The sequence below is a fragment of the Chelon labrosus genome (assembly GCF_963514085.1).
Source record: "Chelon labrosus genome assembly, chromosome: 18".
NCBI classification, from domain to species: domain Eukaryota; kingdom Metazoa; phylum Chordata; class Actinopteri; order Mugiliformes; family Mugilidae; genus Chelon; species Chelon labrosus.
Genome location: NC_140351.1, coordinates 19,801,106 through 20,089,463, shown reverse-complemented (window position 1 = coordinate 20,089,463; position 288,358 = coordinate 19,801,106). Strand labels below are relative to the sequence as shown.

General features: G+C 43.2%; 4 protein-coding genes across 6 annotated transcripts; all 4 read left to right on the top strand.

The window, feature by feature from the left end:
- Positions 1 to 24,699: 24,699 nt before the first annotated feature.
- Positions 24,700 to 105,824, top strand: neto1l (neuropilin (NRP) and tolloid (TLL)-like 1, like; the record flags this gene model as incomplete). Its single annotated transcript, XM_084566673.1, has 8 exons — positions 24,700 to 24,727; positions 25,325 to 25,381; positions 25,478 to 25,612; positions 25,974 to 26,222; positions 96,386 to 96,499; positions 101,609 to 102,236; positions 103,143 to 103,217; positions 104,135 to 105,824. 7 exons carry the CDS (start codon positions 24,700 to 24,702, stop codon positions 103,201 to 103,203), a joined length of 1,272 nt encoding a protein of 423 aa, XP_084422799.1. The 3' UTR covers positions 103,204 to 103,217; positions 104,135 to 105,824.
- A 3,251-nt stretch (positions 105,825 to 109,075) lies between these two features.
- timm21 (translocase of inner mitochondrial membrane 21) lies at positions 109,076 to 111,765 on the top strand. The gene is made up of 6 exons (XM_084565600.1): positions 109,076 to 109,549; positions 110,372 to 110,434; positions 110,539 to 110,636; positions 110,787 to 110,860; positions 111,020 to 111,125; positions 111,339 to 111,765. Exons 1-6 carry the CDS (start codon positions 109,231 to 109,233, stop codon positions 111,429 to 111,431), a joined length of 753 nt encoding a protein of 250 aa, XP_084421726.1. The 5' UTR covers positions 109,076 to 109,230; the 3' UTR covers positions 111,432 to 111,765.
- A 786-nt stretch (positions 111,766 to 112,551) lies between these two features.
- LOC311503254 (uncharacterized protein) lies at positions 112,552 to 122,685 on the top strand. The gene is made up of 5 exons (XM_084565882.1): positions 112,552 to 113,086; positions 113,341 to 113,428; positions 113,548 to 113,707; positions 116,616 to 116,748; positions 120,542 to 122,685. The coding sequence occupies exons 2-5, from the start codon at positions 113,409 to 113,411 to the stop codon at positions 120,754 to 120,756; spliced, it is 528 nt and encodes a 175-aa protein (XP_084422008.1). The 5' UTR covers positions 112,552 to 113,086; positions 113,341 to 113,408; the 3' UTR covers positions 120,757 to 122,685.
- Positions 122,686 to 144,600: 21,915 nt separating this feature from the next.
- sema5a (sema domain, seven thrombospondin repeats (type 1 and type 1-like), transmembrane domain (TM) and short cytoplasmic domain, (semaphorin) 5A) lies at positions 144,601 to 278,908 on the top strand. Of its 3 annotated transcripts, XM_084566060.1 has the most exons (22): positions 144,601 to 144,947; positions 176,257 to 176,468; positions 187,051 to 187,150; positions 189,629 to 189,674; positions 199,498 to 199,560; positions 203,961 to 204,059; positions 209,622 to 209,835; positions 211,144 to 211,429; positions 214,611 to 214,746; positions 219,001 to 219,205; positions 222,641 to 222,848; positions 224,559 to 224,676; positions 228,874 to 229,055; positions 234,194 to 234,337; positions 239,197 to 239,344; positions 249,323 to 249,548; positions 263,301 to 263,510; positions 266,154 to 266,324; positions 266,549 to 266,704; positions 270,906 to 270,950; positions 271,691 to 271,902; positions 276,771 to 278,908. In XM_084566060.1, exons 2-22 carry the CDS (start codon positions 176,321 to 176,323, stop codon positions 276,888 to 276,890), a joined length of 3,237 nt encoding a protein of 1,078 aa, XP_084422186.1. In that variant the 5' UTR covers positions 144,601 to 144,947; positions 176,257 to 176,320; the 3' UTR covers positions 276,891 to 278,908. The 3 variants fall into 3 exon arrangements, with proteins under 3 accessions (XP_084422186.1, XP_084422188.1, XP_084422187.1); XM_084566062.1 differs by lacking the exon at positions 270,906 to 270,950; XM_084566061.1 differs by lacking the exon at positions 144,601 to 144,947 and having other exon boundaries at positions 175,347 to 176,468.
- Positions 278,909 to 288,358: the final 9,450 nt, after the last annotated feature.

The following is a 288,358-nucleotide window of genomic DNA, read 5'->3' as shown; positions in this document are numbered from 1 at the left end:
CTATCAGCACTAATGCTGGCCCTGTATGTCTGTCTGAATCTCACGGAACTTATTTTTTATTTTTTGTGTTTTATTCCAGACTTTATCCCTGAGAACTTGATTTTCAATACATTCCATCCTACCCTAATACTCTTCATTGCAACCTTCTGTATGGAACTTCATTTTTGTGCTCCTTAACCCAAATACAACATATTAACATTTTACAGGAATATCTATTTCAGGACATTATTTCTGTCCATACTAGTGCAGTGCAATTTTCTGACAGCAAGGCATCCTGCACGTGCTGCACAGCCACCTGTCGAGTGTCTAATATAAGAGTAGAGAACATACTGCAGTTGCAGAAGGTGTTAGCAGCCTCTCTACCTGGAGCCCAGCAAGTCTCTTCAATATGACCCTTACCATTTCAACATCAGACACCCTGTAAGTGGTGGCTTTTTCCTCCAAAATAAGTTTGATTAGGTTTCAGCATAGCATTTTAGATAACTAAAATGACTCATGATGAAGGTTCCCTTATGAAAAAATAGAAGGTGTCGTCTGTCACGCAGACGGAATCAATCAAAAAAAAAAATAATAATAATAATCTGAAAATATGTTACATTGTATAATTGGTTTTCTATCGCTGGTTGTTAAAACCTCTATATTTGTTGAGGTACTTTCTGAACCTCAACTAAGATAAATTCCACCTAATGCCAGCACTAACTGTTGCATGTTTAAACATATCTCGAAAAAGATCTTGCTCTGCTTCAGAAGTTTGATAAATTGTGCATACTGACATATGTATATTATGCAGAAATGCATGTATGGTTTGACACTAAACAGGCTAGAACCGCCTCTGCTGTCACCCCCTTGCTTCCATTGTGATGACATTGCAGGTAGAACATTTGCCTCCTAGCAACAGATGAATATTTGACTGCCTGGTTTAATGCTGAAGCTACAGTATCTATGACAAGTTAATGAATGTAAACTGTCTATGTGACTAAGTTCTCCTGAACCAAAGCACTCCCTTCACACAGATTCACTGGCTGAACTCTGGAACATATCTCCTTCAGAGTAATCTCTCTGTCAGGTACTCAACAATATCTTTAAACTACCTATCTCACATGTTGGAACATTTCCAATTTCATCAGCTGTCATCATGTCAAAAAGGGAGAGCAGAGGCAGCTGGGTAAGACGTTCAAACCAGGAAGACACTTGACACATTTTATTCAGCACTCTGCACTTACACAGAAACAGCCTAGCATCTTGAGAAAGAAAATATAGCTAGAGGAGATGTTTGAGGGTGAGGAAAAGTTTTGGCTATACTTGGAGGTAGAGAGTAACAAACAGGTCCAACTCTTCACAAAAACAAAATACCCAGGTTCAGGTGAGCTCCCTCAACAGATCTATTTGATTCAAACAACATTTCACATGGCTTTAAATAAGCTCCCTTTGTATTCTGGAGCCAGAGGCTCAGCACATAAAACAATAGCACCACAATCTGCTGTTTTGGACACCACAACATACAGTATTTGAGCACATCCCTTTTTTCTACGATATAAATACAGGAGATCAAAATATTATTTTTCTGGTAATAATTCAGTGTATGAAATAACACAGATTGCACAGAACAGTTGAATGTGCATGTGGGTCCTCTTTTGTTTTCCTTTTACTGTGAATCAATAACAATCGGTCGTCTCTTGTGTTTTTATATTTAGGGCTCTAACACAAATCAACCCTGCACAGCCCTATAAACAACAAGAGTTTATGAAGATTAGAAAGGTTTAATTACTGTATAAAATAGTGCCTGATATAAAGGTGTGAACTAGGCGGTCAGAGTGCATAAATGGCATCAGTTGAACCCAACATATTGACCTTTGAAACTTAGACGTAGACTTAGACAGACTTTAATCATTCACAAGTGAAAATGCTCTTTAGAAGTCAAATGAAAATAAAATAAGATTTAAATAAAAATGAAATAGTATAAGCAAAAAATTCCAAAATTTGCACATGAACAAATGTACAAGAAATAGATATGGAAATAAATATATAAATAAATATATATTATATAAAGGAAGGATTGATAATAACAATTAATAAAAACCTCTTTGGGAATACTATGGCCTATGTGACAGAGGGTTATGTCCATCTTTACATACAGTCTTACACGTCTTATCCCTTCATGTTTTTATATGTGTGCATCTTTGACACATAGACTGTATACAAATATGGATAATGAGTCCCCACTTCCTCTCGTTGGCCAAACTGATGCCATTTTCCCAGAGGTACGGGCGGTGCCATCTTGCGAGTTTGGAGCCAGAATCTGCGCAGTACGGTCCGAGAGTGGAGCCATGCTTAGCCGCATTGTCACTGACCCACCCACACTTCCACCAAACACACTTGCGTTTTCACTGCTCTACCTCGACCATTTACAAAGAAATGTTGGATTATACGCTGTACTAATGTTTTTATTTATTTCCAACTCTCACCGTCCTACGGGACCACTTCCAGGAAATGGTTGGCATGGAAACTTGTAGCCATCAGGATGTCGCATGCTGTTTCCATAGCATCAAATAACTAACTAAAATGAAACTTATTAGAATAATTGACACTTGACTATGTAACAACATCATATTAACTACCTTAAATGACAGAAATCATCCTTAACAACAAATTATTTGATGTGTATTTTAGTGTTTTAGTTTGGCCCAAGTCCCGTCCATTAACATGGGGTGGGGGTGGAGGTTATGACCTATATTGCAGCCAGACACCAGAGGGATGCTTTGACGTTTTACTATAAGGTCAAAGCATCAAATAAATATGGTCATATTTTGATGTGGCTTATAGAATACACCACATCAAAATATGACCATATTTATTTCAGGCCACACAAGAAGTTGATTGCAGACATAATTTCACACTAAGTTTAATCCAATAACCTGGAAGACATTCTCAGAAGAGTGTAAAAACATGTATGGTAATTTCATGGCTGTTGTATTTTCTGTGAAGCCAAATTTAATTAGAAATCATTTAAGTGTGAACTGTCAACAAGTTCATTACAGGCTTACAAAAATCATTCAACAAACATCCTTATCACCTTCTTCATTCCAGGGCCAGGTTTGATGGTGCAATGTGGGAAAACAATAATCATTACTGCAGTGAATCATAAGAATTTATGTGTCCCCCCCCTTTTTTTTTTTTTTTTTTTGGTATTTTTAGCAACTCAAAAACAACATATATGCCCTGGGATTCAGGATTAGTGGGAAAGTAAGAAGGGATTGCGGAGTTCAAATTGTGGTGGAGAGAGCATAGCTGTGTGCCGTTGTTGTGTGTGCTGAGTGATGACTTCTATTAGTTACCCAATTACAGGAACATCTGAATGAACAGCATAAGGATAAAGAAAGCTATTCATCATTTAGAGCTTCAACAACTCTGTAGGTAATAATGGAAATACTCATTCATCTTAAAACTTCATGAGGAATGGTAATGTGTTCTGGCCATTTCAGTCTGTTGTCACCTTCCATTTAATGGTGGTTTTAACAAGGATTGTGGTTTCATGATTTAGTGAGTTGGCAAATACTATTTTAATGATGTGATGCCATACAATACTGGAGTTGACAGTGACTCTCAGTTAATTATTAGCTCCATCCATCTCTTCAGTAGCTTCTCAGTTTCAGTGAGACCTATTTATTCTATTGATTTCTCAGGTAATTTGTGTTTCCACTGTTTGCAGTTTGATATTTCATGTAGATTTTACCCCCAAAAGTGCCATCTGCACTTTGTTTTAGTTTCTGTGCTGACCCTTTTTTGTTGTTGAGTGTGTGTGCATGGGTGTGTTATGCACTGAGGAGAAAATAAGTAGGAGAAGCGGGATGACAGGAAGGAGATGGAAAGGTAACCTCAAATATACACTATTAGCCGCAGAGACATTGTGTCTTGTGGTTAGCGGGCAGCCATGAGTCAGCCATCATAATGACTACAGACCTTCAAACCTCCACAGCACAGAGGTGTTTGTATTTGTAACCTAGTTACCACCGTGTCCACAGTGTGTGTCATTTGTCCTAGACTGCCAGTTCAAATCGGTAGCTTAAAAAAAACACACCCCATTACAGCTGTTACTTTTTACCCAAAAATATAACTACATAGAATTCTAACTTCCTAATACTACTAATGTTGAACTAAACTAATTATACTGTAGGGTACTAATGAGGGTAATCACTGCCAGCACAACTGAAATTCCCTGATACCAAAACCAATAAAATTATTAAGCAAAGCACATAACAAACAAAAACAAAATTATTATTCGTGATGTATATAAGACAGTACTAGGAGACCGTCAGGACCATAGACTGTACATAAATATGAAAAACCCGTCCCCACTTCCTTGCATTGGCCAAACTAACGCTAGTTTCCCGGGGATACGGGCGCCGCCATCTTGCAAGTTTGGAGCCAGAGTCTGCGCAGTACGGTCCAAGAATGGAGCCATGCGGTGCCGCGCTATCAATGCCCTGCCCACACTTCCGCCAGACTCACTCATGTTTTCATCCGATTAATACTGCGCTCTGCTCTACCTCCACCAGTTACAAGGAAATGTTAGGTTATACCCTGTACTTATGTCCAATAAATGCATGTACTTATGTACTTATTTATTCCAACTCTCACAGTCCCACAGGGCTGCTTCACAGAGCGGTTGGCATGGCAACTTGTAGTCATCATGATGTCACATCCTGTTTCTATACTAAAACTTAACTCATCAGAAAAATAAACACTTTAACATGCAGCAGCATGATTTAACTACCTAAAATGACAGAAGCCTTCCATTAAAAAAAAATGGTTGGCGTGTATTTTAGTGTTTTAGTTTGGCCCAAGTCCCATCCACTAACAGGGATGTGGTGGGGCTTATGACCTATACTGCAGCTAGTCACCAGGGGGAGCTCTACTTGCTTTAGCTTCACTTTTGCGGAGCTGTTCCGCCATCCGTCTTTATACGGTCGATGGTCAGGACCGGAAACCAAGCAATTGTTTGAGGCCCAGTGAAAAACAATAAATGAGAAAGAAGGCCTCCAGATGGATACCTCTTTGCATAATTTGCAATCACAAACCCCTTAAACCCATGACCTACTGTACAGTGTATCCACAAGGGACCCCCTTCTATCCATCCTATGATTTTGCTTGTTCGCACTACCTGTGTATGGTTTTGTCACTTGTTAACCGAACTAGTACGTACTTCTTTGCACCTGGAACCTAGGATCGCCACAGAGTATTATATTAGTATTTGTCAACACTACATGTGGAGCCTTGCTACAATAGATACAGCTTTATTTAGATAATCCGAAGGTGTTACTGCACCTGCATTCAATACCTGAGATACCATAGAATGCTTGTGCAATGAAGCACAAGTATTGGAGTAACAATAAGTGCTATCTGCATGTCCAGCAGGAGTACTAAATACTACTACTACTACTACTTGGTGGTGTGTACTGTGTGCATCATATCCTGTGCATGTGCCTCCACACCAGGTCCTTTGGCCCTAGTAATTTGAGTTTGATTGTGTGGCTGTTTCACTTGACACAAAGGTGTGCAGAGGTAATAAATATTGTAAGGAAATGTGGACTGAGGACACTCAAAGAGGAACGCCTGAATGAACAGCACTCGACAGCTCAATGTCAGCATGGCCATAACTGTAGTGCACTGGCATTGTTTTGTCCATCAGCTGTCTCCTATGGGCAGGCATCTTTGTTAGCCATGCTGTTTGAAAAGTGTCAAGTCAAACGTGGAGCCTCTTCATTTCCCCTGCAGAGACAGAAAAACAGCACAGCTTGTAGTACCTCTGTCATATCTTGACACACCTTCTGATAGCTGTTTCAGCTGCCGCATCTGCTGTTATTTAGACATCGATTTTCTGTCCCCTTCATTTTAATTTTACTACAACCACACAGAAAATGTGAGCAGGGAAATTCCTGAGTACCAGTTTCCATAGCTCAGTGCTCTGGGCTGATATGCGCAACCTTCTGGACATTAACTGGCTTACTGGCTGCAAGTGACAGCAGAGCGCTGTTATTCAAGGCTGTCGGGGCTGGAGATGCAGGGTGCTGTTTAATATGCATGGACTCACTAATTACAGCCCTCTTACTCTAATGATGTGGCCTTGAGACTGCAGAGGAATGGGCTCAAATATGCACACGCACACACACAGACGCTTGCTCTCTTTGACACACACAAGTCACTAAAACACACAGCACCCAGTCTGGCGAAGTTTGAGTCGATGTGAAGAACCCCTGGAGCAAATCAGCACGCGAGTGGAAATTTGACACGGTGGCGCGTAGGTTGGCACAGCACATATGCCATAAGAGATAAAATATTACACCACACCGTCAACAAGATGCATGTGTATCTGTGGAAAACACAGCATGCGCAGAACACAAGAGAGTTTCTGATAGATAAAGCGCTTTGATGGCACACTGAGCTAAAGCTACACTAAAATGCACAAGAGGTAGAAATGCCCACAGAAATCTGTAAAGTCCATTTGCAGATCACATGGGTACATTAGGGTTCTCTTGCTGTTACTCGTCCAAAGCTGGCACCAGGAAATAGACACTTTCATCTAGAGTCAGTGTTCCCTCCTGCCTCCCTAATCAACGTATATTATGCCTCTGTCTGCAGATCTTTAGGAAACACCTCACCACCTTTTTCTGTACATGCACAATCAGTTGGCATATATCCATTCTTTCCAGCATGTTGCCATTCGCGTACGAGCCCATGCACAAAAGCTACACCTCCCTCTGCACCTTTGCTTCTGTAGCTGTTTCTCACACATGCGCACGCAAAAGCAAGCACATGCTCCCCAGCACTCTCCAAAGGCACCGTGGGAAGCTTACTGTCTTTAAACGCATGGAAGGGAAATCTCCAGTTGGAGCCAAAGCAGACTGGCACAGCACAGCAGTGACAATCTTTGATGAACACACAGCTAAAATTTCGAAAAATACATTTCAGCCAAAGAAATTACTGCACATTCAGAGTCTGCCCCGGTATCGTGGGAGGTGATTGCATTGCGTTTGTGAAATGCAAATTAGTCATTCACGCAAGCCAGAAACTCCATTGTTGCACGGTTTCCATGGCGTGTTTATGTAACCATGGATTGTGCTGGATTAGTTTATGAAAGCATAAGCTTTTTTTATTTTATTATTATTATTTTTTTTACACTGGTTTTGTAGGAAGGTGTGATGGCGATTCCTTTGAGAGAGCTCAGGCTGAAATTGAAAGCGAGGCATCCAAATTGTTCCTCGGTCCTCAGCAGGGCTCCTGCTCCTGAAATTCCACAGCTCCGTGCCGCACCGTGGCTAGCGGAGGGGGAGACTGCAGCATTGTGCATGCCTTCTGAAGCCGTATCTTCACTCGGCTCTGCGGGTGGTTTTCACACCCACAAAATGAATCAATTATCCAGTCACAGACACCCATCCGCACCACTCTCACACAATTAACTCAGCCAGACACATGACGAGAGGACCGGGTGATTTGGGAACAGCTTTCTCGGTCGTAAAATCGATCTAAATGCAGACCCTTTCAGCCTTCTCGCAAAATAACAAATGTTTTGTTTATTCTGCTTTACTCCTTTAGTTACAACAAAGCCCATCTGTGGTTTTCTTCCTAAGCACCTTTAACTCTGGCCAATGAAGGAAGTCCAAACAATCTGGACTTAATTCATGTCATGTTTGTAACAAAGCGTGGTTCTTCTCATGCAGTTGACATGAAACACGATGCTGCTTTAATTGCTGTTTTGTTCAGCGCTGCGATGTGGAGGACGCACAGGCGGAGAGACATTTCACTGTCCGGTGCCTACATAGTGTCACACTGTTGCTTACCTTCTTGTTTGGCCAACATTAAACCACTATCTTGTTTTTTCTTTAAGCAGACAGAGAAGGAGGAAAAGGGAAATGCCTTTTCCTTGTCAAAGATGTTGGGAGAAACAAGCGCACGCCCACACAAACAGACATAAGGATTAGTGTTGGGCGGTAAAGCGTTGCTGACACATTATTTGAAACTTAGCCCAGCTCATCAAAGGCACATTTAAACGGGTCAAAATCCTCCATAGCCGCCAGTCACGTCTTTTGTTTTCCACATGTGCGTGGTGGGGTGGCACAATGTCTGCGTGGGTTCTCTCCGGGTTCTACAGCTTCCTCCCACCGACTGGTGATTCTAAATTGGCCGTAGGTGTTCATGTGAGCGTGAATGGTTGTCTGTCTCTCTGTGTTAGCCCTGTGATAGACTGGAGACCCGTCCAGGGTGTACCCCGCCTCTCGCCCAATGACAGCTGGACAAGCGTTTACAGAAAATGAATGAATGTGTGTGATTTAAGGTGCAGCCAACTTAGAAATAGCCAAAATAGCCACAGTGACTGTACGTAACACTCCAGAGATATATGCACATAAACTTAAGGCAGCTAGACTATTGTGAGATCCACAAAATCACAAGTGTGTAGCATAAGAAGCGATGTCAGTGAGAGCCAACTATTCATTTGAACATAACAATGCCATGCGCCTTTTATTTCGTCATTTCAACATACACTAGTCATATGAGTTTCTGATGGGCACCGCCCACAGATATTCCTGTTTAAACTCCAACTCCCCACCAGTCTCGTAGGCCTTAAGAAGCTACATGGATGAGTGACAAAACGTCTTCAAGAAACTGCCATGCTGACTCCACAGCTAGCTACACTGACAGCACGCTCGCTTTCAAAGCTCCAGCTGCGCCTTGTATATCTGCTTTGACATTTAATCATTATTTTTTTGATCTGCTTGATTGAAGCCAGCCTGAAATAGATGGTTCAACCAATCACCTGGACAGTCCCCTTTCCAAACAGTTTCCAAGGATGACTTCTCAGATGGTTCTGTATAATACACCACTGGCTGCCACACAAATCTTAGAGGATAAAGAACTGCCAAAACACAACTGAACAATTCTATTGTTACTTTTCGGAGTAGGTTGGAGATATCATCTTACACCGATCAGGCATAACATTATGACCACCTTCCTAGTATTGTGTAGGTCTCCCTTGGGCCTCCAAATCAGTTGTGACTCATCAGAGAATGGACATAGGTCTTCTGAGGGTGTCCTGTGGTGTCTGGCAACAGAGCAGTTGCTGCTGCCATTGAGGAGTGTCATTGCTATGGGGTGAGGGTAACTGGTCTGGTCTAGGTGGGTTGTACATGTTTAAGTAACATCCACATGAAGGTGGATCCAAAGTTCAAAAGTTTCCCAGCAGACGGTCAATGTTATTTACTTCTCCTGTCAGTGGTCATAATGTCATGCCTCATTGGTGTATATGACGGCCCAATCAGCTCTTTACGTGATGATGTGATCAATAAAAGCAATAAAATTGAAACTTTATTCCAGTATTTCCAAAACTATTGCTGTTATAGAGTGCTTTTAGCTGGCTTACCCACACTGCGTAGTGAAAAGTTATTCTTACCCGTTCTTGTTAAAAGTTGTCAACTGTCTCCTGCCTATTGAGACATCTGGTCCTTAGTTGGTGAGGTGTCACTTGACGAAGCGTTGTAACGTAGTTGGTACGGTTTGATTTTGACGTTTAAAGACACCTTTATAGGAACTGGGCTTAGTAATGGCAGCAAATTGCTTCCTATTTTAGCTGTTGAATAGTGAGTAAATGTGTGTAATTGCACTAATGTGTAATTAATCCACTGAACTAGCCAAACACTGATAAGTATACACAGCAAGTCATAAGCGGACAAACACATCTGATAAATTGTTGCACCTTTCAACCCTGGTTTTGCAGGAAAGGGTAAACAGCTTGCAGTCATCCATCGTGCAGCCCACCGTGAACTTGTGTGTGCTTGTGAAGGTAATGAAAAGGCAGAGAGGCACCGGAGAAGGGGGAAAGATGGGTAGAGAGAAGAATCTACGGTGAAGGACAAAGCTGCATCAGCACTCTGAAACAACCCTAAACCAGACCTCATGACACTTCGGGGCGACCGTCACACTGCACCGACGGGAGTAACAATATCAGCCGTGCTATGTTCAGGCAATCTTAATTTATAAATGACACAGTCACATTGTGGCAATTACTTTGGGACAAACTTTTCAGAACAACTCACATATCTATTAGCATATGTTCAGCCAGACATTTTATTGCCTCCCTGGATTTTTTTTTTTTTATTGCTCCAGCAGATGTTCTGGTGGCTATCATCAAAGAGATTTATGCAAGCTGATTACAGCCAAAGAGTCCCCAGAACTGAATAAACATATTCAGGCCGGAAATGGACCCAGGCTCCTTCTGTGGCTAAATAAGGTCTGCTCTCATTCGGTCTATAGATTAACCTCCATGTGGAGAGAGACAGGGAGAGGTATGATATGCAGGGAGTGGGAAAAAAATGGAAATTTTGCTTTAAAAGTGAACTTCATATTTCTTAAAATCAACTCTAAACACCTAAACTGTAAATGGGCCACAAGTTGCCCATTTGCTTTCCCTCTCACTCTGTTTCTTTCTTTGATGTTGCAGTAAATATGTTATCACGTCATCCCTGGCTCCAAAATGTGTACAACATTGACAAAAGATTCAATTTTAGTCTTCTCTTTGCAATGCTTCTGCAAGGAAAAGAAATTTAACAAAAATAAAGACAGCCCTCAGAGTCCAACTTCCCTGCGAATCAGACGTAATTTTCTTCTCTAGAGCAGTCTTTCCGAGCACTGTTAACTCACTGTTCATAATTCCCAGCAATCCACCAACTGAGACGGCAGCAAAATAGATGTACGCCTACTTCTTCCTCTTCCAATCTCCAACATCTAAAACAGCCCATTTTATTCATAAAGTCCAGGAGCAGAGCCTAAAATGAGTAATTACCACATACTGCAGGTTTATTTCAGTTTGAGCCTAAAAAATGTCTCTTAAGAGTATAAGTTATTGAGCGAAGACTAAAAATACTTATTACTATTATTCTGGGGGAAAAAAGCCTGAACCCAATTTGACCTGGATTCTGATATTCTGCAACTGTAGCATTTAAACCATACCTACTTCTATGGGGAGAAATGCTCAGTTATGTGTGTATTTCCACATGCTCTGTTGTGTCCTGATGTACCTGCTGGTGTAGTCAGTGGACTGCGAACTGCCCAGGCCAAGAACAGCTTATGTGCTTGTTCCCTGTCTGTGCCTGCATAGATGAAGACAATGAATTAAGCAGTAAACAGGTTGTTTGTCTATGACTAAAGATTTAATTAGAAACTTTTGACCGCATGCCTCCAAATAAGCACACAGTCCCAGGTGGTCTGTGCACGCCTGTGGCCTACCCAGAGTATCTATCAGTGATCGACTAGTGGAAACATCCATTGTTAAGTTACACAATTTCGTTGCAGGCAGACAGCACCGAGGACCTTGAACACTGCTGCCATTGTCTCATGGGTTCTGAACTATCAGTTTGAAGGACGGGGAAACAGAAACAGTCCAAATTAGCAATTACCAACAAACCGTTTGTGTTAATTCAGGGCCAACTCCTAAATTAAAGTGGAATAGTAAATACTTTTCACTGTATCGCTCTCATGAGAGCGAAATTTCCAGTTATTTGCAGCACAGGGGTATTGATTTCTTGGACTTGAAACCAGAATGAATTCTGTAGTCGTGTGATAGTCGGTGAGGAAAAGGCCTTTTGTGTGTAGTCATTGTCTTAATTCCCTCACATTTATAATTTTAAAGGCATAACACACAGCCAACTGTGCTTTTGCAGAGAGCTGTATCCAGTGAGCTGCAAGTGATTCCACTGGGACTTAAAAATAGGAATAAAAAATATATATATCTTTTGCAGTTTATATCCAAGTTTAATAATGGCATTTTCAGAAAACATAAGTAGATTTCTTCATTATATAAAAAGCAGAATTAGAAATTTGTCCATTTATCTTTTAAGATTGCAATTAGCTCTCCGATGTGTGTCTTTCAGAACATAAATGTTTTGTTAAAACACCAGAGTCATTAGTGTCTGCTATTAGAGAGCAAAAATCTTATCTGTTACTGACACAGCACTATCCTCCTCCAGTCTGAGGGGATTCAGCTGTTTTCACGATGAGCTTTTGCTGAATGCTTAAAAGACTGTTTAAAACACCAAAATTGTGTGTCTCACAGGACGGTGAAAATCATTGATTTTATGCAGAGTGGTCGGAGAAGATTTCTGTGCTCATTGATCGTTCGTCCGTTCCAATTAGTTGACTATCTTACTGACGGTGCCATGACGCCTCATTATAAGTCCAGTTGTTTTATAAATGTTCACATGAAACAGCTAAATTTCTCAAGCGTTTGGTAAAATAGGTTTTAGAGATGCCAGTATTTTTAGCCTTTCCAATCATACATGAGCTAAGTTAACAAAAGCTGGACTATTTGTATGTAATCTTCTTGGCACTAATAATACTAGCATGATGTTACTTATAAAGCAGGGAGCAGAATGTCATTGACTAGCAGCATTATTTTGAGTGGCAGGACTGGGACATTAACTGTAGGCTAGTTACTCACTGTAGGTTTGAATGCTACATCATAGAACTCAAGCATCCCCAGCTAGCTATTTAAGCTAGCATTTGCCGAACATGCACATTTTCTCCTTAAATTAAGAAAGTAAAACCTTGACTTTTACCTTTTTTGTTCATTTGTGTGTGTATATATGTATTTATTCAAGTGCTAGCAAGCACTTGTTTCTGGTACCACGCCATTTGAATTTCATTATGCGGCGTGTTTCAGCTGATACAGGGAAGAAACATATCTCTACGCGCAACTGGATAGTCCTACAACCAATTGGAGGAAAGACATTCAACTGCATGGCGCTCATTGGACGTGTATGATTACATCAAGACCTTTAAAGTGGAGCATTACCAGTTTCAAACAGCGTGACCACAGACCACAGATCAATTTTATGGGCGGGGGAGGTTGGGCTGGCTTCCAGGCTGAAAAAGCTCTACAGCATGAATGCATTGGCGATCCTTTTTGATTAAATTGCTGACTCTTGGACTTAAGGCTCATTCAAAGTACTGCGGGACATAGACGGCATAACCTACGCATGTAGCCTACACCATTTATACTTGTGCGCTCGTCAGTCTGACACCTTCTGTAAAAACGCCACCCAAACACTAGTCGGCGCTGTATATTTTTTGCCAGTCGGGTTAATTTTTGTATCTACTTCCTGCTTCACTTTCTACTTCCTGCTTCACTTTCAACAATGGCGACTGAAACTTTCGCCTAAATTTCACCGAAGATGAGTCATACACCTTTCCTCAATGTGTTCCATCTTTATTGATCCAAAACAATCAATTCCAAAATTGCGGAGATGGAGAAGCAACCGGAAATACTAAAGCGGAATTACGCTACTACCAAACGGACCAGTCACAGCTCTTTTGGTGTGCGTCACCATGATGCATAGTAACATTTCTGGGGAGGTGTACGTCAGGCTTTGGCATAGGGTTCGGGCTGATGTTATAGCTGGCAAACTGATGCAGAGGTATAAACCGCGCGCTACAGCTTCACTTCTTTGAGCATGATATCATGATGACTACATAGTCACTGCATCCACATCTGAGACATTTTACAGTCATTTTTCAAACAAAGAGTTAAAAATAATTGAATAGCTACAGTATAAGAGAGTAACTGTTATATTTTTCAGCCAACTAAATCAAAAGTCACTGTTTTTATTTTTGTACACCTCTGCGCCAAACCAAGGTCCCATTCTTACAATGATTGCTACCAATTTTGAGTGGTAAATGTGGCACAATCACCACTGTAAACTCCTTGTAGAGGAAAAAGCTGTTTGGTATTTCTCTCACTGTGCCAAGACTATTTTTTTTTTTTTAGATTACTGCAGAGCATATGTATTTATCTGCAACTAACTGCAGGGGTCTTAATGAATGTACAAACAGAGGTCCACACACGAGCTCAAGTTGTGTCCGATTTGGAACGACGACCCTGTGAAGCACCTTCTACTCCCCGCGGTCCGCTCCTGGCTAAGCCTCTGTTAATTCCACTAACCAACCTGGCCGTCTTCTCTACAGTCATCATTAATCATCTCTCGCCTCTCCTTCCTTTTCCTCTTCTCTCCTCCGCTCCACTCTCTACCCTTCCCCCACATCATCTCCTTTATTTTCCCGCTGTTCAGTATCTTCACTCTTCTGGTGCCTGCAGTAGTGCTCCAGCGTCGTGTAAGCGCTGCAGTGATGAGATAACACCAATAGGTCTAATGGCAAGAATGCAATAACGTTGACAAAGAATCTACTACATACAAATTGCACAGATAATGCGCGGCTGCACTGTTGCGGCATAAACCATTGCTATAAACCATTTTTATGATGCGAGTCTTAAAAAGGCTGCAGATTAAAATGTTGATCACTGCACATAAAGTCAGTCTAAGCCTCCAGCCTCTGTCTTGCTGATTAAAATTAATGACAATGCACACCGGCTTAATGTTTTTTTCTCACACTGTGTTCCAGAGGTGTCGAGGTCAGCTCAAGCAATGAAACTGGCATAAGATAAGAGTAGGACAGAAACCTTAACAATGTAAAATCCATTATGACAAAATAACTTTGTTCATACTGAGTAAACAGATGGATCACAGTGCAGAAAATGCAAAAAGGATCAGTTCATTCACATGAGAGCGACAGCTAGAGCGACAAATTACCAGCATCCAGTGAAGTGTACGTGGTTTGAGATTTGGGCAACATGGCAACAGCCTGCCTCTGAGATGAATTATTTAACTGCCATATTGCAACATTTTGGCCGGCCTATGATTCACACATAGACCCATATGCTACCTCATGCTCCTTTTGTTGTGTGGTAAATGAAAACCCGTGAAAGCGTTTGCTGTGAAACCGTCTGCAGGTTATTTTTGTACCGCAATGCATTGTTTTGAGGCCAACACATAGAACACAACTTCTCACAGAAATCGTGCTAATATAATGTGCAACAGAAAATATGTTATGAGGGAAACGTAAACCCACCTGGCGACACTGTCTGTTTGTCCACGTTTGGACCTTGGATTAACATTTGTCCTGGGCAGTCTGCAGCTTTTATGGCCTTGTGTTTACAAATGGTATTGAAATGCATCTCCACATGCGTCTCTTAGCCAGCACTCGAGATCCAATCCCAGTTTTGAGCTCTGTATGCAAATAAACGCCGACATAATTTGGGGCGCATATAATAATGTATACAGCTGCTGTCTCTAAGGAATCGCCATCGCTGTATCAGAACCACTAACAGCTGTTTGTTGTGTGTGCGCCGTGACTGGAGAGATAATACTTATTCTTTAGTCTCTCTCTCTCTCATTGAAACACATATTTATTTATTATTCTCTGCCCTGATGTTAGTTATTTCATACTATGAAAAATGTCATAGTAATGAAGGTAAATAAAGACATTGGTGATTATTGAGGAAATACATAAGTTAGCTACGTGTGACTCTTTGTACGTCAACATGATCACACCAATGATGCCAATAATTCTTGATTAAATTTATTTATTATTTAGTTAGTTAACAGCTACAAGGACAGAATATTTTAAAAGGCTGCCAATGTTAATGCGTAGACATCACTTGGTCCTTTTGTCTTTTTTTAGGTGATGCATTGTGTGTTTACACTAGCACATGTGGTCTGAAATCAGATCACTCAAATGCGCCCTGGTGTGTTCACACCTGTACTTTAGGCTGGCCAATAGGATTGCCCAGGGCAGGTGTTACTGCAAGGTCTGAAAGGGGACTTAGCGTTTTCATGTGTTCTAAGGCTTGTTACATACTCTGTGAGAAGCAAGAAATTAGGGCTGCGAGAACAAGAAAAAAGTTAGCCAGGTATTTCATACTTCACAAGTGCCGAACTCCGGGGAAGTCCTCATAGGGCCCTCCCACTGCAGCATATGTCACACACGCTAAGCATTGTGGGAGATGTGGGAGATGGACAACGAGAGGTGCTTTTGTTATTTTTCGAATGTCTGCCGTGTTGGGACCGTGTTCCCTTTCCCACATTAACCACACCCACTCCAATTTCTGACAGAATAGTCACAGAATAGTTGTCAAACACGGCACGAGAAAAAAAGTTCTGCCCGGCTGATGTGTTGAGAAGCTGCGATAACTCCCAAAAGAGGGCTGCGTGAACAAAATGACGTCATTTTGTTCTCACAGCCCGAGGAGCAAGAACAAACTTCTCACAGAATAAGTAACGGCCTTAAAACACACATGCAATTACCACTTTTGACCATAGGTGTCGCCAAAGAAGACAAAACAGAGACCTTCGCGACTTTTATTATAAACTACACCAGAATGCAAGAAAAAACGATACATTTTTCTTGTGTCTTTGTTTTTTATTTGTATTTTGTATTTTATTTTATTGGCCTAGTCCAACCTTTGTTTATTCACATTTCTTTGCACAATGTGATGATTTCAAATAAAAGCTTGTTTGACTAACTCCCAACTTCACAAAGCTGTCCATTGATCAGTTGTTGTAACAATACATGTAGTTAGACTATTGAATTCTGCATCAACACAAACAGAATACCTTCATTTTCAGCTGCAAGCGACAATATAAATATAAATGTTTTTTTGCCTCTGCGCCTTCTATTTTATGAGCTTCAATATTCTTCTCCACAAAATGAAATGTGTGTGATTCAACTTCAAAGTTTGTCTAAAACTTACTTTCCTCTTTCGTTTAGGCTAAATCATTTCTTCCATTCTAGACATTAACCGGGGCCCTGTGCCCCAGAAAACTGAATTTGTCACACGTCGATGGCTTGACTACAGTTATCAATGAGTAGGTCAGGACTTTTTCACATCACACAGCTTCTCCTCCTGCAGTGCCTGTAAGATGTTGTGTAATCTTTTACAGCTGTGTTTCTCATGTTGCTATCATGCTCTTGTCCATTTTTTGATCTGAATAAATTTAACATTTAAAGGGGTTAGAATTGTTTTTTTAGTGCTAAAACAAACTTTAAGTTGATGGTAGTTAGGCAACCTGAATTGTATTCTTGAAAATCCGTAGTCTTCTATTTTGTCTTTCATATTTCAGCCGGACTTACATTCCCAAGAAAAATATAAACTTCACAGTGACATTATCAAAGGCAACATCTTTGGCTGCAATCTGATTGAAACATGTACACCGTGGTATCTGACAGCGTGGAAAGGGTGCAGGAATGTTTAAGGGTTTGAAGATCTCAGCAGCCTCGCTATCTTCAAACACTGGGGCAAATATGAAAGGTCATCTCTCCCCACTACCCAGCGCCCACCTGGCATTTCCGCGGAAACAATCTCTCTCCATGTCAGCTTACAGCGGGGCGCCGCAAACACAGGACGGAGATGAATAACATTTTTGCACTTCCACGGTTGGCAGCGAGGAAGTGTGAATAAAAAAACAAAAAAAAAAACAAACAAGCCTCGAAGAACACATTTGTAATGGCTGTCCACAGAATGACCTCCACGCATTATTTCAGCTGACTCGAACACCTTCGTCAATTTGGTTGTTGTCACTGCACTTTACTCACATCTGAAAATGTGTTCTGACGCTCAGTTTTGCAACAAAGCAAACAGAACTAATGACCACACATATGGTCCGTTGAAATAGCTACGGTCTCTAAAAGATTTTATCAACTGTATCTAATGTGAACTACTAAACCGATGCTGATAGCTGCACAAAAAGTGTTGCTCTTGCAGAAAATGAGTTACAATGGATTTATATCTTCTTCTCTTGCCCTTTTTGTGAAAGCTGCTGTGGTGCCAGAGAGACACACATGGTGTGATGCACCTGGTTTGCAGTTGACCTTAATGTTAACCAACCTAAATGCTCCAACAACAGCGTTTCCTCTTTAAAACTGTGACAAATCCCTTAGTGCTTAATGCCTTGGCTTAGACTTAGCCAAAGCATAAATCACATGAGTCCACTGAGTTTTGATTTATTTTTGAACTTTGATGTTTCGTTATTTACTACCTGGTGCAAGAGTCTGTTCTGGTTTGACAGTTTTTTGTTGACAAGCCTTAGTTATGCATAATTCTGGAAATGGCTACTTTGAGTAGCAAAAGGGTGCCCTCATAGGTTTTTGAATAAGTCAAGTGCTGGTCACGCACTACCAAGATGGTGACGGCTTTTGCCACCACACAAAAAACTCTTGAGCCTGTGGAGGTGGTGGGTGATCGGTGGTGTTTGATCAGAGTATGATAGAAAAGCTGTCATCCCTGATGGAAAACCAGTTCCACCCCCTTCATGGCACTACAACAGTGCTGGGCAGGGCTTTCAGTAGCCGACTGCCTCAACCCCACTGTGTGAAGTAGTGATGCGACGTTCACTAACGGGCCAATTCTTTGTAGCGAACGGGAAAGGCCAATTCCGCCAGTTCCCATCGTTGAGAGCCGAAGCTTCAGCCACTCCTGAAAACCATGCAGGCAGTCGCGGGACTCTATTTTGATGGGCACCCAGTGCGGCCAATCACATGCAAGGACAGACTAGGATCATACGACCACTCCAAAGACAGCGAGGGTAGTACAAGCTAGGTACTCACAGAGCGATGGGTGAGCCAGGAAAAAGTGAAGAAATTAGTGAAAACTGGACACCTAGCTGAGGCATCTAGTGTTTCTGATGCCCGCCTGCACTAAAGACCGTTTTGTAAAGTTTAGATAAAGCTTTGGTAAAGATGTTAAACAGTATTTTTTTGTAATGAAAATGCATGAAAATAAGGCACACAAACCGTTCATAATTGCTATATCAGGATAAAATAGAAGTGAAGCTTAATTAAGAGCAATTTGAGAGCAATTTGAGAGCCGTTTGGGAGCCATAAGCCTCTTCTAAGCTGAACCATAAGAAATTCGAATCTTTGAAAAGAGCCGGACCTCCCGTCACTAGTCTGAAGGAGAGTTACCGCAGGTCCTTCCTTAACACATGTATGACCTCTACTGTGTTTGATTTTCTTTTTTTTTTTTTGTATTTATTTGGTGTTGTGTGCAATGTCCTTTGCCTCCACTGTGGGATAAAGGATTATTTTATCTTTGCTGGCATCACAAAGTGTTTTTCCATCTTTATGTACATTTAATACTTAATTAGGTTCAGGGGCAAACATGCTTTGCTGGGTTTATGGTTAGGGTAAAGGGTTAGTGGTCACACCATCGACGCTTCAAGGGTGTCATAACTGTAGCTCTGCAACGCCAGCAGATTTCACAACGTGGCAGGACTTGATACCCTGGGAATGAGAGCTTGTGAGGACTACGTACATCAATAAATGCTAAAAGACTGAAGCTACATGAATCAAGTAAAAACAATAAAACTGAAATCTCCATCCTCACCAGTTGGTAAAACATGTACAAAATCATTTGTATTAGTTTGAGTTCATGCTGACTATGGTAACACATCTAACATAGCCCTTGGATCAATGGCTTCTTGAGAAAACGATTCTATTTTTGGCTTATAATTTTTATTCTAACAGCATTCGTAATTATTTTCTTGTTTTGGTATGATGACGAGGCACTCCTGTCGTGAACACGACATGGTCTTTTAAGATCCCCCCCCCCCCCCCCCACACACACACACAATATGTTCATTTTAAGACGTTTCTTGCATTTGTCATGCTGCTTTAAGCTAGTCCGCTGCAATCACATTTCTAATACAAACTGCTGTTGTGGTGTAAATAAACAGGGATGTATCAGTGTCAGCTGTGATTCTGGATTCAGTCCTCTTCCATCAGTTACCAAAAAGAAAAACATAAAATAAAATACACTGTTTTTGTGACAGTATGACACTGGTGACTCTGACTCCCCCACTGGTGTTAGTGCCCACAGAGTGGCACTCCACAGTGTACATGGCACCCCCCTACCAAGTGGCTAATGAGGTCAAATGACGAATTACACGGTCATTTTAACCAAGTGGGCATACAGAACAGACTGTGGAGGGTATGTCAGCCCAAATGCTGTGAAACAGCAAATCAATGCTCCCTTATTGTCTGAACGGGAATGGAAAGGGAAAAGCATGCAGAGGAAACAAAGAAACAAAGGAAAAAAGAGCACACATAGCTCCTCTCAATACCATAACTAGAGGAAAAATGGGAAGAGCGGGCACAGTAACTCAGCAGATATTTAGGTTCATGGAAAGTGCAGCTGCCCCTCTTGGGGTAAGATTAATTGCTGGATGGATAAACCCACAGTGATTGACAGATGAGTTGCAGCACTGAGCAGATGAGAGAGATGGATGTGGAGCAGTTCAAAAGGAAATTAGCGCTGGGTGGAGTTTGGAGTTCCTCAAAAGGGAAGCTTGCTCGAACCAAACATTTGGAGTTTATCATGGAAAATCTGATTTGATCTCGTTGTCAGACGACGTGATCAGTGGGTGGGCTGCAGGTGTTGCAGATGTTTCTTTTCTGACACTGAAAACCAGTCAGTATTTAAATAACCATGCATTCATGCTCCAGTAATTTGAGACTGATGCTCTTGTTCTGACTTACGCATGTACAATGCAGGATATTGTGTACCTGCATTTTAAAATGTTCACCTCGCGGTCATGCCGCTCATGTTGCCTCCGTCTGACAGAGAGGTAACCAAACATGTTTGACCTTGTGAACGTTCTACGTGTATATATCATACATGGACTGCATGAACACACAATGATATGTGGTTTAAAGAGCAGAGTGGTATAAAAAGAAAGTTAGAACTGAACATTTCTACAGTTATTTCGTCATTTGGTTTAATCCAGCATAATATATGACAACTTATATTTATATTAACTTCCTACATCTACCTCATGTAGCTGACACAACTAGTTGAATAACAGAATAGTTGAACACCAGATATTACGAATCGATCAGACGCTCTACCGTGAGTCATTTGTTCCCCGACAAACATTCAATCCCCCCACATCTGACTTTTCAAAAACGAGACGGATGGATTAATTGATTCGAAATCTGGCAAATAAACATCAGATTAACAAGCAATGAAAATGTTGCAACGCTGCCATGATTCATCATTCCACGAAATTAGGTTTTGTCTTCCGTGTGGGAAACCTCCGGGGCTGTAATATTAAAAGAGGAGCAGAAATGCCCCCAAAAAACGGCCGTTTTGTAAATGACCACTTGAGGCAGTCCCCATTGACCTCCATTTTAAAATACCCATATTTACAGCAGGAAAAAACATGTTTACAGCCTGGTACAGCAAAATGATTTTGGCCTATTTAGGTAAATCCCTCATTCATTACAACTGTAGGAGTGAATTTTTTTATGAATCATATAGAGTAAATCATATAGAGTTGCGCATAATTTACAGTGGAGTTGCTTTGAGTGACACTCTACCTCTTTGACCCTTTTTGAATTAAGCATTTCCTAATTGTTCTGCTTTTCCACACTTTTGCATAATGTTTATTTCAATTTTATTAATATAGCATCAATAACAATACGGATTGTCTCAGGGCGCTTTACAAAATTCAGCCTGAAACCCCAGAGCAAGCATGAAGGAGTCATATTTTTTACAAAGGGTGAGAGAGAGCACAAGCTTAAAATTGCATGGCTGTACTGCGAACTAACAACAAGCACCGCAACAAAAATGAAGCCACAGGTAGTTTATGGGCTATCATCTGATGGAATTATTTTCTCACTGGCTCCAGGTGCAAGACCAGGATAAAGCTACTCTATCACCAGAGACCCAGACAGCTAATGTAGCATAAAAAAAAAAAGCGGCTCAAATTTGCCCGTGGTCGGAGCAGCCCATTCTTGTAACTGGGTCCTGCTTAATGAACTACAAGTCTCCTTGAATGACAACTAAATTGTGTTTTGTTTTTTTTTTGTTTTTTTTTAGGCCAACACACTGCTCGATGCATCACTAATAAGGTTAATTTGAGTCCCACCGGGCAGGAGGCATTAGCCAAAGTGTTTATTCGCTTAAGCGCTGTCCCCCTGTTGGAATGACACAAAGAAACGGTGCTGGCAGTGTCATTAGAATGACACTAAGTAGAAGGTGAATGCCCAATTTGCTCGTCGGGCCTGAGCCAAACGAACAGCATGCAAACACGAATTAGTTGCCGTTTTGTAAATGCAACATAATATACTTGTCGTGCCTTTTCGAAGGTTTTTAGGTGAATCTCGTGAGCCTTAGTGTTCTGGGGAAGGGAAAAGCTAGGAATGTCATGAGCAGTCGTGAAATTTAACTGAAGATGAGACAGCAAATTTAACAGAACACATGCAACAAACAGCTCTGTTGATCTGTCCGGTCTACTTATGCACATGCTGTAAGTGAAATGAGTGGATTTGTGTGTCTCCAACCTGATTACAAATTTAGGAGGGGCCGACACAGCACGAAAGTTATCGCTGGCCAGATTTGAATTCCTTAATTAAAAATGGCAGACTTTGACAGTACTACTGAAATGAATTATTTCTCCCGCTGCCTCTGCGCCGTTCACTCAAAGAGACAGTTGCTTTAACTAAACTGGAGGCTGCTGTTAAATTCACAAGGGCCACTGTTGCATACAGTGCGCCAGATAAGCCTCATTTGAATAATTCCCGTATAGCTCCCCTGCTTTATCTCAGAGTTTACCCATCAGAAATGTGTTGTGCCGTGCTTATAAAGTTGTCAGACGACACAGTGCCACTGTTAATCAATAACAAGCTTTGGGCGCGGCATTGTATTTTGGTGCGGATATTATTGACGTCCCTTCAGACGGCAAAATCTATAACAGGCTTTGCCTTTGCAGAGAAATTGACATTTTAAAATCTCTTCGTTGGAAATTATTTGGAGAAAGCAGAGGCGAGCTGCACCGCGGTTTCCGGCTTCACTGGGGGTTTATTACAGTACAGTAGGAAGAAAGTGAGTGGCTAAGCCGCTGTCCTTCTGTGTGTGTGTGTGTGTGTGTTTGTGTAGGGTGGTCTAAATCCCAAGTCCATTAAATCAGTCTGTATAACAGATTAGCAGGAGCCTATTAGCTGAAAGGAGTTCTGAGATTTCCCACTCCCACTTGGATTCTGGAAGTCAGTGTGCCACCTTCAAAGTATGCATTGTCTGCCAAAAAAAAATAAAAAATGCTTCCGGAGTGGCTAACAGGACAATCTCTGGGACAGAGTATAATTAAGAGGAGGGCGTAAGAGGCTTTACCTTTGAAATCTCAGGGTGATCTTGAAGGACACATACAGAAGAAGACACACAAAGTCGGCCGTCATGTCGCGGGAGATTTTACACAAACCGTCCGCTGTCATCTTTAGCCGATCCACACCGTCGAGCAAATGCTAACCGGTGGCATTAACATAGAGGGACCGGGTCCAAGATCGGCTCTGCAGCAGGAGAATGTGAAGATGGATATTGTCTGCAGGGTGCCAAGACTATTTTGGGAGCCCGAGCCCCTGAGTCGTCCCTGGGCACCCTCTGATCAGCTTTGTCATCAGGTGTGAGAGCGACTACACACTCGGTGTTAGAGTGTGGATACATCCTGACACCCACAACCTCAGGAAAGTAATGGGTCTATGTCAGTTTTTTTTTTTTTTTTTAGAAAAAAGAAAGACAGAAAAGTGCAGCGTCTCCGTCGGCATCATTTCACCTTTCCATTTCTTGTAGAAATTGGAAACATGGAGAGGTGAGGAGAAAATCTGAAGATGATAACTTTGAAGAGGGTGCCAGGCCTAGTTGTTTCACTGTGGGAATGCACGTGTGTATTTTAGGATGCATTCCAAAAGCAGACTGTTGAAATCAATTAAATATATAATTGTAGCTTCTTTCTCTGTATAATTCTTCCGGTTTCCCGTGTTGGATCACGGTGATTGAGCGTGTATGCGTTCGTGCTTGCTTATTCCATTTCCTGTCTCATTTCCTTTTCTGCTTACCTTTCCATTTTCGTTGCGCGGCACATCCACGAGCTGATGTAAATTCTGCAGCGCGTGCTTTATTGTTCAAACAAACAAACACACACATATATTTTTTTTTTTCCTTATCACTTTTCCGGTGCGTGTCCACGTGTGCGCGTGTGAGCGCGGATGAAGTCGTGTCCTGGAGAAGTTTCCAACGCGTGCGTCAAAAGTACGTGAGGATTGTGGCGCATTGGACGGCTGTGGTTGTTGCTGGATGAACGGGAGGAGAAGGAGGAGGGGAGGGGGATCATACATTAACTCCTGCCGGCTGCGGGAACTAGTCTCCAGTTGACAGAAGCCAAGAGAGAGGGACGCGCTCAGAGCAACGCAGAGGCGACAGATGAAACCCCAATCCGCGTAATATTCTTTCTTTTCTTTTTTCCTCCACGACACGCTGTTTTCCAGGAGATTTTTACGCACCGACTTAAGAGTGCGGAAAACGCCGCAGAGATGAGTGTTGCGTGGTTTTACGTGCTCCTGAAGGAACCCCTCTCCTGATAAAGGGACCAAAGAGGACAAAACAAGGCTGTCCATGATATTTCCCAAGAGAAGATCGCAAAGGTGGAGCGATTAGAGAAGGGCTGATGAAGGGACTATTAATCCTTTCTGTGCATCAAAAGCACCAAAGGGTATTGTTTGGATGGAAATCGGGCGAGTGTTTGGAACTGTTTTTGGTTTTATATGAAACTGGTGATTAGTTTTGTTGACACCTTTTGAAAGGATCTTCCTTTTCTTTTAGATTTTTAATAAGGAGGGGTTTTGTTTTTATTTTTTTTGGTTGCATGGCATGAGCGGTTTCTCGGTGTGAAATTTCAGAAACTCTCGTCTTTTTTTTTTCTCTCTCCAAGTATCCCCACATCTAAATGGAATTAGTTGAGCCTGAAGCCGTTTGTGAAAGGAACAGACATGGTACATGGGCACAGCTTCCATCACGGTAAGGCGCCCGTATTCATCCAGCTGACGCACACTTGCTCAAAAAAATAAATAAAAAATAAAAAAATAAAAAAATTGCTCCGAAAGAAGTGTGACAATCCTGTAATCAGTTTAGAGGCACTCCCGATATCAGATCAAACTAATATAGGAGCAGAATGGTGATTTAATGGGAGAAAAGGTGCATCATACAACCTGTAAACTCACAGTTGAAGGTCATGATGTAAGTTCTTGTAGTTATTTTTTCCCCCACTCAGTGTTATATTTGGCACCAAATACACACAGAGAAGACTGTTTTTATCATTTGTTTAGCCTTAGAAATGTCTCTAAAGGGTAGCCTTCACTTATAAATGTTAGAAATTCACATTGCAGTTCCAGCAGAGGTTGTGTTCTCAGACATTGTGGCATCATTTGAATCCTTCAAGGCTACAGTCAGGATAATTTTAGCATGAACACAGCCTTGACCTACAGTGGATGTAATCCGATACCAAGGATGCGTTCCTCGCTGATTCAAACCTTAACAAAACGTGAGGATAATGAAGAAACAACCATATTGTCACGATCTCCAGCTCATACGTTGTGTTCGTCTTTGTCCCGACAGTTGTTGCAAGTCTACTCATACTTGGGTTGTCTGGGGCAACAAAGAAGGACACAGCAGGTAATCTCCACCACCAGAGACACTTTTTCTGCCCTAACACCCTCCCTCCAGAGCCCTAATCCCACTTTTCTCTCGGCTTTGGTCGTTGCGTTTCAGTGAAAAACAATTCTGGAGTGAAGCCCGCAGGTCAATGTGGAACGTGGGTGAAAGAACCAGAAGGAGGGCTCTTCACTTCTCCCAATTACCCAAACAAATACCCCCCAGACACAGAGTGTGTTTACATCCTTGAAGGTAAATCTTTTCTTTAAGCAGCAGCGGTTAAGAAAGAAAGGAGAAAAGGGGAAAAAGGAAAAGGTGGTGTAGCTGTTTATCGTCAGCTGAAGCATTTCTGGGGGTCTGCTGAGGGGGAAATCTCACTAAGTGATGATGAATAATGAGATGTGTTAGTGATTATTATCAGAAGAAAAGAAAGTCAATGTGGACTGTGTTTTCTAAGTTGTCTAACAGGCAAAATCAGAGTTAAATCAGAAAATTAGAGGTATATGATATGCTGATAATAAAGCAAGTTTAATGTCCACTGGTCCCAGCGTGGCTAACATTTGACTCCGAGCTTTGTTGCTAGGTTGGTCATTATTTTCATTGTGTCTTCCAGCTCCCCCGAGGCAGTGCATCGATCTACACTTTGAGAAGAACTATTCAATCGAGTCCTCTTGGGAATGTAAATTTGACAACATCGAGGTCCGGGATGGACCCTTTGCCTTCTCCCCGATACTCGGACGGTACTGCGGTCAGCACAGCCCCCCTGATATCAGGAGTAGCGGCAGATATCTGTGGATAAAATTTGTGACAGACGGCGAACTGGAAGCGGTGGGATTTTCAGCAAGTTACAACTTCACTGCGGGTATGTTGATATTGTTTTATTTTTATTTATTTATTTCTCGCCTTACTGCTTGTGTCAGTTCTTCCTTTGTAAGCATATTCTCGCATTATAGCTCCAGCAGCAAGGCTCCAAATGAATAACAAACATCTTCCAGGGAACTCGGCCTTGTGGGAGCCTCTCGCAGTTTTATTGATTGTCTGTCTGCGACGCACTCACTATTTCCACTGGCAATATATGCTGTCATTGACTGGGACACTCTCGTGACTGGTTAGCTTGTTATTTCTTGCATCTTCGCGTGTTTGGGGAGAGAAGGGCCGTAGTTTCAAGTGCGGTTGCACGTGAAATCCTTTCCCCCACCTTTTGGTTGAGATCCTACTATTACAGCAAGGATAGATGACAAATAATCAGGCCGTAACACCGAATTAATAGTTCCTCACCCACACTCGACTGGGTTTAATAACGCTGTCAACGTCTTTTTAGTGTGTTTGAAGCCGGGGAGGCACGGTGCCAGGGAAAACGAAGGGTATGCCAGTTTCTCTCCACATCCTCTGCACCTTTAGGGACTTTTTACTGTTGGAGGGTGTCATGGTTAATATGTTGAACATGTATGGAGTGCAAAGGCCTTTTAATGTGGGAAAAAAATGTTGCTACTTGCTGCAAGAAAGGAAAGGTGAAGAAGGTGGCTGTAGGTTACATCTACAGTACCTTTGTGCATGCTGTTATGCAGAAATCTGACTGGTGAGGCTTATCTTGGGGAGTAACAGTATAACATGTTCTTAAATAGAAGGTAAATAGTTTATGCAAATCTACATCAACTTAAAATAACTGCAGCTCTCTACATTTATGTAATAGAAGCAGGAGAAGCCAAGACTGTTAAATATGGTATTTTCATTCTGAAAGGAGCTTTAAAAAAAAAAAGACGAAACATGCCCCCATAAGTAAAACATGAATCGGCGCAAAGTTTCAAGAGTGTCAGGCATGGTTAGGTTCTCTGTTACAAAAAAACCCAAAACAAAATGCTGTTGGCTGAGACACGAACCTCTTATCCCGCAGCTGTGCTTTACTCACCAATCGCTCTATCAACTTCACTTCAGCTCTCGCTCTTCACAAATGCCCTCGTGATAGTGCTAATGTGTTATTTGGAGCTCTCCGGCAGCGAGGCCGGCCGAGTGGCTCGAGTGGTGGGTGGCGTTGGGAGCTCAGATTCACCACTAAATGAACAATGTCGTGAAACACACTGAAACGTCTGCCAAAACTTTGACGGCGTGAGGAGGTGAATGAAAATACGACGTTTGTCGAGTACAGCTGGCGCTACGGAGCTTAGCTTAGCGTAGAGACCGCAAGAGCAGCAGTCTGATCAGGAGATGTGTTGAAACAGATGTTTTCACTCCATTATTAACTCAAACTGGACCACTGAACCTTTTGTGCAGTCTGTGTTAATTCACAGCAAACCGCTAATCATTAGCTTTAAGCTGCGTTAGCTGGAGATGCAAACCCTGCCTGTGACGGTTTGTGTGTGTGTTAGCGCAGCTTTCGACTGATCTCCAGTTCTTCCTGTTATTTCCCTCCACGTTCTGTCTTTCTCCTCCTCCTCCTCCTCCTCGCCGTATATTGATGAAGCGGCCCGGGGATAAGCGCAAATTTCACTCGAGGGGAAACATTTCCATTTCATGCTGACACACCTCCGACTCAGCTCACACCATGCTAGGCTAATCCATCCTTGCCCATCACCGCGTTGACTTTGCACACAGTTTCTCTGCGTCTGTAGTCTGGCTTGTGTTTGAACACGCCATAGAATTCATCGATTAACATGGTGTATCTTGTTTGTGTGCTTAGTGCGACCAAATTTGTGTTTTTGTACGGTTAATAGATTAAGCTACTGGTGGGCCACCTTCGCGATCTTGCCAGTTTACTTTTAAGGTATCAATATCACATCTCTTGACTAGAAAGTCATTTCCAAAATGTCAAACTTATTTTTTTTCATAAATGTGAGCATTTATTAGCAGTATTTATTTTTTTTGTCTGCATCTATAGTATGTCGTTTTCAAGGTTTAAACCTAACTGCCTAATTTCTGATGCACTGGAGGTAGTCTGCAAAACTGTCAAGACAATTTGAAGCACATTAAAAACAAATAAATGCAATTAATATCGACTACATTCAAAGAGGCAGAGTTTTTTTTTGTGCTGTTGGTAGTCAGAGATAAAGAATCCGCGCTATTCAAGTATTGTCTCTTCCTCCGGCTCCTCTTGGGAGTCTGACTGAAAATTTGCTTAGAAGAAAGAAAAAAGCTTCGCCTCTCGGCTTGACATGAAATGTCTGTGGCATGTGATTTACATAATTAAAGAAGATAAAAGTCTCGAATTCACTCAACTTGATACTCTGAAATCTGGCAATGTGAACGGTGTCTCACATCTGCAGCTGCTCTGCGAACCATGCTAATTCACACAGCCCTCCTCTGATGAATGGGAGCGAGAAAAAAAAGTGGCAACAAAGGTGACATGAATCTTACTCTCATTCCTCAGTCATTTCAGAAGCAGAGATTTAAAAAAAAAAAAAAAAAACTCTTCCGTCTCCCCTCCACATTCTACCAGTATCCTTTCATGCTCTTGATGACTAATGCAGCCGCTCCAGCAGCCAGTGAATGAAGAACAAGTGACTGCAATCTCGGTAATATCTGGTGTCATGTGTTGAAGCACTTCAATGAGGCGCTCGGAGTCTGCAGATGCTGCGCATTCAACTGTCTCTGTGACATCAGAGGAAGCCGGAGACGGCGGTTTAACTGACACTAGAGATTCAAACTGAACAGTGACTAAATGAAGTTGGCTCGTGTGAGTGAAGGGACTGACGTGGCGCACAATTTATTTGTCAAAGAAATTACACACCAGATGCCCCACTCTCTGCCTCGATTTGCGTCACAAGAGTCTTTTACTTCCTCGTAGGGAGTTTGACAAAATCTATGTCACAAAATAAAGTGTTTCCTATTGAATTAATGAATGACTTGCAAAAATACACTTTTAATTTAAAGAAATCTTGAGCACCTATGCAGGGTTTCTTATATGAAAGCTTACCCCGCTGTGGAAAGCTGAATGCCTTGCAGTGTAGTTAGGAAAAACCTCTGCCCACCTAACATGTGTGGGCCACCAGCTGAATCAGTCACAGCTTATGCATTCCTATATGATGTAGATTTGACGAGTTCGCAAGCACGCAACAATTGGACTAAATTTAGTCCAGTTTGTTTGTTTGACACGAAAATCAAAGGTGGATAAAGTTCCTGTCATGTGTATTGCACATTTGTGTGATAATCCAATCCGGCTATTTTTAATAGTTTTTTTGCCCTGGATTACTCACCCAAAATAATATTGTCCCATTTAAGTAGGTGTATGTGTTTGATTTGCCTACCCCTTAATCCTCTGTTGTTCCATATATTCCTGCAAATATTTCAAAATAAAAGCACTGTTTCAGGGATTTCAGACTACTGAAAACGCAAGAAGGCTTTTAATCTGAAACCGTGAGGCCTAAAATGCTAATGGACTGAAATAGGACTTTTGCCTCTAATACAAGTTGTTGTGATTGGTCGGTTGGAGGCTGGGCTGGCTGTAGTTGCTTCATCTCCTTCACACAAGACTGGCACCAGTCATTTATCCTCCTGACATAACTGACGTTCACCTGCCTAGAAATGTAAGCGCACTTCACGCAGACAATAACAGCTGTCATCAGCCAGAGATGCATTTCCTCGTCCACGTCTGCCAGTGGCCGCACAAGTGCAGAAAATTCGCCCTCCCAACTGCCTTAGTGGTTTTGCGCACCATCTACTTGGATGTCTTCACTGTTTTCTTTGTTGCAGTTGTATTAGTTGCAGTAACATGTACTGCCTCCGACTCCACAAAGAAATTTAACACAGTTGCAGAGCATTTCCTGTGTATGTGTAATCTGCTTCAAGTTATGCCGCCTCGACAACTTCAAGATCAGGTTTTCGACTTCCTGGTTCCTCCCCATGAGCTGTCTCCCATTTCTGTCCAAGTGCCACCAATCAGACTGCTGTCCTCATCAGGAGGGCTGTTTTTGGAAAAGCCGTTATACCGAGGCAGCTGTGTGGTGTGGAGAACAGCTTGCCTCGGTGTCAGTGTGACATTGAAATCTCGTTGTTAGTTGCATGTTTTTGAAATAGAGCTTTCTTACCACTTTTGTCAAGATTAGAATCTGCTTTGTGTTGGAGCTAGGGCAAGGTCTAAGCTGTTTGTTCTGTTTTCATGTACCAAATTCTTGCTTTCACGTAGACGTTCCATATAGAAGAGGTTTCTATATGAAGGTGCGACTCTCACCAGTTTCATGTTTGGTTGTCAAGAGCTTGCCACTTCCACTCAGCTTAAACCTACTCTTATTAAACAGTCACCATCCATTATTCGAACCTGTTGCCATCTGGTTCTCTTTATGTCCCACCCTTTACCCCTACTGAGCTGGGTTGTAACATAAATTGGGGGCCCATCCGGGATCCCAAAGGATTCTTCTCCTCATCAGGTTGGTAATTGTTTGATGAGCAGATTGATTCTGATTAGTGCAGCAAGTTGTACGTTCCTCTTCATTTATTTTAGTATGCTTTCCTAGCAGCCCTTCTCTAGATCACATTGAGAAATGTCGTAATTGTGACCCAAACAAATTGTTAACAGTGAGCTAAAGGCTCTCGCGGTAAGTATGCTGGTGGAGCTGAGGGTGGTTTGTGTACTGGTGCCTGGCGTCCAGTCTGAGGGTGGCCATAGGATGACGAAGGATTCCTCACATTTGGTGTAGTTATTAGAGTGGACGTTGAGGGAGGCGTTTGGATGAAAACCCTGCTCAAGCTGTCTTGTTATGATCCACTCTCTTCTACGAGTTCTGGGTCCCGAGATGAGGCTCGGCTAAAGGTTCGCCCAGCTCGTCTCCAGTAAGAGGCACAAGAGAAAGCACAAGTCAGACAGGCCTAGTTAGAGCTTGAAATCAAAACGCTAAAAAATCGAAGCAGACAAACGCTGGAGCTGGACCTTGGGTTCTGCTTTCAAGTGATTGAGTGGCAAGCTCCTCTTCCTCCTGCTTACCAACCACTTCTTTCAATATCACTAAGTACATTCCATTAGTACCCACTTTTCAGGAATCCGATTCCTATTTCGCAGCATTTGTGCAAATAGTTCATTGGTTGCGTGACGTTTGTTTGATTTTACTACAGTGTAAAATCTCTGGCAAAGCCCAACAGGTTGTAGCTAAGCTCTGCTTGAGAGTTATAACTATGATATGGTAAAAGCTGCTATACTGCAAGTGCATGAGTTTGTTCCAGAGGCATGTCGGCAAAAGCTCAGAAACTACAGAAAGACTGCTATCCAAACACAAATCGAACTAGGGCGTAATCTTCGTGGTGTAATTACAGAGCAGAACTGACACACTCACAAGTACAAGTGCTCGCAAATGCGTAAAGCTACGATGTACACTTACTCAAAACATATCATTTGAAAAAGGCACGCAGAGCTACTGTAAGTGTGTAGCAGAAATCATTACATTCTACTGACTGACCGTATAAAAGGCTGAGTGAATTCAAAGAGGGAGAAGTCTGAGACAGAGGAGTAAGCAGGGAAAGTGCTTTAGGAAAGGGCCGGAAGCCTCAGGCCAGTAAGGAAAGACTGTTTGCATTTGTAAAATGATTCCAAGGATGTGGGGTTTTTTTCTTTTCTTTTTCATTATTCTCCCTAGATACATTCATGATGGAGAAATAATTAAGTTGAGAAACAGCGTGTGAAAGTGGGATGCTGAGCCATCGTGCTCATTTCTGCAGCGCGGTGATACGAATGGAACTGAAGTATGACGAGTGAAATTCAGCTGCCGTCAAAGCGAACACAATTAAAGCTTGTTGTTCTTCAAAACACACGAGATGTTGCCTCCTCCGCCGCAGATTCTCCTCATCTCTGGAGGTCGGCCACAATGAAACGTGTTACATCTTGACAGGCAGCCTTGCAGTAATGCCATATAATATAAAACCGCAAGTGGAGGAGTTGAATGCAGGATGTGCGGCAGGGGAAATTACTGAGTGGAGGAACCGTGGTGTGTGCATTTCTTGTGTGTGTGTGTGTGTTCAAGGCTGTTGGGGGATTTGAGCAGCATTCTGCTGTTCAGGTCGTCCGAGGGCACTGTGACCTTAGACCCCAGCGGACTGGTAGATTAAGTGGTGTTTCAGCACCTTAAGCCAAAGCCAGCACAAATAAAAGCTGCAAGTTCTCCTCCTCCTCCTCTTGCTCCCTGCACTCTGATCATTGGCTGTTTGCAGGGCCAAGACCCGGTACAGCTGCTATATGGAGGTGTCTGATAAAACACGAGGAGATTTCTGTACTGATTCATGAAAAATAACAAGTGAACTAGAACTAGGATCTGAGTTCATGTATTTGGGTAGAATATTTTCTTAATATTTCAATGAATTCCCTTGGACCTTTTATTCTAATTTAAATGAAAATTATACCACTGTGTACAATAAACTAATTAGCACTTTGGGTAAAAAAAACATCTCTGGAACAATATAATTGAAATTGTTTAATAAAACTTTAGAAGTTAGTTTCACTGCTACTTCCTACTATCTAGAATCGAGGCCAAGACTAATAGAGATGATGGTGATTGATCAAAGTGCCTCAAAGCCCAACTAAACCCTAACTGGGCTGAGAACCATTTTGGCACAAAATGAGTCACATGGCATTTAGGATTTTTTGCTGGAACAGGATATATGGGCCTATCATAAAGGAGACGGCGTCGTGAGATTGGACCTAGATGGGCTCAAACTGGAAAATTGGAAATTGAACCTTGGAGATCGACTCGTCGCTCTTGGAAGGACCTTCCTAAGGCGGCACCGTCGCAGGAGCCGGGCCGAAAGTTCAGCCACTTCCCAGTTTCACATCTGTCTCCAGAGGCATTTGCCAGCGGCAGCTCCCGACATTTAAATGTTTGAATCGAATTTATTTTATTTCATCCACTGAACTCTCAGACTGGAATTTCTAAAGACGATGACATTTACCAGATTGGCAGAGAGTGGTGTATAAGAAAGGTGTATAATGATTAATGATGGTTAAAGTTAAAATTGAGCATTTGCTCATATGGGCTTTGATGAGGAGTTTAGGGAGTTTTGAGGATAGAGAGAAAGGCTGAGGCCAAGTCTGGTCTCGTCCTTCATTAAAACCAAAGTTAAGGTATCTCACGTTGCTTAATTCATAAAATGTTCACCCTCCAACTACAGGGGAAACAAAGTTGAACTGGGATGAGCTTGTCAGCTAGCTGATAGACTGAACTTACATTATCTTACATACTGTTCATACATCCTGTCCAATTATCATGTCCTGTGTCTCACCCGACACGCGTAGCAACAAGTGCTGGACACTAGCTGGCCGCTTCATATTGCCGGCTTCCACTGAAAACACATTGTAGCTTTCACTTCTAGTGTGAACAGAGCAGTGTTTCGTTGGGATTTATTTTACATGTACATGTCTAATTTTGACAATTTCAAAGCAGAGAACAGCTCGCTGTGATCCTCTGCGCCACTAACCTTGAACATTATGATGGTCTGGCCTGGATGGATAGGGCTGTTGTTGTTGGTTTCTAAAAGGAAACGCTGCACTCCGGCTGCTACCCACCAAAATCCTTTTTTTTTTTTCCAGACGAGGAGCATACTGTCCACTTTCACTTAGTGCGGACACATTCAATTCTCTTAGTGAAAACTGAGCTTGTGAGATGCAGTCCAGCTTTTCTAGTTGGAGACCTCCCAACATAAATCCAATAAAAAACATTGTCAAAACTCTGTCCCACACTGGTATAGCACCTGAGGCAGTGGGAGTAAAATTTAATTTTCCACGGCCAGGCTTCGGTAGGGTGTCAGCTTCACATTCGAGCCCTGAGAAGAAATAAAAACAAACTCGTGACAAAATCCACCAGTAGAAATGGAAAGAGAAGTCACCTGTGGTGCATTCTCTGTTGTTCTCTTTGCCTGAATTATCTGTTTGCATTTAGTTGCTCATAATGAGTCACGTAACAAGCGGGGGGAAAAAAGAGAGCTTCTTTCCAATGTTTTGCTCCAGTGCTTATGGCTGTTAGTTCTCCCTACAGTGTAAAGCTTAATTTACAGTGCTGCGGCACTCCGAGTGCGAAGCTACTGCGTAGGGGGTTACGCTGTCGAAATCATTTATACCTGAGCGCTGGTGTGTCTGTATTGTTGTGCAACTACGCCACCGAAACACTAGGCGGCGACTGACCAGCTGAGTTTCGCTCTGCACTTCACACAAAGTGAAACTGAGCGGCTGGTGTTGGAGTTGAAGTTAATAAATGTGGATCGGGAACAGTTAGTTTCACTAAAATCCCTGCAGCAGAGAACATAGAGAGGACGTCTGAGTAGATTATGTGTAGGAGCCGGAACAAAGGAGAACTTTCTGTTCTTGTCCAGCCGCTGAGTCATGTGAACAAGGAAATGCATTTTGGAGTAGTCACCGGCGTTACAGTCTGTGTCATCGCAATGCGTAGTTACATTTCTGGGGAGGAGCACACAGGGTCCGAAGCGATGGCGTAGCTATAGTGCCAATGTGCCGCGCAGTGGTGGGCCGTCAGGACCAGCAAAGCCTTCTCTGCTGGCCTGAACTTGATCAAAATCACTGACTCCCATTTTAATATTTTCCCATTAATCGTATTAAATTATTCATAATAGCATATTCTTTTTGATGTTATGGCTTGTCTGTCTCTCAGCTGAGGTGCTTCTGGCCGTGTAACCTTGTATTAGAGCTTTTATCCAATCATATTTCAGCCGTCATGTGTTGCCGGAGAAATCTGCCTGGGGCTTCACAATTAAAACTGCAGGCGGCTGAAGCTTGAAATGCATTGTAATGACGCTGCTCATTTAACCAATCACATTTCGTGTTCGTATTCCCAGGCCTTCTCTGTGGCCTACGGTAGCGTCAGGGTTTTCACGTCCTCCGATTGGACGGCCAGAGAGCCGCTCCGTTTAAGCCAAGCTAGCGGTTCATGTTCATCTGTTGCGAGAGGCACAACCAAATTGTCCCTGTTAACGTTTTAATAGCTATTTGTTGAACCAATGATGGCGGAAGGAGGAGAGGCTGTTGATTTTATTGCAGGTCTTCTTAGAGAACCATTTTCACGGCAAACTTTGAAGGAAAAGCTGGATATTGTGAAGAAAGGTCACGTAATCCCTCAGCTAGCTAGCCTGAACCAGCCAGGTAAAGGGTGTGTCCGCCACTTTCAGGTCAGCAACTATGAGTGCTACCCTTGACTGTCAGGCTATGAGGAGGAGAACTCAAAATTTTTTCTGGTGAGTAAAATGAATGATATTTACATCTTTTATGTATATTTTTGTCATTTTTTTATGTTTTGAATAAGGTCGAAGGTCATTGAAGGCCTAGGTGGAAAATGCATGGCCCGCCACTGGTACCGTGGTACTATAAATTGTGCTTAAGTCATATTCTGTGTAGTTTCAGGGCGGCCTACTGTTGTTACCTGTCTTTTCCCTGTTGAGAAACCATGTAGGTGTACATTACTTCCATGCTTCTTATGTCTAATAAAGAAAAGAGCAAATGCCAGAATAGGTTCCCCTGTGTAGTTTTCATGTAGAGTCCTTGCTCTAGATACGTGCTTTTGAGCTCTGGCTGCCAACACCGATATCATCCAAGAAGAATCTCCTGTTCTCGTACGGGAGAAGAAAAATGACAGCCCTGCTGAAGATACTCCTCGCACTGTTTTATCCAAACGAGATGGATGGAGCGAGTTAGCATTGCAGGCACACCTCTCGCAGCTGTGGAAGAGGTCGGCCGTACCCTCTCTCCCTTCTCTCCCTTCACTCCCCTCGCTGTTTTTTTTTTTTTTTTTTTTCCCTCGTCGAACACTACCTCTTTTCTTCCATCTCCTCTCCGCATCATGCATGTTTCATGCTTTCTCTCTGATTCACAACTAATTCCTGTGCTTTCTGTGGTGGTCCTGGAAAATTCTGCTCTGCAAAGCCTACATGTCCACATTAAAAAATAATTCTGTTTTTCCTCCAACCTAGGGCTTTTTCCCCCCCCCCTCTCAGTTTGTCCTATTAAAACTTATTTTGGTAATGCTCTTCGTGTTAATTGCTGGGACATATTAGCGGCGAACACTGCAGAAAGGTAAAACGTGGCGGGCTCTCAAACAAACCCTCAGATTAATCAGACTTCTTGACAAGAATAAGCTAAGGCAAGCAGTAAAAGTCAACGACTCCCTATTTCTATTTTAGCACACTCAATTTGAAGTTGATGTGCATGTAATTATGCGGGTATAAAGTGGTTAGGATAATTTGGCCAAACTGCGATCATTTGAATGCTCAGGTTGCTTGGCTTTTTTGAATTCAGTGCAGCTGCCTTGTTCTCAGATCCTAGCTATTCCTTGATGAGTACAGTGTAATCTTAACTGATAGAAAGGACGGCAAAACCATCACCATACTTGTAACTAATTATCGTTGAGGCGTAAATGAGCACATGCGATCAAACTTGTCCCGCTGACAAATGGAAAACCGTACTGACCAAGCTGGCAACACCTTTTTGAAACCGTGAATTTATTCGCTTGCTAACTGACAACTCAGTAAAACGCCGTGACTTGCCAGCCTTGCTGTGTTAGCGCTCGGCTCATCAGCTGCATTAGTTCACCATCTTGACGTGTGATTTCGCTCCGCGACTTCGTTCTGTTCTCCTGCCCTGCTCGTTCTCCTCTTGATATCGCACCTTGCTCCTTTTTTTTCCTGCCCGGGCACACGAGTCCCGGCACAGAGTGTTCACCGGCTTATCGGACAGCGCGCCTTCACTCGGGGGACAGCCAGTCAGAGTTTATCTCTCCCGTGGAACTAAACTCACCATCCAGCAGGGGTAGCTGGTATTTACGTCCTCTGGCTGTTTGAGCCGCTCCCAGCCAATTACCCTGCAGATCAATCAGCGGCTCAGCCTGCCTCCTGCTTCCGTCCTCTGTGGCGGTTTGTTAGCCAGGCCTGCTGTTCAGCTGCAGATGCTGCGGGGGTCAGGGCACCGCTCCGTTGTAGCTGGAAGTCTGCGGAAACGGAAGGCGCGCTGGCTGCCGGGGGTTTATTTGTGGCCTTGTTTGGGGATTTCAGTGGAGTGCGTGTGCATGTGCAGTTAATGTACACACAGGCGCCATATGTGCCAATACCCTTGCGTGCATACAGTATGCTGGAACACATGTATTTGTGTGTTTGTGTGTGTGTTTGTCTACTACACCGTGCATCTCTCCAATCTGTACCAGCATCTTGGCTGCATTCCTGTTCAAACCCCTGTGTCCTTTACTGCTCTACATCCACAATGGAGTGATCTATTGTGTATTCACACAGCGTTCTACATCATACGCATGATGCATATGTCCATAATATCTTTGCTCTCAGAACTGCATTGATAATTAGCATGATTGTTGTTGTTTTTTTTTTCTTCTCTCCTTTCCTTTGTAGACATAACAGCTCGCCCAGGGCTCTTTCTTTCATTAGCCTATCACCGCAGTGGATCCTGGGCTGTCATGCTGAGAGCCTGACTGTCTCCATTATACCGTATTAGGCAGCAGAGAGATTGAGCACATTAAGGCCTCAACCCAACGGAGACGTTCTTAGAGCATTATTCTCTTAAGAACTGATTGGGAAGGTCTTTTCTTTTTTTTCTTTTTTTTTTGAAGGTGAACGAGTTTTGTTTGCGCATCGCTCCCGATTTGTACTTCTGATTTCGGGAAGACATCACGGAGCAGATTGCTTTCCACGCTTGACGGGTTTTACTTCCGTTTCCATCTCCTCATCAGGCGGACACATCAGGAGCTGGAGCATTAACATACAGGGATGGAAGAGCCTAATAAGAGCCTCACGAGGAGCAGGAATGATAAGCGTTCGTTTTTCATTATCTACACTTCGCCTCCCCGTTCTCTCCCATCCCGTTTGGCAGTGGCTCGGACTCGACATTCCCCGCTTATCATCCAAGAGCAAACGTCCGATTTCAGAGGGACCTCAATCACATTTGGCATCGGGGTAATCTAATATGTAATGGCGAGCTTTTGTTTTGCTGCTGGGAAAATGATGTCAACATTCAACAATGAGGCAGGCCAAGGCCGTGATGGGATTATGAAATGTGGAAAGTCAGTAATCCTCACAACATTTCAGAACAATATGACAGTTGTGGAATCGGGCAGATGGCCAAAGCAATATATAACACTCCCCTATAGGAAGTGACGGTGACATGAGTTGATGGTGCACTTCATGAAATAATAGCGCAGCTTGGGTCATATACCAGCTATACCGTTCTATTTACGGCTGGGCCTGAGTTGGAGGTTTAATGCATATCATTACCATTTGATAGGCTTATAGAAAAGCCATGACAAGTGGTTTATGGTTTACAGCAGACTGTAATTCTCCTCTCAGTCCAACATATTCTATCTATTCCTGCGTTCAACCAAGGAACAAATATTCCGTATAACAGTAATGGAGCAAAAATTGTATGTAACGCAGAACAGGATAGTTTGGAGTGGGGATTGAGTTGACGCCTGATTTGCAGCTCATTCATAACCATAATGGTTGAATATCCAACAGAGCTGTGCCGATTTTTTTTTTTTCTCAAAAAGACCTGCTTGGTTTGCCCGCCTCCTCCCGTTGTCCCCCATTTGTGTGAAGGATTGTTAAAGCGCCCCGAAGATCCATTATGCGGTCATGCACGTGGGATGCTAAACAGCGCCTGCAGGAAGGACCAGGTTAAATTTGAATGTTTACTGTTTGTCGTCCTAAAGGTGCGCGCGACTTTCGGCTTCCCGGAGGCGCGAAGCAGATTGCGCCACGTCCCGTGCAGTTGTTTCAGCTCACTTCCCGCCTTTATGCAGGAGGTGTCAAGCGTTTGCTCGGCTCCGAATCCTTGAGTCACGCACGCTGAGGGAGCTGTCAGGATGACAGCGTAGCAAACATAAACACATCCTTAGCGAGGTGTTGGTTTCCATCAGCTCTTCTCACACGTTCTCGCTCATCCTCGCTCAAATTGCTCATCCATCTATGGTTATTGAGGTCCGGGGGGGGTCGAGAGTGCTTTTTATTTCCTCCGCAGACCGGCTGCCTGTACGCCAGCGGAGTCGAGCAAGTCAGTTAAGACCATCTTCCCCCAGCGAGCCACCGAAGTCTTTCTGGCGGAGTGCCGAGAGCAAGGACCTGGAAAAGTCTGGAGGTCGATCATGTGTGTTCATCTCTGTTTCTCCCTCAAACAAACACTAACAGCCTGCTGAACAGCATGGCCTTGCTGGCATTTCATTTTCCATTTGGCAAGCTCGATTAATCACAGCACTCCTATACAATGCGACGCACGCGGCCACCCACCGCTGCTGGCTCTCATTATTCCCCTATGCAGGAAAATGTACAGCTAGGAGAAAGGGAGGCAGAGAAAGAGCAACAAGAACGCCATTCAATATCTGTACTACTGCAAAATAGTTTACAGTATATGTGAGTGATAAAAGAAACCAGAACAAGGGAGGAATGAATGTGGAATTCGGCGGTACAGAGGAAGATTTGGATTGCTTTGAATAGGTTATGGCCATGCTGTGAGGAAGACTGATAAAAGATTGGGGCCGCTCCACGTCCCCTCAAGGCTCTGCTTCTATCTGAATATTCATTGAGCTGACACTGGCTTTTCTCGCCACCGTCTATGAAAGGATGCCAATTGGCTTTTACCTCGTGGCTTCTAATAAGCCTCTGTGCCTAACATGCATACAAATGACTCTTCATAACACACAAACACACATAGTGCTTCCTGTGTGAACAGCCTTGAAGCAGCCTCAAGTGCCGCAACAATTGGTCTCTGTATGGTGTGAACTGCTGTGCATGAAAAACGCATTGCTAGATAAAAATTATTATTTTTTTTTTTCTGTGACAGTTGTTCGGCTTCGTATCTACGGGATTGAAACTGAGACTTTATCTTCTTTCATGCGTGTACTGTGATGATGTTGTTTATTCCCTCTGCATAATGAAATGTCTGATCTGCTGCGAGGGGGAGAAATTGTTTTAGGAAATCCTTCCGTTTGTCAAAAAGCAGATTATTCTTCCACTCAGCACATTCATGTAATTTTTATTCAGTTACGATCGGTTTGCGGTGAAACAACTTCTGAGATGTTCTCAGAGCGCACGCAGAAGAAGTGTTTGCTGAGCCCCTGGGAAATATTTACTCTGAAGCTACGCAATACTGAAATGGGACTTTGTGTGTTTTCTGAGGTAGTCAGTGTTCTCAGACTTAATTGAAATCATTCTGATTAGAGATTCCAACTCATCTGTTTACATGGATGTTCAACAAGATGATCACATAAGATGAGTATGCATACATTCCTCAAAACATCAATCAGGATAGATCTTTTTGGACTAAATAAAGACAGCTGAAGATGTTCTTTCTGAACTTGCGGCTTTATTCATCCTTTCAAACACCTGTTTGTTTCACTACCGCCACATTACTGTCCCTTTTGGAAACCCCTGATGTTACCTGATGCAGTGATTCCCCGAGGTTTATGGCTTTGAGGAGGTGCGGTTTGGGGGGGTGTATTGATCATCGTCTGTGTAAATATGGACGATGTGTCGCCACTTCCTTGCATTGGTTAAACTGGCGCTACTTGCCCGGGGATATGGGCAGCGTCATCTTGCGAGTTTGGAGCCAGTGTCTGTGCAGTACGGTCTGAGAGTGGAGCCACGATATCGATGACACCACCACACTTCCCCCAGACTCAGTCGCGTCTCCGTTTGACTAACACTGTGCTCTGCTCTACCTCCACCAGTTACAAAGAAATGTTGGATTATACACTGTACTTTATTTTTTTTTTATTTTTTTTTTTACAACTCTCTGGTCCCACAGGACATGGTCGCCATTATGTCATATCCTGTTTCTATAGCATCAAATTAAAACAAAACTTTTCAAAAAAAACTTACACTTGAACATGCATCAAATGACAGAAACCATCCACGAAAAGAAATATTTGACGTATATTTTAGTGTGGCCCAAGTCCCATCCACTAACATGGAGGGGGAGGAGCTTATGGCCTATACTGCAGCCAGCCACCAGGGGGAGCTCTCCTGGCTTTGGCTTCATTTTTGAGGAGCTGTTCCACTGTCCATCTTTATACAGTCTCTGGTAGAGACAGATGGACAGCGACATGCTTTTCTTTTAATGACAGCAGTCAATATAACAACTGAACAATTCTTTGAACTGTTAAACTGTACATTGAACTGAACATCAGAACATTTCTTCTTGGTTCGTACATAGGGCTATTTCATTTGTTTCATAAAAGAATAAGGTATAGACATGTTCTGTGAGAAAGTTAACCTTAAATAACGTCTGTTGTGATCTGGCGCTATATATAGAAAATCCAATTAATTAAAATTAACTTGACCGCCAAGGGGGTTGGAGGGGGGCTATTATTCCTATTATTAGTGGAATGCTAGTGTCCACGTAAGCACATCCACTGAGCCCACATATGAAGCTGTACACATACAAACCCAACGTTGCTCTTATGTTCATGTCCCACTGGGCAGAGAGGAGATTTCTCATCCAAGAGTCAGGCAGGATTTTAGCTGGGGGAAACTGCTCAAATCTGTATGCTGCTCCTAATCCCTGCGCACAAACACAGACGTGCACTCTGGACCTCCACTGAGCTGCTACATCTGAACCCTCAGATCAGAAAGTCCGCTTCGTTATGTTCCCCATTTTGCTTCGTTTGTTAGTGGGCGACGTCGCTCCTGCGTTCCAGCGCCGGCAATAAGAAGCGGTGCGTTTGTGAGGGAAAGGAAAGAGTCAAGGGTAAAATAATGTGAACCCGCCGAGCGGAGGGGCTTTATCTTCACGTGGAATACTCATACATCACTTGTTCGTGGAATCTTAAATATTCAGGCATAATCCTTTCGGGCCTCTTGGTGTAAGGCGTAGAATTCAAGTGAGATTGAAATCACCGTCCTTTTCCCTAGATAACCGTGCGCCACAAGGACATCATTTTCTTTTTCTTAAATTAGAAAAGACGAGGTTGGTTCTGTGGAGCTCGGCTGAAAATTCTGTCGCCCTCTGGGCAACACTTCATTTCCTAGTATTTCCAAAGTCTGCCAACTTTACCTTCTGATTTAGTTGATATTTCTCGATCTAACTCTCTGTCTCTACATGTGTGCGGGGGGCTGGGAAAAATGAAAAGAAAAAAAAATCCACGTATCATCTCAAAGACCTTAGTTGAGTTTGTTTTTTTACACCGATTGAAATACTGTACTCTCAAATCAAGTGAAAAAAAAAAAAAGGCATTGCAGGGTCATGCATCAGATAGAGAAATAAAGGAAAGGGGTGTGAAATGGTATTAGATTCAAACCCTCTTAAAATCCGTGTTGTGTGTTTCTGTATCTCACACAAGAGGCTGATCGGGGGAGGCGTGAGTCGTTGATTTTATCTGGCTCTGCCTCTGAAGAGCGAGGCTTTGTGGAAACTTAGATCGTGGTAGAAAGGGCTCAGCGAAAATGCTTAAATGGAGTGTGCGGAGAGGAGGGCTTTGGCGCCGCTTAAATATTCATTTGCTGGTGGCACTAGCTCTGGAGTGAGGTTTCAGATCCTAGCGGTGGCTCTCTTGACACGCCATTTGTCAGATAATTGTGATTCCGCTGGTTTGGCCGTGGCTTTTTTTTTTTTTTAATAAAGAAAAATCTGGTGTTTTTGTGTCGAGTTGTGAAGCATTTTGTCTTTTGTGCTTTCACCTGTTGCCTTACACCCGGTTCTAATTGTTTGAATCTGGTAATGAACTGTCAAATGTTTTACAGCTGTTTCAACACATTACTTTTTAAGCAGTTCTCCCAGTCTGAATAAATGGTTCTCGTATTTTATCAGCAACTCTAATGCAAGACGCTTTCTTTCACCTGTTTACACGTACGTGCTCGAGGGTTGGTTAAGCTGAGCATTTAGTTTATGTACTCAACTGTTTTTCTACGTACAATGTAAGGAAGTCTGTCTCATTTTTGTCGATGCAATATCTCAGGACCATCTTGAGGGAATGTCATTATATCTGATCCACATAGACTCAAGGAGTAACTGATTACATTAGGGTGGTCAAAGGACGAGTATCCTGTGATCTCACAAAAACATAACTCAAGTATCCATACGCCAATTATGACCAGTGTTCACTGAAACGTCCAGTCAAAGTCCACCCTCTTTACTTCCTCTCCCCAGAACCAGAATAGAGGGCCTCCTCTTTGTCTGCTAGTCTACCACAAGCTATATCAGTCCTCTTATGTACCACCCACCTAGACTAGACCAGGCACGCCCACTAGCAGCCATCTCCAGCAGGATGCAGCCTGACGCAGGCACAAAACAGTTTAGGAACAACTAAAAAAACATGAAGAACGGCGCAAGGTGTTGACCTGGCCTCCAAATTCACTAGATCCCAAACTGATCAAGCATCTGTGGGATGATCCACATAGGCCCCTCCCCTCAACCCAAAGGCCCCCACTAACGACATTCAGTTGCCAGACACCACAGGACACCCTCAGAAGGCCCATGTCCATTCTCTGATGAGTCACAACAGTTTTGGAGGCACAAGGGAGACCTACACAATATTAGGAAGGTGGTCATAATGTAATGCCTGATCGGTGTACTTCCATTTCCTGAAGATGACATACACATGTGACTGGCTGTTACTGCTGCAGCCTCTCAAAGTTGAACCGTTCTCAACTTATTTCTTTTGGCAACTTTTGAATTTAGGATGTCATTTTCCATTTCCCATTTCTAATAAATGGTACCCTGTCAGCGCACTAACCAGAAGCATTTGCCATTTATGACGCGATCCCTCACTGCCTTCCCAGCCTGTGTACACCTCTGACTGTGTTTGTTAAAATGCAAAGCCGTGCTTCGGCTTGAGCTGTTCTCTGGGTGTCTGTGGAATATACCCCTGTGCCTCACATGCACCACCTCATAAAGCTTTATTTGAAGGTTAAATTCATAACTTTCACCACGATTACACAAAATACATACTCCATAGCGTGCGATGCGACTTGGTGTGAGTCATCCACTGTCAGATGATACTAGGCTGTTTACAGTAATGGAGGTGGCTGCTGGGGTGGCCATAGTGTCTTACTCTGCTGAATTTAAACACGCAGTGACTAAATGCTTGGCTCATGTGATTTATTTTGATCCTTTAAAATAAAATGTTTAGTGATAAATTCATCCCTTTAATATGTATTAATAATGTATAATAAACTAAAACTGCAAATTGAAACTGCACCAAAGTGACTATTGAACAGTGCATTTTGGCACAGTTTGTGTTTTGTGAGTGCACTTCAAAATCTCTTTTGGGTCCTCTCAGGGCAATCCTGATTGGAACGGGGTTTTTCATTTCATTAAACGCGATAGGGATTTCATCAGCTGCAGGCAGCGGTCTGCCCGAGGTTTAGATGTGTGAAGCAACAGAAATGATGGTATTTTCCTCCTCTAAACCAACACTTGGGATTATAAAAGGTGGCGTTAGACGCTGGGGGAAAAGAGTTCACATGAGGGCAGGACACGTAAACCAAAGAGACCTTCTCGTGTGTCAAAGCTTCACTACGTGGATTATAGCAAAAAAAAAAAAAAAAAAAGGCAAATGGGTTCTTAATCATTTTATCACTTTCCCACCTCTGCCGTTGCACTTTTTTTTTTTAACCAATCTGTGCTGTAACTTGGCCGGCATAATTAGCCGCCGCACCAAAGCATCAGTGTGTCATTACACTGGAGTGAGATCTTTATTTGATCCTACTCCTTTAGCACATTTTCCTGTTAATACCCCCTCTGATGTCTGATTAAAACTCTCACAGTAATGTGCCTGCACCCCACCCCCCCAACCCCCCAATGCACACACATGCACACACATGCGCCCTCTATCAGACGCAAAAAGCCAATTTGAGAAAATTAAAAATCTTTTAAAGGGATGTAGTTATCTCGCCCCGTTTCCGACGGACATTTTTATGTAACTCAACTGATGCATGACCGCCTCCATTAACTCCTGATCCCTGAGTTGGTATAAATACTCATTTCAATTTAGATAGTGACGAGTGGTGAATGGGCCGCTGCGCCGGCGTGCATGTAGAGTACCGACCTCCGCCAGACTTCTTGACAAATCATTCATTCTTTTATGATTAAGCCGATGTTACGACTGCAGCTCTGCCGGCGCATTCACGGAAACCAGCTGTCTCCGGTGACGCTCTGATATACATCACACCGGCCTTTTATGATGAATAAAGCCCCAAATTGCGTATGTAAATCTCGTGCAACACATCCCCGTGCGCCGTTATCTGACTCATCTATCACTCATCCTCAGTCACCTCAATCAATTTGCCTTCTAATTCTGTACGCACATTTATCTTCTTGGTTCACTCACTTCCCCGGGTTTTTACGCAGTGTCAGAGCAACCTTGTATTTTTGCCCTCAGACCCATTCCTCTGAGGCTCATAGCCTTTAAGTGTTTGCGAGAAAGAGCGAGGCAGAGAGAGAGAGAGAGAGAGAGAGAGGGGGGGTGAGGTAACAACACTCTAATGGGGTTTATCAAAGTCAACCTGAATACTCTAACAGTCTGGGCGTGAACATCAAAGCCTACTCTCCACTCCACTGCCAACTACTCTGGGCATCCATCAAACACCAAGGCAGGGGGAAAACCTAAATTGACTAAATTGGGTGACGGAAATGTTTGTATTGTAAGGACAGATACTCTGATGAAGGTCTAATCCCACCCTGTCGGTGTGACTGTGAATAAACCTGACATTTTCGGGGGGGTAAGCTCGCAGGTGTCGCAAGAGGCTCTTTTCCGTTTGAAACCGCGCGAAAGGATCGGGAAGCAGCCGTCCTCGCCTAGCAGAAAATGCCAGAGCACCGCGAGGTCTGCTCCAACATACTTTATGACATGCTATCGATTCAAGAGAAGATGAAAGGAAACGCTGTGTGATTTGATTCCTCATTCAGGGGTCTTAATTCCCCCTGACATGCATTGAGAAACAGACGGTCCTTTTGATTGCAGCGAATCTGACCAACAGGGTTATTCTCTCTGGGAGATCAGAGTGTTTCTCCCCCCGTTTTCAGCAGACTTCAAAGGTTACATGCAGAAATAAATATACAGTGCATATATATATATATATATATATATATATATATATATATATATATATATACTCGCCTTCGTCATGGCTGCGGACGCACTTTAATCCATCGTGAATCTGTGGGTCAGGCCTGGGCTGTGCTTTACCCGGCGAGCCGTGCAGGATGATGTTTGCATATTTGTGCGGCAGTGACGAATAAACAAGTAAAGCCATGTAAAAAGTGCAGATCCATTATGTGAATTGCACTTTGTTTGCTCCACAGGTGGCAGAAACAGATATTTGCATAATTGCTAATCAGGCCTCACTTTGAATTGCATAGGGACAGATCATCATGTATGTTTTCCCATTATTAAAAGGAACTTTCTAGTTTGCACTGGGCACAGAATAGAAATGGATTTTGGTATTATTCTCCTGCTTAGTGATATTACAACCCCCCCACCCCGCTCCTTGAATGGATTAATGGCTGTAATGTTGTGAAAGGAAGGGCTGGAGATGAGATACAGGGACCATATTGATCATGTTAGGGTCATGTGCCTCAGTTTGTGGTCATGTGGAACAGAGGCAATGCCGTTTGTTCGGTTGAAATGATTTCCAGGAACGTATTCACCGTGTGCTCACACTTTTCATAGTCGCCCGTGTCGGGCTCACACAACCGAAAAAATATGCTTCCGTTTTTAATCTGTTCATCGAGGAGGTTTTACTTGTCTGTACGTAAATAGATTAAAGAGCACTTTTACAAATAAAGAAAAATGGACTTTTAATATGTTCAAGAGCATAGTTTAGCATGTTAGCATGCTAATATTTGCTAATTAGCACCATTGCCGCCTTCAAATTGATGAGTCGCTTGTAGCGATGACAGGGGAAGTAACTTACACAAAGTGCTTGGTGTTCAAGAGGCAACATCCGCAGTGAGTCTTGAGGACACCGCTGCTAGGCAACTGTTGGTGTCTTGAACCCGCAGAGGCGAGCAGGGTGGCAAGCGAACAACCAACATAATGCAGGAAATGCTATGGTATAATGACAGGAGGGGGGCATAAAGACTATTTTGTTTGGACACATTATAAAATTATGAAGGGAAAATGACAATAGATCGATTTACAATCCACCTACAGTACATTGGCACAAATGTCACAGATTGTGAACTTGTGAACGGGTTTTGAATATCGTAAGAAGGCGCTGTTCACATGGGGTTTTCTCTGAAAACAAAAATGTTATGATGTTCCATCCAATAGCTGATGAAACGTTACTCTTGGAACAACCACCATCATCATTACAGGCTGACCAAAGCCATCAGAATAGAGACCTGAGATAAATCTGGGGACCATAATTGCGGTAATTGTGGTGCTGTAATGCTGCAGTAGACGTGATGTTATAAGCGCAGCCTTAGACCACTAAACATGTTTGATTTTTGGGTCGAAGAAATCCTTATCATCATTGTTTATTTCATAAAAAGTCACTATTGACCAATATATTGTGATCAGATTTTTCTTTACCACAGTATACTCCAGGGTCAGGTTATCTCGGCCACAAACAAACAGACCAACATATCCAGAGCCAGGCTGCTAGCAAAGCTAAAAATTATACACAAACGTGCTCGTCCGCAGATTCACATGTCTCGTATTTCTATCAACAACTCCTACACTGTCGATGCAGTGTAGGAACAACTGCAGCGGCCGATGCGGGAGTAACACACACACTCGATTGCGTGTGTGCACCCACACCTTAACTGTATAGTTATTGATTGCTCCTCTCTATTTTGCTGAGACAGATGCTGTTTCTCCCAGGATGGTACTAGACCACTTGGCTGGTGGCCTTTCCCTCCCCCTCCCCTCTCTCCCTTACTTGCTAGAAAGCTATCCTTCATCAGCAGCCATACACACACACACACACACACACACACCCTTACTTCAAGTCATCACATCACTACTAATCACCTGCCTCTTTCTTCTGAATGCACTTCTTCATGTTTTTCTCTCCCTCCCCGTCTCTCTCTGCTTCTGTCAGGCACTGTTTTGCCCATTCCCCATCGCCAGCTTTTCCCATTTCTCAATTCCGTTTAATAGCTTGTGTACTTTCACTTCGCTCCTTTTATCTGGCTCCTGCCATTTTCCCCGCACTCTGCTGTTTTCTTCCTCTGTTTCTACTCCCCAAACCCCTTTGTGTCTCTGCCTTGCACCTTCTCTTCATTTTCTCGACTGCCAGGCCCAATTTCTCTCGCCCGTGTCAGTCTTTGTGTGTCAGCCTGTTATTCGTGTCATTTTGCCGCGGACCGGTTCTTCCCTGCCTCTGTCTCTTAGCACCACGCTGGGCAACTCGCTGACTGGGTCATACTAGATGATTTACCAAGCTGCTGCAATGCCGGCCTTCCTGTTTACCAAGCGAGTGGTGCTTAATAACGTCAAGTAAAAATACATTTCTGCAAATCGGCACGTAGTGTGACTGACGTGTTTCGCTGTTGATCGATCTGTCTTTTTTAAAAGTAAAAAAACAAAAACAATCACGTATCCGTATTCTTGATTCCTCTTCTGGTTGCCGCACTGTTCTCTAGAGATTAATAGAGTGCAACCGGAAAAACATGTTTTTTTTGTACCCCTTGTCCTCACATTATGTTTATAAAACAACAAAGCAACAATAAGCGGTTTATTCATTTGATCAATAGGCAAAAACATGGCAAAGCCATAAAATTTAGGATGGTGGGAGAAGCAATTTCCCAATTCTGCTTTGTCAGGATAATCCAGATTTGATTATTTTCATTGTGAACAACAGACAGGAGGAAAAAATGGAATTTAAATGTCAATGTAATAATCTGAGTCTTCCCTTACATCGCTTATATACCCTTTCATTTCATTTCTAGTTTTCTCTGCCTCTCTGTGTAGCAGCCAGGGTTGCACTGAGTGGTTCTCCACATACTGCAGTGTGCTTCTTCTGAAAGGTATCCCACCAGGATGTGAATCTCTGATTGCTTGGCGCGCTTTCGACAAGCACGCACAGACTCGGCTGTAGCTTTCACTCAGAGTTCGGCAAGGTGCTGCTGAGCGCTGTTATGTCTTTGACATGTTTGTGTTGTGTTCAGTTCAATAAGCCCGGTGATTTATGACGAATATATGGAACGTGTAGCTTGTTGTTTAAGGTAGGCAGCTTGGTTCAAACACAGAAGCTTGTTCATTGCAGTGAACCCTTTCTTGTCTTTATAAACAGAATAATAGACTGAACTTGATGAAATCAACAGAAGATGAAATGGAGCTTTTGTAATGAACTCGTATGAATATTGAATTTGGTAGCTGTCAAAATTACAAGGAAGTTGTTCAAAGAAAAACATCTCCCTAATGCTGGGTAAGTTTTTGCATATATTTGAATGTATCTACTTTGTATTGATTTTTTATTCCTGCACCATTTAACTTTAAAATTAAAAATAAATCGTTTAACTGGACCCCTGGTGGACAAGTAATTGATGTTTTATGCATCTTTCTCGTGTCCAGAAGGCTCTTTTGTTTTCTAACAAGTGAACTGTGACCTGTGGAGTAATACCGGTGGGGGAACCACAGTTTACCCAGCTGCAGTAACCTCTTCTGGCACCGCGTTAGAGATGGGATTTACAGCTCTTCGAAGGGAGCCGGGTCTTGTGGATCCGTTCAAAAGACTGGCTCCTTTTTGATATTTATTTATTTTTAAGATGGCAGCCTGGGGCTAACTTATTTTATTCTCAAAATAAGCACTGGGTGAGATTTGGATCAGAATCATTCGAACTTGGGACATCCCACCAATACATTCATTCAATCATCTTCTGTAACCGCTTGTCCTGTGAAGGGTCGCCGGGGGGGGGGGGGGTGCTGGAGCCTATCCCAGCTGTCATCGGGCGAGAGGCGGGGTACACCCTGGACAGGTCGCCAGTCTATCGCAGGGCTCCCACCAATACATATAGAGTCTATCTGTATCTAAAATATATATTCTAGTTAGACAGATGCTTTATTGCAAGAGAAATTCGGTAAACACCTCAAACCTGGGTCCACTACTATGCTCACAACTATACCAGCTCCATCAACAATACCATCTCAAAGCAAAGCAGAAGCTAATGTGTGCAACTGGAGAAAAAAAAAGAAGGCTTGCAACTGCGACTCGGTTCCTTTCATTCGTTGTAAAGAGCCGGTCGGTAGATTCGGTTCGTTCGCAACCGTCACAACTCTACACCGCACCCTGTGTCAAGCACAAGTGGGCTTCCTTTCACTTACTCATTGGCATCCATCAATAATGAATAGAACTATTTTTAACTCGGCATACATGAAATAATGCATGTGAGGAAAGGATAATGAATGATCTTACCAGGTGTCAGAGGTATTCTGGTTTAAAGCCTCAGGGCTGAGGGAAGATTGGGCAGATCTTGCTGCGTTCACTTATTCATGTTTGAATCTGGCAGACATGTGGCGAAAGCTGTGTTGTGGTACAGATTTCCTGCCGCATAGAGCCTCGCAGCTAGTGCTCGGAGCTAGTGCTTGGCTAGCTTCCTGTTGCCTTCTGATTGTGCTGGTGGCAGTCCCTTTGCCGAGTCGGCCTTATCCTTCCTTAAAGCAGCATTTATTATTTGGGTAAAAAGTACCATCGCTGCTGTTAAATGAGGTTGCAGAAATGTTTCACTCCTTTAAGCTCACACTGTGGAGTAACAGAAACACTCAGAGGGGTTTTACCCTACCTCCAGCTTTAGGAATGACTGCCAACAGATAAGAAAATTACAGTAATGGTTAGTGGAAAATTATGAAGGACCAAAACTGCCACATAAATAAATTAATGACTGATGTGGTAAATGAATACATATGCCATTACAAGCACCAAGAATTACAGACCAACAGAATTTGGCAATGAGTATTTGGTATGCTTGTTAGCACGAGGAAATGTCCATCGTTACCACCATGTAGTTTACAGTGCAGATTTTTTTGTTGTTGTTGTTTTGCCCATGTCTTCTGAGTGGTTCTGTTGCAAAATAATAATAATAATAATAAAAAAACTAAAAGTAAATGTACACATTCATTTATAAAATAGCAATAGTAATGACACTCCTTGATGGCAGCAGCCATCCCCAGCAGGATGCAGCCTGACACACACACACACAGAAACGCTTTAGGAACAACTCAAAAAACATGAAGAACAGGACAAGGTGTCGACCTGGCCTCCAAATTCACTAGATCCCAAACTGATCAAGTATCTGTGGGATGATCCACAGAGGCCCCTCCTCTCAACCCATAGGACCCAAAGGCCCCCACTAACAACATTCTGTTGCCAGACACCACAGGACACCCTCAGAAGGCCCATGTCCATTCTCTGATGAGTCACAACTGTTTTGGAGGCACACAATATTAGGAAGGTGGTCATAGTGTTTTGCCTGATCGCTGTATGTATCACTGTTATATTTAGCATTATTTGTGGTTCACATGCCTTCATACTTTGTTTATTAAGTCATTCAGTTGTTCTCATTGGCTTTCTATCAACTGGCAAACAGCTGCACTTTCTTCTGCATCCAACTGTTCACCTCATACCCAGCTTGCACTGTTGAACATACAGTGTACACCTGAAATTTTACACATACGGAGGATGCTTTTACAGAAATTGCTTCAAAATCTGCACTCACAGAACGAAGATACTTAAAGTCTGCGTTTCTCTCACTGAAGGCATATAAATAACTTTAAAAGGTTTTCCATGCTTTCTCTCCAGTGGACATCTAGCAGCGTTCACAAGGTGTTCCCCTGTGTTTTTGTCCGCAAACTCTGGGAGGAAGTTTTCAAGTTAAAGCTACTGTTAATCCCCCCCTGTGGCTGCAGAGTCGGCTGGAGATGCATTAAATGGACTCGCATACCATGCATTTGTGTACAAAACTGCAAGTATTTACTGTACCTTACTGTGTACATCCACGGCGTGTGAATACCTCATGTACTGTAACAATGCACACAAAGACACAACTGGTAATTTAATGCAAAAACGTTTTCAAGTGTACCCTTATAAAGCTCATAATGCAAACTCATAATCATAATATAAAGTCTGGGATGAAAAATTAAGAATTCTGATATATTATGCCTCTTTTTATATACTTTATTGGGCTTTGAGATGCATGTTCATATTTGTACTGCAAACTAATGGATCTGAAATGCTGAAGAGTTTGCCAAAGAAGGAAACTCAAGGTATAATATTTCTTATTGTGATATGCAGATCTGAATACCGTATGTAGAAGAGTCTAAGTGGCCGTCTAGGGCGTATGGAGACCTTGTTGTCGACGTAAACCTTCAGTTCACCTTCACAGTCGTACATCTGACAGTGAGACTGATGGCACTTGAGTCAAAAGGCTTGGCTGCAAATATCTCACAAATGAAACCAATCTTGCAGGCTGAGGATTGCTGAATGAAAGGTACACGACAGCTGAGCAGCGAGCAGTTCACGCAGGCAGACGACCTGTGAGGGAACAATCTGAAGAGCATAATTACTACACGGGGAATGCTATCAGACGTGAAAAACATCCCCTGGATGTCTTCATTTGAACTTAATTTCACAAGATGTTACTTCGGCTCCCTTGCTTTGGGTGATTTCTTTACATGTATTTTGATTGTGCGTTAATTGTTTGCATAATTGAAGTTTCTTAATTTCAAACAAAGTGCAAACAACTTAATTGTCATAGCCTGTAATTCAGTCACTTGCCATAATGGAATGATGTTCGCTGGCTTGGAATGATAAATTAAAGACACCCAGTTGACCACTAGTGGCACTGTGGAGCACGTCATACGAGCCTCTGTTGGTTGTTATTGTGTTCACATGTGCGAAGGATTCATAACCTGGTGTTGTTTTCATGCTGCTTCACTCATTGAGCGAATGAACAAATGAGGCAATGCACCAGCAAGGGCAGAGAACAAGTAGAATGCTAGTGAGCAAATCTGAATTACAGTACAGTAAAACAATCAAAAACTGGGCCTGTTCAGACCTGACATTAAGTTCTGATCTTAATGCCAGGTCTAACAGGATCTGATCCGATCATGTAGGGGGCGCGCGAGATGGAAAATGTAATGGCGAAGAAGAAGTTATCTTCTTCTACGCACTGTATATGCGCACCTAGTTTGTGGCCTCTTACGTCATTCATATTTGCAAATATGATGAAATGGCTGAAATCAGGGAGACTGTCAGGTAGGATACAGTGTTTCAGTTTAATTCAAATGCGAGAGCACATTGTTGTGATCGGGATTATTTTGTTATGTGTGTGTTAAACATGCCGCCCTTGATATGGCTATAGAACAGCTTGTTGCATTTTCTTTTGGTGTGGGGGGATCTGGTTTGCATCAACCCGGTTGGGACATAGAAGGGGGTGCGTGGCCAAAAACGTTTGGGAACATCTTATGTAGAAGACAGGTGTGAAAACACCCCGAGGACGCTTTGAGATCGCATTTGAGAGATCTGCACTCTGACCACATTTGGAGGCGGTCTGGGTCGCATGTGTCCGCATGTGTCCAAATTCCTTTGATAGTGTGACCTGAGTGACATTAAAGGCCGCCTATACTCAACAGAGGTGCTCCTGCGTCAGTTACGTATTGCCTTAATCACGAGTGCTTTATTTACCATTATTACCAGAGATTACAGTGCACATGGAAACTTCCATGGTTGGAGTTATAATCTGAGTTTTGTGCAGGTCTAACTAACGTCAATGTGGAGATCAATAAATAATAACTTAACGTGTGAAGCCAAAGTCATGAAGCCCACACATAAAACAGAGCTGTTGTCGGTTCTGGAGCAGTGGTAGAGATCCATTAGAGACAGCAGCTGTTATAATATTCTACTGCGCCCCAGATGATGTTTGGTTTATTTACATACAGAGCGCCAAACTGAGATTGGATCTGGAGACACATGTTAATGCCAGGTCTGAACACGTGTACCTGAAGCTGGTCACTTGCCATCACATAGCCCAGATCGGATCTTAATTGCTTAACATTAATTGCAGTTACGCAACCTGTATATTTGACTTCAGTGCATTTTATTAACTTAGTATGCTACATTTAAACATATTTTTTCTTTGTGTTTATTTGGCCATTGGTAAATCAAACTGAGAGCGGTGATGTTAACCTTTTCATTCGTCAACAAGAAAATATCGGTGCCTAATAGCCGTGTAAACGCTTCTGCTTTGAGTTTCCAGAGGGATGGAAATATGGCGGCAGCAAAGTAGTTGTTGTTGTTTGAAAGGATGAACGAAGCCAGAATCGATAAGGCCAGTACCTCTGAAAAAGAGAGTCCGACTTGGTCTTTTGCTATGGAAGGAATGCTGTTGTTGCCAGTAAAACTGGAGGGAAAAAAGTCTTCTGTTGTTGATGTTCCTCAGTGGGAAGAACCACATAGAGCATCCATGTAATCGCTTGTGATAAGATAATTCTTTAACTTATCCCACAGTGGGGGATAATCGAAGAAATACTGACCGTGTAAACAATGTGAATGTGTGTGAATTCTACAGTATGCGTATGTGTGAATGTACGCTGCTGCCCATCAAGCTGAGTGTCTCGACACAGATGCCACCTTACTAACAAGACAACACTCAACAACCCCGATGCAAAGTGATGTGATGCATGTGTGGGCGACATGCTGAAATGATGCAAACCTCCGGGTCTGAGTCTGCTGTCTTGGTTTCTGCGCTGTCATCGTTGTCGGGTCGATGACAGTCTGGGGCTGCTGACCTTAGACCTTCGCGGTGACAGCAACAACAGACCTAGAAACCTATACTAACACTGTTTAAGTCAAACGCGTGAACTCCAGGATGGGGAGTTCGATGTGAACCGGTGACCAGTGCGGTGGACACTCACTTGGACGGGTGAAAATGTTGACGGCGTGTCATGCGACGGTGCGGGGGCTGCGCGTTTGACGTTTTCCACTCAAGAATGATGGGCAAAGGCAGGAAGATGAAGGAGGAGTGGGAGGGGAAGAGAGGCTTTCCTAACTCCTTTCTGTTCTGCACCATAGGATAGAACGCATAAGCAACGAGGAGTTGACGGGACAGGAAGGAGAAAGGATGGCATGTTGACAGCTCCAATCTCTCTCTCTCTCTCTCCGTCACACACGTACACACACACACACACACACATCTACTCCCAAGTACGCATATAGGGGCAGACTTTAATACAGAAGAGGCATCTATGTATGGCGCCTCACTCCATTTGTACTGCCTAGCTTCTGACAGAGGTCTGGCATATGGCTTTTCTCATCAAAGGGTAAGGTGCCCTGTCAAAACGATCACCTTGACGAGTCAACTGTGAAGTTACGCTTCAGGATGCAAAGTGTGCCAGCAGCTCCCTGAAGACGGCTGTTAAAATATTTTAACAGGATATTATAAAAAGTCTGCCGCAGGAGCTGATGGAAGGCTAAGCTAAAAGCACATCGAGCCCGCAGAGACCATGTGGCATCGATTTTTACTTTTTTTCCCTTGTTTTTGGCATTAAAATCAGTATCAACCTTTGTCACAACAGTGCGGATGATGAAGACGCGCTTTGTGTGGTTTTAAATAAAATCCAAAACAAGCAGCTCAGTCGTGTGTTATCCTATTATGAGCTGGGTGCAAAGAAAAGCCTGCTGTAAAAAAACTTCCAAAAATCTTTTCTGCGACAAAGAAAAGGATCACTGGATCAGTATCCATTGGAACATTTCTTCTTTTTATTTTTATCCAAGACATATTGGTGTGGTGCCATAGGGCTGAGGCTGACAATAGAGAGAGGAAATAGACTGGTATTGAAGAAGAGGTGCATGAAAACATGAAACAGGATATGAATAATGTAAAAAAAAAAAAAGAGATATTCAGTCATTAAGCTTTTTCCCACTTCCTCCCTAGCCCCTGAGTCCTCTGTGTGTCCAGGCTTGGCGTTCCTACGTTTTATGGACATCCTAAGCACTAGGGACACATATAGATTAGCCCTCAAGGGTAGTCTCACACTGAGCCCTGTGGTACTGACTGTTTAGAGATTCAGCTTGACTGTTCTCCCGCTTCCACTAAGGACATCAGTACCAAGGGAGAGCTCCTGCTGGATTCTTGGCTTTCTAAGGTAACAGTCAAGATTTTATTGAATATTTCACCGAGCTCTGACCTGCAAGAACTTCAATTCACTATTTACCCCTCTTGACAAGTCCTTTTTCAGCAGCGCCCTATTTTGCATTCGTGCGCCGCTCTAAAGTTTTCCTCCAGCAGCCTGCTCGTCCTGTTTGCATTAGCAGCTCCAGCTCAAGTTAAATGTAAAACGTCTGGTGACGTGCAAGTTTTTGCTATTCACCTTCCATCCAGTTTGAACAATTTTTTTTTTTTTTTTTTTTTTTTTAGTTTGCGTCTTCACAGTAGCATGAATGCGGATTCCAAAATTTCTTGGCAGCCTAATAGTGGCAATATATCACTAAAACCACAAATGTGAATCTAATGGTGGCTCTACAGGGAATGTCAGGGTATCACCAAAGGCATTAGGATTCTTTGTGATTTTTCAGTCTGGACCGGAATAGAGGTAAAATTACAAGGTCGGCATGAGGACAGACCATCTTAAAAATCTCAAATGACCACCCTGCCAAAGCCAGACTGAGCCAGGCCTGCATTGTGCCCATCCATTATGCAGTAGAGTATACAGAGTGTTCTGCATGACATTAGATCCGTGCTAGCTAATTGGGAAAAGTTGAGAAACAGTTTTATAAATGCAGGGATGGATGTGATTTTGCCCCGGCGGTTGCGGTGTGAACTCTGGCAGCCGTCCATCCGTGTTAGAAAGCTTTTTTTAAGAGGCCCTCCCTCGCTGACTGAAATCACTAAAGATGCGTCCTTATGCGAGCGTTTTCAGAGCTGTCATAAAGGCAGCGGCAGAACAAAATGGAACATCTGGACACTCAAAGCAGCAGACGCATGCAAATCCTGAACGCGCGGATGTAGCGACATAATTGGATGCGGGATGCGTTAATACACGAGTCGCACGCAGACGTTCAGACACATACAGACAAGGCACAGCTGCCTGGCCTCTTCCTGCAGGAACCCTTAACTACAGTTTGATCGACCCCCATTGGCGACATCATATCTCACCCTGCTCTCAATGAAATCCATCAGCGCTGACAGCCATCGGTCACGTGAGATGGGAAGGAGGTGTAATGAAATCTGGTGCGTGACACTCGAGCGTCTCTGGCGTGTAGCGTGGTAACGGCGAGGAGAGAAGATGGACACATGTGGGTGGCTCTTAATTCATCAGCAGCTCCGTGTGCATACAGATATTTGTTGCTGTGCCAACGGGGACTTAATCAAGTGTCTCTACAGTGAGTGGAGTGGTGGTGTATTTATGCAGGCAACCCTATTTGTGTCTGCTTTTAATGAAGTGGAGGGATTTAACAACACGTTTTAATTGTGGCGCATACATTTAAAAGGGGCTTTACTATTGCGCATGTGTTGATTTTAATGAACAGTTGGACATTTTAAGAAAGATGCTTTTCCAGTGTAATCTCTATAGTTGTCTTATCGGCAGATGTTATTAGCTTTGAACCATAGGCTGTATACAAATATGGACTCCACTTCGTTGCATTGGCCAAACAGACGCTAGTTTCCCAGGCATACAGACAGAGTCAGCCAGAATCTGTGCAGTACAGTCTGAGCGTGGAGCTGCTTTAGCGATGACTCGCCCACACTTCCAGCAGACTCACTTGCTTTTTCATTTCATACTGCGCTCTGCTCTACTTCTACAAGTTACAAAGAAATGTTGGATTATACGCTGTACTTATTTTTTTTTTAGATTTTGCGGGACCGCTTCACAGAGCGGTTGGCATGGCACCTGGTAGTCCTCATGAGGTCACATCCTGTTTCTATACTGTCAAATAACTAAGACAAAACTTCAGGAAAATAGACACCTAAAATGACGGAAACTACCATTGAAAAATAAAATAATATTTGACATGTATTGCAGTGTTTTAGTTCAGCCCAAGTCCTACCCACTAACATGTAGTGGGTGGAGCTTATGACCTATACTGCAGCCAGCCACCAGGGGGAGCTCTACTTGCTTCGGCTTCACTTTTGAGGAGCTGTACATGATTCATCTATATACAGTCTATGCTTTGGACAGAGCCAGACTAGATGCTATGTTTAGGCTATGCTAAACTAACAGGCTGCTGGTGGTAGCTTCATGTTTAACAGACATATATTGATCTTTACATATAATTCTCAAATGTTCTAATTATTCATTTAATTAAGAGACTAAACATTTGTGATGTTTGTAAGCTAGCTGATACCTACGTTTCTAACTTCTCTTGAAAGTTAATTTACATGTATGCATTCTCTTCCTACACTCCTTTAAAACACAAAATCCAGACAAATACATTTGTTAAGCATGTGTCAGCTGCGTGTGTGTGTGTTGGAGTGCAGAGATTTTGAAGTGCTGATATATCACCGTTGTATTATTGATTATTGGCTTTCCAGTGAGGCTGCAGTCAAAGTGGATGAAAGCAGAGTAACCACAACTGCAAATGTGCAGAACTGCTGAGCATTTGGACGTGGATCAATATGATAGAGGGATTGACAGATAGTCGAAGATTCTGAACAGCTCGGCTTCACTCTGAGTCCAGTAGGAATGGATTTAGTTGATAGCTTCTGTGAAATACTATCAGTATTTATTCCTTGGAGGGTGCCTGCAAGATTTTTTCAGTCGGGTGCTCATCAGGGTGAAGCAAGCAAGGTTAAGTATAGTCATGTAAAATGTGGGCCGTTGGCAGAGGTTTCTGTTGTTGGGATCTGAACCTGGTGGTGCATAATCAGGTAACCACATGGCTGCTTTTGTCTTGGGAACAAAGGAGCCCTGGAAAAACTCTATTACCCACAATCCTCCAGGTGTGAAAAACTGACCAAGCAGTTCACTGGCTGACAGTGGCATGTGACCTATGAGGTCATCAGGTCATATAAAATGCACCGTTTGGCCTTTGTTCTCTCTCTTATTCTCTTATCCTCCTACCCTCTACAACTCCACACCTCCACGTGGAGACCCCCAGCTGCTAAGCTGCAGCTGGGCGCCAGGTAGTCTGCTAACAAAGAGCAACTACTTGCAGGCCTGTTCTCCATACAGCAGCGAAGCGAGTTCCTGCTGAGGAATCTACACCAGCTTTTTAGCCAACAAACAGAAGGTTTGCAGGCTAAACTCCCAAACAACAGGAGCCACACGGCTAGTTAGCACCGAGCTGCTAACAAGCCACTTCAAAGGACTTCAAGGAGCGGCCAGTTTCCCCTCCAACGTCTGCCATCAGGAAAACACAGCAAGGACTACAGCTTTTCCCAGTTTGGCCTTCCATCAGGAACTGCCAGCTAAAGGAGCAACACACCAGAAATTGACTTTTCCACCAAATCTGGTAGTATGACCTGGGCCTAGTTAAGCTAAGCAAAGCATAGAACTTAAACTTTGATTTGATGTGATATTTGTTTTATTGAGTGTTTAGTATAGTGATTTGATGTTAGTTTAGATTATGCAACACATAGACTCAGGGTCTCTTGCATGCTAAACTAACCATCCTTTCTCTAACCTGGCACTTCTTATCACATTCTCTTATCACATTCCACCAAGGCATTTGGCCAGCGCACGGCACATGAGTGTCCCCACTCAGCAGCCATTGTTTCCTTTGTGTTCAAGACCTCAAGGCCCAGCGGCCATCTTGACACGCCCACAACCGGCGGCCATCTTGGCACGCCCACAACCGGCGGCCATCTTGACACGCCCACAACCGGCGGCCATCTTGACACGCCCACAACCGGCGGCCATTTTGGCTCACACACAACCAGCGGCCATTTTGGCTCACACACACACACACACACACACACACACACCTGTATTGAGTACACTGTAGTTAGCTTGTATGTTTACTTTTATTCTTGTTAATAAATGTCTTTTAAACATACCTGTCTGTTTAATATTGCACAAGAGTGAATGTTGCCAACCTCTACACTGTCAAGAACTCCAAATTCCTTCAACTTTAACTAGTTGTTAACGTGGTAATTTTGGTTATAGTTATTAAGTTAATTATTAATCCGAAATCTATATTGACAATTTAGCATAATTTATGAGACTGTTTTGATTAATTGGCTATCTTTTCCCTTCCTAGAAGGGTGGTGCCCCGAGGTGATCTAGTAATTCAGATCCAATTATTTAATAATAAATAATTATTTTTGATAATTATTAATTATTCATGATAGCCAAACCCCAATACTGAGTGCCTTAGTACCAGGCCCAACAAATGGTGCGGCCCGTGTGAGGCAGAGTACTGTTGGCAATTATTCATAATTGTGCAATATTAATTTCAGCATAATTTTGGCCAAAGCCAAAAATATTTTTGAACAACTTTTAGACTTGCCAGAAGTCTTAACGTTCAATCCCACTAGTCTACCACAGGAGTAGATGTCCAGTTGTACTTACGAACAGGTGCAGTGTGGTGATAATTTATGAAATTCATAAATTGATAAATTATTAATAATGCGTTATTAATAACTACCGTTTTCAGTCCCATTGTGTTACATTAAGAGTTGCTTTTGCTGCTAGCTAATTCAAGTTGAACCTACTTTTCGTAGTAAGAATTTCTGCATTCGAATACCACGTATTCATGCAATCCAGTCAAGCTGTTTCCTGTTAATTTAAGTGTTCCCCTGTTGAATTAAACCACAGCGTGCCACCGGCCCTGTGTGAAAGAACTTGTGCCAGCTGTTACTGCCATGCATTTCAGCCTAAGTAAGATAAGGAGTCTGAGATAGAGCCACAGTGTGCTACCAGCCCTGTGAAACAAAGTTATATATTTAGCTGTTACTGCCATGCATTCCAGTCTAAGTTAACTTTAAGAATCACGCCTCTAACTGTTACTGCCCTGCATTTCAGTTATTGCATGTTGAGTTTTGGTGAGTAAATTTGCATTTACTGTTACCAAATTTGTTGTGCCCACTAGAACCACTAGATGGTGCCATAGCTACCTTTCTAGCCTCTCTCTTAGAAGCTACATAGCTACTTAGCATAGCATTGCTAACCCCATTGCTTTGTTGTTGTTGTTTTTGACACCTCCATCCCACATAACAATGGAGAACCCCTGTGTAGAGCAATTCATTTCTTCCCTTGCACAGAGCCTAAATCCAGGCTACCCTGAATTCATTAACAAGTTGAATTTCAGTGAGTGCAGGGATGAGATAGATTCTCTACTGAAGGACAGGTGTGATGCACAGACTGCATCCAAGGGCCCATTGTTAAGATGTTTGCTTCTGAACTTCCACAGGCAATCCAGCCTTGCCTCTCAGAGCAAAGGAGCCTTAGAAAAGGAGGTAGAGTCCCTTAAAGCGCAAACGGCTTGTCTCCTCCATGAGGTACAAATGGCCAATAAGAAAGCTATGCGCTACTTATCAGACCTGCACTCGGCAGAGTCGGATCTTTGTGCTCACAAAGAAGAATTGTTAAGGCTTAAATCAGGTTGTCTTTCCCCACCACAGTTGTTAAGCCATTGTGATTCTGGTTACTCCGATTCACACTCCTCCTCTAGTGAAAGGTTAACGCCCCCTCCAGTTAGAAGATGGGAACAATTTCCAGCCGACCCTAAGTTCCTGGGAATGGAGTCAGCTCCTCAACCTCCTCTGAGAGACCGAGGTAACAATTACCTGACGTCCCATCTCTCTGATATAGACCGTGAAGAGATATGTAGTTTATCCTCCAGAACATATTTTGCCCAATCTTCTTTTCAGCCTATGATGTATGATACTCCCATCCGTGCCCATCTCTCCGAAAGGGGGACTACAACACCACAGGTTTGCCCAGCCCCCGCCTATCCACCAGAGATAACTTTTGCACGTGATGCACCTGCCCGGACACCACAGTGTCCCCGCTTTAAAGTGCTTGAGTTCCTTGCCAAGGACATTGAACATTTTGATCCAGACAGCTGTGATCATAACGTTGACAATTACGTTAGGGATTTAGACCATGCCCTAATTGATTTGCCCCATGCAACCCAAAGGGAGAAGGTTAAACTTGTATGGAAAACAAGCTCTAAAGCTGTCCATAAGTTTATCCAATCACAACCTCCCACAGTCAGAGATGACTACACAGAGCTCCGTCAAGCACTACTAGAAGAATTCTCTTCTACTGCTGATGAGATTGACTCAATGGTTGCAGCCCTCCAAATTAAACATACCCGTCATGAGCATCCTAGAGATTATTACAAACGTTTGAGAGATGTGTACTTTCAGGGCAAGAATGCACCAGGCTTAGAAGAGAACTCCACCTTCAAGTCTTTATTCTTGCAGAACCTTCACCCATGTGTACGCACTCACGTTGTACTCATGACGCGCCAAGGTGACCCCTCGATGCAGGACATCAGGAAGATGACACAGGTGGCTTGGGAAACTGTTGTCACTTCCAAAACAAGAGGGAAGACAGTTGAGCCCTCCAGCTCAACCACCAAGGCATCACCCCGATCTACCACCTTTAAACATCACCCTCACAACAGACCAAAGGGGGTTGATAAAGGGCCACACAGGGACACTGAGCGTAGCCGCCATGTCCGCCAGCTTCCCCGAGATAGGCATTCACACAGTCGGAGCTGTAGAAAGCCTTATTCTGAAATTATGGCCCAGCAGTATGATCAGCCAATAGACTGCTCAGACGATGATCGCAGCATCTCTGAGTGCAGTTTAGATGATCATAATTCAGCAGACAGTGACAATGCCTCTGAATACCTCTGTGCCTCTGGCTACACGGAGCGTTACAACCCTGAGCCACGAGTCCGGAAAAACTTAAGGCACCTCAGATTCAGAGTTCCTTCCTCACAGTTATAACAGCACGGTCCATCCCTGTACTGCCAGTAGGTACTAAGTACTTTACTTTTATGCAGTTAAGTAGGCAAACTTGTGATTTGTTAGCAACAGCCGCAAACTCCATAGTTTTCAACTCAATAATAGTCACACCTGCCACTATTAGTTGAGAAAAGCCTAAATTCTGATTAGACCCACTGTCTAACTTTGCAATTACACCTGAACCAACTCCTTGGTAGTATTTTGCAATTTATACATGTCCTTATTCAACACAAATTTTAGGACACATTCGAACAATGATACAGCCATTGACAACCAGGATTTTTAAATGTGATGACATCCTTCCGCAGCAACATCTGCATGAAGGACAAAATTGTTATTTCTGTTAAGATCAGACCGAGTACTGCATTGAATAATAATTATTCTAATAGGATCCAATGAGTGAACCACAAAACTCTTGGACATTTGGAAATGGTTTTATCATTGTAGGTGCCACTCTCTTTCTGTATCTTACCCTAACAATTTACATCACTGACATTCTTCTCTTTCTCACTAACACGGTTAGTAAATGTCAATGTGCTTATGTGTATTTCAGTTTTTCACCTGATGATTTTGTTTTGCTTAGCTAAGATAGTTAGCATTTACCACAGCCCAGTTGGTTAACAGACTGCCCAGACGTCATTACTATGAATGAACTTTTCCAACTTGGATTACGCACGGACACTTGTGCTCTCACGACCACACATCGAGTGAGATCGTGAGACCAAAGGGGGGAATGTTGGGATCTGAACCTGGTGGTGCATAATCAGGTAACCACATGGCTGCTTTTGTCTTGGGAACAAAGGAGCCCTGGAAAAACTCTATTACCCACAATCCTCCAGGTGTGAAAAACTGACCAAGCAGTTCACTGGCTGACAGTGGCATGTGACCTATGAGGTCATCAGGTCATATAAAATGCACCGTTTGGCCTTTGTTCTCTCTCTTATTCTCTTATCCTCCTACCCTCTACAACTCCACACCTCCACGTGGAGACCCCCAGCTGCTAAGCTGCAGCTGGGCGCCAGGTAGTCTGCTAACAAAGAGCAACTACTTGCAGGCCTGTTCTCCATACAGCAGCGAAGCGAGTTCCTGCTGAGGAATCTACACCAGCTTTTTAGCCAACAAACAGAAGGTTTGCAGGCTAAACTCCCAAACAACAGGAGCCACACGGCTAGTTAGCACCGAGCTGCTAACAAGCCACTTCAAAGGACTTCAAGGAGCGGCCAGTTTCCCCTCCAACGTCTGCCATCAGGAAAACACAGCAAGGACTACAGCTTTTCCCAGTTTGGCCTTCCATCAGGAACTGCCAGCTAAAGGAGCAACACACCAGAAATTGACTTTTCCACCAAATCTGGTAGTATGACCTGGGCCTAGTTAAGCTAAGCAAAGCATAGAACTTAAACTTTGATTTGATGTGATATTTGTTTTATTGAGTGTTTAGTATAGTGATTTGATGTTAGTTTAGATTATGCAACACATAGACTCAGGGTCTCTTGCATGCTAAACTAACCATCCTTTCTCTAACCTGGCACTTCTTATCACATTCTCTTATCACATTCCACCAAGGCATTTGGCCAGCGCACGGCACATGAGTGTCCCCACTCAGCAGCCATTGTTTCCTTTGTGTTCAAGACCTCAAGGCCCAGCGGCCATCTTGACACGCCCACAACCGGCGGCCATCTTGGCACGCCCACAACCGGCGGCCATCTTGACACGCCCACAACCGGCGGCCATCTTGACACGCCCACAACCGGCGGCCATTTTGGCTCACACACAACCAGCGGCCATTTTGGCTCACACACACACACACACACACACACACACACCTGTATTGAGTACACTGTAGTTAGCTTGTATGTTTACTTTTATTCTTGTTAATAAATGTCTTTTAAACATACCTGTCTGTTTAATATTGCACAAGAGTGAATGTTGCCAACCTCTACACTGTCAAGAACTCCAAATTCCTTCAACTTTAACTAGTTGTTAACGTGGTAATTTTGGTTATAGTTATTAAGTTAATTATTAATCCGAAATCTATATTGACAATTTAGCATAATTTATGAGACTGTTTTGATTAATTGGCTATCTTTTCCCTTCCTAGAAGGGTGGTGCCCCGAGGTGATCTAGTAATTCAGATCCAATTATTTAATAATAAATAATTATTTTTGATAATTATTAATTATTCATGATAGCCAAACCCCAATACTGAGTGCCTTAGTACCAGGCCCAACACTGTGTTACCTGAATGAGCTCTTGGTGGACATTCAGCACATACAGCACTTATCTCTGACAACCAGAGTGAATTCATAATATGATGGACGACCTGTCGAAAGCTCGCTGTTGCTCTAAACGCGCCTTCATGAGCACAGGTCATGGACCACAAGGTGAAAGAAGAGTTCCTTGCCCCAAATTTTTTGATGACCAGTCCACTTTTCAAATTTAGAAAGGAGCAAAATGCAAATATAGATGGATTCAAATCACCGAACTATTGAAATTAATGTCTAAAGCAAGCCCCATTTCTGTTCTGATTCCAGGCATTTTTAGCTCTTTCATTGTTCCCAAATTGCTGGCAAAATGAAGTCCAACACTGCGGTCAACCTCCATTACCTTGTAGTCTATTCTGCTGGGAGTTGTGTGGAACAGCAAAACCTGAGCTTTCAATGCGCACAAAGAAATTTAGATTGTATTAGTATGTAACTACAATGTAATCCCGCCCTCTATCAGATTTGCTCCCTCTTTCCCTTGGTGATTGCATTTACTTATTTGGATGTAATGGCCATGGCTTGAAAATATGCTTGAAATAAGCACTCAGGCTGGGTATTTGCCATCATTATCTTTAACCCCTCTGGGTGATCACTTACCTGGCAATTTCACGCAATTTTATACTTAATGTGACATAATGTGACACAATCTACACAGTGTGAATATTCCTTTTCTCCAAATAACCCAAGCTTTTCGGTGAATGTAAGCCGGATTTGGCAGTCCACTACCAGTCACTCCGTTAAGTAGTCTGCCCAAGAATAATTTACTGACTGGCATGAATATTTTCTTGCCGTTATGGCGTTAATGCACAATCAGGGTTGGTCGGCTGCTAAATTTATCAGGCTTAAGTGTTTTGGAAACAGACTGTGTTGAGAGACTTGTGGAGAGCAAGACAGAGCAAGAGGAAGACAATGGCTCATAGTTTAGCCTTGGTACAATCAGTTGGGGTATTATGAGGTTATGACTTTGTAGAGAAAAAATGAATACAGCTGAATCGGATTCAAACTGATCATAACTACTTTTTTGCTCATCAAATAGTGATTATGTAAAAGTACCAGAGGAAACAAATTCAGTTTAGTGTGATCAGATGTGCAGTCACTTAACTGGAGGGTCCAAAATGGCCTTGTGTTTCCCTCGTACAAATGCAGTTCCAATGCTTTTTGAACCAGCATTGAAAAACAGCAGCTGCATGGTTTACCATGTGGGTCGCTCAGTGGGGAGAGACTCAGTCACATCTAACACGGGTTGCACGCAATATAAAATATTTCTATTATATCCAGTCAGTTTGAAACCTGGCATATCCCAACAGACGGGGGTCAAAATCAAGATGATTGAAGATTTGTGCATGTCGGGGAGTAGCAGCTTCTCTTCGTTTTTCTCCTTGATATGCTCCCTTGGCCCGGATTCCTACAGTATTTGTGTTGTCTGAACGGTCTATAGTTAAGACGCAGCAGCATGTCCTTTATGACGGCAGAAAGCAGCAGCCTGGTGTTTTAATGTGTAAAGAAAGTGTAGTTATTAGTTGCTGCTCAGGAGCGAAACCCTTAGAGGCCTTGTCACTGCAAATAGTAAGATGTTTTCAAGGGGAGCTTCGGGGAGCTGGGACCGAAGGTGCAGCGTGTACAGCTTCTGAAACTGCTGTACCCCGTCGCAGGTGGGGACGGTGAGCTTTGAACCCACCAAGATGCAAAGAAGCAACACACAACAAGCTAGCCCTGGTCAGATACAGCGTGACAGGAAGCAAAACACCTAGTTTGATCCAATAATTAAAGCTGCTACAGTCAAAATTTCTAAAATCACATGACTAAATGTTTCTAAGATGGCAGATTGTAATGATTAACCAAGATATTCTGTGCTACCTTATACTAAGCTCCTAGAAGACAGACAAAGTTAACTATTAGCTGCTGGATGCAGAACATCTATTAGCTTGAAAGAAGGTCAGTGGAGAAGATATCGGAGCTAAACGGAGTCCGGACTGCACACTGAATGTTACTGAGATGGCAAGAATTACAGGGTAATTCGGTATGCTAATGTTGCTCTGTGTGTGCAGGCTGTGGCAATAGGTTGTGTTTGCTAACTACTTCACTGTATCAGCTTTAAAGGTCAAAATGTCCATTCTAGTACCCAGGAAATTAAATGTGTAAAGAAATACTAAAAGAATAATTTAGATGTGTCAAAATAAGGACAGAAGAGCACAAGATATTCTAACTTTGAGGCATGTGGTTTAAACTCACACAAACACTGGATGTTACATTTCCCAAACACACATTTTCAAAGGTTTCCATGAAGAGATAAAATATAGATCACTAGAGTCTTGACAGAGCTCCTCTAGAGCAGTGGTGTCAAACATATGGCCCGGGGGCCAAAACCAGCCTGCCACACTGAAGACATTAAGTGTGTAATTTTTTAATAAAAGCAACTGCTATTCCTAATATGTCCACTAGGGGCTGCACTGTTTTAGTAAGAGCCATAAAACAACACTGAGCAGTTTAGCAGTAGATGGTAGCAGTAGGCCGAAATTGCACTTGTTCTTAAGAATTTTTAAACATAAACATCACAATGTACTTTTACTTCTCTGGTCCGGCCTCCTTTGGATCAAACTGGGCTGTGTGTACATTCATTTGAGAATGTTTTAACTAACATTTAAACATTTAATTGCGATTAATCGCATGATTTAAATAGTTAATCCATGTTAATGCAAATGAATCACATCTTTTTTAATATCTATTTTTAATATACCTAGAAGGGATGCTTTTCAACTTATTATTACTCTTACCAACTCCTCAGCTTCTCAGAAATCTCTAACTCGGTTCATGTTGACAGTAAATGCAGATAACTGTGTTTTTTAAAGATCATCTGGCAGGGATTTGAAGCTGAACAAAGGCCAGAATTTAAATGAATTTCTGCTCGTTTGTTGCTGCTTGCTTTCTTCTTCTGTTTCTTTTTGGGATTTTGCCAATTTTGATGCTTTGGGACTATTACTACCCTCCGTAGGGTAAAATTATTCACTACGGCTGCACTTTAGATTCTGCTTACTTTCCACGGCGTTACTACTGCTTTGATCCCTTCCTGAATTTTCCGGCTTAGGTCTTAATAACGAATGTGCGTGTGTTAAATATTAATGATGTCAAAAGGAATTTGTGTTAATACATTAGAAACGTCTTAGTTTTAACATTATAAATATCCGAAACATTTGATTTTTAGATTTCTGATAGTATATCAGAGCTGAAAGTCATTTAGGTGGACTCTAGTCGTCATGCTCCAAAGCCAGTCTAACTAAAGTATGCCTCTCATTATTGCCAGTCTAAAATGACATGAAACATTTGCTATTTTCTCAGGAGTTCGGTGTTTGTAGACTCCCTTAAATCTCTGTTCAGATTAATTTGGTGTCATTTCTCTCTTAAAAACTGTGCTGCACTTCTGCGCCAGACTGCCACAAGTAACTGGTGTAGTAGACCATGTGTTGTCGGGATTATGTTCTCAAACGGAACACAAATGTTGGAAAAGTGTCCAGTGTGGCTCACAGTTATGATTGTTGCAGCTTGCTCTGCCTTTGGTCTAATGGCCACTTCCCATTAGAGCTCTTGTTGTGCTATACCACTGCACTGGTGGTGTAATATCCTTAATGCAGCTGTAAATCCTATTATGGTGCTTTTCAACTATTTGTTCGTCACTTTAGTAATGGAAGAAAGGTGGATCTTTGAAGACAAAATCTGAGCCTCTCTCTCTCTCTGTATGTATTAGATTCAGATCTTCACTCCCTCTCTTTCGGTTTCCTCTTGCTCTCCATATATTTTACTTATTTAAAGGCTAATAATGTGCACAGTTTTACCTTGAAATAATTTCCTAGCTTAAACCATATTACCATAACTGATACTGCGCTAACATGGCAAATCATTTGTTCAGCATTCCTCCCTGAAACCAGCACGTGTTTGTATTGGCTACTAACTAAATTGTGTTTGCCTGCAGTTTATCACCCCACTGGGTCAAACTGTAGCCTGTAGTTGGCACAGAAAAGTCTGTGAGCCATTGATCCCCCCCTGGGCCCCCTGAAACAGATGCAGAGCGGCAGTGAAAATTGAAACAGGAGTCTGGTACCGCTCATAATTCCATGACAGTGAAATGAAACACTATCTCAAGAAAGCAATCACACTCTTAAATTACCTTTCTTCGGGGGGCATTGTGTGCAGATCAGCAGAACTAGCCTCGCTCCGTCCCTTTCTGTCACCGCGTCTCTCTCTCTCTCGCGCTCTCTCTTCCTCTCAGACACTCTGTGTGCAGTAATGAGTGGCAGAGTGGCGATGTTGTGTTGATTTATTGCATGGCTGCCCAAATGGAACCTGGATGGAATGTGTCTGTCATTGGGGCGTCACTTAGATTGAAGCACCTGTGATGCCTAGGGACAACTAACTGCTCCATCAGGAACGGGTTCCCGCCTGAGCCATCAACAACATGCGCGCAATTTTACACAGACACACAATCACTATCACTAAAAAACTAAATATGCGCCGATAAACCTGCACAATCATTCACACACATTTGCTCATGATCAGATGTAGCCGCACAAACATTATACCCAAGGTGAATGCTGGTATAGTCGCCCATGGTAGCGAAGATCTACTGTATTTCTAAAAGTAACCACAAATATATGCTACTGTCACTTAAAAAGAGTGTTCCACCTCTTCAGGTTAGTGAACGATCAGGGTTTTGGATGTACAATTGGATATTTTGGCGAAACAATCAAATCGTAATGAATTATCACAAAACGTATCACCAATACAGATAGATTTCAAATACATAACTTAAAAAGCTTATCTAAAATGAAAACATAAAATGTAACCCAGCTCCAATTCCAAAATGTATTTGCCAATGCAAAGTAGTTGAGCAGAAATGTAATATCCTGAAGACAAGGTTGTCTACGGTCAAATGGCACTGATCGCCAACACTGTAAAAACGGTGCAGAATCTGCTGGGGTAGTGGTTGTTGTCAGACCGGGTTTCTCTTTAACAAAGTTCACCAGCGTGCTTTGGTGTGCTGGCTTCATATGCTAGTGTTTTACTACACCCGTCCGTTTTAGAACCTTTCCCAAGGCTACCCACCAATGGATCAGTGGACATCAAGGGAGAGCGAAAGTCGCTGGGTTTGTTTTTGAAGGGAGGGTGTTTTTGCAGTGAAGCAGGGGATCAAACGCACACAGCAAAAGTCTTTTGACAGTTCTTGGCCAGTGCTACTGCATAAGTGAAAAAGGTTGCATACAGACCCAAAGGCTCCAAAGGGATCCGCACAACATCAGCTGAAATAAACTGGCACCGGTGTCACTAGCATAACACACCTAATTCTATGATAAATTAGTGAAGTAATTTAGATGCACCTCCATGCATACATGATGTATGTATGTAACATAATTTGGAGGACACGGTGTTGAGCAGGTGCTGAGATTCAAGCCATCTCAACAAGCAAGTCCATCCACTGCTTTTAATATTTGCAGAGATTGTTTTATAAAAGATGTTGCACTGTTAAACTACCCAATATATCAATCAAGGCAGCATGTCAGTGCTTAGCAACGCACACTCAAACACCTATTCACACATTAGGGGGAGAGGGGGTGGCATTGTTCGTAAGGTGCTGGAGTAGCATTGTTTCATTATCAGATTTGTCATTTTTTCCCCCCGGGGCATTCTGGGAGGAAGGAAGGAAGGAGGAGAGAAGGAGGAGAGCTGTTAGAAGGTTGATCAGTGGAAGAGCTTGAGAAAACACGCACACATGCATAGAAGTATACAGCCCTAAATGGAGTTCTTTAATCCGTCACTGTGAATAAAGGTGCAGAATGAATTGAAGCGCCGTCCCTGCCACCAAATTCCCCGCTGTCCTCTCAAAGCAAACATCTTGATGGGCACTTTTATTCAGTGTGGCACATACACCGGAAGAGCGTAGATAACTGCCGCGTGCAACAAACTCTTTGTAGGAGATGTGTTACAGGAACAAAATATCAATGGATGTGGGGACGGAGGGACGGATGAACGGACGAATAGGCAGATTAATTAACAGATAGGAGGTTTTCTCCTTCAGTGACAATATGCTTAATTATCTGGAGAAAATAGTCGCATTTTAGCAAGTTAAATCAAAACTAATTAGAGATGTAATTGAACAAAACACGCAATTAAACATATTACAACACATCAGTGGATATTACAGTATTCAGTTTAGAGATGTGATCTCTATCCAGGGGAACAAACAAACATATATATCCATATATACAGAAGACAGAAAGGGACTGGATGACCCCAACAGTCACGTTTGTCCTGCTGAGGTGTCCTTGAGCAAGACACTGTATCCCCACAGCTGCCCTCCATATGGAGATCAATAATGTATCGTGTGAATCATGAGTTCACACACAAGGGCAAAGATCACACTGTTCTTGTAATCCATACGCCTCTGAAAATACTGTAACAGTCCGTCCTCGAAGCGACGCCAGAGGATCTCAGTTTTTTTTTTTTTTGTTTTTTTTTTGAGGGGATATTTCTGGATCCTGAACGCCTCCACTGGAAACACACTGGGGTTAAGTGCTGTGCTCAAGGGCACTTGAACCATTAATGGTAGAGGGTACAGGTGGAGATTACTCAGTCGCTTTATCCTCGGGAGAATATTCCCAGTCAGTTTCAAGCACATCCCACAGAGTATATTTTACATGGAAAGGTCAAGGGCTGGCTGCCCGTGTGATAACTGAGCTCCCTGGCATACACAACAGAAATATTGTAATTGTATCAGTTTGTGCAGCATAAGCGTAAGTCACAATTCTCTTTTCTTCTGCAGCCTAGTTCAGTACAGCCTTTAACACGATCACTGGTGTGTAGCTGGTGGCGCTCGTGGCATGCCATTGTGGTTCACAACGGTGCTAATCGCTGTTCGGGGCACGGACCCAGCTCAGTGGCCATGACACACAGGGTGTGGTGAATCCTATCAGTCCCCGGCAGATCCTGTGGCCTCCTCTTTTCACAGCCACTGTCCTGTATAGTCGTCCGTCACCCGTACAGTCAACAAGGCTCTGTCGAGTGTGTTAGCTATGTGACCGGTCTGTGCTGCGCTGTTATATCTAAAGGTTTGCACGGGGAACACAACTCTGCAAACAGCATATAACATGTATGTTTGGTTTGGGAGCTGGATGCCGGTTAAACCGAATGAAAAGTGCACTCGCAACGGCAGCAGTGTGTGACAGAACAGTTCTTTAGTTGTCACTGCAAAAGCCGGTAATGATCAAACCGCTGAAAGCCTTCCCTCTTCTTCTCTCCATCTCACCAACCATCCACAGCTGTGCCTGGTGTGATTAATGGCAGCCATTCATTAACGTGATCCACCACTTTAGCAGAGATTATTAATCAGATGCTTATTTAAATGTCACTGCCAAGCAGCTGAGAGGAAATGTGGCCACTGGGAGACTGAGTATTTGCGGGTGGGCTGCTTGTCTGCATGAGTCTGTGTGTGTGTGTGTGTGGTCCCTGCATGTTTAGCTCCTGAGCTAATGGCCCAACATGATAACCATGAATTCACATGCTGTTTTACATGCATTGAGCGCAGCAGCTCACACTGTAGGGAATATGTAGAAATGGGGCCTCGTGTTTGGTTCCAAATGAGATGTATTGTGTCTCATTAATAAAATATTTCGTTGCGCCTGTGTTATGAAGAGCAACACATTACTTTTGGGATGTTAACGTTATTAGAAATGTATATCTCCTTACAGCTCTGCAGAGCTCAGTTTCAATTCTGCATGCCCAAACAACATATATAATGAAGAACATTTGCCACACAGCAAAAACAGGGATAATCCAAACCTACTCATCATTTGATACTAGAACACATTTGTTGTGATTATGGTAGTGTAAGGAATTACTGTTACCAGCCCATAGGTTCAGGGGTTGTGGCATAAAGTTTTGTGAAAAACCCCTGAATTGACAGTTGGAACTCCATGTACATTATTCTGTTGCTGCCACTAGCAGCGAAGTCATGAATAGAGTGTCAGCTCTGGTCATTGGTCATACATGTCCAAGATATAACAGAATAAGTTTAGTAGTGGAAGAAAGCTCTAGCCCATGAGCTGGTCCTTTTTTCTTTCCCACTTTCCTCTTTGTTCCACACTCCTGATGTTACTTTTTGCAAGTTTTTGGAAACTGCCGTTTTTGAGTTTTGTCAGCGGTTCACAGCTTGTGGTGAATGCTCATGAAGCCTTCAGCTGATTCGATTTAGTCGTTCATGAAGAACATTTTTGACCTTTTTTTTGTCAAAAGGGATTATTTTTTCCCCATCATGCAAACAATTTCCTTGTTCACAGCTTTACTTATATTCACAGACATCTCTAAACCATAGACTGTACATAAATATGGACAACGCATCCCCACTTCCTTGCATTGGCCAAACTGACTTATTTTCTTGGGGATACCGGCGCATTGGAGCCAGAGTCTGTGCAATACGGTCCAAGAGTGGAGCCACGTGGAGCCACCTAGTCGATGACCCACCTATACTTCCGCCAGACTCACTCGCAAAGAAATGTTGGATTATACACTGTCTTATTATTTATGCGTTCATTTATTTCCTACTCTCATGGTCCTAAGAGTGGTTGGCATGGCAGCTTCACAGAGTGGTTGGCATGGCAGTTTGTAGTCATCATGATGTCACATCCTGTTTCTATAGCGTCAAATAGCAAACTAAAACTAACTAAAATGACTAAAATGTATCCGAAAAATGGACACTTGAATATGCATCAGCATTATATTAACTACCCTAAAATCACAAAAACCATCCTTGAATTATTTTTATTTGACATATGGTGTATATATGACGTATTTTAGTGTTATCGTTCAGCCCAAGTCCCATCCACTAACATGGCGGAGGTGGATATTATAACCTATACTGCAGACAGTCAGCACGGGGAGCTCTGCTTGCTTTGGCTTCACTTTTGAGGAGCAGTTCCGTTGTCCATCTTTATACAGTCTATGCCCTTAACTATGATTCTAAGCTCTTTATTGTGTCTGAGCTCTAACAGTAATTCTGCAACCGCTAATTTTCATTTTACATTTACTAGCCTAGTGTCCAGTTACCAAAGTTCAGACATTATGTGTTGAAAGGGCTGTATCTCACAGATTTTAATTATTTACATAAACTGAACTGAGACATGACACTTTAATACAATAGCCATTATTTTATTTAACAATTAATGTAACACAAAATGTGCAACTGTCCAAATAGCTTCTGTGCAGTAAAGTGGTTTTGCTATTTATTTTATTTTTTTTATGCCTATTCTGCACTTACATAGTATAGTCAGGATTACTTGTTCAAGGCGTTTTGCTCTTGAAGTAGGTCAGTATGTGCATGAACTGCGCATGTAGGGCAACTTAAAGTCTGTGTCCCAGACTTTAACATGAGCATTTTCTGCGTTGCAAAGGGTAGATACAGTAAGCCCCTGAAGATTACATTCTTACTCAAGCTTTATGAAGAGAGGAGAGGGCGTGGCCATGAGCGGATGTGCTCTGAATTCAGCTCGTGTAGAGACATTTATGTGGGTGAGTGCAGAAAGCACTATAGAGACTCTGCAGTGAGTACAATGTCAGCAGAGAAGACGCGTCTTCCAAATGTACCGAGGTTAAATAATCTGCTGTGGAAAGAGTACACATACTTTATGTTATTCATCCATCATTTTACCAATCCATGTAATTGATTGAATCGATTAATCAAGGAGGACAGACAAGGAGAGGAGATGATTAATGGTGGGAGGGATGGAACCCAGCTGATTGAAATTCAGGAGCCATAGTCTAAAAAGGTCAAGGGTCGCACAACAGACATTTACAGGCAGAGCAGCCTCTCTGTAATACCTTTGTTGCCGTTATCAAAGGTGCACGAGACGTGCATGAGTGTGCTCGTGTGTCCATACACCTACCCACGTGCATGTCTTCCTCTTAGGTTGCTTGGCCTTGTGATCGTGGTAGGGTAAGTGAAACCAAAGCCCACTAATAAATCTCTGGCGCAACCAGCATACATGACCTGAAGGTCGCTGTTTCATTAACTGTCTTCCACTTTGATTTTCTCATCCCTCATGCCTGTCCCGTTCCCTGTAAGTCGTACAGACTCGCATGCTTAAAGGAATAGCTTGACATTCTGGGAAATGCGCTGATTAGCTTTCTTGATGGCTTTTCTAGGGGAAGGTCAATACTGCTCTCATATCTGTCTGTTAAATATCAAGCTTCATTTGAGGTTGCCCCTAGTGAGGTTGCCAGGTAACCGACAGTGACTCCAAAATATCACTGCATCCAGAAAAAAAAAAAATAAATAGTCTAGCACATAACCTCACTGTAAACCCACATGTTGTCCCTATAGTGGTTAGAGAAGCAGCTTTGGGACTATGTCCATGGCTGCGGTGCCTTCAGTAAGCGCCTAAAACTCCTCAAACTGCAGCCTGGGTGCCTTGTGCATGGCTGCCCAGTCTTTCAAATCTGCTCACTTGGATGGGTTAAATGCAGAGTACTATTTACTTTTATGTGTGTACATATACATACATACATAGCATATAAAGCTAATTTGATTTGGATTTGACCTGACTTGTATACACACATCATTTAAAATGTTAATTATGTTAATTAGTGAAGTGGTGGTGTGATACCTTTGGTCAGAACCAGGCTAATTAGCGTCAAAAGTGCAAAAAATTGTGCTGTTTTTGCTACTTAGCTTGACTTTCTTTCATTTTATTGACGTATAGACACTGGATGTTCCAGTGTTTGGATCCCCCGTTGCCAGACACTGCTACAGCATAGAAATTATCCAGCAGCAAACCTGCATTATGATCTCCTGGATAAAATATGCAAATTTCACTTGCTGTTGGCTCATGTCTGGCCATTGCTTATTGTTGCTTGTTGCTGGGGAAAGGACATAAGCAGTGTGCAAGGAAGTGGAGGTGCGACAGAGAGGATGGGGGTCAGTGTTAGGCTAAAAATAAAGATCCTCTAACTCTCCAGCTCTCTCAGCTACCTGCTCTTTAAAAGTTGCTTGACAAGAGCTTCGGCCATCATTGTGTTCACGGTTTTATTCATTTTCTAACTGTACTCCAACATGACTGAAAAGAGGTCAAATAGTGCATGAAAGAAACACCTGCTCCCTGGGCAGCACTTCTTCTTTGTCTCATATTGGTTTGAGGCATAGACCGTATCTAAATGTGGACAACGTGTCCGTACTTCCTTGCGTTGGTCAAACTGATGATAGTTTCCTGGGGATATGGGCGGTGACACCTTTCGAGTTTCGCAGTACGATCCAAGAGTGGAGCCCCATGGAGTCGCGTTATCAATGACCATCACACTTCCTCCAGACTCACTCGAGTTTCTGTTTAATTAATACTACACTCTGCTCTACCTCCACCAGTTAGGGAAATGTGGGATTATACACTGTACTTATTTATTTATCTATTGTTTCCTACTGTCACGGCCCTATGGGACTGCTTCACGTAGCGGTTGGCATGACAACTTGTCGTCATGATGTCACATCCTGTTTCTACAGCGTCAAATAACTAACTAAAACAAAACTTATCAGAATAATTGACACTTGAATATATGTCCGCATTATATTAACTACATAAAACGACAGAAACCGTCCTTGAATTTTTTTGATTTGACGCGTACTTTAGTGTTTTAGTTTGGCCGAAGTCCCATCGATTAACATGGAGGGGGTGGAGCTTGTGACCTACACTGCAGCCTCCCCTCAACAGGGGGAGCTCTACTTGCTTTGGCTTCACTTTGGAGAAGCTGTTTCGTCATCCGTCTTGATACAGTCAATGATTTGAGGGCAGACGAGACTTATCACTGTCCCAGCTTGTGTTATAAAGTGGTATCAAAGTACATGACAGGCCCGCCGTAACTGGTTAGCATGCTGACATTAGCAGATACTTCCACTACACAACAGACTGGCATGTTTGAGAAAACATAACATCACGGCTAGTGTCCCTTCATATACTATCGTGGTGGCGTAAGACCTCCTGAGTGACATGTGTTGCCATACTTCATCTACCCATCAGGTGGAGCACTGAATAGAGCCAAAATGCAAAATTGTGAGCCCCCTTTTTTTTATTTAATAGTTAATTTCATATTGTAAGAGTTTTTAGCATGACTGAATTAGAATTGGAATTTTTAATTTCTGGCATTTTGAAACCAAAAATTTATTGATTACTTCAGAAAATAAGTAGAGTATTAAAATATTTAAATGGGCTAGAGTGGTTGTAACAGCAGAGGCTTTTGTGTTTTCTCACTCATAGTAAAATATGCATATGTCTGAAAAAATACATGGCTTTGATCACGTCTTTTGAAAATATTAGACAAAGAATTGGAATAAATGCCCGTGTTGTTCCTTTCAAAAGAAAAAAAAAGTTTTTTATGGTGTTGGTAGTGTAATGCGGTAAACACACAATTCCTCTCGCCAGCTCTCCAGATGGTAAGTGACAGAGTGGGTGGATTTGTTTGAGCTGAACAAGCAAAGCACTGCTTTCCCCAAAAGGAAAAGAAGAAGAAGAAAAAGTGTTGTTCACTACCATTAGCCGTCCAAGGCCAGAGGTGCTGCTTTTAAAACTGCATGGTATTCCCCATTCAGCTTTTTACAGATTGAATCGTTTGAGCCTACGTTGAAAGCAACAATTAATCAGGTGGGTAGTGTAGTGAAAGCCTCCAGAGAAAGTCTTGAGTACACCCTAAGCACGTCTCCTGACTGCTTTTGTGTTCACGTGAACGTTTTAATGTCCCGGGCGGCGTTGAAAGCTCCAAAGAGGGAAAGGGTTTTCTTCTACCTTGCTATGATTTGTCACAGGTATTCAACAGGCTCTTCTGCTTGTCAACACATAGGGAGGTTTTCTCCTTCTGAATCCACTCGAGAACCCGGCAGAAATCGGGCCAAGAATCTCTCCTTTGATTATAGTTTTTATCCGGCGAGTGTCATCGTCAAACACACTGAGTGCTTCATTCACTGTTTTGCTCCGTCACCAGGCCTGTATTGTTTCCAGGTATTCGGGGCCTTGCCCTCGTGTCCAGTGTGCACGCACTGAAGATCTGACTCATGTCTAGACAGAAAAAATTAGTGCATGCACACAGACAAGACAAAAAAAATGGTGACATTTAGGCAAGGTGTTCACGCTGCGCAATCAGACCTCATTTTCCACACTGAGCTCAGTCAGTGGTAGCCATGTCTCGATTTGTCGAGGAACAATCAGATTTAATGTGAAGCCATTTTTTTTGTGTTTCCTATTTCTGCAGGCTGTGTCCTCAAATGAATGCAGCCCGGAGATCACAGCTAACAGCATATCTTTGAAAGCACAACGGCTCCGTCACTAGGCTGGAATAAAATGGAATGGGCAAGAATTTATTTAATGCTGCAGAGGTTTTTCTCGCTTCAAAGACAATGCTGTGTGTGATGACATGGTGGCAAGAAGACTGCGGTGCTTTTGTAGTGGTCAGAAAAATGTCTAGGGATAGTTACCCTTTTTTTTACCCTTGGATTGAAAAGTGAGGCAGAACTATATAACTATAAGTTCATCGTAATGAACATTATAATTGTAAAATCCTTCCAGACTCTGATGATGTGCAAAAACTCCTGGTGACGTAAAAGAACAGCGAGGTTGTTCAAGAGTCAATGTCTGTCTTGTGTGAAGTCATCTGCAGAGTGATACCGAATCTTCGGGGATAAGACACTGTGATGTTGCTCCAGCAGGAGGAGGCAGCTCACCTAGGCGAGGTGGTTGAATACGTTGATGTAATTTACTGCAACAGTATACAGAGAAGCTGCTCAAAATTTCCGAGATGACTTCCGAAACTTTACCAGACAAACTGTGAGACATTTGCTTGGCTCAGCTTTGTTGTTCCGTGTGCGTTGAAGTTTAGTCAAGGACAAGATTTATGGTTCCAGACGGTCTGAGAACATCTTCGAAAACCTTTCTTAAGGACGTTTTTAATGTTTTTGCTCTTCCATTTATCTCTCTTAAGCTTCAGCTCTGTTTTGTCCCGATGCTGCTAAATGAAACAGAGATAAGACTTTAATATATGTGGTGAGCTCAGAGGATTTTTTTTTATGGCCTACCATATTCTTACTGAGACTTGAAAGTAACATCTTCCCTGTAAGTGAATACTGACTCAGATCAGTATAACTTGACTGTTACGCTTCCCAGAACTAGTAGAACGTATCTGCCGTTTTTATTCAAACATAATGAGACCGAATTACTGTAAGACACAGCTGCAGATATGACTGATTAAAATATTAAATGGAACCCAAAGAGTTTACTTTATTGCCAGCAATTCAGGGCTGAACTCACTGACTTCATTTGTTTTTCATTAGAGCAATTAAGAGTTTGCTTTTTGGTTTTCATTGAATGCACTGTACTTGCGCTGACTGAGTTCAGTTGGAGAAGAAACTTATAATAACAAAACTAAGAAAAACGGGTTTTGATTACTCATATTAAATTCATATTTTATATTTGCAAGCCCCACCACTTTTGCCCAAACTGAAATATTGCCTATCACTTTGTTACAGACAATTCACGCACCCCTTATGGTCAGTTTTAAAAACTGCCACTCTGCCTCTTAATCTAGTGCAGCCATCAGATAAAAACTTTACTCGGGCAGAATTTGCTCAAAAAAAAAATACATTCCATTTCTTGTGTTTGTCTCTAAGTAGCACGCGTTAGCATGTCGACATGCTGATCGACATGTATCGATCTTCACGGATGGCGCGCTAGCAGCCACCTGTCGTTGCAGCGCTCTTGCTCATCGCTCAGCTTCCTCTTGCCTCACAGTGGGATCAGTAAAGGGTTATTTTACTGTTAGCATGTCGACGTTAGCATTTAGCTCAAGTCATTGCCTCACACAGTCAACCTTAGGCTTTTAATCTTAGCCTCTTGTTGTTTTTTTAACTTGTGGACACGCTAATGTTTGGATGTGGAGAGAAATCAGCGCGAGATGTGTTGATTGGAGAAGGGCTGTTTCAAAGTGTCTTTTAATACGAACGGTCTGGTAGGAGGCTTAACCAGCAATTTGCAGATGATTGTCTTCTGTCTTCTCGGCTACGATTCGCGGGATTAATGGGGAGAATTCTGGGGAATATGCACTGCGGAGGTCTTCAAAAAAAAAGTGAAGCAATCATGCATAATTAAATGTTCAAATGAAGGATCTCACATTGGAGATCTTGTGACCTTTGACAACAATGTATTGGACTAATAACAGCCTTCTTGTGGGTGACTAAGAAGCAGGAAGAGTTGCGAGGTGTTTAAGGATGCCAAAATAATTAGGAGCGTGGGCAGCGATTTGTCATCTTTGTAGGAAGCTCCCTTTGTACGTTGTAACACCTGGTTGTTTTTGCCTCGGTGAAGATTCTGATTTCGTTATCATATCATTAAAAATGAATGCTTCCTCTTCCCCCCTTGCCCTTCTTCTGCTCTCTCCTCAGATCCAGACTTTGCAGACTTGGGAGTACCCCCACCTCTGCCCTGTAGGTACACTCCCTCTCTCTCTCTCTTTCAGTCTCTGTTTCTTCCTCTCTCTCTCCCTCCCTCTCTTTCTGTCTCCCTTGTTTTCACTCTGTTTGTCTAAAGCATATTTATACTGTGTATTCCAGTGTACTCCAGTTATATCACTTACGTTTTTCTAATTGCCGTGTGTGTTTGTGTGTTGTATCGGTGAGCACATGCCTGGTTGCCTGAACTGCACACTTGTGTGTACATGTGTGTGCATGCGTGCGTTTGTATGTGTTTCTGCATTATGTGTGTGTTTCAGCCTGTCAGTATGACATGGTTGGTCCGGAGGGTATCGTTGAGTCTCATCAGATCACCAGAGACGGGAAGGCTGGTGCTGCTGAGGCCGTCGATTGCAAATGGTACATCCGTGCTCCGCCGCGCTCCAAGGTTAGTGACGTAAGCCACGCTCCCATCCGTCTGTGAGCTCCGTTTAAAGACAAATTGGGAAATGTCACATGAGATAAAATGGAGATGAAATTCCTCTTTACTTTTCCTGCCTCCATTGGGATATTTCTTTCTTATTAATTAGCTGTTTCCATTCAGCATTTCTCTACACACGCAGCAAGATCTGAGGTTGCATCAGGAGGCTTTGATATTGCATCTAGGTTTGTCTGCAGCTGTCAGCAGTATCCCAATGTGGGTGTTTGTGTCTGCGGGGGAGACTTGTTTCCCCGCTAGGGTCAGACAGATAGGCAGGAGGGTTTACTTGGGGTCGGGTCCATTTTTTTAATCAGCGAGCTGTTGCCAAGAGGAATAGAGGGATGGAAGGAGAAAGAGACAGAGATAGAAGGTTGCGAAGGAAGGGGGAGTGAGGGTGGACCGGACAGACAGCAGCGTTAGTGCTGATGAAATGGTGTTGCCATGCAGTCTGACCCTGAGGCCCGGAACAGCGTGGATTTGTTTTCTTTGCCAGCAGTTGTACGCAGCCGTGCATGCATATACAAATACAGGCATGCGCACACACACATGCACATGCACGCCTTTGCTCCGAGCCTTAGTACACACTAGAGGTTCTCTCTTATCTACCAGAAGTACCTGTGCCGCATTAATGCTACGGGATTAAAAGTTTCCCGAGGGCAGAGCGTGGAGTGCAGGAAAAGGCCACATTTTACGAATTCTACAACCTCTCATGTGAGTCTATATGGCTTGATCCTACACGCACATACAAAGTCCATGACCACAGTAAATCCACTGCTCAAATAGTGCTGGCCCTCTTTTAGGTGCATTTTAATTTAATGGAATAAGATCACATTTTAACTTTGACTTTTATGGCTGGGACAGTTCTTTCAAGGACAGGAAGTATTATGAGGTCTGCATTTTAAGAAGTTAAAAGGCTTGGTCACATTTATAATACTGTAATCCTAAGTGTTGAGGTTAAATAAAGTTTAATTTGATATTACAATAGCTTTACGGTGCTCGTAAAGCTTGTTTAAAATGTTTTATTTGTTTTGACATTTTAGCATATGCTATGATCATGGACTACATATTTAGATGCACAAACCCTCTGTAACCTGTAGTTTCCCTGAAGAACAGTTCTGAAGCCTAGTGTGGTGGCTGTGGCCGTCACAATCTTGGCCGTGCCTGATTCCACCCAACTCCTGGCTAAGTCACAAATGGGCAAACAAGTGGATCGTGAGTCAAACGGAGTTGAGCGGTTGAGGTCAAGGCGATCTGTGAGGCACTTAAAGACACCCTTAACTATTGACACATTTAAGTGTTGATATAGTTTAAAGGGGTGAGTTATATAAATATTCCTCCGCTGTACAGCTATCCTGAATGGAGAAATTAGCTATAGACATCAAATCTTGTATTGGACGAGACTGTAATCAAGTTTATTTCTGCTGTATTTTAACATGGACTTATAGAACCCTCTTTGTGTTAGTGAACACGATGACATTTTTCTGTGGGCGGGGCTTAGCTGGAGGCGAAACATTCCACGTAAATACGTTAGTTTACACAGACTAGCAGTTAACTCTGCCAGATAGTTATATAGGCTAATACATATGCCAACGGAGGCTATTGCACAGGCTAATAGCTAATGTAAAAGCAAAATGTTGTTAGCTGTGTTATGTTTAGCAAAATATGAAGTAGATGAAACTTGCTATCAAAGTATCAGTGTTAGCAAACTTTCTAGTGGGAGCTAGCAAATGCTATTTTGTGAAGGCACACACAAGCATTTTTGATGACTGCCTCAGTCGAATCCTCTAATTTTATCTCGTTTAACCAAGGTTTCTACGATCTTTTTTCACTGAGAGAGACAGCTGGCATGCAATAAAATTTCAGTTTGGACATATTAACCGTACTTCTGCGATTCTGTCTCCCTACAACACAGCTAGATGACACGTTGATAACGGTAGCCGCTGTGGTTTTTGCCTCCAGCTAACTGCCATGACGACGTAGGCCGTAACAGGGTCTATATATATGGCCATTTGAGGAAATGCTTGTTGTTGTTGTTGTTTGCTTTTTTTGCTTTTATTTAGCTTTTTTGCTATTTTTAGTTTGTAGGGCTAGGGTTAGGGACATTTTTGGCACTTTAGCGCTGGAATCATTTCAGCTGATTGGTGTGAATACATTTCAGATTTAGCTTTATTACAGCTGATTTAACCATAATATTGCCGTAGGTTATCACAAAACGTCCACATGAAATACATACTCCATTCATTTTTGTTATGTTATGTTCCTGTTACTCCAAGAATTGAGGTAGCTGCAGTGCCGGATTAAAACTGCTGCAATTTGTTTCACTCATTCAGTTCTTTCTTTAGTCGCATGAAGTTATTCATCTTTTTGTGGCCACCACAGAGGTCGTTTCAAATTTATACAGTACACATTATGGAAGCTATTAAGCTGAGTTCCATGCCAGATGAAAACTCTGATTAGGTTCATAGTATTTCAGGTTTTTCATACTGAAGTGCAGCCTTTTGTACTGTACACACACACACCAGCTTATGATATGACTTGGTGATAACATTGCTGCGACTGTGATTCATGGCCACAGCGGTTGTTCTTATCTGCCATATTCTTCGGGTAGCATATTTCCTGCTAATGCCCTCGTTTCTCTTCAGAAATGACCTTCAGATTCAGCTGCTTTGAAACCCAAGGCCAAGGGAACTAATATGACTGCGCCATCCACCGACAGACTTTTTTCTAATTGTCAGCCCTCGCGTGGAGCCACATAATAAGTGTTACTTTGAAACATGTATTGAGAGGGACCCTGGCCCTTGTTAAATCTTGTGGTCGATTGAAAAAATGTTGCATCGATTTCTTAGTCCTTCTAAGTGGAGTGCCTGAGAGAGTATTTTGCAGGCGCAGAACCAAAGAGGACTATAAGTCTACAGGGAAGTGCATCACATGCACGCGTCCATGTGTGCAAGGACGGGCATGTGCATGCAGCAGGGCAAGGAAGCCTGGCAGTATATGTATTTTACTTGAGCGAAATGACATATTTTGCTCCGCAGAAGTGCCTCACGGGGGCAAGTCAAGGGCCGAAAGTCTGACAGACGCTGATGGACAAGGCAGCAAATAAAATTTTTAGTACAAATCTATCTCGCACGCATACAGTCCCAAAGCTCTCACCTGCACCATAACTCCTCACTCTCAGTTACCCATGAAATATATAAAACCTCTCTCTCTGCTTTGGCTCCTCGCTTCAAAACGCATGCATGCTCACATGCTACTGCAGAGGACGCCGCCAGTCGCATCGCAGCGTATGTGCATGCGTGATGTTGCATCGCGTGCGCAGGGCAGGGCGTTCATTTCCCAGTGCTGATACAGTACTGCACTGTACCCAGTGTGCCAGAAACGGCGGAGAGCTAATGACATCCTATACTGTAGGCTCTAATTAGACTGCACCGGAGCACTCCAGAGGGAAGGGAGGAGAAGTGGGTACAGAGGAGGAGGAAGAACAAGAAAGGAGGGGATAAGAGAAAGAGACACTTAATAATGCATTTTATCGAAGATCTAAATGTATGGGGACGGAGTTTGGGGCGAGATGGCAGATGGCAAAGAGAGGGAGGGCGTGAAGACTAAGGGAAAGAAAGACTGTCTGAGAGACGTACCTGCAAGCAAGCAAGCAGTAATGACCATGTGTTGTTGCCAGAAGTGACAACACTGCACCAGTTTTAATGCCATGATGTTCTTACTTTACACCCCCACGTGTCATTTTTAATTTCCTTTAAATGGATTTCTAAGTAAATTCATTAGCTTTTACTGGTAACTAAAGTAACATGAAAAAAACAACTTGCAACTCTGCAACAAAAATGTCACCTTTAAAACATTAGAACGAACTGGTGAGTTTCTTTGGAGGGAAAAATAAATCAATTAAAAAGAATTGTACGATAGATTTACAAAGCTCTGAAGTGCTTCTTGTGGCATTTCTTCTTCTCTGCAATTCTGTTTAGACAGGTGTCCAAATTCAGCTGACAGCCGGCAGTTGTGTGAGAGGAGCATTTTTAGTTGCCTCATCAGTTGCCGTGTTTTTCCTGACTGTTTTACTCAGTCTGGATTTTTCCACCACACCTGCCGGCGCTGTCTGACACCTTCTGCATCTTTTCGTACGGATAATGGCCAAAGTGTGGACATTCATTCGGACCGTAATGAGCAGCGTGCGCCGTTACGGGCGCCTTTTTAGCAACGGAGAGGACATGTTCTTCCCCAGTCAGTGATGGATTCTGCGTCATTATTGGGCGCTGCAGTCAATGAAGAGGCAGCCCGTCTTCCTGCCGGAGCCAATTTCTCACCTTACAAATTGGTGATTGTATCTATCTGATCCATTGCCGTCATTTGGCTTCGTGATGCCGCCTGCGCTCGGGTTTTTCTTCATCATTGGTCAACCTAAACAAAAAAAAAAAAAAACAACATCAGAAGCTTTTATTTGTGCGTCCGTTAGTTCCGTATTTCTCCGTATTTGTCACATAATGAGGCTGTCGTGCTCACCTTGCAGATGGTGCTAACGGTAAACGCATCTGTGAGACGATGATTGTGCGTATGCAACAGCTGATCAAAGACAGACAAAGGAGAGTTGTTGTTTTTCCGTGTTCAAACTCCGCAGGATGCTCACCGGTGGAATGGGAATGACAGACTGCAGCCGGTGATGCCAAAGACACCATTTCATTTAATAAAAAGAATAGCCACGAGACTGTCATCTTTTATGATTTCTTTGCTTGTGCTATTTCATTATTTTATTACGCCTGTTTTTCTTTTTGTGCAACTGAGCTACTGTGACCAAGCATTTTCTCTTGTGGATCAATAATCTAAGTCTAAATTATAAAGTTGGTAGACTAACATGCTCAAAATGAAAACAATTGCATGCCAATGTCGAGCAGATATAATGCTTCCTTTTGTCGTTTTGTGCATCAGCATGTAAACAAGCACCAAGTACAGCTGAGGACTGTGAGACTGTCCTTTGTTTTTCAGTACCAGATAAATTAAGGCGTTTCTGGACAGGTTGTTGGATATCGGTTTCCAGATCAGATCAGATTTTACTTGCTCAGTTTCCGGGAAAAGGCAAAAGGTTTTATTTATTCTAAAGCATGTTGCTAAAATATTGTCTCGCAGTTCTGTAAAACTGCTTAATCTTAAGACAAACAAAAAAAGTATCATAAAAAAGCCATAGTAAACAGAAAATGTAGCTTTCCCATACATGTGGACACTCAACACTAAATTCATGTTATAAAATGAATTATGAGTAAACTGTTAATGCTCCTTGAGAATAATTGCTTCTGTTCATAGGATATTTGTGGTTTTGATTATCTCAGAGACAGTTTTGAGCTATTTTATAGATGAAATGTATCCATTCATGTTTCCCCTGAGTATGTTTCTGTATGTATGCAAAGCAAAAGTGCAGTCCTCAACATCACCAGCATCACGCCGACACCTCGGAACTGTTCTGATGGTCAAGGCTGGAGCATTATGCTCGACTGTAACTTCATTGCTTTAATAAGCACCAGATGAAGTCTATGCAAAATTAATTTTATCCACAATGCATTGGATTTGCATTCGTCTCTCTTGCCTGAGACACCTTTTCGTGGTTCTAGGTGGCTGCATTTAGTGCATTCCTTGTGCTGCGGGTGGAAAGCCTCATGTCCAATCTCCCCGCCGCTTGCTGACGATAGAGCGACGGAGCCAAGTGTCCTAATTAACATGCTGATTGGTACTTTTTCCAATTATTTGCCTCTTGAACTCTAAAACAAATGGAGACTAATTTGGCTGAGAGCGCCTAACCGTAACCTTAACCTTGACTATAACCTTAACAGTGCCACATTAAATGTGACACCTCTGGCAATCTGTCACGTGGAATGAAGCCATCATGCACCCAGAACAACTACTTTGTTCTTAGTGAAAGTGATTTCTGACATTCTCCTTAAGCCTAGGTTTTCCATGTTCTGGAGAACTGCTTTTGGCCTTTTTTGCAGTCTATACACCAATCAGCCATATCATTACAACTCCTGACAGGAGAAGTAAATAACATTGACCATCTTGTGACAATCCAATGTTCTGCTGGGAAACTTTTGGACCTGGCATTCATGTGGATGTTACTTAGACATGTACTACCCACTTAAACCAGACCAGGCACCATCAATAGCATTATTGTACAGGAAATCTATATAAAACTGACAAGACCACAACAGCACCCTTCCAGCTCTACCTCCAGCAATTAGCCGCCAGTATAATACTAGTCTATACTCTTTCTTTGGACAAAGACATTTTAGGAAACTCACATATTCCCTATACTAACATTTTCATTGTAAAACTTGCCATGAAACTGAACAGTACTTCATTCCAATTTCAGAGTATGGCAGACAAGAAAAGACCCGCTTCCTATGACAAAGCCAATAATAGCCAACAATGTGTCTGAGTGAGACAGTTTTTATTAGACGGAAGATTATTGACGCCAATCCGAGACCTCTGGGGCACTGGCTAGCTTGTTTTCCTCCTCCGATCCATTTCACTTGTCATGTTGTCGAAGGCGAGTTGACATTGCAAGGTCCATTATCCCGCTCCAGCTGCAGCTTTCGTCTTTGGGCATTTAAAGCATCACACTTCCCTGTCACAGTTCGGGAGCGGCCCCGCTCATTAACTGTAATGATGGCGAGTGCCATGAGCAGCCGACCAGAACCATAGCTGTGATTGGGCAATCTCGGGCCTGATGAATGAGTGACAGGTGATGATGCAGCAGTTGGGGAAGTATAGAGTAACTGCTGTGAAGAGTCAAGGTGGATCACAAGGTTGGATTCAACAGGGGATTGTTAGGATAATGAAGTACTGTATCTGCTCGATAATTAGTTAGACGTGGGGTATATACTGAATATGAGTCCATCAGTCTAAAAGTTTTACTGTGACTTTACTCAAATCTGGTAACAAAATGTCCAAGGTCTCCTTAAAGGTTGCAGGTGTGTTGTAATGCATTATCTCAACAGATATGGATAATGAGTCTGACACTAATAGACTCTGTATTTGAGTCCTCACTTAATTCATATTGACTTTGCTCAAGCTGCAGTCTTTCTCAGGACTGGGCTGCTGTATCCGCCACTTGGATGATGAGTAGATACATTGGCTGCAATACCCAATGTATCGTGAAGTGTTTTCTCTCACTGCTCTCTCTATCTCTCTTTTCTTCATTTCTTTCCTGTGTCATGCGCAGATGTTACAGCGCCCTTTAATTTTCCTCACTCGAACTCTTCTCTTTCTCTTCGATTTTCTCCTGCCCTCTTGCCTCTCTACATCGGACAGATCTACCTGCGTTTCCTCGACTACGAGATGGCAAATTCCAATGAATGCAAGCGCAACTTTGTGGCAGTGTACGATGGCGGCAGGTGCGACTTTTAGGCTTTTATTTTCAATTATCTGTTGATCCTTACAAGAAATACATGTTTCTTGACTTGGGATATGTCTGTTCACGTCAGATTTATCTTCACAGTGATTTACTCTGCATTGCAGATGATTATGAGATCAGATTTTACTTGGGACTGTTGGGAATAATAATAAGAAATATCACTGTCATCTTCAGATTCAGACGCAATTAAATTTGCTGAAGGAAAACCTTTTAGGAAACACTTTCCTGATGAAAGTTGGACGGAAAAATTGATACCACTCTCATGTCTCTAGAGTTAATGTAGATGAGTTTAGGTTAGTCTAAAGACTGGAAACGACTGCTCAGAACTGACAGAACTCGTGAGCTCATGGGAAGTCTTGTACAAAAAGTTTTTGACGTTCTAGTGGTAACATCGGCCAGAAGCACTGAGAACACCACAGCTGGGCGTCTAAAAGCCACAAAGGCTAACAATTTAGCTAGCTAACTACTTGGTAACTTAATGAAGAAAATGTAAAGGATGAGGCCGTTGGGAAATTCAGTATATTCACATATTGTGAAATGAACTTAATTTAACTTAAAGCCCACCTCTGCCATTTCCAAAAACCTTAGCAAACACATCAGAACTTATAAACTCTGAGATTTATTTCTGAAAAATTCCATTTACAAAGATGTGAAGAGGGGGACTCATTTGGTCCAATTTCATGAACATGGAAAATACAGCCCCATTTGAAGGCAGCATACAACCAGTCAAGAAGGAATCCAACCCAAGTAACACCACAACTTAGCGTTTTATACGAACAAAACGGACCATGTTTAGTAGGTGGATTTAGTTACTTCTTAACTTCCCCACCAGTTTCCAGTCTGCTAAGAAACAGCTGCCAGCCGTAGCTTCACATTTTAAGGACTGACATTAGAGTGGCATTGATTTTCTTATCTAACTCTCAGCAAGGCACCCGCTTCCCGCACACTTGTCATTTCTAAATCTGTTAATATCATCTGAAGATAATGAGATATTAAAATCCTGATAAAAAAAAAAAACAATATCCAATACATTTAGATAAGGATATGAGCAAATCATTATCTACACTTGGAAACAAATATGAGCTAGTTTGAGATATCCAGAATATTTAGCTGTGATCACATGATGATGATTAAAAAGCAACGATGACAATGTGGATTATTGAAATGCCTGCAATGCGTGTTACCTTGTGATGATTTCTTATCTCGTCCTGTCTCATCTCAGTTCGGTGGAAGACTTGAAAAGCAAGTTCTGCTCCACAGTGGCCAACGACATCATGCTGGTGTCCACGCTGGGAGTCATCCGCATGTGGGCGGACGAGGCCAGCCGCAAAAGCCGCTTCCGCATCCTTTTCACAACCTACCAAGAACGTAAGGAAACACATGCCTACGCACACACCGATGCGCGCCAGTGTTTACTGCAGTGCGAACCACCTGCCAAGGGAAACACATTAGCTTTATTCACCCGACCACTACTCCCTGAGAGCGCTGTTGAAGGGCAAGACTTTTAATTGTTGCCATTAAAGGATGATGGAGGGACGGTGACCACATTTATGGCAAGGTATGTCAGAAGAAGATGGTTGGAAGGGTTCTGTCAGAGATTTCCATTTAGTTTTATGACCATTTACACAGCAGAAAACAGGAAACCAAAGTACATGATTTCCATTATAGGGCTGGTTGCCTGTGGGTGACAGTACAGGTGGAGTTGAACTGAACTCTGCTGAAATACTACAGGTGGGGCATGACTGGATGGAGGCAGTGAGTGAGAATTTCAGGATGAGCTACAGTATGTACAGTATGTAGTTCACATTCACCCGTTTTCTTTGGGCCAAACACCTGGGAGAGATTGTAATTCATGCGCAAACACACAGCCGTCCTTTTATTCTCATCGAGCGGCTTCTCATTGATGGGGCTTGTAGTGTGACAGCAGCTTCGGAGAGCATTCTTTGTACTGCTGACGTGAATGTGTGAATGGGTGCGAGGCTTGTGAGTGTACAGTATGTCAGTGTCATTCGGTGCCTTTTATTGGCACAGACAAAAGCAAAATAGCTGCACTCAGAAGCACATGGTGATCTATTGTACAAGCTTTCCGAAGGCAAACAATAGAAAATGTAAGAATTATAGTTCCATTGGAGTTCCAAACCGACTGCAATGGCTGATATCGTGGTTATATAGAAGAAGAAGAACGGAAGTATTTTGGGTAAACAAATGCTTCTTCTAATTTGAGTGAATGATAAAAGCCTGAAACACAATGTGTTTGTGATCTGAACATACCTGCAGTCGGTCTGTACCGGGTGCATACGAGGTGTTTATCATAGCAATGAGAGAGTTCAGTAGCGTAGTTTGCACGGGGGACGGCGCTAGCAGCAGAGCTGTTTGTGTTGTGGAGCCGGTGTCCCTTTTGAAAGGCCTTTTTTAACCAAGCAGAGCCGGGATGTGCTGTTGCCGGGGCAACGCTTCTGCCTAAGTCACTCAGGCGATCCCCAGCCAGACCTCAGCCTTTAGAGCAGCATCCACCACGGCTCAGCAGCAATGCACCAACCCTGTCAGCGGTGAATGTTCACACATGCCGGAGCTCTAGAAAGCACAAACAGTGGAAGAAATAATTTAGTCCAGGACGAGGTCTGTACTTGGTTTCAGCGCAGTTTAAGTGGTAAACCTCAGTGCTTCATTGGTACCAGGAGAGAGATTTAACTAGGTATGCATGCAAAATTACTTTTGCACAACAGGTGATACAAATCTCATGTTCCGTACACCTATATGCTGTGTTTAGAAATACAGTCGTTTTAAAATATCCTTAAATAATAGAAACAAACATTTGACAAAATTACTGAAAAGTATGCAAACTATATTAACATAGCTTCTGCCAACTAGTTGTCTTGCAGTTTACTTTTTTAAACTACCATGCACGGTAAAGGCTTTGAAGTAAATTTTTAGTTAAAAAATGTTTTTTCATTGAGGTCACAGTGGCCTAGGCCTTTGAGCTTTTGTTAGCAACTTCTAATTGGACAAGAAAGGCATTGACAACCTGAAAACACAATGCCTCCCCTAATCCAGTGTGACTCTAAAAATACCCTTCAGAGTACCTGTTTTAGTATGAAAACATGAAATTACTTAAAGGGAAACTACTGTTTTTTACAACCTGGGCCTTATTTCTGGCATAAAATACGATCGTTTACTCACCCGTATAACTTTCGTGTCATTTGTGGTATTTATATATTTAGATCTGCATATGTCCATATAGTGGGAGTGACTGGGGCACCAAACGGGGGTCTGTAGGTCAATCTACAGACGCCCGATGATGATAACAGGTAACTCCGGACTCAACGGGGAATAGCACTAGCGTACGATAACAAAATATCGGTGAAATGAACGAGTTTCGCGGTAGATAATACGTTATTTAGAGGCTGCGTTTCGGTGCCCCAGTCACTCCCACTATATGGATATACGCAGATCTAAATATCTCCCGATTGACTACTATCGTATTTTATGCCAGAAATAAGGTCCAGGTTGTAAAAAACAGTAGTTCCCCTTTAAGTTGCTTTTGTCGCTAAATGATGCCATCAGTGTTCCCATCTCTAGCCAAAAGAAAACCTGTGTTATATACATTCACACTGACTTACACTAGATAGAGGAATAGACCCACTTTCACCAAACGTTGCACCTTGTTTTTTAGTCTCAGTCTTAATCATCATGTTCCTTAATCATAGTAGAGTAGAGATGTTATGATGATCCGAAGGGATTGTCAGGATCAAAGCAAAATATGTACAGTCGAAATGAGGGTGAAAAAATGATTGCTAAAAATCTCACTTGTGGCTGCGGTGAGTTACTTAAAAAGTCCCATCCCAAGACAAAAAATGCTGTGTAATTACTGCGGGTCTTGTGCGATTCTGTTACAAGTGTGTGCAGCTGGACTTGCAGCTTGTGGGGCAGTTTTAGCAATAAGTGTTCCCTCGCCACATCCTAAGCTTTTATGTGTTTGTTCACAGCTGCTGGTTCCCAGTGAAACCTATTCATAGCTGCTGACTCCCAAAGAGACGTTCAAGTGGGGAGAACAATGTTCCCAAGCGCAAACTTCCACCTTTATCATCCGAGTTCTCACCTGCTTACAGTACTGAAATAGGTTTCCAGCCTCTCACACTCACATACGGTCCTGCTCTCCAGAGCTGTAGTGTACAATTGTGAACGTGAAGTATAAGAAACTGAAACCTATCTTTATCAGAGAAGCAATTATGTCTTATGTGATAAATGTTCTTGCGTGACATCCAAGCTGTCAGCATTGTCACGCCTCATCTGCATGTCTCTGGGGTTCCAGATGGAAATATCCTCCGGCTTCACTACACACATTTAGAGCTTCTTTACCGCATGCGCTAAAGCTTTTGAGACCAACGCAGCATGGTAATACTTGTTAGCATATGGATATTTGCGACATCTTAGGTCAGATTATATAATAAATGAATGGATGGATGGATGGATGGATGTTAGATAGTACATTGGATGGATGGATGGATGATGGATGGATGGATGTTAGTACATTGGATGGATGGACTGATGGATGGATGGATGGATGTTAGATAGTACATTGGATGGATGGATGTTAGATAGTACATTGGATGGATGGATGGATGGATGTTAGATAGTACATTGGATGGATGGACTGATGGATGGATGGATGGATGGATAGATGAGTGAATGCTGGATTAGATGGATGGATGAAGGGATGGATGGTAGGGTGTTAGATAGTAGATTGGATAGATGGATGGATGGATGAATGTTAGATAGTACAATGGGTGGATGTTAGCTAGTACATTGGATGAATGGATGGATGGATGGATGATTGGGTGGATGCTGGATTTAATGAACAGATGAATGAATGGATGGAAAGGTGTTAGTTGATTGGATGATGGATGATAGATGGATGACTGATGTGAGATATCTTGGTGGGTGGATAGACTGGGTGGTTAGATAGACGATTGGGTGGGTGATGGATTTGATGCTGGGACAGATGAATGGATGGATGAACGGACGCTAGATAGTACATCGGATGGATGGATGAACGGATGACTGGATCCTTGGATAGATTAATAGATAGATGATTGGATGAAGGATTGGATGTAAGATAAATGATTGAATGGATGGCTAGATTGGAAAGCTGGATAGATCAATGGTTAGGTAGATGATGAATTATGAAATGATTATGAAAACCAAGTGTTACTTGCAGCACTTCGCTGCAGAAGCATCTCTGCTCCTGAGGCCCTACTTTGCCGAGACACCCAGGCTATTTTCATCAGACACTCATTTAGGAGTTAATTTATGCTTCCAGCAGCGACTACGAACATCTCCGTGTGGGCAAAAGGCCACTTTTATTACAGGATGTCTTGAAATTAATTTTGCAGGAGATTAGTGTGGATCGAGCTCTTTAGAATGTCTGGTCTCGCCCTGTGCCGGCTGGAGAAGCAAAAAGTGGGAAGTAGAGGGCTCCCTCTGGTGTCCGCTAATAATAATAAAACAAAAAACAATAACTGCTACAGCTTCTGAACATACTGCACTGTATCGCAAAGGAACAGAGAAGAAGAGGCGTATTAGAACACACACAGAGAGCCATTACGACTCGCTGGCAAAGGTCCAGACGGTGAAGGGTTACAGAGAGAGATAGATATAAGTCACTCTAATTTGGTGTGTTATTATTCACTCGGGACGTGAGCTGGGATGAAAACAGCCATACATCACAGCAGTAACGCTGTCAAATAGTCCCCAGCTCTGCCATACCACTGGCAAGCTGCTTTAGTGCCAGTGCCAGTGCCGCGTGTGAGCGGGGGACAAAGTGAGAGATAAAGAGAGACAATGGGAGACACGCGAGGGAAGCGGGGAGGACGTCTTCTACCACAGCCAAACAGACAGCAGCTAAACACAGCCATTTCAGAAGTTTGTAGTAGTCTCAAAATATGCCCACGTACTTTTCCATATGACTATAAGTATTAGTATTCTGTGTTAAAGATTAATCTGCAGTGATAATATAATAACATACTGTACTTTAAATACATTTTGCTGATAATATTAGTATCTAAAAGAAGGATCTGAAAACTTCTTTTACACCTGCTTTTGAAAAAAAGAGAGAGGTGGGAGGAGAGGGAAGTGGGAGAGACAAGTGGACACGAGATAAATTCATACATGCGAATGGTATACGTACTTCTACAAAGACGAGTGTGTGATGCTTAAAGGCGATGCACGATACGTGGAGGATGAGCATGAAGGATGGGCAGAGCCAGCTTTCAGTGCGTTCGTTGCGGAACAGCTTGGTCATAAAGTGACTGTTGCGCGGAGAACCGAGGCTGTCAAGATGGAAATCTATGTCAGTGATGACAGTAATAAATGTATGAATGGCGTAATGTATGAATACACAAAGTGTCGTAAGCCGGCAGGGAAATTATGCACAACAGTTAACGGTGAGTAATGAACACTGGGCAGGTTTGACCGCAGGCCAGATGCTCACAGCTCCGAAGTTTATTACCATAAACCTATACCATATGCCTTTGCTGCTGTTGTGTACTGCGTAGTTTTATCCACTCATTCATTTGGCATATTGGTCACTTGTCACTACGTGCAATAATCCATAATAGATTACTTGAATGTCCAACGCAAACAGAAACAAAGTGTTTTTTAAAGCAACCACAACTAAATCAGGCAGTATTAAATAAACAATAAATACAAACTTAAACTAATATAAGTTCTAAAAGGCCTCCTTTCCTCTTGAATATCTCAGCTGCCCCCGCATTGAGTGATGCCAAAAAAAAAAGCTGGCTTATTGTATAAACTAATTACAAGGCCTCTGCTAAAGACTGGCTTTAACCTGGCGTGCCACTATCCCTCAGCGTGATTGACAGCCCAAAGCAATGAATTGACCATTCAGCTGGCTTATGCATTAGGATGATTGGTTGTTGAGAGCAAGGGCACCTTTGCTTTAAATTCTGTAGCTCCGCCGATACATATATACGACAACGGAGCCTGTAACATTACCACATTGATTTTACGACCGCGTACCCGCTGACGGATGGCTCTGTCTCGCGCCGCCGTCATAGGAAGGTGGAGACGTAGGACGAGGCAGGTTGTGCTGGGTATAATGGTGGTTGGAGGGCAGGTTGTGTATTGTGTGTGGCAGGAAATGTGCACTGTGGGTAAATAAACGACATATGGGTGCATGTACAGATGACTGTGTAACGTCACGGCTGCCTCTCCACAAACGCAAATATGCTTATACAGTCTACAGTATACACACACACACTTTACAAGGATTTCTACCCACAAGTTCTCTCTGCAAACGTTTGAAGAGGAGGTTGCGGATGAAAATTCATGACGAGCAGATGGATTCAGGGAAGACAGGTCCAAATGATTTCCCGCAAGTCTGCCACTCTGTACCTCAAACACCGATTTGTGCGGTGGCGAATCTAAATGTGCGTCACATTTGCTGACGATAAGCATGGGGAATGTACTGAAAATCTATTTACTTCCAACGCAACTTTTTTTGAGGCTCGCAAAATGTTCCGGTTGAGAGAAAGTGGTATAAAAGAAGATTTCTGCAATCTCTTCACTCATATGATAATCAGCTCTCAGTATGGTAATTGCGTGCTCTCTCTCCTCTTCCAGCTCCATGTGATGCCGATGCCTTCTTCTGTCACAGTAACATGTGCATAAACTACACGCTGGTGTGCAATGGGATGCAGAACTGCGTCTACCCCTGGGATGAGAACCAGTGTAAAGGTGAGATGTTACACTCAATCTGTGTTATTTGACACCTTGGCTACTCATGGCGCAGTATTTTTATGCTTCCATAAACTAACTGCGTCATACATACAGACAATTTTTTTGAAGGTTTCAGCACCACGGACAGTGACAGAAAGAAAAGCAGCTCCCTACGTACAGTTTACTTTATAGTCTGCGATTAGTTGGCATTCATTTCACTTTTGACTCACTGGGATTTCCAACATCACTCACAGTTGGAGCTGTGTGCAACTTACATTTTTGGATCTGAGGACAGACTCATAATTCCTACTCTCAAGTATGAATGGTGCAGGATAAATGCATTATACAGCTGGGGCAGCTGTGCTGTGGCTCAGGTGGTGAAGCGGATTGCCCGGTAATCATAGGGCTGGCAGTTCTGCTCCTCCACATGCCGAAGTGTCAAGACGCTGAAACGCAAGTTGCTCCCAATGGCAGGACATTGCTGTGCATGGCAGATCGATTGTGTGTGGACGTATGTTGAAATAGGAAACATCTGTGAAGTGCTTTATAAAGCTAACGTCAGAAAAGCACTATGTCAGTTCAGACCATTTACCATTTTTGTAGTAGATATGGAGTATTATCTAAATTCATAGATGGACAATATATACAAGACAGTTGTGGATTCACACTGAAAAATCAATAATGCCCCCTCAAGAAGCTGTAGTCTCATGTATTTAATATTAATAATACCATTTATAAGTAAGAACATCACAGTAAAACCCTAAAAATTTCAATTCATCCTCAAACTAATCCAAGTTTTAGTCCAGTTTAATGTCCAGATCTGGACTGTTGTGCAAATGATGCCTCCAATGTCTTATTTATTTATTGTGAGCTCTGCAAATGCACTTTTATATTATTATTATTATTATTTGCCTTGATGTAAAGGAGTTCCTTTTCAGGTGCTTCATTTCCCCTGCCTCTCCTCTCTCAGCTGGATCCATACATTGACTCAAACTGTCTTGCTGCTGGCAGTTCCATGATTTACACTTCTTAGGTTTCCTCATTGGCCAGCATATCATGCCATTTAAATAATTAGCCGAGGTGTAAGAGGGCTGGGAGTTAGCTTGTTTTTCCTCAGCATTATGTTGCCCATTAATTAGTCTTCCGTGACTTGACCTTTCATGTATTCTAAAGACATAGATGAGATCTATACTGCAGCTCCCCTGAGCTCTAATTACAATTAAACCCTCTATGTAAATAAATGCAGTGTGCTTTTCAAGATCAGTCCATTGTTGTGCCTAGCCTGCAGTTTTTGCACATAATTCCCCTCTTAGGTAGAAATGATTGCATGTGTGTGTGCTATTACTCTTGTGCGCTTTAAGCGTAACCGTTGACAAATTGCATCAATTAGGTGAATTCCACATGACCTATTCCTCACTCAGACTAAAATACCTTTCCACCCTGGAGTTTGAGTTGGAAATCGTGCAGACCTCAGCAAGAAGAGGCCACGTTTCTCAGCCTGTTACTCCGTCTTCCCTCTTCTCCCCGCTCTAGTAAGGCATAGGTCCCACATTTGTCCTCATTAGTAGTAAAATGTCAGGTTTTATTCTTTTCTCCTTTACAAGTCTAAATGTAACCATTTACCGTCACTGAAGCTCAGCGCGCTGTGCTACAAGTTCACCCAGCATTTAAATGTCACAGATCTCCCCACAGATCCGCTCTCGACATGCTGTTTGCCTGTAGTACTCTTTGTAGAGCCCCTTGTGACAAATAGACTGTAGCTGTGACCCAGTATGACCTTTTTGTCCATCTGTTTGATAGCTCATGGATGTCATGACCTTAATCTTGTACACGCTACGGCTCATTTGCCAGGCGATATCTTCACACATGAGCTAAGCCTCCTCCATGTTTCTGCTAAGGGAATCTTTGACGGTTTGCCAAGCTCAGCTTTCCACTCTAGCCCAATGCGCATGCAGTTTACAATAGTTACGCTTTAAGTAATTAGTCCTAGAGAAAATACATCTTCAACTTTTGAAACAAAACCTAGATTTACCATTATCTTTTTTGTTCCTCTCACTTCTCAGTTCTCCTTCATCCTGTTTACTTGATTGAGAGAGATTGTTTTCCTCGGGTGTGTCCAATTTATCTCCTCCCTTCCCCCTTCACTTCCTGTCCAGGTGGAAAAGGACTGGTTCATACCTGCCAACTTTTCAAAAAACCTTGGAGTGAGATTTTGTCGTGGGTGACCAAAATTATGCCGTGCACGCAGTCACACAAATTGGTGGCTCAGATATAAGATAATTGGAATTAATTTGATGTCGTACCCATGTTGTACCCTGCATTCTGGTGGTTTGTGGAGAGGTCCAAAGCTGTTGATAGGGGCAGCCCACTGAAGATGGACAATATTGGTTACATTCTGTGAAGCAGACATAGCTGAAGGTCCGCTCCCAGGAGATTTTGGATTAAGTAGATGTGGTTTCCAGCATTCTAGTGGATTTTTGGGCGGTCTGCTAAAGATGTACAATACCTGAACTTATTCTGATTCATGTTCGGCATCATGACTTGTAGGTCTTAGTCTGTAGACTTGAGCTGAACATTCAACCAGAAAACTATCGGTGTGCCTAAATGACAATAAAGCCTTATTCATAGATCAGTGTTTAAGATCTGACCTAGGTAGGTTGATTGATATTTTGATTAAAATGGTATTAAACTAATTCTTAACTAAAACCTAACCTATGTTGTGAATAACTGTATTCTTAAGAGCACTTAATGATTTATGTTCAGCCAAAAACGACACAACATTAGTTAGGGAGGGACATTATTCTTCATTCAAAGTCTCCCACCACATGGTCCATCAGAGACAAATAAGTGCAACAAATAAAGTGCAACAAATAAAGTGCTTAAACAGTAGGCTACAACTTTTTCAAGCAATAAAACTGATGAATGCATTACAAAAATAGCTAAAATGAGGCATAATCAGTATCAGATGCAGATCAGAAGCTGGGTAAAGTCCTTGTTTATGATCTGTGTGCATGGTTATACTGGCCTAGTCTCAGCTCAGATTCTCTTCTTTATCAGACTTCTCAAAGTAGTTTCTGGTTTCTCCTGCTGTCCTGGCGGTCTCTGTATCTCTTCTTCTGTCTACTTCGGGGTGCAAGCATAGATAGTAAAGGGGTGCACTGCAGGTGTAGCGCAGCGCAAAGGTTCAGGGGCGCTCATCAGCGCCATCTACCGTCGTGGAGTTTGAAAAGGAACGGAAAGTCGTTTTTTTTTTTTTTGCGTGAGAAATTGGATGTGTGGCGTGAGTGCGTGTGAAAACAGGCAAAACCGTGTGTCACACGGCGAAAGCGTGAGAGTTGGCAGCTCTGCTGGTTGCTCTGTAGTCCCATGTCTCCGCTATATACTTATGCTTGCTATTTTGAGTGCATAAGAGCGTTTACTTACACTGAGGATCATGAAAAGACACATCTCACTCTAAGAAGCCTGATGGTGTAAGAAGCAAAGTGTGAAACAACAGATGAGCAACAGTTGAGTTTGCCAGCTTGCATGACCCTTATCCATGGCAGCCTTTATCGTGTGGTGCCAGCTAGCTAATTAAGCTAACATTAAGTAGTTTAATGAGTTGGTTGAAAACGCCATCTGATATTTCAATATAAGAGAAAGCCAGCTGTAAAGATGGCTTGTCTTATGGTAGAAACTCTGTAAAGCTTGACTTAGTATGTATTTGATTTCTATATGCAAGATGAAGTAAACCCAGGCAAAAGAAGACATGAAAATAAAGAAAGAGCACTGTTTATGCATTGCAGTTTAGAGTTAATTACTCCTAGCTTTGTATGTTAACTTGGATAACAAGTTCAGCAACAGAGCATGACTGAGCTGATAAAGTTATCTTAAATATATATAATGTATAATCCAAAATTGTCTTCAAATGGAACCTTTTGGTTGTGACATATAAGATAATTACATAGCATTTTTCATATTCAAGCAGTGACATAAGTTGCTAGCTGCGAGAAAACTGCTTCTAGGGAACTGTTAGCATCTACAAACCACTGAGACCAACAGTTAAGCAAGCAGGTAACTACATAGGAAACACAAGGCATAATGAAAGGAAATTACATTATATTAACTTACCATAAACCGCCGCCATTGCCACCGTCGCCTTCAGCTCGCTCTGGGGGTTTCAGGCCGGGTTTTTGTAAGGCGTCTTGAGACGATTTGTATTGTTATTGACGCTATATAAATACAATTGAATAAAAAAAAAAATTGAATTGAATTTCTGATAGGTCAACCACTTTAATTGCATTGAAGATTTCCAGTTACAAGGTTGTGAATACACCAAGAGCGGGGCATTCATATGAACTTTTATTGTGAACACATTAAACACAACATTTGATGGTAGTATAAGAACCTGGATGGTGTATTCAAAAAGTTGAGTGGGAAGCGATGGATACACTAGTTGATTTTGCCAGCTGGGGTGACCCCCCATGATGGCAGGATTTATTATCTGGTGCCAGCTAGCTAAATAAGCTAAATTTGTTGTTTCATGAGTTGATTGAAAGCACTCTGATTGATATCGAAGCTTAACCTAAGCTAGCACCTCTTAAAGTAGGAAGCTAGTTACACCTACCTTTGGCAAAGTGAATGGTGCAATTAGTAATGCCGACAGAGCAGGACAGAGCCGCTAACGTTAGCTTACACTGTCATACAGTAGCTAGCATCCAAGACGCTTCCACTTGGCAGAAAAATATCTGTGCTTTTTCGGCTTTGCTAACGTAACCTGTTACCCCACCCCACTAAATAAAATAATGTGAAATTCCCCTAGGCTTCGGTGTAATTTGTTAGCTAGATTACTTCAGCACGTAGAAATGTATTTGGCAAGTATGCTAATGCATTAAAATCAAATTCATAAACTTTTGCTCTTGTAATTTTGGAAAGCACTTGAAATTGAAATCAGACTTGATATTCCGGAAGTTTCTAAGCTAAGACTGGATAATCACAGTAGGGTTTATCCATCCTATTATCTACTGGGAATACAATTGCTAATCCTTGTTCAGTTGTCACTTCCTGATAGTTCTCTTGCCAGACATCTTTTGGGTCTTATTGGTCATATTCTCATGTAAATTCTCTTCTCTTCTGCTGTTTGTACAGAGAAGAGGAAAGCCAACATCCTGGACAACCTGAACAACACAAACGGGACCATAATTGGTGTCACCTGTTGCATTGTCCTCATCCTCCTCATCGTCTCTGTCATTGTCCAGATCAAGCAGCCACGTAAGAAGTACATCTTGCGGCGTGAGGACTTTGACCCCACCATGTTCCAAGAGGTTTTTGAGCCCCCTCACTACGAGCTGTGTACTTTACGGAGTGCCGCCACACCCACAGCGGCCTCGGCAGATTTAGTTGACCTTGCGGAAGACTTTGAGAACTACCACGCCCTTCGCCGTGCCTCCTCACGCTGCGTCCACGATCACCACTGTGGCTCCTCCTCCAACCCCGGCTCCGCACACATATCCCAGCTGTCGCTCAGTGGACGAGGAAGCCGTGGCAACTTGAGTGCCCGTGAAGCAGCGGCCGCCACTCTCCTCACGGACCTTCCGCAGCCGCCCATGTCAGTGCGGCCTTTGCTGCCGGCCACGGGAAACCGCAGGAGCATCTTGGTCATGAAGCACAGCTACTCACAAGAAGCAGCGGACAATGGATGCGACCTGGACGACGACCTGGATGAAGTTCCCACCACCAGCCATCGGCTTTCACGCCACGAAAAGGCAGTACAGCGGTCAGTATCCATAGATTTCTGATGAGGGAAGAACTACAACCCTAGAGTTAACTATGGGGATGTTTGAAATGTGTGTGGGGTATTTACATTTATCTTTATGTTCATCTTATTTTAGCTTTGTTCTTCTTCCTCTCATTATTTGTTTAATACTTACGATAACCTTCATTTTTGCATTGATCCTTGTTATTTCCCCTTTTTCTACCATTTAAAAAAAAAAACACAAAGGGCTAAATTCTGATATACAAAAATGTCCCTTTTTGCATGCTCACCCTTGAACATGCCAAGCTCCCCCAGTTAGTTTTCCAGGAATAGCAGTCTATAGATTACCTATTACAAACTCTCTCGTGCTTTGAGGTTTGTAAGAGATCTTAAAGCAAATACAGACCTCATTTTAGCTATCGTTAATACTGTAATAGTCCAGTTTAGACTGTTAACAAAAGGGCTTGAATCTGTGCCTCGTAGAAATGACTAATTTCTTTGACATGAATGCAAATTATTATAAAATATGCCTTTCTATTCCTAACTGTGATACTAAAATGACTTATCTTATACGTAGAGTAGACCAACATTTTGGCATGAATAAGATTTTCTATAAACAAAACAACTATTTGACTGTGTACTTGCACCTTGACTGCTTGAAAAGCAACGGTAACAAAAATCTGAAGATATCATAGTACATTTTTTGGAAAAAGAAAAGGCAACATTTCCTGCATGCACTTTCTATGTGCTCTTCCCAGAGTCTTCCCTGGCTGTATGAATTTTCTACAAGTCTGCATGCAACGGCTCTCAAAGGCCATCAAAGCACTAATGAAGTTTATTGCTGTTAATAATGTAGCACATTATACATTCTGACCTCTCTATGCAAAAAGGAGTTTGATATTAAATGAAAGAGCCATGACATTTCAGGTTCTGCCTCATTGGCTCTTTGAGCAAACATGAATCAGAGTACAACACAACTAGGGTCTAAGAGACAATCTCAAGGTAAGCACCCTTATCCAACAATCAACATCCTTATTATATGTTGTCGTGTAGCCATCATTTGCCCTGTCAGTATATACTTTTATGTAAGCTCTATTTTCTTTTCTGTGATTTTTGTGCAGGTTTATATATATATTTTTTTTGTGTTCATTTATTTTTAATTTTTTTTGTTCATTTTCACCAAGATGGCTTTCTTGCTTGCAGCCATCTTGCCTTCTCAGTGAGTTTGTTTGAAGTCTTTGTGATGCTCAAGTTTACTGTATGTCCTCTTCCCTTGGAGACATACATATTGTGTCACTCAGTGGATATTCATCGGCATGGACTTTTTCAATCATCTTCAGTTCAAACTGTTAATATTTCTAACCGCTACTCCTCCTCTACAAATCCTACAGCAAATGTAAAGAAACTTGTCAAGTTCACATAAAAGCACAAAAGTTGAAAGCAGACACAATCCCATACATTTTGATTGAATAATGTTTTGCACACACTAAAGAAAGCACAGACGTAATCTTATTAATCTTTACCCATCACTCACTTACACAGACGTTTTCTGTAGACCTGCATGATTTGTGTCAGTAGTAGTATTTTGTTTAGGTGACTGTAAAGCATATTTATGCCTGTGTGTAACATTTCATGTGTATATGCTCCATGACTGCTCTCATGAAGTTGCAAAATGCACAATATAAAGTTACAATGGAATTGTGCTGTTTCCTTTTCAGTCTATTTTTGTGGATGTTTAATTTAGTCAAAATGCAAAGCTGCACATGGTTGCGCTTGCAGCTTCATGCCTGCATATAATGGAGTTTGCCACATAAAGTGCTACCCGTTGTTTTGTCTCTTAGTGTGAAAACTGTGCTGTCCTGATATGTGTGTGTGTCTGCTTATTTTCTACATTATGTTGCATTGTCTCCATCATGTAGACTTCTTGAGAATAGTGCAATCCTGGATCAGTACGAACGGGCGTCATTGACATATGACAAAGCGGAGCGGAGATTTACACCAGCATGATGCTGATGATGATGATGATGATGATGATGAAGGGACACTTTGACGAAAGGATACTGAATGTGTATACATGGGCAGAGATGAACACAAAGGACTAGATGAAAGTACAATGCTTCCATGCTGTGAAGCGGGAAGGTTCTGAAAATCAGTCAGCGCTGTCCTCTACGTAGTCGGGCGCAGATGTTTTGTCTCACTGTAAAGAAATGGACCTTTACAATGAACATGATTACTGAACTTTAGGTTATGAGGAGACATATCTGTCATCTCCTCACTCTGATAACAATGTGATCAAGCATCTTCTCAAACATTTTTAGCATGCATTTTTTCAAATTGGCCGCATACATGTTATGATTTTAACAGCAAATTATAGGTGCTTGCAGTTTGTCAAGTTTAGAACGATTTATTTGAGTGAAAATTGGAGTTAAACTCGACTAATTACTAACCTAACTGAAGCAACCAGAAGCAGTTTCATTTGGATAACAATTATATTCATCGATTAAAGTTGTAAGGCTTGTGCATGCTTCTTCTATATCCATTAAAGCATTAACATACTAATATTAAAGTCTTAAAAGCTCCCATCTCCTAAGACATAAGTCATGTTTATAAGATGTCTATTTAAAAGCATCTTTAAATTGAATTTACTGCATTGCATGTAGTTGCTTAGCTAAGTCATTAAAAAGCATAGCGTAGATAGATTTCCAATTTTGTCTTCCCTTTGAATATGTCGACTAACTATTTGACACACATTTTTTTTTAATTTTATTCTAACAAAGAGTACTTGCTTTTTTTGGCAAAAAATATTTACTTCAAGTCTGTTTGACTTCTAACTCTCTTTTACTGTAGGAGCTTAATATCTTTGTATTAAAACCGAGTTTTGTACTGAGGCAAATTGAGAGGATGACAGTTTTTACAGTTACTCAAGATATCTTTCAGGGCTGATTTTACTGATGCTTTATAAAATAAATAACAATGAAGCTTCATCTTTTTTTTTTTTTTTTCCTCTGTTTTACTGGGTTTTAGTCAGAAGTTTGTTTGTCCATTTAGTGTGTCCTCAGGCTGTCACCACACACCATTCCCACCTCACAATCAAACGTTTTCAGATGTTGCTCTTATTTGTTGTTGCTTCAGAGGAAGATCAGACCCAAACCAAAGGGATTTGTTTCACCAAGTGGGACGATAACATCAGTCCCAGACAGTTTAAATGATTCCAGGTAATCAAGGTATCTGACAGACAAGTTAATTGACTTTTTGTGTTTGCCCTGATGAGATTTAGCCCATACATACTGCAGCAGGGAAGGAGCGGCCTCGCTCTCTGATAACCCTCACCGTTGGCAGGCTAGTTTTATAAGAGAATTCAACGACCTGCATTATGTGGAAAGTGAGATCAGCACCTCTGAGCACAATGACATCAGCACATTACACTATACGTTTGTAACTCTGTCAGTTTTACTGATATTTACCATCTATCTGTACATTATTTTTCTGTGTTCTGTGTGTGTATTATTTATATCCACGCTCTCCACTCTGTCTTCCTTTCATATACGCACAGTCATACACAGACATATATTCCTGCAAATACTGAATAAAATATTTGTCTTTTCTGTACTCACATCGTGCTGGCTTGTTCTGTGTGTTGTCTCTCTGCTTCGCAAGTTCTACCAACACTTATTTGAAACAAAATATGTTTGGCACAGCTACACTCATCCACTTTCTCTCGCTCTCTATTCTCTCTCTATTAAACACACACACACACACACACACACACACACACACACAAAAAAAAAAGTGATACACTCATCTGCCAGATTACAGATGGAGGTGGCTATGCCACTAATTAAAGGGGACCTATTATGCTCATTTCCCAGCTCTATATTTTTTTATTCTGGTGGAGAAATATAGAAATATATAGCCTGTTGTGTACATGGACTGTATATAAAGATGGATGACGCCTCCATCCACCCTCCAGGTTTTACTGAAGAGCTTTTTTGAAGCTCATTGCGGTGACTGTGGCCATCACCATCTTGGTAATGGCTGGCTCCGCCTAACTCACGGGTAATTCAAAAAATGGTTGAGGATGGGGAATTTGAGTTGAGCTTAAGTGGTCAGGTGATGCCTAGGTGGACAGTTCGAGACCTGCAAGTGGGCTCTATAACACACCCCTTCCTAACATCTCACTGTCTTCTGATTGGCCCAGGAACTTTGCGGCATAAAGTTGGTCTGGGGTCTCTACGTTGGGAACTGATAATACTCCTACGAGGAGTTTTTACAACAAAATTGCTTTGATTGAATTGAGCTATATCAAGTTGGAAGCGGAGGTATTTTTTAATCAGTTTTGGTTGAAATATTCCCTATAACAAAATCCAAAATTACCAGACTCGTATTCTGTCTAGCCAGGCGCCTTTTTACCTGCTTACTGTGTGACATAATGGAGATTATTTGTTTACCAGAGTATATTAAATGCTTATAATACTACTCAGATATACTATTTTGCGGGAATAAGTATATACATTTCGAAGAAGTCCATTGATAGATATTGTGGACAGGTTGTATTAAGAGCAGATGTAAAGAAATCTGTGACAACTGAAGTCTGCTTTTGAGTTACTTTACATATGTTTACCTCATTATTTTCAACTTTGGCTAAGTTTAATAGAAAACTTCACCATCGTAATATTATATACTTGACAGAAAACGAGGAAAAGCATAATAAATCCCCTTTAAAGTAATGCTGGATCCAGATGAGCTGCCCAGGCAACACATGAGAAACATGCACGGCCCAGATTTAAAGTAATAGTGTTTTCATTTCTCTGCAGATACATCAGACAGATGCATCATTCTTCTGCATCTTGCAAGTTTGACAGCTTTCGGAGATAAGGTTTCTCTCCCATGTGCATCTTGAGTGAACTGTTGCCCTGAACAACTTTACCGATGTAGAGTGTTGTGTTGAGACAATTCTTTAAAAAAGAAACAAAAAAAAAATTTAAAAAAATAAAGGTTTGTGATGTATGCATCTAGTTTTTCTTCTTTGCATTGGACTGCAGAGGTGCATCTTCTCCAACCTGTGCTCCACACCAGGCTGTTGACAAGCAATGGAGCAGTGATCCTTTCAGATACAGGACTTATAGTTTGTTTTTTGAAAAATACAGTACCTTTAATGTAAAGTTGTTCATGGAGGAAAAAAAAAACTGAATCAGGTTTTTTTAAACTTATTCTCATGTAACCATCAAAATATGGAAATGCATATTTCAGCTGCTGATTTCACACAGTTCCTATTTTGATGTCTCTTTACAGTAGAGTATCAGGTTGTTTTTTATATCAAAACAGTTACTGGAAGATGTGTCAAAAAGATGAGAGAACAGGATGTATCAAATAAAGAGATATTAAACTTTATATATGGGTGCATACACGATTCTACTGGCCTTTTAACTAACCTTTATTTATTCCCACTTTCACTGAGCTGATTCTTATTTGATTTTTTTTTTTCTGTCTTAATCCTTGTCAAAACTAATTGCATTGTGATGTATTTTTTAATCCATATTTATTTGATAACACGTTAAAAATGCTGGACCGTATGTTTTCAATAAACTAATGTTTACGGACCTTATTGTGATGACTTATTCTGTGAGCATAACGTTTTCTCTAGGATCATAATTATTTTTTTCTTTAAATTTGTGAATTTTAACTTGAAACAAATCTATATTAAACAAATACATTCACTCACTGGATTTTATTTTATTTTTTTATACCAAATGAAGAATACAGTACTCCCATGTTATTTCAGACCAAACAAATAAATAATCATGCTCTGCAAAATAATACCATTATACTTTTTATTTATTTATTTATTTCAATTAGCACCATACAAAGTGCAGCCAGAAAAAAAATTAAAATAAAAAATCTCCTAAAGGTGCTTCTGTATACATACATAGTGAACCTAGGGCCCAATCAGCCCTGTTATTTTAATGCAATCTCTGTGAAAAGCTCAGAAATGATCAGCTAAAATTGCTTTTTAACCTTGTTTTTTTATTTTACACCTGACACTTTAAATGTATTTCCAGATGTGCAGAGAACTTGACGCTGTCTTTCTGTAAATTTAGGCCCTCTAAGTGTCTTTGTGACTCCATGATTCTGAGATCAGGGTTCTGTGAGGCTTGGCTGGGACTGACAGAGCAATGAAGAAAGGAGCCATCCATGCAAAACTGGAAAAAGATGGACTGAGATACCACTTATGACAAAATTACTTTAACATCTCTCCCCAGATAAAAACCTAATCTCTCCACCGGTCATTTAGAACTAAGGAAGGCACTTGGATGAGTGGTAACTCAAGCAAGCCTGATTGTATTTAAACATCTAAAGTGCATAAATGTTTTGCAAGTGTATGTAAGTGCTTTACATAAAACAGCTATAAACAGTAGGCCCTATTTCTCCAATGACATTGTTGTGTGTAAGACATAGTCTAGTTGTTTTTTTCTTCAGCAACGTGGAAAGTTACAGTTTTAAATAAATTTAAAATCTTGTCACTGCTTGTTTCCACTTTGGCCTTACATACTATTTATTTATTCCTACCTATGGTCCATTTTGTTGTTTTACAAATGCTAATAAAATAAAATAACACATTTTTAATGTTGCAACTGTTAATAAAGCTGTAAAACTACGCTTCTCTGAAATTGACGTCAATCAAAAGCGACGTCTTTAATTCTTTTTTATTTAGTATTAATGTAATAATATAATATAAAAAATAGAAAACACGCTGACTAACGCTTAATAAGGATTCATATCATACAAACATTAATATTTGAGACATTGGTTTGAGACTATATTTGACTATAACGTTTGTGTGGCGCTTTAACGGTCAGTGACGACAAATGTGTGCGCCTGAGCCGGAAACGACTTTTGACACAGAGTGCCCTGCAGGAAAGTGTGTTAGAGCAGGTTAGTGTATGAGGTTGTGGGTTTATGTCGTATAATAAGTGAGTTTCATAAGAACAAACTAGCTCATTTGCTAGCAATACCCATGGCTTACACGCAGCTTTTTAAAGCCCTGCACCGAAACCTACAACACACAGCGACGCGGCTCTCCGTGCAGACGTGCAAACTGACACAAATCAGCCTGCTCGTCCACACACACAGGAACGTGTCAACAATATCCAGACTGACCTTCCACGGGGCAAATGGGGTTCCTTCACCTGTACTCAGCTGCTTGGTTCAAGCTCAGAGGCGGCGGTGTATTTCTCTAGACTCCACAGCAAGAAATAAAAGCAGCCCCGAAGAGAGAGACAGGTCGATTTCCAGGTATCAAAGCGGGAGTCCAAAGCCTTCAGCTGCACAAAAAGGTAAACAAGGCAAAGACATGCAAATGATTTCAGTCGTTCATAATCTGGACTCTGCTGTCAGGGGGCTGAACTGCACAATAAGCTGCACTGGCTGCACTGTCACATACTATAGTACATTTAAAATTTACATGTGCACACTGAGCCATAACATTTAAAATAGCAGTAGTTTTCCAATCCAATATACACTGATCAGCCACAACATTAAAACCACTAACAGGAGAAGTTAATATCATTGACCATCTTGTGACAATTCAATGTTCTGCTGGGAAACTTTTGGACCTGGCATTCATGTGGTAGTTACATGTAGCACCCACCTAGACCAGACCAGACACCCCCACCCCATAGCAATGACACTCCTTGATGGCAGCAGCCATCCCCAGCAGGATGCAGCCTGACACAGACACACACACAAAAACAGTTTAGGAACAACTCAGAAAAACATGAAGAACAGCACAAGGTGTTGACCTGGCCTCCAAATTCACTAGATCCCAAACTGATCAAGTATCTGTGGGACGATCCACAGAGGCCCCTCCCCTCAACCCATAGGACCCAAAGGCCCCCACTAACAACATTCTGTTGCCAGACACCACAGGACACCCTCAGAAGGCCCATGTCCATTCTCTGATGAGTCACAACTGTTTTGGAGGCACAAGGGAGACCTACACAATATTAGGACATAATGTTATGCCTGACCGGTGTATATACTACATACTGTATGTCACCTGTTTGTATTTGTGAGATTTATGAACACATTTTTGGCCATTTATCTTATAATAATATACCCAACTGTTAACAGTTGACTGTCATCTTCATGTCTTCCAGTGAAAAATGCTGGCAGAGACTTCACCTACCTGATAGTTGTACTTATCGGGCTGGGAGTGACAGGTGAATCCAACCTCAAGATTTCAAGCCTTGCCGTGCCATCTTTTCTTTTCAGTTGAAAAATATTGGTACTAATCTATCCTGCTGTGTATGTGTATGTATTATAGGTGGGCTGTTATATGTGGTGTTCCAGGAGCTGTTTTCTTCCTCAAGTCCAAATAAAGTCTATGGAAAAGCCTTCGACAAAGTCAAGGCGCACCCAGAGGTAAGTGTGAGACTGTAGACTGCTAAAACCAAACATATCAGGATAACCTGATGAGAATTATCTGTTTTGCCTGTTATGTGGGTACCTGTTCGTCTGACAGTTCAGTTTAATGCAGTTCAAGTGTCACAAAGGTAATGCTTGAACATGCAGGTGATCGGTGCATTTGGAGAGCCAATCAAGTGTTATGGAGAGACAACACGTAGAGGAAGAAGACAGCAAGTCAGGTGGGATTTGCATACTCTTTAATACAACCCCTGAAGTTTTAATATATTAAAAACAACAAAGAAACCCATGCTATCTTCTGCATTTGAGCTTTAAGCTGTGTGGCAGTAATGATGAGGTATTATAGTGTTTTAATGTTTGTTTGTGTGTTGCCACCCTAGTCATCTGGAGTACCTGAAGGACGGACTGAAGCACATGAGACTCAGGTTTTACATTGAAGGCTCAGAACCAGGCCTTAAAGGAACTGTACATACAGAATCAAAAGAGGTTGGTATTAGTCCAATCTAGATGCTGCTTATGAAGTTGATGTGGCATACTAAAAGCCCAGAAAATTGGTTCTGTTCTATCCCAATTCTGCAGATTTATATATTATATGCTAAAAGCTGTTCTTAATTTGTAATGGTATGGGCTTGTTGTACAGAGGGTTAATAACAAAATGTTTTCTTATTATCATGCATTTTCCTTGTTGTCATTTTACAGAATCCTGACACTGGGAAATATGAGTTTCGTTACATATTTGTGGACATAGAGACGTACCCCAGACGGAGCATCATTGTGGAAGACAACAGATAAAGACGGGCAACAGCGTTATGAAAATATGAATCTGTGTCTCTGTAAAGTAGGTGTGTGTTTGTGGACAAAAATCCGAAAATCAGACGATGTCAGCTTCACTTTAATTTACTATTAAAAGCTGTTATGTTAAACATAAACAATTATGGTTGAGTTAAACTTTGTCCACCACTGTACTGGTCAGCATATTGTGAAGAGCCTTAAAAAGCACACATACTGACAAGCTAGTTTGACTCTTGTGTACCACTGATTTCTAAATCATATACATGTGGTTTGGTTTAATTTGTTGGCGTTTGTTTGACCACAATTTTAAAATGGTAATAAATTATACTTTTTGCAGGAACAGAGAGAGAGCAAAAAAAAGCATCAGTGTCGTCTTTTTTTCTGACAGTTAAATGAGATGTCATTTGCACTCCTGCAGAATTTTAGCGTAACTTTTACTCTCAAAAGCTATGTATGTCAAGACATAATTCTGCATTTGGTAACCTTTTACAAATTGCAGATTGCATTATGAAACATTGACCACAAGATGGAGGCAGAGAATTGAGATTGGAATAATTTTGGCATGCCTTCTTTTTCAATCTTATTTTGCCTCACATGCATTTATTTCAATGAATCGTGTAGGTTTAATAGAAAAGACCAAGATTAGATTTAATACATCACTTTTAAGAATGAACAGAGTTTATTTAGGGATAATTGTACTTCTTGAGGTTTACATGTCTTATATTTGGCTATTTATATCAAGATATAGGTAAATTATGGTTTTTAAAATATGTTACGTGGTTACATTTTAGACTTCTGTCCGTGGGACGTGTGCTGCCTTCCAGGACCCTCGGAAATATTTGAATTCATGACGGCCCTTCAATGGATCACTGTCATCCTAGAAATACCACTTTGTATTGCCTTTTGTGCGTTTGTCAACGCTGCTGCTGACGTTTTGCTTTATTTTAATTATTTTACAAGTGTGCTTGTTTGCTTTATGTTTAATGTGGGGGTTACAGTCTACACTCTTCGGTAATTTGTTAAAAAAAAAAAAAAAAAAACTACTTGAGATCTGGTTCCCATTATGCTACGGCTACACTAAGTAGCCCTGTGCTGCTTGGACCTGAACATCGATTAGATTATCAAAGCGCCACTTCGACCCGACAGCCCCAACATCCCCTGAACGGAAACATTAACCGATTAATTGGAATAACTGCGGCTGAGCTGAGGGGGAGCTGAGCAGTTTACGGGAAACACTAAAGCGGCAGTCCCGTGAACACCGCCCACTGTGAAACCCAAGGCAGCCCTGTGATGAGCTAAGTCAGTCAGCGCTGGCTAAAACTCTGTAGGACTAGTTCAGTTGTTTCCTCAGTGTTAAGCTTACGGTTAGCCTGTCGAATAACTAGCTAATGACACTGCATACAACGCCAATAAGGTCTGCTCGTAAAGCAGCTCAGCCTCAGTGGTTGTTTTGTCCGCGGCCGGGGTAAATAAGGTGACGGCTGTTGTTGTTGTTGTTTTTGTTGTGGCCTGCTACACGGTAGGCAGCCTAGCTAAACTAGCTGTAGCCTCCCCTGGTTCCTGGAGCTCCACTCACCGCACACCACATCCCCGAAACGTCGAGGGAAATGGCTCACCTTGCCAGCTAACTCTCAAGGCCGGGTGGTCTGTGTAAAGTGAGTCCACCTTCTTGCTCTTTTGTTTGCTTTAGCTAAAATGGGAAGCTAATTTAGCGGAGGAGCTGTTGAGCTAAACCTACCATCTGTTTTAAGTTACAGAGAGTGTTTAACCTAGCTTTAGTGGCGAGGTGCTCTAAGCTTCTAGCTTTCATAGGTAAATGTAAGTTGAATTATTACCTTTAATGATACATTTAAATCCCAAAATATAACGAATGTGGCTTAAAGTGATTACAGTTGTTAATATTTTCTAGGAAAAGTTGTGCTTTTGTCCTGGAATCCGCTATGAGACTCCCTTCTCAGTGACTGACATCTCATTAAAATGGAGCTGTACTGGTACATGTGAGTACAACTTACATAGTTTTATAGTTGCATTTGTTTAATGTTTTTTAATTATAATTGAAGTTTAAAACTTTGCTCAGCTCTTCCTCACCCGCCCACAATCTCTTTCTCTTTTCCAGAGTCGTTATCATATTCATCATCATAAAGATATTCTTCTATGTTTGCTGGTACCGGTCAAGACAGAGGCAGCTGGCGGCATACCTGAGCAACCCACGCAATGCTCAGATAGTCATCGTTGGAGGAAGGGCCTACCTTCATCAGACGTGTGAGAGACAGAGTGTAAGTGCGGGCCCCCACTTACACGCAAACATGTCCTGTTTTGTAAATTCATAATCCAGCTGCCAACTGCCGAAGTGTTTTTGCACCTCTGTTCGCTTCGGGCCCAAGTAAGCACAAGTTCAAGGGCTTTTTTAATGAAGAGAATCTCTTTGCGTAGGCCTGGGCATGGTACACTTGAGCAAGAAGAGCGAGTAAGAGGTGGTAAAATAAGGTCACGGTGGTGTTACATTTTTGCAGGGGAGTTGTTTGCGCTCTCTCTCTCTAAAAAGGCATGCGGTTTCCAGGCAGTCACTTTTTACTTTGATGGGCTACGTTTCACTTTTAGGGATGTGCAGAGAGAGTTTGCGGCTGTTGCGCGAATATGCTCACGTTCTTGGTTTGCTCGTTCCTCTGCCATTTTTCTGTTAAGTTTGTTTGTCAGAGGGCTGGTTGTGCAGGTCGCAGCGGCCCGTGTGTGCACACCGTTTTGTGAAAAATTTCAACCTTACCCGTTTTTTTTGTGCAAATATTGTCGGAAAAGAAACGCAGGCACCAAGGCATGAGTGGGCTCCTTTCAAGGTCCCATTCTCAGTCATCTTTTTCTTTTTTTTGTTTACCCAACATGTAAATAAAAAGATATGAGGAAAAACAAGAATTAAGTGTCTAGCAATATTTAATATTCTTGGGATTATTAATACTTTATGTGGATTGTTAGGGCTGCTTTCATTGCCGTTATGACCTTCATGGGAAACTTCTGGTTTGGCATTTGTAGTTTTGTTCAGGCAATATTCATCTTGAAACTGGCTGTAATGTTTTCTGCTGTATTTTTTTGATTATTAATGTCTTTCTCTAACGTTGGCTTAATGGAGTCTTTTCTGTGGGCTGCACCGCAGGTTTAGACATCGTATTTGTGCTTTCCCCTGGTCCTTTCAGCTTTACTGCCTCTCTGAAAACACCTGGAAGCAATCTCCATGATTCAAAACCTTTCCAATGAATTATATAAAACACGTTTTCTCTGAATTATTTCCAACCCCTGCCCACGCCATCCACTCCCTTGTAGTTATTTCCAAAGATGCTGCAACAATACCACATTTTTGTGGTTGTAAATCGTTTAAATACAAATCTGTACCGAAAAATTAAGGCAGTCAATTCCCCTTTTGCCAGTTTTCAGTTATTTTTCTTAGTTTCTCACACACATGTAAGAGGCAGAGAAAATGATATTTTTAGCATTGTTTGGAATACTTGTGAAACAGGAAATGCCCCATTTGTCAAAAAATGATGCTGTTGAAACTGAGATATGCCTGGGTTTTTGGCCTTGGGTTTCCCCGAGACTGGTTGTGCTATCTGAACTGTTTGTCTAATTTGAGAGAACACAAGGTCCGGCCTTACAGACGTATGCGTGCTGGCTAGTCCGCTTATCGACTCGGAAACCCTCTTACCTCCTTGAACTCATCTTTCTCTTTTTGCTCTTAATCTAAATTTTTTTTGTTTTCTAAATTTCTCTGTTCCCCTTTTCCGTTTTTTTTTTTCTGCTCCTCTTTGTCTTTTCCTTTTCCCCCCTGTTCCGTCTACTGTCTCGAGTGTATAATGTTCCCTGTTTAGATTTTAATGGAATGTGCAGCAGGGAGGCCCCGTGGCCATCCATAACCTGGTACCCTGAAAGTTTTCTGGAGAAGTCGACTCAGGTCCTGGGCCTAAATGATGTAGTATCACTAAACCTCTTAGACAGTCTTATTCACTGCTACCACTATAGCTATGACAAAAATCCCTGGAGAGAGAGGGAAGTGATTAATAGTTTATAGATTACAAGGATTTATCTTAGTCGGTTTAATTATTCATAAACAGTGTTTTGTAAGTTTTAGGTGGTGGTTACTGTGGCACTGATACAAGGATCCAATTTGATACTTATGTATTATTAAAGTCTAGTCTTGGTGATTTGTGTGGCAGTTACCTTGAACTCATCCCGACTTGTCTGTGCTGCATCATTCCTCATCGTTTCCCATCACACCCACAACAATAGTATAGTCGTTTGGAATTAATTAAGACATCCACCTGGTGTTTTAATTCATTCTGTCGTGATATGTTCTCTCTCTCCGGTATGTAACTGTTACAACTAGAGCTCTAATTGAGTTTATAGGAGCCTGAGAGCTTGTTTAAAGGGGGTGAGGGAGATAAAAAATCCCTGTATGTTGTCAAGACGGGTAACAACTCCCTTGCTCGATCTGCTGATAAAAATGAACGACACGTTGTCATTTTTTTGAGCCTTCTTGTCTTTCTGTAGGTGGTATTCTCCCAGCCAACAAAATGATCCTTTAGAAAAGAAGCTTTGTTTAAAACTTCAGCGTTTTCCATCTCTCAGTTCTCAGAATTAATTCCTGGTAAGACTGCAAGAGTCACGTCCTAATGTAATGTAAATAACATCTGCCTTCATATTTTTGTGAAGAACTGCCAGACGCTGTTGCCCCAGCGTTTTGTGTAAACGAATTTATAGAGGGATAGAGTGGCTCAGCAGGTTCGGGGTGAAAACGGTTCATGCTGGTCGTCTCCATGTTGGAAAACATAGACGTATATGAGGGGAAGCCCTTAATGTGACACCTGCCTCATTATTCTTTGAGAGTATGGTCTTGCTGTTTGCTTTGTGGTGTTTGTTCTTGAGTGTTTGTGGACCCGTTCTTATCAGTCTTGCCCCGAAGCAAAGTGTTTAAGGGGTTCTTCAACATTATTGTACCCAGGGGTGCTGTCATCTTCAGTGATATGTACATAAAAATCAGCACAGTTAGAACCCCTAATAGTGTTGACGTTTGGGCTGTTGGCTTTAGCGAATAGTCTTCGTGCACAGATGTGCAGAAGTTTATGTCTCTGTATATTTATGTGCTTCTGTTTCTTTGTGTATCATTAACTCTCTGTGTGTATTTCCTTCCTCTTTTAGCAAACCTCCATCTGGCCTAGTTGGTATGGCGTCCAGGATGACCTGTCAATAGAGGAGCCCTCCACAGTCCTGCCACCGGCCCCGTCCTTCTCCCAGCTGGACATGCCGCCACCATACGAGGCAGTCTCTGGAGGTAGCATTAGCATACGTTCTGTAACATTTCATGCACTTAGCTTTCTCTTTCATCAAGCTGATTCCAGGAAGCTTGCATCATCATTATTATGAATTTCCCTTCTGCTTCTTCCTGTAGGTTACAGCTCTTGGCTCTGTCCACTCACATTTTCTCTCAGTAGCATGTATGAAAGGCACTTCCTTCCCGCTTCACAGCACCCAATAAGTAAAGCTGGATATTCGAATGGTGCAAGGGCTTAACTGCAGTCCCCCTTTGGATACGTATGCCGATAGACTTAATAGTTCAGTGTCAGATTACGCCGGTCCACAGCACCACCGCAGCATTCAAATCGATACCTCAAATATGCCCAAGATGGGTTAGCTTTAATTATGTTCCCCACAGTAACTACATTTACATCGATTCTTTCACATCGTGTTACAAGCGATGGTGGGAAAGTCCGCTTTGTTTCATGACTGAATATTCTCTCCCGTCTCTGTGTAAACATAGTTTTTATTCACTGTGAATCAGAGCGGAGGTCACTGAAAGCAGAAGCTGTGCAGTGGAAGTGGCTTCAACAGACATGTGTAACTGAAAAGGAGAAGTATTTCTTGTTGAATTCACTCTGCAAAATATCTACTGCATCAGAAATTTGCAGGAAAAAAAACAGAAGCCTGAACTGACCCCTCGCAGTTCTTGCGGCGTTCTTACGTGTCTGAGGAGACACAAGCTTTAGAATGGCTTTGGGGCCTATACACGTAGCTGCTGTAGGCAAATCAGGTTTACTGTGCTAGACTAAAGAAAAATGTTTAATTTATTAAACCTTATTGGCCATAGTTTAGTAAATTCCAATAAATTCTGGATACAGTCAGTTGAAAAAGCCTTTATAAAATATAAAATAAAACAAAAAAACTTCAAGGCAACCATTAAAGCCAGCAGTGCAATTTCAGATTTCATAATCGCACAGAGTAATCCTGCCTTTCTCAATGTTTTCGTCAACACACAGCCATCTTCTGCCATTGTCACTTTAAAATTTCACAAAAATGTCCGGGGGCTGGGTCTTCGCTTAAATGTGAGCTCCGTATGATGGCCGGTTGCTTCACACATGTTGTACCAGCCTTCCTGTGAAGTCAGGAGTTGAAGATTGTTGCTGGTTAAAACTCAAACTCTGTGTAGTGTGGGTTAATAAGTCGTACATTGTAGTGCATGTTTAATACAACTCCCACTGTGGCTGCCCAGCTTTCAAAGTTAAACTTGCTAGCATGCTACAACTAGTGGACAACAGCTGGTGTCCCTGGAATGCAACTATATCATCATAGTTTGACTGTAACTGTTTGTCTCACAGGGCGTACTGAACCGAGGAAATATCACACTTAATGTTGTGTGCCAAACGCTTCTCGACAAATACATATATGGTTAAACCTTGAGTGTCTTCTTAGTAAAATTAGTTGGCAAGCTTGAATGCACGCACACACAGTACTTTGTACTTTATAAAGTACATACAGTAACTATAATAGCAATAATAACGAAACCGCTGACTTCTTTGTATTCCAGCGTTTCTTTTCCTTGTGGGTCACTTACGTCTAGAGGTAACTCATTCTGTTTGTAGCTGCCTAACCATAATCTCCCATCACTGAGAGGCTCATATTCTGAGCTCACTACTTGTGGTTTGAGAGCCGTCACATCGTTCCCACATGCTGAGTATTTTTATTCCATATTTGCATCACGCCAGTCCTATTCATTTCATTTTTGACTCATTTTATTTCTACCCCTAATCACTTCGATGATCTTCCTTCTTTACGTTCATGTTTAAATCTCCTCTAAATACTGCTCTGAGTATTCTCAACCATGTGTGTATTCGACATGACCTGTGTTTTTCTTAATATGGTCGTGTGAGTTCATTAAGAAGCGCACAAGCAAACCTCTGCGCTTGGTAAATCTTTGTTTCAGGTTTCAAACAGGCCTCTGTTGAAAATAGGATCTCGTTCGGTCTGAAGTGCTAGTTGAGTGTGACAGCAGGATGTGGTTACAGAGGTTGGAAATGATGACATTTCAGCTCTAATGTGATTACGCTATGTCACTCCTTCCATCTGATATTTTTTCCTAACACACATACTGCAGGGGCTTTCAGGGCTCAATGAAATTTTAATTTTGCAAAAGAAGTATACATACACACACACACACACACATAACATGAAGATATAATAAGCACTACAGGGACATCTTGTACCTATACAGCATTTCTTAACCCTTTGTTTACTGTATGTTCACAGTGGCTCAATTTAATTTATAGATAAAAACAAATTCTGTGCATTTTAGTGACAGTTAAAAACGCTATGGCTGGTAAAACTAAACAAATGAGAAGTGATGAGAAAGTATGCTAAAACCAAAGAAGTTCCGCAAACTGTTTTGGAGAGATCGACCAAAAGGATTCAAGTGAATTCACTTCTCTCCAGATGTTTGGATTCGATACGTTTATCTGTTCTTCTCACCTTCTCTGTGTTTCCATAATTGAGATGTATTGTGGTTGTTTTAAAAAAGTTATTATTTCACTGCACTATAGATATGCAGATAGAGTTAGGTTCATATCCTGTTAGACACTGTCACAGTTTTTGTGTTTTTATGTTTCACCAATGAATATGTGCTTTAAGGGTTTAAGATATTCACATCCAAATTGTATGAAATGTTTAGGAAAAGGTTCTCCACTATTTGTTGATGTGCATGGTTTCCATTGATTTCAGACGATCCTCAATAAAGTGTTAAAAATTAGCTTACTTTAAACCCTTGAAAATAGACAGCTTTATCCAAAAATGGTTGTCTTTTCAAGAACTTTCCTCCAATGTGGATGAGATTACCCTTAAATATAAGCTGAGAGTCTGCATTTGAGTCCATATTCATTATATAACTGTAACTTGAATATATTTTTAAATTGGATAAAATAACAAAAAGTGTGCATCAGTTCACAGTTAATCATTATCACAGCTTAGAGGTAAACTGCTTTTATCTGTCTTAATGCACTGGATCTACTCTAAGTTTTAACTGGACAGTTACATATAAACTCACTTGCTAAAACATTAAGAACACTAGCCAAAATGAATACATTCTTGTATAACAGTCCTGCACTAAATCTTAGTGAATGTTAATATGCTCATTTTCTGTTGAAACAGCATCAGAGAGGTGGTAATTCAACTATATGATCATTTTGGAGGATGTAGTTTGTGGTGCTCTTAAACCGAATTGCATTTAAAATGTTTCTGTTATTTAACCTTGCCCACTGACTAAGATGGGGTTGTCAAAATAATAGAAACGTGTGTCGGTACAATGCAATTAAATAGTACTACAAACCATATCCTCCAAAATGAAAACACAGCTGAATCAATATCTCTGTTTTGCTTGAAACAAATGTTGATACCATAACCTTCATGAACATTCAGGATATGTTGTATTAGAATGCATTCGTTTTCAGACGTGTACCTAATGAACTGGCAAGGGAGTGTGTTTTGGTGAACAACTAAAATTACATTGTGTTATATTAAACTATATGGACCCTAGTGTACATCAATACACAGTTTAACATTGTAGAATAACTCACGATTGTTACTTAGTGACGCGGCTTAGATGTAAATTGGGAGCGTTTGTTTTAATGCACTGGATCTCCTTGTGACCTTTTAACTAGGACATTGGATATAGGCAGGAATCAAGACTGTGAGCTTATTTTTTAATAATCCTGCTGCCATAGCGTTGAAGCTTACTTGATTTTCTTCATTTCCCAAACAGCTGACTTAACTGGTGCACTTTTCTTCTTCTCTCCTTTCAGAGGATGATCTGAAGCCTCCTCCCTACAGCGAGTGCGCACAGGGCGATGAGGCTGACGCCCCTCACCCCTCCCATCACACTCCTCTCATTTCTAACGGAGGAGACTCCGTTAGCGTAAACGAAGCCCCACCTCCGTACACACTATCTCCCTCTATACAAATCGGTCAGCAGGACGGTCCCCTGAGCCAGTCCCATTCAGAGAGCCGGTCCACTTAAATCCCTGATGCCAGTTTGCCTTTTCCATGCACTGCCTTCCTACATTCAACCTCAGTGATCGTCGCCAGCCTAACTCTCATCACATGGGAGCAAACGTTTATTTGGATGTTTGTGTGCACGTATGCGTGTGTTGGGTTTTTAGAAGTTGTTTTTCTACTTTGTATTGTTTAAAAAAAAAAATTTAAAAAGCGGTCATCTGATGAGTTGGGCGATAACAGATGACATCAGGAAGCCTGTGTGCCTCAGTCAGGACCACAGAACCTGCCTCCCAGCGCGAATGACGATAATACCCTTGACCTCTAAGCTCCAAGGTAATCCGTGAGCTGCAAGTAAGTTAAACAAGAAAGACTTTAAGATGTGCTCTGTTTTATAAAGTTGTCTCCCGCTGCGTGCCCGGGGCCGCTTCTTTTCACAGAACTAAAATAGTTGAGTCATTCTAAAAGCATGATCGGGGGGAAATTATTTGATGCATGACAGTTTTCGTTCCTGCTACTGTGAAGCATAATATATGGGACATTCCTTCAACTCTGTAATAACCTGTGATAGAAAATTCATAGTGCTGACAATCTAATTACATTTGTGGGGACCTTGCTGTGTACATGTGAATAATGAATGGTTTCTGCTTCAACCTGTGTACTCAGTGCTTCATTATTTCTGCACTTGACTGGTATTTGATAATGAATTCTCCCTACTAATTACCCCATTATTAGAACTGGTTATATTTTAAGAAATAATGGTGATTATTTGGCAACTCAAGTGACTATTAGATCTGTGAATGGGAGTGGATGAGGACAAGGAGGATAGGGGAACAAGTTGAAATAAATGAACACTTTATGGCAGTAGATCGATTGCTCTCTGCTGATTATCACCATAACTGCTGGGTTCTGTCTGTTGCTGCTCCACATTAGCTCCTGAACGCCAGAAGGCAAACTAAACACAAATTTAGTTATTTCTTTAAAAGTTGGGGATTTGGACAGTTCAAAATCCAGCTGTAAGATAATCAGAGATGTTGTCATGAATTGTAAAGGATGAGCTGAAGCATTGGATTCATATAATATGTAACAATCGTGGAAGAATATTTGCAGGGCAATGAGCAAAAGCGTAAAGTGATTTTGAAACAGAAGGCTGCTTTTTTTTTCTTTTTTTTTTTTTTCTTTTTTTTTTAAATCTAGTTCCTTATAAGTCATCAAGAATTTATTTTCCTTAAAGGTTGTTGCGAATGGAAGACTAACCAAAAATGTTTTAACAGCTTCGGTCCCTCGCAATCTGTGTTAATCTGCCACATGCATGGTGGTAGACTTCAGACAACTCTGTGTATTTCATTTGTCGTATTTTCTCATATAGTATTGCTTTTTTGACACTGCATTTCAGATAACTCGAAAATAACACTGTAAAAAAAAAATTACTCTTCCAAATAATCCACTTTCCATGTGAACGATGCCTTTTGTCTATGTACACTTTCTGATGGAGAGGAAAAACAAAAAAAAACGTGAGAGGACAGAAAACAAAACGCTGTATAAATGTATTTTGCGCTTTTGGGGACCGTGTATAAAATGGGCCTATACGGAGAATCGGAAGTAAAAACTCAAAAACTTGACGTGTTTTCATGGAAATCCTTTGTATTGTGGTGACAAATCGTCCCTCACTGAGGCCTTTACCAAATTGTTCCTGTGGTTTTACAATCTGAAGGATGCAACAGAGAAGCTGTTAAGAACTCACTAGCATGGCGGCTACTGACTACTTAAACCTTAGCGCCACGGCCTTCTTCTGTAACATACATCCTGTTTGTTGTGTTCATGTTCATTCCCACAGTGGTCGACATATCAGATCTCCACTTAGTAGCATTGTGAGTTAAGGGTCATTTTTATTTTATTTTTTGATTTGGGGAAAAAATACATCTTCTGTATTAAACTGTTGTTATATAAAATATCCCAAGTTTGATTTTCTTGCTTTGTCTTGAAGTAGAGCTGATGTTAGTTTGGATTTTTGGGGGGGGTGATACCACTTTTTAGGAGCGAAAATTGTCTTTCAAGTTCTGCTTCGGTTTATTGTGAAGGCGCCGCTTGAGTCCACACCGCCATCTGTTCAGCTGTGGCATGTACTCCGCTATATGTGCTGCGCAGAAAGCTGAGAGCACTGTCAAACACTGGGGCAGGAGCGCGCTCTGCTGAACAAACTATGTGATGGCACTTGAGAAATGACCCTATCACTGACGAGAAGTATATAACATCGACCATAAGGAACAACTCAAAAAACACAAGCACAAATTCACTAGAAGTTTGCCCCCTTTCTTTTTTTTTTTTTTGCACATTTGTCACACTTAAATGTTTAAGTGATTTATCCATTTTTATTTATTAACGGGAAAAAGAAGTGCAGTTGTGTACTATAATCCCTAACATTTTCCTCCAGCAGCCTTAAACTAAAGCTGTCTACACTTTAAGACCTTGTTCATTGTATAAGAATAGCTCAAAGTGTCTCTTCTTGTTCTGTAGAAGAGCAAGAACACAGTAGTTCCAAAATACTTCCCAATTTTTTAGTTGCATCTTTCATTACCTCCCACTGTCTTTAAATACCACATTTCCACTTTGCAGTGCCGGTATTTGTTTGAAGCCCAAACTGATCAGGGTCAAGCTTAGTAGAGCTCCGTCCACAGCTACAGAAGACGTCATACATGCTCCTGGTGAGGAGTGAACTGATATTCATGTCCTTTTTAAAATGCATTGCCTGAAGACATTAGGATAGACCTACAATGTGCTAAGCCTAGGCAGTTGCTTTGTCCAAGAAACATTAATAAAACTGAAGTTTTAAGTAGCTCTCACATATACAGTGCTGCTTAAGTGTTTTCACACTTCAGTAATTTTGACATCTCTGCATAAAAATGACTCAAGACATCAGCCGATTTTCACACAAGTCCCGAAAGTAGACAAAGAGGACCCAATCACACACGTTAAACAGAAATGTAATGCTTTTGTATTTGTTTATTCAAGAACATTTAATCATTTGTTCATATCTGTGATGTCCAAAAATAAGGACCTGGAGAACCTTTGCAGACATAAGCGAACATTTGTTCTAAGTATCTTTTTGTGCAGCAATACTGGCAGCTTAACGTCTCCAGTGACTTTTAATCAGTCGTCTACAGTGGCTGGGATGAATTTTTGCCCATTCCTCAGCAGAGAACCACTTCACTTCTGAGATGTTGGTGGGTTTCCTCACATGAACTGTTTGCTTCTGGTGCTTCCACGACGTTTCTGTTGGATTAAGGTCAGGGCTTCATTCTGTTCTTCTTTGACCACTTTATTGTCGAACAGTTTGCGTGCTTGGGGTCCTGCTGCCTGACCCAGTTTCTCTGAAGATTCGTCTCATGGGCAGATGTCTTGACTTTTAGAATTCACTGGCATCATTCAGAATTCATTGGTGCATTAATAATAATCAAGCCATCCTGGTCCAGATGCAGCAAAACAGGCCCAAACAAGGACATTTCCATCGGCATGTTTCACGGACGGGATGGGGTCCTGATGCTGGAATGCAGTGTGGTTCCTATTCTGGACAACTATTCTACTTTGGCTTCATACGTCCACAAAACATTTTCCCAGCAGTCTTCTGGCTTGTCCACATGATGTTGATCAAACTGCAGACCGCTCTGCCATGCACACCATGGTAGTTCAGTGTTCTCCTGATGGTGGACTCATCAACATTAACATAGTCAATGAGAGAGAGGCCTTTAGCTGCTTAGAAGTTACCCTGGCTTCCTTTGTGACCTCTCAGACTATAATGCGTCTTTCTTTTGGAGTGATCTTTCTTGGTCAACCACTCATGTAGAGGGTAGCAGTCGTCTTAAACCTCCATCTCTATTGGTTCTCAGTCTGTCTGACTGTGGATTTGTGGATTTCAAAGTCTTTAGAGATGGTTTTAACCTTTTCCAGCCTGGTGAGCAACAACACTTCTTCTTCTCAGGTCCTCTGAGAGCTTCTTTGTCTGTGATGGGATTAACGAGGTTAAAATAAACTGCGTTACATTTTTTCAGTAACGGGTAATCTTACTATTTCCATCGTTACAACGCCGTTACCGTTACCGACATTTAAATGTGGTGCGTCATGAAGTGTGAAGTGAAGCAACTAACAGAGCTCCGGTAGCTGACGTCACCCTGCACCAACAATCACAACACCGCCATTTTGGCAGGAAAGCGCGATTTGCTGATTACTACTCGGTTGACAACTTGCGAGCAACTAACTAACTAACTTGTCCTAGTCAGCTCTTGTACCCCAGGATGTCAGAAAAGTCGAGGACAAGCAAAGGGGAAATCGCTTTAAAGGATTCCCAAAGATCATGCAAGACGATGTGGATTACTGCATTAAAACACACAAGAAGCAGGAACGAGAAAACGAAGCGGTGGGATCCCTGAAGAAACGGATTTCGCTTGTGCGATCACTTTATATCAGGTACAGAATCCAGCGTTTTCCAAGTGTAATGTCTTGTGTATTTAGCATGTTTTTAACACGTCCAACAGATTTCTTTTCATAGAGGCACATTAGGCTATAACGGGGTGTTGCTCATTCAGCACTAAAACTGCTCACAATGAGAAAGAAATTCAGGATTAAACAGTTACTTGTTATTGTAGTTGCGTTACTGTCCTGAACCTCCTCGTAACATAACGCCCTGAGCTCTTTTGAGGACATCCGACTTGGCCCTCAGACTACAGCCAGCCCCAGCCACAAGCAAGAGCTGCAAAAAATCCAATTCTTAGACATTCTTAAAATTAAAGAAAAAAAAAAAGGTAACGTAATGGTTACTTTCCCTGGTAACTTACCTTTATAGTGGAGTAATTCGGTCACTAACTCCTTTTTGGGAGAAGAAACTACTAGGCCTATAATTAATTACATTTTAAAAGTAACGTGCCCAACACTTTACACTTCCCCAAACATGTGTTGTGAAGATTAGATTGAGACAAATCCATGATTTTTATTTTAACAGATTGAGACCGAAAAGTTGGACTCTGGAAATTAACTTATAATCTTAGAGGTGCACTTACTTTAGCACACCCCACAGATATGTAATATTGGGTCATTTTTCTGACTAAACAAATACCAAAACATAATATTTCTGTTTCATTTGTTGGATTGGGCTCTCTTTGTCTACTCTCAGGACTTGACTAATTTTTTGAGCCATTTTTATGCAAAAATGTTTAAAATTCAGAGAGGTGTGAATACGTTTCAGCGACACTGTACCTCTGAAGTCTGTAAAATCTGTACCGAGACAAGTCTGCTTCACTCAGAGGATGGCAAGTCACCCACGGGTATATGGGTGCACAAGTTTTTTCAAGACTCTTTCACAGCCTTTCACAGTTGGTTAAATCTCACATTCTTAATAGGCCCTCTCAAAAATGTTGTTTATTTTGCCGACACGCAGTTCAGAACAACAAAACACATCTGAAGGGCGCTACAGCTCGAGCTTTTTAGATTTAGATGGTGGAGAGGCAGAAGGCAGCTAATGGCATCTTAAGGTTGGAAAGTATGCTACGTGCAGTGTGAATATATAGTTTTGGAGATGGTTGAGGAACAGTTGCAGTGAATTCAATTTGACAAAAATGTGAAGAAAGTGAAAAAACAGCGTATGTACGGTACATTTAAAGTTATTCATCAGAGATTTGTTGCATCTTCTGTTGTTTGTGGCTGTGAGGAGACAAATCTTTGCATGCAAGGCTTCAGCAGTGTGAGTGAGTGGTGAGTGGAATCCAGCATCTGTCTTTGATTTAACAGTCTTTTTAGTTTGAAAGTTCTCTCTCCATGTGTGTGTCTTCCTTTACAGCTGCAGTAGGGATGCACATGGAGAGATTTGAACATATAACACATTTTTGAGGGGTGGCTACACTGAGCACAAATTGTTAAGATGTGAATCTGTGAATGTGAGTTTAGTTCTGGGGCCGTAGTACGCTGGGGGAAAAAAAAAGTGAGCCAATAATGTGCCACTAGAGAGCAGTCTTTCACTGCTGATGGTTTCCCCCTCATGCTGTTTTTTTTTCTGCCGCCTGCACCTGTTGCCGAGCCACAAACAAGCGGCGCTGGCGTTTGACGCCACCTCGGTTGCAGATTGATGTCTTTTATCACACGTTTAAGTGACAGAAAAATTGCATTGACTTTTGTCCCAAAAGTTTTCTGCTTTTGATGGAAAATATAATTGGGCTCGATCAAGATCAATTGTTGGGCGCTCCCGTGGAATGTGCGCTCAAGGACATTCATTTTTTATATCTTAGCCTCTGAAAGCTGCATACAAATAAGCTGAGCTGGAACCGTTCGCTATGTACATGGTACATAGGCTTCAATATTGGCTTTTTTTTGAATGGAAAATGATGGTGCGCCAGACAAATCTGATAGATGGTAATTTGTTAACAAGCCAAAAGAAAAACAAATGTTCCAGTAATATATATGTAGTTTGGAAGCACAGGATCCATCAAGAATACAGCCGTCGTTCATTGTTCATGTATTCATGCATGAGTGTCTATCTTGTGTCCGTTGTAAATATAGTTAAGATATGTGGCCCGTGTTCGGAGCTTGCTGGTTTTGTCTTGAGTAATTGATGTTTTCTGGGGAAACATTTGCATTTTAGGAAACGGGCAACAATCCATCATGTATACTGCTTTATTAATCATTACATCTTGGTATAAACAGCTGTATAATGGGTGCAGCCCAACACAATATCCCCAAGGATATTCCCTGAACCCGTTTTGAGTTTATTGAGGTCTCGAAGGCCATTTGAGAAACAGAATAGATGGCTCAATTACCCACCGTTGGCTGTCAAAGACGTATTATACTTCCAAGCTGTGCAAATATAGGTGCAGTCCCTATCAAGTGACAGGTATTTTGAGGTATGTATGTGGTGACCATGAAAAGAGAAAAAAAAAAGCAGCCTCACCTTTTAAATTCAGCAGTAAAGCACATTCCAGGCATGGCCAGGATGGATAAGATGTCAAAAATGCTTCTGCTATTGATTTCCCACCTCAGAGTCTTTTCAGATGTGGTACCCATCACCATCACAGAGGAAAGGTGTTATTTTACACTCTTATCCCGCTTCATATTACATCCTCATCACAGCCCCCAACAGAGGGGGCCTAAATGAGTTTTTCAGGTCATTTAACTCCTAACAGATGTCTTCCTTTCTGAGCCTGAACACCTTCATTACTTTTTGTTGTAAAGTGTTTTTTTTTTTTCCTTGTTAATTGTTACTTCCAAGATGCATTCAGAGCATATAACCCAATAAGGGATTGATTTGACTGTAATTACTTACAGAAAACTGCCTGAGTGGCTTCAGTTCTTCATCGAAATACCTCTGGCAAGAGACCGTCTTTTATAAGATATTTATCAGACCCTGCACTGATTTATTGCTCTATGTAAGGCATATAGATTAAAAAAGTAACTGTAGTGACTTAAAACTTTGACCTGCAGTATTGTGGAGAACTGAAGTGTTCCTTTGGGATTTCCGTGGCATGCAAAAAACTATTTACCTTTAGTGTCTCTTTGCTTCCCAGGTGAGAAGTTTGATTAATAAATGTCTGGTTACCTTTCCGATTACGCAACAAAACAAACACTCTTATGCACGTGTGCGTGTGAAGTTTCTCAGTCATCCAGGTGATGGTATATCTATAACAAAGCCAAATCAAAGCCAAATGTTTAAGAAGATATCGCCCAGGTTAATCTAAACTACATCCTCTCATTGCAGGTTAGTACTGGGTCATCACCAGACCACGGTCATGTGCGTTTCACGTGGGCACCACCCACAGATAAAGTTGAAGAAGCCACTGGACTGAGTCGGAGGAACGTCTCGAGAACATTATGACCACTGACAGGTGAAGCCAATAGTGAAGTCACTGACCATCTTGTGACAATTCAATGTTCTGCAGGTTGCTCAAACATGTAGCACCCACCTACCAGGCACCCCCACCCCATAGCAATGACACTCCTTGATGGCAGCAGCCATCCCCAGCAGGATGCAGCCTGACACAGACACACACACACAAAAACAGTTTAGGAACAACTCAAAAAACACGAAGAGCAGGACAAGGTGTTGACCTGGCCTCCAAATTCACTAGATCCCAAACTGATCAAGTATCTGTGGGATGATCCACAGAGGCCCCTCCCCTCAACCCATAGGACCCAAGGGCCCCCACTAACAACATTCTGTTGCCAGACACCACAGGACACCCTCAGAAGGCCCATGACCATTCTCTGATGAGTCACAACTGACCTACACAATATTAGGAAGGTGGTCATAATGTTATGCCTGATCGGTGTAACATATCAGTGGTTCCAAGCCTTCCCTGCCCCCGGTGACCTCTTACAATCATCTTTCACTTAGATGTAGATTTGCACTTTCACCAAGGAGACATTTCCCCTTCGAACTTCTAACACGTTCTTGTTAAATAATTGTTTAATGTCTGAAGAGGTAACTATTTCCAATATTTCACGAGAAAAGCAATGACTGGAAATAGGATGGATGGATGGATGGATAGATACTTAATTTCACTGTTGCAGCAGCAGTGTACAGGCACACAGCATACTCTATTGTTTATTATTCAGTTCTGCCGCATTAGTCACCTCATGACACTTCAGATTTGTCCGTGATCTTTTGGAGGTGGCCTGAGGTTAGGAATAAGCGCGCTATTATATAATAAAATGGAACTGATTGGAGATTAGATGTTATTCTGTGCTTTAAAGTGACGCGTCAGAAGAGGCAATGTTAGATGAAAGGGAGACAATCTGCGTGTGCGTTTTAAAGCTGCTATCTGCGCCAGCCTTCGCCTCCATCGAGTGTTGAAAGGATGATAAGCGGGTTGATCATTTCTCCTTGGCCCGCTGCTATCGATATAATCTAGAGGGCAGAGACATGCCTGCTCCTGTGTCTGTGTCTGTGTCTGCGTGATGACAGGATAAGTGAGGGTGTCTGAATGTCAGGAGGGAAGGATGAGCACCTGGTCTAGACACGCATTTGTCTGGGAATAGTCATTTGGCAGTCAAGTTAGTAGGTTGTTTAATTTAAGAATTTGTTCGCCCTGCTGGGTGTAATCATGCTGGTTTTTTTTTTAGGAACTATTCTGGTTTCAGTATTTCCTAGTCTCACTAAATGGCAGAGTTGTGCAAGGCAGCCGTCCCCAGAGGTAATTTGTTGGTAACCTGAGCCGATGTGTTTTGCATTTTTAATTCCCAAAAATATCTCCAAATGGAAAGTTGTCATGTTGGCGAGCGACTTATACCCACCACTGGCTTCATCTGAGAAATGAAACAGGAAAATGAGAAATTCTCTCCCTCCTGGAGGACCTGCAGCTCTCTTCAGTATTGGCTTGTGAAGCAAACCATTCATCTGGCCCCGCTGCTGTGCCTTCAGCACTGTCAGAAATCAGCTGAGAGCTAGTGCAGAAACAGTTTGGAAACATCTATCTGACTTGCAGAAATGTAGTAATTCTTATCAGGATTCAGTGTTCCAAAATGTTGCGTTTGCCCTTCAGTGTATTGGATTTGACGTGACGTGCATGGCTCACTTTTTTCTTTTTTCCCTCTTTCTTCTTTTTTTTTTTTTTTTTTTTTGAAACTACAGTGAGTCAAAGGATCGTGTCAGTTCCTTGCAAACAATGTCTCTCCACTTGTGCAGTTTTTGGAAAAACTTAAAAGGAGCAGGTGCAGAAGAGATTGAGTTTTTCCGGGAGCTGTCAATAAAGCAGTCAAAGACTTGCAATACACAGAAGATCTGTGCTGACGGGAAGTGAGAGAGAAGCCGTGAAGGAAACAGCAAAGACAAGACTAGTCAGTAAATCCCTCCGAATGGTTTGAATCATGCTGACCTTTGACCTTTTGTTAATTTCGCCTTTTGCCTGGCGGGACTCATCGCTCACCTGCTGTCCCGAACAACAGAATCCAAATCCTTCCATAAAAAAGACGCCTCCTGCCTGGTGCCAGAGGAACTGTTGTTCCCGTTTATCAGCTTAGCGAGAATTTACATTTTAATTGAATCCTGATGTTTGAGCCAAACTATACTTGCTGAGTAACTGGAGGCCCTTCAGGCAAACAACTTACGGGCTAGAAGCATGAGTTTACAGAAGTGACAGGCTGTCAGAGGCGCTCACATTGACGATGCAGAATTCGACTGCATGTGCCAAGATTGCTCGTTTCTGCCATCACCGGGAATATCCTTGGATTTTTGTGTGTGTTTCGAAATATCACAAAACTACAGCTGGGCTTTGCGTGTGCATATTTACACATCAGCTTGTATGTATTTTAATGAGTCTGAACGTGCCAAGGTTCCTCATGCTTCAACTGCCAGGGATATTCTTGGATTCTTAAAAACTGCAGCGATTTAGAGCCGGGCTCGAGGTGTGTATGTATGTGTGTGTGTGTGTGTGTTTTCTGTGTTGTCAGATCACTCACAGATCAGCGGTCTAACATACTAATTAGGATGGATGCATCCTCTCCTACACTCTTTTTGATGTGGCGTGTTGGCCCACTTTGCTGATGTGTGAGATTCTAGTAGGATATGGGATGAAAAGATATGATTTGTCAGCATTTGTCTTTGTTTGGTCGACCTTTTACATCTATTTAGGATATCATATTAGACAATATGTGGGTGTAAACTGTAGGCCTGTAGCTGAGTTTGAAAGACAGAAACACATCATAGCAACTGCGCGTGGCTGCACTTGATAATGATCACAGTGTTAATGCTAAAATGCTAAGATGCTAATCAGTGGGCTAGCAGGTATGATGTTTTCACAATCTGTTTAGCTCGTTAGCGAGTTGATGTGTGCTTATTAGCACTAAACACCAAGTGTAGCTGAAGCTACTGGGAAAGTCATTTGTTTTGCAAGTTAGTTTATGACCGACAGTTCATTTTCAACCCGATTAAGGCGAAAGGTCACAGAATCACCAAGTCTGGCCGAAGTTTTCCACATTTCAAGGCAATCCATCCAGCAGATGCTGACACTTTTCACATTCATTTCAGCCTACCGGCGGTGCTAAAGAACAGGTGAGGGGACACAGCAAAGTCATGAGGATTCATCTTCCGGGCACCATGATGTTTGTCCGACTGGCCAACAGATCAACACTGGCATACCTTGGCATCCATGCTAGCGGCGTAAGTTTTTGCTAATGCTAATCTTTGCCTTACCGACCATCAAGCCAACATTAGCATCCATGAAACTCTGCCGATACCGTGACTAAAATATACTTAAACCTTTGCTGCCTTCAAATGGGCTGGGGTTTCCCATGTTCATGAAAGAATTACTAATGACCGGCCCCTTATTTCATATTCTAAACCACGTGGGTGGAAATTTTCAGTAGGTTTGAGTTGAGTTGTGAGGTTTGTCTGCACAACATAATTTAGTCGTATAGACTTTTCTTACTATTCCAATAGCTTTGTCATTTTCATTATAACTTTGCATTTCCTGCATTAAGTTCCCTAGTCATTAGCTTGCTAAACTGCCTCAATGACTTTTGGTCACCAACTATTGCCTAGCTTGGGTGTTCTCATGGCATAAGGCGTATGTTACGCTTGAATGCCAAGCCTTAATTTTCTATAGATCAACTAATAAACTGATTAGTTTAGTAGCAGCAGCTTATATCACGCAAAATGATTTAGTTTTGTCTTTGTGTTGTGCTCTGACTCTTTAAACTCAATGGTTCTGTGAAGGATAATACAGTATCGACAGATTTCAATCTGGAAAGATGTTAATAGTTAGAATAAAGTTTTACAAGACTGAATCAAGTCAGAGGCACCCCGTACTTCCCATTTTCACATTCAATGAGTCCTTTAAATTAGTTCGTTAGTTCGTTGTTCTGTGTTTTGTTCCTCAAAGAACCAGGTGAAGGACTACACTTACCCTGTGTCTCATTTACACTATGGATGGAACCGCAGCCCATTACAAAGCAATTAAAATGCTAATTTCAATTGTTATTATTACATTATTTCCTGAATGAGGCTCCTACAGGCTCCATCCAGTTGACGTGCATCGCAAGTAGATAGCGATTAACTCCCGCATTATCCCGCTGGTAAAGAGCAACTGAAAAGTCAAGAGCATAAATTTAGCGACAGGCTGCTGGAGTCGGTTTCTGAAAGAAGCCATCGAGATTCGGACCAACTGCGCGTAGTCTGACCTTCAAGTCTCGTTGCTTCAGCCGCAACAAATAGATGTTCTTCTCTGTGCTTTTACCTCGTGCATATGGAAATAAAAATAAACGTTATAGATGGTAACTGCGAGATTATGCTTTGGCGTGACACTGGAAAGCGTTATCATTGTAACAGTAAAGCAGATAAGAGTTAATTAACTGATAATGGCTCTCTATTCACCAAAATGAAAGTCAGTGAAAAGAAAGGCTGGGTGTGAAAGAGAAAAATGGACATTCTGTAGATCTCAGAGGAGAGCAGCTAATTTTATTCCTCCCGATTAAGTTTCACATTGGGGTGGCATGAATGCTGAGTAATCATTATCACAGCTGCCACAACAATGACCTAAACCAAGGAGTATGAATTTCATCATGTCGGTTTCTATACAAATTGCTCTACAAGCTTCTCGGAGAAAACACTACACCTGTCATATCCGAGCCTTTGATCACCAGATGATGACCTCATTCATTCACTCCTACTCCTCTTCCAAAACCCAGCACAAGACAAAAGAGCAAATCAATAGCAACATCATGATGAAACCCAAAACTACTTAGGGGGAAAGCAAACTTAAGAAGAAAAATATAAATCTGCCGTCCTGTATTCAAGCTCTTTGATCAACTTTCCAGCCGGGCAAGTTGGGGGTTTTATCAGCTCTATCCTCCTCTCACACAGATGAGAAACAATGTGCTTTATTCCATTACACTGTAAATCCAATCTCATGCTTCACGCTCTGTAGGAGGGAAGCAGGAAGAGGGGATGAATGAGATGACAAGGGGAAATGTTGACACAAATCCCACAATCCCTAAGGCGACACCAGTCGGTCATTGGGGTGCAGTTGAGGGATTCCGAGCAATTAACCAATCAATTAAGGGCCTGATGGGGCTCCGTGTAGCTATTATGGTAATACACGTGTTGCTGAAGTGAGCAGCACGCTTGGCTCTTGGCTCGACAAAGCACCAAACTCGGGCTGTTTGTTCATTTGCTGCCTGTTTGAACCAAGAGGTCACACTTGGGAAATCAGTGGCCATCCTGAGGGAAGGCTTTCAAGTATACAATTAAGAAATAATTAGCGTTTGGCTGCTTGAAATGTAGAGTCGCACACAAAAATTCTCCAATGTTATTGCCGCTGAGGGCAGTCAAACACATTTTGATCTTATAAAAGCGAAGGAAAATTTCTGAAAATGATTGGCCTGAGAGTGAACGTCTCTAGAAACCCTGCGTAACTGCCGTTGACTCTCCCAGACTGATCTGATGAATGCCTAAATAAATAATGGATCTGCAGAAAAAATAAATATTTAATTCTTTAAATCAGTTCCAAACAGCTTAGAATATTCCGTTGCATGATTCATATGTACATATATGATGCTTTTATAGATTCCTCTACCGCTCATGTCAACCAGAACGATATTCATCCCACTGCATCAGTTAACAAAATGTCTCACATATGGAGCCGCTACCATTAGGTGTTAAACACTGTTATGTGCCGGGGAAAGCTGATGTATGACTAAGTGCTGTTGGAAGCTGTTACTGCTGCAGAAAATGCTCAAGATGTCATTTTGAATATTACAACATAAAATCTGGTGTATTTACTGCAAACGGCAAATATCAACCAACGCATCCATGATTAAACCAATCAGTCAATCACGATGGACACTTTCCCTGACAGATGCCACCGAGATGGCTCCAGAGTTTGAACTAGATTTGATTTTTAATAATGCAGGCTTGATGGAAATGTCTCCTCCCTAATACAGACGCTTCTAGCCGTGCCAGCGATGTGGAGCCACGGAAATAACTCTGCAGCTAACAGACGCATTGACATGACATTTTATACAAACACTCGTGGTACTCAGAAGAGTCCAATTCTAGGGATCCTCTGACTACCCCTCTACCGTCACCATTTCAGTTTTCTGAGTGAGAATCTCAGCTATTGCTGGCTGGAGGTTTGATCACATTTCCCGCGGTGGTTTTGAGTGAAATTTCTCAGACACAATTTAATTTGTTCTAGGAAATTTGGTTCAAATATTTATGTCTCCCTTTGAGTGTGTAACAGTAACGTTGGTGATTTCTTAGTCTTTCAGTGATAATTTGCAAATCTTTGCACAATAGCACATCTTAAGGCTGGCTCCAAGAGGAAATCCATCGCTATAGACGTCCATGTTAAAATGCCCAACTGAACAGCACATATAAACATCTTTACAGTCTACTACTAAAGAGGCTTTGTTCTCTATAACTAACCTTCCCATATCATGACAGCTTTACAGAGGACAACTGTTTAAAACAACTCAAATGTTGAAATTATACCATGGCTATACCAAGTTATTAAGGGAGTGGCTGCTTTGAGGGACGCGTAGGTGTCGTATCAGGTTGCTAGCTGTCTGCCTTGGCGTCACCTTCCTGCCGTAGCTCCTGTCACACTCCACCCCTTTGCTCGTTTTTGAATTACCTGAGAGTAATGGTGCGTTCACAGTAGCAGTGAGGGAGCAACAAGCTACAGCACATTTTCAATTGAAGCCGGGGAGATGCAGCGACAGGCCGACATCCGGCACTTGTCGCTATGTGTCGGGCGAGGCTCACAACGTAAAAGTTGGTGCTGGCTTTAACTTTCTTTGTCACTCCTCTGATACAATGACACTTCAACCAATCATGTGCTTTTGATTCACCCGTTGCCGTGTAATATTGTCAGTTTGACCAGCTGAGGCATTAGTTTATTATTTTTATGTAGAAAGAGGCATGAGACCGAGGATTCCATGGAATTTTTTGCCATTTATTAACTTCAGTGAGACACCTTAAAATACAATAAGGCACAAACCAACACCAACCACTGACTGAGGAAACTAGCTGCCTTTTATACCTTCCCTGCTCCAGGTGTTTTGTGTGTGCCTGTGTGTGGCTATTGCTATGGGGTGGGGTTGCCTGGTCTGGCCTAGGTGGGTGGTACGTGTCTAAGTAACTTAAGTAGGTCCAAAAGCTCCCAGCAGAACTTCGTATTGTCACAAGATAATCAGTGTTATTCACCCCTCCCCCGTCTTGTGACAATGTATACATGAGTAGAAGTAATGGAACTCCAGGTCAGTCTTCTTGTCAATGATGTCATCGAGTACTTGAGTGAAACTCCAACTATGACATGCTGAGAGCGTGCCTTGCAACGCTGACTGAGCTGTAGTTTTTGTCGCTCTTAGTGACACCATCAGCCACTGCCAAGATGGTGATGGTTGTTAGCATGCTAGCATGCTGACATTGGTATATAGCTCAAAGTATGGCTGGCTACTCATGAGGGCAGAGCTCTATAGAACGAGTTGTATGTGTGAAGATTCAGCTGTGTTAAAGTTTGAACAAGGTGTTCAATGTGACTTTTTCTAGGTACAATTTGCAGTCTACCCAGTTTCACCATTATTTACCTTTTACAAAGGTTTTTAAATACCCAGTCTTGCTGCCTTTGAAGGCTGTCGCTTATTACCATGATAGATTAATTAGGTGACTTCATTATTAAACATTGCACAGTTCTATGCAAAACCCGTGCAGTGTGGCCAATTCAGCCATCACAAACTGTCTGTAGTCCCTTGTTCCCTGTTGAACTCCTGCTTTTAGAGGCATTTACTTCCCATGAGCTGCCTCCAAATAGTTTGTCTGGTGTACCCTGACTGAAGTGCTCAGACATCTACTTTCATCTTGTCCAAAGGCATGCCTCAAAGATAGGAAAAGGTGAAAGTGACTACAGGGGCCAGGACACGTTCAAAGCCAAACCAAAAGTGTTTCTTCCTTTTTGCGGAGTGGCCTAAATTTGTTGAAAACAAGCAGGTGCTTCTGTCTTCTAATACTATTGCGACGGTTCCAGCCCTACTGTGTGAAGACGGCCAGACTCTCCTGAGCTCACCCACTCTATCAGTAGGCAGAGCAGCTCTTAAGTCGACTTCAGAGAGAAGTCTGCCTTCACAGGTAAATCATTGCCTCAGTGCACGGTTGTGTCTTCTTTGATAAATGGGAAAACTAAATATTAGCCTCTACCTCCTCCACACAGCCTGGCCCAGCTTTGACTTCTAACCCTCGACTGGAGAGCCGCCAGTAATTGAAATTAATTAACTTGTCTGATGCGGGGCAAAAACAATTACCCAAGCACCCCTTTCCTGTCAGGAAAGCTAGTTTCTCATGAGAAGCATGAGTAGCGTGTTACGAGGCTTTGTAGCTCGCCCCTACAGGAGAGGTGCAGAAATGATGGATGTCTGTATTTTCAATGGTGCCTCCTTTCTAATGAGTTCCTCTGCTATATTGCGGGCTCATTATAAAAAAAAACAGGCTCTGTATTAGTGGGAATAATAAGAAATGATAATATCCAAGTAATGACTTTGATTATTATCAGTTATTGCATGTTTTGGTTGCTGTTGCCATCCTCACTGGTGATTTTCTTTCATTTAAGCTGCAGGTTATGAAAGTAAGCTCTGTATTATGCAAAGACAGCAGACATATTTTGATGCAAGTTAAACATCTCTTCCAAAGCCGTTCGATTTCTTTTGTCTGCGTGCGGGTGTCAGACTGGCAAACTGTGAAAGCCAATCGGATTTTTTGACATCTTTTGTTTCCTTTTGTTTTTCTAAGATGTGCACACGAATCAATGTTTCCAAAAATCTGGAGATATAAAAAAAAATAAATGCACCGTAGCGAGAAGACTCTGCGCTGGTCTGTCTAAAGGTTGTAGGTGCGTTTCACGTCTGAGAAAAAAAACAAAGCTGCAAAGCGCGTCAGCCGTGTCTAAAGTGGTGTGCATGGCTGTGAAATGTAGTGCTTTTGAATGTAATATTATTGCGGATGACGCCTGCGCCTTCGGTTGTTGAGGATTTGCGGATGAGAACAGACAGTACCGTGCGGCGAGGGGCCAGTGAAGTCACCCTGAAACACAAGATGGCGTTGAAAGAAACCAATTGCTTCTGCTGAGTTTGAAATTGGTGGGTTTATTCCAGGTTCCTGAGACAGTTCGGTCAGTTGGTGGAAAAAAACACCGTGCTCCCCTGCGGCCAAACAGAGCAGACTACACTTTATTTGTCTTTTTATACTGAGATGTTACACCGTTGCATTGCTGATGTAAACTTCCGCTAAGAATGCACAGGAAAAGGTGAAGAAGTGGCTGTGACTGCGGGATGATTTCCTGCAGATGAGGGTATATTTTAAGCTGGCAGCACCGCAGTAGTAATACCAGATCCACTCTGAAAATCCATTTTTATACTCAAATAGATGCGCAGTAGGTGCCATATGGTGGTTCAGACATACGGACGTATGAGGTGGCTGTACAATTTCAAGCTTTCTAAATGAAATCTGAATACTTTAATTGAGTGGTATTCCCCTTTTAACTCCGAGGCTGCCTGAAGAAGATTACAATACACAGGAGATGGTGGTAGTTTTCCCCACTGTGGCTTCTCTGGATTATGCGTGCCTTGAGTACTTACATAAGTGGCTTTATTTTTCTATCCATTTAGCCATGGGTAGCTTTTGCCTACTCTATCTCCACTTAAATTGCTTTTGGCTTCTCAAAATTACCAACTGGGAATAAAATATCTCCGTAGCACACAGACGAATATCAGCACACTGCACTCTTTTCTGTGAATGGACATCGTGCCCAGCAGTCACATACATAATTGTTCTCTACGGCTTCACCCTCTCCGTTTTGACATTAATTAATCTGAAGCAATCTCCAAACTGCCCATGAGGCCAAGACCTCACGCCTCCAAACCTTCAATTCTCAAGATTGAATTTCGCAGAGTTCATCTCTCCAGCCCTTAACTTGGCCACTCCGCTAATGGTGATCGGGTGGAAAAGAAAAAGAAGACACTAAAAAAGAGAAGAAGAGTAGAAGAAGTGCCATCCGTCGTATTCTTTTTGCTATCCATCACGGGCCATAGAGGGGAGGACAAAGACAAATACAGCCAGCCAGAATCTGGGCAGAAAGCGAGAAAGATGACCCCCCTGGACTCTGGTGCTGCATTTCATTATCTCACTCAGTCCATTCATTCACAACCTATGGTCCTGGCCCCAAAAACACTCCATCATACCTCCGCACTGCAATGTATCGGGCTGATGAGGACTGAACAGACCTCCAAGGACAAGATAAAGATAGAGCAAACTTTAATAATGTTTTTAGAAGTGAGAGTGAGTCAGTGAGTTTAAAGTTCAGCCATCTGGGTCGTTCTTTTTGTTCGTTTGCTTTTTATCCAGGATCTGAACTAGTTTTACATGTTAAAATGATGCTACAGCCATGCTAACGTCTCTATGAGGCTGTACTTTTTTGTTAAATACTAACATTAGCATGCGAACAATACAACTTGGGTCGCAACTTTCAACAATAATGTCATTAAAAGTTCTTTATGTATGACCTGAAAGGCATTATGTCAAGACATAAAAGACAGTGTACAGAGACGCGCTAAAAAAACAGTAAGGGAAAAGTATCAAGTCAAGCTAAAATCATATGGAACAGAGTAAACAGTAGAATAAAAATTACACTGCTGTGCAAGAGACGAATAAATTACCCATTTGACTACGTCAGTCAAAAAAGAAAGTACTTGAGCTATTGTTCATGAGCTAGATTCAGCTTGTAAGCATGCTAACATTAGCTAAACATCTGAATGTTAGGATTGGTGCTAGCTAGCAATTCTTTTAAAAATTGTGGCTAACATTTGCTCATTGGCAGTAAACATACAGCAATGCTAAACCAAAGTATCAAAGGCTGACAAAAGTCACCGGATTAAGCATCAAGGAGTCATGAATGTCAGTACCAAATTTGGGCTAATGGATGTTGAGATGTTCCACAGTGAAAACACTGACCGCCTTGAGGAAAGGTCACGTGTATCCCATAGGCATTAGGGGTCGCCCTTTGGTCACCATTGACCAAATTTCATATTAATCCATTCTATAGTTGACAGATCAATATTGTCATCCCTACAGAGTTGATGTTAGCATGTATCAAGTATCAAATGGCATTATCTCAGATCTTTGGATGATAAACTAGTCCCAACACCCACTGCAGAGCTATCTTCTCTGCCGCATGCATACTTCTTCTTCTGACGTTGTGACAGTTACGGCATCATTGTCCAATTCTTCCTCCTGTGGAGCGTGGCTGGTGAAGTAGACTTTGTGGAGTCCTGGCACTACAAGGCCGTGGATGCTGCTGCTGCAGGGACACTAAGGCTGAGTAAGCCTGAGAAATCGCACGGCTTTGGCCCTGCTGCAGCGTGGGATGGCTCATTGAGTCTGCAGGTATGGAGTTCAGAGTGAGGAATGACTGCAGTTTTTCACAGCTGGCCAGCTTTTCTCTTTCCCTTCCTCACCCTTGCTGTCTTTTCATAGTCCCGCATTTATTCCCCAGCTCCTCATCCTCTCCCGGGAAATGACCAAAACACCTTGGTTTTCTCTTTCAGTCACCTGTGCACCTCTGCTCCCACCTGAGCTAATATTTCAAAGTCAACATGTGAAAATGTTGCACTTATGTGTCAGTAAGTATGTTTTCCATGTCCCAGTGGCTGGCTGGCTTGTCTGCAGGCTGTGTTTTCAAGGTGTGAAGTGACCTGGGGCTTGAAATGGAGGGGAAACTGACAGATGGCTTGTTGGACAGAGAGATTTTGGGGGCTCAGCTATGGTCAGCTGAGATTTAACACCAAAACAAGCAGTTGGTCTGCTTGCATCACTGTATACGGACACATAACATAGACATGGTACATCACAAGTACGCATGCTAACAAAAAGGAAACTAAAACAACAACAAGGGAATTAGTATTTAGTCTATGGTTTTCTCATCAGATCTGGTCAAAAGTTGGCCTACATGTTTCTTTCTTCATGAAATGGCTTTAAAATTATTATTTGCTCAGTGGACTTATGTTGTAGAAACTCTAAAGTTGAGTGAGTTCAACAAGAGCAAGCATCTTTATTGCATGTGTATAGAGGTCGCCCTGCCTGCGCAGAGACAAGAAACAAAAGCATTTATAGATAAGCCTCACCTACCTGCCCTCAGTGGAACATACTGGTATGAGCCGTTTCTAAAGCTTAAACAGTAATCATAAAGCAGACAGTCAGCTCATTTCTTTTCACCTATAACCTTGTCTGAACGTGATTACAAGCAAGCAAAGCTTCTGGTGTGGAAACCCAGCCTGCTGCACGCACCAGGCATACAAAAGCCACGTTTCCACCCATATGACCAAGAACTTTTTGCCCAAGAAATGTTTTTTTTCAAAGAACTAAAAGGTTCCTTTAAAGTTGGTGTGTCTGTGTTTCCCCTGTGGTCCGAAAAGATTAAAATACGACATCTGCTTTTACACGTCATATTCGTGTCTGACTATACTACAACCGGCAATAGCAACGCCACAGAAAGCAGAGGTGCTACAACAACAGTAAGCACTGAGGGGATTCAAGCGGTTGATTTTGTCTACTGCACTGGGTCAGCATCGGAAAAGAGATGAGCAGTAACAGCGAAGCGGACTCAAAACACTCAAAAGGCCAGACTTAACGTTAGCAAACAGATTTTGCATGCTATTGCAGAAATAAACAGACGACCAACCCCGGGACGGGAAATTTAGCATAGACTGTCACATTGTGAATTGTGAGGTAGGACCCAAATGGAATCAAAATACCTTTAATAAAAACGTACAAAAAAACATCTTGAACAAAAGGCGCTGCAAGTGGTAAAGCAGCGAAAATCCCAAAACAGGTGTAATTCAAAAACCAAAAACAAGACAAGAACCCAGCAACACAAGGAACTGAACGAGAACACAAGGGAACACACACAGGGGTGACTTCACAGAGGTAACAGCACAGGGGAAAAATATAACAGACAAAGACAGTCAAAGAGGGAAAACAGAGGAAGTAAAGCAGGACAAGAAACACAGAGGACAGAATAAAAACAGAAAACACAAAGAAACAAACAAGATTACAACAGATTTAACAAAAACACCAGATCAGCACAGAAAATATTAAAAGAAAAGTGTCATAAGGTGCCGTTCCTTGAATGGCCACTTGAGGCTAGCTCCAAAAGCAAGTCAGTCCCCGTAGACCTCCATGTTTAACTTTACAGCTATTTACTGCTTGGTACAAAGAATGGCTCTGGTCTCCATGGCTAGGCTACACATTTGTGACAATTGTATGGAGCGTTATTTTTTTAAAGACTCGTCTGTTTGACTTATTTAAAATATTTCATTTGTTTTGTTTTTGCATACAGTTATTTAGGAAGTGGCTGCTTTGAGTGACAGGTGGATTTGCCTTCACAGGTGGCCAGGGGTCCACCTCAACCCCACTCATTCTTCACCTCTTCTTTTTGAATTAGGTAGGCGGAGTCAGGCGCTGCCAACATGGCGACGGCCGTGGCAGCCACACTGAGCTTCACACAGAAGGTTTGTCCATCTTTGTATACAGTCAAATGACCTCCGAGTGACGGCAGTTTTTGGACTAAAATAATTTAATTGGAACTTAATTTAGACCCTTTTTGGAGTACAGTACCTCCAAACGTTCCTACATTGGAAATGTGGCTAAAGCTCCATTCATTGGTTTATTGTTTAAAGAACAAACCAATATTCATAAGAGCAAAATAAAAAAATGTTAACATATACATATACAAAATGTGTACAGTTTTAGCTTATAGTATTTTATTTTATTTATTTCATTGTTATTTATTTTTTTATTTTATTTTACATTTTATTTTACACCTCTTTTTCTTTTTACTAGTGGTTTACAAGAGTGTTTTTTTTTATGTGCAACTGAGCTACTGTGACCAAGCAATTTGCCTTGTGGCTCAATAAAGCCTATCTAGCTCGAAGTCACAACTTAAATCAGCGTAAATATGACCTTTTAAAAAACCCATTACCTTGAAAAGTTGCAAGAGGAACCCGTATTCAAACCCACTGAGATCTTATGTATATGACCAGGTGAACTATAAGGGAGGCTCCTTGCGAAACAGAATTATTTGCGGTTGCCTGGCAACTTGAGCGCGTTTGCCTGACATAAAACAAGAGCGCTGAGCAACAAAGGTAGACACACACGCGTCCACAAACACACACCAGAGGCGACCTGAATGCCGGTGTAGCTTTGATTCATTCGGTCTCGTCCCTCCCTGATGTACTCGGCAACCATCCATCACCGGCTCTGATGGCCCATTCAGAAACACTGCATTGTTTTTACTGATGAAATTCGCTCGCCCTGTGCAGCTCAGACAGCTGAGGTCTCACTGTGAAGTTTCGGTGGTGCTCTGTGGGTTCCTCCTTTCCGCCGTGAGGGAGTGCAGCATGTATTGTTCGGGAAAGCAAGCCATGCAGAGTAAGAGAGAGCTTGAACTTCCTGAAGCGCGGAGGGAAAAAATTCTTGAGGTCACGGACATTTCTGTGGGTGAAACTACATTTGATAGTAGATTTTCTACCATTCTGACGTAGCACAAAGTCAGTTTATTGTCCCAGAACTCTGTTTGTTGTTTCTTCTAATGTTTTCTTTGTATTTGAGAAGCACTGCCTTCATCCAATCCGTCACGTTGAAAGCAGATCCGCTCCCTTTGCGTCTCCCCGCGCAGCAGGAGAAAAGGAAAAAGGTTACCCACGCGTTTCCCAGAGTTGCACAGAGGCCACTTGAAATGTAAATCTCGGCTTTACTTCCCCCATCGTGGGTAGCGGCATTTTTATGAAAATTACCTGATTTGAATTTAGATGTGGGTGCACGGGAGCAGAGGCATGCACCGAGGCACGTTCCTGTTTAAAGAAAGAGGCGTATTAACCGGCTGTTGTTGACTCTGCTGTGTCAGAAAGGCAGGCACCTTTTTTTTTTTTTGTCATAGCCCCAAAGCTGTGTGTGACACTTTTGGCTTTTGGAGCTCTATAGAGGCTGTGTTCATTCACCAGGGGATAATAGGTAATTGAGCTGGGGATGTCACTATTAAAATACACAAAGGGACAGAAACACAGCACTCCCCCTTTCTCTCTTTCACACACGCACATCAGACATATATTAACTTTCCAAATAGATCAATGGTGATCAATGGAACAGTAGCTTTAGGATGTGTAAAGCAGCATTGGACAGCTAGGTCCCAGTGCTTCCAGGGGTGCATGGCAGGCTTCAACCCCTTACTTTCAGTAAGCATCCTCTCTGCTGAAGAGTCCTTGAAACCGAATTGTTCCCGTTTTTGCCTTTTTGCACTGTGTTATAAAAAAAATGTAAGTTTTATTAATATCTCTAAAGAGGGCGGATGTCCAAACACCTCTCAGAACAGTGCGTAACAGATGAGCGCTTTTCAGAAACCGACATGACCCCTGACCTCCCTGGAAGAGACGAGCCCCGACGTGACTTTCCCTGGCACAGTCGAGGTGGAGATGTCAACGCGGATCAAACTGCGCAAATACCAGTCGTCCCACTTGTAGCGCCAGCGCTCTGAGAGCTATACCCTTCTCCTCCACCTGCAGGACAGCTGTGCGCCGCTGCCACGTCTCTCCTCGCTGCTGGAGTGGACGCGCAAAGTGGGGGCGCAGTCCTCAGCAGTCACCAAAAAAAAAAAAAAAAAAACCTGCTCCTGAGCTGCGCAGCTGTTACCGAGAGCAGGATTGGACCCGACCATCCACCTCCACTCCCCTGGCTCTTTTTTTTTTCTTTCATGCGCACGTCTTAGTAGAAAGAAAGTTTTTTTTTTTTCTTTTTCAGCGTTTCTTACGGCGCCGCTGCTTCTTCGCACCAGCCCACCCGAAAAGAGCGGAGGCATATTGTCTGTGGCGCAGCGCGACGGTGCGGTGTCCGATTACAAACCGTGCGCCGAGGAGCCACCGGCACAGAGCGCTTCTCTGAGGGGCAGAAATAGCACACGGGGCTCCGGAGGGACGAGCCAGAGCGCAGAGGAATCTCTGCAGAGAGGAAGACAGAGAGAGAGAGAGCGAGGGAGAAGGAGTTTTACCGAGGTCGATTTCTGGCAAGAGACGCAGCAGAACAGAGGATATTTCATCTCCGGCTCATCTTTATTTCCTGTGTTTCCTCACCACTCTTCTCACCGGGACAAGACTCGCAGCTTCGCTCCCTACTAGATGAACGGGAGTTGGGCACCTCACTTGGTAAGAAGACGCGTATTTCATTCTGAATAATGCACCGGCTTTCACTGTTATGCGGATATGCGTATGCGTTATTCTCCAGATATGTCTTTATATCCATTTTCTTCTTTTTTTTAACGCAGAGTGTTGGTTTTCTCTTGGTCTCTGGAATAACTCTGTCAGGTGCACTGTTGTGCAGCCGTATCACTTGCGAGCATGGCATTAAAAAACGCTGCAAAATGGGAATGTGTCCGCATCGAAAATGCACACACAGTTACCCACAGATTCGCAGCAAGGTAAATAATCAGTTTTAGAAGTTTTTGCATTACGCCTTGCGGTGTCTGACCACTTGGTGGTGCTGGCAGAGTGCAGCCGTCACCGGGTACCTCAGAGCTCTCAGCAGAATCTTTAATATCCTGCAAATTCGCCACAGTGTTTGCCCTCTCTGTTCACTTTCTAATATCTAATCACGAACAATAGTTTTAGTTGCGCGAGTTTTACGCATTCACTCTTGCGTGTGCTCAGGTGCAGTTTGGGAGAAGCTTGGATTGTTGTGAAAATAATAATAAAAAAGACATTAGTGTCTCAAATAGCTGCGCACCGATCCCGGATATATTAGTGGCTAGTGGCGTATAAATTTCTGCTCTCATCGGATTTCAGGTTAATTACGGTAAATGATTATATATATGTGTCTTGTCACAGGTTCAAATGTCTTGTTTTGTGCCTTGGTGAACTAAAGATTTCCATTTGCTTTGGCGAAATAATGTCACTGCTTTAAACACACAAAGGATCCAAACAGAATGTGTGACCTTTCCGAGACACTGATTATTTTGCGTTTAATCACTGCAGCCAGACCTTTCTTTTGCTCCTCTCATGCTCTTTGTCGAGCTATTCAGCGCTTCCAAGCATGCGCCTCAAACTTTCAGGCCTCTCTCTCCAGAGCTGCCCTTGAAGGTTTGTGTTTTTCCTTTTCTCTACGGTTTTATACAGCTGCTAAAGAGCTATTTAATGATAGGATAAAAGCACGTTTCGAACTTCTCTTGATCTCCAAGTCACAATGTAAAGCATTCACACTCTTTCACAGGAGTCGCACTGCCGCGTCCTCCAATGTGCTTGTCAGTGTGTGGATTAAAGTTTTTAAAATTGGGCAGTTCTTTTTTTGAGGAGATAGTATGCGTGGTTCAAGTGCTGCCTGAGTTTCTCGGACACCCCGCGTCTCTCTCCGCTTGCAGCCGGTGTAGATAAACGCTAATATCTAACCCTGATCATGAGTATCTGTGTACGATTAAGTGGGCATAATTGTTAACTGAGTCACTCGGTATTTTTGCAGGCCTGAGGCCATCACCTTTTTAGAGAACATTCACATTTTTTAGTGCTCAGGATGCTTCTCCGTTCGTTGGCATTCAAAGGGATCCTGTTTGTCTTGGTCAGTCTCGCTTTCTGAACTTGAAAGCCACATTTCTGATAAACACACTCAGCATCCTCGGACCTTAAGGATTCAGACCCACGAGGATGCTGGCGGGTTCTTTCACACTGCGCTTGAGCAATGGAAATAAGTGACCCTCGTCCAGATGGAAGAATTACTTTAGAGTCTCGGTGTCCAGGCCTTTATTAGATGTCGGATGCTAAAGCCCCCCAGGAAGAGAGAGGGAAAGGAAATACAAAACAAGAGTGGGAGCGAAGAGAGGAAAGTGCTGAATCAAGAAACCGTATGATGGGATGCCTTTTGGCAAAAGATGCCAGTTTATATTGCATCTGAACCACCAGAGAAATACCGAATGGAGGAAAAAAAACAAAAACATTAGATCTGCAATGATTAGTTATCTAGAGGAAAGCTCTTGCTCTCAGAGGTGAGTTTGTTGATTTTTCTCTGGTATTATGGTATTATTATAAACTGGGCTTCGGGAAACTGTAAGGTGCACTTTCAAACCCGTTACATAGCAAAATATATGATTATAATCAGCTGATTGATCAATATCTGGTCATTAGTTGTCACAACAGAATGAGGAGGTATGGAAACCAGCCACACAACCTTGCCCCCATAAGCGCGGCATATGATTAGCGTGATTGATATTTGCGCTGCGTCGGGAATTTGCCCGCGCACTGACACAGAACGGCGGCACGGAACACCGGCAATTAGTCCCAGCCAGGAGAAATCCGCGACGAAAATGACCCCGGCGGCCTCAGCGGGCTGCGCGGTCGCCATGGAAACCGGCTGAATGACAAGCCCATTGTCGGCGACCTTTGTGACTCGCCGTCCCCCCCGGGGGTCGGGCCCCGTCGGGAGTGAGAGTGAAAGGCATTGTCATGCACGTGTAAACTAAACAGCCATTACCCTCTGGCCCCTCGGCGCTCTTTAAGGAACCCTGGTTACTTATTTATCTGACACCGGCAAGATGGGGATAGTTTGTCTCTGTGCACACAGCCCCACAAAAGATCTGGGTTTATTGGCTGAGAATTGCATGGAAGCCCCGTTTATACAAATGCTCCTCGGCGCGTGATTTATTGCTCTTATGCAAGTAAACTTGGAGACAGTAGTTGAAGTGGTTTGCTGTTCTTTCCTGCTGTGCTTTGTGCTCTCAGGCTATTTATACTTCACAACCACTTAGGCATTATCTCATCCTCCCCTTGTTCTTCCCTCCACTTCTGATTTCAAGGCTGCCGTCGATCCGCTGTGTCATCCCACATGTTAGAAGACACCGGCCAGAAATGTTTGCGCTCAAATTGGGCTCAGGCAAACATTTATTTTTTTTGCTTTTTTGTCAGTCGTTTAAAGCCAGACGCCGGGATGTTGCTATGGCTACTCCCAAAGTTTCCTACAGGGGCGTTTGAGAGCCTGTCGGTCACTAAAGCAAATGAAAATGATGGCATAATGAAAGTTTATCGTCCATGCCACTTGTGTTCTTTAGAGGCCAAAAGTGTCATAGCGGTTGCCATAGAAATCACACGGAAGGCATCGAGCCGTGTTGCACAATGCGGTTTCACACGGCGCGCTGCCCGTCCTCTCAACAGTCTGCATCGCTGAGATGAGTTACATCACTTTTCGCCAAGGTTGACAGTGAAAGGCTTGACGCTTTACGAACAGGCACGGTGCCATGATCTCTAAATATGCGCTGTGAATATCTCCGTTGTAATGAGAATGCAAACTTGAGGCCGATGTGTGGAGAGAGCCGGAAATGAGTTGATCAGAGGTAGATGTGCTTTGTGCGCAAAGAGACGAGCACGCACGCGGGCCCGCTCCGGTTCTGTGATGGGACGTAATCCTTGTAAAACAGGCAGGGGGAAGCGGTGGTAATTTCACACTGCATGCTAAACAGCAGAAACAGCACAAGGGCAGGTGTAGGAAATGATTTGAGTCAGAGCGAGGCGGGGAGGCTCAGCTCGGGCGATATGTGATCCAGGATGCGCTATTATTTCTGCTGCTCGCATCCAGGAGCGATGGTTTGCGGTTTTTGGGTAAAACATCCCGTTTCATGTCCGCCCGTCAGAGGGAATTAGCGCCGCTAAACCAGCCATCACTTGCCAGCGCTGTTATACCACATTAGTCCCTCTCCCCGCTGCAACCTCAGACAGCACTCAAACAGCCGAGGAATCTGTCTTTTAACCGTGATGTCAGCGCAGGAGGAAGAGGGAGACTCTATTTGGGTCACGATTAAATAATCCCCAAAGCCTCCCTTTCACCAGGGATCACGCCAAGAGGATGTGTGAAAGGTTAAACAGAGATGGATCCAAACTTCTGCGAAAACAGGAGAGGCGATTACTGTAAACTTATTTCAGTCTGGAGTTTGTTGTACTTTCATCCCTTTTAGAGGGAGGGAGAGCAGCTGAAGGCGGAGGGGGAGGAGGAGGAGAAGACGGGAGTGGGGAGAACGTGTGAAGAGGTGTAACGAGTCAGGGGGAAGGAGGCGAGAAGAGGAGTTTAAAATGAGAGACTGAGGAAGAAAGAGTGAAGAGGCTTCGCCGGTCTTTGTTTATTGACTGATTGAGTGCCACGGGGCCATTTGAAGGGTGAAATGAGTCATGAGTTGTCACCAGGCACGCACGGAGACACACACAAAGTCGCCAACACACACTTTCCCTCTCTTTGGGCCATCACCCAGCTGTATTTCTCTGGAAGATGAATGGCTCTGAGGCATGAATGAGAGGATCATTTGATAGTAGCGCTCTGCTCGCATATTTCTCTTTCTCGGTGGGAGCCTCCTCTTTCAGGCTGCAGCTTGCACCTCTTAGGTGAGAGCAAAACTGGACTGCCTCCTGTGAGACTTTGACACTCTTTGCTATGTATAGTCACAGCCAAATTAGCAGCCGCCCATTACCAAAGCAGGTGCACGGTTGTGCATTCTGTGCGCGTTCATTTGCGTGCCACGCGACGTTGTGTTCTCCATATGTTTTCTAATATCCACAGCAGGAGGTAATGTAGCTTGAGTCTTCCTTGAATTCGAGTCTTCTGCTCCTCGTGGGACGCTCTTCGCCGCGTCTTATCTTTATGGGGCATGTGATTATGCGATAAGAAGCCCTTTTGATGTGATGTGTTTAGAACTATCCGAGCTTCATCTATCGCAGCGCCGCAAACAGCCAGAGAAGCTCTAATTTGATCAGTGAGAGGATATAAATACAGAAAATCCTTTAATCTTGAGCAAATGAAAACATTTATCTCCACTTTGAAATCATTACGAAGGGCTAATCAGAGAGGAATATCCTCGAAAAAAATCAGAAAAAGAATGTTCAAGTTGAGAAAAGGATGCTTCCCTGAGCACATGAATGAGAGAATGGAATTACAGAGCGTGCCATATTCTTTGTAGGCGACCTTATATGAACGTTCGCGATAGCATCTGAAAGATAAAGCGGCCCGCCGCTTGTAGTTTGGCCACGCAGAAAAAGAAAAAAATGGGAACGGAAGCGAGATAAAGAGGGAGATTAGAGGGGAGATATGGAGAGAGAAAGGGAGATTGAGGAACGCCGACGGAGGTGAAAAGATAAGAACTTGAGTTTCCCAGACAATGAGGGGAGGCACCTTGCTTTTTGAATGGAAAAATAAAGGCCGCAAGAAAGAAGAGATGGAGATAGAAGGGGTGATACGAGGAGCGATGAGCAGGACGGGAAGAATGAGCGAGTTCGAGGGAAAATTGTTAAACGTACAAGAAGGAGCCTCTCTCAAGAGACGGCAGTCTAGTCGGTCCCTGAATGCCTCTGTCTACTGTATTCAGCTGACGGTGGTGGAGGTCCTCAGAGAGGGACAGGCAGCCAGGACGAGACGAGACGTGAAAAAAAGATGAACAAAAGACAGGAGACAGGGAAAAGACAGAAAAGGACATGTCTTCGCTTTTTTTTTTTTTAAATCCTCATTTGCTTTTAGGATGCTTGCAAATCTTTGTCCACAAGTCAAATGTCACCACCAGTGTCCAAAAATGTGCATTAGCTCAGCTCAGTCACCCTGAATTAAATGTCCTACTATGGTGTAGTGGAAATATACCATCATACACCGATCAGTCATAACATTATGACCACCTTCCTAATATTGTGTAGGTCTACCTTGTGCCTCCAAAACAGTTGTGACTCATTAGAGAATGGACATGGGCCTTCTGAGGGTGTCCTGTGGTGTCTGGCTTTGGGTCCTATGGGTTGAGGGGAGGGGCCTCTGTGGATCATCCCACAGATACTTGATCAGTTTAGGATCTAGTGAATTTGGAGGCCAGGTCAACATCTTGTGCTGTTCTTCATGTTTTTTCAGTTGTTCCTAAAGTGTTTTTGTGTGTGTGTCTGTGTCAGGCTGCATCCTGCTGGGGATGGCTGCTGCCATCAACGAGTGTCATTGCTATGGGGTGGGGGTGCCTGGTCTGGTCTAGGTGGGTGGTACTTGTCTAAGTAACATCAACATGAATGCCAGGTCCAGGTTGTTGACCAGTTTATGGTCATATGACAGCCGCCCTTCATTGTTGGTAGCACTTTCATGTCAGATTATTGTGTTAAAACAAACCTTACATAAAAAAAATAGGCTTCTGTTCCAAAAATATAGTCTATAGTCTCTTTCCTTACAATAACTCACACTTACCTGCCTTTAGCGGGCTAGTTTGGCTAGTGAGTGAAACAAAACATCAACTGGGAACCAGTTTTTCTCCACAATTGAATACTTGTGACACAATACTGTGCACTTACTCAAATAGGAATTGTGATGCAAGAGTTTTACTTGTTTTTGTTGTCTTGGCAGTCAAGAAGCGGATCTGAATAACCCTCCATAATGTCTCACCTTCTTGCTGGAGTTTGACACGCTGCCATGTTTAGTGCAGAACGGTGGGTGGGTGGGTGGGGGTTGGAGTGTTGAAGCGATCCTTCACAGTCGCTCGTTGTTTTCCAAAAAACTTCGACTGCAACGCTCCAGCCCTCGCCAGACATGAAAGCCCTCACGACTCGCGTCCTCTACCGGCCCGTGTTCGGCTCGCCGATGCAAATGTGTAGTCTGCGCGGTCGCGGAGACAATGCCGCCTCAGTTCTGAAGGTGAAACCACACCGAGGATGTGTGGTCTGATCTAAACCACCAGCAGTGAATCACAAACCACTTATTATTCCTCCTGAATAACATTTCATTCTTCCTTGAATAAACCGACGGGAAGAATGAGCGCTCAGTTGGAAACGGCGTGGCCGTCGCCCAGCAGTGCGCTCCTTATTTTCTCGACTTGCACTGTGCCCACCTGCCTTGGCTTTGATTAAGTTTTAAGCTGTGTGCATGAGAATATGTGGCCATTTGGAGTTAAGTGCTGCTGTACACAAGTGGGAGTCTGGTTTCAATAGATGTTTTGTTATGGAATATAAAGTCTAGCCAGGTACTGGGCTACAGTGATAAGGATATCAGTTGCTGCAAAAGACAATGGAGTAATTCTAGAGGTATTGCCAGGGGTGTCCTTTTTTCCATGCACTGTGTTGGTAGGCTAATACAGTGGTCTTATTATGCTGCTCATGAAACAAGAGAATGTTTCTATTCTCCCGCTCTGGCTCTATTGTGTTGCAGAGTTCCCCAGAGAAGCGAGTTACGTTCAAGAGTTGTGCTGACTCTCAGCCTGCGCTTCTTCCACCGAGCTGCCCTGTTGGGACTGAAGTGGATTGTTTAAAGATTCTCGTGGATGAGACGTGTTGTTTTTTTCTTCTTTTCCTTCCTTGCGCTTGCGTAAAAAAAAAAAAAAGAAACACAAAGAAACACCAACGCGCCTAAAAACACACATCCCCTTGTACTCGCGTTTTACGGTGTGCAGTGAGCTTAAAACCCTGCAGCATCGTGCAATGCGGGCTGAGATTTGAGTGAGGAAGAGAAACGGAGCCTGTCAGAGGAGCAGAGAAGTCAAATCAACAAACATATCCCCGAGAACGAGCAAACCGCAGCGAACTGAAGAGGCAGCAAAAATATCCTAGCGGCCGAATGTGAAGAATATTAACGGTTGTCTTGTTGGCTTCACATGCGGCTCAGGTGCATGTGTCCGGATGCCGGAGGTCAACTGGGTGCGGGGGAAAGGAAAGGCTCTTGTTTCGCTTTCTCAGATGGCTCTGCTCCCGTTCTGTTGACCTCGCCGGGACAAGGCCCGACCCCCAGCCCTGACCCCCGACTTTCCGGCTGCACTCGTGTGCAAGAAGGTTGCACAGATGCGTGGAAGCACACTTGCCGTGGCGGCAGGGGAGTAAGAGAAGAAAAGACAATCGGCCCAATTTTCCTTAATGGGGATAAGCTGAGATCGGCTCAGGGAAATCGTTTTAAATGGAGGATAAAATGGATTTGTTGCAGGAATCCTCCGCACTTGTTTTTGACTTAAGCCTCGGTTCAACTCCTCGGAAAAAGTCCAGCGAAGGAGGGAACTCCCACGCGGAGGATATATTTCCTCTAGACTTGCCCTACCACAACTCTTTGTTACACCGCTCTTGTTGTCATTAAAAATAGACCTCCGCCCTTCTGATGCTAGTGCCCCGTAGCATCCTGATCTGTTTTGTGCTCCACGCTGCTCCCCAAAGGCTTTCCCGGGCAGAAAAGTACTCCCTTCGCTGCAACAGTTAAGGGCAAAAGCGGACTCTTTACAGCAGGGTCAACGTCTATTTATTGACTTTAGAAAAGCTCACAAAAAGGAGCCGTATTGCGCGGCGGTAAAAGGAAACCGTTGCTAGAGACCGTCAAGCAGCTGATGCACAGGAGGTAATTGTGCACGTAAAGCTTGTTTCTTTTTTTTTTTCTCCCCCTGCCCTTTAATGCCTGTGCTGGGATTGCAAAAACTGAATATTTGCAGCTGGAGATCTACAAAGCAGGTTGTTTTTAGAGAAAATGGGACATTTTGTCTCCTCTTTCCCAACTCCATTACACCCCCACCGTCCTCCTCCCCACTCTGCGCTGAAACCACAATGTTGTACAATATTATATTCATCCCCGGAGGGAAATAATCCTTTTCCCTCGCCCTCTTCTGATACGGGAAGGTCAGAGTGCGGGGTCGGCATGCAGTAACTTAATCAAGGAAAGGAACAACCTCGGGTTTTGGTTTTATGGGCAGCGTCGTGTGTTAATAGGCATGGAAGCAACAGCGGTTCTCAGCCTCCTGGACCCATTTTACTCCATAGCAGGCCCCCCTGCATACATTGAAACCCACCGTAACCTGTCATTGTCATCAGCAGAGCTTCACACCCACGCTGACTCCCTCTCTACCCCACCGTGGGCCACACATATTATAATTAACACATCCCCCATCCGAATGTATGCTTCTTCTTGGCCTGCTTTTAGTAAGATCCGACTTTTTACGACTCCAGTACTTTAGTACATGCTCCCGTGATTTCTCACCCTCTCACATTTCCAGGGTTCACGAGTTTTAGCTGAAGCAATTACAGTAATTGGCAGATTACAGCTTCTTTGTTTCATCTCTGATTCTCACTCTTCAGTGCCGCTTTTTCCTCTCCGACAACGCGAACCGATGGCTTTCCGGAGATCTCGCTGAACTCCTGCGCCTTACGGAGGCTGCAAAAGGCAATTATGTGTTGGCAAAATAATTAAAACGCTCTCAACGCAAGACGGTAAGAACGTTTTCAACACAAATACTTCCGCGTTTAGCCGCGGGGAGTGATTTCTGCGAAGGAGGTAGGGGATGTTAATTGCAGCGTACAGTCAAATGATTTACCGTTGTTGTTGTTGTAAAGCAGCGGCGGCAGAACGCACCTAAAGAAACAATTATGAAAAATCATACTTGTATTTCTGCCTCAGCGGCTGGACTGTAATTTAGTCGCGCACCTGATTCGTCTGGTTCCGCACAGTCTGTCAGTCAGAATTACCTTTTTTTTCTTTCTTTCTGACATTTCATGCATTTTCTCGTACGTAAAAAAACTGAATGATTAATGCGGGTTATCCAGCCGCAGCGTTCTCTTGAGGCTCCGCACGAGATTTCTCTTCTTGCGGCGCGATGAAAACGTTCACGGACGGAAGTGACAGAGGCATGGCGGAACTTGAACGAAGCAGAAGTGGGCCGTGGAGTGTTGAGAGGTTAAGAAGAAAAAGTGCCGGAGTTAAGCACACCTGGAAGCCACATGTGGATCACCCCCACCAGCGTCCCCGGTCGGAAAACTCCGTCGTCATCATTATCGCTGAGGGTGGAGGGGATCATTAAGCCGTTATTTATGTGCTTTCTGCTGTTTTATCACCTCCAGACACCGTCTCCCGACGCAGACACCCACACTCACAGCCCCAGAAGAATAACATAATTGTATGAGGCAGCCAGGGGGTCCCATCTAATAGAAAAAGTGCAGACATTAACAGTCTGGCCCAGCTGCAGACGCGACTCACTCCCTTTTCACCCCCCCCCCCCCCTCTGTCCTGTTCGGCTCGTTTACACCTCGTGTTGTTTATGTTTATTTACGTGCCGCTCCCAGACTGAGCCCCCGCTTCCAGGTTTTCTCCGGTTTGCGGGACGAGGCAGCGGAGGCGAAGGTTTTACAGGCAATTTCCCCTTTACAATAGAGGTGGTTTACTGGATGAGCCCAGTTAAAAGCGCAAACAGGGCACTTTAAGCTTCCTCTCACTCAATTTCGGCTTCTTCCGCCGCAACGTTTTTTTTTGGCCCGTAAAAAAGCGCAGAGGTGTTTTTTGTTTAAACCTGTTTATTTCAAGCCTTTTCTGTCGGGGGCCGAGTTGGAATCAATTTTCACACCGTGATGGATGATTGCAGTCATGTGATTGGAGTTTACATTCATCAAAACCACTGGTGAGTCCGTGGAAACAGAGAGGTGGACAAAAAAGAAAAGAAAAAAAAAACAAGACATGGAGAATTGGATGTTAAACAGACCTGGTCTGGGTTGCACCTGGAGCCGTGGCTCCTCTGAGAGGCCACGCCGAGTCAGCTCTCTGGACGCTGCAGTCTCAGATACCTCAGAATACTGCTGTTTCTCCTGGTGTTTCCTTTCCCTTTACTTTAAAAGAGGGGGTTGTTGCTTTTCCAGCTGTGCCTGACCGCCTCGCCCTCACTCCGTCCTCCTGTTGTTTTTCATGTCCTGATTCAATTACCTCCGTGGGACCACTCTGACACATGACATCCACACACAAAGACCCCAGACATGTGAGGAACTGCTCTTTTAGTCCATGTGATGGGAGTTATTTATGGAGAGCCCAGGCGCTTTTCGACTCTAACCCGTCTTCCCTGTCTCTGAAGTGCTCCTAAGTTCTTTCTTTCCATCTTAACCATAGTCTGCTAATCCTCTCCATTTTCCTCCTCGCTCCTTTTCTTCCTGCCTAACCTCTTTAACATCCCTCTCCTCTTCACTCCAAACTCCTCTATCCTCACCCCGTCCCTCAATTTCATCTCATCCAAACTCTACCCGTCATCCTCTCCTGCATCTCCTTCCTTATTCTTCTATTCCTCTCGGCCTCTTTCTAGTAATCTACCTCAAGTGACCCCAAACGACTTTCTCGCCCCATCTCCCTCTCCAGTGTTATGCTCCTCTCTTTGCCTTTTGAAGAGCGTTAGTCCGAAGGCCATTACTTCATCGAATGTTTCAGTCTTTCAGACAGGCGGGCCGCGCGGTGCCTCAAATGAATGACACACATGCGAAGAAATACATTCCCTCACATGCACTTTTAAATTTGTGTGCACGTAAGCTGACTCAGCTGTAGAATAAAGCGCAGTGTAGTTATAAGACATCGTCACGCACGTACACACCTAAACTCGACTTTGTTCTCTGGCTGCACGCATCTGACCAAAAACAGTGTGACCGTGTGATAACACACTCTCGGTTTCTGTGGAGGTGCAAGACTGTTGTGCTGGCTGAAAGTAGAATATATTACCTTTCAAACAAACATTATTTTTGGAACGTCCACCAGATAACTTGGGAGTGATAACAGTATAACATGTCATAGGAGCAAGCAGGTTCATGTTAAATGCTGTAGTCTGCCACTCAGAAATTAGCCTGAAATACGTTTAACCTAATCCAGAGAAAATACCGTGGTCAATGATACCATGTCTGCACAAAATTTTTTTAAAAAAAAAACATCTTCAGACTCATGCCTCTGCGGAGACACATGAACCCACTCAGAGGAGGCTGTTCGGAGTAACCACAGGTCACAGAGGCTTGCAGCGGAGCCAAAAGAAACATCATATGCGACCTAGTGACGACAGGAGTTATGGTTCTTTTATGGGAACAGGATCAGATCAGTTTTTCTTCTAGGGTTAAGATCCATTTTCAACTTAGGCTCATGCCACCTGACTAGCTAGTTGAGCTGTCTATCCATAGCCTGAACGCTGAAGCTGCTGAAAACAACCCCCGGGTTGCACTCTCCCCCTCTGAGCTCCACGAGTGTCTGTTTTGCGTGACGGTCGCATGCACCCACCTTCTCAACCTGTGGGAAACACTTCGTGGTGTGAACTTTGACCAGAACAATAAGAGTTCTCACCGAGTAGGCCTCAGTTCCATTCATTTGTACCAAAGAGCCGTTGAAAACAATCAGCCGTTGCATTAACATCTGCCCTGGTCAATCCGATCACAAGTGGCCAGCTTTGGGTACAAGGGGGAGAATGCATGCAGCGAGTGATCCAATCAGGCATCACATTTTGAGGCGATGTAGGACGCATGTGAACAGCATTCCTTTAGTAGTGTGGAGACACAATGCATCCTGGGTCACGTTATGGACCACCTACTCGGTAAGGGTGCACTTGCGTAAGCAGGGTTTTGCGTCATTCAAAACACTGCTGTTTTGACTGACTGCACCCAAAGTGATGTCTGTTCATTAGTAATGAGAGTATGAGTAGGCTGTGTCTAATTCCCTCTAAAAACATACTGCTAAGTGGTTAATTAGAGATATGTTCATGTTGATGTGTGCAAAGTAGCCATGCTCAGTTATGTATAATCACCAGTATGTTTATTTACCTTTATTAGTGGATATCTTATTTTCACTGTTGCAACAGCGCAGCGGTGGGATTACTCCGGGTACGGAAGCGGTTTGGAAGAGGACCGTGAAACCTGGCAGTTTATCTGAAAATTAACAAGTGACAATCATTTGGGAAATTTGGCTGCACTCAATTGAACTAATCGTTGATCCAGCAAATCGTTTGGGGGTCGACTTGAGCTTATTACAGCCGCGGACTGTATTTCACAGATAGGGTTGCTTTATGTTGCAACCAGGTTGAAATCAAGTTTAAGCCTCTCCTGAAAGTTTCGTCCCAGATATTTCCCCCCATGGGTAAGTAAAATGGACACACGGGAATGTGCGCGAATGTGTGGCACACCTCCTCATAGCTTCGTTACGCCGGTCACACGACGCGTGTGAATGCGCTTGTGTTGTGTGACTGCGGCTGCAAGTTGAGATTATTTTCACCGCCGACTGATTGTTTTGGAAAAACGCTAATTTCCCAGAGCACGCGGAAATCTTGTCGTATTACACGTATTATCTGACCATCAGTCCAAAAACCCAAACATATTCAGATTGCAGTAATATTAAGCAGACAAAAGCCCCATATTGGAGAACCAGCTTTTTAATCAGCTGATCAATTATTAGTTCCAGAGCTGCAAAAGAATCGCTCTCATACCTGATGGTTTACATTTTGATGAATTTCTGCGCACACATATGAGCTCATTATGTTCGCACGTGGGGAAAGGCGCATTTAAGTGCCGATAAATACACAGAAAAGACTTACGCACATAGGTACTAATTCACAGGAGCAGGCTAGTAAACATAAACTATAAAGAGACAAGTGGGTCAGGTACACGCCGACTAAGAGGCATTTCAGCAGTAATAGATACATTTGGGTCAGGTAGACATCTGTGCATGCACATGTGTTTTACACACAGGCTTTGAGGTGAGGAAGAATACACACGCACACACGCACGAACACAAGCCTAGGCACATCTGTTTTTGTCCCACAGTCAAGCCCAGATGGACCCCAGGGCTGGTGGAGACCACACATTAAATACGCCCAGTGTTCTTGTGACAGGCATCCTGGGGATTTAAAGCATTGACGGAGGGTGGTGTTGGGGGTGGGGGCGTGGTGGTGTGTTAACCAAGACCACAACCTGTAATTGCTACGATAATGACACAGGAAAGGGGTTTTCAAATTAATACATGCCGCAATTTCTGGGAAATGTAGGTCAGTTGACCAAAATCCGAGGAGCACAATGCGCCTCGCGTGGCTCTTAGGTTGTAGCGCGCGTGCTAATGAATATTCATTGCAAGGGCAAGGAATTTCATTTCTTTTGTCATCCCCTCAAAAATGAAGCTGCGCCTAAACATAGAAAGTGAATTAATATATTAGAGTTAAAAGCGATGCTGTTCAGCTTTGATGTGGAGCCATCAAAGGCATCACGGAACTGCACGGTTCAGAGGGGCAGTAGTGTTGCACTGTACCGTATATTTAGCGGCGAGCCTAAATTAGACCTGTCACAGCTATAGACACATGCCGTGCCTGCTTGTGCTTCCCCTCATCTGTCGGGGGACGTTGCCGTAGCTGTTGCCGCTGATTTTTATGGTATTGTTTTTTTGCCTGCGGGTGGCACTTTGGGAGGAGCCGAGGTGGCATGTATGCATTAACGGAAAAGACGGTATGAAGAACGACAGAGATCACCCGTGTGTGTGTGTGTGCGTCCCTTTGTACTCGAGTGAGTGTTAGCTTGTCCTTGTGTGAGCCTTCATTTCGGCAAAGAGGGAGCACAATTCTCCTGGCCCATACCTGCCTAATCACGTTAGTAGAGGAGCCTGCAGCTACGCAGGCTCAGAGAGTTTATACCGGCCCAAATAGAGACTACACCTTGCCACTTTTATCCTGGAAACCTTGGAGTTTCCACTACAGAAACTCATTAAACACCAACACCAAGCCTGGAGTTTTACGCACACACCTATCCACACCTGCTGTATACCTGCTGATGCATGCATTCTTATAATAATTATAGGCCATACACCCACCTCCTAGCAAGACAGAGGTTTTTTTTTTTGTTGACAATATCACATTTGCGGTTTTACCCAGACAAAAGTATTGTTATGCATGCATTATGTTATGTGATACGTGCCAATTTACAGCTTTATACGTCTGTTTGATGTGTGATTTGTCCCGACAGAAAGCATTTGCGATCAACGTTATTTCCGAGGGCTCGCAGGCAGGATGCACATCCACGCTCTTTTTAGACCCTAATCCCTGACGCTTTCTCGTTTTTTTTTTTTTGTTTTGTTTTTTTGTTGTTTTGGGGTTTTTTTTAGAAGGGAAGTGATGACACACTATCAAAGTGATTTCTATTTGTTGCACTTCTCATTTGGGTCAATTAGAGGGAACTCGTTTCGTGTTGTCAGTGTTTTGGGGGCACGGCGACGCTGTACCCCCCGGGAGACTCGCAATTAACTGCCTGCCAAACATTCACAAATGTTTATTATGAGGGCGGCTGTAACGTGAACCGAAAAGAGCAACGCCGCTGTTGAAGGCTAAATGCTTTTCGGGTGCGTCGCTATCGTAGAATCGTAACACTTTGTTTATTAAGCCACCACAGGCAGGATTTACATTTTGACAAGCCGCCATTATCATAAATGGCTTAACAGCGCACTGGAAGAATAACACAGTTCACTCTTATATTTGTTTCAAGACTAAATCTGAATTGAAATGATGTATTTAATTTTAGCAGAAAAGGAGAATGAACATCCTCTGGTTGAACTTTAATATTAACGCCAATGTCAAGGTGTCCTACGCGGCGCCTTTCTTCTGTGTGAAATATGCCAGAGTTAAATGAGAATAAGATATGAAAAGTGTGTTACTTACTTTAAATTGACTGGACGTTTGAGAAGGGATCAACCAGTGCTTACATCTTTTGATATGTACATCTATCAGCAGATGTTGGACGCAATCAAATAGCATAGTTATAATGCACTTTGTATAAATGATATACAGTATACTCTATAGGGTGATGACAGGGGTGTCAAACTCATTTATTTTGAAACATAGTTCATTAAATGTAAACTATCATTTCATAAAAACAGTTTATGCACAACCAAAAATTTCTTAAGCGAAATAAGACCAATTTCGACAGTGTGACCCCTAGTGGACCAATTATGAATAGCAGTTGCCTAATTTTTGCACATTCATCCAGCGGCCCAGATTTGACCTTCTAGCGGGCCGGATTTGGCCCGCGGGCCGGATTTTTGACACCCCTGCTTTAGAGGAAGCTGGTGGGAACATGAGCTGATCTGACCCCACTTCAAGGAGTAGTCTGAGCTAAACAGCTCCCACGGTGATGTATGGAGGCGCGTGTGACTTTGATGAGCAAAATCAATTGCCAGCAGTCAGTCTGGAATCCGGGTCTTGTCGCCTTCTCTGTGTTTGCTCAAAGAAGCATCTTCAGAACCCGTTTCCATTGTCGCTCCATCATCACCAGCGAGGAGAGTGAACGTTCTCGACTAATATCCGCTGATCATCTGCTGAATTTGTACCTCAGCAAGCAGAGTGCGCCCTTACAAATGGTGCTGGGCTGATGACGCATTTGCTGCTTCTAAATTAATGCTTCCTAGCCTTCCTTCCCTGTAGTGTTTTTTTTTTTTTCCTCTTTTACTTCACCCGCTAAAAGTCTGTCATTAATAAGATAAATGGAGTGCATATTTAGTAAGGCTAGCTGACTGCAAATGGCGTGGTCAGCACTGCCTGTTCCACGGTAAAGGCCAACTGCTTCCTTCACAGTAAAATGTATTTACTGTAAAGGACATTCAGGAAGCGACAGTTCAGGATCCGTCACATCTGGCCGATTATGGTCAGCATCAAGGCTGATACCGATCATACGGATCAGACACACGCATCCCCGTGTTCAAAGACAAGTCGCTCACTTTGTTTGTGTGTCCTTACTCGTCCCCCGTGCGGTCTCCAAACCTGTGATCTAATCTCTCGCCTTGCTCTACGTCCCTCCCTATCCATCTGTCCGCCTAATGTGGCATGTTGATGATTTAGCAGTACACCAGCGGAGTGGATCAACTGTGCAGTTCACGCTTTCAGTCTGAAGTTTCATGCTTGTAAAGGAGGGCAGAGTGTCACCGATCAGAGACGGAGACAGTGGGGAAACATTATAGTGAGGCCTGATTAGTAAGGGGGTAGCGTGACGCGCAGGGGGATCAGCATCAGTAATGACACCCGGAGAAAATTTGCTTGAGCCTCAGTTTTATATTTCCCTCAGAAGATGTTTCCCCTTCTGTCCTTGTCTACAAAGCATGGCAGCTCCTTGAATGCATCACCCCCCCTCCCCCCACCTCCACCTCCACGCTGCTGTGTTTAGTTACAAAGAGACTTTTCACTTGGGCAGTTTTACTGGTGTTAGCGGTTCACGTTTAGTTTGGTTAACATGTGCTACCGTTTTCCTGCGAGGGCTTTCCTTTGCACCGGGGGGGGCAAATTATCATTTAACCGGCGATTCTTTCTTGGCGCTTTGTCAGTGCTCCAATTCACCGCTTCTCGTGACCTTCCGGTTGGCATTTACAGAGGAAATCTACCTGCACAAAAGCGTTCGCCGTGGTGGTTAATGAGCACATGTTGAAGGACAACCTGGTCATTAAGCCTTTGGACCTAAGCATGTAGATGATGACATCTATTCATATGGGCGATGGTGTAGTCTTAAGCCCTTTTACCTTACAGTAATACAGCTCCGTTGACGTCAGTAGAGCTGTGAAAATGTGGGGTGTTAGAGCCGTCAGCTATGAGCTTTAGTATTTTATAAATAGAAAGCGAGTGTTGAATATTCATGCGGGGATGGTATTAAGGTTAATAAGTTATTTTTAACAAAGAAAAAAAGTAGTGAGCAGAGCTAAAGTCTTAAAACAAAGTTTGCGTTAAACAGACTTTGGCGTTTTTGCAGAGGATTAATGAACAAAATGTGGTGTCTGATTGACGTTATCGCTTTTTTCGTCGGGTATCATTAGGGACCGTCTTAAAGCGGGCTGTCGTCACCGTCCTCAAGAGGAAACCGTGTTACACAGACATCACGGAGCCGCCACATAATGACGGATAGCTCCCTATCTATTAATATCAGCCACCGCTGCCCCTTCTCTTCTGCGCTTTCGCAGTTCTCCCCCTCCGAGAGTTCGCTGCGAGAGGCGTATGTTGTTGTGATTTTATTTATTTCTTTATTTTTTTTATTTTTTTTGAAAACCGCCTGGCCTCTCTCATGGGGGGGATACATCGGATCACACAGAAGGAAATGCAATTACCGCCTCCCTGCAGAATCCTAATCACTGAGTCCTGATGTTAAAAGTTAGCCTCTTTAATGTGCTGAATTTCAAAGACGCACCGCAGATCATTTGCTTTACTCCCTCCCATCTTCACAGGATGTAAATCAGCTTATTAGTTTGCCATTTTTAATATGTGCGTCCCATGACCTTAAGAAGTGCCACCGACTTCACTCAGATGGGGTCCCCAAAGTATCGCCAGCTAAATTAATATGTTTGCGGTGTATAAGACTATGTTTCTTTTTCAAATGATTAAATTCTGTTGGTGTAGCAGATCTGGATGCGTTTTCGAGGTGCACCTGTGAAAACATCCCAAACTTCCTCCAACACAGCACTTGCTACTGGTTAACTTTAGCTTTAGCGTTGACACGACACATTTTTTCATTTCCAGGTGCTTGCTTCGTGACATTATCTGTGTCTGTGCACATACACTGCATACACACTGCATGTGATGTAGTGTACATATAACTGTGGAATCAATGGGTTTTGAGTGCTGCGCTACCTAATTGTACCGCTGACTAATAAAGTCTTCTTCTAGACTCCAAGTGGGAATCAAATGCCCAATTAAAGCCTTTACCCTTAGGCCCTGCTCCAGTAGAAGTGAACCGAAAGAGAAGGATTACTGAAGTAGTACATTTCATAGTTAAGCAGAAGTTTTTGCCTTCACATGGCCTTAATAGATCCACAGACTCAAGTAGCCTGGGGCTAAGGCGTGCAGGTTGGTTCACGGTGTGTCTGTAGTGTGTCTGGACGTCTCTATTTTTGAGGAGGCTGTCAGAGTGGAGATGTCCATTCCGCTCTTGGTGAAACACAATCCTCCGCTCCTTAGAGAAAGCAAGCGAGGGGGAGAGAGAGATAGGCCTACATGTGTTTGCGCCGTCTAGCTGAGACACGATCACATCGGATGCCCGCGGGCTCCGTCTCCGACTCTGCTGCTGCTCCTCTGTTGTTCCAGTTTACCCACGGGAGACAAGTTCGGGGAGATGGAGGCACAGGCAGGCACACACACACGCATTTACACACACACACAGACAGACACACACTTCTGCTGCATCATTTCCGTGTAAGAGCAACTATCTTTAAACAAACATCTCTCTCCTTTTCACCAATCCTATAACTTTCAGCTATTGCGCCGATCTCTGGTGTTAACGGGACAAATTACAAAGGCCAGACGCACGCAGACGCACACACATGCACACAGCCGAGTAATTAATTGGTTCCAGTGGAGCCGAGTGCTAATTTACTATCCCTCCCGCCACATTTCTTCAGATACCGAGCGACGACTCATCTCAAGGCAGCTTCCTTATGGCTCCCTTCCCATCTGTAGGTCCCTTATGCGTGTTGAAGTATATGCGTGTGTGATTTTTTTATTTTTTCTGCCGAAGAGGTGGCTGTTGTTGTTTTCCAGGCATATAATTACTGAGCTGTAGGAGTTGGCAGCCTGTTAGGCTTGTTATCTTGGATGTGTTGATTGCAAGTAACATGCGGGAAGATTGATTATGGTACACGTCTCCCTGCCCCTTTGCCTCCTTTTGGGTTGGAACGAGTGGGGCTTTTGTCGTGGGAAGATCAGCTTTAAAAGCACGTAACGTGAAAGTTCTGTACAGACTTTGAAATGCCAAAGAGAAATGTAATTTTTAGTTCAGTCTATACCACTAATAGTCCAAAAACTAAAATAAAACTCATGAATGAACTCCATTAAAGAGAAACTGCTGAATTCCAAAATCTAACTAAACTCATTTCAGCTTTATTGATATAACACACAACAGTGATGATGAATTTAATGTACTGTATTGTTGGTGCAAAGTGCTTTACAGTGCAAAAAACGGCGTTCAATTATTTCTAAATTAAACCGATGTCAACTCAAAGCTCCTTAGCATCTTTCTTCACTTCCTCAAAAAAAATGCAGCAACTGTGGACAGTTTTGCTTCAGTGGGAATGCACGGTATTAAATATGAGTTCCTTTTTAAAGTATGTTCGTGTTAATGTAGAAAAATAAATGTTTGTATGTCTTAGTCCCAGACCTGTCTTCAGAAATGATTATTAAAATCCACAGAAACATCCACAGACAATAATTAATTATTTAGGTCGAACAAATGTAATGGCCCACTCCAAATATTTTATGAATACGAACTTGTCCAAGAATACCAAGTCAACATTCGTCTCTGCCCCAATGGCTTCCGAAGTTAATCTGTGTTTGTCCTTGATGTAGACTGTGTTCATGCTTAGACTGTAGTTCTTTACCTGAATGCTGAGTTTCTTCTTTATCTTGAGCCTCAGAAACTTTTCTTTGACACTTCAGAGCTTTAAAAAATAAATAACAAAAGTGAATTCATAGAACCAAAGTAACGTTAGTAACCCTCGTTTATCACAGACTTTCCTATCTATAATCATTTTTTGCTTTAGCCTACTAAATCTTCACTGCACTTGCTTTTGTCTTTACTTCTGGCAAACAGTCCTTGCTGGCTGAAGTGAGATGCATCTCTACCCGTGTCCCAGTGCGGGAACGTCGCCACAGAATCCAGATTTAAATCTCTAGTGTTCCGCAAAATACACGGAGATGTACCTGGCGCTGACGGGCTTAATCAGCACTGTGTGAACCTGTTTGGCGAAAGCTTGACTGTAGCAGACGTTCGTTTATATTAAAAGTCTCTCATTCTGGCTTTAATCTAAATTGTCAATCCCACTTTATCGTTTCTTATGCAAAATTTAAACCCACGCATTGGGGTTTAAGGAGGTGAAAACAGGTTGTATTACATTGGCTTACATTAAGAGTATATTTTCTTAAGTTCATATCATTATAATTAACATCCGTTTTACATCATGTTTCCGTCCACCAGGTTAATGTGAATTCAACATAATGATTTAAAAGAAGCTGTAGAGCTGAGGTTAATCTCTGCAAGTGACCCATTACACGCAGCTATTTGTGCTGCTGCTGTTATAAAAAAAATATTAATTATACCAGCAGCGGAGTAATGAGTCCGTGAAGTAACACAAAATAGTTTTTTATACACAGCTATATGTAGCCGCATATAGCTGTGTATAGTGTAACCTCACGCAAAGAAGATATGTCCTTCAAATTATTCAGAAATGCAGAACTCGAGTAAATATATTTCTTGCTTTCCACCTACGACCGCATGCACAGATAAAAGTTCTCTTCATTCACAGCAAGTGGAACGAAAGAGGCTCGACCTCCCCCGCAGTGGAATCTATCTGTGAGAGATTTCATCCATCAATCCCCCAGTCATATTCTGTCATTCCTAAAGCAGATGATTGATTACGAGATTAGTAATTGGATGATTCGAAACTGCGGTATTCTGTGGGGAGAAAAAAAAAAAAAAAAAGTCGCCACTCTGTGATTTCACATTCCTAGTTGAATGAGAGAATTTACCCTTGGATGACTGTAATTTTCTTTTCATTTATAGTCTGGTTGACATCAAGGTAGCATTCCGGTGCCCTTTTTGGAAATATAGATCAAACAGCTGGTCTTGTGGTTAGCAGTTACCCTTGATACTGGCAGAGCAGCGAGCTCCTTCACTCTGTTTCTTCACCTCACAGGATCAGGAGGTAGGTGTGTTTGTGTGAATGGCAAGTCAGTCTGAAGCTTTGCATCTGTGCACAGCTGTAGACAGTGATAGTGTAATTTTGCGCCCAGTCAGACAGTCGGCTACCCGTTAGCCAAGCATGTAATTAAAGCTTTAAAAATGTCACCATTCCTCAGTGGTGGGCTTTATGCCCCTTATCGCTGCAGTCCCAGGTGAATGTGCATGTGCCGGTGTGGGTTTAGTGTTTGTATTTCCTGCATGTGTGGTAACTTATTTGTCTCTAAGTCCTGAAGAGAGCTGGCTATCTTCGAGCCACTGCCTTGATCAGTCGTCAGATGACGCTGCTCCTCTCATGTGGATTGGCCTTGCTAATACACCGCACAGAGAACAAAGGCTTTGAAGTGCCAGGAAATCTTTGATGCCAGCCCATTACCCAAGCAGTTAAATGTTGGGAAAATGACAGAAAAATCTTCAAACATCGACAAGGGGATTGTTTTGATCGTCTCCAGGGAGAGATAAAAAAAATTGCACGATTGTAAATCAGCCCGGGGTTTTGAGGTCGGCGTGGATCTTCGTCGCTAGTCGTCATTGACTTTGGCACTTGAAGAAGTACAACAAAAAACACTGAGCACGTCTCCTGTCAGAGAAGTGACTTTGTTTTACATTGCGGAGTCTGTTCTGGAAAAGTCAGCTCTTATTGAAATGTAGTTTTGGGACAGCGGTGGCAAATTCTTGGTTTTGTCCCTGAGATTTAAGCCACTCCGGCGTTGCAAGGCTGTTGTGACAACTTGGTCCCTGTGAACATCGCTTTCTTGACACTGAGAGCGTCTCTGACAGAAGCCTCGGGGTCTGTACTACGTGTCAGAGCCTCTGCCTCAACAGCTGATCAGTTGTTTTTTTTTTTTTTTCCTTCACAAGCTGACAGTGCTATATAGACATTTCTCAGGAGTAGCAGCCGCCTGGACATAGAGGTTTCGACAGGTTCAGGGTCTGTGGGATGATGGTAATTGGCACTGAAAGGCAGAGTGCGTGCTGTTCATTGATCCTGATAGCTGATAGTGCTGTTCCTCAGTGTGAGCTGCATGTAGCCGTGTTTGTTTTTTTGAAGCCCGTCAGGGCCAGTTTGGTACTGTGAAAACTTTAAACGAGAAGTTTGACAAGTTTGGGGAAATACGCTGATCGCTATCTAGAAGTTCCTGCCTGCCGGCTACCTTTGCTTAGACGGGAAATGGGGGGAATAGCCAAGTAAGCCAAGTCCTGGACCCTCTGAAGCCAAATAATTAACACATTGTTTGTTGGATCCAACCAAAAATGACAACGTGGCATTTTATTGAGGGCTTCTGCCGCTTGTTGTAAATCTCAAAGGCAAGAATTTTTTCTTTTCTTGATCGTATTTGTAGGCAAAGCGTTTCACTGTAGCCAGCCGTCAGCTTACCTAACCTATGAACACCTTTAAAGCACATTCTCCCTTAGTTCTTCATCTGGATTAAAATGCATCTGTAAAAGCCACAATACGTTATTATTACTAAGTGGTGGTCAGTGTATTTTGGAGCTAGCTATTTCAAATCTTTATGCTAATCTCACTTTAGCTTTATGTTTTGCATTTGAAAAGATGACTGTTCAAGAGTAATCCTGACTCTGCCTTACCTTGACCCAAGTCTGGAAATGAATAGCCTTGTTTTGTACTTTGACGGCAACCCTGCCAGCACTTCTGTAATGGGTTTGAGTCACAGGTTATATTGAACTACCTTCAGTAATCAAGGAGGCAGCAGCAGTAACAGTGGAGCTCCTGCTGGTAATTGTTATCTACTAGCGTGCGAGAGCTTTTCACGCAGATGTTTCTCTCTCCTCAGGCATGATGTCAGTTTCCCCTCCACATACTGCATGTCGTTGAAGCCTCGCCTCGTCTGGAGCTGTGTTGCATAGATACACAAATGCAGACCACATTGGGGCACGTGGTGAAGCATCAGCGTGAGTGAGCGGGAGGAGTAAAAATAACTGCAGAATCCGTAAATCTCTGGAGAGTTAGGGTGGGACTTGGGTGAAATTGCTGGGTGTGTTTTTGACAGTGGAGAGAGCCGGTGTGTGTGTGTGTTTCTGTGGCTCGGTGAGTATCTGCAAACGTGCGTGTTGTACGTCCCAGATTTAACTGTTCCAAAGCTACAGTTGTGGTCAGGTGAGTCATCAAGGCTGGTAGAAAAGAGGCTTACCAACTTACCAAAGGAGTACACAGCCTTTGGTGTGTTTGACATTCATTGTGTTTTCCAGCTTGATGAAAAAAAAATAATATATCAGAGAGGCCAAGCTGCGTACAGCCATTACTCAAAAGCAGAGGAGGGTGACATTATCTTAAATTGACCCCAAGAAGGTGTACTGTAAAAGTTCCAGAAGAGGTTTTGTGAAGCAAACTTTGTGCACAGAAACTAAGTAGAGAGTGTGCAATGTTACATCCCACCACCAGAGAAGCTCACTTCTGTTTCTCATCTCTCAGCGTCTGTGTTTCATCAGGAGTCTCCCCTCCCTCCATATGCTATGAGAGCAAGAAATTAAACAGAAAGACGTGCATTTCTGTCTTCCAGATCTTACGTGGAGGTCCCAAGCCCAACAACAGACTGCAATTGTCATTCCGACAATCAAAAACCCTTCCGCTATTTGTCCAATTTAGACCTGTTTGTGGAGTGAGATTGAAATTTGGGCTCCGTGCAGGTAAACACGTAACAGTACGATAAAGAAGTAAGCATCTGTCTCGGTATATGCTCGGTTTTTGCATGGTGACCAAGCAGCATTTTTCAAGTATAATTCATTACAAAATGCAACATCTTGTAGAAATCCAAGGGATTTCTGAAGACACATTAGGTATCCTTGTATGCATAGGTGTTCTTGCTATCTTACAGATCCTTTTGCCTCCAAGGAATGTGCCACCGCACACACATTGCTGCACAATTGAACAAACTATTTAGCCTTAATGTCAGGGCTCTCTGGTTTTGAACTTAGCTTGAAGGGAGATCTTTTATGAAGGGTGCAAGGGTGAAGTGTATTTGAAGATAATGCATTAGTATATTAATCTAATGAAGGACAAATTCCAAACAAATAGTTTTATTCACGGCTTTCATGACAAAAAAGACGTTTGGCCCAAAGGGTCCCCTTGAACAGCACTGGTCAATGGCTGCATTCATTAGCTCCCGTGTTTCTAGGAGGTTCAACCTGAGCATGCAGACAACATACGTGTGTACATTTACATGGCAGTTAAAAACAGAAAGCCCTATCTAACCATAACCATCCAAAGCTGTTTAATTAAGGTAAAAAAATGATCGCTTACACTTCCCCCTCTTTTGTGACGTGTGCACGCCATCGCAGCATTGGCACGTATTTGCGGAAGCCGTGATTACAGCGCCGCTACTTCACCTGGCAACGAGAAATGCTATTTTCTGATTGGCTGATAGGTCGTTTATTCAAGCAGAGCAGTCTGCCGTCGCCTCATCCATTCATAGATTGCTTATCTCCTTTATATACAGTCTATGTTACTAATGTGCGGCGATTTTTCTCAGTGAGAGAAATGTCATGTGTGGCGTGTGAGCGTGAGAACTTATTGAAATGCGTGTGTCTCACGCTCAATGCGTGTGACTCGAGACCCCTGCTTAATATAAACCATATTGGAAATGTGCACATTGCTTCACCTGGGCCTCACTGTGTTTCATAGAGCTGACTGAAAAGGAAAAGGACTGAACTGCAAGAAACCAGTGTTCCAACTATCATAACAATGTTGAGTATTTTTTAGGTGTTACGTGAGAACGGGATGCATATTATCTACTGATCCACATTTTTTTGTGCAAAAACCCCTCGCACACATTTTGCAAAGACAGCCTCTTTCACCGTGATGATTTTTTTATAGATACATATATATGTTTTTATGGACAATGAAGCCTTTCATTCTTCATCGATACCTGTGCTGTTGCATAAAAAATTTAAAGTAATGTATAATGCATTGAGTATAAAATACAATAACATGCATGCACACACACATGCACATACACACACACCATGACTTACTGGAAGGGATTTTTGCACAGAGTAAGGAAGCTGGAGTGTGAAATTCATTCTAGGACTGGAGAAGAGAGAGTGAGACAGAGAGAGAGAGAGAGAGAGAGAGAAAATGTACATGTGCACATTTGATTTGTGCTTCAAAAGCCACACTGTGAACCACAGATAAGGCTTTGAAACAAACAAGCCATCTGATCCAATCCCACTCTTGGAGGGACACAAACATTTCTTCGCTTGGAATTAATCTGCCCTCTGATCTGGCGGGGGGGTCGCCGAGCGTAAAAGGACCCTGCTGTGCGGCGACGAGCTTTTGATGGCAAAATCATCACTCCATCATTCTCTCCGTTATCCTCCGCTGAGCCCGCGAGAGACCCAGCAGGTTGCAGCGGACTAAAAGCATAAACAGTGAGGGAAAAGGTCAATGAAAGGTAGAAGCAGACAGGTTGGAGGACAGATAACAGGAGGGAAATGAAAAAAATCTGACCAATGGCGATGAAAAATAAAAGAACTAACAGCTAGGCAAGAAGAGCAGTCAGACCACTGGCCACTCTGTCAATCAAGTTGTGTTTTACGCAGCGGTAATGTTGTCACTCAGTCAGCCTCATCAGCTTCCAGTCACCAAGTTTGTTACTTTGTCAGATCATCTGTCATTCAGTCTGCCGGCCTGGCAGTCACTTGACCATCTTGGTTGTTACTCACCAAACCAGTTATTCATTTGGCCACTCAGTTACCCAGTTGGTCAATGGCAGAATTTTCCATTTGTTGAGTCAGTCATTCTTTTATCAACCAATAATTTAGTCCAGTCATAACCTAATCAGTCAGTCTGGCATTCAGAAAATCTGACTCAGATGTTCTTTATGTATACAGACAGCAAAGTAAAAAGCAAACATCTCGATCATTCCTGTCAGGTCCAAACACAAGACACCACGATCACAGAAACCAACTGGCAGACGGAGGCACGCACCGGCAAACAAAAACTGGCAATAACCTGCCTGATAGACAGAGTGATAAACAGGCAAACACCCAGTTAATCACACACACACAAACACACATAAAAGCCTTCGTGCCTCAAAAACATACAGCTATATAAAGCAGCTGAGTGGTGTCTCTGTGTGCTCTGGTTTTAAAGCAAAGTCTGGGTGGATTTTAGTGGCGTGTGAGTCCTGTCTAGCCAGGGAGAGCGGTGGGAGCCTGAGAGGCATCTATCAGCACTGTGGTGTGACCCCGATCTCACACTCCCCTGACTGTGTTTGGACAGATGGATCATCACTGCGCCGCTCACATTTGACAAACGTGTTTGTGTGTGTGTGTGTGTGTGTGTGTTTGTGCATGTATGTGTCAGAGTGACAAAGCCAGCGTTTGCTTGGGAGCTTATTCATTATGTATAATGCAATTCAGCCGTCATGAAGTCCCCCTCAGACAAAATCAATAGCGGTGTTAATATGATCCTCTCTCCACTCGTTACTGGAGGAAGACTTGCATTGATTGGTTAGCTGACACCCCTACTCATAAAATGCAAAGATGCATCTGAATGTGTGTCCGTGTGGGTTGCAGTGTCTGCATACATCCCGACGTGTCCTCATCTACTTTTACATTTCGCTGCAAGTGGTTTGAGCATCTGTGTAATTTAACAGCGAAGACATCAGAGCTTCAGTACAAAACGGTCAAAATTAAAGAACTTGCACAGTTTAGAGTTTAAAGCTGCACAAAAGTTATGCAAATTGAATCCTTCTCAAAGATTATGGATATCATTTTCAAACTTATATTAATTTCCCCCTAAAAGCCAATGCAAGCTTTACCGCGTCCACACCCGAGGCAGCTTGACGCGACTTCCATCATCCGTCCGAGCCTGCGAAGTTCCGCATGGGCACCTCTGCGGAGGGTGACTGGCTGCTGCGCCTTTCAGAAGCGTCCCGGATGTATCTTGCCGCTCTGCTCCTCCAAGAATACGGCATGAGACGTTTTCTGAAGGACAGGTCCAGCAGAGCAGGAAGTCAGGTACAAGAACAGCGTAGACCGTCTGGTCAGCTTTCAGAATATAATACCGTGCTTAGACTCCCAGTCCCAGCCAGCGGCACCACGCTAGAAGTCAGATGTCTAGAGGATTTTCGCAGTAGACGGCTCATCTCGTCAGCTGATCTGCATCGTTGATTATCCGCCACAGCACGACAACATAAAACGCGGCTGAACAACGCAATAAAGAGAAAAAAAAAAGGAACCGTTTAACTATGTAGCATAGTGTCAGTGCTTCTTGTAAATGGAAGAAGCACATCACAAATCATTGGAAAACTGGCAACATTAGTCAATAAAGAAGCAAACAAAACCATAAAGCCCAATCGAAACATACAGTAGCTGCCAAGTGTTAAGATGGAGCAACCTGAATGTATTCTGCAAAACGAAACCCTGGGCAAAAGAATCCACTTTGGCTCAGAGAGCACAGGAACAACTGATCAATTCTTCTTTTATCTCCATATTTTTTTTTTATCCAGACATAAAACCTTTTTGAAGGTTCTAGTGTAAAGGTTATGTGGACACATGGTCAACCTACAGTGAACATTTTACCCATGTTATATTAATAGAGAGTTGTGTGACTTAACATTATTTTCTATTTCTCAAAATTCAAAAAAAAAAAAAGAACCTCATAGCTTGACTGACTGAATAGTTCTCTGTATGTGACAATTTCATGTGACAAGCTGTTTACCCCATGTTAGCTTTTAATATGGCTGGTGCTCCCTCTGATCTGTGCCCTAAATGTACCGGGGTGTCATCCATCACCAGGTCCCTGGATGATTTCCGTGTGTGCGCCTTAAATGCACTGGTACTGTGCGTGTGTTCTCGGGTAGGAGAAGGAGTAGGAGTAGGTGGTGGAGGCTCGCACTAATGCCCTGGAGATGATTTAGAGTTGATGCACCGAACAGCACAGGAACCTCTTCCAGTTTTCTCCCACAGGACCAGCCGGTGGCTTGTGGGGAGCTAAAGAGAAAATAGGATCTACCAGAAATCACTTTAGGGGAACTAGACAACAAATGGCTCTGGTTTGAAATCGTGGCCGTCTGTTACTTACTTTAAAAGGCATGATTCACACGGAGGCATGAATCATGTGGTCTTTAAAGTGACACATGCATTTTTTTTTTATTTATGGCGTGTAAGTGTTTACACTATCTTAGATTTTAGTCTTAATCGTTTCAGCATGTAGCACGAGGTTTTCATTATAGGTTAATTTTCATGCAAAAACAGAGATAGGCAAGGAAAGGCTCCTTTAAAGCACTGCAGGAGACTAGACGGTGTAATCTATGCACGTAGCCTAGACTGGTGTGAGCCATTTATACTTACGCCTCATCAGTCAGGCACGCGCTGTAAAACACCACCCAGTTTTGCCAGTCGGGTCATACAAATGCTTGTATCTTCGAACCTCCTCAGTTAACCTTTCCTCAATGTGTTCAATCTTTATTGATCCAAAACAATCAGTGCGAAAAGTGCGTATCTGGAGAAGCAGCTGGAAATACTAAAGCGGAAACACGCTACTGCCAAGCCGATCAATCACAGCTCTTGCGGTCACTGTGGCGCATAGTTACATTTCTGGGGAGGCGCATGTCAGGATACGCCGTTAGGGTTAGCTACGGCATCAAATTGGACATATTAAGGACCTTAAGGAACTTCACAAGATTTTACACTGTGGTTAAATTAAAGGTCCGCTTAGGAATTTCTGACCACTAGTAGCGCTATTGAGCTTTAACAGTAGGTTTACTATTTTGTTTCAGTCACACATGAAGGATGCACAAACACATGAGCAACTAAATACACATCAGTGAACAAAGAAGTGTGTCAACAACCCCGAGGAAGAAGGCATGGGACTAGACAATACGCTAGTAAACTGATATAAACGTACCAGAATTAAAAAGTATTTTTTGCATACGCACCTTTAATATTGATTGTAACTGCAAATGAAAGCCAACTGAAATTAATTAAACACAAGTAGAAGGCCTGCGTGATGAAGAAAGATATAGTAAGATATGATTACATATTAGTTTTGTTTTTTAAAACTAGCGTTACAGGTTGTACATGTACCGAATGAGACGTTAGAACTTTGTTTTCCGAACATGCATGTTTGAAATGACGGCAGGGTTGTTGCAGAGTGACCGAGGCCAACAAAGGGCATTCAACCTGCCGGCCTCAGCGTCTGCTCCTGTCAGCCAACCTTACTACCCAGCGATCGGCCCGTACTGTATGCTCAGAGACATCCATCCAGCCCACAGACAGGCACTGTAAAAACATCCATAATCTCATTTCCTAAATCAGGTTCCCCTCCGTGCCCAGTGAATCATGAACTATTTTCCCTAAGTGAATGCAGACATAAATTTTATGAAGAATGTCTCAGCTGGCAGACCAGCAACAGGTAATATGGCTTTTTGGTGTGCAAAACATTGTTAAAGGCTGTCAAGGAAAGCAGCCTACAAAGAGAAGTGGCATGTAAAACGACAGCTTGACTAAAGTGAAAGTACGAAAAGCTGACGTGAGAACCGTCAAGACGAAAGATAAATGGAACAGAGCAAGGAAACTGGCAGTGGCTGTCACTAGCTTTCCCCGCTGTAGATGACAGGTGTTTTACATTACTCTATGGGTGAAGGGAAAAGCACATATCTCCACTGCCTGTGCATTTATGCACTGGACTCTGAGGGAATTCCATATAGGTCCCAGGATTGTGAGGCCCATTCATGCACACCAAAGGCAAAGTAAACTTTCCATTCAAGGAGAAAATGAAATAAAATCACCAGACTCTCTGCATTAAGGTTTTCATTTGAAAGCTGGAGCGGAGAGGTGGCTTGTGTTTTACCCCACAGCCACTCCAGCTTTCCAGCAGTGAGGGGGATTCGCACTTCAGAGGGAAGTGGAGACAAGTTTTTTTCTTAACTCACATCTTTTTTTTTCTTCTTCTTCTTCTTCGCAGTGTGCAGATTTTTCCATATTTTGCTGCTTTTCCACAACAAACATGTTATTCATAGTTTTTGTATATTTGCATCCCACCATTCACGCTAAATTAATGTGGTCACAGAGGGAGGATTGTTCTGCTCTCGCTCAACAAAGCGCCGTTTTTATCCACTGACTGGACAACAGATGAAAAGCCAATTTCACATGCGATAGAGATAATAAGACAGCTCCAAGGGTTCAGCAACAGAATCCATTTTTTATTTTTTTTGTTATGAAAACCAGTTGTTTCCATTAATGGCACGTTACAGCTTGGGTCCTCAGTATCTTTACTCACTCCACCACACATGCTGCTCATAATGTGTTATACAGTCAGGGAGGCTTATTCTTCTGCTGCGCACAGCATGAATCATTCTTGATAATAGCATCACATAAATGATTAAAAAGTAATGATGTAGATGGTCTAGACTACTCATCAATTCACCCCCACAAAGAAAGAAATCATGCACAACAGTGTTGTGCAAACTGCTTTGTTTTTCTGGCAGCGAATGACTTTCCGAGAAGCACGAATGTGCCCAAAGCATTATAGAATAATCACATACAGCAATTGGAAGGCTTGGTTGTGAATAAAAACATGTCAGATTTACAGCAGCCATAGGATTTAATTGACCCGTGAGGAGTGTTGTGCAGCTCTATACATTTATCAGTCACGTACACGCCCACGCGAAGAAATAGACTCTTAATAATGGGAAACACATTGATGCGCAGTGCACAGCACGCTTTCAGCTATTTCTGCCCTTCATCATCGCACACGACAAAGCTGTTCTGCAGTGGGAACAATGACTTGCGCAAAGGGAACATAATTTCAGATACCAGAGGACACAGGCGCACGCATTAGGTGGTTGAGGTAATGCAGACCATGCCTGATTCATAGACCTGGTTTCAGAGGTGAGAGGTTTGAGGTCACTCTGTGTCGACAGAGAGCTCTCTCCCTTGCTCCCTTTTGGTAAGGATTTATTTTCGCTGCTTTTCATTTCCCCGGGTGAATCCTTGGAGAATGTACATGGCCATACAGAGGTGGATCAGATCAAATGTGAAATAAACCTTTGTCTAAACCCCAATCTGTTCCCCCCAGGTGTGTCTCTCCGATGTTCTTGGCCCCTGAGGCCTGAGGAGAAGTGAGCCAAGCCCAGGCCCCGATGGGACGCCCTGTTGCCCAGCATGCACTGCTGCTCCTGCAGTGCATGCTGGTCCTGCGGCCTGGAGGCGTTGCCGGTAGGAGAGGGCCCGTGCTGCTACCCGAATCGCCCTGTTACAAGACAGAGCACCCGCTCATCCCACACTCAGGTAAATGCACAAACAAACGAACACGCCCCAGGGCAAGATCATCAACATGGCTTATTATGTTTTTTTAATTTTCCTCCGTAATGGTTGTTTATGCCCTTTTCATTCCTTCACTTCTCACAACGTTAAACTTGTAGACTTATATATGGATAATCTCTGGACTGTTTCGCCAGAACATTTCATTGTTGCTAAGAGACGTAAGCCTTCTGCACACATGTCAGCTCTGAGTTCTGAGTAAATTGCTGGCCTGAGATTAAGAAGGTACAGACCTTAAAGTACCTGAGGTTTCTCTCAGAGCAGAAAGTTTGCAATTAGCCCTTTCCCTCCTAGTTCGTGACGAATGCGTTGTTGTCTGAGGTGAACTAGAAGAAGTGTGGAAGTAAGTGCTCTCTAAAAAAGTTTTTTCTAAGCCTGAACATAAAGTGTTGATGAAAAACATCATAAATTTACGAGGCTCTAAAAAAAATATTGGTTAAAATCTGCAGGCCATGAAGAGCAATGAGCCCTTGATTACATTATAGACATTAGGCAGACATACTTGTCTAACCCAAAATAAGTCCATTTAATGTGAACTGAGTGTTTGCTAACCTCCCCACCAACAGTGAACATCCAATTACATCTTGACAACTGTAATTAGGCACAGCACGCCTGTCAACTTTTTGATTTCTCCTCGTGTTTTGATGTTATTTAAATGCAGATTGATACTTCTTTATGAGAAGTATGTAGTTTTTAGCTTTTCTTTTTAATTTTTTTTTTTTTAGAGCTCTAGCCTTGTAGCGCAGTGAAATGTATATGGTCACCAAGTGAGTTTGTGTTACTTTAAACGAGTACACTGGAAAGGTCAGAGACGAAACTTAATTATCCATCTGCTAAATTTTTTTGCCAGTTCTCATCAGGCAGTATTAAAGGTCACCCATTAGAAATTGGGACCCTGCCTTTGTCTATGTCAGACTAAAATCACGGACCCATTGTTTAAAAAAAGAAATTGTGAATATTTAGGAATAAATTTACCCGCAATCACGGCTCCGAACTGCAAATGTGCGGTTTGAAAAGAGAACAGCTTACACTTAACTTGGAAAAGTAGAGCTTAGCAAACGCTCAATTATGAACTATTTCCAGGTACTTCTTTATTGTAAAAATAATCCGTGCAAAGATTTTTCTACCGTCCACAAAACCCTTTACTTACCGCGCTCCCGTTTGTTCCTGTGAAGCACACGCGTGGTCTTCCTCATGCACTTTTACTCTGCAGTTTTTAGATACATCCAATTTCATCGCCCTTACCCTGTATCCTTACATTGCTGTTGGGCAGCTAAACTGCAGTGAAATTCTTTGAAACCTAGTCGACAGAAGGTATCGATAGCGGTCAATGCGGCCCTGTCTACTCACGGCGAAGCAGCAAAATGTCATTGAGCTGTTTTCAGTACAGCAGAGTCCCAGTCAGATAATCACATAGCATTCTGTCTGGGTGAAATTGACTGGAAGAGCAAGGTCACTGCGTGTGTGCAGAGATCCATATGCATGCAAAGACTCATATTCAATACAACCACCCGGCGCAGACGCTCAGAGTGTCCCTCATGCCGTCTTTCCTCCCGGTCTTTCATAGTCAGCTGAGGTGCCCTTCTTCCCTCTGCGCCAACTGAATGCGGTGATGATGACTAACTGCCCAGCTAATGTAATACGCTCCCGCCTTGTGCCGTCTGCGTAAAAGAGGATCACACTCCAGCCAGCGGGTCAATGCGTTTGTGTTCTCTGATGCACCAGAGTGGCCCATTAAACTCCAGTGGTTTGACGCTTTGCTTGAAATATAGGAGCATTAATAAAGAGGGTCGACGTTTCAGTTAGCATTCGGACACGGTTCACCAACACAGAGCCTACTGTACAGAGGAGGAGGAAAGAGCTGATGATACTTCAGACGTGGTCGCTTCGTTGAAGAAATAGTTTTGAAACCTTTAGAGGAAGTTGAGTTTTGTGGGAAAATAATTTCCTCATTTTGGTTTTCCAAACACCAACCAGGATAGCATTTGAAGTTAAGTATTGTTTTGTTTTGTTTTTTAAATTGTGGAATAGATACATAGGGACTAATGGCTCAGAGCAGCTCAAAACAAGGCAAGTCTGAATTTGTAATAAGCATTTACTTTGTCTGTGGACGGCCATCAGTGATTTACTTTGTACTAAAAGAAAAATAAAACAACCACTTCAAAACGTGATAATCCTAAGGCATATATTTCAGTTATTATCACTACAAGAATGAACATGATTTTTGGAACAAATCCACTTCACACAGTATTTTCTCAGTTCTAAAGGGGAGTTTTCAAACTCCGGCGATCCCCTGGGAAGTTTGAAAAACGCTGCCGGAGAGCGCCGCGCTTCCACACATTCGTTCTCTTGTTCAGCTCCTGGTAGCTCATTAAATGTGGAATCAGGAAGGTGTTGAACACGACGATCGGAAAAGAACACGGTTTACAGGGGGAGTCAAAGCGAAGAAGAAAGCTGAACATTTCTCTGTGCTGGGGGAGTGGCGCAGGGTGATTCAAAGCGCAATGAACGGCATTCTTGCTCGCCTTCATTGTTTGGGGATAAAGGTCACGGCGCACCGAGCCAACGCTGGGCTGTTGGCCAGTGTCGGGCCGCCGGTAAGCATCTGTGACCCAAGTTTTGGCTGTATGTCCCGCGCTGTTGGCAACTAATTGGACCCCTGTCCGAGGCTGTTGAATCTGCGGCAGAGCTAGTTGGTCAGAAAGATCACGCTGGTTGGCTGTTCAGATTAGCAAACGAGTGCAGCTTTATCTCGTCTCGACATTGAAATGTTTCCTCAACAACACGATCATCTAGAATGAATAAAGCGTCGACCAAATGATCACCATGAATCAGGAGAAGTCAGCTCTGTACAAGGCTTTGTAGCTCTCTCCGGCACCCTATCCTCTCAGTTAGTAGTCGCATCCTCGGTTCCTTTTTGAATTCCAAATAGTTATTTCCTTTCACACAGAGGCAGAACCCACATTTTAGTCGGCTGTATTGTTTGCAGCGCATTCAAGAAAGACATTCTGGTCCAGACACTGGCAAATCGAGGCGAAAGATCCTTGATGTCAATTTGTTTTGTCCGTAGCTTAATGCTGGGACCAGGGTAAAGCAGACGTAGACGCCTCAGCGCCGTACCAATACAGTCTCATTGCAGTTTGTGAAATAGTCACAGAATATAAGCAACTGATTTGTGTTTGTCGGAACCAATTGTCAATTTGTTTCGTGACGGCACAAGGCTTTAAAAAAGATGTATTTCAATTGAAGGTGCAGCGCCAGAGAGAGGGTGGTCACATAAAGGAATAATACCCAGTGGACTGGAGTTTGAGTCCTGTGCAAATCATTATTTCTTTTCATTCTGTTTTTTTCATTTTTATTTTATTTGCTCCCTTTTTTCACTCTTTCGGTCCCTGGTTGCCGCAACAAATACACCGGGAGAAGACCAGTGGAAATACATTACTGTCAAAGCTGTTCTCTAGCTTTGACGTGAAAAAAAAGGGAAAATTCATATCCAAGGACCCAAATCACTTTAATTAAAATTTGTGACTGTTTCATGAACTCCCATGAGATTGGGCTTGCCTCACACCTACAGTCAAACTGTCTGAAGCGCGCATAGGTGGAACTGTTTGTCATAAAATGGAATTGATGCAGAAACAAGTACGGTGTACATGTCGTTTTAAATTGCTTTTAAAGGCTGGTGACGCCATCTACACGTCGCCTTTATTTTAAAGCTCTGAAGTTCTGTAGACTTTTTCATTGCTTTCATAAGAGGACTGATTGTTTCCTTTAAACACCGGTTCTATCATCCTGCTTTGTTTATCTGCATCTCAGTTGTATTTAGTCCAAGCATAAATTGCTAAGAAACTGCTAAATGCCACATTGTCAAGAATATGTTAATTTATTGATGTCTTCACAGTTATATTTCCACTCCGCCTTTTAATCTACTCTTACACGGCCTGATGATAGTCTTTACGTAGTTCAAACACCTCCCATTGTTCAGTGTTGTAGGGTATTCAAAGCATTTTCAGGGAAAGCAAAATTATAGCCCTTGCTTTATTGCAATAAAAGCCAAAAAAAAAAAAAAAAAAGCCATGAGTCATTGCAGAAAATGCTGTCACAAATATACACATTGGCATGCATACACATGCATAAACTGTGCATGCAACGCAAGCAAAACCTCTCGTTAAACCCATTATCATTCTCTTTTGTGAGTCATTGTGCTCCGTGTAATGTAGCGTAATCCCTGGTTGTTAAGTGTGCAGTGTGAGGCTGCCATGACTTCTCTTTAGCTGGGAGGACTACAAACACATTAAATATACCCCTGTGGATAACAGCAACCCAACACTCCCACTCCACTCAGACATATATTATCCTTCTGGTCAAACAAACACATTCATGTAGAGATTTCACCTTTTTAATAAATAAAAACCATAGCTTCTTGTCTTGTGCAAATGAGCGAATGAGAAACCTTGCAAAGTATTTAAGTAAGTGGCTAAAAGAATCAGCTGGAGCTAAAATTAGGGCTGTCAAAGTTAACGCATTAGCTCAAATTGCAAATCAATGTATCCGTTATTATGACCTGGGCTCGGACTGTAGTTTGTGAAATCAGAAACAATATAAATTTCACATGAGTTAAAAAACTTTGTTAGCGATTTAAATAATTATTTCAATGAATGCCAAATTCAGCTTCAAAGCACACCAGATGGTTCTCTCCACGAGAACAAGGTTAGCTGCATTTGTCAGCGTGAATTGAGGTATCGCTGATTCAAGCACACACCTGAGGGCAGAGAGCTCTAAAGTTTCCATATGCTGCGCAGAAAGCCAGCATTTTGTCCCCTCCCATGTTGATGAGATTTTTAAAAACTTGGAAAATATCCCTTCAAGTTACATTTACAACAAGATGAGATTAATGCAAGTTAACTGTGGAAATCGTGCGATTAATCGCGATTAAATATTTTAATCTATTCACCAACTTAGTCCAAATTGATATAGAACTCTCATTTGACCACTTGGCAAGAATAAAACTATTCCTTAAGTTGATTAAACAATTTAAAATGCTGTGGTCAAACTACAAGCATCAAAAGCTACAACGCAGCCAAGCATGGCCATTGCTGGCGAGCCGCTGTTGAAGTGTTACTTAAGCCTTCCTTGAGGTTATGTCACCATTTCATTTAAAAACTGGCGTAACAAACACATAAGATCAGTCGAGGCTTCACCACATCATTGGAGCCTGAAAAAAAGATGGAGCTGAACTTTCATTTATCACTTGGCATTGTAAGTGATTTATTTAGTCATTTATTAGTAATTATCTGGTTACACCCCCCTCGTAGACAATTGTTTTTTTCTACCATTGCAAATTAAGTATTTTAGGACCGTGAGATGGTAATAGATAATATATTTATGGCATTTGAAGTTAAACAATGACTTGAAAGAAATCAGAAATAGATTGACCAAGGGATTCATCCAGTCTGGTGTGGAATAAAGACTGTGAGACGTAAAACAAGAGTATTCGCAAGCTTTTTTTAAAAAAAGACTTGTGCCTACAGCTGTGGATGTTCAGCCCTCCTAGAGAATTTGAATTCCCTCAAATTCTCAGCTGGTTTGGTAAATAAAATGAAAAATGAAAAAAAAAAAAAGTTAAAAGCCCACAGAGTGCTTGTGATCCATCGTGAGAAGCCAAGGTCTAGGTTTGTCTGAGAGGGTTCCAGTGACAGCGTTTCTTTCTATCTGTATGATTGTGGCCTGACTGTGGAAGGGCGTGCCTCACTTGGGTTTGACCCCGCTGGGGATGGTGGTTTTCTGACTTGGCACAACACTTGGCTGACAGAACTGCTACTGTGGTGCAAGGGTGCTCTGGCCTAAATACTGCTTTTTTGCTTTGTGTGGCGGTTTCAGAAATGTAGGGTTTGAGAAAGAAAGTACGCCGTGCAGTTCGACAGCAACGCTGCGAATGTTTACCCTAAAGGTACGCTCGCTACACTTTCACAAAAACACTGCTGAATATAGCTTCAGCAGAGGTCCAATGTAAATGTCCACCATTTATGTATAGGTCTGTTTTCAGAGGGGTGCTGAAAGACTTGATCTTGTTGGCAAAAGACTCCTGACCAAGCATTTGTTACTTTACCTGAAAGCCCCCGAGATACCCTGTATTAATAAAGTGTCGTATTAAGCAAGTGTTCCTGGGTGTAGGCCTGGAGGCTTTTAAAGTTTATAAACTGTGGTGTAAACAATGCCTTCACAGGCCAAGCTGAGGGCCATGTCTCTGAGGAGTGGAACCAGCAGACTTGTTTTACAGCCACCGACCGAGCGCGGCTTTTATCATCCCCGAACAGCTAGCACATCGTTAGGGAGAGGGGAGGGAAGGCAGGGAAATAAACAAATGGCCTCATGGCATTCATAAATGCAACAGGCTCCAACGAGTATCGGGAGATGCTTTAATTGGTCAGTTGGGGGTGGTTCTTTTGAATGTAAATCCCTCCCAGGTCTTCGGGGCTTAAATTCCAAGACATTAGCTTCTCTTCATTAACGTTCGAGGTCAGCTGTGTTCCAGTCATGTTTTATTTTAATGGACGACAAGCTGCCAGTGGAATGAATAAGTGCCCGTCCATATTTTTGGATTTGTGTGTCTTTCATTTACCCACCGCAATAAAAGTCCTTCATGTCATTACTTATATGTTTTCATTTTTTTTCTCGATTGCCCTGAAGAGCTTTGGTGAAAGGACTCTGCCTCTAAATACACACTGATTTAAATATTTTATTGCACTTTTATTTGCGGGTTCACAGCGGTTTGTTTCGCATGATTTACTAACTGCCCCTTGGCCACAGCAGCACAGCCCCGGCAATCTGAGTCACTGGATTTTTTTATTTTTTTGTTTTAAGATCAGCTTGTTTTTCATGCTCGAAGTAACGCAGAGGAACCTTCGTGCGTCGGGGAAGGTCTTATGCGACCTTCAGATTTTCCTCCAACCGCGCAGGTGTTTGTTTTCTGACCGCTCGGACCGATCGTTTCCTTGCGTCAGGTTGAACAAATAGCACCCATTCTCGCCGCTGCCCATTACCGCAGGGCTGCATTTAGAGCGAATTGGCTCTTCATTTATGTGCGCGCCTGCTGCCACACTCTATTTACACCACTCACAGAAAAACCATTCATGTTTCAGAATTGCTTCCACATGTTGCCATTGTTGCCGGTCTGGCAGCGCCGTAGAGCGGTAACTTTGAGCGCTGGCTGACTGGAGACTGGCGTGGCCCCTGATGCTCGGAGTAAATATTTATATATCCTGTCATTTTGTCTTTGTGTCAACTGCTTCGTGTCGGAGCCAGGAATAACAAATGCTGTGTGAGTGATGGGGGGAGGGGGGGTTCTATTTTGAGGAGAAGGGAGACAGGGGTTAAGGGGATAAGCTGGGGCCAAATAAAGGGGGAGGGGTGTGTATCTATATCCAGATATGTATTTTTCTTTTTCATGTTGGCTCAGAGCCCTGGCTATGCTCTGATTTTTTATCCCAGTCCGTGTGTGTGAGTCTGTGCATGTCTTTGTGTGTGATCACGCCTTCGTCTCATGAGCAGCCAATCCCCTGATTCACTCAGCTGCTGTACAAGCATGACCATGATGTGATTACATTATCACATGCATTGAAAATTCGGCTGCTATAACTGAAATCTATTTGACGCGATAGGGCGTAGGATTAGACTTTTTTTTTTTTTTAGGACTACTTATTGGCTCCCGAGTGTCCCTCTGTTTCCTTTTTCTGCTGGGTTGACGATAAGGTTGATTTCTTGGCTCTGTGTGGCGTCATAAATACCTCCCCGGGTGCCCCTAAAATTAGCTATTACAATCCATCCGAACACAAATAAATAAAACAAGTTAGATCCGGGTTCAAATTAGTCTCCGACGACGCTAGCTCGGTATCCTGCGGTGTTGTTTTTCAAACTCTTTCCAAGTGTGCCGCACTTTTTAATCCCAGCAGCACAACTGAAGTAGAGCTGCTAAACCCCTGTGAGTTTGACTTTGGAACGCTCCGTATATTTAGCTTCACATCCTTGGTTGTGAATGTTTATGAATGGCTCCTCGGCCTCGTCAAAAAGGGTCACAAATTCCTTGACTACTGTTGTATTCAATTAGAACCTTTTGCCCCGTTGCACGCCCCAACAGACATCCCCTTCTCTTTGTGTCTCGCACGCAGACACGCACACTCCATCACCCCGTTAGCGCGCGTCCCCCGGTGCGTCAGGGAGATTTATGGGGAGTAGCTGGGTTCGTCAAGCGCCGTCTTCCCCCCCGGGGGGTGTCACAGCTACATTTGTATGCCGGGGATCCTCCGGATGGCGTAAAGAACAGGCCCAGTGGAGCCAAAGGATTGGCACATCCAAAACTTGCTGTGTCCTTCTGGAGCAGGCAGAGCAGCAACCATTAAACAAAATGAAATCTTTTGGGGTGAAGCTGGTCGTGATCTCCCAGATATTTATGTCACTGCGGCTAATGAAAATGTATTAGTGCTGTGGTACTCAGAAGCTCGGTGCTCTTTCCTCTCATTTCTCATGTACTTATCACCAGAGACTTGAAAGAAAACAAGGGGAATTTGTCTTTGCGTGCAGCAGCGCCGCATCTCTCAGCAGACGATATTGTTTTGTTAGGAGAGCCAGGGTTTGGTCCCTCTACGTGCGCTTGCAGCGGGCAGATGTTCCTCAGCTCTGTTTGCCTTTATTTTGAACTGCTCCGAAATCCCACGTTTGTCACAGAAACTCGAAGCACCCGCTTTTGATGCAGTCAAGGGAGAGCGTGCTTTCATTTGAAACGCTGTCTGACAGGTGCGCCTGAAGAAGCAGATAATGTGTTTCGAGGAGGATATTCAAGCTGTCCTCTCCCTCTGTTCCGGCTCTGATGGAAAGCTCCCCGGTAAATTAAAAAGAGTCCCTTTGAAAGTTTGTGTCTGGAAATAGCTCACAAATGTAGCGTTGAATGATTTTAAACCGCTGTAGCAGCCACTGCTACAAAACTGCTTCCTCCCTGTGTTCTGGCGTCCGACTCCAAAATGTTCATACATGTTCTAGTTCCTGGAGAAAGTCTCCCAGTACGAAGTAATGCACATACTTGTGTAACCCAGCCTGTGTATACAGTAGTGCTGATAAGTTATTATGACTACAGATGAAGCAAGTGATGAGCGATGGAGAACATGAGTCTCCATAATGATGGATTGACCACCGTCGACTAAACCTATCAAGTAACCAGACAGTAGACAGGCCGTCCACGTCGCCTGATTCGATTGGTCAGGGGTTAATAGGTTGGGCGCCGTGAGAACAGGCGCGTTGTGGATAATATGTCAGAGTCCGTCGGGGATATCTCTCCTCCTCTGCATGTTTGTGCGTACTCCCCACAGCGCGCTGAGACAAGATCGGTTTCTATAAAATGTTCGAATGTCACCCGTCCTAATGGTTGGCTCAGAGTATGCATTTCCTTGAGACCGCTCAATCAGCAGCAGGTACACAAAAATCAAAGGGCTTCCCATTGAGTCATAAGACATCCAGATTTCGTGTCTCGCTTTGTTTGGGGGATTTTTAAGACAACGGATACGCGGAACGCTAATGTTTGAGTGCTTTGATCCACGGCGAAGGATTTTTTGTGCGACAGCTCAAAGCCTTTCGTTCTTCTTTGCTCATCTGTGTTTCCTCAGAGTGCGTGTCTTTACTTAAAAAAAAAACTGTTAAGGCATCGTTCCGACAAAAGGCGCTAAACTTGTTCTGAAATGGCAAATGTGCCAGCTGTCACCTTTAAGGCGCAGGAGTGACTGAATCGGATGCAGAACAAAATGACATTGTCTTCTTTAGAAACGGAGCTCTAAATGAGTTAAAGGTTTAATTATGTTGATGAAAATCTCACAAATCTCAGAGGAGTTTGTTGTCTGTCCAGCACGTTAGTTTAACAATAAAGGAGACTGGTAGTCAGTGGTGAAAGATGAGTCTGGATACTTTACCTGAAAAAAATGTTCCAATGAAACATGTACAATTCCTGCATTCAGCCTCTCAACAGTTTTATGTAAAATTATCATTATTCTTGCTGCTACAGCACTTAGAACATTGAGCTCATTGCATAGGAGCCAATTTTAATGCTGTTTTTTATGTTAAAAGCATCACATTTGATAAACTAACCACATTTCTGGTTTGTAAAAATAAATGTAAATGTACACAAATGTAATTAATTTTTCAGTTATGATATTTGCTGCAAACCTAGAGGTCAAAATCAGCCTTAGTCTGTAACACTATTGATTTCCTGTCAGATTTTTAGTTCAAGTTTTTTATATATAGATCTGGCCAGTGTGCAAATGAAACTAGAACAAATGTCCCTTATGTCAAGCTGAAAACAATGCTAAGCAAAGGCAGGAGCCTAAAGAGTTACAGGCTTGTAACAAATCTCCCCCTCCCCCCGGGGGACCCTGCTGTTTGAGTGTCTTCAGAAAATTTACAGCAGACCTTTGAACTCTGATAATTCCTCAGCACGGCTTTCATACAGCCATAAACGCTGCGCTCTGGTTGGCTAACCCCTGGTTGTGTCCTCTGGTATCGTTGGCAGAGATGGAGCCATGGATCTCCAGGTTCAAAGCAGAGGGCACGGTGGATTACTCACAGCTGACCTTTGACCCCGGCCAGAATGAACTGATCGTCGGCGCAAGGTAACACACATACGTTGTCTCTTTTTTTCCCCCCCTCTCTGCCTTCCCACTTGTCTCCTTCTTTTGTTGTCTGTTCTCTTATTGTGCCTCCTTTCATTCTTCTTTTTTTGCAGTGTTTTTCGGTACGTTGCGTGAGTAATGATCAGTTTCTCTATAGATGTATTCAAAAGCCAAAGGAAAAATGGTTTTGGTGATTGTTTCCAAGTCCATTGTCTTTGTCAAGGCCAGCCAAATGTGTGTGTACTTGTATTACTCATGTGCTGAGGTATCGTAAATCTCCTCAAACAGCCACGTTGTGGGGACCAGTTTTCATTTTGGGGACATATATCACGTCCCCATTTACTTAAATCATTAAACTGAAGGGTGATCGAGGTCGGATGGAGGTTAAAGTGAGGGTAAATTCAGGATTAAGGAAGAAATACACCTGTTCATGTTTGTTTGCGTAGCGGCAGCTTCTTCATTTAGCTTTTTCTTAAATGTGGACACTGCATTTTATAGAGCGATGGCTGTGTGCGTCCCCACGGCGAAGCGCGCTCTGCACTCGGCTTAATGGCGTGAGCTGTCAATAGAAAGAAACAGTCTCAACAACGCAAACAGGAGATAACAGCAGGGTTGTCAGGATGGAGAGCAGCAAAACAAACAGAGACAAAGTGAGCCCGGGGAATTTACTAATGCACCCAGGAACTTTAGATGGAGAAGCCTAATCAGTGAAAGTGTATGTGTGGACAGATAAAGGTCTTAGAGGTGAGTAAATTCCCACTGAGTCACACAGCAACAATATCTAATATAATATAATATAATATAATATAATATAATATAACAGATGCATGCTGTGTTTGCTGTCCATCTTTTATTTTTAGCTACACTTCAGACAATTCTATCAACACACACTTCCAGCGCTCAAAAAAAAATCAAATAAGCGACTTAGTTCAATTCTCGCTGCCAGCTCGACGGCTGTCCAGTGTCTAACCGTGAAAAGCAAGGCGTCTGGATGGATGGCTGCAGGTTGGGTCAGAAGTATGAGTGATAATGGAAGGAAAGAGGGATCGATGCAAATATCAATACGCTAAAACAAGGTTCCAAGGCCACACTGGAACCCGGCCGATAGCCACTCTCCACGGAGGCTCATAGATCTGAGAGAGCTCTTTCATAAGCGTGTGTCTGCAGGTGTTAGCGTGAACACGCTTGCTCCGAAATTAGATCTCTAAATTGTATAAAACAAAAAATAATGATGAAGGATTACTGGCATGAAAGGAAGCCACATGCTGGTTTATTAGTTTTATTTTTTTTTTCATGGTTTTGTAAGCTGTACAGGTTTTATTTATTTTTTCTTTGCCGTGAATGCACTTAACTAAACATAACAAATGTTTAAGAATATTTTTTTAGTGAAATGGACCGGCTGCATCAAACAGGGATATATTTGAAGCCTCAAAGGGGAAGAAAAAGATCACAATAAATAACGATTTTGCCCGTAATTGTCATGTTTTGTGTAATCTCATTCTGGTAATGGTGCGTAATTTGTTTAGCAGGCAGCCTGAGACGCTGTCAAGTCAAAACCCTCTCAAGGCGGAATTCAATACAACCTGATGTTTCTTGAAAAGCTAGGAATGCCGATGAAACCGTTTGTTTGTGACTTGCAGATTTGAAAAGCTCCAGGCAAAGCAGGGTAGGCACTGACTAGACTGTGATTTCACCGCTGGGCTTTGGTTGTCCTTCAGTCTCTTTTCCTTTGTTTCTCTCTTAATCTTACTCATAACACGCAAAACTCTGAGGAGAAGTGAAATAAAATCTTTTAGCTATGCTTTTTTTTGCCCTCCTTATTATAGGCAGGAGGCACCTAGAGGTCCATCATTTGCTGCAGTGCTTGCACCCAGCCATCCGTTGTATTCAGGTTATTTCAGTGGCCAGACTGCACTCTTGCAACTCCTTATGTCACCACTGAAAATCATCATTTTAACCTCTAAGTGCTGGAAGCTTTAGAAGCTTTAGGTGCAGCAGTTGGAAAGGGGAGCTCTGTACTGATCTTACACAATAAAGTATATTTGTTGTCGAGTATCGCCGCATATGTATATAAAAAAAGACATAACTTGAAGAGGGCATGGAGAATATGATTTTGCTTTTTGTGTCTTCAGCATCTTGAGGCTTTTGGATGCTAGTAGCATAGAATTAATCTCCATCCAAACTGTCTGCTGCAGAGGTCCAGAGGTCTACGCAAAAAATGTGTGGCTGAAGTGCACATCTAAAATAATAATCTCACTTATCAGAGTCATCCGAGCCATTCCCATGCTATTTTTAAGCATTTTTTTTTTCTTTTATGTATGCTCCCTTTTTTGGAGTACAGGTGGCACTGCTGATGAGGGCTGTTAAGATGAAAGGACTGAGGAAAAAATGCTGAAATCTTTTTTTTTTTTCCTTCTTCTTCTTTTGGGCTTATTTACAGAAAATGGCGTCGACTCACACATTTCCCTCTTTTCACAGAAACCACCTCTTCAGGCTCAATCTGGAAGACCTGACACTGATCCAGGTGAGTGCTAATGCCCTCTCTTTGTCCGGCTCGCCCAGTTATCCGAAGCCCTCCGGAGCGCCTCCTCTCTGCCTCCGACGAAATACTGCGCTAGCCGTAGCGCGGCGCCGCCAGCTCCCGCGACTTAAAGCTGTTACAGTAAAAGGGTTTAGCATTTCACACGTCACAACAGCTTCCCGTCGGGTTTTGCTCGGTGGCTCCGTGGGCTGATACGCGGGAGGAAGGGAAGGGTGATAATAGTGAAGTCTGTGTTAACATCCTCCGTGTTTAAATCCAATTTGAAACTTTATGTGAAATGCGCTCCCAAGCTATACTTTTCCGCATTTTTCGAGGTCTTTTAAAACCTTGTGCAATCTCTTTAATATGTTTTGGTTAAACTCCTCATCTTTTCTTAAACCATCCGCGCAGACAATGAAATGTTCTGAAATGCAAAGCAGACACTAAAGTGTGCTAGCTTCAGGGCTTCGCCTTCTGCCTATGGTGTAAAACGCTCACAGAACGTACATAAACAGCAGTGAAGCTGGCAATTATTTTCTTAAAATCTCCATCATTCTATTTTTTATTTTTTTGCACACTGTTATGGTTTTATTTTTTCCACTGTTGTTTGAGCCCCACCTGTGGAGCTAAGCATTTTGTGACCCACTGAGTTACCATGCAAACATTGACGCGTGGAGGGCTTTATTTCTAGGTGGTAGCACCGAGGCTTCTTTGATGCCTAGACAACTCTTGATGTCGGCCGTTTGCACCCTGCAAAACCGCTGGAGAGGATGAGGAGGGGGAGAAAGAAAAACAGGGTAGTTAGGATGGCCGGATGAAACGGGAGAATGGGGGCTGCAGGGAGCGCCGTTGATATAAATCCAAATGGAAAGGGAGAATGAGGAAAACGGTCAGATGAAATAAAAAGCAAATCTATTGGGTAGGAGGGAGTGGAGGGTGGCAGACACAAAGGAATCAGGAAGCAGTGAGACAGCGCACAGACAGAGGGAAGAAAGCCGAACCCCACCCCCCCACCCCCCTACGACAGAGAGAGACGAGGACTCACGCGGGGCCCGTCTTTTGTGCCCGCTCACTGGGACACAGATGCTTTTTAAAGATGTTCCGTGCCATCCGCGCACCCAATCATCCCCCCCCCCCCCCCCCCCCCCAGTTCTTTATTTCACCCCGCGCTCGGCTGGCGCTGCAGGAATCAGCGGAGGAGATTCCGCCGAGCCAATCAGACCCTCATCTCCAAGGCGTCGTCTCTAGAGAGAAAAGCATCTGGTAATCCTCGCCGAGGCCCGGGGCCAGGTTGAGCTGACCTGTGCACTAGTCCCTCCTTTGCATTTGAATGGACTTCAAGCTGCAGAGTCAAGAGGAAGTTTAAGTTTCACCGCTATAATTTGAGGACGTGGTTCTTCTCTCTTTAATTCCTTCCTTTTCACTGTAGCATGAAGTGGGGGATTACTTGCACAGAGATTTGGTTGCCTCTGTCGCTGGGTTTACACATATCCCATATTCCTGCTGTTGATGGATATGAAAGGGCTTGAATGAATTTCCCCTTTGGCACCGTTGCTCCACTCACACTGCGCTCATTGCTGGCTGATCAAATAGATTTACAAGGAAATATGGCGCTGAGAGTGTCAGAGCCAACAAAGAAAGTTCGGGCACAAATACTTGTTGGAAGTTTAGTGCGTTTTATTTCGGTTGCACTAATGTTCAAAGGCTTGCATGAGGTTCTTTTTTTTTTTATTATTCTTTGCCCGCAAAAGGAAATGAAGCTAAAAGCTACACCTACGCTTGTCTTTGTGATTTCACCCCATCCCCATGTATCAGCCCTGTCAGATAATGCCCTATGGCAGTGATTTGTTCTTGCATGGCTGGCAGCGTTAAGAGGGGGGGCTGTGTATGGTTTTGACAGAGCAAAAGGCTTAGAGCCGATGTAATACAAACAGCCTGTAATACGTTTAAGAGTTGGATATAATTACCATATGATCGATGACTGATCTCATCCCGTGTGTGCATGCATAAAAACATTTCTGGAGGAAAAAAAAGGAGAAAGAAACCAACACCAAGGTCTTCTGCTGCGCATATACCTGCTAGTTCTCTTGCCCGTGGATGCAGTGTGATGAGTTGTTTTCAAACCTTTTGCAAGGCAGAAAATGAACTCTCAGTACCTGGTAGTCTGTATTACAGGGGGTTTAGAGAGTACCGGCGCTTAGGGTGGTAGCAGCTAAACACTACTGGTCTATTGCACATATTGAGCTGAGACAAGGAGATTGATCAAGCTGGGGCGCCAGCAACCCTAATCTCCTCAGTAAATGCCCTCCTTGCTGGAGGTAATGAAAAATAGAAAACACCAACAACATCAGAAGTTGGACAGAAAAATGACCTTTATTAAAAGAGTTGATGTTCAGCCATGAGAAGTTTTACTCTTCAATCCCCTGTGTGTCTTTTAAGGCCACTCCACAGACTTCGTCTTCAAAAAGTCCTCAAAGTAGAGGGAGTTCAGTCCCTTAGGAGATATACACGGATCAGGGGCAGCACGGTGCACAGTGGGTAGCGTTGGTGCCTCACAGCAAGAAGGTCGCTGCTTCGAATCCCCGGGGCGGAGGCCTTTCTGTGTGGAGTTTGCATGTTCTCCCCGTGTCTGCGTGGGTTTTCTCCGGGCACTCCGGTTTCCTCCCATCATCAAAACATGCTAGGTGCTAGGCACCGGTCAGGTTGGCCCACAGTGGCGGCGCGCGCGAGTGCAGCGGCTCAGGACCAACCCTCCATGTCTGACCACATAATTTCGTTATATGATACTTGTATAATATAATGACAAATAAAGCTCTTTACCCCTTTACCTTAACATTATGACCACCTTACTCGTCAGAGAGTGGACATAGGCCTTCTGAGGGTGTCCTGTGGTGTCTAGCAAAAGGATGCTGTTAGTGGGGGCCTTTGGGTCCTATGGGTTGATGCTTGATCAGTTTGGGATCTAGTGAATTTGGAGGTCAGGTAGACTTGTAGTCAAGACCGCCTAAACCGAGACCAAGACACTACCAAGACCAGAGAGTATCAAGACCAAGAAAGACCAAGTCAAGACCAAGACTAGTTCAGCTCGAGACTGAGACCGAGACCAAAAAAAAACCTAGTTTTTCTTAGCATGATAGGCTCATAGGGCCACACAGAAGAGGACTTAAGTCTTAACCATTATACTTACCACATCCAACATTTAATAAAATAAAATATATAATAATAAAATAAGGCTGCATTGCATGTTGATCATGTAGGCACGAGAGGGATTAAGCCTGTGTGTGTGTGTTCTCACGGTGACGGATTGACAGACTGTGTGCAGCGACACCGTACCGTACCGTAACCCCAGATGTCTGGTGAAAGTGGATGTGGTCCCTCTTGTCTCCGTTAAGCACGCTTTGCAAAATTTGCATATTGCAGAATGCTTCTTCTTGTTAGTTGTGTGGCAAACAAACTCTCTGTAAAACCAAACCTGACGACTGACGAATTCGCCGACATTTTGCATGAGAGGACGAGCGCCAACGCCTTCTGGGTCACAAAATGCATGTGATTGGTACTTGAAGGGGGCGTATAATGATATAAAAAAAAAAAAAAAAAAAAAATGTGCCTGCCTGGATATTATAGGTTACAAATCCCTTCCAAACTGCTCAGCCAGTCCGAGACATTGCAAGACCGAGAGACCCGAGACCGAGACAAGACCGAGAACAAAGACTGTCGGGGCCGTGACAAGACCAAGACCACGAAAAAGTCGTCTCGAGACCGGTCTCGAGACCAAGACCGGTCTCGAGACCAAGACCGATCTCAAGAACTACAAGTCTAAGGCCAGGTCAACCCCTTGTGCTGTTCTTCATGTTTTTTTAGTTGTTCTTAAAGCATTTCTGTGTGTGTGTCTGTGTCAGGCTGCATCCTGCTGGGGATGGCTGCTGCCATCAATGAGTGTCATTGCTGTGGGGTGGGGGTGCCTGGTCTGGTCTAGGTGGGTGGTACATGTCTAAGTAATATCCACATGAATGCCAGGTCCAAAAGTTTCCCAGCAGAACACTGAATTGTCACAAGATGGTCAATGTTATTAACGTCTCCTGTCAGTGGTTTTAATGTTGTGGCTGGTCTGTGTAGAAAGGCTTGTCTAAGGAACCCTTAACAACCCAGAGGGACATTTACCAAACCGTAGTAAAAAATATCCCACATTACATGAACTTCTGAGAATGGTCTGAAACTGATCGGGCTTGAACTGGGAAGAGTCAGGCCATGAAGCATGAGTCAGCCCTCCTCGTAGTAGCAGCGAGCCGAGTTAACATCTAAAAAGTCCAGGAGTTTTTTTTTTTTTTTTTCTTTCTGCAGTGTCTCAGCAGCCTGAAGAGGCCTTCCTCTCCCTGTCAACCTCTACCCTCTTCCTCACTGATCTGGAAAACACTGTCAAGAACAAAAGGTGGATACTTTTTCCCCTTGCTCTACTTTCAAAGTTGTGTAGAAAAAAAAAAAAAAAAGACTTAACTCTGCTCAACTAATGAGACATTTAGGGTGACCACCGCCAAAAGAATTTGCAATGAAATCTGCAACTGCAAAGTACAGTTTCCTCTCCCTGCCTACTGGTGAACCCCACATTACATCTCACATCTGTTCAGTATTGTCCTTCTGCCCCCGGTGTCTCTCATTCAGTTCCCTGAACTCAGCCGCTGCCAACCTCGGGCAGGCAAATCAATGCTGGCAGGGCCATTTCCCATTGTGTTGCCAGGACTGATGAATGGCCAAGCCAGCTCCATGCACCACTCAGCCTTGTGTTCCTGTCCGCACCTAAAGCTCCTCAAATTATCCCCTTTGACGCTGTTCAATACCCAAATAAAATAATCCCCCTCTGCCCATTTGTAGCTTCATCTTGCACACCTGCTCTGGTAAAAAGCGGCACACTTCCATGCTGCTCCTGAAAAAGCCCTAATTGAGCGGGCCGAAAGTGCCCGAATATTCAGTCACAATGAAAGCCTGTTGAATTCTCATTATTCCAACCAAAGGCACTAATGTATAAAAATAAATAAATAAAGGAATCCGCTTTTAGGGTGGTGTTTCCGTGCTACATCGAAACAGGATGCAGACGATGAGGCAGAGCTTCAGCAGCAACACAGTGTAGCAGCATTAGTCAATAAGCGCTGGGATGAGGAGGATCGGTGGCATTGTTCACCATTCAATACAGCCGAGGAGGAGAAAATAGAGGGGATCCACTCCAGCCTCCCCCCCCCCCTCTCTCTCTCTCTCTATTTCCTCCTGCATTGGCACACAGAAACACTATCCATAACAGCTCCCCTTGGCAACAGACACTGTACGGTGTTGATATGTACATTGTGCCTCCATTTTTCTTTGCTTCCCCTCGTATTGCCGTGCCATTAAGAAGGAAGGCGGGTCTAAAAGAAAACAAAAGGCTCCTTCCGCTCTTCCGTGCTGTATTTCACGAGCCCATCTCTTGCAATTACACTCCGTCAGCCAGACAATTAGACCTGCTAATCAGTAGCTAACAGAGGCCGTCGTATTTAGCTCGGGAAGCGTTGCTAATTCAATTACTGGAACACTAACACGGCCATTTAAATGCATAGAATAAAAGGCATGATAGGAGGTGGAGATACAGGCGCTCGCACGTTCCGTGATGCCACGGAGATGATGGCATATTTACGCAAAACGCTGGTGAGTGTTAGTGAGAGGCACGGGGGGGGGGGGGGGTCACTTCTACGCTGACTTATCTGTTTTACGGTGTGACGATGACACGCTCGGTGACTCAGGCTCAGGCTGAGACGCGACACCCAGGCCCGTTTCGTGTGTAAATCTTTCAGCAGCTTACATCAGCAGACATCACTACTGAATGGTAAACATTGTGCGAGCACATCTGAAGGTAATATCGGCTATTCATAAGACAGATTAGATTTCCCCTGCAGGATTTGTCCGGCCCTTGCGCCACAACCCGCCGTCCCGTTGTAATGAGACGCGCGGCCAGTCGTTTCCGTAAAGCCAGACGGCTGTCAGCAGCCAGTGTGGACCCTCTTTATGCAAAACGAATTCCATATCATGTCTGGAAACTGCTGTTTTGGAATTCAGCTCCTCTCTTTCTCCCTCCTCCATCTTACCGACTACTTCACTCTGCCCACATAGTCTCCCTTGTTCTGTCTGACTCCTAAGTTAGACTCTGTTTTCTCTTTGTTGTGTGTTTTTTTTTCTTTTTTCTTTTTTCTTTTTTGTCTGTTTGTCCCTTATTCTCCTTTTTTTCCGTCCTTCTCTCTGTCTCGGTCTATCTCCCACTCTGCCCACGCTCCCCCTTTGTAGCTCTCCTGCACCCACCCCATGGCGACAATAGCCCCTCAGTGTGAGGGCTGACGAGAAGCCCGGGCACAATGGTTCATCTCTGAGGGCTGCACCCATTACGAGGGCAGGAGAGAGGGTGGACGCGAGGAGCACGGCATATCAGGAATTTTTTTCTTCATCTTCCCTGAAACGACGAACGTCTGCCAAATTCTCTCTGCCGCACTCTGGATTTCTGCATCTTAATCTCGCTTTATCTCACTTAAAGGATTATTCCAGTCCATTACAACTTAGGTATTGTTTTCAAGTGTTTGCCAGTATACCCTCTGGTAATAATAAGTCTCTCCACTTTGCCAAACAAAGTGGGTTGCAAGAAAAAAAAACGAAGAACGGTAGAATAATTACTTGAGTGGCTCGCATCAAAGTTCACCAAGAAAACTGGATACGCCTTCTGAGATAGTGCCACATTTACTCTCATAAAAATGTCTCACCGCTTCCAACTTTTTAAGCCCAAAGAGAATATGCACAAGATTCCCTTTCCACTCGAGCTATTTGAGAGCGTGTTCATTAGAGACGTCCTCTCACTGGGCCACTAACTTCCTGTTGTCTCGACGCAATGCGAAGTTTGTGAAATAATCCACTTTTCCGCCAACTTTCCTAATGTATTGGTCCGAACGGACTGAATTCCATGTGTTTTTGGGAGCTGAGCGCTACACATGTTCCTGCAGGAGTGAGTGTGACCGGTGCAGCAGAAATGCCTCACAGCCCAGCGCTATTGCTGGGGGCTTGCACCAACTACCTGATACGACTATTGATTTAAAGATGAGCAAACCCTCAGTGTGGGTGGCCGTTGTCATCTTGGCTGTGCCATTCCACCTAACTCTTGACTGATTCAATAATGGGCAACGAGGTGGAGTGTGGGTGACGCCAAGTCAGACAGGTGGTGACCGGAGAGTTCACCCTCCTGTCACTCAAAGCAGCTATTCTCTAAGTCATGCATAAATCTAAGTCTTGATATGATTCGCACAGTTGGCCCGAATGAGGAGATTAGCTATAGAAACTAAACGCATTTTATTTTATTTTATGTCTGCTGTAAAGTCGGGGATTTTGGATTTTGAACATGGACGACTATGGACAGTCATGTCTTTTAGAACCAGCCTCTAGTGGCCATTTGAGGAACTGCAGTAATTAGCATTAGCAATTAGGAGTTATAACTGACAACCGTGCTTGCTGAATAATTATGTTAATTATAATATTCTTTTATCATCGGTATATGTTGAGCTTTTCCATAAAGCGGAATTCTTTTCTCCAAATGGTGATTTACATACAGTTTTTTTCTTCTGCTCTAATTCAACACCCTCATCCCCTTTGCTAAATTCATTCCTTCCGTCTCATCTTCTATGTTTCCCCTCTACGTCTTTATTACAGTTTGCGCTCGGTGACAGAAGCACAGTACAGGGCCTCCGCAAGGCAGCTCCCTCTTGTAAAGCCAAGAAAAATTATTATTTAACGACAGCACATTCCAGACATATTTCAGTCCACGACAGCTTCATCTCTGGAGCACAGGGGCTGAACAATAGCATGTTAATGAGCTTTTAATGTTTCTTAATGACACTAGTGACTGCCATTGCGTGGCTCTTCCGTACTCTGGACCATTTGAGACGGGGCAGTCCGATTGGGTGCCTTTAGTGGTCAATGATGCCAGCTTATTCCCCACTTACTGGCTTATGGACATCACCCTTCAGTAGCCATAACGTTGATGTCTTAAAGATGTAACAAGAATATGTAGTGTTCTGAAAATATGCTACGCTGAATGATGATGAATCGCATAATCTCCCTGTAATGATAAAAGCAACCGCTTCGCTCCCATTAATGCGATCTCAGGTGGTAATTTTGCATTGTGTTACGATTGATTTTTACGCAGAACGCGAGTGAGTTAGGTTTCAGGCCATTAACAGGTTTTCTCCCCCCGTTGCGATTGACGAAAGCACTTTTCGGCGCCCACATTGAATTCAGCCGGGGCCAGCTGTGGTGCTGTGTGCGTGTGTGTGCAGGCTGCGCCGCTTGTGCTGCTTGTGCTGATGTGTGTGGTTTGTGGCTGCGGTGGATGCGTGGCCCCGGAATAGCCGGCTTTGGCCTGGAATGTGAACTGACACACACACACACACAGAGGAGGGAAGCCAGCTCCCATTAATGCTCCGTATCTTATCCTCGCTGAATAGTACCACACACCCTGAGCTCTTTCCTCCCTCTAAGCTCCCTTCTGTTGCCGCCTGTGTGTGCATTTATGTGTGTGTAAGTACAGTGCTATGCCTCCCAAAGCCTGCTGAGGCAGAAAGCAAGGGCCTTGTCATAAAACACACACGTTAACTTGAAGAGGAAATTAAGGAAGTTCTCCTAAGTGCTGAGGGGGATTCAGCTTTCCTTTCCCCCTTTGTCCTGGCATAAAACACCCCTGATACCAAGGTGAAATCTAATATATTCTCTATCAGTTAGTGATATTTACTATATTCCCTCAGGGAGTGGAGCCTGCACTTCTGGCCGCTCGTTATTGAAGGAAAAGCGTATTTCTGTGGCCAAAAAGGACGCTGAATAGTTTTACTTCTGGAGACTTTTTCGTGACTTGCCATTGAGTATCACAGAGCCAGCCATTATTGCCGTCAAGGATTCCTCTTTCTGCCCGTCGCTCGGAGCTGGTGCCAGCGACAGCTAATTCTACCTGTCACAACCGCGATGGTTGTAGTGGCCCGGCGCTGACCCAGGGCCAACACTCATGTCATGAATTTTAACAAAGAGGGGGGCCCCCTTCCCCAGAGGTCACGATGAAATTAAATGGTAGGATCCGAAGCACACCGGTGTCGTCACCCTCGGCGGAGACACGTCGAGGTTTTCTCTTCTTATTCTTCTCCCTTCTGTAGTAAAACTTAAAATCCCCCTGTTTCTCTCTCACATGTAAATCACTTTGACATCCTACTCTAGGGACTCGCCTGTTATGTCGAAAGATCCCTCCTTTTCCCTCACACATAAATCAAATTGACGTTCTTCTGCGCGCTCCTGCCACTTGTTTCTTGAGGTCTCTGCTTGGTATGCACCTTAATTGGATTCTGTGTCTGCATTTAACATGGCTTACCAAAACTTGCGTGCGCTTGTAAGTGTGTACGCTCGAGATTGAGAGTACAGTGGAGATGCGATGTCAAAAACAGTTACCATTCACTTCTGTTTTAATCCGCTCCTCCCACCCGAGTCAAGAATTATCGGCGCCCACGAATCAGTTCTGCAGCTCGTCACTGTATGGTTTTCACATTACTTTTGTCTAAGTGTGTTTTCTAGTCTTCTGTGGCGTGCGAATTGCCAGGCTTGTCACCAGACACCAAATTGCCTTCAAAATGCTGGGAATGTTGCCACAGTCGAGAGCCGGGCATGGTTTTGTTTGGGTTTCCTGAGTGTTTTCAAAGCGCTTCATGCTCACATCGCACCCAATTTTTTTTTGCTTCTTCTTGATGGTTTATTGTGAGCCTTACGCTGCTATTCTCTGTCTCCGCAGGAGGCTGAGTGGCACTGCGATGAATTCACCAAGGGAGCCTGCTTCAGCCGTGGAAAATCTGAGGTGAGTTTAAGTGACGCCCGAACACAATATTACACTGCTGTAGCAGACATTTCTCACTATATTGAGAACTTTTTGGTGTTGTAAAAGACAAAAAACACTATTGCCCGCTGTAAAAGGTGTCAAGAAGTCAGCTTCTCTAGTAGTTTACTGGCTTTAATGAAGTCAGTTAAAACATTCTGGTGATTAAGTGAACAGTCAGTTTCAGGGATGTGTGCCATGTAGATGCTAATATATTTCCAACTCTACACGTTGTTTTAGAGATGCAAACTCGTCAAAAGCCCTATTCACATGGCACTAGTTTTACGACTTTTTTCTGCCTCTATTAGGGTGGAAGTTCACCCATTTTAGACAGATGAAATAATTAAATCAAGCATTAATGTGTTCATTAGCGAAGATGAAGCTGATTTAAATACTGGCAGGTCATTCGTAATTTCTTCCTCGGGATCAATAGTCTTATCACATCTTTTATTTTTTCATTGTTAAAAATATATATATTTTTTTAATCAGTTAGAATTTGCAAAGTAATTAAAGCTGTCAGAAAGTGTAAAATGTCCTCTGACATGCAGTGGAGTCAAGCGGAAAGTAGCAGAGACATAACTATGCGTCGTAAATTTGAGTAAATCTCAAGGTTTGCTTATCCCATGCGAATGCGCCACATGAAACGCAGACGGAGGGGGGTAATTTCTAAATCACACGACATCCCCAGGTAAAACTAATCCCGTGTGAATAGGGCTAAAGCTTAATTTATACTTGTGTGTTGAGTATAATATGCTTAGGTGCACCATAGCTCCATACTCCACTGCATGGCTTGATACGCCAGAAATCCCCAGAAATGTTATTACGTATTAAAGCTACACAGACTTTAAGAACAGTGTCTGGTTCAAAGTGTATCTCCTGGTCCGTGTGAACGAGCACAGAAAATAGAAAATAAACTCGCCATATCCTCCGACTTCTTGTCTTTTTTCCTCATTGTTGTAATTTCTATTAAAGTAACTTTTGTTCAACGTTTATTAGCATTAACTCGAACATGATCCTATCTGGCTGTCATTGTTTGATGCGCATGAAGAAACCTTGTGGCGTAGAAATCACACCTCCAGCTAGTGTTTTGACACCATAACAGAGTGACCTCAGTCAGTTGCCATGCTAGTAGCCCTGTGATGCTGTGATCTGAGCTAAACCATAGACTGTATATAAATATGGACAATGCATCCCCACTTCCTTGCATTAGCCAAACTGAACCTATTTTCCTGGGGATACGGGCAGTGCTTGAGTATGCATCAGTATTAACATATTAACTATCATATTAACTATCTAAAATGACTGAAATCATGCTTGAGAAAAAATTGTTTGATGTGTATTTTAGTGTTTTAGTTTGACCCGAGTCCCATCCACTAGCATGGAGGGGTGGAGCTTATAACATATACTGCAGCCAGTCACCAGGGGGAGCTCTACTTGCTTTAGCTTCACTTGTTGGTTGTTCTGTCATCCATCTTTATACTGTCTACGAGCTAAACGGTAACATCAGCATGCTAACACGATCACGACTTTGCTAATGTGCTGGTGTTCAGCCGGTAAATAGTAAATTACTAAATGGCCTTGTATTTATTTGGTGCTTTTCTACTTACTGGAACTCAAAGCGCTTTACAGTCACAGTGGCACATCTACCCATCCGCTCACACAAGCACACACCAGTGCCAAACACTGGGAGCGACTGGGGGTTCAGTGACTTGCTCAAGGTTGTTTACCACATAGCACTAAATGATCGCATGCTGCCATTTAACTCAAGATGAGGATGTGAATGTTATCACATTTGCAGCAATTTGGTCTTACAAATATTTGGCATTGCCATCTTCCGTGCCATGCCTCGAAATAAAGTTGCCCAAGCTTTACTCATGGTAATTATGGATTCCTTCCTCTGATTTGATAACACACCCAAGATCCCCAGAAGATTACCAATAAAGTGATACTTATGTGTGAAACCGATTGTACACAGTATTCTGAATTGCAGCAGCCTCCATGATTATTCAACGTTTTCCTACGGGTTTGGATACCTACAAAAATAACTCATGATTGAATGCTGTTTACAAGTGCAACTGGAGGCCCCAGATGTTGGACTTTCCCACCAGCAGTGGTGGTACATAATAACTGGCTGTGAAACAAAAAAAAAAAAAAAAGTCACAGATCTCCTTGCATTGTCACAGACACACAGCTGATCAGTTTCAAAGAGCACATCATAACCAAACAGCAGACTAAATTCAAACCGTCAAGTTATGATGAAACATAATGTAATGATTCATCCTTACATATAGACTCTCTGGGAATCCCTTCTTTGTATGTGGGATTGACCTCAAAGAGGATTTAAATCAACTTAATGTGAAGTAAAAAGCTTCCCAACCGCACCTAAATCGTATTTATAGATTCGTGTACAGAGGGAGTTCCCATTGTTTTAGTAGTTTCTCTCGGTGCACAAGTGTATGTTTTTGTATGTGGTTAGCTGGCATGCTCTTGCCTACAGAACAGATGGTTTGAAGTTGAACTTGTTCTGTAGGTGAACTGCCCAGCCCTGATCCCTCGCTCTCTGTGTGTATGTGTGCGCGCCGCTGTGTATTTATCCTCCTGTGAAAGGTGGTTAGGGACCCATAATAGGCATGCACGGGCTGGCCGGCAGAAGATAGCCATTGTAAATTACAGAGCAAAGCTACCTCAGTCCTTGAGAGCCGCTGCTGTCTGGCAAAGCCGAATTGTTTTGCTCACTATTGCCTTCTGAGGATCAGTTCCTGTGATGTACACTAAGAATGGCATTAAAAGACTTCATTCTCCAGCAGCTGACAGGGCTTTCGATAGTTTATTACCAAGCACGCGCAGCAATATACCATCGCTTAAGCTATTACAGAGATACCATCACTGTGCTTTGAGTGAATTTGCAAGTGATTGTATTTTTTTTTTCCCTAATGCACGTATACTCTCTTCTCTCATGTATTTGATTTATTTCATATGAGAGAAGAAAGGAGAGTTAAATTGACTTGACAGGACTTGATTGCCGCTTCTGTTTTGTTTTATAATGCGAGAGCCAAGCACACAGCAGCCTCTGTATTACAGTACGGGCAGCGGAACATTTATCAGGAAGTTTTCATAAACAAGTCAAGACTGTGAAGCTGGGCAAATATTAAATGTGCCGTTATTTACCGCCGAAACAAACCGCGGAGAAGAACTGAATTATGCCGACCCCTTCGCGACACAGCCCCGCTCCTACACCCACACATACAAGGATACAGCGCATAACAGGCTGCACAAAAAGCTCGGTTATATAGGCAGTCTTTACAAGTGTGCCTACTCATGCGCACATCTTCTGATTTGAAGACAAACATATAAACGCATACACACATACTTAAAGCTGTGCTTAGCACCAGGAAACGAGTTGTTTTATGAGTCAGCCTTCATCTTGATAGGGGGGAATAAAAGCCCTTACCCCGCCTTCTTTCCATCTCCGCTACCATGCCATCCACTCCTAAATCAGACCCTCAAGAGGGGGAGCAAGGGGAGGAGGGTTCGCCCTGGGCACCTCAAGTGGCTCAGACAATAGCAGATTTACAGGGTTTTAAATTTCTACGAGGGGCCCTCACCAACCCAGCCATGGCCCCTTACAGATGGAGGGGACCCTGTGAGTTTATTACATTGTCCTAGGACAAAAATAAATGCCCTTCGCTGACATGAATACTGACTACTGTTGTTGCATTTACTTCTGAATGACTTTTGGTGATGGAAATCACCAGAAAGCCTCCCTATGATGTTGAGAGTTCACAACGTTCAGCGGCAATCAATCATTCAATCAATCATTCCCTCCGTCAGTCGCGTTTTATATGTCGAGCGCTTTTAACCAGGTACTGAGTGGTTTTGCAAGAAACTGCACGCCGAAACCTCAAAGGAGGAGCGGGCCAAAAACAGAGCGGCGAGCATGTACTTCACCACAATTTAGAGAAAAGTGCTTTGAATTGATTAATGTAGAGAGCGAGCATAAAAGAAACATGAATGAAATATATGAGAGGCTGCTTTTTTTTCTGCTTTTTGACCAGTCAACAGAGCCAAGGCAATTTTCTAAACTAATCCTGAGTGGTCCTCTCCCACGGCCCTTGTATTTATCTGTTCTCCACCTTATTCAGATCCCTCTCCAGACCTGGTCCCTGCTGAATTAAGATGTGACAGGGCTAAGCCGTGTGGACATTAGCCGTGATTTGACTCTCTCTAGCTTGGCCACGTTTTCGTCAGCCCTCCTTTGGTTCCATGTGTTTTTCTCATGAAGTGTAATTTTGTCCCTCTGCCTAATGCTGCTGTTTGTCAGTGGATGGATAATGGCACTGCTGCTAACGGTGATATGTGTGTTTGCTGGTGTGTTTCCACAGGAGGAGTGCCAGAACTACATCAGGGTGCTGCTGGTGAATGGAAACAGGCTGTTTACCTGTGGAACCAATGCCTTCACCCCCATCTGCACCAACCGAACGGTACGACCAACAGCACGGTTTCTCTTGGTTTTTACCATGCTACCTTAATGTCACTGAACCTTCACAGAAATGATTCCTTACCCAGTTATTGAAATTATTAACTATTATTAACTATTTCGGTCAGAAAAAAAAACAAAACATAACACATACGGTGTGGCTCCGGACCCTACGCCGGACGGCAGTTGCACTCGCAATTGTGTACAAAGTGAAACTCGACACAGCTCACTAGTCACTGCCTAACATTTTAGTGGCGTCATTACAGAACACTGCCGACACACACCAGCACACAAGTATAAATGCTTTCACTGGTGCGTCCCCCAACGGTGTAGGCTCCTTCTAGAACGGCTGTAGGAGTCTAAACCAAACTTTATGTTTATTTTCTTAATGTAAGGGGTGAGCGTTGGCAGCAATGTATGAATGTAGAGATAGGGATAAAAAAAGAATCACTATTAATGATTATATTATCAACTAAAGTCAGTTGTTAGACTCCTACAACTTGAAACGTTATGGTATTGCTAGCGAATTAGCTAGCATGCTAATTGGCTAGCATGTTTAGTTCTAGTCAGGCTATCTAAACAAAGCCAAAACAAAGAAATCTGCTGAGCGTGTCCACCTGAAACTAACATGGACATCACCCACATGTTCTAAATAAAAGCCTTAACTGCCCCACCAGTCATTTAGATCTGAAAAAGTAGCTCAAGAAGGAACTCCCAACTCCCAACCGCTTTTGTTTTAGCTTTGTTTTAGATACAGCATGACCTGAGAATCCTCACACACCTCCCCAGCCATTTTTTTTCGCAGTGAAAGTGAGTGTTATTTCAAACACACTGGCTGGGAGTTTGGGCATCTCAAGTTATCCCAATAAGATGTGTTCTTGGTGATGAAGTTCGTATGTTAGTTGTTGCCGTTTTCTTGTTGGCTCTCGCCATTTTTATGTTGGCTGACAGTGGCCTCTATACTGGTGATAAAAAGAAATCTTTCGGTCCAACTCGGCTTAAATACACAGGTAAGACATGTTTTTAAGTGGAAAGGTGTCTCGCATTCTGGCAGGAAGTAGAATTCATCGAGCATCAACTGGCTTGCACTTGAACACATGCCCGTTGTGTTCCAGGTTATGTTGTCAGATGGGCTGAAATTTCATGTAGTGAGTGGATTGTTTTTCATAGCCAATTTAGCAACTTGGGTTTCTTATGAACACTTGACAATTATTCATAATAAAGTTTGATTCAAATCACAGGAGTTTCTTGGTAGAAACGCCAAAACAGGATGACCTTAATATATGAAAGAAACCTGTGGAAAACAGAATTGCGTTTATTTTCATGCTACAATGAATTCATTTGGACATGAATAGATATTTTTTATTTTTTTTTATTTATCTTTATACCATCCGAGCATTGAGTTGTGCCCTCCTCATTTGAATCATGAATGGTGGACGCACACATTCGTCTTTTTTGCAAATGAAAATAATAATTTCTGTGCAATGAAATGCAGCCTTTCCTCAATTATTCAGTGATGTTAGGTGCATCTTCAATAATTAATATCTTTCAGTACAACCAGACCGGGTAGCAAAGTTTTCTGAAAACAAAAACTTTTTCAGACTAGTCTGGCCTTGCAAGGTGTAGCTGTCCCTCCAAAAATCTCACATCTATGTTTCAGTACAGCATGGGAGCTGACAACAGCCATGGCTGTTCTCGACTTATGCAAGAAAGGTTTTCAATAAGTTATTACTCTTGTATAATAAAATAGCATTGGAAATTATACTAAACTGTTGCTGGTTGAGCCGACAATGTCAGAAGGAAAGGTCAAGGATGATCAAGACGTTTAATTGAGTTGCAAATTAGTTATGATCTTGGTATCACCGGACTCACTCCCTAAGCTATTGTGGCTTTCATTTCCTCCTGTTGTGCAGTCAGGGATGTACACTAATTATAAATTTAATCTCATTAAACTCTCTTATTTAAGAAGTCGTGTTACCTCAAACTTGTTAAGTGTCGTAATCAAAATATTGCCTTGAGCTTATTACTCCTGATAATCATGGCGTCGGCCTCCCAGTAAACACACTCCTTTGCCTAATGTGTGCTGCTTTGCCCTTCTTCATGAATTACTGCCTTTACTTTACTTTGCTCCACTTCTTTGTCACATTTTTTTTCTCCTGCAGTGTGTTTTATTCTGGCGCAATGCAAGGTTTTCACTCCTCCCCCTCATGTGCCTTTATATTACCTGTAGCTCTTAATCCTCCATCTGAGCGGATGTTTAGTCATTGCTATTGTGTTTCAGCCAACTCTCGACGCAGCAAGGGCAGCCCAAGATTTTTCTTGTCTATTAGCCATCAGTTGGCAACCTACCGCAGCCCTTTCCCTTTTATTATAAAAGTGCACTGCGCTAATGATCATGTTTCTTTCCAACTAAAGCGTCAAATAATCTGCTGCGTCGCAGTTGGTAACAAATGCCCGGTGATGTTAAGTATAGAGCAATATTCAAAATGTCAGCGTATTGTAGCTACCTTAGAACAGCGACAGGGCCATGTCAGATATCTACGTCTCCTTCTTCTGGATTTTTGGAGAAGAAGCCAGGGGTTTACTATTATGATGACATTTGTTTTTGTCCAAAAGCACTGCATCCAAAGGTCACCGGCTCATAATGACTGTTTACCGCTGTGAAAATACATATAGTTGAAATGTCATGACATTATTACAGCAGTGTTTCATCAGGCGCTGTCATATTTACCCACTGTATGTCCGTTAATGTGAAACACGGGTTGGGAACGGCGGCGGCAATGGAATCACGCTCAGACAGATTTACTATCAGCTGCGATGATGAACGGGGAATGAGTTGAATATTAATGCTTTAATAAGCGCTCCTGAGGTTTTAGATTAAACAGCTGTTAACCATTTGATATTTGACTGGCTTTCTTTATTGTGTCTTCTTCTCCTGTAATGGTTTTATTGCATCTGACTGGAGAATTAGCAGAGGTGTCAAAAGAAAGAGAGAGAACCCACTTACCTTGTATCTTAAGGCTCATTTAGGGTACTGCGGGACATAGACGCCGAGCTCAGTTTTACCTCCAACAGCCATTGCATGGAAACTTTTAAAATGTAGTGTCATTCTGTAACCACTGATGAACTTTTGTACGGCACGTACCCTTCCCCTTATCCTAAAAAGCCAGTCACCTGCTTTATAACCAGTCTACCTACACCTGAAGGACAAAGGCCTTTGAAGACAACAGATTTTAGCCAGAGAAGACACATGGTTTGAAAGAGGAGTAATGGAAGCCATTTATGTTAGATTGGAAAAACCTTCTCTAAACAGAGGAGGTGGACTGAGATACAATTTGCGATCAATTTACAACACAGTCTAAACTTCTATCCCCAAGAAGCTTCACCACCATTCACACCTTGAATCTGGAGCCTTTGACTGTTAATGGGTCATTAGAGGACCATTCATTTGGGAAAGAGGACAGGGACAGTGACATGTAAGTACCCAGCCATTGACAGACACGAGTCAAGCAAGTCTCTGATGGGCTACACCCACAGATGTTCCTTCTTAAGCCTCAGCTCCCCACCAGTCCCTTAGAACTGAAGGAGCCAGTGACTACTCGGATGAGTGGCGAAACGTCTTCAAGTAACTCTACAAGTCCAGTTGCCCTTCTTTAATGTTTTTGGATATACCAAAAATGACCTGGATGACTCAGAACCTTCACAGACAATCATCTTGTTGCACTGACGGAAATAAAGCTCACAAGACACAGCTTATTAATGTTATGTATGCAACTTACAGTGTGCAATGTGTACAGAAGCTGTGTGTGGCATTCTGCTCACACTCACTTGACAAATAGCTCCTGTGATGTGTCTTTTGCCTGCCACCCACAGTGGGATACCATTGACAACCCTGTCCACTAACACATCTCAGATCACACATAGAGCTTGTGGCTAGGTTTCCTGTCATGGTTAAAAATTCTCCCAGTAGCAACAATAGTGTCTCAGTAGCAACCGGCTCTCACAGCTAAACTCTGAGCTGTCTCTTTCTAAAAACTCTCCATCAGAGGCGTTTCAGTGTCCTGCTCGCGCAGCTGCCGCGACCACTACAGAGACGACTTTCACTTCGTTTCCTCAAAATGCAACGGATGCGCTGCAGTATTTATCACTCCTCCTCTAGTTTTTCTAAACGACCCAATTGACCTTAAAATGACTGTTCCGGCCCACAGAAAGCGTCAATACCAGGCTTTCATCTGAGCTCAGACAAGGCTCTGTTTTGTCGTGGTTTGGTTTGAACAGGATTTAAACCCAGATCCAAATGGACCAGCTCCAGGAAAGTGGCCGAAGGAGTCGAGCGGTTCCACCAGTGCACTACCCAGAACAGAGTCGGGTCTTCTTTATGGAAGAAGGGAGGGAATCCACATATCATTCAGTCAGTGAAATGTGTGGCGAGAGAGAAGAGATTTAAATCATTCCAGGCGTGTGCTGTCACTGGACGTTCTGCGGCGCAATCAAAGATGCGGAGGCCGAGTGACTGATAGAAAAGTAATTGCGAATAGAATCATTTACATGATCATTTGCGCATTTCTAAACCTGAGATTAGTGCAATCTGCATCATGCACATGCCCTCGGAACTTAGATGAACTTGGACGGAAGCACAAACCACGAGCTAATCCCCCTTATACTGTGTTTACTTTTGCACCATAAAATATAATTACATCTTGGATTTAAAAATTGCATTACTCATATTTTAGTATTCAAGGCCGAGTCACAGAGCTACGGTCTGCAATTTTTTTTTTTTTTAAGTAGGAATCAGTGCAGCATGTCGGGGCTAAGCCAGGGTCATGCTGTAAAGTATTTTTAAAAACCGGGGAGTTTGGATTTGGCTTCGTATTCAAAGGCGCCGCGCGACAGAAGACTGCATCTCGCATCAGGCCTTTTTTGAGCTGAGAAAGGATTCTCAAAGATGTGGTATAATAATGTTATACCCAGACAAACAGCTGGCCATCCAGCAGAGACATCAAACACCAAACCATGAAACACTGCAGCCAGGAGTGCGTTGATTTAAGAAGCCTGTTTTAGAAATTTTATTGGTTTCCTAACAGGTGGTTTCTTAACATCGAAGCAGCTGCTGTGCTGTGTGTTTGACGTTACTAATGATTCTAAATGTGTTTTCTGATTATGCTTCCTGCTACTGAAGGTTTTGCTCGTATATATCTTTGTGTGTGTTTCACAGTCGATGTAAACCAAACAAAACATAATGAGATGAAGTGGTTTTTTTTCGTCTGCCCCATTTGCATATTGGCAGGAACAAACAAAACATTACCAGACTCCTCCAGTTTGCATTTTAATGCTGCCCTTTGATACGCCGGCCTATATTCTTATGCCGGTTATGCTGCAACAATCTATTATGTGGAAACAATAAGAAAGTGCATCTTATTCCAATGGGACTGCATCTTATTTTTAACACTCTTATTACTAACAATCTGAATCATTTCCTAGTTTCTTGGCAATGCCTGCTTCCCGTCACCTCCGTTTTTCCTCGCTCAAACTTCCTGCATCATCTTCTTGTCTCTCTGCATCGCAGCTGACCAATCTGACGGAGATCCACGATCAGATCAGTGGAATGGCTCGGTGTCCCTACAACCCGCTCCACAACTCCACCGCCCTCATCACCTCCAGCGGGGAGCTTTACGCCGCCACCGCCATGGACTTCTCTGGACGAGACCCCGCCATTTACCGCAGCCTGGGCGGCCTGCCACCGCTGCGCACCGCCCAGTACAACTCCAAGTGGCTCAACGGTAAGGAGCTGCCAAAGTTTGCCATCAAGATAAATGTTACACTTTATGTAAATGTGTGTGAAGGCTCTGAGATAAATTGCCCTTTAAAACAGAGACAAACATAATGGAGTCTTGTTTTTCGTGCATCGTGTTTTCTTCCTTTACAGCTCTTGCGCTAACATTATCGCTGCAGCTGGTGGGGATTTCATTTCTTGCTCAAGGATGCTTGAGCGTGGCAGACGCTTTTCTAGCAAGGGACTTGGAATCTGTCCCTCTTGAAGGATTGTTTTCCTCCTCAAATCACCTCTGTGCTGCTCATCGTAGTGAGGCGAATGCTCTGTTAATGGAGATCCTCTCCTCATAATTGTTCATTTGCCTTTTATCGCTGAAAACGATTAATTTAAAAGTTAGTAAGCAACGAGAAAATCTTTATATTTACCTCCCCCTTTTTTTGAGTAGGAGCAGAGAGTTGTGAATCAGTCAAAAATCAATGTCTCGTTCCCTGAAAGCTCAGACCCACTTCAAGCACAAACCTCCTCAGAGCAGATTGGGGGAACTTCAGACCGCTTAAAGCGTCCAGCCTACAGAGGAGCAGGTCAATCAGTATCTTGTCAGCGAGTGACTTTTATCTGATTCACATTTAAGTTAAATTGAAAAAAATAAATTAAAAACTACCACATACATTTCTTGGCAGCAACCTTCTGGGAGAAGGTTTAATAACTAATTTTATGGCGAATTGATTTTTCTCCTCTGTCTCCCGCTGTACTGCCCTCCAAAGGTGCAGAGGAGAAAGGGGTTGAAATGAGGTGGGGGCGAGAAACACTTTCATTTAAAGCTGAATTAAATCACTGTCAGCGAGAATAAAGTGCACGGTTTAGATCCAATAATGCCATACATAAAGATGAACGTCTTATCCGTGACAGTGTCGCGGGGGTCGCGTGTTTCAGATAGGGCGAGAGCTATTACGCTACACCTGTTTTGGCCATTTCTCATCCTAACCTTTAGGTTTGGGGAGTGAAAAATGAGTTTTCTTATTACAACACAATGCCATTAATAACGTGGCCTGTAGTTATTAATCCTGATCACCTGCTGTTGTGTGGGCTGCTTGCTCACACACACCGCGAGTCAATCAGTCATAACACGTACCCGTTTGCTCTCCCGTTCCCTTTTACTCCCACAGACTTAAATATTTTTCTTTTGCTATTTTTCTTCGTCTCTCCGCACCTCATCTTTCTCTTGGTTGTCTTCGTTCTTTCTACGGCTTTTTTTTCTTTCTGACGTGCTCCCTCCCACTGATTTTCCTCCTTCCTTGTCACCTCTCCTCTCCAGAACCGAATTTCGTCTCCTCCTACGATATCGGCAACTTCACCTACTTCTTCTTCCGGGAAAACGCAGTGGAGCACGACTGCGGCCGGACGGTGTTCTCCCGCGCCGGGCGTGTCTGTAAAAATGACATCGGTGGCCGATTCCTCCTGGAGGACACCTGGACCACCTTCATGAAGGCCAGGCTGAACTGCTCCAGACCCGGAGAGATCCCCTTCAACTACAACGAGTTGCAGGGCACCTTCTACTTGCCTGAGCTGGAGCTGCTCTACGGCATTTTTACCACCAACGTGTGAGTGACACGAGGTTTTTCTAGTTGTAAAATGTACATTGTGCCATCACAAATTGCATGCACTCCTTAACTTTAACTTTAGTTCCTGTTAAACCCCAAACACTCCATTCTCACATGGCTTAAATTCACTTTGCTGTAACAATCGTGGCAAATGGACCACTCCAGAGACATAGGAAGACAAATAGGCCTATCATTACTAACCTGCAACTGTTAAAATGACAACTATCAGATTTTATCATCTGTAGCTAGCAATGAAATTAACTGGATGGTACCTTCAGCTACCCAGCTGTTCCGGAGTTGTAACTCTAAAAATTGAGTCTTAAATATGCACACAGAGGTACAAAAGTACTGTACATAGAAACATTTGATCTTTATTATATATATATTGCAGGTGTAATAGTTCATAATGAAGGCAAAAAACATGGAACGGCACAACACTGCTCTACCTTCACTTTTAACTCTACATTCAAGATCACATATTCAACAAAACACTTTAATTTGCGTCTTTCAAAATTCCTTAGCTAATAAAACTGCTCTAAATTTCCCAGCTCTTTTCAAATTGTTACCTCATTTGCCTGAAACTGCTTCGAAAGAAATTTCCAGACTTTGTAAATGTGTCCGGATTGAATTAATATTCGAGTTGTTTGATTTGGATTTTGAAAGTCATTTTCTGCAATCCCCATGGCTATGTTTGATGTCTGAACCCTCAAAATGATAAAAAATAATATATGATTTTTCTTCTATTCTTCGTGGTGGTGTTACCAAACACTAGCTGCATATCACGAACATCACATTCATGGCCTACATGAACACACAGGTACACCGATCAGACATAACATTATGACCACCTTCCTAATATTGTGTAGGTCTCCCTTGTGCCTCCAAAACAGTTGTGACTCATCAGAGAATGGACATGGGCCTTCTGAGGGTGTCCTGTGGTGTCTGGCAACAGAATGTTTTTAGTGAGGGCCTTTGGCAGGGATGTATGGTCAGGGGAGGCAGGTGAGGCAGTGCCTCATCTGACATCATTGAAAGTAATGACGATAAAATAAATGATACTATTGACAAAGTAAATTGTACTATTTGTCCATTGGACTGTCAAAATTGCTGAATTTACGGATTTCCTGTGTAAATACTGTGAGAGACATGAGTTGAGGCAGCAGCAGGGAGCTGAGCCTCACCTCGAACTGTGCAATCTGTCACAAACTGGGTTAGCCTCGTGCCTTTGGCGCGTGCCTGTGGCTAACTCTCTGTATGTCACCAGTATAATGGTTGTACACACATCTATCATATGTCATAATTTCCCATAGCCTAGTTAATGTATTTCATGTACGAGTGTAACACATTTAGCCATGTTGATCTGACTAAACGGCTCTGAAAAAGCACGAGATGAGGCAGCCAGTACTTCTGCCTCATGGAAGAGGACGCTAGTGAGCCACGGGTTCATGGTGTTGCTCTTCTTCTACGCTGAGTCAACTGTTCGGCAGTGGTACATTTATTGGGATAGAAGATTGTATATCTAAGCTTAAAACATTCTGAAAACTAGACCTTCAGTCAAAACAGGAAGTGGTAAATGATGGAAGATATTTAGCTGAACAGTCTCTTTTAAAAATGGATCAAACTATCACAAAAAAAAAATTAACAACTCATTACTACTATTAGCTGTATAATATATATTTGATTAAGATGAAGATTTGGTTTTAAATTCAAATCTTTTGATGTGTATTGTTTGTTTTTCACACTGGGTACTCTCGTGTTAAATGAGTATGAATGAGCTGTGGAACTGCGACGGCAAACGTGCTCTCTCTCTCTTATCCTCCCTCTTAACCCCTATAGATTTTACAATGTTCCTATGGCCAAAAACCGTACCTGTATGTGCGTAAAGAATGCTCATTTACGATATGAAACTTAACCAGTTAGTGTGGAATGTCAAATTATTCCATTGGGTTTCTAATTGTAAATCTGTGCCTCACCAGCCACAAACCTCACCGCACGTCACTGGCCTTTGAGGGGAGGGGCCTCTGTGGATCATCCCACAGATACTTGATCAGTTCGGGATCTAGTGAATTTGGAGGCCAGGTCAACACCTTGTGCTGTTCTTCATGTTTTAGTGTGTGTTCCTGTGTCTGTGTCAGGCTGCATCCTGCCGGGGATGGCTGCTGCCATCAAGGAGTGTCATTGCTATGGGGTGGGGGTACCTGGTCTGGTCTAGGTGGGTGCTACATGTCTAAGTAACATCCACATGAATGCCAGGTCCAGAAGTTTCCCAGCAGAACACTGTTTTGTCACAAGATGATCAATGTTATTGACTTCTCCTGTCTCCGGTTTTAATGTTGTGGTGATCAGTGTATATTGCAAGCCATCTACAAACAGGACCAGCAGCTATCTCACATTTGCATCCCACAATAGAAGCTTATCATCACTCCCTATTAAAACTCTACACTGTATTTTACTGTGTATATGGAGGTGTAATTTTATTTATTTACAAACACCACAGTCATTCCTCTTGTCGTCTCACCATCTTTCTCTTTTTACTCACAAAACACACTTGCGCTAACACACATGCAGGCACGGACCATTATTAAAAGCTGAGTAATCAATTCTTTATGGTCAATGCCTCCACACCGCTAAAAAAGAAGTCCTTTTGAAGGGTATTGGAAACATTTCTCCCTGCAGGCACAGAGTTTAATGAACAGCTGCACTGGATTATAATTCACATCGCCCAAGTCTCTCAGTTTGAGTCGAGAGCTAATACTCTCATTCTTTACTTCTCTTCCGAGGGGAGGAGACCGGTACTTGTTGAAACTGACAGCTCAAAAAGTCAAAGCTGTATTTCAGGCTTGAGATCTGTACAGTTAATCAGACAAGCCGAGCAGTTTAATTGTGTCCCGTTGCTGGATTTATAATCCAATAATGACGATCACTTACGCCGGCGTCTGCGTCTGTCGGCCCAGTGTTTGATTTGTGTTGTTGGCGGAGAGCAACACAAACATACAGAGGTCAGCTTTACGGATCCCGACAGATTCTGAACAGTTTCCTGTTTGTACTAGAGTGTCCTTTTCTGAATTTGAACATTCTAATGTTTTTTTCTCTTTTTCCTTTTCTCATTTATCATCTCTTTCCCCCTATAATCCCTCTTTGTTGGGTCTGTCTTCCCTTTCTTTCCATTCCTGACATTCAGAAACAGCATTGCTGCATCTGCAGTGTGTGCCTTCAATCTCAGTGCCATAGCGCAGGTTTTCAACGGGCCCTTCAAGTACCAGGAGAACTCACGGTCGGCCTGGTTGCCCTACCCCAACCCTAACCCGGACTTTCAGGTAATGAAACTATCATGCCGCCAAGCTCCGAAGGGACCACATGCTCGTGTTAATGAGCTGTAGTGTTTGGCATTCTCTCAATCTTCATTTAGCACGCTAACATTTGGTAATTAATGCAGAACACAAAGTAGAGCAGAGGCTGATGGGATGTCTAATCGAGCCCAAAGTTGTTGTGTGAGGTTATTGAACATCTGTCCAATAGCGTTCACGTCATGTTTAGTGACAGTTGAGTTAAAAATAAGTGTCCACTTCCTGCAGCTGTGTTTTAGATATGACTTCAGCCAATGATCATTAATATGTGAACAAAAAAATTATCATAGCAGACACGTTTCATTCTGGACCAGGCTTTTGACCAACCTTGACATCAGTCAGGCTATGTAGGAGGACAACATGTTCTGAAAGGCAATTTATGAACTGTGCATGCCCGCCGAAGTTCAGAGCTACCCTTCAGTGGTCACGGCCGATCATTTGTTAATGCTAGAGGTAGTTTAGACGCAGCACATCGCCAAGTATGTCGTACAGTATGTGCGTCAAGGTGCATTGCCTGAGGACATTTATGTATGTGCTTTGTATCCTGATAAATAAATGTGCATTCGCCCTGAACGGAAATCAGAGTCCCAGGAAGCTCTTCACTCTCATTAATATCCTCTCTCTTTCAATCACCCCTCTCTCTGCTCATGAACGCACACATTACGACCGCTCGTTATAAAATCCAGTGATTTTTACAATGGCGCAATCATTCCTCGAAGATGTCTCATAGCGTCGTGGTGTGAACTGTAGTCCCTCCTATTAAACTGTCCTTGTTTTGCACAAGTGGCACTTTATGTTTATACTCCATCCTAAAACCCAGAGGGGCAGACCGAGCACCTTATTCTGATTTGAAGCACTGCTCCACGCTGATGACACAGAGGGGGTGTTTTATTAGCAGAAGAAGTGGCTCTCGTTTGCTGCGGGCTTAGCAGACAGAGGGGGGAGCTCCACGAGGGACCGAATCCCCCTCTGAGGCCTGGCTACCGATGGGTAACGCGCACATGTTTCCCATCACGGGCCCTTGATCATGTTCCCATCAAGCCGGTAAATGAATGCCTGCTATCGAGAAGCTCCACGCGCGCATAATCTGTAAAGAATCGCTCATTCAGAAAGACAGAATAAAATGCCCATCGAAGAAAACTGCCAGCTGTGACAGTTTTCTATGAATCTGCGATGCAGAATGCTTCTCACTGCCGTCATGCACTCGCATATCTACATGTCAGCAGCTAGTTGACTGAAATTCACTTACCTTCAGGAAAACCAATTTTCCCTATCTGGTCAATGCTGACTACAGATTTATCCTGTTCAGCATGCTGTAGGAACACCACAGAGAGGTTTCTTTGTACCACAGGCTTTTATATGGCTGTGCTCCTCAAGGATAAACAGGGATCAGCTCTTCCTCTCCATCCCCATCTTTCCACTTAAGCCCGGGCACAATAGCTGCTCCTCACCGCTGGACCGATGCACACTTTATCTAGGTTTCGGTGACATCTTCATCAAGCATTTGTCAATGTTGGAGGATTAGATTTATGAGCGCAGGATTTACAGCCATTTTTTTTTTTTCTTCTTCTTTCACCCTGCTCTTTCCACGCACACACCTACACACAAACAAACACCTACAGGAAACCTGCTGCCATGAAAAACCACTGGCCACGTAGCTATTTACTGTACACAAATACACCCACGAGACACAAAAAAAGGTTATAGACTGCTGCCAAATGGGGATAATTATAACTGTGAATTCATCTCTCAACAGACTCTCACTGGTCATTGATTGAGGGTTTAATTCCCTGTCTGTCTTCAGAAAAAACAATCCCTCCATTTATTTGCACCACATGGATTGATCCTGCTAGGTTTATTCAGGCCATGAGTCATGTTCATTGTGCATTAGGAGCTAATACCTTCTCTGTGTTGTATAGGGTTTCTGTCACTCTGTAATTGCCTACTGTAAAAATACATTTATTGTTAAGCTCCATACATAGGAAAATATGTAGTTAGATTTGTTTTGTTATCCTGGGCTGCGGCAAAATGAAAGGTTCGCTTTCCTCTGCTGCCCTTAAAGTATTGCTTGTAATTGTAAAAAGGAAATCTGGTCCTAACAACGTGTTGAAATTGAAACGATCTGGAATAAAAGAGAAAGGGATGAGATGTCTCAGCAGTCCATTTTGTAAAAACATGCTGTAAAACGACCCTATTTCCGCGCAGCACTTATCATCCTGGCAGAGCGCACCGGTGATGAGCGGGACAGCAGAGCGTCGCACGGGCCCTCAGCCAAATGGCGGTTGTGTCCCTCACCTTGGAAATGGCAACATCCATCTCCTTGTACATTCACACGTGTCGGCAGACGCCCGATGTCCGGCGCCCCGGCTTTGTCACGCAGACACTTTGGGATTCGAACAGTGCAAGGACGAAACACAAAAGGAAGCGTGAGACATCGCCGTACGCCCATACCGCGCACGCATATTTTTGCCATGAGCAGGAGGCACGTTTGAGGCGCACACACGCACAGTTGTTGCACTTCCTTCAGGGCTTTAATTTCCCATCTCCTGATGTGGCGAGACCACTGATCCGTTCACCATCCCGGGGAAGCCCTTCATGATTCTCATCTGCCAGCTCAGAGAAGGCCAGGGATTGATCTGTATAAAGTGGCCGTGCCGCTGTTGCTACCGTAGCTAGTCAGCGGGAACTAATCGGCACCCAAGGTCCAGCTTTAGCTAAGCGGGAAGAGGCCGCGTATGGTTAGCCTGGAGTGAACACGGCGCTACGCTCCAAACTAAAACGGTACCAGTCATTTGGGTCGGTTTAATTGCCGAGCTCGGGTTATTTCTGTTTTCTCCGCTCTCTGTCTTAGAGTAAGCCCATTCTTTGCGGATAGGGCCTCAATCCACAATCCTGACCCCAGTCTGGGACCTCACTTTCCGAGAAGGACATGCATGGTTAGCTTTACTCATCCAACCTCTCCCTCTCCCCTCCGCCCCCGGCTGACTGGCTCCGTGCCTCACCTTGTCCCGTTCAGCTCGGTGGAGAAAAAGAGTCTATATTTCCACTTTAGAAGGCCTGAAAATCATCTTCTCTCTGTGAATACCAAGTGTCTCCAAAACACCAACCTTTCATGAGCCAAGACTAACGGGTCTGCCTTCAGTTTTGTGACAACTCACATTTCAAGTAATCCAAAGGGTTTCTAAATAGTTTATTTAGCTTAAAAAGTGCACACACTTTTCTCATACCTCAGTTTATCTAAAATTAATCTAAATTGGCAAAGTAAGAAGATATACTGTTTACTCCCAGCTTGGCAGTTTTTAATATTCTGTGAAGGCTATGATCCTAGGGGGGTCCAGTTCCATGTTTAATGCTGGCTGGAATGATTTACAGTTTTAATCCAAAATGTCAAACATCATTTATTAACTTTCGAGTAAAGAGATATATAGAGATAGATGAATAATCAAGCCATTTAAACAGAAGGAATTAACGTTTTTTCCGTCACCACATAAACTTGGAACAACATCCAGCAGCACAGTGATATAAAACAAGCCTTTGGCTCTGTAATATTTCCTTCTTTAAGCTCCCGATTGGACAGAGTTCTCTTCATTGAACTCTTTTTTAATAAATCAACTCTGGGAAATATCTCATACATATCAGATACTTCTGCTTCAGTCGCAAAACTCCACCGAGACTCAGAGGATGCGAACTCGGTGTCAACAACGCCTGATAAAACTAAATGAATCTGTTCCAATGAAGTCTCAATATTCATATTAGATATTTCTGGTATTGTTATAGTTTTAATATTATTTTTTTCGCGTGGGAACTTCTTTGTGTTTTCAGATATAGTGTTATTAGCAATAATGAAGCCCTGAAATTCCTCTAGATATATTATTTTTCACGTAAAGCGTGATACAATCAAGACACATTTAATTGGGTTATTAACAGAATTCACCGTATGCATATGAGGTAAAAATAAAAAAAATAAAAAACTCATAAAAGAGAAACTACTTGCTTAGTCACGCATTCATTTAGTGTGTTGACTACAAAGCCTTGAGCTTGTGAGGATAGAGAACCGTCTCGGCGAGGCAGCAATTGACATTAAAGTCTTGTTCATTTAACCATTCAGTCCCTCTGGTGCTACTTCCGGACAAAAATCTTAAGCTTATAAATGTGTGATCCCAAAGCGCTCTGCCTTTATTAATGCAGTTTTTTTTACCTCCCCTCCCCTTTCCGCCTCCACAGTGCGGCACCATCGACTCTGGCTCCTACGTGAACCTGACTCAGAGAAACCTGCAGGACGCTCAGAAGTTTTTGCTGATGCACGAGGTGGTCCAACCGGTGGTTCCCGTGCCCTACTTCATGGAGGACAACGTCCGCTTCAGTCATGTGGCGGTGGACGTGGTGCAGGGCAAAGACACGCTGTTCCACATCATTTATTTGGCCACCGGTAGGTTCCCTATGACACCCCTCTTCTCTACGCTGCTGCATGTTTTGCTAAATCTGTCGGGTTTTTTTTCCTTGCACGTGTGTAGCGCTTGCGTCAGCGCGTTGCCGTCTCATTTTTCACCGCGAGCACTTTGTTTGGATGTTTTCATGTAATTTTGTGACATTTTAAAGGTGCTGAAAACATACTTTTTCTGCGAGCTTTTTATTACAAGCACCGTGATCCTACATAAAGACATCATTTTTCTGTCAGGCACTTTGAAATATTCATGCACTTTTCACTTTAATATAATTTTTTCTCCGGTGCTTATTGAAATGGGGACGATTTAGTTGGAAATTGCTGATGCCACCAAACAGGATCTGATCAGAACACACTTACTGTCTTGCAGGAGAAGAATATAGTGTTAAATACATATTATATTATACATTTCAGATATTGCTTGTTAGTTATACAGGAATGGGTATTGATTGTTGGAGAGAACGACTAAAGATTTCAGAGCACTCGGCCGCCAGAAGAATAATGGAACCGATCGATCTGTACCATCATCAAGCTTTGTCTTTGACATGATCTCTCCTTACCTCCATATGTCCTCCATATGCACTGACAGATTTGAAACTCCACGCATGCAAATGGCACACACCACATGTCACTGTCGCTCACAAAGAAATCATAAACACCATGAAACTGCCAACAGTCAAAAGAAGACAGACGGGTAATTAATAACTCGCACGTACAGCCCATACACGTCTACGGTGTCTGATGTGCCTGGCACCGTCTGCTTATCAGCAGACTGTTTGATCACACAGGCGTGACAATGTGGGATGTAGGCGGGGGGGGGGCCGTATCAGCAAGTCACCAGGTAGACACCAAGTCAGTGTTTGGATGTATTATCATATACGTGTATTATATACAGGTGTACTGAACAGAATTCGAACACGGTGACCCACTTCACTGTGTTTATGTACCATAAGCCCACTGGGAAATGTCAACATGATCTTCCTGTTGCATCCCCAATGTTATTTTAGGATGGCTCACATATCCACACAAACTCTCTCTCTGCACACACACACACAGCCTGTTCCAGTTCACTGCCTCTATGCTTGGCATCTCCCTCAAAAACTCCCCTCTCAGTGTTTGCATGGGGCTGTGATCAATGTTGGGCCAGAGCTGCCCACGTTGCAAGTTCCCCAGACACTAACCAGACACTAATGAAAACATCTGAAACACTGCCAGGGCCTTTGGCCAGCGCGCATACTGTACCTAATCACACGTTATTATGAACGCTTAAATGCACCCCGCTGATTGGGGCCATTGTGGAAAACCTTTATAGCTCCAACTGGAGGGGTCCAGAAATGTCAAGGTGTGGGGTTCTTTTATTTCAGCATACTGCTCGCAATACATTTCCCTTAAATTGCTATTCAGATGTGTTCTTTCATTCCTGTAGTTGCAAATGATTTTTTGTGGTTTCCTGGTTCACCAAAGTATCAATTTTTAACCAAGTACACGCACCAAAAAGAAATTGTATCACTTACTCATGACTTGTCATTTTATTAAAACCAGCTCTGTCGAATGCGCTTCAAGGCAACTACACACACAAAGTTATGGTTCTATCTTTGTGAGGACCTTCCATCGACTTAATTCATTCCCCTAGCCCCTTAGTCGCCATGACCTACGCACGTAGCCTACGGCGGTGCGAGCCATTTATACTTGTGCGCTCTGTAACAACACCACCCAAACTAGGTGTCGCTGTGTCTGTTTTACCAGTCGGGTTAATTTTTGTTTCTACTTCCTGCTTCACATTCGACAATGCAGACTGAAACTTTCGCACAAATGCTTGTACCTTCGAACCTCCTTAGTTAACCTTTCCTCGATGTGTTCCACCTTTGTTGATCCAAAACAATCAGTTTGAAAATTGCGTAAACGGAGATGCGGCTGGAAATTCTGAAGCGGAAACACGCTACTACCAAGCGGACCAATCAGTCTGCGTCGCCGTGACCCGTAGTTATATTTCTAGGGAGGTGCACATCAGACTGCAGCGTTAGGGTCTGCGTAGGGCCTGGGCTGTCGCTGTAGCTACGGCATCAAGTTGACGCAAAAGCCTAAACCGTCTATTTCACTAAAACCATAACTGTAACCTTTACCCTAAACCAAGCCTTGAAACGATTTGATCGTGAGAAAGTTGTGGCCCATCAAAAATAGCCCCACAAGGTTAGCATTCCTTGAAAAATTGCCCCCCCCCCGCGACTTAATAATAAAAACAAGACCACACACACACATACTAGTCACATTTTAATTAAAACATCAACATAATAACATAAGATAACCTTTTATTGATCCCAAAGGGGGGGATTGGGATGTAGTAGCAGTGCAGAGTACAAATGCAATTAAACACATCAATAATTAAATGCATAAGTACAATAAAATATTAATGATTTTAAAAATTTAATAAAAGAAAAACGGTAAAAGGGCAACTTCAAGTCGTAATTGCAACCAGCTGCAGCGAGTCAACTGCCCATAAAGGGATCACAAGTACTACTACTAAACACAACGGTTATTAAATATTAAATCATGCTGTATTTAGTGCACAGTGTGATATATGTAAGGGCACAGTGATTGAATGCAGTTACTAAATAAAGCCTTGCTGAGCACAAAGCCTACCTGCCTCTGTTCCTGGAGCCTAGCTGCCTCTCCGCATTCTCCACTGCTGTGATAGTAGCTCCCAGACTGGCGTATTCACCAACCAACCGCCCATAACTCAGTGTAAGATGGCACAAAAACAGCCTGAGATTGTAAGTTAATTTCTGAATTTCACCTCCTTGTTTCTTGAAATTACATTATTGCCCCACACAGCTTGGAGCAAAACTTAACTTTTGCATTCCCTGCCTTAAAGTTATCATTAGCATTTCACCTTTGTTTTCCGTGGCATCACTACGCGCCTAATTACCTTTTCCTCACCCAGGGGAACGCATGTATAATAGATGGTGTTTGTTTTAGCACTCCCTTAAGAACATTTGCCCCCAACTTCATCCCCAGGGGGGACCAAGTTACGCAAAATAAAGGTCAGGACGTGTTCGCAGTGACACTGATTTCCATACTCCTCTGCCTTTCAGAACTACAAAGCGGTTGTATCCCCTGGAATATCCCCCTTTAAGAAAAGTAGGCCAGGAATCATGAATTCAGGTGCTGTATCGATTCCCTGGTTGCATCTACAGCGCTGCCTGTTGATGGCATAACCAAGCTTGGCACGCCACCGTTCTTTCTGACTGAGGCTCTCAGTGAATAAATTGATTGGTTCACTCTGGCATATATAAACTCTCTGCCACTCTTACCCTGCCTCCCCTTCGCTCCTCCATTACTTTACCTTTTCTCCCGCAGATAATCACCCTTCTTACTCCCTGTGACCAAATCCCCTCTTCCCTCTTTCTCTTTCTCTCCCAGATTACGGCACTATCAGGAAAGTGCTTTCTCCTCTCAACCAGTCCACGGGGAGCTGCCTACTGGAGGAGATCGAGTTGTTCCCGCCCAGGAAGAGGCAGCCGATCCGAAGCCTGCTCATCCTGCACAGCCGCAGCGAGCTTTACGTGGGCGTAAGAGACCAGGTCATCAAGATCCCGCTTAAGAGATGCAGCTACCACAAGAGCAGGGAGTGAGTACATGCACAAACAAACATCATCAATCTCAGCGGGAACTGTCAAAAGCAAATGTGCTCGCAAAGAAGTTTTAAAGCCCCCCTCTTTCATAAGATTCGCTTTATCGGAGAGGGACAGGCCTTTGTGTTGGTCAGGGGCCTTTGCTGAGATTTAAAACCCTCTAAATCAGCTTTGTCGGAGCCACTGGAGGTGCCCGCGGCTGCCCTCTGCCTGTGTTTCACGCTGCCTGGCTGTCTCTCATTGTCACTGACCCGCACACAAAGCCGCGCACAGTCCTGCGGCGACTGCGCGCGTTTATCAGATATATTGAGCTTCTGTCTGTCTGGAAGATGCTCCATCAAGGCATAAATATTGGCAGAGAAAACCAGAGACAGAGGCCGGGGTGGGAAGACTCACCGCGAGATTGGGATCCCATCCATCATCGGCACGCAGAAAAAGGAATAACACCTGCATTCCTTATCTCTCGCACAATGAGCTGTTATTGGAATGCACAAAAGAGTTGGGGCTTCATATTACAGCTGTGGCTCCGTGATATATGCTGCAGCCATTACGGCTCATCTTTCATGCTTTTTCTTTTTTTTTATAAGCAAGAAAATTAGAGAAGGCAAAACAAATAAAGACGGATACAGACTGGCAGCCACAGGGGAATTACCAGGTTCATCACTGCCTTTTCTTTGAGGTTTACCTGTTTGAAATATTAGCAGGCTGTCTCTGTTTATGGCTGTGCGGCTCACTGATGGGTTGTGCAAGGCCCTTAAGGCCCCCTGAACGACAGGTTCTTGCATGTAACTCTCCTTTTCATTTTGTTCTGCTGTCGTCACCCCTGATGTCTTTGTCCGAGCAGATACCGTCTGCAGCTCTCAGCTTCCTGCCTTCTGTTCCACCAGACGTTATATCAGCCACCTTCTCCGCGGACCCAAGCACGAATATTGCCTTTCTGTAATTTCATATGAATAGATAACATATGATCATGCTTTTCTTGCATAAGCGCACTTGTTTGTGACTGTTATGAAACCCACGGACAACTTTGTCACATCTCACCAGGGGCCCAGCAGCCAGCGCCGACGCCTGCGGCTCAAAGATATGCCATTGTGCTGTCACCGCAGGCTTTTATTTATATGAAAAGACTAACATCAGGCTTTTTTTATTGCACTCAATAAACCATCTCGAAGGAGATACGGCAAAGACAGAGGCGGCTCTGTGCTCTACTACGGTGTGCTCACCGTGAATATTGGCTGGGCTGATAAGCTGTTCAGGAATTAACGCGTGCGAACCCGACGGCGAACTAATCCTGCTGCTTGGCTGAAGATTACCTGAAAAATAAGTCTGAAAATTGTGTCAAGGCATAGTTTTATGATGCCGATGCAATCTAATCCATATCGGGCGTTCGACATTCATAAACAAAATTACCTTCTTTTTTTTCTGCCTTTCTTCTCTCACTTGAGTAGCTTCTCTCCTTGTCTTTTCTCACCTCTTTGTCCTCTCTCCAAACTCTCTCCAACCCCCTCTTCTTCTCACCAATCTTTCAAATTCCCCCTTCTTTCTCCTACATCTTATCTCTTTCCATTCATCATTCCCTTCTCCACAGTGTCTTTTTTGCTTTCTCCATAATCTCCCCTTTCGATCGGTTTATCCCAGCTGTCCGCATGCTTATGTGATAGGTTAATAAAAGCCCATAAAATCTGAACTTTCTTCTCTTGTTTTAGAGCCTGTGTGGGAGCCAGGGACCCATACTGTGGATGGGATATGTTGCTGAAGAAGTGCACCACCCTGGAGGAAAGTGTCAGAATGAGCCAGTGGGAGCAGAGCATCACAAAATGTCCCGTGAGTATCACGCAGCTGCCATCTGATCCGTACGTACGTCACTGTAGTCGTTTCTGGCTCCGCTTTGAAACTTGGCAGAAAACGCCATCATCGTTACTGGGCTTTGCTCTCTCTCGTCTGAAAATCCTGCTCTCCGGATACTCACAAGCAACTGCCCCTTAAAACCAGACCTGTCCACGCTAAACAGAGCATCTGAACCACTCTAAGGGAGCCGACCGATCAAGAATGCTGCCTCAGTCATTCACCTCTGACGGCCGGTTCATTAGCAAAACGGCTCTTCCATTTATTTTAACGCGCACCAAAAATTGGGAGCAGCGTTAGGGCGCGGCGAGCCCATCAATTTCAGCGACTCCGCGGGCGTCATTTTCAAGCCGGTCACAGGCGAGAGCGGTGCCGTGTGCCTCTGTGCCCTTTTTACGCGGCTTCATGTTCAGAGCAACGTTTGGCACCCGAGCCATCGAGCACTCAGTGACATCTGGTAGCGGAGCAGAAAGTTGGCCGACACCACGCGCGCATACATAGACGTGTACAAACAATCAAACAGGCATAAATGTGCAGGAATAATTGATGCTGGCAACATTTTTTTAATTTTTTTTTTTACATTTTTTTTTTTTCGTGCTTGAGGCAAAAGCTTCCAGAGCTGATCACACTGTTTGCATGCTGCTTATAGTACATAATAAGTAAATATGCTCATTTGATGCTATAAAGTTTGACAGGAAGGCTGGCTTAGCGTGGAGTGGAAACAGGGCTAAACAGCTGGCCTGGCTTCATTTTTACCAAGAACACAGAAGCAGTATTCTCACATTTCTATAATCCATACAAAACAGTGTCAAAATGACAAGCTTTACCTTTCCATAAACCCTCGGCTTCTTTTTTTTTATTCCTCACTTCTTATTCAGAATAAACGAACAAGATAGAACTTTTTATAAGCTGCTTCCTCGCACTTTCCTATCAGAACGATAAGCTAAGCTGTCTCCTGTCTCCAGCATCATAATAAATGGAGGAAAATAGGAGTGGCGGTAATCTTCTCATCTGACTCTCGGAGAAAAAAAAGTACGTTCTCCTGAGATGTCAAACTTTAAATGCAGGATTTGATCAAAGATAACATGCATGTTCGCTTAGTTTAGCCACTAATACTTGATTTATCTTCTGGTGGCTGCGTGCCACTGCTAGAATATTTATTTGCTCTCTTATCCTTATTATTTAGGGCGCCTTCACACACCTATGTGTTGTCAGTGAGATACAATATTGTTAAGATGTTGCATTTAACCGCGATTCAGTTTGTGTTCACACGCTAGTGTTGCCAGATGGGAAATGAAGAAATATTGACCCAAACTATCGTATGTACTAAAACAACTTGTAAAAAATCACATGCTAGGACAGTGCATTTAAAATCAAAGCTATTTTATGTGCATGGAACTGCAATAACCTAAGACACACACGTCAAACCGAAGGCCTGCGGGCCACATCCAGCCCACGGGGCAATTGTATCCGGCCCACAAGATAATATTTTATATCTATCAGAAATGGTCCGTGGGTATTTTGCATGCGGATCATTGATACTACAAATTCCAGACTGCATTGCAATAGCTGAACTTTTGGTATCAGGCAGGTACAGTCAGCTCCCCCTCCCTCCCAACTTTATTGACAAACTCACCAGAGTCTCATGGTTGTCTCGGCAGCATGGCGCTCTGAAGCTACATCAGTCCCAGTTGACCCATAAAAGCTTAAGCCGCAAGCATTAGAGCACTAAATACTAAAATATGTTAACAGAGATTCTTACACAAAGACGTTAGCAGACAACAAGCTAGCTAAATCGGTTAGCCTACTGTTCCACAGTAGCACAGAGAAAACTTACCAAAATATAAATGACAACACCACTACAGCTAAACACCAGTTGGTTAACATATGTACTAACATGCAGATAGTGTCCGTTAGACAAATAACAGCAGCATGCTAATTTAGCCCCATGTAACGTTAGGAAACCATACTGTGGACCGTTGATCTCACAATGTCTTATGAAAAATAGGCATATTGGCCCCAGTTTGCAAAATAGTCCGGGGAAAAGTGTTTTGGAACACAACCACAAGTTTTATGCTAATATCTTCTTATTATGGCTTGGAAAAAGTTAAAATCATATTTCTGTATGAATGATTTCCGATAATGCATTTGAAAAGAAATTCTGTCTCATTATAAATAAATACCCATCTCGTTGGCCCATGATTTGAAGTCAGTTCTTAATTTCAACTCAAAAACAACTGCTTTATTCACTGTCAGTCAAATGGCTAACTGTCATATATTTGACCTTTTATATCACATAGGCTATCATATGAATACGATAATTACCGTATATCTGGCAACACTGTCACACCCAGTCAAGACAAAGTTCTGACACGCCTTCAACACAACTGGCTTGCAAACTGTTTTGTGATTCGTCATAAATTTCCCGGAAATTCGCATTTAATTGCTCTGGAGGCTTACAACGACCTAGTCCTATTGGTCCATGGGTAACTAGTCACCCTGAGACCACCCACTTTAACCGGTCTGAGCTTGGTTGATTTGTTCTGAAACAGATTGCTGTTGCTGTGTTCACACCAGCAAACAAACCGACCCTTGGGGAGAAATGCTCCAACAGACTAGGTGTGAAAGAACCCTTGGAGTGAGCGTGGATTAAGAGAGATGGCCGTACAATAAGGGGTCTGAAGCCAGAACAGGAAAAGATTGTGAGTTTGCAACAATTCCAACGCCAAGACGCAAAAACCGGAAAAACAAGACGTGGTCTTTTATCACAGTTACAGTTTCACTCCTCATGAGTCCCTTAACAGTTTGCAGAATGCTAAGCTGCCTGACTGTCTGCACCGCTTGTTCTCCCGCAAAGTGGAAGTGTGGATGTTGGAGGCCGGTCGAGGGCGTGCGCGCTGAGTTTCGTTTTGTAGTCACAAACAGGATATACGCTTTACCGACCTATTCGCAAATGCCATCTGGCATAGCAGTCCAATGTCTGTGTGGAAACAAAAATGAGATTCTCTGTGGCTTTAGGGGGAAGTAGTCTTAGTAGTACTTTTGTAAGTTTTCACTCTGGTAAAGTAAATCCACTCAATACGTTTTTTATTTTTTTTTTAAAAAAGCCCACTTTTCCATTTTCACTGTCATCGTATGCTTTAGAATATAAAAAAATGACAAACTTTTGCACTTTCAGTCCCTAAAATAAATTATTTCTCTTTCAAATTTGAGTGCTTTTCATCATCCTTCAGATTTAATCCTCTTTCGGGTGTCCTTTCTCTTCTGTGTTGCCGTTTTAATGAAAGATATTACACATGTGCCAACAGTTAAAAAGAACTCATTTTACTTTAACACTTTTTTTAATGAGAAAAATGCGGCATAAAATATTCACCGAGTTCTTAATACACATCTACCAAATCCTTTACAGTCCCAGCTGTAAATGATGTGGCAATATTGGCTGTCTCTGCGTAGTTGTTTGCTTTCTAGGCAGCCCGCTGATGCAGATGTTGTCTGTCTCAGCCAAGCGTCCCCTATTTAGGCAAACGGCAGAGTTCAATTACCAAAGTGAGCGGAGGGCAGACGTTATTCTGCTTCTGCCAAAGCAGCTGATGATCATGCTCTCTCTTCTCCTCGTGTGAGAATGTTCTTTGCATTTTTAAATCACCCTGAAATGTGGCTGCGACATGGCTCATATCATCGGCGGCTCTCATATTGGGTTTTTTTTTTTTTTTTTGTATGTAGCCCAGGACACCACTCATAGCTTCATAGCGCCCGCAATATCTGAGCCTTCCTGTTTGATTCTGTCTTGCTGCAGATTTTCATTTACGGGGGCCACTTTTATTTCCTCATATTCCTGCCCCTCAAATGTGTCTATTCGCATCTTTCATCTGCCTTTCCAAATCTCACTTTTTTCCATTTTGGGATCTCATCATATCCCGAGACTATTTTCATACATCTTCCTCATGTTTACAGCACATAACTGCACAATTTAGGACCTGCCACAGATGATGTAATGCAGTTATTTTTGCATCTGTTTGAGGGAAATTGATTTGGGCTTGCATCCACTCGTACATGTGGGCTGTGTTTCCCTGAGCAACGCATTCCTGAGAGCATCGCTCTAATGCAATCGCCAGTTTCTGAGAAAAGCCATTACTTTAAAATGTTTTATTTTTGGCTCTTTCTTGCTCCTAACAGGTCCGTAATGTGACGGTCGATGGAGGATTTGGTTCCTGGTCAGGATGGTCGACTTGTAGCCACAGCGATGGAGGCAATGCGGGGTCCTGTCTGTGTCGGACACGAGCCTGCGATAACCCTGCCCCTCAGTGTGGCGGCCAACAGTGTCACGGGATCAGCGTTGAGGTCGCCAACTGCTCCAGGTGAATGAGTCATAAACCAGCACTTCTTGTCTTTCTTTTGTCACTGTTAATAATCTCCCGTACATAGATATGTGAAATTAATGAATTAATTTATTCCTTCCACCTCGCACCTACTCATTAGGGATCCACACACAGTAAACTTTTCCATGTTACATTTTCACCGTCAGCTATTTGGGGCTAACAAGTGTTGATTGGGTGTTGTTTTTTGCACTCTCTCTCTCAGCTGACATAGTACTGATTTTAACACTCTGGAGTTCTACTTTGAAGACTTGCTGCCGCATCGGTCTTCTGCCTACCAAACAGGACGTGTCAACATATTATTTACTGAAAGAGAAACTTTCCAACTTTTTTTTTTTTTATCTTTCAGTGTAACGGATGACCGAGAGTAGCCATTGTTCAATTCACAGTAAACCGGAGACAGGAAGAAAGCAACACATTCTCTTAAAATGAGAGAGCTGTAACCCAGAAATGCTTCCGACAAGTGTGAAAAAGATTAGTCTTATCTGAAACCTCTGTTTAATTCAGTGAGAATAGTTTACAAGAAGCTGCTAAACTGCTGTAAACCATACTGCTTAATGCATGCGGATAAATATACATATGCCTTCCGTGAACCTCACACGAGAGTAGGATTATAATCATGCCTTTATGAATATTAGCTTTAAGTTCATTTCCTCTTTCAGTTCAGTGCTTTTTCTTATATATACACACACTTGCCAGTTCATTAGGTACATCAGTGAAAGCAAATGCATTCTGCTCTAGCTTCTTGAAGGTCGACTATTTTGTGGTGAAAGTCGACGTTGGCAATCGCTGATGATGTGAATAATATAAACAGTAGAAAATAATGCCTTGCAACAGTGAAATCTATATTCTTGCCAATATTCCCATATTGTAGCGTCTCACACCATAAACACAGTCAGTCTGACACTTCTAATATGTTCTTACCTGGCAAACTTTCAGCTCTAGCATAACTTCCGTCTTTCACATGGTGCATTCACTGACATCATGGACAAAAAAACTCTCTCTACAACCACAGCAGCAATGTCAATTAATAGAAATCAAACCAGCCCTGAGACCACGCTGAGAACAAACAGCTCAAGCACTACATAGGCCTACTGTGCGCTGCAGATATGTATAGCCTGTATCATCACCGTCAGTAGTATTTAATAGAAGCATCCATGTTGTTATTGCCGCGTGACAAGTCGGAATGACGCTAAAAGTGCCGACCAGTCTGTACAACCCCTAGTACCGACACATCGACGCTTCTATTATTTTTGATGGCCCATTTTAGTAAGTGGGCTAGGCTAAATAACAGAAAGACTTTAGTAGTTCAGATGACCTTTCATGAAGAAGACCAAGAGGAGAACGTGTACCCGGCCCGGAGGGTTACCGGGGCCCCACCCTGGAGCCAGGCCTGGGGCTGGGGCTCGTGGGCGAGCGCCTGGTGTCCGGGCTTTCGCCCATGGGGTCCGGCCGGGCCCAGCCCGAACGGGAGACATGGGCTCACCTCCCTGTAGGCCCACCACCCGCAGGAGGAATATGAAAGGTCCGGTGCAATGGGGATCGGGCAGCAGACCAAGGCGGGGGCCTTGGCGGTCTGATCCTCGGTTATGGAAGCTGGCTTTTGGAACATGGAACGTCACCTCTCTGGCGGGGAAGGAACCGGAGCTTGTGGAAGAGGTTGAGCGCTATCGACTAGATATAGTCGGCCTCACCTCGACACATAGCATCGGCTCTGGAACCCAAGTCCTCGAGAGGGGTTGGACCCTCTTCTTTGCTGGAGTTGCTCCGGGTGAGAGGCGGAAGGCCGGGGTGGGCTTTTTGCTTGCCCCTGGACTATCGGCCTGTACGTTGGGGTTCTCCCGGGTGGACGAAAGGGTTGCTTCCCTGCGCCTACGGGTCGGGGAACGGGTCCTGACTGTTGTCTGCGCATATGCGCCAAACAGCAGTTCAGAGTACCCGCCCTTTTTGGAGTCCCTAGGACGGACGCTGGATGGCGCCCCGACTGGGGACTCCATTGTCGTGCTGGGAGACTTCAACGCTCATGTGGGCAATGACAGCGTGACCTGGAGGGGCGTGATTGGGAGGAACGGCCTGCCTGATCTGAACCCGAGTGGTGTTCAGTTATTGGACTTCTGTGCGAGTCGCAGTTTGTCCATAACTAACACCATGTTCGAACATAAGGTTGTTCATCGGTGCTCTTGGCACCATGACGGCCTAGGTCGTAGGTCGATGATTGACTTTGTAGTCGTATCATCTGACCTGCGACCGTATGTTCTGGACACTCGGGTAAAGAGAGGAGCAGAGCTGTCAACTGATCACCACCTGGTGGTGAGTTGGATCAGATGGCAGGGGAAGACGCCTCGCAGACCTGGTAGGCCCAAACGAGTAGTGAGGGTCTGCTGGGAACGCCTGGTGGAGGAACCTGTCAACTTGGTCTTCAACTCCCACCTCCGGCAGAGCTTCAACCGCGTCCCGGGGGTGGTGGGGGACATTGAGTCCGAATGGGCCATGTTCCGCTCCGCCATTGTGGAGGCGGCTGTTGCAAGTTGCGGCTGCAAGGTCGCTGGTGCTGGTCGCGGCGGTAACCCCCGAACCTGCTGGTGGACACCGGAGGTGAGGAGAGCCGTCAGGCTGAAGAAGGAGGCCTACAGGGCATGGCTTGTCTGTGGGTCTCCTGAAGCAGCTGACCGGTACCGGATGGCCAGGCGGTCTGCGGCGAGGGCAGTCGCTGAGGCAAAAACTCGGGCGTGGGAGGAGTTCGGTGAGGCTATGGAAGAAGACTATCGATCGGCTCCGAAGAGATTCTGGCAAACCGTCCGGCGCCTCAGGGGTGGTAGGCGGCAACACGCTCACACTGTTCTCAGTGGGGGTGGTGAGCTGCTGACATCAACTGAGGATATAGTCGGGCGGTGGAAGGAATACTTTGAGGAGCTCCTCAATCCCACCAACACGTATTCCATAGAGGAAACGGAGCCGGAGGGCCTGGGGTTGGACCATCCAATCTCTGGGGCAGAAGTCGCCGAGGTAGTAAAACAACTCCGCGGCGGTGGAGCTCCGGGAGCGGATGAGATCCGCCCTGGGTATCTCAAGGCTCTGGATGTTGTAGGGCTGTCTTGGTTGACACGCCTCTGCAACATTGCGTGGACATCGGGGGCAGTACCTCTGGAGTGGCAGACCGGGGTGGTGGTCCCCATTTTTAAAAAGGGGGACCAGAGGGTGTGTTCCAACTATAGGGGGATCACACTCCTCAGCCTCCCTGGCAAGGTCTATGCCAGGGTGCTGGAAAAGAGGGTCCGGTCGATGGTTGAACCTCAGATCGAGGAGGAACAATGCGGTTTTCGTCCCGGACGTGGAACCATGGACCAGCTCTTTACCCTCACTAGGGTGCTGGAGGGGAAATGGGAGTTTGCCCAACCAGTCCACATGTGTTTTGTGGATCTGGAGAAGGCTTACGACCGTGTCCCCAGGAGCATCCTGTGGGGGGTGCTCCGGGAGTATGGGGTGGATGGCTCCTTACTAAGGGCCATTCAGTCCCTGTACCAAAGGAGTGCGAGTTTGGTCCGTGTAGCCGGTAGTAAGTCGGACCTGTTCCCAGTGAGGGTTGGACTCCGCCAGGGCTGCCCTTTGTCACCGGTTCTGTTCATAACTTTTATGGACAGAATTTCTAGGCGCAGCCGGGTGGGGGAGGGTGTTGTGTTCGGTGATCGGAGGATCCCGTCCCTGCTTTTTGCGGATGACGTGGTCCTCTTAGCTTCATCGAACAGCGACCTTCAGCTCCTGCTGGGGCGGTTCGCAGCCGAGTGTGAAGCGGCTGGGATGAAGATCAGCACCTCCAAGTCTGAGGCCATGGTCCTCAGTCGGAAAAGGGTGGATTGCCCACTCCGGGTCGGGGAGGAGGTCCTGCTTCAAGTGGAGGAGTTCAAGTATCTCGGGGTCTTGTTCACGAGTGAGGGTAAAAGGGAGCGAGAGATCGACAGGCGGATCGGAGCGGCATCTGCAGTGATGCGGATGCTTAACCGGTCGGTCGTGGTGAAGAGAGAGCTAAGCCGAAAGGCGAAGCTCTCAATTTACCGGTCGATCTACGTTCCAATCCTCACCTATGGTCATGAACTTTGGGTAATGACCGAAAGAACAAGATCACGAATACAAGCGGCCGAAATGAGTTTCCTTCGTAGGGTGGCCGGGCTCAGCCTTAGAGATAGGGTTAGGAGCTCGGACATACGGGAGGAGCTCAGAGTAGAACCGCTGCTCCTCCACGTCGAGAGGAGTCAGTTGAGGTGGCTAGGGCATCTGGTAAGGATGCCTCCCGGACGCCTCCTGGGAGAGGTGTTTCGGGCATGTCCCACCGGTAGGAGACCTCAAGGCCGACCCAGGACACGATGGAGGGATTATATCTCTCGTCTGGCCTGGGAACGCCTGGGGGTTCCTCCGGAGGAGCTGGCGGAAGTGGCTGGGGAGAGGGCTGTCTGGGCTTCCCTGCTGAAGCTGTTGCCCCCGCGACCCGGACCCGGATAAGCGGAAGACGACGACGACGACTTTAGTATTTATTTCAGTTTAACAGCCCCACAAACTACAGTCTCCGTTATACAGTTGAATTACAACATTTTTACCCAGTTTCAACATAAATTGAACTTTATAACAGTCACAAAGAGGGATTTAGTGCAGGACTGTTATATAAGAATGGATTTGTTTTCTCGAGTGTACCTAATAAACTGGCAAGCGTGTATATTCTATACTTTCATAAGTTAAATTATTTCCCAACGCTCGTCATTTGGCAGCCAAGACACCGGGTTTCATTCTGATGATATATAGCGTCCTGTCCATTCCTCTGTGCAGCCTGTAATGAGGAATGTGTTTCCCAGCCCAAGATTTTATTTCTTCTCCAACAATAAAAACACCAGACTCTGGCCCAAGAAACAGCAAAGGTGTTTTATGTGATTGTAGGTGATACAGTAGTTCATCTTCTCTGTGATTGTATCTGCTTCGGTAAATTAATTTAGCTGTCTACAAAAGGAGCAGTTCACATGGTATGATCAAAAGATAAGATTTTTTTTAGGTTTAAAAATTCACATCTACCGGCTAGAATTGCATCACTTCTCAGTCCGTGGTTAAAGTAACCCATTTGTGCGTCTCCATAGAAACGGAGCATGGACTCCCTGGACTTCCTGGTCTCCCTGCAGCACTAGCTGCGGCATCGGCTTCCAGGTGCGTCAGCGCTCCTGCAGCAACCCGACCCCTCGCCACGGCGGTCGAGTGTGTGTGGGCCAGAACCGTGAGGAGAGGTAAATAACACACACACCCACACTTGCCCATTTGTTGACATGTACTGATTAAAGTAAATACATGCCGCGCTCGTGTGTTTGAACGTGTGCATGTGAAAGAAAAGAGATAAGCAATTTATTTCTTTATTTTTTTCTTCGTAATTTGCAACCTGCAGTTCGGAAGTATGACTTCGGCTGTGGCTTTTTGTTTTCCTTTTTTTTCCTCCTCACTTCTGTCCGACTGTGTGACAGCCAATTAAGGAATGAGTGGGGCAGGCCTGTGCTTGGGTAATTATCTGGCTTTCACACACACAGACTGACTCTGCGTTTTGAAGCTTTGGAAGCTTTGGAAGCTTCGGCGTAGAATAATCGCCTTTTTAAAGTTGTTTGTATGGTTTCTAAGCAACCGACAAGGCCTTAAATAAATCAGTTTTTCAAGGAAAAAGTGCGCGAGGAAGCACAAAGAGACAAAGAAAGCGCAGGTAGAAAAAGGTCAAGAAACGTGTTTAAAGTTTTGTTCCCTCGGTTCGTTGCGGTTATTTCAAAGTTTCCTCCAGGGCTGAGGTAAACTTTGACAGCTTCCATTGTGTTTTAATATTAGACAATGCTGACTGTATAACTTTATTATAATTCCTTCCCAGTTCGTTTTAATGAGCATTCATTCTTAGTGTCCATAGTGTCAGTTGTGCTGATGTTTTTCATCCAGCTGTTAACCAGAGGTGGAGGCAGAAAAAAGTGCCAATAACCACAGTTCAGAGGGTACAGGGAAGTGAAAAACAGATATGAATTGTTACCACGGCAACAGAAACAGCATCGTGATGGACGAGTAATTGGACATGGCCTTCAAGGATGGACCTGATATTATTCCTCCTTTTTTTGTCTCCTTCTTTTCTTTTTTCCCTTTTTCATTTCCTCTCTTCCTCCTCTAACCATCCGCCTTCCCCTTTTCACTTACTCATTGCTGCTCCTGGTGGAACGGTCCTTGAGAAAAGCACCGCTCAGCCGGGAGCCCTGAGGAAAATACACGCAGTGACCGGCACAGCCCAGTTACTCGGCAACCACACCAAAAAACTGCCGGCTGGCACTAAAGACCACAGGAGGCCAGAAGCAGATTTTTTGCCTCCCCCTCTATTTCTCTCTCTCAGCTTTAATCTCATTTGTTTCATCTCCCTTTCCTGTTCTGAGTACTTGCTCCGTTCAGATATTTAAACCACCTTAGGCCAGTTAGGGGCCAGCTGGGAGGGCTGGAAAAGAATCCTTGTACGGTAGGAGGAGACGTGCCTTTGTGTGTGGAAAAAAGTCAGACCGACGAACAGAGATAGAAAACCTGTTAACAGACGAATTACGCTGTGTCAGTTTGCCTGAGGGAGAAAAAGAAAGGGATGCTCAAATGCGTGTCTTCGATGTGAAAATATCCAGGTGCATCAGGAATGTTTTACGCCAACGCTTGGAAAACAAATGGGTAAAACTTGTTGTCGAATCTGTGCGCCGACATCTGTCGTTTATAGTTACCCACGTGTGAAATAGGTAAAGTCCTCTATACAAGCTTTAATCTGCGTTAATAGCATGAGAAGGACTGGCACTCTGACGGCTTTTGCTTTTACCTAACGATTCCTTTAATGCAGTGACAAGCTTTTATTTTATGGGGCGCAGGGCTCCTTTTAGAGGTGTTAGGCATCTGCTCTGAGGCTCACTTCTTTGTTCTTCCGCTTTCGCCTCAAGTGTTCGGATTAACGCGGAGGCCTTATGTTCAAACATGCACGCATTTGACGTGAGAACACACGTACACACACATATATCCGCAAAAAGAACAAAGCTAAACCCCTTCTTTTTTTTTTTTTTTGCATGTCTGTTTCGCCAACAGGCTATTTCTGTTTCCATTAAGTTTGGTTCTGATTGTTTGCAGCAAGCAGAGCTTTTAAAGATAAAGCTAATGCCATGAAGCTGGCCGTACGCAGCAGCGCTACGGGCTTAAATCTGTCTGGTTAATGCCTGCGTTTATGAACCTTCTGTTGGCATTTCCCTCAGCACACTGACAGCGTCCACACTGCTTACTCAGCCTATAGCGGCTAATTAGCCTCGTTTTAGTCTGATCAGCTCTGTGTGTTTTAGAGAGGAGAGAGAAGGATAAGATAACAAAGACTGGTCGGAAATGATTAAAGCGTGCGTGGTGATGATTTAGGAGCTGAATCGGTCGCAGGCTTTCTTATTGTGTCGCAGCCCGGGACACAAGGGCCTCTGCGGGAATGTCTATGTGATCCTTCTCCTTCGCTCAGGCACTCGCGAGATCGTAATCCACACTTGTCCCCACTTTTCAACACCCCTCCTCCCCACTGTATCATCCCACTGTCAGCATGCAGATTAGTAAAAGTGGAAAGGAGCACACAGCTCTGCGTAATTTACAGCCAGGGTGTGCAGAATGTAGTTTTTGATTTGCCGTGAACAATAGTTGGTTATTTGTGAACAGCACAATAGAAAATGTCCTGCCTGAGCCTCTGGAGGAAGGCTGTAAATTAAAGCTATTTTAGCCCAAGAGTCTCAGTAGTGCCAAAAACACAACAAAACAGCTATAAAAGCAATTTTACGGCGTGCGTAAAAGTTAAAACATGAATTAAATGACTCTAATAAGACTGGCAATCGTCTGCCGTTATTGTATAACGAGGATTGAGTAGTTAAAGTATTTTAGACGTCGCAGTAATCCTGCCTTGTGAAACGATGTAATTAGAGATGATGCATGCGTCTTCGTGTCTTTTTTTTTTTTTTTTTTTTTAATAGGCCGTGTCAATGAATAATGCAAACCGTGTACGCACGTTCATTAAGATTTGAGACGGCGTCTTCTTCGCACGCTCTCTGGCCACTGCTCCGCTCACAGGTGGTACACATACAGTACGGTATGTCCAGGCTCTCCGGCGTTCTCCACGCTCCGCACATCAAAGAGACGTGACGGGTTCGTAAAGGTTTCTTTCAAGTGAAGTTTACACGCCTTCTCAGACATCCCTGTCTTGTGGTCTGGATTCTTTGTAGCTATTTCTGTTCAGTGGAAGGGTTTTCAGAAGAGCGGTGACGTCTTCGGTGCCCTTCACATGTAATTTTAGTGGTCTGACAGCTAAAGTAGCTATTCTGTTTTCCACAGACAGCCCCGAAGAGTGGTGTACATGATTCAATAAGTGACGCTCCATTGTCAAGGCTTGTAAACTGTCCCTCCTGTCATTTATATTAGTAATTACAGAACACAGTTGCGTAATTACAGACAGGCGGATTTATCATTTTTTTATGACAGCAATGAAATAAGTCATCTGAGTGTGCAGTTTAGCTATACGGAGAGTTTTAGTAAGTCAAAAATAGTTCTGATCAACCCAGCGTATGTGACCTGTCCAGCTTAAACTCGGAAGCAGACCATGAACTGAATATAAATCACTGCCATGATGTCACCCAAACGTTTCCTGAAGAATCTCAACGTGGTGGGTATTGCCATCTTGTCAGCTCCTCACTCCAAAGCAAAGAGGTGGAGCATGAGTGGAGCTGTGGCAACACCGTCCCTCAAATTAAATCAATTTTTGGAGCAAGCCTCAAGAGTTCATGTGAGCTTTTTTTGTCACTTCCAAGTCAGTTTCATTTTTCAGTCTTGCTGCTGCTTGAGAGAGACAAGACAAAACCATCCAGTAAACACGGCAGATCATTTAATCAGCTGCAGAGCCAGATATTTTTCTCAGGAGACGTTGAAGACCAAAGAGAGGCTAGAGTTCTGTACTGAAGAGTAACACTGGACTTCAACGGAGGACCAGAAGCATGAAACGTGGTAGCTGACGAGCCGTTTGCACTGAAGCAGGACAAGTCAGTGTTGTTTGAACAGCTTGTTGCAGTGCCTCTAGGGCTAATGAAGTAGAATAAACTCCAGGTCTCAAGCTTATTTCTTTCCCTTTGGGGATTTTAAAGCTTTATATCTGATGGCTGTAATTGTTTTTGTTAATTTCGGTGCCAGATTGTCGGTTGTTTGGCTCTATGTACAATTAGACACAACTCCTGGAAAGGCATGACTGTGTTAAAATGGTCCGATACCCTTCATCCAATTTCATCATTTAAAAACAACGGAGAGTCTGCATTTAATGTCTGTTATACACTGCACGGCCACAAACAAAGTCGCCACCAAAAAAAAAAAGGTCACACACAGGCCTTTAGCTTTGATTACAGCACACATTCACTGTGGCATTGTTTAGATAAGCTTCTGCAATGTCACCAGATTTATTTCCATCCAATGTTGCATTAATGTTTCGCCAAGATCTTGTATTGATGATGGGAGAGTCTGACCACTGCGCAAAGCCTTCTTCAGCACATCCCAAAGATTCTCAATGGGGTTAAGGTCTGGACTCTGTGGTGGACAATCCATGTGTGAAAATGATGTCTCATGCTCCCTGAACCACTCTTTCACGATTTGAGCCCCACCAACTGCAGCAACCCCAGATCATAGCACTGACCCCACAGGCTTGTACAATAGGCACTAGGCATGATGGGTGCATCACTTCATCTTCTTACCCTGATGTGCTGGTTCCCCACTATCCTTCCGGTTTTTAATAATGTGTTGAACAGTTCTTAACCCAATTTTAGTAGTTTCTTCAATCTCCTTAGATGTTTTCTCTGCTTGATGCATGCCAATGGTTTTACTCTTCTCAAACATCTTTTCCACGACCACATTATGTGTCTTTAGACATGGTTGTTTAAGAAATGAGAAGCTACTCATTGCATCAGTTGGGGTTACATGTGTTTTAGTAAATAGCGGCTACAGTACAAAATATGTTAAGATAATGAAATATGTTGTGTTGCTTTCTCAAAGTCCGTGGTTGTGCTCCCTGCTTTATTTAAAGACCGTCCTCTCTTCCCAGGTACTGTAATGAACACCTGCCCTGCCCACCACACGTCTACTGGTCGGCATGGTCGGCATGGGAACGCTGCAACGTTCCTTGCGGCGGAGGCATCCAGTCGCGACGCAGGACCTGTGAGAACGGCAATGACTGTCCCGGGTGTGGTCAGGTATGTCACGTAAAAACAAAACCTCGGAAAAGTCTCTCCGTCTTTCTCTCACCCAACCAGTTGTTGAGGGGTGTCGATTTGACGCTGTAGCTACGGGGACAGCCCAGACCCTACGCAGACTCTTAACGCCGTAGCCTGACGTGCACATCCCCAGAAATGTAACTACGTGTCACGGCGACACAGACTGCAGGAGCTGTGATTGTCCGCTTGGTAGTAGCATATACCCGCATTGATTGTTTTTGAATCAATTAAAATAGAAAAAAAACACCCAAGAAAGATTGACTGAGGAGGTTCAAAGGTACAAGCATTTCTGTAAAATGTCTGCAAAAGTTGAAGCAGGAAGTAGAAACAGTTGGAGATTGTTTTTTATTGCTGTCAATTGTCAATTGTTATTGGGAGAAGGCTGAGCCGGGTCAGTATGCGTGTGCGTAGGTTACGCCGTCTACGTCCCGCAGAGGCATAAAACGCACTTAAGCCTGAGCCATTTGATGCGGTGAACAGTCACTTGTGATGAAACTGGAACATCTAACACGACCAAATCCCCTGGCTATATTTATGTGTGGCAGCAGCCATCAGATTTATTACCAAGACCTATTTAATACCACGCGCACGCACACACAGTAACCACTGCACATATGAACAGGCTTATTTTCTGCCACAAAGCTTTCTCCAAAGCACAGATGATGCAAGGAAGTGTTGAAATACGAGCCTTGTTGACAGAATGATGTGATGCTTGTGTTATTTCTGGTGCTGTTTTCACACACACACACACACATACACACATCCCTACACACACAGACGCACACTCCCTCATCTACGGTCCTGGTAAAAATAAGAGAATGAACATGATAGCTGTAGCATCTCATGTCCCTCTTGGAAATGGATTAAAGAATATAGGTCAGGGCCTTGTGGATGCATGGGATCCTTGAAGTGTATTTTTGTTTGTTTGTGTCTTTGTCATCTTGTCAGAGATGCACATTTTTGGATTGTTTAAGCGCAAAACGATGTGCATTTTCTTTACTTCTGTACGTATGTGGAAAGAATAACTGGACACAGACATTCATTTTTTTAAATTAAAGTGATGCTGGGTGAGATTTGTTCTCAGAAAAATTCAATCCACTGCGGAAAAAGCACATTTAGCTGGAAAAACACATCCCACAGGTTGTGTAATGGCCCGTGGTGAAGCTAAATAATACACCACCGGCATTACGAAACATCCCACACAAGGCCCTGCCACCCCAAGAACACATATAGTATCTGATAATTGCCCATGACACATTAGTACCTGGCTGCAGAACACCCAAAATGAAATGACCGACCTCCCATTAAGTAGCAATTTAGCAGTGACACCATATCATCTAGTGCTACACGTCCCACTTTCTCACTCACACACATAAACATGCACATCCACACGATGGCAGCTGTCTTTATTTCTGCCATTGCACAGCGACCATTATCTTCACTGGATCGTCCTGGGGCGAGGAAACCTGACACCGATCACGAGGGAATCTCATGCACAGTTTATACCTCTACCTCAATTTGACGCCGAAGCTAGTGCTCAGTCTCAGTTGTTGCAGATGTTGAAGATAGCTTCTTATTGCTGTCAGAGGAGGGGACAGAGCTGAGCCGGGTCAGTGGGAAAGGTCAAACAAGTATCTTCTCCTAACACAGTTCTCTTTCTGCCCGTCCTTCTTCCTCCTTTTTGCTCTTGGACTTTGACTTGTTGTCTCCTTTTTCCTTTGTTTTGTTTTCTCATCGACTCCCTGTCTTCTAGCATTGTGACATGGACTTAATTGGGGCCGGCGCAGCCACCAGAGTTGTAATTACATGCAGACTTCACAGACACCTCATTGCCAGGAAGGACTTTTATTTGGACAGCTTGTGTTTTAGCTGCATATTTACTCTGATCAAAGAAACATTTGCTGCCTTTCATTTACAACTCTGATAAGCTGCTAAATGGCACAGCTGTTAATGTATAACAATTGCCTGTGTGCTCCCTAAGCAGGTACATCTTCAAGGCGTTTCACTATTAGCTGGCTGTAATTTCACATTTTTCAAACCTTGAAGATTTCCTCGCTCGACAGCCGATCGGAATATGTTCTTTTAATTTCATCAAGTACCCAAGAAGTGTGATGGAGTTCATTTTTAAGTGCCATCTGTCTGCGTTTCTTCCCCCGGACACATCGATATTTAATTAAACAGAAGGAGACCACACACACGTTGCAGCTTCTGTCATCACAGCTACTCTTTTAGATTTAGCCTCCTACTGAGACCTGAACGGAGCGCACTCTGCGTCTGATGCACGCATGTTCATCTGAGCGTTTACCTGAAAGGATTGATACGGTTGCAGCCACCTGTGGTCAGCTCCAGGTGTGTGCCAGACTTTAACAACGATGAGCTTACATCTGCTCCAAGTTTAGGAGACATGTCACGCAGCGGATTCACGAGACTTTTGGAACTTTTAGAACGGCGTACAAAGCTGCACTGAAGTCGGTGATAAAAATCCCATTGCAGCGTTGTCGATAAGACTCCTAGCATGCTGTAAAGCGAATCGCTGAGCAAAAACAAAAAAATCTATGCCATTGTTACTTGTTTTTGTGACTCTATTGATTCCCTGAAGTTTCTTTGCTGATACCTCAGGCAGATACAGACTAGCTCAAGTGAAGTTAGCAGGTATCCAGGTCAAGGACAAAGTTTTTTACTATGCAACGCTGTTACCCTGAAAACAAAATGCTCCCACCTTTTTGAGACGACCGCCGCTCTAATGCTACCCCGTGTGTCATTGCCAAGAACATCAGCTTCGGTCTTAATATAATCAAAGTATTTTTTTCCTGAGGCGTTCAGGGCCAAATTCTGCTGATTCAAAAGGCCACATGACTGCAACTTCATCAGTCTGAGCCCTGGTCCGTGCAGCACGTCTATCTCGTTTCACTGTATCTGCACTGTTTGAATCCCCAGAGCTGCTGGCAAAATCTGGGCTGGAAATAAACAACTGAGTCTCCAGCGGCCCAGCAACGACGATGCCCTGCACCGGTAGTGCAGTTCTTAACCCCGCCTCCTCCTGTGTGACGACTCCAGAATCCCGCTGTAGAAGAACGAGTGCGTTCAGTCATTCAGTTAACCTTGGATGAATTGGAAGCAAAATAATATTTTTTTCGGGCAGTATTGAAGCAGTGACTCATAATTCATAAGAGGTTGTCTATTCTAGAAAGGAGTTGCGAAAAGAAAAGCAATTGTTGTATTTCCCCTTAGATGCAGTTCACACGCTGTGTTGAAACGGCGATCATCATTGTGGAGATGATACGCCGGGTTGATCTAAAGATTTTCAAAACGAACAGTCGTTCTAGGAAACAGTCGTATGAATCCTGGTTGAAGGTAATTATAAAACAGAAAACAAAATTCAATTAGACGTGGCTCCCAATAATAAACTTCAACTTCAGTAAACAAGGGTAAATAAGCCCCAGCTTCATGAAATCAATTATAGTTTCCAAAACCTCCTTTGGATTCTAATTTTCTAATCAGATTCTCAGCAGCATGTTCACAAAAGGCCAACATAAATACTTCATGATCGGCCTTTTCTGGGCCCGTCGTGAGCCGTCGCCTCTCTGATCTCTGATTTTTGCCCAAACATACACATTGAGAGTATTGTGTTTCCACTTTTCTGTCTAAATTCAAGCTCGGTTCAAGCTCGGTTTTATTAAAATCAGATATTAGCATTTTGTTATCAGGCTAAGTGACACATGTCTTCACAACGCTCTGCGCGTCTGCTCTTAGTTAATGCATAACATTCTATGACGCTGTTATGGTAAAAAGATACTACACTTACAGCACATGTTGTAAAAACACAGTTTATGAGAGGAACTAGCTCTGTCTTTAAAGTCAATCCTGGTATTAGATAAAAGAAAATGTTGCCTGAGACCTGCGCTGTCTTCATGAATATATCATTCACTGTGGTGTCTCCTACTTTGTACAGTAAAGCACATCAAATATCTCTCATATCCGAGGATCAAAAGAAACCTTTTCTTCTCTGTCGAATCTGCCTCCCGGAGTTAAAATAAGTCAAATGCGGGCCATGCAGAGCTGACGACGCACACGGCTGCCTAATAAAATAGAGAGCTGTTCTGTTTACCTGCGAGGAGTTCGGTTGTTGGAGCCGGGCTGTGAAAATGTGAAATGAAAGTTAAGTACGCGGTGTTTGTGTAGGCAGGCGGATGTGTGAACACACTTGTGTGTTTTTTTTGTTTGTTTGTTTGTTTTTTTTTTTTTTTGCATTGTTCGGTGTTAGTGTGCGCACCGGCGTGTAGCCTGCTCCTGGCCCAGTGCAGGCTTCATTAGGGTGTCAGACTGGCAGAGAGAGAGAGAGAGAGAGAGAGAGAGAGAGATAGAGGAGTGAGTGTTTGACAAAGTGTGCTGTGGTCGGCGCTGCTAATTGAACTGATGTGTCACCGAGACTTGAAGAAGATTAGGACTCCGTCTCCGCGGCCTTGGCCACGGCAGATAAAGATGTAAGCACCGGGGGGGATTCGTCACCCTCGCGTGTGGACCGTGCACTCAAACACCAGGTCACTAGTGTGTAAATGTAGCCGTCTTTATATTCACCAGCGCACGCATACCTTCCCCTCGCACACACACTCGAGGCCCTCCCAGTCCAATAAGAAGTATAATGAGTGTAATGATGGTAGGAGGCTGGAGAGGCACGACTCCTTATTATTCACCTCCCACAGCTGGCCAGACACCACAGAGCCCCTTTTGTACCTACGCACACACGCTCTGTATTTCGTGCACACACGCAGAAGTAAAGACGTGCAATGTATTTCACCCTTCACTCCGTATTCATACATTCTTCCGTAAAAATAAGGGAGAGAGGCTGAGGACTTATACTTCCCCAGCACTGTGCCGACACTATGCTGACACACACACAGACTTTCTTTCTCTTCATTTTTGTTTTTTTTTCTCTTCTCAGCTTGTATCCCCTCAGCCTATAACACCAAGAAAAGAGAAAAAAAATAAGCAGAGAGGTCTGTGGATGGAGACGGAATGAGATAGGAGCTGCCTGAATCCATAACTCAGCCATGCATAAACTTATAAACACGCACGCACTTTCCCCACAGACAGTGCCGGGGCGCCAGGCTAAGGCAGAAAGTTTCACTCAATAGTCAAGTTGACAGCTTTGCATATGCACACACGCACACACACACACACACACACACACAAACAACCCGACCACTACTTCCATACTGACCGGCCAAGCGGCTTGTTTGGGTGAGGCACTAAAGATGCTATCAAGCGTCCTCCCACCCGGCCCTCCTGAGCTCCAGCCAGAAACCCATTACAGAGCCTCCGGTCTCCGAGCAGCTGCCTCTTAAAGGTGTTTCACAGCATAAAATCGCTGCTCCCCATTCGGCCATAATGCACGTCGCCGCTCTGCCCAGGGAGGAGGTGCTGGAGGGGGGTGCGAGTCAAAATTAACGGACTAATTGAATCCAATTTTGTGTTCCACATGCCACTTGTCACATTCGGCTGCGTTCCGCCGCGTTCTCACTTTCGCTTAGTTTCTCTGAAATTGAGAGCGGCCGAGTGAAGTGTGCAGGTCTTTTGTCTTGCAGTTGCGTTGCGTAGTTTTATTAGCTCACCGTGTCAGCCAGAAGCAACGAGGTAACATTTCAATAGCTCGGTTAAATGTTCCAGTTACGGCCCTCTGTTTATTGTTGAGACACTCTTACAGTGGTCAGCATGTAAAGTATGACTGCGGCTGCTTCTACACAGTGAATGTCATTTGAATGGTGATTTATTTATTTTTTGGTTTTATTTGTTTCTAGGTGTATGTGTATATGTGCGTTGGCGTTATGTTTGTGGACCGATGTTTATTTTCACATCCTCGGGTCCACTTTTAATGCATTATTCAGGGCATGTTATAAAAATTTCTACTCTAAAATCAAGAGAGACTTTTTTATTATTATTTTTATTATCATTATGCCACTGTATATTCACATGCAACAGGGCTGTTTTTTATTGCAGTAAGACCCAATAAAGTCTGCACCATATTTAAACATTTAGACCTGGATGTAATGCTGTCAGCACCAGGAAATAAAAAATAAAATTCATAATAATCATGATATAGACCCTGCAGGTGGTAGGGGTGATAAAGTAGTTTTATAAAGCCAGTTATTAGCCTGACCCCTAGCGAAATTTTTATGTCATACCTTTTACGTTTGTCTTTCTCGCTTGGAAGAAAGATCTCTTTCCTTTTCCTTGTCTTGAAGTTTCTCCCTCTTTTTTTGTAATTCAAAGAATCCCACATTATATCCATTATCTGTTACCGTTACATACAGCCCGCGGTCCAAAACGGCCCCACCAGAGGACACTGAAGATACAACTATCTGCTGTTCCTAATTTGTCCACTAGGGGGACGCTGTTTCGTATCAATGTTGTCGCTATTTATGGATTGTTATGCTATTACGTTACTAGTCCAGCCCCCTTGAGATCAAATTGGGCTGTGTGTGGCCCCTGAGCAAAAAACGAGTTTGACGCCCCTGCTTTAGAGGGTCACGAGGGGCTAGGACGTATCTGTGCTGTCATTTTGCAAGAGGCAGGGCACACCTTGGACAGGTCTGTCACTGGGCTAACACAAAGAGATAAATAAGCACTCACCGGCACACCCACGGACAATTTAGCATCACCAATTACCTCTGAGATGCGTGTTTTGTATGAATGTTGAGTTAGCTGACCCCCCGGATCCCAGGACAGATATTATAAAACCATTTATTTTTTCCTCCACATAAATAAAACTGCGTTAGCTTGATCGCTAACGCATGTCTACATTGTCAAACATCTCTTTAACCTATAAAGTGCACCCAGTAGCACAGCAGGATATCGTGAACCTCTCCTCCTAAAGGCTCATTTGCAGTACTGCAGGACATAGACGCCATAACCTACGCATGTAGCCTACGCCGGTGTGAGCCAGTCAGTCTGGCTCGCTCTGTAAAAGCGCCACCCAAACGCTAGTCAAAGCTGTGTCTTTTTTGCCAGTCGGGTTAATTTTTGTTTCCACTTCCTGCTTCACTGTCATCAATGGCAGCTGAAACTTTCCAGACAATACAAATGTTTGTGTCTCCGAACCTCCTCAGTTAACCTTTCTTCGGTGTGTTCCATCTTTGTTGATCCAAAGCAATCAATTCGAAAATTGCGGAGATGGAGAAGCAGCCGGAAATACTTAAGCAGAAACACGCTACTACCAGCGCCGGACCTTTCACAGCTCTTTCGGTCTGTGTCACCGCGGTGCGTATTTATATTTCTGGAGGAGGTGCACGTCAGGTGCGTTAGGGTCTGCATATGGTCTGGGCTGTCGCCGTAGCTACGGTGTCAAATTGATGCAGAAGCTTAAACCGTCTATGAGTCATCCAAATCATTATTTTCCCTCAGTGGTCCATACATTTTTTTTATGTTTTTAATCATATAAGTAATTATCATTTTAAGTCAGATACATAATGGTCTCTGTATGAACTGTGCAGCTCACAGACAGTTTGCGGGGTTTTTTGTTTTGAATCATTCTAACCTCGGTGGGAGACCCAATGGCAACCTCCGAGGCTGAAAAATGAATTATGGCAGCATGAAGTGCCGAAAGCCGCCGTTCCTTGAACAGACCTCCATGCTGAAATGCCCAACTTCACAGCAGGAATAAGCACGTTTACAACTCGGTCATAGAACTCACCTTTTTCCATTTTTACCAAGCGTTAATTTTTTTTAAAAAAATGTGCCACTTTGAGTGACACATGGCAGCCACCACAGTTCCCCAGCTGTCTGCCTCAGCGTCACCTGCCAAGCTCCACTCACACTCAACCTCCTTTCCCAGTTATGGATTACCAGTAAAAGAGGCACGGCCAGATTGACAGCCGAAGGCATCCCTCTGAGCTTCAAAACCGTTCTTCAAGGAGTCCTATGGATGACATCATGGAGAGCTCATTCATCCTTCTTTCAGTCCATGCCCTAGTGGAAACCTGACCCCTACTACTACTACTGCTACTACTGATTTTATGGGGTCTTTATATGGGCCCATCGATTTAATGAGTCCACAGTAAAGATATTATATAAAGACTGTGTGTCTTTTTATGAGGCTGCATAGAGTATATACTGGCCACCCTTCTGTGAACTGTATATACTTTAACTGTAGTTGATGGGGATTCCTTCAGAGACCATGAATGAGGTTTAGCTTTAAACCCAGTAATTATCTCCTTAGCCCTGTGCATCGACACTAATCCTCAGAGAGTACAGGGAGAAACGCTTACCAGACAAGGCTCATTAAATATTTACTGTGTTTGGCCACCATCAACAACTCACACAACAAACACCCACAGATCGTTTGCCTTTCCCCCCTCATTTGTGCCACGTGTTGGTTTTGGTGGCGAGACGCCGAGGTCGACTCTTTTTTTTTTTTTCCTTTTTTTTTTTTGTTATTGGCTGATAATCACGGATCGCGGGCTGGATCCGCGACGCGCAGCGATGTTAAATATTAATGTCTTGGGGATGATTGCGGCCGTAGATGGAGAGGGGCAGGAAGTGCGGTGGAGGTGACACCCTCATTCATCACGGGGCCCTAACAGAATCTAAATCCTCCCTGTGTTTTTAACCTTGGTACCCCGGGGATGAGAGGCAGAGGGAGGGAGATAGAAAGGGAGGCTGGAAAGGGAGAGACGGAGAGAGATGAAACGGAGATACGGGAGGAAAAAGAAACAGAGAGATAGAGATGACACAAGGTGAGTTATGAGCGGCGTGGGGGAGAGGAAAAAAAACAGGGAGAAAGAAATATAAAGACAGATGGATTCAAAGTGAGAGCATGAGAGAGGAGGGAAAAAGGAAGTGAGATGGTGAAAAATTGGCCTGTATACTGTATAATGTAAAGAGCTCCTCTCCTCAGCTGACCTGTCACCGTATCCCATGCGACAGGCTGACGGATGTGCAGAAAGGAACTCTTATCTTATTTTGCCAAGGTCTGGCAGTCGCTCAAGTCCTATTCAGCATAAATAAACAAGCGAAGGAAGGAAAATGGCAGCCGTCTCACCTTCTCTTCTATGGTGTCATTTGCTTCAATTGTATCACCCCCCGTCCCCATCTTCTTATTTCTTTCAGTGGGCACAAAAAAGGGGTCGGGCTGGGCTATTATTTTCTTCAATCACATCATCAAATATAATAGCACCACGGAAGAAGTAGATTATTTTTGGACCAATGATCCAAATTGGCTGAGGCGGAGGGAATATATATCTATATATTCGTACTTATGTCACTGTGAAAGCTTCAGTGCTGTGTTTTTCATTTTCAGCGCCTGCCTCCCAAAGCTAGACGCTGATGCAAGGACGCCTGCCATTATCACGGTCTTCTTCTTCTCCTTCTTCCTCTCCACCTTTTCTTTTTCTCTTCAAGTCTCGGGCGACGCCGCTCCTCCTCCCCTTGGTTATAAATTAAACTTGATCAATGACCTTTTCCGCTTTGCCTGTTTGCCTCTTGCCATGTTCAGCAAGCGGCCTAATGGGAATGTATCCCCAGTCAGTGCGTGCAGACAGAATGGCAGGCTACGTTCGGGCCAGGCGAGCAGGGCTTGGTTGGTTTTGTGAGAGTTATTTTTGGGGGCCCTGGATCGGGTAACGTATACACTACAGTAAACCAGCCAGAACTGAAATCAAGAGGCTTTCAAGCATGAGCGACGACAAAAGCTTTGAAAAGGCTGTTTATTTCCTCATATAATAAGCTGTTTAATTTCAAACCAGTCACTGGAAAGAATTTCAAAAGCCATTGTCCTGTCCATAATTATGCTTGGAAAATACACCAAGGAATTTATTTATTTTTTGTCAGCACTAATTATTATTACTTTAATGGATTATGATTATCTCTTCTTACTTTAGAAATCACCTATTTGGGAAAGCGCTCAGCACGAAATAAAGCTCCTGACTAAGCACCTTGAAATGTTTCCCCGTCTTCCCGCAGGAGTACCAGTCGTGCAACACCCTGCCGTGTCCTGACCTCAAGAAGACCACGCCCTGGACCCCGTGGACGCCCGTCAACATCTCGGACAACGGAGGCCACTACGAGCAGCGCTTCCGCTACACGTGCAAGGCCCGCATCCCGGACCCGAGCCTGCTGGAAGTGGGGAGGCAGAGGATCGAGATGCGCTACTGCTCCAGCGACGGCTCCACCGGCTGCTCCACTGACGGTGAGTGCAGCGTAGAAGAGGCAGGTTGTCTCTTTTTCAGCTTTGTCATCCGTTGGATCATTCTCCTATGTCACTCCAACTGACTTTCTGCGTCTCCTAAGGCCACTTCTTAACCTTGCCCTTGGCCTTATTTCTGCTGGTCTATTGTTCATTAGCTCTTTCTTGTCTTCTAAAACTTTTTCCCTCTTTCTGTCCCGCAAAACTTCTGTTTGTGTTTATGCTCTCATCCCCCTCGACTTTATCAGCGGATCAGCGCATCAGACACGTTAATGAACTTCCAATCCACAAAGCCGATCAGCGCTTTACAGCAAATTTCAGCTCTCTGCAAAGCAGACTCCCACAGATGCATGCACGGAGTTCAATTACAGTTCTCGCTAAGAAGCACAAACACCGTCCTCCCAGCTATTCCCTCCTGCTCGAGTCGGTGCACCCCACAGTCTCAGCCAGCCACACCCCTGGTGAATTGAACGCTGTAAATGTTTGTACAAGCTGCCTGCTAATTGACAAGTTGTTTATGTTGTTAAGTGGAAGTATCCGTATTAGAGGGGAGACAGGCGGGATGGCGAGGCACCACAGTAAAGAGGGCTTCAGATACAGATGCAGCAGTTAAAGTTTGTTTATGGTGCTGCTCTGTGCCTCAGAGGGAAAAGCTGTTTTTTTCAGAGCTTTAGAGTTAACGCCGACTAAGCTGCGGTGGCCTCCCATTTACTTTGAGTTCATCGGTGTCTCTGGGTGGTCTGTCGCTACTCCACTCACATGCCACATGCTGCGGTAACCACTGAGCCCCCCTTTTATATCCTCTCTAACTGGGACTTTCTTCCTTTTCTTTCTCTTGTCTCATATTTTCCCAATTCCGATTATTACTATCAGCCCTTTCTTCGTCACCGGTACAAGTCGTTCCCTTCACACTTTGAAGCCAACGCTTAAATGTTCCTGAAGGGTCTTAAATGAGCACTGACAAAGCACAGAGAAAAACCCGACTGCAAGACAGAGGCTTCAAGGCGAGTGACAGCCACACATCTGAGACATTTCAAGAACAAAGGCCCAAGCTTTAATAGGTCTGTCTTGTTTCTGATTAGTGGGAGGAAGTAACAGACACAACGTGTTTCATTAGAGGTTGTCACCAAAAAGCCTGACATCAGATTAGCTTCAGTGTTAATTACGCCAGCTGAAAAAAACCAAGGCCTTGAGTCACTTTTGGCATTGTGTCAGTCAGAGTTGTCAAATGTAAGCAGCCTATAGGCTCCAGAACGCAGATGGTAAATCGACGTATGAGCTTCGACTCCTTTCAACAAATATGTTTTTTTTTTTCTTTTCTTTTTTGGTTGTTGTTTTTCTGCCATCGGGCAAAACTGTGAACGCCGTTAACTCGGCTTGTTAAAGTGCAAATTATGTATCAAGAGTGCTGCAGGGTTATATTTAGACTTTTATTTTGTAGGCAAGGTTTTAATTTCAGTATTATAGAGGCAGACTTCATTAGGGCAGCCAGGGCCAGAGATTATCAACGTTTCAGTTAAATTTGCTATTTTAACCAGATAAGTGGTTAACATCACTGCAGGCTATATTTCTGGTCTACATTGCCTCAAATCATAGCCTTGTTAATAAAAGAGAGTGAATTTATATCATTTACTTTCTGAAAATGTGTTCTTTTCAACATCAAAACTGGTTTACTCAAAGAAATTTAGTTTTTTTTCCTTAGCCGTGAGCTTTTGAGGGAAGAAACGTCAGCGTTTTAAACAATTTCTTCATCCTAAAAGTCCGGCTCCACTCGGCTGCGGAGTAAACAAGGCTCACCGAGGTGTGCCCAGCCTCGGCGCGCTCCTCTGCTGTATCCCACGTTGATTGTTCATCTCCACACTTCAATATGATTCACTTCTCTGAGGAGTTTTAAGTCATAACTGTCGAAGAAGAGGACAGACTCCAGTGATCCACTTCTTCATTTCAACCATTATCAAACTTGCCATCCATCTGGAGAGCGCTGGTGTGTGTATTTGTGGGTGTATGTGTGGGCGGGCCGTGACGCGCGTTCGCCAGCTCTCTTGGTCGGTGGATGCAGTATGTTTGTGTGTGCGTGTGTGTGCATGTGTGTAGGTTTTTCTTCAATACGCCCTCCTCCCACTGTCCATCTCTCAGACATGCATGGACTGTTTGTTCTCGGGGGACGGCAGTTAACTTTTCTTTAAGCAAGAGGCCGTCATAAGATAATTACCACGCGGTGGATGTGTGTATTGATGTCCACAACTTGGGCAAAGGACACCGAGATTCCTCTGAGATGATGATCGCCCAAAAGGGATGGAGTGTCAGTCGATAGAGATTTATTATTTGCATCAGACTCAGAGCAATCGATTAGCACTCCACACACATCTTGAGCTTTACTGGTGACAGGCTCTAAAAAACACTGTCGCAGCGTGAAGAGTTTTGCAAAAGTTATTTAAAAAACTCTCTCAACAACAAACTAAATGAGTTACATTGCTCCTTTCTTAACTCGTGTTCCTCAGCCCAGGGCTATTTTAAAATCTTAAGTCCATCACGCACAAATGTTGCATGTTTTGTAGAAAGACTACGTTTTATAACGATGGGAGACATAAGATGAAGCTCGGTTTGAAGCTCAGTGTGGGTGGCATGGGCTGTTTCCATGTAACTCCCAGCAAATTCAAAAATGCACAACCAGGCGGAGAGTCTGTTTGAGGCAAGCGGACGAGGCCTAGGCGGGTGGCTAGCGACTAATGATGGCACCTAAATGTCTATCAAAGGTGCCCTGCCCTTTATTTTGAGATACATTTAAGCCTTATTGCAATTTCAGTGGATAAGTTATATAAAAATTCACTCCATAAGCAGTTGTCATGTAAAAACAGATGTTTGAACAGGCTGTAAACATGATTGTTTCTGCTGTAAATTGATATTTTAACATTGCGTTATATGAAGATCGACTCCGTTTCGGAGTGACACTCCAGTGGCCATTCATGGAACTGCAGGTTTTGAACTTCCGGCAGCTGAAGGCTAGTACGTGTTTGTTGATCATGCTCAGGCTGAACGCTAAAAGCTGAATTCAGACTAGTAGCTAGAGAAGCAACTTTAGGTCTCTGGTTGAAATCCCTTCTACATCCATGGCTGAGGTGCCTTGAGCAGGAACATAAACCTCCCCCAACCTGGATGGGTTAAACGCGGACATAATATTTTCCCTTGAGGGAATAATACAGGGTAAAAGTAAAAACAGAGCGTAGGCAAAGGTAACAGTGGCAAGTTGGAGGCTACAGACACACAACCAAAGCCCCTGCTCTTTTTCTAAGCTAGTACACCCTGCAGCCACCTATTCTCTGAAAGCACACAGAAGAAGCTTTAAATTCCTGTCAAGTCAGCGAACAAGTCAACCGAACCAGCTGAAGTGTTACTGGGATTTACTAGAACTATGTGTAGTGTAGCCAATTTCAAATGTTAATCCGTCACACTTCTCATTGCTGAAAAGCAGCTCACTATTGTGGCACATGATGTGTTACTGCCAAAAACTATAAATGTATGTGTATGCACAAGGTACAGCAGGTAAAACATGTACGGAGACTGTGTAGTCATCCTCCTAAAGCTGATCAAGTAGCACCACAGCAGTTCTTTCATTTTAGACTTTTCTTACACGACAGCCGACAATGCCCTAATGTTTGTTTGCTCATCTGAAGTCGATGCTTGAACTTGCCTCTCGCTCGCTGTCTCGCTGTCACGCTAATGTCGCCTCCCTGCTACTCAATAAAAAAGCCTGCCCTGCCATGTTGTCTGAGATCTTCCTTCATCTCCCCCTGCTCGGGCAGAATGTCAGCATGTTTGTAGATTTTGAGCATCACAGCCGTCAGATACACCTGACATTTGACGATTCGGATTATATTCAGAGACGTGGCAGATGTTAGTGACACTCACCTGGAAGTCTCGCCCGTGACGTGCGGATAAGGAGAATTAATCCCGGCAATACACAGAATGGATGGATGTTTGAGGTTAGCGACTTTCCCAGCGTCTCCCCACCTTCTCCTTCTCTGTGTCGTAACGGCTCTCATGTTAAGATCTCTATCTGCCGTTATTATGAGAGACAAATTATGCATATATGATTTAGCCAAGCGTTCACAATGGGCTTTTATGTAACATACTGGCTTGTTTCATATCAGTGATCATGGCGTAATGATAGCGATGAGTTAATTACTCAAGCGCTGTGCTGATTTAAAGACCTCTCTTGTCATGTACAGCCAGTGATTAGTCTTGAAGCTGTTGCAGCTGTTTTTCCTTCTTATCACTTTCACATGCCTGAACGAAAAGCAAACATTTCATCATCTGCATAATTTCTCATATAGACATGTATTTTTAATCGCCCTTGAAGCAAAATGGGCAATTTATAAAACATGGCCTCTCCTTTTCTTGCCCAGCGTGGGGCTATACTCTCCACTCAGTAATACAGTGTGCCGTCATGTAATATTGATGCATTAACACACAGGTAATATTACCAGGTTGTTTACACAAGGAAATGTGTTTTTGCATACTCTTTTCGTAGCTACTCTTGATCGTAACCCAGCAGCGTGATGCCTTGGTCGAACTAATCCGCCGATGGAGGTACATAGTGCATACACATGGTTCTCAGATGGTCTCTTTTCTCAGGTTGGGACGTTGTTTTTCCGACTTTAGTGTGTTAATGTGCATTTTGGTCTTAGGTGCTTCTACCAAACCAAGTTTTGGTTAGTGCTACTTACCCCTGCCATGTTTCTGTGTGTATGACGTCTCATTGTGTAGGCGTTCAAGTTAATTTTCCCGCTCGTCAATTTATCTGATTATTCCTGCACCGCACGAATGCAGAAATGGATTTTACGATGATAAATCTGGCAGATACCGCAAAGTGATCGTTACTGACACTATTGCAGGCATGAATTCTGTCTGAAACGACAACTGTCACAGACTTTCTTCCGCTGTAACTACCTAGATAATTACCATGGCTCCTTCAGTTGTCAGTTGACAATGCAGTTTTCATTGAAGCTTTTAAAGTGTGCGCTTGAAAGCTACATTCCGTACACGTTAAGGCTTAAATCTAACATCAGGCTGAATGTCAGCATCCTCAAAATTGCTGATTCAAGTAGGAAGGAAAAGTATATGACAAGTGAAAAAGTTCCTCTTCAAGAAAAAGAGCATTTTGGATGTGGACGAATGTTTTTGGTGATTGGAACTCTGTACAATCTTGACTGGGGTTACTGATCCCAAAACGTCCCCAAAATGAGGAATATACACAGATCAGGCAAAACATTATGACCACTGACAGGAGAAGTAAATAACATTGACCATCTTGTTACAATACAATGTTCTGCTGGGAAACTTTTGGACCTGGCATTCATGTGGATGTTACTTAGACATGTAGCACCCACCTAGACCAGACCAGACACCCCCAACACAAAGGAACACACACAAAAACTGTTTAAGAACAACTCAAAAAAATATGGAGAACAGCACAAGTTGTTGACCTGGCTTCCAAATTCACAAGATCCCAAACTGATCAAGTGTCTGTGGGATGATCCACAGAGGACCCTCCCCTCAACCCATAGGACCCAAAGGCCCCCACTAACAACATTCTGTTACCAGACACCACAGGACACCCTCAGAAGGCCCATGTCCATTCTCTGATGAGTCACAACTGTTTTGGAGGCACAAGGGAGACCTAATGTTACCTTAATGTTATGCCTGATCGGTGTATAATCAATAATGGGGTGCAAAGACCTCCATGGATCAACAGGGGAACCACGTGAGATTAGAGAAGGTTTGCTCGGACTACAGTTCAACACGTAACCTGATGAACTAAGAGTAAGAGAGTATTTCTGTTGCTAGGTGGTAAGCTAAAAACGACAATCTTAGTTTACAGATAAACACATTTTTTTGTCCGGTTCTTATACTTCTGATTTAGTTTTTCCAGTTTTGCTAAAACAAGGAAATCCAAAGCTTGCCTGCCATGCACATTTAGAGTTGCTAAGCTGTGACTGGAAACTCATTGTTCAGGGGGAGGGTTTCATGTTCATTCCGTTATAGACCAGCCAGCTGTAATCAGCCTACAGCGGCAATTCACCAACCCACTGTAGCTAGGATTGAAAACAGCCACCTGTCTATCATGATTTCAGCAAAGCCATGTGTCTACGAAACACATTCCTGCCTGGTTTAATCGACTTCTCTACGCAATGTGAATGAGTTAAAGGTTGAGTCACGGATAGCTGTACAGTTTCGCAGTTATAATTTCAAGCTTTAAAATCAGGAATTTGCCCTTGTGTGTTATTATTTGCATCTCACAAAGGCAGAGGCGGACGCACAGAAGAGGAAAAAAAAAAAGCCCTGGAAAGATGAAAGACATTTCTGAAGAAGGTTGAGAGTTTGTAATTTTGCCGGCTTGTGTCGGTGAGTGATGGCTTCATTTTTTTCCCTGGGAGAAACAGTGGCGTGTCAGCAGCCTGATGTGTTTCACTTCAGCTGATCCGGTATCAAGGCTGGGGCCCTCTCATGGACGACAGATTAGTTTCTCCTGCGTGGATGTCATGAGCGGACACTGAGCAGACACAGGACAGTGCTGAGGGACGACTCTGACGGATGACAACCATTCCGCTATCCTTATTGTCTTAGTCTGCCTCGCTCACTCTCCCTATAGTCAGTACTCCCTTCCTTGCGGGGCCGCCTCACTGTTCATAAAGGAGAAAACCAAAAGCAGTTGCAGTTATACAACACATTCATCAGATCTCTGAGGTGCCTGTTTCTGTAGGAAACATTTATAAAAGAATGAATGCAAATGTAAATGTAGGTGACTATTGATGCTTTTTGCATGTATTTTGTTGAACCTATAGCACTGCACTTTGGTCTGGTTTCTGTTGTGGCATTCCCACAGTGTGGCATCTTTAGTGTTGTGTTCATCGACCGGCAATGATTGCTAGCCAGAGCTGAAGAGGGGAGTGACTGCATTGACAGAGAGAAGCCTGCAGTAACTAGGAATATGGCAGAGACACAAAAGTTACAGATGTAACTTGGGTTCTACGAATTCTGTCTTTGGTGGTCTGACAGAATGAAACAGAACCAACTAAGCGTCCAAGAAAAGGATTACAGTCTACCAAAAAAAAAAGAGATCAACAGCAAAGACAAACACAGATTAGCCGTTGCGTGGCGTTTCCTGGTTTAAGGACGCCTTTAAGGTGTATGCTTACAAAACCTACCCATACGTTGAGAGTGTGTCTGTAATTGCTGTCTTTGTTCAGAACGAGGAGACAAAAGTTCCGCTCTGTAGCTGAAGAGATTGAGTTTTGGTTAGTCAAGGTTAGAGCATGAAAGGCAGCAGAATGTAAGATCTCAGCTGAATCTCCCACAAAGTCAGACAATTATAACAGTGGTGGGGGGTGGGCTGCATAATCTTTCGAGCCTAAAAGACAGACTCACAGAGAACAAGAAAATGCTCCTTGTAGTTAAGCCACTAAATCTTAATTAACAGAAGGCATATTTTAGGGTGTGACTTAATTTAAAATAGTTATAATCTACACAGAAGCTATTAAATCTAATTACATATAGCAGGTAAAATGTGTTGAATCCGTCTCTTCTGGCTGTCTATCTGTCCTTTCCAGTCAATTACAGTTTTTGTATTGAACGGTATTAAATGACTCCTATTCATAGTACTCTCCCTCTTACGAGTTGCTGATGATAAGATCCTCGGTTATGCCTTAGTAAAGCACATAACCTGTGCCCTGTTCCTGATTGCTGCCAGATAGAGTTCACAACCTAATTGCAATTAACTTGACGCCAAATTTGCACGGGTAGGATTGGAACGGCAGTGACACGCTGCCTGCTTCACCTACCGTGGCACTCACAGACTGGCGCAGATTTTGGTGACATAGAGTCAACAAATTAGCAAACCAGCGCAGGCAATGAAAACAACAACACAGCCTGTCAGGAAAAAAATCCAATTTGTTAGCACTCCTTGCTCAGCGTCTGCATGAAATTATTTCTCTGAGCTCTTCAAAACATCAAACCACAAGGTTTTGACAGTGCCTTTTAATCAGGTTAACACCCAAGAACAGTGGGTGCACTCATTCTGACTCTTAGCATTAAGCTTTTCTTTGCCTGTCTTCTCTGGCATTGGTTCACGTTTCACTTTGTTCCGTTTTTTGACCAGACTGTATTCTACTTCAGAGTGATGAACTGAGCTGTGGTGCAAATAACCAAGGAGAAGGATGTTTCATTAATGGAAGCTACCTTTGATCGACAAAGTCTTTTCGTTTTCTTGGCCATTTTTAGTCACTGAAGTGCAAGAAACTGTACTTCAATTACTACCAAGGTGCGTTGAGGAATAGAGGATGAATGAAAAGGTCAAGACTCCGGCAATATTTGTAGTATATGGAGCAGACTAATGGTATTTTGTTGTACTTGTGATTACTGGCAAACAAGATAAATGGAGAGATTCTGGTCTTAAATTTCCGCTCCTGCTATTTTTTTATCACTATTATTTTTTTTTAGTCCGACGGGACTCGTCACAATACTAGCAAAGAAAATAGAGGAAGGAACCTGTGCCTGATAGGAGAAGTTTGTCTTGTGCAAGCTCTTGGTGTCAAAAGGTTGTTCTATGAAGTTCCTCATATGGGAACTGGGAGGCTGCCCCTTCTTAAAATGCCCAACAATACAGTAGAAATAAAACAGACTGGTACAATGAAGCTAACGTTCCCGTTCATAACAACAGTATGACTCAAGCATAATAGGTGGCAGGGTGTTTTGAGTAACAGGTGGGTGCAGTTTCAGGTTGCTAGATGCTTGCCTCTGCATCATACAGTCGGCTCAACTCCTACCCAGTTCTGCCTTTTGGCCCATTTTTGATTTAGCTTTTAGAAAGAGGAGCGTAATGATGCATGATCCATGCATCCGAACATAATGATCTGTCATGGGACATAAATCCCAGGCTGAGTGAAAAGTGTGGCGTCTGGTTTCCTTGTCAGTCTTTATACTACCTCGTGCCGATTTGGAAGAATACAGAAAACACGTACCGGAAATAGTTACAGTTGGTCTGTTGTTGCTTTTTTTTTTTTTAACAAGCCTGGTGCTTTGCAAATTTTTACCCATTAATGTCAAAAGACATTTAATTTATATCGTTATCTGAGGGCCTGGTTTCAGTTGAGTGACTTGAAACCTGCATTTGAAAGCTAATTCATCCATGCCTGCCCTGGTCTAGGTGGGTGGTACATGTTTAAATGACATCCACACGAATGCCAGGTCCAAAAGCTGAAGTTTAACTCACTGGAAATCCCCTTCAACGTTAAGATCCAGTGTTGCACTTTAAGCCTTTGTATCCGTAAGCCCAGATATTGCAGTGTTCAGTCCAATAAATCTCTCTGTAATCAAACCTATAAAAGGGAGGCGAGTTTCAGCAGGGGACACCACAATCTGAAGGTGTACCTTGGGCCTTTAATCTTCCTAAAAACATCACAGACTTCCAGGATTCAGCTCAGGTGAAGAAGCGTCCCATCACAGTACATTCAGTGACTCCCTGTAATCCCTCATGCTCTACAGGGTTGTGTTTTTAATTGCTCTCTTACGGAGCTTTAATTGGCTCCTCCACGAGAATAGCCCTCTGGAGGTTCTCTGGTTCTCTTTGCAGACCCCATCACGGCGCACCGAATACCATTATATTATGCAGAGTAAAACAATCTAAGACCAAGACATTATGGTTTGAGAAGACTTAACATATGTACAAACAGCATACATTTCAGAATATGTGCTAGCACACACGCGATGAAAGAAATCAGTCCCTCCACAGGGACACATTGCCGATCTGATGGGGAGAGTAAAGGGGGAGGATGGAGGAAGAGTAATGGGGTGTAAATGTGCAGTTGAGAATCTAGGACAGGTTGGAACAAGCACTTCTCCACATTTTTTTTTTTCTCTCAGTGTGGTCCAGTGTTTCTGTGGTGTTGATAAATCTTGACAGTGCGCCTCTTCTCTCCTCAAAGTTAAAGATTTTTCCACCTATCTGTCTCTCACACCTCTCCATCTTAGAGCCGAGTTGCCTCTCCGGTTTGCAAATGTCATCTCGTCTCGATCCCTGTCTCTTCCTTCCTTCCTTCCTTCCTTCCTCTGCCTTTACAGTTGCCGGTACAGTTTATTAGAGTGCCCACCATTGCGTGTCTGTGCGGCCTGAAAGGTCTCATATTCTCTCACTGTGGTTCATGAGTTTGTTTGCATTGTGTTTTGCCTTGGAGCTGGCTGTGTGGTTGAGCAAGGGGAGGGAGGAGGGGACATTTCTTTTTTTTTTTTTTTCCATGTCCTAGTTTCTTTGCAGTGGGGACTATTCGATGTTGCGCTGTGTCCTTCCTAGTTTTGGCTCAGCCCGGCTCGTCAGGAGAGCGAGGATTAATTCTCTCTGGCTGTGTGTGGTTGTTGTGTGGATCAATGGATCCAGTCGCTCTACCTATGTGAGAGGGAGGGCACCACGCTGTTTGTTTTGCAGACAGGAGGACAGCCCCTGTGAGGCAGCGTTAACAATATGCACAGTACATCAGGGCAGTCTCGGGCTAAAGCTTGTGCAAGCAAAATGAGCAAAGTGTAGTGTGTGTATTATGGGTTGTAGTTAAAGGTCTATGTTTGCCTTTGTATGCACCTGCATTTTGTGTGTGCATATGTGTGTGTGTTCAGACTACTACCAGACTCCTGTAATTTGGGTGTACATGTTTGCACGTATGAAAAGCATCATTGTGAAACACTCCGTCGCCTTGAGCGCAGCGGTCCAGTCTCTTGAGCTGCAGAGGGCTTGATAAAGAGTACGGGTCACAGTGGCAAGCGGGACTGTCCGTGCCACTGCCTGCTCAGAATCGATAAGGAGCGGGGGCCTCGAGCTCTCGGCGGGCCTGTCAGCGCTCACGCCAGCTTGATGCCGGGGTGAGCTGGCCTGTGCACCGCCAAGGTCGGCCGTAGTTATGAAGAGGTCGAGGATTTGCGCTAGGTAAACACACTGTCTTCTCCCCGAGAATACAAAGCAGCCGCGCTGTGATAACTGTCAGTGAAAAGAGCACGCTGACAAAACAGCGAGGCCAGGCTGGAGGACGGAGAGAGAGGGAGCCAGACAAAAAGCAAGAGAAGGTTAATGGCAAAGAGACAGAGAGGAAGTGAAGGATAAAGAGATACAGTGGGCAAAATAGCTGAGGTTGTGATGATGGAAAAAAAAAAATTAGATTAAAAGGACGATCTAACAAAAAGGCAAGGTTATTGTAGCATGTCTGAATGGCTGAAATTCAGAATGGGCTTCTACTGTCTTTTTGAACGGCACTGAAATGGTCTTCAGGGGAGACGGAAATAAAAAGAAAAGGCAAAATAAAACAGAGTGTGGGATCATGATGAGCAGAAGCAGTGCAGAAAGAAGATTTGCATTATGTGAAATATAAAAAAATGTAATATTAAAATAATAGCATAGTTTGTCGAATAAGTGAATCATCAGAGAAGTGCTTGGATGGTGACCGTAATTTCATTGGAGATGATAATCATTCACTCACACAGATGAGTTCACTCTTTTCATTCAAGAAGGCCAGAAGCTTCCTCTCGCTTCTCATTCTGCTCCCCGTCTCTCAGCGCAAGGCACATTTCCACAGTGCTGATTGATGCATGCAGTAATTACAGTTTAATAGAAATTACGGTTTCATATTTCATTAGGAATCCTCCATTCGACTCACTCCAGATGAGAGTACACAGATTAGTCCACTGATGCTGTTTGATGCGCGGGCATGTTGACATGTTCGGCTCTCGCTGAATCCGTCTTTGGAAAATAACAAAGGGGCTGGGAAGAATTAAATGATAAATTACATTTCTGCAACCATTTGCACATTTAAAAATAGTACAGAAAAATACATAAAGAACACAGCCATGCTAACAGCTTTGGCAAAGGGGTGCTTTGAGTTAAATGCCAATGACAACATACTAAAAAGTTGTCAATGAGAAACCAGCATGCATAATATTAACACTCTTCATTCATCTTGGTTTAGCATGCCAACATTTGCTTATTAATTAGAACTTGACACTACAGAACAGAAGTCAATGTTAAAATCATAGACTGTATAACTATGGACAGCAGGACAGCTCCTTGAAAGTGACGCCAAAGCAAGTAGAGCTCCCCCTGGTGACTGGATACAGTATAGGTCATAAGCTCCACCCCTTCCATGTTAGTGGGTGGGACTTGGGTCGAACTGAAACACTAAAATACACGTCAAATACATTTTTTTTCAATGGTTTCAACCATTTTAGGTAGTTAACCTAATACTGATGCATACTCAAGTGTCAATTTTTCTGATAAGTTTTGTTTTAGTTATTTGATGCTGCAGAAACAGGATGTGACATCATAATGACTACAAGTTACCATGCCAACCGCTCCATGAAGTGGTCCCTAGAACTTTGAGAGTACGAAAAAGCAAATAAATAAGTGCAGTGTATAATCCAACATCACTTTGTAACTGGTGGCGGTAGAGCAGAGCGCAGTATTAATCAAATAAAAACGCAAATGAGTCTGGCGGAGCTGTGGGCGTGTCATCACTAATGCGGCTCTTTGTGGCTCCACTCTCGGACCGTGCTGCGCAGACTCTGGCTCCAAACTCGCGAGATGGCGCCACCCATAGCGGCAGTTTGGTCAATGCAAGGAATTGGGGACGCATTGTCCATATTTATATACAGTCTTAAAAGTCTTAAAAAAAAAAATAAAAAAAACCTTACAGAAGAAAAAAAACTTTCAGAAGAAATAAATGCGTTTTAAACCAAAATAAAGAACAAAGGTTTTGCTCTCTTTAGCTAATTTCCCCATTCATGATAATGTGTTTTTAATACTGTACTAAGGTTTGAAGTTACATATAATTCAGGGCGAGGCCGCTTTGTGGGGCATGCCATCACAGGTTACTAGCCTGCCTCAGCCCCACCCTCAGAAATTAGGCTCTGCCAAAATCATTCTTCAGGAACCCTGTGGCTGAGGTCGCCGGATTTTGTGTCTGTATATACAGTTCATGAGTACAGCTGAAGCTGATGAGACTAGTTTTACAGATATTTGATCATGAAGCAAAGTATCCTTGGGGTATCAGTGACGTGCATAAGAAATGTGATGGCAGTACGCCCAATACCGGTTGAGACATTTCATTCAAAACCACAACTGTCATCCTCCTGGTGACAGCAGAGGTAACGTCATTAGTATTCATCCTCCAGGTACCATATATTTTAGTCTGTCTGAACTGAGGTGCTGGACTAACCAAGTATGACAGACTGACATTGTCATCCCTAGAACCATGCCACTAGCACAGCTAATTAACATATTCATGAATTCATGAATCAGACTTTGCATTTCTGTTTGTCTGAGACATCAACATCATTTCAGATATAGACTATATCGGAGACTGACAGCCTCTAAAAGCCTCTGCCTGCCAGCACAACAGCACAAACTGGTTCAGAAACCGCACGAGCCAACAGATGCTCTTTCAGCACAAATCGAGCTAGAGCTTTTAGAGTATCTTCCAGCTGCAAGAGTAAAGGCACATTCACTGTTATCAAGAGCTGCTATTGACCGCCTGCCCTCTTATTGCTCTTCAAAACAAATGCACACACTGATGCCGGGAAGGGAGGACAACTGTCATCTGCTTTCTTCGAGAAAACAGCAGTGTTTATAGGAAATGCTGACTTAATGCTGAGAAACACGAACACTATCACGGGTGTTTTGACAAGAGTCTCATTGTTCGTTTTGTCCCTTCTACCGAACAGGCGATGTGCTTCGTCTTGGGAGAATCTCTGGCCACACTGTAAACGGCGGCTGGTCGTCCTGGAGTTCTTGGTCGCAGTGCAGCAGAGACTGCAGCCGGGGAATCCGTAGCCGAAAGAGGACCTGCAGCAACCCGGAGCCGAAGTATGGAGGCCAGACCTGTCTGGGCCCAGCACAGGAATATCAGGAGTGTAACATCACACCTTGTCCAGGTAAGAAATACGTACATACTCAGTGCACACAAGCTACTAGGTCTTTATAGTAGCAAAGACACTCATAAATAAAAATGAATATTGGCGCAATAAGCCAAAGACACACTGAGATAAGAACAATTACAAGACCTGGAGTCAATAACTGAGCCAGCTATCTCTTTCACTGACAGATAAATATACACTACTCCACAGTGAGCTGTGTGTTGTTTTTTTTTTGGTTTTTTTTTTGGTCTTGATTAATGGATAAAGATCTACAGTGACAAAATGACTTGCCAAATCATCAGGAACCACAAAAGAAATCCGTTGCAGATAAGAGGTGTGACGAAGACCCCAATTTACACCAAGATTCAAAGGGACAATCCCTGTGGCGCTCCAGTATGTAATTACATTGCCGGGTAATTATGCTGCCAGCTAAGGGAGGCCTTATTCTGTTGCGAAAAGCCCTTAGACAATGCATTTTCAACACTCCTCTGGCGGAAGACGGCAAGAGGAAGCTTTCTAATTAAAAGAATACTCTGTCTGACAAGAGAAGTAAGCTGTCTAAATGGAAATCCAGTGCTTAGTTTGGCATAAAGCACACCTGGTATCCAGCACGGGCACCAAGCAGACAAGCAGGACGTTATCTCCGATGATTATTAATCAAGCCCCCTGGAGGAAGGCTTAGCCGTCAAGCTAAAAGCCTGGATCTGCGCGTCGCCTCCAACACCCGCGATCCGTCTTCATAACTGCTGCCAGGCCGTAAGCAAGCGAACGAGACAACAGAGCCAACAGCCATCAATACTGTTTTTACAGCCTGTTAATTCATTCAGAGAAAGTGCACCCCATTCAGCAGCGTAAACGCTAACACTAACACGTTGAGCTTTTATCACCCCCAAACTCTGATGAAGACTTCGGATGGGTGTAAAAGCATCAGGTTTGCTTTATCCAAGCGTTCCCCCTTGAGTAAAATGTCAGGTGAATGTGCTTTGATTTCCCCGCGCCGCATCACTATGCTAATACATGTAGTACACCTATTCAGGGATGTTGACTGTAATAATACCACAGCTACAGTATGTTGATGAACTACTCCTCGCTCCTGCCCCCCAAAGGATCCGACTTAACCCAGCCTGAGTAGCAATGAATACTAATGCAGAGGGGTCCAATTAGCACCCCTTTGAAAGTGAGATATTATTTTGAGGCAGGCGGTCCACGCTGGTAGACCAACTCTAATCCTCCTGTGGCTAATCCAGCGCATTTTAAACGTGTTAGTTCCCTGTGAAGGAGCAGGAGAGTAAAGGTGTTGTCCCTACCATCCACCTGGTTTGGAAACAAACGAATCCGTGTTTTTCTTGAATCCATGCCAGCGATGACACAATCAGTCATCGAGAGCCAGAAATCGACCGACGTGTCACTTTGTGATAGAGAAATTACACTGAGATGACAAAAAGCATCGGCAACTTCAATTACCTGCGTAGCGCTGGCAGCCACCTTCAGGTCTTTAAAAGCAATTGAGAAGGGAATTTCTCTCTGCCGCGATGAAGTGACGCTTTCATCCAGATGATTGGCCGGGGGTATTTACCCCTGCTGTGATTCATGTGCAAAGATTGCCTCCATTTGATTCCTCTTTTTACTACTCTCCTTTTATTATCCCCCCCCCCCCCCCCCCCCCCCATCTCCTTCTCTTAATCCATTCATCTATTTATACAGTAAGTCTTTGTGTGTCTGCATGCCAGTGCTTCCATGAATATTCATGTCTTTTAAGCGGCTGCTATTTGGCACTTGGCACCACACGAAGGGAGGCACAACACGGATTGCGGCGCATTTCATTTGTCTTTATTAATCTCAGGAGAGGTTCTGAGTTCAAGGTTTGTAGGTGTCAGGCATTTGCTGGAACAGCTGGATGCCAGTTCAAGACTTCGTCTCTCACGCCCACGCGCTCTAAGTGCCCTCTCTTTCTGCGTCACCCATTGCTGTTTGAAATGGCTTCGAATGACTTCCAGTCACCTGATGTTCAGATGAAATGTTGTACCGCAATGACCTGGAAAATATATCCTGGGAAATATGAAAGCATACATTTTAGGGACTGCAGAAGACAAGATAGTGTGAAAGGTACGGTGCAATCACGCTTGGAGGGTGGCAGGTTTGGTTAGATTAAAAAAAACTGCGTTATTTAAATATTTGAACATGGGGGAGGCACCAAACAAACTCCGGCGTGAAATATGAATGCAGAACAGACCAAAGAAATAAGTTCTGTTCTTAGTTTTGTGATTTCACTGGGCAGAATATCTGGTTCTTCACGTCATAGGAGCTTCGTTGCCCGTTATATTTCAGTACAGACGTCACAACAGACGCCTCGTGGCAGCATATCTTCATTTGTGTGTCAACATAAACATTCTTGGTGATCTTCTAAGTCCTTTATATATTTCACAAGCTCTCCATTAGTTCTCAGTTGGTAAATATACCACCTCCAATCGTCTGACCGCAAAATATTCTTCATAAAAGCTGACCACTCACGTTGTGACCTTCTCCGGATGGCTCACGTGTTGTCATCTTTTGGTCCGACGTTAAAAATACTAATATGAATGTTTAGCGAACCGGGACGTTGCTGCTGACGCTGGGCAGTTTTCTGGAATTGACAATTTGACATTGATGTCCCCTGTTTAGTGGACGGCAGCTGGTCGTGCTGGTCTTCGTGGTCCAAGTGCTCAGTGACGTGCGGAGGGGGACACTACATGAGGACGCGAACCTGCAGCAACCCCCCACCTGCTTACGGAGGGGACATCTGCCTGGGGCTCCACACCGAGGAGGCACTGTGCAACACACAGTCCTGTCCAGGTACACACACACACACACACACACACACACACCTTTGTGATAAGCAGCTTAGTGCCTCGACTCGGCCACCAATCCATCACAGGTTTATTGCTTATTTTCTTTAGCTTCTCTCACCCTCTCACGGGGCACTCATGCATCACTAATATACACAAACTAATCCAGCACAAACACACGTAGACACACGCGGGACAGGCTGTGAGATCTGCTGTCATTTCCGTTTCCAGAGAGTTGGTCCAGCTGGTCCGAGTGGTCGCACTGCGACTCCGGCGGCGCCCAGATGCGCGTGCGTCACTGTGATGTCCTCTTCCCCACCGGAAACCAGTGCTCAGGAAACAACACCGAGACCAGGCCGTGCTCTCCTGACTCCAATTTCATACCAGGTGATCGCACACGCTCTTACGCAGCACGTGAGCACACACGCCAGCTTCCTCTTCGGTAATGTGTTTGGCATTCATGCATGACTTAGCACACGGGTTTACGCGCGCGCACACACACACATTTGAGCACCACCCACCGCCAGATGCTCACAGCGGTAATTCAGTTCATTTTCCAAGAATCCTGTGATAATGAAAGACGTTATTGATCCCTCTAAGGGACCCGTCCCGTGTCAGAGGTCAGGTTCAGCGACAGGGCAGCACTTCTGGAGATGGTTGGGATTAGTCGTGTGTTGCTCAAGGACTTCAGACTGCGGCAGGTGATTACATGGGGGCGTGAACCCGGGTGCTGCACTTAAGGGCAGTCTCCTTACTCATTCCAACAATCCCGCTGCTGTATTAGTTTCATTATGAGCCTCGAGTCTTGTCAGGCCATGCAAAAAGCACTTACACCAGCAGTTTTACTTTCCTCAGATGGAAGAAATGGCTCTTGTATGCTGTTTTTGAACCGGGTCAATGAGGCATTTTTGCCTGTTTAATCAATCTTCTCTGGCAGCTGTGTTTCCTTAATACCTTTAATGTTGAAATCCCTTTTCGTGATATTAACTGCAGCGTTAAGGAGAGAGTGTGTGGGAGTCATTTCTTAACAATACAAGAGCAACTTCTTAAATGTCAGTTTGATATAATTAACCGCATGTAAGGTGCTAAATCTGGTAAAACAAGATAAGATCAACGTTACTGATTTCACGCGGAGAAGAAACTGCTCACCTGGAATGACACCACTCTCTGGTTCTGACTCATACACCTAAGCTGCCTGAACAAATCCCCTTCCTAATAAGAAGAAGCCCCTCCATTAAAAACATATCAGTATTCACATATGTTAAATAGGCTGTCTCTGCACACAAAATGAACATCTCAGCACAATTTCGGGTCCATGTACATTACAGAGAGCACAGAGTGCGAGTCGAGACCTCATTTTTTACGTACACCAATGAGCCACAACATTAAAAAGGAGAAGTTAATAACATTGACCATCTTGTGACAACACAATGTTCTGCTGGGAAACCTTTGAACATGGCATTCATGTGGATGTTACTTAGACATGTACCACCCACCTAGACCAGACCAGGCACCCCCACCCCATAGCAATGACACTCCTTGATGGCAGCAGCCATCCCCAGCAGGATGCAGCCTGACAGACACAAAAACGCTTTAGGAACAGCTCAAAAAACCTGAAGAACAGAACAAGGTGTTGACCTGGCCTCCAAATTCACTAGATCCCAAACTGATCAAGTATCTGTGGGATGATCCACAGAGGCCCCTCCCCTCAACACATAGGACCCAAAGGCCCCCACTAACAACATTCTGTTTCCAGACACCACAGTCCATCATGTCAGTTTGCTCCAGTTTCACATTTATTAGTAGCTGAAATGTCCCTCACAAATAAGGTGGTTGAGGTCTCTTCCTGCCACTGAATGTAATCTAGGTTTTGAAAGAATATGAAGTTCTGAGTGTCGTCGAGTCTCTCCTCTGCGTTCATTCAACACTCGTAGCTTGAGGCAGTAACAGAATCAATACGTTTGTGAATGAGAGTTGCTTTGCACGCCACGCACATGACACGGCAGACATTTCATAAATTATTGCACTCAGAACTAAATGCAGGATTAGTCGGGATCTAACTGCACATGCACAGGTCGTTTATCGCAGGTTTGTAGCCTCGAGTCAAGTAGTTTGTCACAGAACAGCCATCCCTAGGCTCAGCGCTGAGCTCTAGCTGTTTTTGACTTTCAGTGTAAAAACGACACCCTCGGTTTTTGAAGTAAATAACTGAATATGTGACGTTGCAACAGAAAGGTGTTGATTAAAACCCTTTTTTATTGTGCCATACGTTACTATGACTCACAGTTACACGTGGGCAGGGTGTGCTGTGCTGAGAAAAGCATAAATTCAACTTTGGATGTAATATTACTGTTTTGCGGGACATGTTTCGACAAGATGCTCTTTTTTGTCTCCTTTCAGGCAATTGCAAAGATTCATTCAACGAAATTACAACTTGATTTTCAAATAACCAACATATTTATCCATTTATTCAGAGAGATTTTTTATTTCTTTTGATCCAGGTTTTCTTTTGATCCAGATGATTGAATTTAACTTGTAATGTTCTTGGCATTCTGAGAACGCCATTTAAAAGTCAAGATTTCTTTTCAACCCAACTTTTATTGTTGGGACCCATCTGCTTGATGCCAGCCAGGTCAAAAGAGCTGAATAGATAATGAACAGAAATAACTGTCTATCATTTTTCTGATTCTGAAAATGTTTGTATGAAAGTGTCCACAGCAAGGTCAACACAAACTGACATTAGCTGTGCCTCCTTACTTTTATGAAGCGTGTAAAACTTTTCACAAGGCACATATGCAGTTTTCAATGACGATAGAGTTAACATTTAAAAATCCTGGTGAGAATGATCGGGTTCCAGGGAAATGCAGTGAGGTTTGTGGCTGGTGAGGCACAGATTTACAATTATGAACCCAATGGAATAGCTTAAATTCGCCATTCAAGTCTTTACACATATGGGTATAAAGTACACATTTGGCCAAAGGGACAATGGCACATCTATAGCGGTTAAGAGAGAGAATAAGAAAGAGAGCGCGAGTGTGCCATCGCAATTCCACAGTTCATTCATACTCATTCAACATGAGAGTACCCAGTGAGAAAAAATAAACACAAATGGAAATAATTCAATTTAAAACAAAATCATCAGTCATTAAATATTCTGATGATTTGATCCATTTTTAAAACAGACTGTTCAGCAAAGTATCTTCCATCATTTACCACTTCCTGTTTTGACCGAAGGTCTACTTTGGGGAATGTTTTAAGCTTAGATGTACAATCTTCTATTTTTGGCTTTCACACAGAGAAAAACACAAAAATCTAAAAAAACGGACGACGGTAGAAGAAGAGCAACAGCATGAGCCCGTGGCTCACTAGCGCCCTCTTCCATGAGGCAGAAGTACTGGCTGCCTCATCTCGTGCTTTTTCAGTGCGGTTTAATGTCAGATCAGCAAGGCTAAATATGTTACACTCATACATAAAATACATTAACTAGGATATAGGAAATTATGACATATGATAGACGTCTGTACAACCATTATATTGGTGACATACAGAGAGTTAGCCACAGGCACGCGCCAAGGACACGAGGCTAACCTCACAATTCGAGGTGGCGCTCAGCTCGTTGCTGCCTCAGCTCACGTCTGTCCCTGTATTTACACAGGAAATCTGTAAATTCAGCGATTTATATCACAGGCCAATGGACAAATAGTATAATTTATTTTCTAGTGTCTAGTTCAGTCTACTTCCTAATGAGAGTCTCCTGAGAGACAAATCATTTTAGCATGTTGCTAAGCTCCAACTGGTCAGTCACTGTTTGGACGGAGGAGTGTAGCGACCGCCTGGTTATTTATATGCATTCTAGCAGAAAGACTGAAAGCTGGGAAAATCCTTTCCCTGTGAAACCTAAAAATACGGACTGCAAGCACACGCACTGTGCACACAAACTCATATCTCAAGCACTCCATTAGTATTGGCATCTGCTTAGACAGGCATCTCCCTATTGACAGGCAGTAATGCAAGACAGAGAAGCATTGATCTCTGCTGCACATAGATCATTATCACTCCTCTCTTTAACAAAGGATGCTTATGTTATTCACTGGCAACACTGCAATCACTGGAGTGACTGTGTTTATAAAAGTTGGACCAAGTCCTTAAGTTTTTTTTAAACAGGATCATTCATTATTAGACAGAATAAACATTTGACTGGAACATGCATTTGCAACCTTTCCGTGTTAACTAGCGTGGATATAATACTCACAAAAACCTTCTCAAGCCGTTATAGAATTACCCATTTACCTTTATACCTTATCATCCATCCCCTTTTATGGGAAAGGTAGTCCATTAAGGTTCATTAGCAGCGTCTTGTACTTCATTTCCTCTAATGGGAGCTGATACTTTTCATAAGCCACTCCAGGTGCCATAGCTGCGATTAGCTCTCGGTGTTTTTTACGATAATCTGTTTCGTGTTGAGTGGAGTTTTCATCTCGGCTCTCACACTTCGGGGGGTACAATTTGTCTTGCTAACTGGGGGGCATTTGGGGGATGGTTTTTAGCCCTAATGCCGCTGCCTTTTCTGTTTCTTCTCCTTTGTCAGAAGTCTCGATTGCACGCTCCAGTCAGGAGGAGAGGCGCTGTGGAGGTAATTTGTGTATGTGTGTGTGTGTGTGTGTGTGAGAGAGAGAGAGAGAGAGAGAGGGAGGGAGGGTATGGCACGGCACGCGGCGTGAGACATGAGCAGTATCACGAGCAGGAAGCGATTCAAGCGCATCCAAGAAACGCTGAAGAAGAATGGTGATCAAGCCAGGAATGTAGCTCTCATTTCAGAGAGATTAACAGTTATTTTGTTATTTCAGGTGTCTGTGAATGTGGGCTTAAAGTGCCGCTTTAATTTGAGGGGTTTCACATCCAAATTGGAGGAAGGGTTTTGGAATTACAACCATTTTTTATACAAAGCCTCCTATTTATAAGGGCTCAAAAGTGGTAGGACGAGTTAACATAACCATAAGAAACATTTTCAGTATGTGCACTTTGTGCCCATATTCATTAAATAAATGGAACTCTGGTATATGGACCAAACTGTGACAGCATAGAAAAATGCAGCAATTTTTCTTCTTTTTTTATGTAGATGATGGGTGACTGTTACTGCAGAATATAGAGTGGTTTCCTCTAGCGCACAGCATGAACATAAACAGAAAAAGACAAAAAGATGCTGCCAATGTTCTCTATTTTCTTCAGCAGCCCCGAAGGTTCTTTCCCACTGTATGACACGACATTGTCACCCATTTACATTGCTGCTTCAATTACCGCTTCTCTGTGTGAATGGGCAGAGAACTGCCCCCGGCCTCTCCCTCACCCCTCCCCGTCTCTTTCGTCTTCCAGACTTCAACCTGTTCCACATGATCGCCGTGGGGCTCAGCAGCTCCATCCTCGGCTGCCTGGTCACCCTGCTGGTCTACTCCTACTGCCAGCGCTACCAGCAGCAGTCGCACGACGCCACCGTCATCCACCCCATCTCGGCCGCGCCGCTCAACACCAGCATCACCAACCACATCAACAAACTGGACAAGTACGACTCGGTGGAAGCCATCAAGGTCTGTAGACGGATTCGTTCTCGGTCCGCTGAGGGTCGTGTCATGACAGATATCCGGATGTGTAGAGACAAAGCAGGGGTTTTTGCAACATTTCCTTACTGTTCGACTTAATCAATCGATGTCACAGTCACACTGCGAGTCTGTGAGCAACGGTTCGCCTCTTCCTCCAGTGTCAGTTGTGATTAAATACACTTCTTACTGCATGACTCTCACTGTCACACCAACTCCTGTCGTGCCCCGACACTCTCCAGTTGTATAACAGATAGGCAGTTCACCCTCTCTCCGTGTGCCCCTCTGCTGTGTGTCTCAGTGTGTGACTTTGTTCTGTGTCAGTGCTCATACACTGCTTTCTCATAACATACTAATGCAATTACTTATCGGTGCGCGGGCAGGCAATTAGCCAGGCGGCACTGCATCGGCACATTTCCCTGCCCAGACCGGTTCTTTGTGTCATTATTGCGTCCTACAGCGCAGACAGTTGGATGTATCAGAGCCAGTGAAGGAGATCCAGCTACTCTCGTGGTGCAAACAGCCTCTTATCCACTGATACATCAGGCCTTTAGTGGCAGCCTGGGCTGGTGATTAGTGCTTGTCCACAGATACTCCATGCCCCAGCTGGGCTTTTTCAAGGATTCCCTGTGCTCTGTATTAAGGCTTTTTCATCCACTTTCACACCCAGTACATTTTTTTTCAAAAATGAAGGGCTTTGGACAGAATAGAATACTGTGAATACTGTGATTTATACCAAAATTAGTCATTTTTAAGATAATCTTTCACTTATAGATCTCACTAATGGGCTAACCTCTAAGGACTAGGCAACTGTGGGTAGGAAGCACTCTACAGGAAGAAACCTTGAGCAGAATCTATCTTATCTTATAATGGGGGGACCCATCTGTCTAAGCCCAGCTAGGCAGAGAGACAAGTCTGTGAAGACATCTAGGCCACAATACATCTACTTGTTTGAGGTTTCCTAAAGATATTTTGCCTTTCATCCAAGTCTTGAGTTTTCAGAACTGTTTTCAGAACTTGTGTGATGTGCAGTGGAAGGTCTCAGAGAAACTACAAATTGTTTTACCCTTGATTTAGAGCAGACTTATAATGATTGGTCTAATTATCTGCCTTAGTTTATCAATATATCTACGTGTTTCTTTGGGAACATGTAAGGTGATAAACATGTAGCTTTAGCCTTAAGCAGTCGTGCATTGGTGGTTCTCACATTAAAAAGTCGTGGTGTTTTAGCATTAACATAAACTTAGCGACGCGTGCTACGCTCAGTTCAGGCGAGTGTCAATCAAAGTGTCCTTGAGGAAGACAAAGACTGTCTTCTATTCTTCAAGTGGAACTCGTGAGCTTGCGCTTCCAACGCCGGGAGCCGCGCACACAAAATGCCGTGGTAACAGTGATGGTACGCGGTGAGAACACAACTGTTGAGCTCTAAAAGCGGCCGAGGCCAGCAGTTCAAGTTGACAAACAGGTAAGGAAACGCAAATGCGTAATGGACGGACGAGGCTGTTGGGAATTTTCCTCAGACGTGCTATGAAATTGCAAAGAAAACCCAATTAAACACGACTCTGCAGCTTTTCTCTCGGTTATGAACTGAAATCCAATAAAGAGCAGGACGTAGCCGCTCTAGTTACCTGAATCTCCGATAGCATCCGGACCCGGCTTTCAGACAGAAGAGAAATACATTACAGTGACTATTGTTTCGGTGAATTTTTACGACCGTATAAACTGATGAGGTTAGTTAATGATGTGCTAATGCTCCGCTTGGAAGCAACTAAAGGTAGAAAGCTAATAGATGACCTTGTAACAATTGCAAGTTGAGAATCCTTTCATTACACTTAAAATAAAGACCTTACAATCCAGGCATTAAAAATGACTATCACTACGGAACATCACACACCGCTGCACAAGGTTGAAAAGTCCAAAATTTGACAAACCTTCTGTAATTAAGTACGGCTGCCAAGGCTATGATGATAGATAATTGCTAGTCATTTGGAAATCATCTTGAAAAATCACATTCAGCTTGGTCAAATTTATTCCGCTCTAAATCTAAAAAAACAGCTTTGATGCCGCTTACTATCAGAGGAGGTCTCCAGTATCAGAGGCTGTCCGTCCGTGTTAAAAACGAAGTCAACACCTGGATATCTGTTTGCAGAAGTACTTCAGAGATATGTTCATGTTTCGTGAAGCTGTCGCCGAGCGTGAACACATCCGTTGGCTCGCAGCAAACTTCTCCGAAGGTAATTTCACCGCGGGATGAAGGTGTGAGGAGCGCTCATCTGTCATGCAATTACAGTCGGGAGCGTCGAGCGTAATTCAGTTAGCGCTGTTGCATATAGTGGCGGATGTGGGTACAGGCGGTTGATGTGAAAATACAGAAGGAGCTGCATGACAAATGAACAATGTCTAACTTTCTCAAAGCACATTCTGCCTCCAGCCTTTGCTCCACCGAGCCTAAACACTTCACATGTTGAATTTTCTGCCATTTCTGCCGAGTGCGCAGAACCATTATATGCCTCTTTTAAGTGTTTATGGGAGAGAATGATGAACAGCTGATGCCATATTTTGTAGTGTTTGGCTCAAATCCTACTGTTGATGACACATTAGTCATTATTAGTATGCACAACGCACCATAGACACCCTTCAGACTGGTTTCTCGGCCAGATGGAGTATTTCCAGCACTCTAGTTTGTGATCACAAACCTAAGTCACCATTGCAGTTTATCATATTTCCAGAAGACAGAATGTGGCCCTCTGATGGGCTCAGACTACAGGAGTTTGAGGTTAATTTATCTCCCCAGTTTGCCCCCCGTGATAAAATCGGTTCTTGACCTTGATCAGTACCGAGGTTCGGCCTTGATTATCCGGTAACGTGTTTACAAATCAGCTCGTAAACCTCCAGAACCTGGATGATTGTGAGTGCTTTCGCTACAGCCAGTGAGAGAAGCTGCCGACATTGTAGGCAAGCAGTGGTAAACGTCGACCGTCAGCTAGCACACTACTGTAGACAGATATTAAAACCAAAGGTTTAAATCTCACCTGGTGTAGCCACGTATTTAGTTTTTGACAAAGTGAGTTCTTCCTCTTTTTCTTTTGTTTGATTGGTGGCAGCTTGCAACTGAACCCGGACTGCAGTGTGGATGAGTAGATCCACAGCAAGTTGTTGCATTATAGCCTCCGTACGTTGTGTATATCTGTGAGACCACATGGGGTGGTGCTTTCAATGCCCCCTGATTCGGCTCGGTAATATAAATAATACACTTTAGTGGGTGTTGCGCTATTATTTTCAAATCCTGTAGCGTGTGCAAGTGTGAGATCAGAGGGAATATCTGTGAAGTTCCCCCCCCATGTGTGATGCAACCAATTTCAAATCTGGCAGTATTATGAAACTCCTGTAGTCTGAGCCCAGCTTTAGGGTTTCTCTGAGGATGACTCTTGCCCATTCCTCTCCTCCTTGCAGCCAGATGTGTCGGTACTCTTGCCCTTGGACGACCCCGCCATGCACCAGCCTCTCTCTGCTAACATGGGGGTGTCTATGCGTGGACTGGAGATTTTCTACTAACCTCTGACCTCTACAACGCCCCCTCCTCCCAACAACTCTTTGACCCCAACCACTACTACTTCCTCTTCCCCAACGTGCCCCGCCCTTCCACTTCCTGTGGCACTTCCTGTGTGTGGCAGGTTGGAGTACAGTACTCTAGTTTCTCTTTCTCTTGCTCGGACCCCTTCATCCCACCATCACGACTCCCTCCCTTCTCCCTCCCGGCTTGTGAGAAGGCAGTGTATCCCTCCCTTATTTTTCTCTTTCAACAAGTGCCTCCATTTGCATGTTTTTTTCCATGTTTGTCTTTTGTTTTCTTGTATTATTCACTCGATGCTTTGATTTGATGGGCTAACAAAGACAATTCATCGTGATGTTGTTTTATGAAACTCCCCTGTTCCCTCTCTATCACTAATGCCGCTTAAAGCGAATTCCGTTTACCGCACCAGAAATTTAAATATAATCATTCGTGAGCCAATTAAATATGTTTAAGGCACGAAGACAAAGTAAGTGATGCTAACAAGCACAGGAGCACAGCTGCTTAAAAGCAGCCACCTGCAGAGACACATAGCCGTCTCCGGGGCTGCTGGAGTGTTGATTACATTCCCTTTGTGTGCAAATCACATAATGAGAACGAAGTGAAATATATGAGTTTTTTGTCCCGAGCACTTGTTCCCTATCAGTGTCAGTCGGAAGCATCCATCAGCTGCAAATGCAGCATCATCAAGTGTTCAATTACGCTGCCCCAAGGGACTCTTAGCGCACACTCTACTACAGCAGACTGGATATGAACACATCTATTTGGCAAATTGCTGATGTTGTATTGAGCACCACATCAGAGAGTCATTCCATGTTTACCACGTCATGCAGGGGCGGAGAAGATGCCCCCATGGCTCTTCCTTATTGTTTAACAGAAAAGTGACTCTCTCTTGATCGATTTTCATGGCTTAGATTGTCCTGGAGGGCCAACAATCCGAGGGCCATAAAAACCGCTGATGCTGGGTATTAGGGATGACAGAGGTGGACACGCGGACGCGCATCAAAATTATTTAGCCCTGCGGTGGCTTATCATTTTTCCAGCCTGTTTTGCAAATGCTTTGACCTTGCTCTGTGAAATGTATGTTTCATTCACTGAGCGGCCTCCCATTGATTTGTGTTGCTCTTTTTTTTTTTTCTACTTTTGCTTTTTGGGGGGGGGGGGGGGGGGGGGGGGGGTTTGATGAATTTGCTTTTACCTTGCCATCTTGGCTGAATAATCACTTGATCCATGCGTCGCAAACAAGTCCATACTGACTCCTTACTTCTCTCCGTCCATTTATTTGCAGGCCTTCAACAAAAACAACCTGATTCTGGAGGAAAGAAATAAGTACTTCAACCCACAGCTTGCCGGGAAGACCTATACCAATGCATACTTCACCGACCTCAACACCTATGATGACTATTAATCCATGCCATAGCGGGGACACCTACCTTATCATCCTTTTTGACTGTATTCCTTTTGTGCTTTGTATTGAGATTCGTGAAACAATGAGTGGGGTAGTCCCACTCTGAGACTCTATGGCAGCTGGTATGTAATGAAAACAGACACACAGTGTTGCCAACAGAGGGAAATAAATGCCCACTTTCTCTCAGGTGCCTTGGGGTACACTTGGAAAGCTCAACAGTCAGGGGCATATCCTGCCTCGACTCTCACTGAGAAAACTGGAACTGGACAAATTAAAAAAAAAAGGAAAAAGAAGAATTCAACTGAAAGGGACTGCTGGGAACGTGATCCCTTTTAACTTTCCTGTGACGCCTCTAAAACAGACCTGTATTTGTAATGATGGGAAATAACCACAAGTCGCTTTGCATGACTTCATCTGACGTGTTTTCTCTGTTTTTTTTTTTTTTTTTTTTGTTTTTTGTTTTGCATGATTGATCGCATTCCAGGGTTTTGGGGAGTTGCAAGCAGCATTTTTATTTTTTTTTAGTCATAGGTTCAGGACTGGCTTTACACATCATGAAAACAAAAGGCTGCACTGATACCTGGTGGCTTCTACCATTTACCGCTGCATCAGTCTCCAGATGGCTCAATATCCAACCCCCCCCCCAGTCCTAGAATCAGGATGTAGATATCTGAAGTCTGTGATCAAGTTTCCATTACATTTTTTTTCTTTTTTTTAGCACCTAGAAGTGATTGGACTGATCAATGTAAAATTGTTTTCTCATAAATGTTTCCCTTTTTTTTTTATTTTTGGCTTATGTTGTTGTACAGGAGGTTACGTTCTAAGCTTATGTCTGTAGATTTTCTATGCATTTATTCAGTGTCTCAAGTGTTAAAAGAGCATTTTCTTTTGAAAAGAAAAACAAAAGGCAAAAGTAATTGGGAGTATTCATGTCAACCTGCATTAAGTTTAGTCTTTGTCATCGTACTTTTTATATATTTTTTGTAAAATAATAAAAAAAAAATGATGATGATGATGTTTTGGAATTTTGATAGTGTTCACTATTCCTTTGGCTTCTGAGTTAAATATGTATTTGTGAAAGCAGGATGTTAAACAGCATTTACTGTACAGACGGAGCGTAGCAGACTCTGTTCTCCTGAACCCCAACTGGAGCGCTGCCTGTATACTGTAAGATGAAATTCATTCATCAAGTTCAGATATTTCTGTCCAGAGTGTATAACCAAATATTGGGTTATTCAATGGTTCAGTTGCAACTAACTCTTTTTACATGTTTGCTTGTGTTACTGTGCATAAATTAAAACTGCTTCGTACACAAAAGCCTTGTCAGTGTGTGAGTTAACACAATTTCGGTTTTCTCCAATCTCATTTGCAACGCTTCCAGGCCTTTGATCCCATAAATGTTTATTTCCTCTCACGTTATAATGAATAACCTAAAGATGACTTCAGCTTGAGTGAAGGCAGATGATAAGAGGCACTTGCTCATGAGTGCGAGACACTTTCGCCCCGCTGCGGTTTGCTCTGACAACTTCGGAGACTTTGATATTCCTGGAGCGGAGCGCTGTGAAACCACTGTTCCATAAGCGGCACATCGGCGCTTCATAAATCATCCAAAAACCAGAGGCAAAGAGCTCCTCCACCTGTTTTTAAAGGAGTCTTCAGCTGGGCCCTGCAGTGACAAATAGCAACAGCAGCACTGGAAGGATACGTGAAGGATACAAATCGCGCAAGGCAGCGGGGTAAAGGTGGAGGGGGGTGATGTCCAAACTCTAATCTGTATGATGGGGTGTATTACCACACACCGTGCTGTTCTCCATCAACCTTCAACCTGACGTCCCATCTGTGTGCAGAGGGTAATGGAGGGGGTGTTATTAATCACCCTGCTGTTTGGCTGGTTGAGGGTCTGACTTCAGAGAATTTATCTCTCTTTACCTTGACTTCATTCTCTCTACCCGAGGAAAGAGCAGTGCAGCAACACATACACACTTGGTTGGATATAATAGAGACTATAGGGCAGAGGATGAAAGTGTGGGAGTTTTTTTAGAGGCTGGAAAAAAGGGTGTGAGCAGCTGTAAATGTGCACTTTTCTCTCTCAGTATTGGCTTGTATAAAGCAGCCATTTGTCTCGCATTGACCTCAGCAAACCTCGACTGGTGAATCATTCCCGAATGCACACGTAATACACGTGTGTCTCCTGCACGCACACATCCACAGCCTGCGGAGAAGTAAGTGCTCCTCAGCAGTTTCATCACCATTCAATAAATTTGCCGGCAACATGAGCTATGCGCCTCGTAGTCCGTCGGACACATGTGACATTCCACTTTGACAGCCGGGCCGGGGACGATAAATGACTTTGCCAAAGTGGCATTTGGGGACTGCTAAAGGTCACAGCTAAAGGTCGCGAGTGCGAGGCTTGTGCATGTCAGAGTAACTGCGCGGGTGCTTGCATGTGTATAAAGAAGTCAAAGTGTCACGAGACGCCACTCTCGGGATGAGACGGACCGCAAGCTACATTTTGTGGAAGTGGAAGTTTTTATGGAATGAGGATGGGAATGGGAATGTCAGTCTTTGGTACTGACAGAAATATTCCAACAACTGCTGAGGTTTATGACTCTATAACTTCTCCTCTTCCCAGGAATTGGAATGTCATAAGTTAAATATCTCAAGGCCTATTGGATGATGAGATTTTTGATACATTCATGTTCTTTTCGCAGTGATTTCCCTGACTTCTCATCAAGAGACACCATGTGGTGCCTGATTAACACACCTGTTACTCTTCTCTCTCTGCTGGAGCTCAGTGAGCTCTCATGGCTGCTTAGATTTTTGCACTTTGCATACAGGTTTCTGAGTTTTGCTGTCAGGCGGCACAGTGGAATGGTGGTTAGCACTGATGCCTCACAGCAAGAAGGTTCCGGGTTTGAATCCATGGGCCGACTGGGCCTTTCTGTGTGGAGTTTGCATGTTCTCCCTGTGTCTGCGTGTCATGGTTCTGCATTTTAATTTCCTGTGTTCATGTTTTGAGCTTCGTTCATGTTTTTGAGTTTCCTGTTTTATTTTGAGTTTTTCCTTATTTCCTGTCTTGCCTTCTTCCCACCTGTGTAATTGTCTGCCCCGCCCTGATTGTTTTCACCTGTGTCTCCTCTGCCCTTGTGTATATATAGTCCTGCCTTTCCCTTTGTCCTCTGTCGTGTCATACTGTTTTCTTCTGTTTCTCTGTGTTCCCAGTGTTTTCAATCTCTAGTCTTGTCCTGTTATTTTCTTGTCTTTTTTTTGAAGGTTTTGATTTTTGTGTTTTGGATCTCCTGCCTTATGCAGCGCCTTGTGTTACTTTTGGTTTAATTAAATTCATTGTTTGCCTGCTCCTGCCTCATCGCCTGTAGTCCGGCATTTGGGTCCTACCTCACCCTGAGGGGAACTGCGTGTTCCTGCCACTGTCCAAAGACATGCTTGTTAGGTTCATTGGTGATTCTAAATTGGGCGTAGAGTGTGAGTGTGGTTGTCTGTCTCTCTGTGTTAGCACTGTGATAAACTGGCAACTGATAGACAACAACTGATGATACAGAAGTATACAGATTGGGCAAATGAAAAATCTGCTTCAGTATCATTTAAACATCACTTGGCATATTAATTTTGGAATATTTGTTTGATTTATACCCAGATAATGCGATTAATACGTGTATTATAAATAGATTTTTCCAAATACGCCAATCAGCCACAGCATTAAAACCACTGACAAGAGAAGTAGATAACATTAACCATCTTAATACGGTGTTCTGGTGGGAAATTCTTGGACCTGGCATTCATGTGGATTCAGACCATGCACCCCAACAGCACAGCAATGACACTTCTTGATGGCAGCAGCCATCCCCAGCAGGATGCAGCCTGACACAGACACACACACAGAAACGGTTTAGGAACAACTCAAAAAAACATGAAGAACAGCACAAGGTGTTGACCTGGCCTCCAAATTCACTAGATCCCAAACTGATCAAGTATCTGTGGGATGATCCACAGAGGCCCCTCCCCTCAACCCATAGGGTCCAAAGGCCCCCACTAACAACATTCACAGGACACCCTCAGAAGGCCCATGTCCATTCTCTGATGAGTCACAACTGTTGTGAGGCACAAGGGAGACCTACACAATATCAGGACATAATGTTGTGGCTGATCAGTGTACCAGGGCCTCTCTGTGCATGTAGCCATTTATGTCACGAAGCCTTCAGAAGCCCTGTTAATTAGAAGCCTGTATACTGAGGCCTCTGAGTGGCAAACAAGGTGAGTGAGTGAGATTGTACCTGTCAGGCAGGTAACAGAGCGTGAACATCCCATTAAGCACCTCTTTTTTTCCCAATCGAGACCAGATTTTCTCTCATTCACATGGATCACTGTGCTTCAGACTGCAGCACCTCCCTGAGTGGATCCATCCTCCGCCCTGTTAGCGCTGAAATATCAGCAGGGCTAAGTGTATACAAATGCCCCAAAATTATGTCCCCAGACAGGGAGCTGCAGCTGTTAATCAGTGCCGGCGGCTGAACCAGCCAAAACTATTTAGGAATTTGTTACTGTGCAGAGAATCGGGAGAAGTTTTAGCCGAGAGTCCGAGACAAGACCTCATGCAGTCATGCCCCGAAAAATGCTTTCAGAGAGAAAATCCAGTGATGAATGTATGCTGATGCGTTATGTTTGTATGAGCTGGGTGAAAAGTGACGGGGGTAGATGTTGACTAAACAACCCCGGGGAAGACTGAAGACTACTGAACAATTTATGAGCCGTCATGAAATGTTGTTTCTTTGCAGTCGGAAAATAACAGTGATTACTGACGCCTGTCACGGAGAGGAATCCTTTCGCAGAGGGAGGTTACGGTTAGCATAGATTAAATTAGATACTTTTCACAGCGTAGCACTGCTGAAGTCTACATTACCTTACCATCTCTCTGTATATTTTTCCACATGAGACCAAGGTGAAGCCCTGTGGATTTACCACTTTATTTGTTGTTACTCTGAGGCTGTAAATAGACCGAGACCCAGACAGAAGATGCTTTAACCATCCCGCCGTGTATTAGAGCTTTCCCTTAAGTGTATTTTTTTCCCTTTTGAAGCCAACATCCCCTAATGCAGCTCCAGTCCAGATTAGCATTACTATGTATTCAAAGAAAACAGATGAGAGAGATTTTTCAAAGCAGCTCTAATCTCCATAACACCCTTGCTGCCATATTTAAAGTCAATTTTTTTTCTTTATTTCTGTGACATCTTCAAGGAAAATTATGCTTTCGCCACTACTCCAAGTCCTATATCCTCATTACATTAGCATCTGCTGTTGGTGCAAGTTTCCAGGTCTCCAGATAGGAGTCCAGCTTTCTGTTTTTTTCTGCACTTCTTCATTCCAGACAGAAGGAAGCACAAGTTCCAGCAGCGCTCATTGAAACAGATATGCGTGGGTAGAAAGGAAGCTGGCACGCCGCTGCCTGCACAGTCATGCCAGACTGAAGGATGAATGTCACCGTAGGCACTAATGCCAGTTGAGAGATGCCACCATAGATTCCACCCCAAGGCATCTGGAATCCCAGGTGCCCATCCCGACGCTCCAGGTCTCAGCTGCAGGAAGCCAGAAGTCCTCATGGATGCCAAAAGCCCCGCAACACCGGCCAAGCCACATTGAAGCTTATCAGCTCCACCACATCCCTTTATGGGCCTATTCACCTCAATCAAAGCTGTTATTTAGGTAACGAGCCAAGATGGCGGATATCGGCGCGCTCCAATTACCCACTGTGTCTCCTCCATCTTTCCTTGCCAGCTTCCCCACAAGCCCTGATTCTCCTCAGCGTGCCCAGCTGCTTTGGCGCTGGTCCGCTTCCTTGGTATCTGTGCAGAGGGAGACCTTTCAGAACAGAGGGGCTCTGTCTGCGCTAGATTCACTCACAAGGCCTATTGATGGTGTTTAGGAGGTTTTATCAGCGGAGCAAAGGTGTCTCTCAAAGTGCATTGTCAATGACGTCCAATGAACCGTAGAGCTGTAGCCAGACATTTTTAATAATGTGGTGATTATGATGATTAAGTTTAATAACTGAGCTGTAATGATAATGTAGTCTCAATTTTATTGCCATCAGTAGTTAAAAATGATGTTTGCTTTTCTGATGAGACTTTTTATAAATATATATATTTGCAGCAATGTGTGTGGAGACGTTGATCACAGTTGGGGAAGTAATCTTTTCACAGAAATGCACATTTCTGTGTAATTCTACAGATTTAAATGTACTATGACCTTCCTAAGCCATTCAGCTTCTGCTATATTCACTGGGTTTAAAGCTAAATGTTAGCATAAACAGATTGCATGCTAATTTATGACAGTGAACATGGTAAACCTCTTACAAAGTGATTATTAGCATGTTGACATGCTCATATTAGCATTATGATCACAGCCTACCTTCAAATGGAACTTGTGAGCTTGTGGTTACGACATGGGAAGACAAGAAATGTTTGCTGTTCGAGCGGCAACATTAGCCATAGGTCATGAGAACTTGTTGTCTATAAGCTGGCCATGCTAACAGTTTTCATCTTCTATGCCCGTTTAGTCCTGTTAAGGGTCACGGGGGTCTGCTGGAGCCTATCCCAGCTGTCATCGGGCGAGAGGCAGGGGTACACCCTGGACAGGTCGCCAGTCCATCGCAGGGCCACACACAGAGACAGACAACCATTCACACTCACACTCACACCTACGGACAATTTAGAATCACCAATGAACCTAACCAGCATGTCTTTGGATGGTGGGAGGAAGCCGGAGTACCCGGAGAGAACCCACGCAGACACAGGGAGAACATGCAAACTCCACACAGAAAGGCCAGCCGGCCCATGGATTCGAACCGGTGACCTTCTTGCTGTGAGGCATCAGTGCTAACCACCTCGCCACTGTGCCGCCCCCATGCTAACAGTTGAACAAGCTAACTGCTGGATACTTAATGTGAGAAATGCTAAAACATAACAAAAGGATGAGCTATTGAGAATATCGAAATGTTATCATTATATAAATATTAAAGAAATGATACAGTATATCAGCGTACCATCTGCACCATTTCAGAACAACTTGTGAACTTTAACCCAAAGTGTTCACTTGTGAATGAGAGGGGTCCATTCAGACAGACTTTCTTTGTGAATAAGGTAAACACAGTCTCATTTCAAGACAGCAAAAGAACAGCCAGACACAGAGGAGAATCAAAACATTTTATTATAGAAATATATGAGAAAAATGTATAATGCCAAAGATGGTGCCTTTATAATGCCCAAATCGATACGCATATCAATCCCATCGTGTTGTTCCACAGACGCGAGAGCATTTGAAGTTCATAACATTACCACCTGTGTGTTGGCAGGAATGGTTGAAGATGGGCCGCTTTTTGCTCACGGGCCATATGTCTGACACCCCTAGTCTAAGGGCATTAACAAGATAGCATGCCTCTGGTACAGCCTCACAGTTTCCCTTTCTTTTATAATGTGTCTGGTTGTAACTTTATTTATGTGTCATTTTGATCCACAATATAATATTTTAAACTACATTTTATTTGCATGAGTGGATGATATGGGCTTATTATAGGTGTATGTTAATTTTACATCTATATCTTTCATTTTATAATATTTTTATCACTTACTACTTAAGTGCCTTGACAAATGGACCACATAAAGAATTTAAAATCAATATTTGTTTTGTACGCTTGCAGACTCACTTAACAAATCGTTGATCAACCGCACACGGTAGTGGTTTTTAATTCTGTGATGACTCTATAAAAGCAATTAAAGACTGGACTTATCCAAACAAAGCAATCTGTTCTGTTGTCTCTTTTAACCGATAGATATGTCCTTAAATTGACCTGCAGTTTATACAGTTCAGAAAAAAAGCTTGCTGGCAGGTAATTTAGCTCAGATAATGGGTCATCTCTATTTTTTATTTATTTTTTTTAAATATATTAAATGAAAAGTCAAAACTGTTTTCTGTTGTAAATATACAACATGAATTACAGTACCGGCTGGTCAATTGCTCATTGTGAAGTATTTGTTTGTGCCTAGGGTCACTATAAACAAGCCATTACTGAAAAGTTGCCCAGAGTGTTGTGATAAATTCGATCATCAGAAAGGCCATACCCAGAGGGAAGCTGCACGTACACTAAATCTCCCTCATTTAACTGAGGAGTTAATGCATTTGACAGCTACAAATGGCCCTCATTATCGTTGTTTTCCTAGTTAGACATTATTTTCTGGTTAATGCGCTAAAGGTGAAGCCCAAAACATATCCCACGTCGGCAGTCAAAGGCAGTGAATCTGAATGAACTTGACTGAATAAGAGAATGAGTAAAGACTAATTAGGATTTTATCAATCACCGGTAAGTGTGACTTATTTGATGAAATTTACGTTTGCATCATTTAGATTAATAGATAGATGAGTTGGTTCATATGACAGGTAATGTTAAATAGAAGAGCAAGTTCTGTATATTCAATAAAGTTTGTAAAGTTGGTAAATGCACCGATCAGCCACAACATTAAAACCACTGACAGGAGAAGTAAATAACATTGGAACAAACACCCCATATTTAGGAACAACTAAAAAACAAAAAAACAAAAAAAAAAAAACATGAAAAACAGCACAAGGTGTTGATCTGGCCTCCAAATTCCCTACCTCCCAAACTGATCAAGTATCTGTGGGATGATCCACTAACAACATTCTGTTGCCAGACACCACAGGACACCCTCAGAAGGTCCATGTCCATTCTCTGGACAGTTTTGGAGGCACAAGGGAGACCTACACAATATTAGGAAGGTGGTCATAATGTTATGTCTGATCTGTGTATTTTACTGTACTTCGGCAGGGTCTCTGTAAGGTTGCAAGGTGCTGCATGATTGGTCGAACCAACAGAAAAAGCACCCTTGCCTGTGGAAAAAAAAATTAAAGGTCAGTTTTCAGTGGGGTTTATGGTCAACGTGTTGCATATGGCAGACAATTATGAATCAAAGTCTAACTTGACAACAAAGAGATATGTAACCTTTCCAATGTCCACTTTTACTTTGGGTTTCTTTCAACAGGCTTTATTCTTCACCTCCCTCTTCTGCTCCTCAGCTTCTCCTTCGTGGGCTGTCATTCTCAAGCGTGCTAAATCTAATCTGATTCGAAAAGCAAGGAAAATATCTACTATTTAAATATAAATACTGTGAAAAATAGACGTTTCTGTAACATTTATGAAACGCGGCATATTAATCATTAAACTGAATCTCAGTCATTCATTTTGACAGATAAGGTTTGCAGGTTTTGGTAAATGGTAGCGTAATTTCCTTTTCAATACTTATAGGACTTTGAAGCGTTGAATGAGCTTTAATTTAATTAAAAGTGAAGTTTAGGAATATAAATAAGTATGCAAAAAATGTAATATAATTTTGAAACTTGTGCTCCCAATTCCCACTAATGAAACAGTATGAGAGAATGGATTTTCTGACACAATTTTATAGTAATTTAAACTGAAACTTGATGCTTATTTTTCGGAAACAATCAGGGTTTGTTTTGTTCAATGAAAATATGGAATAATTTGTGGTTTCATACTTGTTTTTGCTCTCTCCTCTACAAGATCCTCTACAATTATCCTCTGGAGTTGCACTTGAGTCTCAGTGGTACCCAGCAGTTCCCTTAGAGTGGCCACTTCTCTGCTCTGGCTGTCCAGATCTTGCTCACTGGCTGCCACTCTCTGTCCAACACCTGACAGTCCTGTTGAGAGCACTAGAATTGTAAAAAGGGGAAATAGCAAGAAGTGCAATGAAGCATTTAGCAGATCCATTCAACACACCCAGCCAGATCTAGTCTATTGTAAATACGATCCTAACAACTGAAGTGAAAATATTCAAAGCATAGCCTTGAGCAAAATTCGTCTCGTCATAAAAAATGGAAACCTTTAAACCAGACTTCAAACAAACCAAAAGATTGACTTTGTGGAAACTGTTTGAGCTTTTACATCCAAATGACTCGTATTTCTTCGCAAAGCTGACAGTTATGAAGCGAGAAATGTGCCCACATGCCTGTGAATCACTGTGGATATTATTTCTGCATCCACAAAGTCAGAATCTCATTTATTGTCATCCTCAGAAGAATAAGCAATTTACCAACACTGTTATGAATCATCTGTTCATAAGATTTGAGACACAGCGAGTCAGGTGTACCTTTCCCTCAAATTTGTTTGTGTACTTGTATTTTAGAAGACAACTGTTCAGCACATAATATGGCTGGTTTGAGACACGGTCCGTTGCATTTGGCTCTGGATACTACCACTGCGCAAAAAAAAATAAAAATTAAAGGAACACTTTGAAAACACATCACATCTCATTGGGAAAAGAAAATCATGCTGGATATCTGTACTGATATGGACTGGGTAATGTGTTAGGAACGAAAGGATGCCACATCCTTTGATGGAAATGAAAACAATCAACTCACAAAGGGCTGAATTCAATGATACCCAGAAAATCAAAGTAAAAAAAAATATGCAAATTATTTCATTGCAGCAGCTCAAAATGGTACTCAGTAGTTTGTATGGCCCCCTCGTGCTTGTATGTATGCCTGACAATGGAAGAGCATGCTCCTTTTCAGTAGTTTGAATGGCCCTCAGGGTCCCGTTTTCTAGGCCTATACTTCTAGGCTGCAAAAGTGTGTACCTTTGACGTCTGTCACATGTGCTCAGGGTGAACCTGCTCTCATCTGTGAACAGCACAGGGCACCCGTGGTGGAACTGCAAATTCTGGTGTTCTATGGCAAATGCCAATTGATCTTAATAGTGGTGGGCAGTGAGCACAGGGCCCACTAGAGGACGTCAGGCCCTCAGGCCACCCTTATGAAGTCTGTCCCTTTGGTCAGAGACATTCACACCAGTGACCTGCTAGAGGTCATTTTGGGGGCTCTGGCAGTGCTCATCCTGTTCCTACTAGATACCGGTCCTGCTGATGGGTTGAGGACCTTCTGTGGTCCTGTCCATCTCCTCCATGCTGTTGAGACTGCGCAGAGAGACACAGCAGACCTTCTGGCAGTAGCACATATTGACGTGACATCCTGGAGGAGTTGGACTGCCTGTTCAACCTCTGTAGGGTCCAGGTATCGCCTCATGCTACCAGTAGTGACACTGACCGCAGCCAAATGCAAAACTAGTGAAAAACAGCCAGAAAAGATGAGGAGAGGAAAATGTCAGTGGCCTCCACTTGTAAATCCATTCCTGTTTTGGGGGTGGTCTCATTGTTGACCCTCTAGTGCATCTGTTGTTAATTCCATTAACATCAAAGCAGATAAAACTGATTAACAACCCCCTCTGCTACTGAACTGACCAGATCAATATCCCACAAGTTTAATTGACTTGATGCTGATTAAAAAGTGTTTATTTCATTCTTTTGCACTAAAACGTGGCTGTTTTTACTAAGTTTGATAAAATTAGAGCCAGTAACATTAGGGGTAATCTT

Excerpts from the sequence above, each read along its gene's own strand:
- timm21 (XM_084565600.1), top strand. The coding sequence starts at position 109,231 with ATGGCTTACACGCAGCTTTTTAAAGCCCTGCACCGAAACCTACAACAC. Across the intron at positions 110,435-110,538 it reads TATCGGGCTGGGAGTGACAG|GTGGGCTGTTATATGTGGTG; the intron begins GTGAATCCAACC and ends TATGTATTATAG. Across the intron at positions 110,637-110,786 it reads AAGTCAAGGCGCACCCAGAG|GTGATCGGTGCATTTGGAGA; the intron begins GTAAGTGTGAGA and ends TTGAACATGCAG.
- LOC311503254 (XM_084565882.1), top strand. The coding sequence starts at position 113,409 with ATGGAGCTGTACTGGTACAT. Across the intron at positions 113,429-113,547 it reads ATGGAGCTGTACTGGTACAT|AGTCGTTATCATATTCATCA; the intron begins GTGAGTACAACT and ends TCTCTTTTCCAG. Across the intron at positions 113,708-116,615 it reads AGACGTGTGAGAGACAGAGT|CAAACCTCCATCTGGCCTAG; the intron begins GTAAGTGCGGGC and ends TTCCTCTTTTAG.
- sema5a (XM_084566060.1), top strand. The coding sequence starts at position 176,321 with ATGGGACGCCCTGTTGCCCAGCATGCACTGCTGCTCCTGCAGTGCATG. Across the intron at positions 176,469-187,050 it reads CCCGCTCATCCCACACTCAG|AGATGGAGCCATGGATCTCC; the intron begins GTAAATGCACAA and ends TATCGTTGGCAG. Across the intron at positions 222,849-224,558 it reads AGCTACCACAAGAGCAGGGA|AGCCTGTGTGGGAGCCAGGG; the intron begins GTGAGTACATGC and ends CTCTTGTTTTAG.